This window comes from Lampris incognitus, chromosome 20 (genome assembly GCF_029633865.1).
Source record: "Lampris incognitus isolate fLamInc1 chromosome 20, fLamInc1.hap2, whole genome shotgun sequence".
Classification (NCBI taxonomy): Eukaryota; Metazoa; Chordata; class Actinopteri; order Lampriformes; family Lampridae; genus Lampris; species Lampris incognitus.
In genome coordinates this window covers 34,428,800-34,717,157 of record NC_079230.1, presented here as the reverse complement: position 1 = coordinate 34,717,157, position 288,358 = coordinate 34,428,800, and the positions used below count along the sequence as shown (strand labels likewise).

General features: G+C 46.0%; 1 protein-coding gene and 2 long non-coding RNA genes across 3 annotated transcripts; 1 reads left to right on the top strand and 2 right to left on the bottom strand.

The window, feature by feature from the left end:
- The first annotated feature begins 19,077 nt into the window (after nt 1–19,077).
- On the top strand, nt 19,078–19,552 carry LOC130130341 (uncharacterized). Its single transcript, XR_008812155.1, has 3 exons — nt 19,078–19,104; nt 19,197–19,271; nt 19,366–19,552. It is a non-coding gene; the product is annotated as an uncharacterized LOC130130341 (long non-coding RNA).
- Nucleotides 19,553–71,068: 51,516 nt separating this feature from the next.
- On the bottom strand, nt 71,069–273,513 carry ache (acetylcholinesterase). The gene is made up of 9 exons (XM_056300496.1): nt 273,293–273,513; nt 167,526–167,984; nt 134,863–135,086; nt 119,415–119,675; nt 118,697–118,919; nt 117,506–117,751; nt 89,349–89,541; nt 88,856–89,034; nt 71,069–71,190 (listed from the first exon to the last, which is right to left on the bottom strand). The coding sequence occupies exons 2-9, from the start codon at nt 167,953–167,955 to the stop codon at nt 71,069–71,071; spliced, it is 1,878 nt and encodes a 625-aa protein (XP_056156471.1). The 5' UTR covers nt 167,956–167,984; nt 273,293–273,513.
- Nucleotides 273,514–286,510: 12,997 nt separating this feature from the next.
- On the bottom strand, nt 286,511–287,072 carry LOC130130343 (uncharacterized). The gene is made up of 3 exons (XR_008812157.1): nt 287,012–287,072; nt 286,724–286,812; nt 286,511–286,582 (listed from the first exon to the last, which is right to left on the bottom strand). It is a non-coding gene; the product is annotated as an uncharacterized LOC130130343 (long non-coding RNA).
- Nucleotides 287,073–288,358: the final 1,286 nt, after the last annotated feature.

The following is a 288,358-nucleotide window of genomic DNA, read 5'->3' as shown; positions in this document are numbered from 1 at the left end:
CAGAAGCCAAGGTAGTCCTGGCCACTTTTGTTCTGGATACTGTCGAGGCTGACTTATCCAGAACAGGATCCAAACATCCAAAAATCCAAGAGTTAAAGTCGCTTCCTACGAGTATATTTTGTCGTCCCCCTGATACCTTGAGTAACATGTCCTGAATAAAGAATTCATCATCATAGCCGGGTGCATATAAATTTAAGTGTCCAGGGTTCTGAGTAATTCGAACAATTAACGAATACGTGTTGGCCTGATCGATCAATAATAGTTTCTCCATGTTATATGTTGTGATTATACCTGGTCCGTTGCTGCCACCTATAGGCGGACCAGGGTATTGATATTCGGGTGCCTTGGAGTGTCATGTGACAGTTGTTGTATAATAAAACAAACGGCTGTCATGACGGCATATTTGGAATCGCTCTCCCGACTGATTTATGTTGTAACCTGGCAGTATAAGTTGGTTAATATGTAACCAAGTATCACTGCTGAAATTATTCTACAGAGTCTGGGATCATAATAGTCATTAAATATACATGAAGCTTCTTTCCTTACTTGTAGGCTGTGGGGTATTTAGTTCAAGTCAGACACAGACACAAGGTTTTATAACACAGTTATTATTAATAGAGATGAGGGTTTTTTTTTCAATCAATTTGCGTGAATCATAGGGTGAACAGTTACATTCAGTGTAGGCCTAGTTCTAAATGAGATGGCCACTCATCTGCAGCAAAAGTAAAAAAAAATTGTTGGTTGTGCACAACACTCAAAATAATAACGCTGTGTGTCCCAAGGAACTCGTCCCAGGCGGCAGTGCTTGGAGAGATCTTACTGAGAAGTGTGTTCTGGGACGTCCCATCCGAGAAGGTGCAAGACGAATATGGACGTCCTCACGTTACGGCAGTCCCATGCACATTTCACGTCCCGTTCTCCAGCCCAGGTCACATCCACACGTGCTATTTCACAAAATAATATTTCAGACAGGTGTTGGCTTGTGAAATCACAACACCGAAGTGCAGCAGACAGTATATTTCTCTCCAACAACCGCACTTTGCAAACCGTCTCCCATCAAAGGTTTTCTGAACGACAAGTGCGCACATGCACTGTCAATGAGACCTAGGGGGCGCCAACGTCAAGGAGATTTCCTTATATAGACTGTAATGAATGAAAGGTCACGTGTTTAACTTGACCTACTCACGGATGTACGTGCAGTGCGTGTGACGTATACAGGAAGTTAGAAGCGCATGTTATGAAGGTTGTAACTCGGATGAACGCTAGTAAAAGCTACACAGTTAAGAACCTACGAAGTCGGCTCGTTCTTGAATTATTCTTATGTCAGTAAGACAAGGCGTCTACGGACATTACATGGTGTCAGAATAGTCTGTGTATCTGAACACGAGCGGTCATGCCGAAGTTTAATCCGCCGAGTGAATTCAAGTTTGACTGCCCCGTTGAATGGCCGGAGTGGAGACAACGGTTTTCGCGCTTCAGGCTCGCGACAAAGCTGGATAAAGACGACGGGGAGATTCAAGTGAGTTCGCTGATTTATGCAATGGGCAGCGAGGCTGAAAAGATATTCAGCTCGTTTGACTTCGCGGCGGAGGGTGATAAAGTGGACTATGATATCGTACTGAAAAAGTTCGACGGCTACTTTATTCCCCGCCGTAACATCATACATGAGAGGCGTGCTTCTATCAACATAGCCAGCAGCCAGGAGAAACAGCGGAGATGTACATCCGGACATTGTATGAGCTGTCTGAACACTGTGAGTTTGGGGACAAGAGGGATGAACATATCAGAGATCGTCTGGTAGTGGGTATAAAAGACAAAGTGCTCTCCCGTCAGTTCCAGCTCACAGCGGACCTTACTCTGGTGAAAGTCATTGAACAAGTGCGCCAGGCGGAGGCAATAACAAAGCAGCTCAGCCTCCAAGCTAACCAACCAGAGGCCCTGCTGGCTAACGTCAATGTTGTCCGATGGCGGGACGAACGCCAAAACAAAAAGGGCGGACAGCGTCATGGTGGCGGCAGTCCGGCAACCAACAAAGTAGACGAATGCGGGAGGTGCGGCAAGACGCAGCACACCGATGAGCGGAAGTGTCCTGCAACGAACAGTAAGTGCAACAAGTGTCATAAAAAGGGACATTGGGAGCGTGTATGTCACTTTAAAGCGGTGAGAGAAGTCACTGAAGAGGTTAAACAGCTGTACTTTCTGGGAGAAGTTGGCAAAGAGAGCAGTCAGGAAGATTGGACTGTTAGTTTAACAATAAGTGATGTACCAATAACCTTTAAAATTGACACGGGGGCTGACGCTACTGTTATCAACCAAGGGACATTTAAAAAGCTGAAGCCAAACATAAAACTGGGACCTCCTGACACATGCTTCATAAGCCCAGGTGGAAACATCAGCTGCATAGGACAGTTTCAAGCCACAACCAAATACAAGGAGAAACAATACTCCTTTCCAGTGTATGTGATCAAGGGGAGAGGCAGCTGTCTGCTGAGTCGTCCAGAGGCAGTGGAGATGGGTCTAGTGAAGCGGATGAATGAGGTCAGTGGAGTTTTCGGTTCAAGTGGACTGCTGAAAACAGACCCAGTGAAAATAGCTCTGGTGGAGGGTGCCCAGCCATACGCGGTGCATACAGCCAGACGGATACCGCTGCCACTTGTACCACTGGTTAAGAAAGAACTGCAGCGCATGGAAAATGAGGGCATTATTGAAAAAGTGACACAGAATGGTGCGCCGCTATGGTGCCGGTGCTGAAACCGAACAAGAAAGAGGTTCGCTGCTGCGCTGACCTCAGGAGGCTGAATCGAGCGGTGAAACGTGAGAAATACGTGCTGCCCACTATGGAGGAAATAATGCCAAGGCTCGCAGGGTCAAAGTTCTTCACAACGTTGGATGCAGCAAGTGGGTTTTACCAGATCCCCTTGCATGAAGACAGCAGGGGGCTCACCACTTCCATCACCCCATTTGGGAGGCATGCTTTCTGCCGCCTTCCATTTGGTATAACGAGTGCTCCAGAGATTTTCCAGAGAAAGATGGCGGAAACTCTGACCGGGCTAGAGGGCACAGAGGTGTACATGGATGACATCCTTATACATGGAGAGACTGAGGAAATCCATGACCGGCGCCTAGCAGAGGCGCTGGGGGTCATTGAAACAGCAGGTCTCAAACTCAACCAAGCGAAATGCAAGTTCAAACAGAAACAAGTCCGCTTCCTTGGTCATATCATCAACGAGGCAAGCATCAGACCTGACCCGGACAAAGTGGCCGGAATAGAGAACTTTCCTCAGCCCCAGAACGTGACGGAGCTCAAGAGGTTCCTCGGGATGGTGAACTATTTGGCAAAATACGTCCCAGAGCTGTCCACTGTAGGTCAGCCGCTTTATGGACTGCTTAAAGCAACGACAGAGTGGCTGTGGGGACCTGCACAGAACACAGCATTCCAAGACCTTAAAGCAGCACTCGCCACCGCCCCGGTACTCACCTTTTACGACGTCACTAAGGCTACGGTGGTGTCAGCAGATGCCAGCAGCTACGGGCTGGGAGGCGTTCTGCTCCAGCAGCACGGGGAACACTGGAAGCCCGTGGCCTACTGTTCCCGACGGCTGAGTGACGCAGAGACAAGGTACGCACAGATCGAGAAAGAGTGCTTAGCCAGCGTCTGGGCATGTGAAAGGTTCGAGAAGTACTTGTTTGGGCTTGACAATTTCAGACTTGTCACCGATCATAAACCACTAGTGCCCCTCATGAACAGCAAAGACTTGGATAATGTGCCCATTAGGTGCCAGAGACTGTTAATGAGGCTGATGCGTTTCAATGCAGTGGCTGAATACGCACCAGGCAAAACTTTAGCTGTGGCTGATGCACTCTCCAGAGGCCCAGAGCAGTGCTACGGAGATGGTGCTTCTCATGATGATGTTGCAGCGCACATTGATGCCATCGTGTGCCAGGTGCCTGCCACACCTCAAAGGATGCAGGAGATAAAACAGAGCACGGATGGGGATCTGCAGCTTCAGACAGTGTTGGGCTTCATCAGACACGGCTGGCCTGAGTATGTCGATAAAGTGCCGGAGACAGTCAGAGACTTTTATCAGGTGAGAGGGGAGTTATCTGCGGTAGATGGTTTAGTCATCAGAGGCAGTCGTATCGTCATTCCCACAGAGATGAGGGAGGTGATCTTAGACAGAATACACGACGGGCACCAGGGGATAGTTAAGTGCAGAGAGAGAGCTAGCCAGTCAGTGTGGTGGCCCAAAATGACAGAGCACATTACAACAAAGATACAGCAATGTCAATTCTGCAGAGAACACAAGAACACACAGAGAAAAGAGCCTTTAATGTCAAGTGAGCTCCCATCCAGACCATGGCAGAAAGTTGGCATAGACCTGTGTGAGTACAAAAAGCAAAACTACTTGATAGTGTCTGACTATTATTCCAGGTTTTTGGAGATCCTAAATCTACCAACAACTACTAGCAGTCAGGTTGTAGCTAGGCTGAAGGCTACATTTGCACGTTTTGGTATCCCTGAAATTGTAGTTAGTGATAATGGGCCACAGCTAGTTTCAGAAGAGATGAGGAGGTTCAGTGAGGATTATGATTTCATCCATGTGACTTCAAGCCCACACTACCCCCAGAGTAATGGACAGGCAGAGAGGGCTGTTCAGATAGCCAAAAGCATATTAAGGCAGGAAGACCCTCTCCTCGCCCTGTTGACATACAGAGCTACACCCTCTTCTTCCACTGGAGCCAGTCCAGCGGAATTGCTCATGGGTAGGAGACTCAGAACCACCTTACCCACATTGCAGCATAACCTGAAACCGGCCTGGCCTAAAGAGGAACTGATCAAAACCGCTGACGCCGCAGCCAAATCGAGGCAGGCTTTCTACTACAACCGCAGGAACGGCGTGTGGACACTGCGCCCACTGAACTCGGGTGACGCAGTACTCACCAAACCTGATGGACAGAAAACATGGACAATGCCAGCAGTTGTTCACAGTCAGAGCTCCACTCCCAGATCCTACATAGTGGAGACAGCTCAAGGTGAACATTACAGAAGGAACAGGCGCCACCTGTTGGCCACACCCAAAACACTCACCTTTGTCAGCAGGGATCCTGACCATGTCACTCCAGGGGAGAGTGGAAACACGGATGAGTCCCGAGCAGCAGAAATGCCAACTTCCACACCATATGTTACTCGCTCTGGCAGGGTGAGCAAGCCTGCAATCCGGCTGGATTTGTGAGGCGTATGGACTTGTGTATTGCGGGGGATTTTTTATTTTTTGTGAAAAGGGGGGTGATATACAGGTTAAAATTGTTGGCAGTAAATGTTCAGAGAAATGTTTAGAAAATAATCTTAGAGGGGGAGATGTAATGAATGAAAGGTCACGTGTTTAACTTGACCTACTCACGGATGTACGTGCAGTGCGTGTGACGTATACAGGAAGTTAGAAGCGCATGTTATGAAGGTTGTAACTCGGATGAACGCTAGTAAAAGCTACACAGTTAAGAACCTACGAAGTCGGCTCGTTCTTGAATTATTCTTATGTCAGTAAGACAAGGCGTCTACGGACATTACATAGACTATGCATGAGTGCTGTCTAGTAATTGTCTGCAATGTTTGTGTGTATCTTTGTATAGTGGTGACACATTTGAAACTAAACCACTATTTAATGGGTGGGTTACATCCTCCCCTGCCAAACTCTGACGTCCTCGTCAGTGTACTCAGACACAAACCAAGTTCAGCAATTTTCTTACTAATTCATTCTGGGTGTGCTGCATCATAATTAATTGCTGTATCACTGTCAGAACTTCACTGTTACAGTTTCCCGGCGACTCACTAACAGCAGCATGCTGCTTTCAATATTCAGTCCATCCCACATAGTCCTTTAAGCTGGCTGAGGGTTGCCGATCACGACGATTGGATATTCTCGGCCCATCTTCCGTCTGGGCTACAGGATTCTCCTCATTCCTTTCATTAGATTCATCATGGTGACCGAGTACCGGTGTGAGGGATGTGTCCTCCCGGGTGATCATTGAAGACGTACTAGCCCCATCACAGCGGGTAGGTGACTGCTCCAAACAGTTGGAGTTTTCTTCTGTGGCATGAAGACAAGTATCCTCTCTTTCCCTCATGCTGAACTCTGGAGCCTCAGCCTACGACAGATTCTTCCGATTCTTCATTTTCAAGCTGATTCTCTTCAAGGGGCTCTCTCTTTTTACTGCGTAACCTAGGGCCACACCGTTCTTCTTCTGGGGTGTCCTCGTTGACGGGGAGAAATCCACATGGGAGCAGGAGGTTCCTATGCAACACACGTTCTTGCCCCTCATCATCTTCTGGCTTCACCACGTAAACTGGAATTTCTGCATGTGGCTGCTTCACCACCACATAGACGGTAGGCTCCCAGCGATCTGCTATTTTATGCTTCTTTCGGATATTTATGTAACCCGCACTTTGCGTTCGGCCGTCGTCTCCCTACACGCCCTGGGACTCTGCGTTGTGTTTGTTGTAGTATGATGTTTGCGTGGAAAAGGAAGGAGGCGGAGGCTTGGGATCGTGGCTGAGACCTGGACACTTTACTGGCACTCGCTTACACTTCACCTCTCATCAATCAGCTGGCCGCTGGCCTCATCATACTCACAGCTTCCGGCAGACAAACAAAAAAACATTTTTCTTTCAAAATAAAATGAAAATAAAAAGTGCAAATGTGCAAATAAACACATCTCATATCAAAATGCTACCTTACGGCAAAACCAAAGCAAATGTCATCCATTATAAATTAAATAAGGCACTTATTACCCATAAAATTAAACAAAAAAAACCATGGATAATCTGCTCAAATAATACTGCATCCTGCGTTATACGCCATGCTAATGCTCAACAGGCTAGCCAACACTTTTTGTCACATTTCTCTTGCCAAATACAATGTTCGACATCAAACTTTAACTAGGTTATAAGCAAACTTGTCTATTGACACCACAGAATAAACAGTTAGACAATATGTGCGACATAAATCAATATTTTTATGATAATGCAGACCGCCAGTAACACTGCTCACCTTCCGCCAGAAGAAACAAAAAAACATGTGATCAACGTAGCCTTTTGCCCGGGACAAGAATTAGGGGTACGGTGTTGCAAGAGGGACAAACATCGCCATTTGCGGCATTCCCAGGGGAACATACAGCGTAACAGTGCCACCCTGTGGCGGATTTACATTACTACCTTACATCTACCCCTTCTTTAATTGATGGCGTCCCAGCCATCAGACCAAACAAAACAAAACAAATAAAACTTATGAGCATAAACATTAAAACAGATCACACTGAAAGTGACGTATTAATACCATGAGTTGCATATGAAATGTAGATGTGTAAATGCAATCAAAGTAAATAAACCATTAATAAAACTTGTTTGTTTTTTTCCGTGGATTATACGTGCCTTGCTACTCTCTCTGCTATGGCCCTCTGCCACAATGTCCAGCCCCTCTCTATCTTCTGCTGTTCCTCTTTTGATCTCACCACCTGTGACTCGTAAGACAGTTTCTTTGGGGGACGTCGAGTTCTCTGTGGGTTCCTCCTCAGGCTGGGGCCATCAAGTGCGTTGGTGTCACTGACATTTAAGTCCTCTTCCCCCCCTTGACTCACTTTTTCGGCTTCCTCCCCCATTACCTCCATGCCATCCACCTCCCAGTCCCCCATGTCAGACTCAACTCCTGCACTTGTTGCTGCACCAGCCCGCTCCACCGGAAGAAACATACACTGTGTAAGAAGGTTGCGGTGAACCACTCTCTCTTTTTCACCATCCTCTGTTCGGACCACATACACAGGTATACTGGGTTGTTTCTTCACCACAATGTATGGGTGTGACTTCCATCTGTCTCCCAGTTTCTGCCGTCCCTCCACATGACATATTTTGACCAAGACTCTGTCCCCTGGGCTGAAACCTTGACTCTTTGCCTTTTGATCATAGTACCTTTTCTGCTGCTCTTTTGCATGTCGTGAGGCCTGGTTAGCCTGAGTATAAGCTTCCGACAGACAGTCATGCAGGGTCTGGACATATTCACTATACTCACATGGCTCTTTGGTGGTAGAAAGCCCAAAAATCAGGTCGACTGGGAGTCGTGGATGTCTACCAAACATTAGGTAATACGGTGTGTACCCAGTAGAGTCATGTTTGGTGCAGTTATACGCATGTGTCATTGCATCCACATACTCATGCCAGTGGGGTTTCAGGTGAGGCTCTAGTGTCCCCAGCATGTCCATGAGAGTCCGGTTGAACCTTTCGGTGGTGCCGTTACCCTGGGGGTGATAGGGGGTTGTGTGTGTCTTAGTGACACCAGTACACTTACACAGCTCTTTCACCACAGCACTTTCAAAATTACGCCCCTGGTCTGCATGTAGTTTTGCTGGGAATCCAAACCGACAGAAAAAGTTCTTCCACAGTACCTTCGCCACTGTACAGGCTTTTTGGTCTTTAGTGGGATAGGCCTGGGCGTACCGGGAGAAGTGGTCAGTGACAATAAGCACATTTTCTATGCCTCCCTTTGATTTCTCCAGAGTCAGAAAGTCTACACACACAAGTTCCATAGGAGCGCTGCTGTGAATACTGACCAGGGGAGCCCTGAGGCCTGCAGTTGGAGTCTTTCTGAGGCAGCACCTTTCACACTGCTCACACCAAGCCTTGATTTCCTGGAACATCTTAGGCCAGTAAAATCTCTCCCTTATCATCTGCAGCGTTCTCTCAAACCCTAAATGCCCTGAGTCATCATGAAGTGCAGTCTTGACGGATGTGTGAAATCTCTCTGGTAGTACCAGCTGCTCTACTACTCCCCTTTGACAGTCTTGGACCTGACGATACATTATTCCATCCCTTACTAATAACCTCCGCCACTCTTTTAAGAGAAGGCAAACCTGCCTGCCACCACCAATCCTCTCGCTGCGGCTCGGTTTTTGGTTCACACTTTTAAAGTCCGCAGACACCAGGTGACCCAAGTAGTGCACCTCCTTTCTCACAAGCTGACATTTGGAAGGCTTCAACTTCAAGCCATGCTCCTTCAGTTGATCGAACACCAGCTGCAGCCTCTCCAGATGCTCATCAAAGGTTTTAGAGAATATGATCAGATCATCAAGGTAGATCAGGAGATGGGTGAAGTTCAGATCGCCAAAACAGCAGGTCATGAGTCTCTGGAAGGTGGACGGAGCGTTTTGAAGGCCGAAAGGCATTCTGTTGGCTTCAAACAGCCCCATGGGAGTACTGAATGCTGTTTTGTGTTTGTCCTGCTCCGCCACCTCTACCTGCCAGTATCCAGATGTGAGATCAAGTGTTGAGAAATACTTTGCTTGACCCAGAGCCTCCAGGGCCTCCTCTATTCTGGGCAGTGGAAATGCATCTCTTGTGCTGCAGGCGTTAAGCCTTCGGTAATCGATGCATAATCTTAGTGATCCGTCTTTCTTGGTAACAATCACTACTGGCGAAGCATATGGACTCTTACTAGGCCTGATAACCCCTGCTGTTTCCATTTCTGTCAGCAACTTCCTCACATCCTGCCACTGTGAAGGGGGAATCTTGCGGTACGGGAGTCGAAAGGGCTTTGAGTCGACCAGGGGGATTTCGTGCTGCACTGTTTTTGTGTGGCCGTAGTCCATTGAGTGCTGTGAGAACACCCCCATATTCCTCTCCACAAGCTCTTTTAGGAGGGCGCGCTGGCGCTCATTCTCCACTGCTGCCTCACTTATGTCCACCCCACCACTGCTCACAACTTGGTGCAGACACCGGTATGTCTCTTTGTTCTCCTCATTTTGATGACAACCCTGTTCCGTGGCTGAAAAATCCACAACACTGTCCACCAGGAAGGCGCTGGCCAGCTGTGTGTGTGGTTTGATTGTGACAGTTTGTTGGGACAGGTTCATCACTCTGACAGGAGCACAGCCTTTCTTCACATCTGCAAGAACTTTGGCGACCATAAGGTCCTGAGGAAGCCGAATGGAGGCGTGGCCTTCAATTAGCGCTGTGTATGTCTTTCTTTGTGGGCCAGTTTTGATTTTGCACATTAAGTCCATCTCTTTCCCTCCCGGGATGCGTATTTTACGGCCAGTGTACACAGCAGGGCCCACCATGTCGTCTGCTCCTGTATATTCAGTGTCGCCAGTTTCCAGTAAAGCTGTGTACCACTCTGGATGGCTTTCCTTCACCCGCTGAAGATATTGCTCCCCATAGGTTGCTTGGAGGTGCCTCCTGGCGGCACGGACGACATTAGTTCCCACAAGCAGTGGGACGGAGGAGCGATACTCGGAGTCAGGGACAACAAAAGCCGGCACTCTCTGGAACTCTTTCCCCAGCACTTTCAACTTAATACGCAGGACACCAGAGTAAGGCACATCCTGACCTGCTGCACCTGCTATGGGTATTTTAGAGGGCCGTAGTTTCTGTCCATGGAGGTCAGGGTGGTTGCACCAGTATCCGTGAGTAATACTGGTTACCTGAGAGCCGGAATCGATAAGAGCCCTGCACTTTAATCCATTGACTTCCACCTCACCCTCATTCCTGGGACCCACAATAGGAATGTCCTCTACTCCATCATCAGTATCGCTCACCTGCAGTGGGGGGTCTTGCTGCTTGCCCATGGTTGCCCCAGTTACCACAGGCTCTAGGCGTTTAAATGCTGCGTTGAGTGGGGCGTGGTGCTCTCTGCGGAGGTCGCAGGCGGGGGTCGGTGAGTCCAGGGCAGACTGGGATCTGGGACCACCGCTCGACATACTCGGGCTATATGCCCTTGCTTCCCACACCGGTAGCAAACAACACTGGAGCCCTGAGTAACTGTTCTGGGAGATGGTCGGGGCCTTAGTGGGGGTGCAGGGGCTGGTGCAGGGGTAGGTGTAGCAATTCTCAACTCAAGGTGAGCCAATTTGGTCACCTGTTCTTCTTGGCTAAGAGCTAATTTCTTGACCATATCTTTAAGCTCTGTCCACTCTGAAGTGTGTTTTGACCTCTCTGACCTCATATTGGTATCACATTCTGATGTGACCTGCACCTGGGTGAGCGCTTTCTTTGTCTTGTGTTGTGACTGGAACTTCTGAGTCTCTTTTGCAAGGTTTCTAAGCTCTGCTTGCAGCTCCCGGAAACTCCAAAGCCTGGGCTTCATTGGTGCGATCCTTGCATACACCATCTCATCCATAAGCCCTCTTAGAAACTGTCGAGTAAGTTTACTATCACGATCAGGAAATTGCCTGCCCCCTCTCTGACTTTCCTCTACCGCTCTCAGTGTTGCCTCCAGAGCAATAGCATAAGAGCAGGCAGACTCTCCGGACCTCTGGCTGCGCTCATAGAAGTCGGCTAGTGGATCAAGTGAGCCTTGTGTGTCGCTGTATTCAGCCCTGAGCTCCTCATATGCCTTCTCTGGAGTCTGGTCGGGGGGGGGTAGGTTCAGGACTAGCTTCCTGGCCTCACCGCTCAGGTGTCGCACAACAGTCGAAAAGCGGAGGTGTGTGGGGAGCTCGATTGCCTCCAGAAGGTACTGCATATCACGAACCCAGTCTTCTACAAGTATTTTGCTGTCTGGATTGCCAGTGAAGATTTGGACATTTTTTACCTGATGAGTTTGCATGAACCCACCATATGCAGCTGGTGGAAGGGTTGTGTTGGCTGCGGCTCTGACGGCAGCATTCATTGGGGGCTCATACGGACGTGGGTGCATGTGCGGGGTGGTGGATGGGTGTTGTGGGAGTGTGTTGTGGTACATGACAGCTCGAGGGTCTGAGGCAGGGGCTGTGTGGTTAGGGGCTACATGTTGCACTGCTAGTGGGGTGGTCACCTCTTGGGGGTAGAGGGCAGCAGGCTGTGACATATGCAGCTGGGGGATTGATCCATGCTGCAAACTTTGAAGGGTCTGGCCAGTAGAAGAGAGGTAGCTCATAATGTTCATCATTGGTGGCATTTGAAAGCTTGGCATGAGGGCCTGGGGCACAGGGGGATTATATGCAGGACCAGTGTAGACCTGGGGTTTAGGCTCGGCAGCAGGGCTTTGGTAAGGAGGGGTGTCTGGGTGAGTCATGGTCGGCCGCTGTACAGTTTGCATTTCCGTGGAGGTGGGGCACGAGAGGCTGTGAATGGGCAAAGGGTGTGTGTGCTGGTTCACACTGGCTTGGGCCGGGGGATTAGGTTCCACTAATATCTGTACAGCTGGAAGGGATGCACTGGGCAGGCTGTAGTCTGGCCTGCTGTTTCGGTGGATTGGTTTGGCAGCTGGGCTGCTGTCAAAACATAGTGAGGTGCTTGCATTGGAGCTCTAGAGGCTGGCAAGGTGGGTGCATGAGCTGGAGTGGAGTAGTGAATAGGGTAAGGTGACAGTATTGGGGGTGGTGGAGTGAGTGGTGCACTTAGTCCTGGGTATGGGGGCTGCTGACTGCTGTGGTGGTCTTGAGGGAGGATCAGCTGTTGGGTGGTGGTGGGGCTAGTTAAGTAGTTGTTAAGCTTTGGCCTCACTGATTGCTGTTGATTTGCAGCACTGGTGGTTGTTACGCCCTTGCTTGAAAGGTGGGGTTGTGTCTGGGCTGGAGTGTCACAGTTGTGGCTGGCTGTGGGCATCGGGGGCAGTTGGGAACCCGGTGTGGCAGCAGAGGCACCTTCTTGCTTTGACTGATAATCTGCATAGTCACTGAACATTTTGATATATTTTTTTCTAAATCACTATGACTGGTGTAACTGTTGGTGTCAAAACAGATGACTATTAATGATTCACTGTGTTCACAGAATAAGTTTAGCTGTGTATGCAAAATCTCCCCTTTTTTCCAGTAAATATATCAAAAAACAATAATCACTATCAACTCAAAACTCACATTAAACTTGAGTCAAAATCAGATGGTCAATACACAACCCTTAACCAAAACCAAAAAATTATGAATGATATATATCAGCTTAATGTTAAACACAGTGTTCCTATAGCAGGATCTCACATAGCACACTTTTACACAACTCAAATAACAGTAAAGTTTATCGAAATATCATAAAAAGTCCTCAAATGGATATAGCAAGCTTTCAACAGTCTTTAAAGGATATTTGAAGAGGTGAGTATCTTGCCAATGCTGCAACGCCGATGACAGTAGTTCAGTCCACCACACTGTCCAGTCACTGAAGGTAACGCAGTTCAATGCAGCAGCAAAGGCGAGGACGCGAGTCTCTGTATCTCCTTGGATCTCGAAGCACCACGATCCGGGTCACGGCACCATGATGTAACCCGCACTTTGCGTTCGGCCGTCGTCTCCCTACACGCCCTGGGACTCTGCGTTGTGTTTGTTGTAGTATGATGTTTGCGTGGAAAAGGAAGGAGGCGGAGGCTTGGGATCGTGGCTGAGACCTGGACACTTTACTGGCACTCGCTTACACTTCACCTCTCATCAATCAGCTGGCCGCTGGCCTCATCATACTCACAGCTTCCGGCAGACAAACAAAAAAACATTTTTCTTTCAAAATAAAATGAAAATAAAAATTGCAAATGTGCAAATAAACACATCTCATATCAAAATGCTACCTTACGGCAAAACCAAAGCAAATGTCATCCATTATAAATTAAATAAGGCACTTATTACCCATAAAATTAAACAAAAAACCATGGATAATCTGCTCAAATAATACTGCATCCTGCGTTATATGCTATGCTAATGCTCAACAGACTAGCCAACACTTTTTGTCACATTTCTCTTGCCAAATACAATGTTCGACATCAAACTTTAACTAGGTTATAAGCAAACTTGTCTATTGACACCACAGAATAAACAGTTAGACAATATGTGCGATATAAATCAATATTTTTATGATAATGCAGACTCTCTGAGTCTACCCCCGAGTTTTCAAGTTGCGCCATACGGTTCCGACATTGCACATGTTGTCGCAAACAGATGGTTTTGGTGACTTCTTGATTTAAAACTTCAAAATCCTGTGGACCATGCGTCGCCCTGTCCATCAGGCTTGAGACCCTCCTCTCGATCTCCTCAGAGTCTTCATCGTTTTCCGCCTCCTCTTGGGGTCTTCTTGACAACCCGTCAGCATCCACATTGCCTCTCCCTGCCCTGTACTTGATGTCAAAATTGTACAACGAGAGTGCTGCAAGCCACCTATGTCCAGCAGCATCCAACTTGGCGGTGGTTAGAGCATAGGTCAAGGGGTTGTTATCGGTGAGGACACTGAAGGAAGCACCATAGAGATAGTCATGGAACTTTTCTCATATGGACCACTTTAATGCCAGAAATTCCAGCTTGTGCACCGGGTAGTTCCTTTCACTCTTGGTGAGACCTCTGCCGGCATATGCGATCACTCTGGTCTTCCCTTCTTGTACCTGATATAGCGCAGCACCAAGGCCGGTGATGCTGGCATCTGTATGCACGATGTAAGGCAACTTCCAGTCAGCAAAACCCAGGGCATGGACGGTGGTCAATTTCTGTATAAGGGTCTCAAAGGCAGTCTGACATGCTGAGTTCCACTTTCCTGCCAACTACTGCGCCTTTGCTCTGGAGTGATGAGACACTGTTTTGGATCTGGTGGAGAACTCCCCTTGTAGCAGTTTGTTCAAAGGTTTGGCAATGTTCGAGTAGTTTTCCACGAAGCGCCGGTAGTATCCTGAGAAATCCAGAAAAGATCTGAGATTTTTGACGGTCTTTGGCACGGGCCACTCTTTAATCGCTGAAATCTTGTCAGGGTCTGGCTGAATACCTTGTTCTGAGATCACATGTCCGAGATATTTAACAGACGTCTGGAAGAACTTGCACTTCCCTGGCGAAAGTTTCAGTCCAAACGTCGAGATCCTCTCCAGAACCTTCATCAACCGTTCCTCGTGCTTTTTTGCTGTGTCTGAAAATATTATCAAATCGTCACGGAATGCAATCACTTCCTGTAGGTTCAGGCCCGCCATCACTTTTTCCATGGTTCTTTGAAAAGTCGCGGGCGAGTTTGTTAATCCCTGTGGCAAACGACGGAACTGCCAGTTACCAAATGGTGTAGTAAATGCTGTTTTAGGGCGATCCTTTGCCTCAACCTCCAACTGGTAGTAGCCATTATTTAAGTCCAAAATTGAGAACCATTTTGAGCCTGACATCAAGGCAAAGGTCTCTTCTATCCTCGGAAGTGGATATGCAACCTTCTTGATGAGATTGTTCAGTTTTCGATAGTCAACCACCATTCTCAGATCACCATTCTTCTTCCTCACTAAAACTACTGGTGAAGCATATGGGCTATTTGACACCTCTATGATTCCAGTAGCTAGAAGTTCCTGCAGATGTCTTCTTAATTCTTCGAAATCAGCGGGCGAGACGCGTCGTGTCCGCTCTTTGAAAGGAACATGCTCTTCTAATTCGATAGTATGAGCAATCCCAGTTACATGCCCAACATCCAGATCGTGACGGGCGAATGCCGCTGACACTTCCTTGTTTATTTTTGATTTGACACGACTTTTGAACTCTTCAGAGACTGTTGAGTTTTCAAAGTTGAGAGTGATCAGGTCATCCTGGCTTGTGTTTTCAGTTGACTCCACAGTTGAGACTCTGGATGTGGTGTTGGGGTCGTTCACTGTTTCACCCTGCTTCAGGTCTGTATCGATTGCTTTCACCCAATCTACCGTCATACATTCAGCTATTACCCGTTTAGGTTGTAAGGTGACACTGCGTTCAGAGATATTGTGTATGACCACTTTGACTTTTCCATGGGATCTGGGTTTTACTTGAATTAACTGGGTGCTCACCACAAGTCCTCCAGGAAGGGCATACTTTTCAGGTTCCTCCAGTATGGCCTTTCCTTCAGCATTAGACACTTCTTTGGTGTGATAAATACCCGTTATTTCACGAGCCTCATTCTTTTGGATCGTCACAGGACTTCTACCACTCAGGCGAACTGGCATAGCCTTCCCCTCTCTTTGGCATATCTTAAGCCTTTCATTACATGTGACATACGCAGCCATCCAATCTGTATGTATAGGCAGGGTGCTGAGGTATCTGTCTCCGCCAACCTTTTTGCATCCTTGTATGAGGCGTCTGAGAACATTTGTACCAACTAACAAAGGCACTTTCACACTGTAGGACTGATCAGGGCATACAAGGGCCAACACAGAGAATGTTTCTCCAGTCCCACAGACACTTTTCGGGAACTTCACATCCATCTCAACATATCCCAGGTAAGGAACTTCCTAGCCTGCTGCACCCTCTATGCGAATGATATCATTTACTGAAAAGAGCTCCCGATGAGTCAGATGTTGTAGATAAAATGAATGTTATATTCATGTCACTTGGGACAATAGGAAACCTGCATTCTGTCCAATCCAGCCATGCTACTCCTTCACAAGAATCTCCGACAAGACCCTCTAGGACCTGCCTTTCACTCACTGTTTTGCTGTCGTTAACTCTCTCCTCACAAACACTCTGCTGAAGATTTATAGGGGAACTTGCATTATACAAGACCCTCTGGGACCTGCCTTTCACTCACTGTTTTGCTGTCGTTAACTCTCTCCTCACAAACACTCTGCTGAAGATGTATAGGGGAACTTGCATTATCCTCAGCCTCAGTTAGTTCCGTTCCTGAGGCTGCTGGTCGTTTAAAGGTGTCATGTTCGGTGTAGTTGCTTTACGTTCCTGTCTTTGTACCAGCTTCTGCTGAACCGGTGCTGCATTCACTTCATTATTACATTCCTGCAGGAAGTTGTCTTCCTCCCCACATCTGTAGCAGAATCGCAGGGCTCTTACAGTTCTACCTGGAGCTCTGGGCGTACGGCACTGTTCTCGCTCTCTTCTCCCCTTCTTCGTATGCTCTTGTGCTGTCAGTTGGTCTTTTCCATTTGCCACTTCTTTGGCTCGTGCAATCTCTGCTTCCAACTGTTTTATCTTCTCCTTTAGAGTCTCTGTGTTATGGTCATCAGGGGCTGCTCCAGTATCATGCTCACCCTGTTCAGTGTTAATACTAAGATGAACCTGGCTATGGGCTTTTGTCTGTGAGGCCCCCAGATGCTTGTGCTTTCGGCTTTCTTTCATTTGCTGCTCATGCTCAAATGACTAACTTTGAACAGAAGGTCAGAGTAGCCCAAAGTCATGGTGCAGGCGTCAGTCACGGTGTCTTTGAGATGTAGCTGTGTGATCAGGGCCTCATCCCAACATCCACGAACAAACTGCTTCACTAGCTGAGAGTCAAAATGTCTGCTCACCATGCCTTTCTTCTCAATGACTTCCTGCATTAAAGACAGAGGGTCTCTCTCCGCGGTTCTGGTGTTTCTATGAACTGAAAGTAGAGCTCTTCTCCACTAGTTGCATTACCATATGCATTTTCCAGGTCCCGCACATAGAGCTTGGGTGGAGCGCTGTCACCAGCAGTTAGGGCTACATTGAGAGCAGGTGGGAGGAGACTGTCAATGATGTGTCTCCGTTTTTGATTATCTGATAGAGAGGGATTTTTGATGAGCTGGTTTGCGTATACTTTCCACGTATTGAAGTCAATTTCTCCACTGGGTTTCGGGGTACTACCAGAAAAGGTACGTATTTTAATCTTTGGCACCGCACTCTCTGAATATTCTGTGCCATGTTTGACCACATGTTGTACTATTATTCTCTGCACATCCCTTGGTATGGTTAGATCTCGATCTCCTTGGTATCCCTCAATGTAGAGTCAAAAGTCACTTTGAGAGGTGTAGCGAATGGGTTAGTATGCTTTGTAGGTCACATTGGAACATCTGGGGATTGTGAACAGGTAAGCGCTTTTGTAATTGGAATAGATGCATTGACGTAGTAAGGAAGAAATGGATTTGTGTGTGCATTTGGAGATAGAGTGGCTATATCTGGATGATCAGGGAGGAATTGATTTGTGTTGGTTTTGGGGGCTGGAGTGGACGCATCTGGATATTTTGTAGGAATGTCAGTCCCGTCTGATAATCCCTTGTTGTTAACGTGGAGTTCTGCGAAGTAGTTAGTCATATCTAGGTGTTCTTCTGGGTGCTGTGGTTCGTTCTCACTTAATCCCACATCACTTAGCTTGAGATCATTCATCTGAATCACTTTCCAGTATCCTTTACCCTTTGCATTGAAATGTTCCTCCTCTAATAACATCGGGGTGGTTTCTTCCAAGAATTCACAGAGCATGCCACCTACGATGCTGTCTCCTACCATTCTGGGTAGGGTCTGGGATCATAATAGTCATGAAATATACGTGAAGCTTCTTTCCTTACTTGTAGACTGTGAGGTATTTAGTTCAAGTCAGACACAGACACAAGGTTTTATAACACAGTTATTATTAATAGAGATGAGGGTTTTTTTTTCAATCAAGTTTGCGTGAATCATAGGGTGAACAGTTACATTCAGTGTAGGCCTAGTTCTAAATGAGATGGCCACTCATAAATACCTAGCTGCAGCAAAAGTTAAAAAAAAATTGTTGGTTGTGCACAACACTCAAAATAATAACGCTGTGTGTCCCAAGGAACTCGTCCCAGGCGGCAGTGCTTGGAGAGATCTTACTGAGAAGTGTGTTCTGGAACGTCCCATCCGAGAAGGTGCAAGACGAATATGGACGTCCTCACGTTACGGCAGTCCCATGCACATTTCACGTCCCGTTCTCCAGCGCAGGTCACATCCACACGTGCTATTTCACAAAATAATATTTCAGACAGGTGTTGGCTTGTGAAATCACAACACCGAAGTGCAGCAGACAGTATATTTCTCTCCAACAACCGCACTCTGCAAACCGTCTCCCATCAAAGGTTTTCTGAACGACAAGTGCGCACATGCACTGTCAATGAGACCTAGGGGGCGCCAACGTCAAAGAGATTTCCTTACATATGTAGCCGGGTGGTAAATCTGTTAAATATGTTAAATGATTTTCCACTTAAATTTAGTATAGTTTAACTGTTAATATATGTAATTGTTACACTGTCAAACCATGTAAAATGTCATTTGATGTATTTAAATTGTGAAGCAGATTGTGAGTGTATTTTACAATTTTTGTTGTCATTGCATGTTTTGACCAATAAGTGGCAGTGTTGCGGACTTTTATTGTAATTATGTGCAAGTTATCCAAGTGCATCTTGGGTATTCTTTCTTTTTTCTTGTGTGAACCACCTGGAGATTGCGGTGTGACGGTGCTCTGACTCCCTAGTAAGTAGGGGTAAATATCTTGTGAAATATACCTGTAACATTATTCCAAACAATATTGTATGTCGGTAATTTGACAAGATGGTTCTATTTAGACGCTACTGGAGTTGATGTTGGGTGATTTTGGGCGCGAGCCGTCGACCACTGTTCGCCATTGCAGGCATGACAAGGTAATGTTGGCGTGCATAAAGCCACACCAGGCCATTGTATTTGGGCAGTAAGGGAAATGTAAAGGTTTTATATGCATTTTAATTCTGTTTAAAGGTAACTGACAGAGTGAGAAGTTGCGCAATCTTCAGGAAGTTCCACATGTCTTTGTTAAACCCTGTTTAACAAACATAGTCCACTGCCGTATTTTGCACCGTATTTTGTATTTTGTATTTATTATTTTCTTTTCAAAATCTTTTCTGTTAAACTTGCCACATCTGTGCACATTTATGAGCTGTTTGCTCGAAAGACACAGGAATGTATGCACTCAGTAAAACGATCTGCATTCGAAGGTTCAAACAATAAAATTAAAGCTACAAGAACCCCGGACGTAATTGTGTCCTGTGTGGTATCTAATTCCACGGGCTACATAATTTTGGTACCAGGAGTGGGGTGTAGCTAAAACATTTTTTTTAAATTGGCAACAGAGTGGCTTATTTTTACTTAAAAAAAAAAATACGGCAGTGGTGAAGATTGCTGGTGACGTCCGTTGGTGTTGAGTCTGAAGCCATCCTGCTGTGGAGGTGGTGACCAGCGAGAGACGACGTGAGGGGCTCTACGAGGTTCTGGTGCTTCCTGTTTCACACGACTCAGCCGTACCAGCGCAGAGGACTCCAGCGCTAACTTCAGCTACAAAGACCAAGATTCAGCAAGGCTCCAAGTTAAAGACTGTTCTTGTAGTATCCTTGAACATGGTTTTGAACTAAATATCCTCATTTATACTGGACTGAGTAAAGATTAATATATCATTATGTCTAGTGATTCTGGTGATGAAAGGAGTTCACGTAATGATAATGGCCACACCTCAGGTGGCATAACGGGTATAGGTGAAGGTGCTAAAGAAGAAATGCAGACCACCATGCAAGAGCTCGCCAGACTGCGAGATGAGCTCACCAGGTTAAATGGTGAAGCAAGGGCTCAGAGAGCAAGTGATAACAGTGCACCCACACGTTCATACATCTACGTTCCAAGAGAACGCCAGATCCAAGCATTTAGTGGGGAGTGTGGTACAGACAGGAGATCTGTTGAAGAGTTTATTGAAGAGGTTGAAAGGGTTTTAAGATCCAGAGAGCAAACAACAGAAGAACAATGTGACTATATACTATTTCTATTGCGTGGCCCTGCATTGGAAGAGGTGCGACTATGCATTAGGGGTCAGTCAGTGGGGCCCAGTGATTTATACTCTTACCTGAGAAATGCATTTGGGGAAAAGCGCAGTTCCACACAGCTTTTGCAGACCTTTTACAACCATAACCAAACTGATGGAGAAGACCTCCGTGACTACTCCCATGCACTATCTCAGATTTTGAGCTCTGTAGTGAAATAGTCCACAGATGTAATACCTAATGAGAAAACTGTGCTCAGAGACCAGTTTATTGAGGGTTTAAGAGAAGCAGCACTCAGGCGTGAACTCAGAAAAATGGTTAGGGACAAACCAGAGAGCAGTCTTCTAGATGTGAGGAACGAGGCCCTCCTGTGGGAGATGGAGGACAGCAGGTCTCATCGTCCCAGGGTCATAAAGAGCAACCAAGTTACACCAGAGGTTCCAGAAACCCAGTGCTCTACTATTAAAACAAACAATGACCAAGGTACTGCATTAAATGATGTTTGGAGAGCAGTAGCCCATCAGGAAAAACAGCTGGCAGAGTTAGGCAAAACACTCGCTGATCTAGCCTTTGCTGTAGGTGAACTGAGTAAGCGCAGCACTCAACAGACATTCCTAGAGCCCAAGCCACGACCTAGACCCCAGCCAAAGTTCACACCAGATGGTCAGCCTATCTGTTTCAAGTGTAGAGGCATAGGTCACATTGCAAGAAAATGCCCACAGGCCAGAGGGGGTCAAGGGGATGCAACACCTAGTTCTTCTGTAGTGCAGGAAAACTCGCACCCTCAGTTGTCATGAGCCACACAACTCGAGGGGAGGAAGCTGGCTCACCAAAAGAGACTCCAGACAGAAGCAGGATCTTAGAGCATGCAGTCGGAGAATGTAAAACTGTTGAGGTGAAACTACGAGGTGTTACAGTGTCCTGCTTACTTGACACTGGTAGCCAGGTCAGTACAATTTCTGAGAGTTTTTTCAGGGAACACCTGTCAGTGAAAGGCGAAGACATTCACCCGGCATTTGAGTGGTTAAAGATCACTGCAGCTAATGGATTAGACATACCCTATATGGGCTATGTGGAGCTTGATGTAGAAGCCATGGGTCTGACTATCCCAGAGCGAGGTTTTCTGATAGTTAAATATTCTGAACACTCTTCCTCTGTTCCAGGTCTAATAGGGATGAACATTGTCAAAAAATGCAGAGAGCTAGTACACACTGAGTTTGACACCACACTGCAGGAGAGGTTTGACTCAAACTGGAGAGAGGCTTTTAATCATCTTCATGCAGTACATGCAACAGACAGACTCTCTTTCGCTAGGGTAGCTGGTAAGGATGTAGTCCATATACCTGCTTCATCTGCTGCTACAGTTATGGCTAGGGGACTCAGGACCGTGAGTGAGGATGGTTCTTTTTTGTTGCTGGAGTCTGTGGGTGTCCCCGTTCCTGGAGGTTTGGTTGTTGTGCCTACTTTGGTTTCATCGGGCAATCACATTTTTCCAGTTCAAGTCATGAACATGTCTGATGAAGATATCTGGCTAGGACCACGGACTAGGCTAGGGGTTTTGACTCAGGTAGACTGTGTGAAAAGTGATGAGCTTTGTGAGGTACAGTTCCAGAGAATTTCAGCAGACACTGAACAGGTGAGTATCAGTGAACACCCTGAAACACCGACAGATGTGCAGGAAATTCTCGGCAAGCTCAATTTTTGTGGTAGCCCAGAACAGCAAGCACAGCTGACTTTGTTACTGGAGAAGTACTCTTTTGTGTTTGCAACAGAAGATGAAGATTTAGGCCACGCTGACAAAGTACAACATGAGATCCATCTTACAGATGACATACCTGTAACACAGCCATACAGACGAATCCCACCCACACAGTACAGTGAAGTCAGGGAACATATTGGCAAGCTGCTAAAAGAAGGGGTCATTCAAGAAAGCTCCAGTGCTTATGCTTCACCCATAGTACTAGTGAGAAAAGCAGATGGTAGTCTGAGGCTATGTGTCGATTACAGGAAACAACTCAAAGACAAGACGTGATGCATTCCCGCTCCCGAGAATTGATGAGAGTTTTGATGCGCTGAGAGGGGCAAAGTTCTTTTCGACCATAGATCTGGCGAGCGGATACCACCAGGTAGCTATGCATGGGAGAGATCGGACTAAGACTGCATTTAGTACACCGTACTAAATGCAGTACACCGCTCGAAAGACACAGGAATTTATGCACCTAGTAAAACGATCTGCATTCGAAGGTTCAAACAATAAAATTAAAGCTACAAGAACCCCGGAAGTAATTGTGTCCTGTGTGGTGTCTAATTCCACGGGCTACACATAGAATATGCATGAGTGCTGTCTAGTAATTGTCTGCAATGTTTGTGTGTATCTTTGTATAGTGGTGACACATTTGAAACTAAACCACTATTTTATGGGTGGGTTACAAATACTCTAAGGAAGATACAACAAAGTGGCGACGAGGATCTTATTCGACATCCGCGTGTGTTTCTGCGCTGGTTTTGAAGATTCTGAGCCGGACTGTTGCTGTGAAAGCTGGAAGCTAGCAGGTTAGCAAGTTAGCTTCGCCGTCAGAGGCTGCAGTGTCGGCAGAGGGAAGATACTTGTGAAAAAAGCGGCGAACGAGGTGAAAATGGCGGGGATGAGTGGGAGCATTGGCCCCCTTGATGAAAATACTGGGCAGTGGCGCTCCTACACAGAACGTTTTGAATACTTGGTTCAAGCAAATGGGATTGCAGATGAGAAGATTGTGCCAACGTTCTTGAGTGTAATGGGGCCGAAAACTTTTGGTGTGCTGCGTTGCCTGGTCCAGCCAGCCAAGCCTGGGACCAGAAGCTACGCTAGCATAGTGGCTACGTTGACGGCCCATTTCTCACCCAAGCCACTGGTAATTGCAGAACGTTTTCGTTTCCATAAAAGAAACCGAGAGGAAGGGGAGAGTGTAACAGTGTTTGTGGCTGCACTGAGGAGGCTAGCAGAGCATTGTGAATTCAATGATGAGCTGAATGACACCATAAGAGACAGACTCGTGTGCGGGCTGAGGAGTGAGGCTACTCAGAAACGTCTGCTAACTGAAGGTTCACTCACATTGGATAAAGCTATCGAGATTGCTGTGTCAATGGAGCTAGCTGCCAGGGAGGCTCAGCACCTCAGTGCAAGTGGTAAACTGCATTCTCCACCGAGGACAAGGGGGCTCATGATAAATGTTACCGATTCAACAAAACAGGACATTTTGCAGCTGAATGTTGGAGTAAGGACGTGGATTGCAGGAAGTGTGGAAAAAAAGGGCACCTGAAACGCGCTTGCAGAAGTAAGGGAGCTGACAGAAACCCAAGGCAAGTAACCAAAAAGCAATGCCCAAATTCAAAAAGAGACAGTCTGGAAACAAGCCACACCACCACTGATCCCAACAGCTCATCGGATGAGGCATCAGTGTACTGTGGCGAATTCGGCAACCACAGGAACTGCCGCGGCCGAGACGCGAAACCGTATCGCTCGCACCGCGGGAGACATCACTAACCGCTCGACTTAAGGGTCAGACCCGTCAGCCACCGGCCAACTGTCTACTTATCTATGCACGTTACACTACCCCCCTCCTTCGGGAAGCGCGTCCCCGCGCTTAAGCATATCAGCTCCTTCAATCCCCTGGGCGCATACGCTTCCGATGACCTCACGGTCTCACCATCCCACTTCTGACACCAATGTAGCGAATTCGGGGGGGCAACCACAGGAACTGCTGCGGCGCGAACCAGTATCGCCAGCACCGCAGGAGACATCGCTACCCGCTCGAGTAAAGGGTCAGACCCGTCAGCCAGCGGCCAACGTGTCTACTTATCCATGCACATTACAGTATGCACTGTCAGTGCAGGGAGGTCCAGACAGATATTGGGAAACTCCACTGCTGGAGGGGAAACCGGTGCGCATGGAAATTGACACGGGTGCAGCCGTCTCCATCGTCTCGTATGCTGTTTACACGGAAACCTTGCAACACCTTCCAATACAGCCAACCAGCCTCAAACTGAAAACATACACCGGCGAGTCAGTGCGAACAAAAGGCGTCGTCAATGTCACAGTCCTGGTGAATGGCCTGACAGCTAAACTACCACTGTATGTAGTCAAAGGGAACTTTCCATCTCTGCTGGGTCGGTCGTGGCTGGAGGAGCTCACACTGGACTGGCCTGCAATTCGTAAGGTGTGCAAAGGTGAAAAACGTCTGACAAACGGTTCTGAAAAACATGCAGACGTGTTCAAGGAGGAACTGTTGCAAGTGTAGGTGCATATAAATAACAGACAGAGTCGGGCTGTGTCGCTTAGTAACATGTATTCACCGGCTGTGCCCATAACGCAACTGAGGCATGTTACACAGGGCAAGTATACATCAATCAGTGCCCCCAGGGGGAGCTGTTGGCTGCATAACATCACCCTACAACATTTTCCTTCCTTTCATAGAATACAATACCAAATAATATAATGGATAGTATTAGCCATTAGAACATTAGTGCTCATATCCCAATATTAAATAGTGCAATGGAAATAGTGCATCAAGAAGGAACAGCAAGTCAATATCAACCAAAACCTCCGTCAAACAATAACGACAAAATGGCAGCATCAGAACATCCACAAGACCACTGAATAAGAACATTAGAAGTGAACATACAGTGTATGACCTAGAGGTCAAGTCTTTCTGGAGGCGTAATCTGCCTCCCGCTCTGGGAGAAGGCCCGGCCTTGTAACTCACGGCATGGTGTGGTCACAGCCTGTGGGGGAGATGGCGGCGACCTCGGGGCTGACGACCTTGGAGACATTACAGGGCTGCTGACGACTTCCTCCATGCTGCCCCCGCTCACATGGCCCCCTTCAGCTGCACACGCGCCCACAGGCTGCTCCGGTGGCCGTTCTGTGTGGGCTGACGGCTGTGGAGGGGCAACCTCTGCTGGTCGGAGATCAACCCTGTTGCGACGGTACGTGGTTCCCTCCACGTTGACGAGATAGGACCGCGGTCCCACCTGCTGCAGGCATACTCCTCTCCTCCATCGGCCTGTTCTGTCACCCGGGATTGGTTTCATCCTGACAGGCTGGCCGACGTTTAGCTCTGGCAGATCCCTCGCAGTTCTGTCATATGTCAACTTCGCTGCCTGATGCTTCACCCTCAGCTTGTCTGTGACCCCAGTGATGACCTGAGGTGCTAGTAGCTGGTCGGCCACAGGGAGAAGAGTTCTCAGCCTCCGTGACATCAGCCGTTGTGCTGGGGTGCAGCGCATGCCCTCAGTGGGCGTGTTTCTCCAGTGTAGAAAAGCCTTCCAGGGGTCTTCGTCGGCCCGGTCTGCTTTTCTGCATAGGCCTTTCACAATCTTCACTGCAGACTCTGCTTTGCCGTTAGCTTTTGGGTGTCTCGGGGAGGACATGACATGTTCGAAGCCCCACTCCCTCGCAAACGCCCCAAACTCTCCACAATCAAACTGACCTCCGCAGTCGGAAATGACCTGGTCAGGGATACCGTACCGTGCAAACTGCGCCTTGCACCTTCGGTTGGTCGTTTCTGCCGACAGGTCTGGGAGTAAATCAATCTCCCAGAAGTCTGAATAGTGATCCACCATGAGCAGGAAGTCCTGCCTTGCGTAGCTGAACAAGTCCATGCTCACCAGCTGCCAGGGACGTGTGGGGAGCGGGTGTGACATCATAGTCTCTTTTTGTTGCTCGTGTGCATACTCGTTACACACTGAGCACTGCTGCACATAGTCTTTGATTCCCCCCTGCATATTTGGCCAGTAGAGAGTATCCCGGGCCTGTCTATAACAAGCCTCACCCCCCACGTGGTTGTAGTGGATCCGTTTCAGCATCTCAGGACGCATAGCTTTCGGAATGATGACACGCTGGCTCCTAAAAAGCACACCGTCCTGTGCGCTTATTTCATCTCTGATGGCCCAGTATTCTCTGACGGCTATGGGGCTCTCCTCTTTGTGTTCTGGCCATCCCTCCAGCACGACCGACTTGAGTGTTTGAAGACACACATCCTCCTCTGTGTGTTTTCGAATCTGTGTGAGGCGTTGGCTGGTGACGTTTAGATAGTCTGCTTGCTGAATGGCTGCCGTGTCGTACTGCACCTGCTGCATGCTGCAGACCATTTCACGTCTGTACTGAGTGTCCGTTCTCTGTGGCTGGGTGGTGGCTCTGCTGAGCATGTCACTGATGTACATTTCAGGGCCTGGCTTGTACATCACCGTGAGGCAGTAGTTCTGAAGTGTGAGGAGCATGCTTTGAAGGCGCTTTGGTGCACTGAGAAGGGGCTTAGTGAAGATTGACACCAGCGGGCGGTGGTCGGTCTCCGCAGTCACATCACCCCTCCCATATAGGTAGTAGTGGAAGCGTTGACAAGCGAATACGATGCTCAGGCACTCCTTCTCAATCTGTGCATAGTTTTGCTCCGTCTGGTTCAGCACGCGGGAGGCGAACGCGACCGGCTGTCCCCCCTGAAGCAGGCAGCAGCCCAAACCGGTCTGACTGGAGTCGCTCTGTATGGTGACTGGCTTGCTGACATCATAGTAACGTAGTACTGGCACCGCCGTGACCAGCGTCTTGATTTCTTTCATAGCAGCATCATGTTTGGGCAACCAGTGCCACACCACACCTTTGTCCAGCAACCTTCTCAGCGGTTCACACACCTCTGACAAGCGGGGCGTGAACCTCGATAAATAGTTAACGAAGCCGACACACCACTGAACGCCTTTTGCATCCGTGGGGTTTGGCATGTCCAGGACTGCCCTGACCTTCTCGGGATCAGCTTTGAGGCCCTCCGCCGACAGTATGTGGCCGTGGAAGCGGACCTCCCTCACACGAAACTGTAGCTTTTTCATGCTCAGCCTCAGCTTCACTTCCCTGCATCTGTCCATCAGAGCAATGAGGTTTGCGTCGTGGTTGCGAACGGCCTCCTCCTCCATGTCCCCACAGCCGACTATGAGGATGTCATCGGCTATGGGCTCGATTCCTTTCAAACCGGCCAGCAGCTCATGTTGTTTCATCTGGTACAGCTCTGGTGCGACTGACACGCCGAAAGGGAGCTTCAGCCATCGCTTTCTACCCCACGGCGTCCAGAACGTTGTCATCAGACTGCTCTCCTCATCAAGGCGACACTGCAAGAATGCGTCGCGCGCATCCACCAGGGTGAAGACACGTGCCTTAGGCAGCTTGTACAGCACCTCATCTAAAGTGGGCATGAGGTAATGGGACCTTTTCAGGGCTCGGTTTAGTGGCTTGGGGTCGATGCAAAGCCTCAATTTGTCTGGCTTCTTCACTATGACCAGATTGCTAATCCAGTCTGTGGGCTGAGTGACTGTGGTTAAGTGTCCATCCTTTTCATATTGGTCCAGCTGCGCCTTAACAGCTGCCTTGAGGGCCACCGGGACATTTCTTGGTGCACACTGGACAGGGGCCACAGTGCTATCCAACTCGAAGTGAACATCACCCGGCAGTGACTCGACTGGGCTGGTGAACACGTCATTGTAAGTGTTAATGAGACAGCCTTTGGTTAGCTCACCTGTCTTGCAGTGCTCCACTTTATTCAGCTCTTCGGGATGGTGAAGCTATCAAGCCAAGTCTCTCGCATGTCTCCCCTGAGAGCAAGGGCTTCTGGCTGGTGCGCACAACCTCAAAGTCCAGTCTGTGCGTCTTGCCCCTGATGACACACTGTGTGCTGTACACGCCCATTGAGCTCATCCACTCACTGTTGTAGAGTCTCAGCCTGGTGAGACTCTTCTGAAGAGGCACTCTAGGCGCCAGTCTCATCTTGTCTTTCAAGCTCATCACGTTGCAGGTGGCTCCAGAGTCAAGCTGGCACCTCTGGACCCCTCTGTGCAGTGGCAGCTTTACAAACCACTTTTTCCTTTGAGTGTTCACAACCCCCACGCTCTCAACCGTGTACACATCCCTCTCATCGCGGTCGCTGCCCACTGGCTCCCCCTAGCGGCGGGTCATCCACAGCGTTCAACTGACGTGCTTGCTGGCCTCTTTTCATGCAGACTTTGGCAAAGTGATTAGCAGTGCCACGCAAGCGACATGACTTTCCAAATGCGGGGTACAGGTCTCGCCCCCGTCTGTGCGGTGTGCCACAGTACTTGCATTCACCTGTGCCTCTCTGTGGCTGTGCAGATGTGTTGGTGGGCTCGGATGGCCTGCTGGTAGGTCTCCGTCCTGGTCGCTGTCCATGTGCTACATCGATGCTCTCCGCAGTCACAGAGCTGCTAAGTGACATGGATTTTAACTTATTGTCCAACACCTCCGCTGCACGGTAAATGTCACTAGCTCCCTCCAACTTAAGCTCCTTTTCTCTCAGCATGCGTCGTCTGGCGCCCTCATCACTAGTTCCCAGAACAAGCCTGTCCCTTATAAGCTCGTCTCTTATAGCTCCATATTCACACGTGGCAGCCTTTTCTCTCAGTCTCGTGACAAAAGCATCCACAGGTTCTCCTTCCTCTTGTTTAAGGTTGCCAAAAACATACCTCTCAAAGATGACGTTTTTGGTGGGTGTGAAATATTATTCCCCCAGTTTGTCGAGTATCGCTCCGGCGTCTTTCTGCTCTTCCGCTGTGAGTCCCAGGTTGTGCAGGTAAACATGGAGGCTTCCTTCCCCATTAGCCTCCGGAGCGTCGCTGCCTGCACCGGCTTCTCTGCCTTGTCGATCCCGGTCGCAAGCACATAATCCTCAGACTCTGATGGAAAGCTAGCCCCGTTGCTGTAAAGATCCCCAGTCATCTTCATGGGCTCCGGCGGCGGAATATTGGAAGCCATCGTCTTGGCTCGATGCTAATGCTAGCAGGCTAACTGAAACTTCTAGCTACGCTTAGTAAAAAAATAAACGCACACTGTTCAAGCAACAGGCAACATAAGACTCACGTTGGGTTCCAATACAGCTTCTGACACCATGTTGCAGGTGTAGGTGCATATAAATAACAGACAGAGTCGGGCTGTGTCGCTTAGTAACATGTATTCACCGGCTGTGCCCATAACGCAACTGAGACATGTTACACAGGGCAAGTATACATCAATCAGTGCCCCAGGGGGCGCTGTTGGCTGCATAACATTACCCTACAACAATCCTCCCCCTCCCTCGTGAGCCTGCTAGTTTGACGGAACGGTGAGGGCAGGAGGCGAGAAAGTGACCAGGCTGACCACAATACAATGTATGTGCTTATGTATATGCTTTCAGCTGTTCTCGGTGATGCGGCGTTGACGCTCCTCCGGGTTGAGCCGGAAGCGGCCGAGTTGCATCGGCTCCGAAGCTGGGGAAGAGTCGCGCCTCGGGCTTTCTCGGAGGACGGCAACCTCAGTCGAGCGAGCTCGGCCCCCAGAGTTTGGAGGTGTGGCCCATGGTAAGCTGTTGTGACCAGGAAAGCGGCGCGTCCTCTCTCGCCTCCGCTCCCGGTGACGGTTGTCCACACGAATGGCCAAGGTAACCAATTCCTCCAACCCTCCAGGCTCGGGGTAGGAAACCAATTCGTCCTTTATGGATTCGCTTAGCCCGTTGGAAAAGCCGGCCTGGAGGGACTCGTTGTTCCATCCGCTCTCCGCTGATAGCGTACGGAACTCAACTCAACTCGTGAGTCAGCGATGTAAATGACCCATATAATTTTGTCATAATATTTTTTATTATTATTGATTTGTATGGTGCTCATTATTGATTTGTATTTGGTGCCTAAAGTACAGTCCTGATTGATATTAACAGCGAATTACACTTCCTTTTGTTATGTGACCTTTATTTGAAAAACTCTGGTCTCCCATGATGCTGTGAGCCGCTGCGAGAAAACGGCAGAACTAAACTGAAAGTTGAAGACGATGGTCATGTTCGCTATGCACAGAACGAATTCACAACTTATAGTTCATTGATCATCATCATTTGTTTGGCACCTAGCTGGAAGGCGAACAGGTATGAGTGCCGATTGACTGTTTAATTCGAATTTCGTTATGTTTTTGTTTGCAATGTGTTCTTTGTGATTTGGAGATCGCTAATGATGGGCTGGTGCTGGCTGGTGCTGTGCACCCCGTGCTGGTGGCTAGCTATGGGGGAAACGTGGTCGCATATATAATTTAATGGTTGTTTTATGTATATGCTTTCAGCTCTTATGGTGGTTCTATGGTGTGTCTACGGTGTGACTAGTAAATGCTGCAATAAATGGTCTGATACCGCACCATGGACCCATCAGTCGTTATTGGAGTGCATCGTCTGAATAAAGTCCGGCTGGAATGCTACAGTAAGAGCTAGCCTCTTCAACCCCGCCACCACGCTGCCAGAGGAGGTCTATGAGGACGAGCCACGGAGCTAAGTTGCTACTAGTCTACAAGGGACAATTCATCGGCCGTCTTGGCGCCATTTCATCTGGCAACTCGGCGCCATTTTACGGGTCTTCTAGAGAAAGGAACTCTACTCTCATCAGGCAGCTGGCTCGAAGGTTTGGTGTGACGGTCAGACTCTAAAGGTATGGAACATTTCATTGATTGATAAGGAACAATTCATCTTCACTGAGAACATTGAAAACATATGGTTTGAGAAGAAAAGGTTTAAGAAGAAAAAGACATCAACAACAATGGACATTTATTGAATTTGATGTTTCTCAATGTGAAGCCGATGGGACTTTATAGAACAAATAAGTTCACACAAAGTAACAAGTGAATCTAGTGACTGTTATTGACTGTTATTATTATTACTATCCATTTACTGATCATCCTTCCTTGTTGACTGTAAAAAAAAGGGGGGAAAATGTTTAATGCATGATTTATACAGTCTGAATGGTAACTGAATGTTGTATTCAGTGGAGAGATTGATATTATAACCTTGCAGTCAGTAATATAACAGTCAGCCTACAGTAATAGGCTCTAGTCCTCTAAGCAGTATGTAGCTATACCAGGTTCTCTGCTCCTCTATTCGGGTAGTCTATGGGCTATAGTAAAGGCAAACAATTCATTACATCACATTTATCATGGCAGAATTTAATATGACCGAAACAGAGAATCCTGCCCCACAGTCAGAGCTAGAGAATCAGATAAATAGACTACATCTTAAAATTAATAAGCTACAAGAGGCTCTCAACGAAACGCTAGAGGCTACCGAGATAGAACACTTAGAGAAGAAAATTCAAACTAAGGAAGAAACACTAAGTAGCCTCCAAAGTCAACGTGAAGAACAAAATGGGGATAGCCTCCGACGCTCGACTCGAGTGAAGATCTCGACTCCTAAAATGCTTGAACTGCAACAAGAGGGGGTGAGGAAGAAGGAGAGAAAGCTCTTCTCAGCGTACGAAATATGGAAGAGTCGAGCTCGTGAGTCAAGAGAGCGGCTAAAGAAAGACCTCAAGGAAACTGAGCTGGCATCTCTGCTTGATACTTTGGAGAAGGATAAAGAGGCTGTGTTGAACACCTATAATGACATACGAGGTCACTTCACACCCTCAGCCGAAATGAGAAGCCGTGTTGATGCATGTGAGGCAGCTACAACAGAGATTAAGAAAATCGCCTATGATAGGATTGTAGACATCGGTTTAGATTTTGATGCAGAACAAGCACAACGACGTCTCAAGGAGCTACTCAAGGGCGGCTATGCGCGCTCAATCTATGGATCCACTGTCTCAAGAGTGTCAAAGTCAGTCCACAGCCACGAAGGCAGCACTTTAACAGTCAAACGTGTGGACGCGGCAGCAGAGCTTGCAGCAAAGGAAGCGGAGTTCGAAGGGTTGCTTGAAGAAGATAAGCAAAGGGAGAAGATACAACGTTTGGAGGAGCAACAAAGGACACTAGAGGAGCAACGAAGGACGCTAGAGGAGCAACAAAGGTGGCAGCTTGAAGTTGAAAAACGCACTCTTGAATGTCTACAGGCAGAAAAGGACTTAAGGGCTGCACGGGCCAGACTTCAAGTCTATAACCAGGGAACATCACAGGGCGGCAGTGTCCACTCTAATGATCCTGAAAGAAATCTTCACGGCTCCCCAGCTACCAGCAACCAAACCCTCAATATAACGGCATCGTCACCTGACGTAAACGTGTCGTCCCTCGCCCGGGCCCTCCAAGATAGTATAGCCCTGAATAGACTTCCAGTGCCAGAGCCATCGGTATTTAATGGCGACCCCATTCAGTTCATTGAGTGGAGAACTTCATTCATGTCACTCATTGACTCAAAGGCCATCTCCTCAGCAGACAAGCTTTACTACTTGAGGAAATATGTAGGCGGCCCAGCTCGTAAGACACTGGAAGGGACCTTCTACAGAAACGACGGCGAGTCTTACAAGGACGCATGGAGCAAACTGAATCCCCGATACGGACAGGCCTTCGTCATACAGAGAGCCTTCAGAGACAGGCTCACAAAGTGGCCAAAAATCCAACCAAGGGATACAGAGGGACTTAGAGACTTTTCCGACTTCTTGAACGCCTGCCAAGATGCAATGTCTCATGTGAAGAGCCTCGAAATATTGAACGACTGTGAAGAGAACATGAAGCTGGTCCAGAAACTGCCAGACTGGGCAGCATCTCAATGGAACAAGAAGGCTACGGAAGCCTTGGACAGGAATCAAGAATTCCCCAGCTTCAAGGACTTCACCACCTTCATGGCAAAGGAGGCAGCGATCGCATGCAATCCGATCACCTCACCTTATGCCTTACGCAACTCCGAGTCTAGCACAGCAAAACTGAATAACAGGGACCCTAAGAGGAACAAGGCGAGTGTTCTGAGTACGCAAACTGAAACGGACAGTGACAAGCAAAAGCCAGCCAGCGGAAAGAAAAACCCCCCCTGTGCGTTCTGCCAAGACAGTCAACACGGGCTACATGCATGTCCCAAGTTCATCGCCAAGACTCTGGAGGAGAGAAGAGAATTCGTGAAAGAGAACAAGCTCTGCTATGGCTGCACCAAACCCGGCCATAGTGCGAAAGACTGTCGACATAGACATACCTGCAACACCTGCAAAGGCAAACACCCCACCTGTCTTCACAATGACAACCACGTGAAAAGGGAACCGTCTGCAGTTCGGGAAAACACTCCCCCAAGCAACGCTAATGAATCAGAAGCTGCCGCGACTGCAATGTCACATGCCGTCACGACTGGACAGTCTACCAACACATCGATGATTGTGCCCGTATGGGTGTCGTCCAAGAACAACTCAGGAACAGAAAAACTTGTCTACGCCCTGCTGGATACACAGAGTGACACCACATTCGTCGACCAAGAAGTGAGCAGCGCTCTAAAGGCAGAGTCCTGTCCAGTGAAACTGAAGTTAACGACAATGATAGGACGTGACACTATCGTGAAAAGCCAACGAGTCTCGGGGCTTTGTGTGCGCGGTTACAGATTTTCCCTCCACATCGACCTTCCTCCTGCCTACGCTGAGGACGGTATACCGGTGAACCGTTCCCACATTCCTACAAGTGAAACAGTCAGACAATGGAATCATCTCTCCGCAGTCATAGACGAGATTCCACCGCTGCAAGATTGTGATATTGGTCTTTTAATAGGATACAACTGTGCGAGGGCAATGGCACCAAGAGACGTAATAGCAGGAGGAAATGAAGAGCCTTACGCAATCCGAACCGAGCTTGGATGGAGCATCGTGGGTTGCTCTTCACCGTGCCTTGACACTCCAAGCGTGGCGAGACAGTGTTTCCGGGTAGCTGTGAAGGAGCTCCCGCCAGTCACCCCTGCAGATGCTATTCGCATTCTGGAATCCGACTTCAAAGATGCCAAGGAGGATGAAAAGACGGTGTCCCAGGAAGATATCTTGTTCCTGGACAAACTCAAAAACGGCATCCAGAAGAACAGTCAAGGTCACTACGAAATGCCCTTACCTTTTAAGGAGAGACCCAATCTACCTGACAACAAACAGCTTGCCATCGTTCGTCTCAGCCATCTGAAGAGGAAGCTGTCAAAGGATGAAAGATACAAAGAACAGTACATCAAGTTCATGGAGGATGTCATAGAAAAGGGTGACGCAGAGGAAGTACATGATGATGGGAAGGAAGGAGAAAAATGGTACATACCTCATCGTGGTGTCTACCACGCCAAGAAGCCAGACAAACTGCGCGTGGTATTCGACTGCTCTGCCAAATACAAGGGAACCAGTCTAAACGATCATCTGCTCACCGGACCCGACTTGATGAACAATCTCTATGGTGTTCTCCTTCGCTTCCGACTGCATTCTACTGCGTTGATGTGCGACATAGAAAAGATGTTTCACCAATTCCACGTGAGCAAGACGGATCAGGATTACCTGCGCTTCCTGTGGTGGAAGAAAGGAGATCTCAGCACGCAACCTCAAGAGTATCGAATGAGGGTGCATATCTTCGGGCTGCCTCATCGCCTGGTTGCGCAAACTACGGCTTGAAGTACCTGGCTACTGAGAACAGAGACCTATACCCCCTACGTTCACAGTTCATTCTGAGAGACTTTTATGTCGATGACGGTGTCGCAAGTATGGACAGTACAGAGAAGGCTATTCAGCTCGCTCGAGAAGCCAGAGAACTTTGTGCCCGGGGTGGCCTTAGACTCCACAAATTTGTGTCCAACGGCAGAGCTGTAATAGAAAGCATACCGTCATCTGAACGTGCATCAGAAATTAAAGATCTTAACCTTACCTTGGATGACCTACCTTCAGAAAGAGCGTTGGGGATCCAATGGCACATCGAGTCAGACTGCTTGAAGTTCAACGTCAATCTCAAGGATCAACCTGCAACACGCCGAGGTATACTGTCTACGGTTGCCTCCTTGTATGACCCCCTAAGGGTTTGTCGCCCCATTCTTGCTCATCGGAAAGGGAGTACTGCAGGAAATGTGCAGACATGGAACGGGTTGGGATGATCCTCTGTCTGATGAACTTCGCCCACGGTAGGAGAGATGGAAAAATGACCTTACCAACATGGAGAAGATAGACATTCCCCGGAGCTACGCACCTGCAAACTTTGGGAGGGTCACCAGACAGGAGTTACACCACTTCTCCGATGCAAGCACGACTGGCTACGGACAGTGTTCATATCTTAGACTCAGAAATGAATGGAGGTTGGGTAGAGTTTTAGAGACTGTAGTAGATAGAGATGGACTGGTTAGGAGGGTGAAGATCTGTCTAGGGGATAGAAACCTAGGCAAAAAAAGTGAACAGCTCACCAAGCAGACAGTGCTTGAACGGCCAGTTCAAAAACTGGTCTTGTTACTAGATAGTGACTAGTTAGTTACTAACTAACACATGCCTTGCATCTCTTGAGATGCGTTTTTTATTTTGTTTTAAAATACTTGACGCTCCTTTCCCACGATACTTCTGGTTTATGGTCATTTTGAGTTGAGAAATCATTTGTTTTTGCTTATGCTTGATTTTCTATATTCAAAACATTAATGATTTGGTGGGAGTGTAAATGACCCATATAATTTTGTCATAATATTTTTTATTATTATTGATTTGTATGGTGCTCATTATTGATTTGTATTTGGTGCCTAAAGCACAGTCCTGATTGATATTAACAGCGAATTACACTTCCTTTTGTTATGTGACCTTTATTTGAAAAACTCTGGTCTCCCATGATGCTGTGAGCCGCTGCGAGAAAACGGCAGAACTAAACTGAAAGTTGAAGACGATGATCATGTTCGCTATGCACAGAACGAATTCACAACTTATAGTTCATTGATCATCATCATTTGTTTGGCACCTAGCTGGAAGGCGAACAGGTATGAGTGCCGATTGACTGTTTAATTCGAATTTCGTTATGTTTTTGTTTGCAATGTGTTCTTTGTGATTTGGAGATCGCTAATGATGGGCTGATGCTGGCTGGTGCTGTGCACCCCGTGCTGGTGGCTAGCTATGGGGGAAACGTGGTCGCATATATAATTTAATGGTTGTTTTATGTATATGCTTTCAGCTCTTATGGTGGTTCTATGGTGTGTCTACGGTGTGACTAGTAAATGCTGCAATAAATGGTCTGATACCGCACCATGGACCCATCAGTCGTTATTGGAGTGCATCGTCTGAATAAAGTCCGGCTGGAATGCTACAAGCGACGCTGCGGGAACCCTGGCGGAGGGAGATCAGTCTTTTTGAAGCATCCTTTACCCGCACGGGATGATCAAAAACCTGGCGAAAAGCAGTGGTGAACTCAGCGTAGGATGAGGAAGTGGAGGCCCGCATTTCCCACACCGCAGTAGCCCAATCCAGAGCGCTTCCCCGGAGAAGACCCATGATGTAAGCGACTTTGGCTCCATCCGTGGAATATGACTGGGGCTGCTGGTTAAACACAATCTCACACTGCATCAAAAAAGGGCGACAAAGTCCAAAATCTCCATCATACTTATCGGGCGGGGCAACCCATGGTTCCTTAGCCGAAGTTGATGGCGCTGGGGGTGGCGGAGCTGGAGGGGCGGATCCCGGGCTAGCGGAGGCACTAAGTTGGGTCTGGATTCCGGAGATCTTTGAGCTGAGCCCACGGAGGGCGTCGGCCATCCCCTCTAGCACCTGGCTGTGCTGGCCGAGGACCGATTCCTGGTTGGCTACAGCCTGGCAGACCGTGGCCAGATCTGTGGTGGAATGGTCTGCTGGGTCCATAGTGGCTGGAACGTACTGTCACGTATCAGGAAAGAACCCAAAAGCAGACGGGACAACCAGGTAAGGGAAGAATCAAGTCTTTATTGAAGTAACCGATCTCAGGGGTAGAGCAGGAGTTGGCTCAGTAGCAGGTAGGCAGGCAGGCAGAAGTCCATGAAAGGCGACGTTCCAGCGAAGACTGGTCCATAGTGGAGGCGTCTTAAGGGTGATGGCGATCACTTTGATGTCAAGGGAGAGTGGCGACTGCTTTGATGGCCAGCTGGCGTACCGGGGTGAAGGGGGGGGGTCAGCAGGTGTCCAGGGCGATTGCTTTGATGTCAAGGGCGAGAGGCTGTGACATTTACATACCGTTCAAAACGACCGTAGTATGTTTCCAACAACTTTCCTTCCGCTTCTGAGAGCGTCCATGTATTGTAAATGTCCCGTCCATTTTCTCCTACCCAAATCAGTAGGTAGCTGCATTTTTCTTCCTCCAATTTCCTCTTTAAAGGTCCAGAAAACATCAACTCGACGTGCAGTTTAAACTTGCGCCATGCTTCGGGCAGACTGCTAGCTTCCCAGTCCATGCGGGGTGCAGGAACTCCAGCGACGTCCATTCTGACTTTTCTGTTTCTTCTTTCTTCTCCTTTTCACGCTTTTACTCTGACACCATGTCTGACTTTCCGTCAGTTTGGAGGAATCTGATGACGACTTTATAGTTCAGTGTCTTTATTTCAACGGTAACGGTTACAATCATACAGTAGCTAGCTCCACAGTAGTGACTCCTCTGAGTGCTAAACATAGACTGACGATTATGTGGCTCCCCTGCGTCCTCATGCGTCAGATGGACCAATCAGCTTGCAGCTAACTTAACAGCCAATAGGAGTGCTTGTATCACATCCTTATAGCCAAACGGGCTATTATATTCTAGCGAATATTACAACTACCTGTGTCATACGTCATGACGTGGTCTGCGTATCACGTGACGTACTTGCGTACGGCTCGGCGGAGTTGGGCAATAAATGAAGATCGAAGGTTCCTGATGTTGACCCATATTTTTTTAAGACTCCACAACAAAACACTACATAGTACCAGGAGTTGTCGAACTCATTTTTTAAGTCGTGAACAGACGAGTTAAGCGGCGTAAAAATTGGGCGACGAACGGCAAGTACTGACGTTAGTTGCTGGTACTATCAGTGTTAGCTTATAAATGCTAGTCACGGCACGCGGGTGCGGAAAAGATGGAGCATCTCTTAAAGCTTCCGACTGAACTAAAGTTGACGGGGACGTTGAAGAAAAATGGAGAAAGTTCAAGCAACGGTTCGACCTGTGTGTGACTGCAATTGGGGGCGACAAAATGGAAGATGCAACAAAAGGTTGTGTTGTTGCTAACGGTGACTGGTAAAGATGCATTGGATGTCTTCAACTGCATGCAGCTAATGGAGGAGGAGCAGGTGGATTTTAATATGGTGGTGGAGAGATGTGCAGCCTTTTGTATCCCACAGAAAAATGAGACATATGAAATGTCTGTTTTCAATAGCAGGTCACAGGCCGAGTCACTGACTGTTGAAGAATTTATTATAGACGTTAAGTTGAAAAGTCAGTCGTGCAACTTTGGTGGTTTGGCTGAGAGAAAAATTACTTGGAGAAGCTGACTTGACGCTAGAGAAAGCGATGTTTGTCAGGCAGGATAATTGACACAGAATAGACTGAAAAGCATGGACTGTGGTCAGCTGAAAGACAGTCATGGAAATAGACTGTGCAACTAAGCACAAAGCAAAGCAGCAGAGTGGCGAAAAGCACGAAAAGATCAAGTGGCCAAGTCCGAAGACGAGGCACTGCTCGCGCTGTGCTGGGGATGACAGATCACAACAATCTCCGGCGTTCGGACAGAATGTCGAAAGTGTGGCAGAAAGAACCACTTCGTCATGTTCTGCAAACAGATCCAGAGAAAGATCCACTGTATCGACAAGACGACAGTGACACTGCAGGTGACCTCTTCATGGGTATGGTCTACAGTGCGGTGAAGGACTAGGATTGGACTGCCGAGTACACTATAAATGGAACAAACCTCTGTTTCAAGCTGGACAGGCACACAGGCCAACGTAATGGCTGAAACTGACCTGGCCAGGTTGGAGATTCCAGCCATTGTGAAGACCAAGGACCGAGTGAAACTGAGAGCATACAGTGGGGAGGCTATCCTTACAATGGGTACATGCACTTTTGTAATGTCCATAAAAGGTGAATGATTTGATGCGCCTTTTGTAATTGTGCAAGGTAGCAAACCACTTATAATTGGGCTTAAAACATGCAATGCATTAGGTCTGGTAAAACGTGTTCATGAGGTAAAAAATGAAAGTGACAAGGGCACAGGAAATGCAGAGGATGATCATGCTGATGTTTTCAGGGTATTGGGAAACTTAAAGTCATTCACAAAATTGAGCTAGAAAAGCCAAACAAACCAGTCATTCATGCAGCTAGGGAGGTGCCACTAGCTCTACGGGGAAAACAAAAAGCAGAATTGAACAGACTAGAATCATTGGACATAGTAGAACAAAGAGAGGGACCTACTGAGTGGGCACACTCACTCGTTCTAGTAGAGAAAAATGACACTTAGGCTATGTATGGATCCCAAAGAACTAAACAGATATCTAAAACGAGAACATTACCAGCTGCCTTCAAGTGGGGACATATTTGGTGACATAATGGGGGCAAAATACTTTTCTAAACTTGATGTGTCCTCAGGATTTTGGCAGATAAGTCTAGATGAAGAGAGTGTCAAACTCTGTACATTCAATACTCCATTCGGAAGGTATTCTTTCAAAAGATTACCTTTTGGGCTGGCTTCTGCACCCGAGGTGTTTCATAGAACAATTCAACAGTTTTTTGAGAGCATTCCAGGTGTCAAGGTATACATGGATGACATATTAATATGGGCCAGTAAAATTGAGGAGCATGACCAGAGGTTGAAAATGGTACTAGATGCAGCCAGAACTAGTGGCTTGAAACGGAATGCAGGCAAATGTCAGTACAGACAAACAGAAGTCACTTTTCTTGGTGAAAAGCTGACACAAGATGGTGTCGAAATTGACCAAAGCAAAGTCACAGCCATTAGGCATATGCCGGCACCAAACGACAAAGAGGGTGTTCAGAGATTTCTTAGTAGGGTAAACTACGTAGGCAAGTTTATACCTAACCTCTCAAGCCACACCAGTCAGATGAGAGGTCTTCTAGTCAAAACCTCTGACTGGAGTTGGGACAGTAACCATCACAGAGTTTGGTGAGTTGAAAGATTTGATAGTGAAAGCACCCGTCTTAAAGTTCATTGGTGAAAAACGTCAAAGCAACATTTCAGCAGATGCATCTAAATCAGCAAGGTGTGAACTATGGGGAGCCAGGGGGAGCTTGGCTTCCCTTAATAAGACATGAGCTCCCCTGAAAACATGATTTTTGAATTTTTTTGTGGGGGGGGGGGCACTAAATTATTGACAATATGCTACGCATTTCTATTTTTCTGTCTTCATCATCATGGATCATGCGTGACATTAGGCTATTATCGATGCGTGATTCATGCATAAGGCTCACTAATTCACTTTTAATAAAAGATGCATGCAATTCTTGCCATCACCATCGAAGCGTGGCGGCGCAATCAGAAAGAGCAAACTTCCTGAAAAAACAATCTCTCTTAAGGACTTCGTTCGAAAGTGACGTTTAAAAATAAATGTACAAATAAGTTTCGTCCATAAAGATTTCGGAACAGTTTCGATATTCTGCGTTTTGTCGCATCCGTCAAAAGCCTTTAGAGGGTTGTTTGACCACTCAGAGCCACCCTACATGCAAATGTAAACTACAGAAGACTCACGACAATGTAACCAAACTCATTTCTGCCCGCTGCGGGATTCGATCAGGTGGGTGAAATCCCACTACAAGGCGACATCGCTGGCCGCTCGACTAAAGGGACCGACCCCCTAGGCGATCGGCCAGTGAGTCTTTTGTAGTTTACACAAACATCGTCATTCAAAATGGCTTCTGGGAAACTGCCATTATTCATTTCTATTTTGTAGTCAGCATACAGATAGCTATGCCAAGAAGAAAACCAGTCGCACATTTTCCAGGGGTGGGCAATCTTATCCAGAAAGGGCCAGTGTGGGTAAAGGTTTTTTGTTCCAACCAAGAAATTACACACCTGTGTCTTTTAATCAAGTTCCTCAGCAAAGACTGGACTGGTTGATTAGTGGGATCTGGTGTGTAACTGCTTGGTTGGAACAAAAACCTTCACCCACACCGGCCCTTTCTGGATAAGCTTGCCCTCGTCTAAGCCATTCGAAGAGCAACGTGAGCAAGAGGCGTCTTCTACAACCGACGCTGATGCTACACCTGCTGGGATTGCTGTCAAACTGGGATTGCTAAAACACTTGGCGAACTATCTGGAGAGGCGGTGGAGGAGTTCCGCGACTGGAAGTTACAAGCTAATGCACCAGGCAAATCGCTGGAAAACCTTTGTACAGCAAGCAGGACATACCTTCCCACCTCATCTGAGTGTGAGAGGGGGTTTTCTGCAGTTGATAATACTGATAGCAAGACCCGCAATAGGTTGCGTGAAAACATACTCTCATCGCTCCTTTTTGTGGCTCTTCATGGTCCCCCTTTGGCGAGATTCGACCCAACACCTTTGATCACACCTTGGATTAAATCAGGTCATTGCCAGTCCACATCATGGGCTTCTGGACGAACAGTAAAGGCAGCTGATCCCAGGCCTCTGTGGTCGCTTCTGTTTTAAGGTAAGGTCTATTCCCAATTAACTCTATTATTCACTGTTAGCACTGTATTGTATGTGATGGGTGTTGATGAGGACTGGATCCCTTGTAGGCAGCCTGACCTATTTCTGCTGGTATTTACAATGCTCATGCATGTGTGTGTTGTTATAGGCTGGTTTGTTGATGCGTGGCCCTCACATTTGATGTCTTAATTGTACCAATAAATTATTGTGCTCATCTGTGTGTGATGGGTAACGTTAACTGTTGTTGATGAGGACTCAGTCCCTTGTAGGCAGGCTGGCATGCTGTTTTTGATTTAATGCTCATACATTTGTGTGTTTAAAGGCTGTTTTGCTATTTGACCTATTCGTGTCTTATTTGTGCCGAGAAATTAGGCAGGTGTTGTAGAGGAGCTCAATCAGGAGCCGTGACAACTTTCTCTTTCGGCCCTGCCCCCGCCGTGGGGGCAGGGCCAGACCAACAGGGCGGTCTAAGTCCAGGTGAGCAGGCTTGAGGCGGTCCACAGAAACCCGCTCCAGCCTGCTGCCAACCTCCACCACAAAGTGCTTATCTCCAGTGTCCCGTACCTGAAATGGGCCGTCGTAGGGTGGCTGCAGGGGACCGCGGTGCGCGTCGTGACGGATGAAAACATATTCCGCCGACCGCAGCTCCGTGGGGACATAGGACTGAGAGCCGCCATGCTGAGAAGTGGGGACCGGTGCAAAAGCCCTGGCTTCCTCCTGCAGCGCAGTCTGTTGGCAGCTGGCGGACCAGGGAGCTGTGGCGGTGGGAAGGAAATCCCCCGGGACCCGAAGTGGCTGTCCGTAGACCAGTTCGGCGGATGAGGACTGGAGGTCCTCTTTGGGGGCCGTCCTGAGCCCAAGCATGACCCAAGGCAGTTTGTCGACCCAGCGGTCGTCCTTGAGGGTAGCCCGCAATGCGGTCTTCATCGAGCGATGGAACGTCTCGACCAATCCATTAGCTTGGGGGCGATACGCTGTGGTGCGATGGAGCCTCACCCCTAAACCCGCAGCGATCTCCTCCCAGAGCGCTGACGTGAATTGCGGCCCTCTGTCCGAGGAGAGGTCAGATGGGGTGCCAAAGCGGGCGACCCAGGTTCCGATGAACGCTCAGGCGCCGTCGTGGACGAAAGCAGGACAGCCTGCGGCCATCGCGTGGTCCTGTCGACCATGCTGAGCAGGTATGTGAAACCACGGGAGGGGGGCAGGGGGCCTACCAGGTCCACATTCACGTGGTCGAACCTCCTCTCAGGTACCGTGAAAGGTATCAGGGGCGCTTTGACGTGCCGGAGAACTTTGGAGCGTTGGCACTCCACACAGGTGTCAGCCCAGTCCCTCACATCCTTTTTGAGTCCATGCCAGACAAACTTTGCCGCCGCCAACCTCTGTGAAGGCTTCCTGCGAGGGTGAGACAGCCCATGGACTGCGTCGAAGACCCGCCGCCTCCAAGCAGTCGGAACGATGGGTCGGGGCTGACCCGTAGAGACATCGCACAGGAACATGGCGCCAGCGTCGTCGAAAGCCACATCCTCCAACTGCAGCCCTGCGACGGCGGTCCTGCATGCCTGCACTCCTGAGTCGGCGGCCTGGTCAGCCGCCATCTGGGTGTAGTCGAATCCCAAATGGGCGGCACCAGCGGTGGCCCGGGAGAGACAGTCGGCGACCGGGTTGGACTTCCCAGCGACATGCCTCACGTCGGTGGGAAACTTGAGATGTAGGCCAACTGTCGCTGCTGGCGGGCTGACCACGGCTCTGCCACCTTGGCCATCGCGAACACCAGCGGTTTGTGATCGACGAAAGCCGTGAACTGACGGCCCTCCAGTAGAAAACGAAAGTGCCTAACAGCGAGGAAAAGGCCAAGCAGCTCACGATCAAAGGTGCTGTATTTGCGCTCTCTCAGGTTCAACTGCCGGCTGAAGAAGGCAAGCGGCTGCCAAGCGCCGCTCACCCACTGCTCGTAAACCGCGCCGACAGCGTAGTCCGAAAAGACAAATACAAGGGGCTCAAAGATCACCCCTTGAAGATTTTTGAACTTTCCGACGCCGAGAGGGCCCACCGTCTCTTTTCTCTGCAAGGGTTGGGTGACAGCAAGCCATCCGAGCTCATTGACAAAATGCTGAATCTGCTGGGACCGGCGCACACACCTGATTTCCTCTTTGTCCAACTGTTTCTGTGCCAACTGCCTGCTCAGGTGCAGACCGCTTTGGCTAACACCAGCATTACCGATTGCCGCAAGCTAGCTGAAGAAGCTGACAAGTTCTTCCTGGCCAGCCAACAGCAGCACTGCGTGTCCGCGCTCACCCCTGCCCACCCCCACATGCCACCACCTGGTGACTCATTGGTGGTCGCCGCGGCAATGTTCGGGGCCAGGGCGAAAAAGTGCAACTGCCCGTGCAATTTCAGCTCGTCGGGAAACGCCAAGGCCGGCGCTCACTAGTGGCCATGGGCGTCGGCGTGGACGACAACAGGTTACTTTTCCTGCGAGACTCCATCTCGGGGCGGCGTTTCCTATGCGACACTGGGGCGCAGAGGTGTCGTACCTGCATCGAGTGTGGACGCCCTGTCGGGCGCTCACGGCCCTCCCATGGAAGCTGCTAACGGCAGCTCTATCCGTACGTACGGCACGAGGCACATTGACATGTGTTTTAACGGACAGCGATTCAGCTGGGATTTTGTCACCGCCGACGTGGCATTTCCCCTCCTCGGTGCAGGTTTCCTTTGTGCTCATGGGCTGCTGGTGGACGTCAGGAATCGACGCCTGATTGACGCCATTACCTTCGCTTCACACGCGTGTGCACTCAGCGATACAGGCTCCGTCAGGCTGTCCAGCATGCTCTCCAACGAGGACGTGTTCCTCCATCTTCTCTCTGAGTTCCCTGACCTCACTCAGCCCACATTCTCGTCATCTACGACCAAACATGGGGTTGAGCACCACATCCTCACCACTGGCCCGCCGGTGCACGCCCGAGCTCGACGCCTCGACCCGACCAAGCTCTCTGTCACCAAGGCGGAGTTTGAGAACATGGAGCACCTCGGCATCATCCGCCGCTCCAGCAGCCCGTGGGCTTCACCCCTCCACATAGTGCCTAAGCCTGGCGGTGGGTGGCGTCCATGTGGTGACTACCGTCGGCTCAATGACGCAACAACACCGGACCGCTACCCGGTCCCTCACATCCAAGATTTCTCCGCCCACCTCGCTGGGAAAGTGATCTTTTCCAAGGTGGACCTCGTCCGTGGATACCACCAGGTGCCCGTCCATCCCGCTGATGTCCCCAAAACGGCTGTGACAACTCCTTTCGGACTGTGGGTGTCACGTATCGGGAAGGAACCCAAAAGCAGACGGGACAACCAGGTAAGGGAAGAATCCAGTCTTTATGGAAGTGACCGATCTCGGGTGTAGAGCAGGAGGTGGCTCTTTGGCAGGTAGGCAGGCAGACAGAAGTCCATGAATGGCGACGTTCCAGCGAAGACTGGTCCATAGTGGAGGCCTTTTAAGGGTGAGGGCGATTGCCTGGGTGAAGGGGGGGGGTCAGCAGGTGTCAGCTGGTGTAGCAGGTGTCAGGTGGCGTAGCAGGTGTCAGCTGGTGTAGCAGGTGTCAAGGGCGATCGCTTTGATGTCAAGGGCGAGAGGCTGTGACAGTACCCCCCCTCCGAGGGGCGCCACCGGGCGACCTACCAGGCCCGTCAGGGTGCGTCCTGTGGAAGTCCCGGATGAGGTTTGCGTCCAGGACAAGGCGACGAGGGACCCAACACCTCTCCTCCAGGCCATATCCCTCCCAGTCCACGAGATGCTGCAGGCCGCGACCGCGGCGACGAGAGTCCAGGAGACGACGAATGGTGTAAGCCGGATGATCGTTGATCATACGAAGAGGTGGGGGAAGGGGGGCCGGAGGAACTAGAGGGCTGGTAGAGACAGGTTTGAGGCAGGACACATGGAAGGAAGGGTGAACCCGGAGAGTGCGGGGCAGCTTCAGACGGACCACAGAGGGGTTAATGACTTTGACAATGGGAAAGGGACCAATATACCTGGGGGACAGTTTTTTAGCGTCCGATCTCAAGGGTAGATCCTTGGTAGAGAGCCATACCTGGTCACCGGGGGAGTAGTCCGGAGCAGGGGTGCGGTGACGATCCGCCAAGCGCTGGTAACGGCCGGAGGCCCTGAGCAGTGCAGCACGGGCTCGCCGCCAGGTCCGACGGCACCGACGGACATGGGCCTGGACAGACGGAACCGGAATGTCTACCTCTTGAGAAGGAAAAAGGGGGGGTTGATAGCCGTAAAGGCATTGAAAAGGGGACAATCCAGTAGCAGACGATGGCAAGGTGTTATGGGCATATTCTAACCAGGGAAGTTGTGAAGACCAAGAGGATGGGTTGGCAGACACCAGACAGCGGAGGACAGTCTCCAATGCCTGGTTGGCCCTCTCGGCCTGGCCGTTGGTCTGAGGATGGAACCCCGATGACAGGCTGACGGTGGCACCGATGGCAGAGCAGAAAGCCTTCCAGACAGCAGAAGTGAACTGGGGGCCACGGTCAGACACCATATCACGGGGAACACCGTGGACCCGGAAAACCTCCCTGACCAGCAGATCCGCAGTCTCTTGGGCCGAAGGCAGTTTAGACAGGGGCAAAAAGTGAGCAAATTTACTGAAGCGATCAACGACAGTCAGTACAGCGGTGTTACCGTCGGAGGCGGGCAGACCAGAGACGAAATCCAAGGACAGATGCGACCAGGGACGGTGTGGAACAGGCAGGGGGCGCAGCAGACCGGCACTGGCCCGAGTGGAGGGCTTATTCTGGGCACAAACAGGACAGGCAGAAACAAAAGACCCAGTATCCTCCGTCATGGAAGGCCATCAGAACCGCCTACGGAGGAGGCTAGGGTACGGGTTACTCCAGGATGGCAGGTAAGTTTGGAAGAGTGAGCCCACTGCAACACGCTAGATCTAACAGCGTCTGGAACAAACAAGCGCCCGGGGGGACCGTTACCTGGGTCAGGCTGAGTCTGTTGTGCTGCCATGACCTCCCTTTCAATGTTGCAGGTGACAGCCGCAGCCGCAACCACACAGGTAGAGGGAACGATGGTGTCAGGTTGGAGCTTGGGCTCAGACTCCTCCCCATGCACACGAGACAGAGCATCGGGCTTGGCATTCCTGGAGCCAAGTCTGTACGTCAAAGAAAAATTAAAACGACCAAAAAAGAGCGCCCACCTGGCTTGGCGCGCGGTGAGTCGCTTTGCTGACTGGATGTATTCCAGGTTCTTATGGTCAGTCCACACTATGAAAGGAAGCTAGACCCCTCCAGAAAATGTCGCCATTCCTACAGTGCCAATTTCACCGCCAGGACCTCACGATTCCCCACATCATAGTTCCTTTCAGCTGGGGAGAGACGGCGAGACAGGAAGGCACAGGGGTGTGTCTTGCCATCCTCACTGGAGCGCTGAGAAAGGACCGCCCCCGCCCCAATCTCAGAGGCGTCCACTTCTACAACGAACTGCTTGGTTGGGTCTGGCTGGATGAGGATAGAGGCTGTGGTGAAGCGGTGCTTGAGGGCTTGGAAAGCTGCCTCTGCTACAGTGGTCCACAGGAACGGTCTGGAGGTGGAGGTAAGAGCGGTTAGTGGGGCCGCAACGCGGCTGTAGTTGCGGATGACCCGTCTGTAGAAGTTGGCAAACCCGAGGAACCTCTGAAGCTGCTTATGGCTGGTCGGGCTTGGCCACTCAAGAACCGCTCTGACCTTGGCGGGGTCCATTCTCACCTGCCCATCGGCCACGATGTAGCCCAGGAAGGTGACTGAAGGGGCATGGAATTCGCACTTCTCTGCTTTTACGAAAAGGCAGTTCTCCAGAAGCCGCTGAAGGACTTGGCGGACGTGCATGACATGCTCTGACAGGTCTCTGGAAAAAATCAGGATATCATCCAGGTAAACAAAAACGAAACGATCCAACATGTCACGTATAGGACGTCATTGACCAGACTCTGGAAGACAGCTGGGGCGTTAGTGAGACCAAACGGCATCACCAGATATTCAAAATGCCCCAGGGGGGTGTTGAAGGCAGTCTTCCATTCATCTCCGTCTCGAACCCGGACAAGGTGGTAAGCATTGCGGAGGTCTAGTTTAGTGAACACTGTGGCTCCCTGGAGAGAATCAAAAGCAAAAGTCATGAGGGGCAGAGGGTACTTATTCTTGACTGTGATGTTATTGAGGCCTCTATAGTCAATACACGGCCGGAGGGTCTTGTCCTTCTTGGCCACAAAAAAGAACCCCGCACCAAGGGGTGATGATGACTGGCGAATAAGACCAGCAGCCAAGGAGTCCTTGATGTACCTCTCCATGGACTCCCGCTCAGGCTTGGAGAGGCTATATAGGCGGCTGCTGGGGAGGGGAGCGCCCGGCAGCAGGTCAATAGCGCAATCATAGGAGCGATGAGGAGGCAGGGAGAGAGCTTGCTGCTTGTTGAACACGGCTTGGAGGTCATGGTACTCTGGAGGCACCAGTGACAGGTCAGAGGTCTCAGAGCTTGACACCTGACAGGGGACAGACTGAGCCAGAGCAGACTGGAGGCATATGGCATGACAGACGGGACTCCAACTTGAAATTCTGGCCGATGACCAATCAATATGGGGACTATGCTTAACCAGCCAGGGATGACCAAGTATAATGGGAACAAAGGGAGAATTGATAACGAAAAAGCTTAACTCCTCTTGATGGTATCCCGACAACAGGAGGCGCACAGGCTCGGTCTCAGAAGTTATCCGGGCCAGGAGACGTCCATCCAGGGCATTAGCTTCAAGAGGCTGGTCCAGACTCACAGTGGTAAGGCCTAGCTGCTTCACAACACTTGCATCCAAAAAGCTTTCATCTGCTCCAGAGTCAATTAAAGCCAAAAGTTTAGTGGATTGACCTTTAAAACTGATGGTAGCTTGCAACTGGGTACGTGGATGAGGAGACAGAGGGCAGACAGAGGGCTCACGAGGATCCTCCCCCTCCCTCGTTAGCCTGCTAGTTTGACGGAACGGTGAGGGCAGGAGGCGAGAAAGTGACCAGGCTGACCACAATACAAGCAGCTGTTCTCGGTGATGCGGCGTTGACGCTCCTCCGGGTTGAGCCGGAAGCGGCCGAGTTGCATCGGCTCCGAAGCTGAGGAAGAGTCACGCTTCGGGCTTTCTCGGAGGACGGCAACCTCAGTCGAGCGAGCTCGGCCCCCAGAGTTTGGAGGTGCGGCCCGTAGTAAGTTGTTGTGACCAGGAAAGCGGCGCGTCCTCTCTCGCCTCTGCTCCCGGAGACGGTTGTCCACACGAATGGCCAGGGTAACCAATTCCTCCAACCCTCCAGGCTCGGGGTAGGAAACCAATTCGTCCTTTATGGATTCGCTTAGCCCATTGGAAAAGCCGGCCTGGAGGGACTCGTTGTTCCATCCACTCTCCGCTGATAGCATACGGAACTCAACTGAGTAGTCAGCAACGCTGCGGGAACCCTGGCGGAGAGAGATCAGTCTTTATGACGCATCCTTTCCCCGCACGGGATGATCAAAAACCTGGCGAAAAGCAGTGGTTAACTCAGCGTAGGATGAGGAAGTGGAGGCTTGCATCTCCCACACTGCTGTAGCCCAATCCAGGGCGCTTCCCCGGAGAAGACCCATGATGAAAGCGACTTTGGCTCCATCCGTGGAATATGACTGGGGCTGCTGGTTAAACACAATCTCACACTGTATCAAAAAAGGGCGACAAAGTCCAAAATCTCCATCATACTTATCGGGCGGGGCAACCCATGGTTCCTTAGCCGAAGTTGATGGCACTGGGGGTGGCGGAGCTGGAGGGGCGGATCCCGGGCTAGCAGAGGCACTAAGTTGGGTCTGGATTCCGGAGATCTTTGAGCTGAGCCCACGGAGGGCGTCAGCCATCCTCTGTAGCACCTGGCTGTGCTGGCCGAGGACCGATTCCTGGTTGGCTACAGCCTGGCAGACCGTGGCCAGGTCTGTGGTGGAATGGTCTGCTGGGTCCATAGTGGCTGGAACGTACTGTCACGTATCGGGAAGGAACCCAAAAGCAGACGGGACAACCAGGTAAGGGAAGAATCCAGTCTTTATTGAAGTGACCGATCTCAGGGGTAGAGCAGGAGGTGGCTCTGTGGCAGGTAGGCAGGCAGGCAGAAGTCCATGAATGGCGACGTTCCAGCGAAGTCTGGTCCATAGTGGAGGCCTATTAAGGGTGAGGGCGATTGCCGGGGTGAAGGGGGGGTCAGCAGGTGTCAGCTGGTGTAGCAGGTGTGAGCTGGTGTAGCAGGTGTCAGCTGGTGTAGCAGGTGTTAGCTGGTGTAGCAGGTGTCAAGGGCGATCGCTTTGATGTCAAGGGCGAGAGGCTGTGACAGTTCGAGTTCCTGCGCATGCCGTTTGGGCTCAAGAACTCCAAGCAGTCCTGCCAACGCCTCATGGACTCAGTGTTGCGGGACCTGCCTTTCCTCTTTGTGTACCTGGATGACATCCTGGTCGCTAGCGCCTCCGTGTCCGAGCACTTGTCCCAGCTCAGAGCCCTTTTCGAGAGGCTCAGCCTGCACGGGTTGATAGTTAACCCGGCCAAATGCCAGTTTGGTTTGAGCACCATCGACTTCCTTGGCCACCGAGTCACCAAGGACAGGGCGGCCCCCCTTCCAGCTAAGGTGGAGGCCGTCGCAGACTTTCCACGCCCACACACGGCCCAGTCCCTCCGGGAGTACATTGGCATGGTGTCCTTCTACCATCGGGTCATCCCCCGGGCTGCCGATCTCCTCCGCCCCCTATATGAGGCTCTGAAGGGCACAACCCCCAAACATGCCGTGAACTGGTCTGCAGAGACGGACAAGGCTTTTAAAGATGTGAAGGCCGCCCTGGTTCACGCAACGATGCTGGCACACCCTGTGTCTGGAGTGCCCATCGCCATCACGACGGATGCTTCGGACTACGCTGTCGGCGCGGTTTACGAGCGGTGGGTGAGCGGCGCATGGCAGCCGCTTGCCTTCTTCAGCCGGCAGTTGAACCTGAGAGAGCGCAAATACAGCAGCTTTGATGGTGAGCTGCTTGGCCTTTTCCTCGCTGTTAGGCACTTTCGTTTCCTACTGGAGGGCCGTCAGTTCAAGGCTTTCGTCGATCACAAATCGCTGGTGTTCGCGATGGCCAAGGTGGCAGAGCCGTGGTTGGCCCGCCAGCAGCGACAGTTGGCCTACATCTCAGAGTTTACCACCGACGTGAGGCATGTCGCTGGGAAGTGCAACCCGGTCGCCGACTGTCTCTCCCGGGCCATCGCTGGGGCCGCCCATTTGGGATTCGACTACAGTCAGATGGCGCCTGACCAGGTCGCCGACCCAGGAGTGCAGGCATGCAGGACCGCCGTCACAGGGCTGCAGTTGGAGGATGTGACTTTCGACGACGCTGGCGCCATGCTCCTGTGCGACGTCTCTACGGGTCAGCCCCGACCCGTCGTTCCGACTGCTTGGAGGCGGCAGGTCTTCGACGCAGTCCATGGGCTGTCTCACCCTGGCAGAAAGCCTTCACAGAGGTTGGCGGCGGAAAAGTTTGTCTGGCATGGACTCAAAAAGGATGTGAGGGACTGGGCTGACACCTGTGTGGAGTGTCAATGCTCCAAAGTTCTCCGGCACGTCAAAGCGCTCCTGATACCTTTCACGGTACCTGAGAGGAGGTTCGACCACGTGAATGTGGACCTGGTAGGCCCCCTACCCCCCTCTCGTGGTTTCACATACCTGCTCACCATGGTCGACAGGACCACGCGATGGCCAGAAGCCGTCCCGCTTTCGTCCACGACGGCGCCTGAGGTTGCCCGAGCATTCATCGGAACCTGGGTCGCCCGCTTTGGCACCCCATCTGACCTCTCCTCGGACAGAGGGCCGCAATTCACATCAGCACTCTGGGAGGAGATCGCCGCGGGTTTAGGGGTGAGGCTCCATCGCACCACAGCGTATCACCCTCAAGCTAATGGATTGGTCCAGAGGTTCCATCGCTCGATGAAGACCGCATTGCGGGCTACCCTCAAGGATGACCGCTGGGTCGACAAACTGCCTTGGGTCATGCTTGGGCTCAGAACGGCCCCCAAGGAGGACCTCCAGTCATCATCCGCCGAACTGGTCTACGGACAGCCACATCGGGTCCCGGGGGATTTCCTTCCCACCGCCACAGCTCCCTGGTCCGCCAGCTGCCAAAGGACTGAGCTGCAGGAGGAAGCCAGGGCTTTTGCACTGGTCCACACTTCTCAGCATGGCGGCTCTCAGTCCTATGTCCCCACGGAGCTGCGGTCGGCGGAGTATGTTTTCCTCCGTCACGACGCGCACTGCGGTCCCCTGCAGCCACCCTACAATGGCCCATTTTGGGTACGGGACACTGGAGATAAGCACTTTGTGGTGGAGGTTGGCAGCAGGCTGGAGCGGGTTTCTGTGGACCGCCGCTCACCTGGACTTAGACCGCCCTGTTGGTCTTGCCCTGCCCCCACGGTGGGGGCGCCCCCCGGCCCTGCCCCCTATTGTATTTAGAAATCACGTCAGGACACAGCGCTGTCGCTCGACACAACCTCTCCGTGGCATTCTTTATTTAGACTGACACAGCATCAAAGGCAGACCCGATCAAACAACCCAGAGCCCGCAGGCATCACCAATCGATCCCAGCACAATAGAACAGCACCAAATCAAATGCAGCACTGTCGATGTGTGCATACATAACATTCCCCCCCCCCCCCCGGCAGGATTTCAAACATGAAAGGTTGACACAAAGTCCTCTAGGTGGCCAGGGCGTAAACGTGTGCGAAGGCTGGGCAGGCCGAGGTGGGGAGGGAGAAGGCAGGGGAAGCTGAGGCCCAGAAATGTCTGAGGCCCGTGTAGGAGCTGCATGAAGCCCTGGGGCGTCTCGCCATGCTGAGGGAATGGCTATGGTTGTGTCACCAGCTGTGTGTGGCGGAGCTGACACCTTCCGTAGACGACTGGAGTGCCACCGAGTGCCATCGCTGAGGAGGTAAGTGGCTGGGCCCAGCTGACGGGTGACTTGGAGAGGAGAGGACCAGTATGAAGCCATTTTATTGTCCCTGTGGGGCCTGCGGGCCCTGACCCAGTCTGACACATTGATGTCTGGCACCCTGGTTCGTTTTGACTGGTCAAACCGTTGCTTCATCCGCGTCTGCTGACGAGTGACTGAGGCTCTGACCCCAGAGGGAGGTGCCTGAGGTGTGGAGGGGCGGAGCCTGTCAAGGGGCATGCACAGTTCCCGGCCTAGCATGAGAGAGGCTGGGGAGACGCCTGTGGTCGAGTGCTGTGTGGCCCGATAGTGCAGCAGAGTGTGACGGATGGCCTGCGTGAAAGAGCACCCTTGGGCCATGTGTGCTCTGAGGCCGTTCTTCAGTGACTGGTGAAAACGTTCAACGCCGCCATTGGCCTGGGGGTGGTAGTACGCAGTGCGTATATGACGGATGCCCTTGCTTTCGAGATAAGCAGTGAACTCAGCAGAGACCAGCTGAGGGCCGTTGTCAGTGGTGATGGCCTTTGGGAGGCCCCAGCGAGAGAAAAGAGAGTCCAGGAAGTCGATGATGATCTGTGAGGTCACAGTGCCAGAAGTGGTGAGTTCAGGCCATTTTGAGTGTAGATCGTAGGCGACCACCATGAAGCGTTGGTGGTGGGGAACTCCATGGATCTCACCACAAATGTCCAACTGCAGGTGTTCCCAGGGCTGAGAGGGCCAGGCGAGAGGTTGCAGGGGTGGGGGAGCCTGGTGGTCAGTCTTGCCACTCACAAGGCAGGCAGAACAGTCCTTCACCAGAGCCTCAATATCTCTGTCTATCCCCGGCCACCACACCAGGTCTCGGCAGCGCTGTTTCAGTTTCACAATGCCCAGGTGGCCTTCATGCGCCGTATTCAAAACACGTGCACGGAGAGCAGCTGGGACCACTGTGCAAAACCCACGTGCCACGCAGGTGTCGTTCCAGCAGGAGAGCTCCTGTCTGACTCGGGCGAACGCAGCCAGCTCCTCTGGGACCTTGTGAGGCCAGCTGTTCTGGATGTAGGTGCGGAGCTGGGAGAGGACAGGGTCCTGTTCGGAGGCTGCCCTCAGCTCCTGCAGAGAGACAGTGGCCTGGAGGGGTGTGTGTAGCATTTGGACAATGTCCTTTTCCACACAGTCAGTGTCCGTCTGTGGAGCTGGGGTGGAGACAGAGCGAGAGAGCAGGTCGGCGACAACATTGTCTCTGCCTGGGGTGAACTGCAGGCTGAAGTTGTACTGGCGGAGGCGGTCAGACCAGCGGTGCAGCCTCAGGGGTTTGTGGCCTGTCCCAGATGTGGACAGCAGCGCTGTCAGGGCCTGGTGATCTGTCCTGAGGGTGAAGGAGCGGCCATAGAGGTAGAGGTGCCACCTTTCACAAGCCCAGATACAGGCTAACGCCTCACGCTCACCCACGGAGTACCGCTGCTCGGTCAGGTTGAGGGCACGGGAGGCGAAGGCAATGGGCTTCTCCACACCGTTCTGGGTTTGAGACAGCACGGCCCCTATCGCTGTGGCTGATGCGTCACAGGTCACAAAGGTGGAGCTGGAGATGTCGAAGTGAGCCAACACTGGTGGTGAAGTCAGTTGAGTCTTGAGATCACGCACAGCGTCACTGCATGCCTTTGACCACACCCATGGCTCGTCCTTACGCAGCAGCTGGCGCAGGGGGGCTGTGGTCGCAGAGTACTTGGGAAGAAACCTCAGGTAGTAACTTGTCATACCCAGGAAGGAGGCGACCTGGGCGGCCGAGCTGGGCTCAGGGATGGCCTGAATGGCGTCCACGTTGGATTGTAGTGGAGTTACACCGCTCGCTGACAGCCGGAACCCCACGAAGTCGATGGCTGGCACAGAGAGGACACATTTCTCAGCATTGAGAGTTAGCTTGTGCTTGGACAGGGCTGCGAAGACCATGTTAAGGCGCTTGTCGTGGATTTCACTGGTGGGCCCGTGTACCACTATATCGTCCAGATAAATGGCCACGCCCAGTATGCCAGCCAGCACGGAGACCATGATTTTCTGGAAGCAGCTAGGGGCGGAGCTGAGACCGAAAGGCATCCTGGTGTAGCGAAACACTCCTGCATGTGTCACAAAGGCTGTGAGGTTTCGGCTGCTGGGGTGGAGGGGCACCTGTAAGTACCCCTGTCTGAGGTCGAGCTTGGAGAACACCTCAGAGCCATAGAACTGAGCAGTGAGTTCTTCTGAGGTGGGCAGTGGATACTTATCAGGGACCACTGCCTTATTTACTGCACGTAGATCGACGCAGACACGCAGGCCCCCCGACTTCTTCTTAGCCACCACGAGGTTTGAGACCCAAGGTGACGCGTCCACCGGTTCAATGATACCAGCTTCCAGCAGTTGTTGCAGCTCGGCGGAGACCCCATCACGGAGAGCCAACGGGATGCGGCGCAGTGGTTGGATGACAGATTTCACAGCAGGGTTGAGGAGAGGTTGATGGGTGAAGGCGGAGAGGCAGCCCAGCCCCATAAACAGCGATGGCCACTTCTGCTGCCAAGGTGTGGTGACAGTGTCTAAGAGGGAGAACCCCAGAGCGGAGAACAGGTCCAGGCCCATCAGGTTGGCCCCACGGCGTGCCACATGAAAAACTGCATTGGGCACCAGCTTGGTTCCATAGCGGACAGTCAGTTGGAGAGAGCCAACCAGATCGATTTTGGAGTCACCATACCCACAGAGGACAGCTGAGGGTGCGGACAGTGGCAGTGAACCGAAAAATTGACTGTAGGTATCAACATTCAGGAGAGACACACTTGCACCGGTGTCCAACAGCAGGGGGATGCACACATCATTAATGTTGACTGTGCATGATTTGAATGACACTGGCCCAGAGCTCACCTTGTGAATGACGGCGGTTGAAGACTGGGGGGTGTGGCCCTCTGACCCAGCCGGGGAAGATCGACAGACGTTGGCAAAGTGATTGTGCTTACCGCAGCTACGGCATGTCTGGCCACGGGCAGGGCAGTTCTGAGCCCTTGAAACATGAGACCGAGACCCACAGTTACCACAGGACTGTTGAGGGCGGGGCCGAGAACGCCTTCGTTGCAGTTGCAAGACGTCCCCAGTGAGTCGGCGCCCGCCTCGCTCTGGTTGGGTTGCGTCCCGAGGGGCAGCCGTGAGTAGAGGGAGGAGTCGTTGGCAGCTTGACTGGAGGTGGCCTATTGCTGTGTATTTAGCATAGCAGCACACTCAGCTGCTCCCTCAACCTGTAGTGCGATGGTAATTGCTCTGGACAGCAGCAGATCGTCTTTTTCCAGCAGGAGAGTCTCACGCACCTTTGCGTTGTTGGTGTGTTCGATTAGCTGGTCGCGAACCATCTCGTCCTGAAGCGCGCCAAACTTGCATGAGCTAGCTAGCCCTCGCAAATTAGCTACGTACTGCCGCACAGACTCACCAGGCAGTTGGTGTCGCTGACGGAATATAAATCGCCGAAGGAGGGCGCTCTGTGGAGCAGCGAAATGGGTGCTCATAAGTCCCACAGCTTCGTCAAAGCTTGTGACGTTCCCCAGAGACCCGAGCACACGATGACCCTCTGCTCCCAAGCAGTGTAGCAACAGAGCCGTCTTCCTAGCCTGGCTCACGTCGTCGAGCCCTGAGGCGATGATGTAATTTTCAAAACTATGTAGCCAGCGAGTCCATGGTACCGGAGGCTCGCCAGGTAACGCCAGGAAGGGGGCAGGTGGTGGGAGAGAGATATCAGCCATCCTCGTCGCCAATATTGTATTTAGAAATCACGTCAGGACACAGCGCTGTCGCTCGACACAACCTCTCCGTGGCATTCTTTATTTAGACTGACACAGCATCAAAGGCAGACCCGATCAAACAACCCAGAGCCCGCAGGCATCACCAATCGATCCCAGCACAATAGAACAGCACCAAATCAAATGCAGCACTGTCGATGTGTGCATACATAACACCCCCTCCCCCGGCGAGCCGCCCCCTGCTTCCCCAGCCCCTCCCTTTCCCCGGTCCAGCTGCGAGGACTCTGCTGCTTTGCCTGCGGTTAACCAGCCCCCAGCTCCTGTTCAGCGGAGCCGTTGGGGCAGAGAGATCCGCCCCCCTTGCCACACTGACTTTTCGTATTAAGGCGAATTCTGGGGGGACGTGTGTAGTGGTTATGGGGATACATAATTCCCCTTATTGAGCTAGTAGGAACGTTGGTTTACAGCTGCTGTTTTCTCGGTTCGGGTTTGCAGTGATACACTTCCGCTGCGCGGGTTTTTGTTGTTGTTGTAATGGTGGAAGGAATAAATGGTGCACGTTGTGTAGCCGAAAAAGAAAGTTGTCACGACTCCTGCTTGAGCTCCTCTACAGCATTGTAAGTGGGAGATAGGTGGTGTCGCAGACCTCCTCCTCCTCTGTTGAGGGATGGTTTTTCCAGTTTGGCATAGATGGCTTCCTTCACCCCTCTTCCAAACCATCTATCTTCTCTGTCCAAAATGTGTACGTTGCTGTCCTCGAAAGAGTGTGTCTTCTCCTTTAGGTGTAGATAGACTGCTGAGTCTTGTCCTGAGGAGTTTGTTTTTCTGTGTTGGGCCATCCGTTTGTTTAGTGGTTGTTTGGTTTCTCCTATGTATAGGTCAGTGCAATCCTCGTTGCATTGTACAGCATACACCAGATTGTTTTTTCGGGTGTGTGGTACACGGTCTTTGGGATGAGCCAGTCTTTGTCGGAGTGTGTTGCTGGGTTTGAAGTATAACGGGATGCGGTGTTTGTTAAAAATTCTCCTGAGTTTCTCGGCGACCCCATAAACATACGGGATGACTATGCTATTCCTTCTGTTCCGTTTGACATACTTGCATACACGTGACATACTTGCATACGACTCCCAGTCACAGGTGCTGGGAGTTGGGCAATAAATTGAGACTACAGGTTCTTCTTGTCATCTCGTATTTTTTAAGACTCAGCAACAAAACACGACACTACCCAAAGCTCATGGCCATAAGTGAGGGTTGGAAGGAAGACTGACTGGTAAATTGAGAGCTTTGCCTTCCGGCTCAGCTCCTTCTTCACCACAACGGTCCGGTACAACGTCCACATTACTGCTTATGCTGCACCAATCCGCCTGTCAATCTCCCGCTCCATCCTACCCTCACTCGTAAACAAGACCCCGAGATACTTGAACTCCTCCACTTGAGGCAACAAGTCATCCCCAACCCGGAGGGAGCAATCCACCATTTTCCAGGAGAGAACCATGGCCTCAGACTTGGAGGTGCTGACTCTCATCCCGGCCATTTCACACTCAGCTGCAAACCGTCCCAGTGCACGGTGGTGGTCGTGTTCTGATGAAGCCAACAAAACCACAACATTTGCAAAAAGCAGAGCTGCAGTTCTGAGGATCCCAAAACGGACACCCTCCTCACCTTGGCTGTGCCTGGAGTTCCTGTCCATGAATATCACAAACAGAATCGGAGACAAGGGACAACCTTGGTGGAGTCCGACACCCACTGAAAACGTGTTTGACTTTGTGCCAAGAATGCGGAGACAGCTCTCAGTTTTGGTTATACGAAGACCGGATGGCTTGTAGCAACTGCCCCGGTACTTGCAATTTTACTATTATTATTATTATTATTATTTCTTTCGTGTTTCCTGTTTTACATCATGTAGGCCTCATCTCCAACAATGATGTAACCCAGTACCGCACTGAAGTAGACCAAGCTATCACTTGGTGTGCAAACAACAATCTTCTGCTTAATACAGCCAAAACCCAAGAACTCATTGTTGACTTCCGATGCATGCCGAATCCTAAAACACCCATACAAATGAACGGAGACTCCATCACCACCACCGACTCTTTTAAATTCCTTGGAACATACATCAACAATAACCTCAAATGGAAAATTACACTGAACACATCACTGCAAAAGCCCAAAAAACGGCCTTACTTTCTTAGGCAGCTTAAAAAATACTGGATCAAACATCAACTGTTCGTTCTGTTTTAGTCAGCCATTATCGAATCCATCATAACATCTTCTATTACAATATTATAGTATTAGAGTAGTACATTATTACAGTAGTACAGTATTACAGCATGGTACGGTGGCACAGACAGTCAAACACGGAAAAAACTCCAGCGGATTGTCACTAAGCCATCCAAAATCATAGGCAACCCACTCCCCTCAGTCGAATCTCTACCAGTGGCGTTTCCAGAGTTTTTTGAGTGGGGTGGCCCAAGTGAAGCACTGACTTATGCAGGGGTCGCCTGAAGCGGGGGTTCTGGGGGTCCTCCCCCAGGAAATGTTAAACGTCGAACACTTCATTTCCTGCATTCTGTGGAATTTTATGCACCAAGTTGTGCCTTTTCTAAATCAATTTATGACACATTTTGTCTCCATTACCCATATCTACTTTACTAACATTACAATTCCTGTGTTTAAAGATAAGTAGACCTACCAATCACAACACAACAGAATGGCACCCTACAAATGTAATATAAAGCTTCCATACTTTATTCTGTAAAGAAATTGTACCTCCAATAGTAGGATACATACAAAAGGAAACAATTCACATTAAAAAATACGGTCACAGTATACAGTATAAAGTGCCAACAGAATTACAATAAATAAGCCTGTGTGGACAAGGCATTTACTTGAAAAAATTCTGTAAAACTTCAAATGTGCTACATTGTAGTTGGTTAGAAGAACTCACACTGTAGTAATCTTACCAACAGAGAGAGAGAGAGTTGAACTCGCACTAGCTTAAATGACAAAAAAAAAAGACTCACACCCCTCTTTACATTTCTCCTAACCAGCAAATCTAGCTTCAACACTGTAACATGCAGGCACTTCAGTTGTTTACAAACTTAATTCAGGTTTGAGGCTGCTCCAAATCAAAACATATTCTTCTTCTCTGGGTTTTTGGCAGCCTAGACACTACCCTGGCGCATTGCTGTCTCTCGGGTTTAAGACTGAATTGCGCCTATAGAGAAAGTTCGGTTTACTCCTCAAAGAGTTAAAACTAAGACCCGCCTCTGACTGGGCAGATAGCCAATCATAGGGGTGGCACCTGGGGTGGCCAATCAGATTCCAGGGGTGGAACGTGCCACCCCAGGCCACTCTCTGGACACACCACTGATCTCTACAGACTTCGCAAAGTTTTTCCCCCTAGCCATAAGGACTCTGAATTCTTCCCTATAGTCCCCTCCTCACACACCACTGGCATAAACCCCACCATTCACCTAACTGTTACGCGTGATATGCTTATTTCTGTTATTGTGTAACTGTATTGTTCGTGGTAATATGTGGAGTGTCTGTTGTTGTCCATATATATATTGTGCTGCAGAGTTTAAAGTGTACCAAAAACAAATTCCACCGGCCTTGGTCGTGTGGCTAATAAAACAATGTCTGTCTGTCTGTCTGTCTGTCTGTAGAGCCAGGTCCAAACTATGGACCTAAAGCACTATAGGGCACATGTCACTTGATTGACAGTACACGTCAAAATATGTGGGCTGTTCCGAGTAGGGCGATCTTCTGGACTGCATGCATGTTGATGTTACCTGGGATGCGGTTGGTGAACTTTTCCATTCCCTTCTTCGTGAGTCCTAGAGCTCCGATGACCACCGGTGTTGTTTCGGTCTTCATACCCCACATCCTGTTGATTTCAATCTCCAGGTCTTTGTACTTGCTCAGCTTCTCTGTGATTTTCACTGAGGTATTTTTTTTCGGATGGTATTGCCATGTCAATGAGCATGCACTTCTTCACCTCTTGATAACGATGTCGGGCTTTTTGGCTTTTATCTCTCTGTCAGTGTGGATGTGCATGTCCCAGAGGATGGTGACATCATTGTTTTCAGTGATCGTTTTTGGCTGATGGTCGTACCACTTCTCATTCGTTTTGATCTTGTAACTCCTGCAGATCTTCCAGTGCAGGTATGCTGCTGCCTTGTTGTGACTGTATATGTACTCGGTCTTTGCCAGCTCTGGGCAGCCTGAGACAATGTGGTCGATGGTTTCTTCATACATTCTACGGATCCTGCATTTTGAGTCTGTTCCATCTTTGATGATGTGATGGTGATAGGATCTGGTTGCCAGGCTCTGGTCTTGTACAGCGATTATCAGGCCCTCTGTCTCTGTTTTCAGTCCAGTGCTTCGCAGCCACTGGTGTGTATTTTGTTGGTCCACGTCTGTGTCTTTCATTCTTTTTCGGTACTTCCCGTGCATTGCGTAGTCCTCCCAGGTTTTTTGCAGTTGCTGCTGGCCGTGGCGTTTTGCCTTCTGCTTCACTCATTTGGTGTAGATAGTAGTTGACTCATTTTCTGTTGGTGGGGTTTCTGGGACGTCAAGCTCTTTCTTGAATTGTGCAGCTTCTTTATTGATGGGGTAGATCCGATGTTTTACTATTCAGAAGAGTGGGTCATCTGTTTTTGTCAGGTTTTATCCAGCCCGATAGTGGTAGTCTTGAAGGTCAGTTCGAGTTGGACTAGGCCTCGTCCCCCTGAAGCTCTTGGTAGGTACAGCCTGTCGACATCTGCTTTTGGGTGGTGCATCTGCTCCACGGTCAGCATGTTTTTTGTCTTGGTGTCTAGTCTCTTGATGTCGTTCAGTTTCCAATTGATGAAGTTGAAGCTGTACACCATTACAGGTATCACTAGGGTGTTAATAGCTTCAGTTCTGTTAGCTGCATTGAGGTCGCTTTTCAGTACCATACACACTCTCCTGTGGTACTCTTTTTGGATCTTCTCCTTCATGTTGAGTGTTTTATTCCGTCTCCTTCGTTCACTCCTAGGTACTTCTTTGTGCCATCTTGGTCTAGCTCTTTGATTACGGTGTCAGTGTCAAGACCTAAGTCTGCTGTCTTGGTAAGTCTTCCTTTCTTGAAAGTGGCTTTGGCACACTTGTCGATTCCGAATTCCATCTTTATGTCGTTGCTGAAGGTCTTGACGATGGTGAGTAGACCCTTCTGCTGATTGTCGTCCTTGGTAAATGTCGAGGTTCAACGTAGAACAGATGGGTCAGTTTACCATTCTGTGTTTTGTACCAATAGCCGCTGTTTTTCAGTGGATTGCTGAGTAGTGCTAGTGAAAGGCAGAAGAGCAGTGGTGATAGTGAGTCCCCTTGGAAGATTCCACTTCTGATGTTGATCAGTCTCGATGTTAACGACCCCACTGTATGATGGAGATTCAGGGTGGTCTTCCAGGTCTGCATGCTCTCCGTGATGAATGTGACAGTTGTTGGGCAGACTCTGTAGATCTTGAGGCTCTTTTCTGTCCAGGAGTGTGACATGCTGTCAAATACCTTCATGTAGTCAATTCATGCTGTTGACAAGTTCTTTTTCTTCGATTTGACCTCTTGCAATATGGCTTTATTGATGAGTAGCTGGTCCTTGCATCCGTAGCTACCTTTCTTACATCCCTTCTGTTCTGCTGGTAATAAGTGGTGTTTGTCGAGGAAGCTATAGGTCCTCTCTGTGATGATGATGATCTTGTACATTGTTGGTAGGCAGGTGATGGGTCTGTAATTCTTTGGGTTCTGTGTCTCCTCTGTCTTGGGAGCAGGTACGTGGTACCCCATGTGAGCCATTCGGAGCATTTCTTTGGATTCTTGCCCATGCGACATCTTTGTGGATGCTGAGCAGGTTCTTGATCCAGAAGTTGGCAATTCTGTCTATCCCTTGTGTCTTCCAGTTGTTGGTCTTGTTGATGGCAGCAGTGGTCTTAGTGGTGTTGATGTCTGACCATTATTGGTTCTCTATGTGTTTGTATTGACCCTGTTGTTGCTGAATCCATGTAGCTCCCTCATTGTGTCTTTTGTTGTTCTCCTATATCTTACTCCAGAACTCCTCGACTTCTTCAATTGCAGGTGGTTCATTGACATCTATCTTCTTCTTGCTCAGCTCACGATATAATTTTTGGCATCTTCTTTGAAGATCTTGTTTTGCCGAAGGAACTTGCTCCTCTTGTCGAATCTCCTGAGTCGCTGTGCCTTTGCTTGAATCTGTTCTTTCAACATCTCTTTGACTGTTGATATATCTATCTTCTGTTTGATGTTGAGCTTTTGTTCCAGTTGTTTCCTTTTTCTCTCTTTCATGTTGGAGTTTTTCTCGACTTCACTCAAGAGGGATAGTTGTCTCTGCAGTTTCCTAATCTCCTTCTCAATTTCGTCCTTCCAAACTGGTTGTTTTCTCTTCCGTTTCTGTTGTTGTCTTGGTCATTTTCCTACTGTGTCTGCTATGGCTGAAGCGGCCACATATATTGGCGAGTCTGATGGCTTCTTTGGAGTGGTGGTCTTTCTTGATCTTTGGGATTATTAGTCGTTCTTCGATAGGGATTTCTTTCAGGGTTTCCCATCTCTGCCGGATGCTTACTATCATCTCTGCTTCTTTCTCAATGTATTCTTACTGGACGTCCTCTGCTTGGTGTTGTACTTCTGGCGGGGGTCCGTGATTGTGGCATCTGCTTGTTCTTCTTCCTTTTCACCAGGTGCTGCTCTCTCATCTGGTTTGTTGATGTTTATTATTTCATTTCATCTCATCTTCAGCTGCTTTTCCGGGGTCGGGTTGCGGTGGCAGCAAGCTAAGGAAGGCACTCCAGATGTTCATCTCCCCAGCAACGCCCTCCAGCTCCTCCTGGGGGATCCCAAGGCGTTCCCAGGCCAGATTGGACATGTAGTCCCTCCAGCAAGTTCTGGGTCTACCCCGGGGTCTCATTCCAGTTGGCCGTGCTCGGTAAACCTCCAAAGGAAGGCGCCCAGGAGGCATCCTAATCAGATGTCCGAACCATCTCAACTGGCTCCTTTTGATGCGAAGGAGCAGCGGCTCTACTTCATGCTCCCTCCGGATGTCCGAGCTCCTCACCCTATCTCTAAGGCTGAGCCCAGACACCCTACGGAGGAAACTCATTTCAGCCACTTGTTCATTTTTTTATTATTATTATTGTTATTTATTTCTAGTTTTTCCCCTTATCCCACCCGATTAACCCAATGGCATATGGCCGGAACTCTTGTCAAATAACTCCCCTGGTTCACGTTTCCATAGGAAGGAGATAGTCGTAACACCAGCTTCCTTCAAACTCGTGTCGGCTGTTCTCGCTATTTTACACGCTGAAATCTCGCATGGATTGCATCACCTTCAGGCCGCGAAGGAGGCGTAGGGAGAATGCTTTCAGTTGCTTGGCTGCAGGCGCCCGGGTGGGCCAGAGGGGTCGCTGGAGAACGATGAGTCCCCGAACACTACACCGATCTACACCCACTATCCCTCGGGTAAGGGTGGCCTAATGAATGCCTTATCCCGTGGACGCTCTGGCCGTGACCGGTTATGGCGAGTCTGGGATACGAACCTCCCAACCACATGACGAGCGGGTTGCAAGAACGAAGGTTTATTCCGCTCGGCCACCAGAGCGGCCCCCGTTATTATTAATATAATAATAATAATAAAGAAGATACAGCTACAATGTTGCAGGTCTCACCAAACACGGAACACACAAGTCACTGTCATATGAGGACTCTGATAATGTAGAGGAGGACATCATCGTGGGAAATGATGGACTACCATGAGAGTATGAATGGGGGAATTAACAAGTTAAAAAATCAGTTTTCATTTCACGTTGTCTTTAAAAGTTGATCTCTGCAGATGTTCCATTAGAGGAAATGATGTTGTCCAGATGTAGTTTCTATTGTAGATGCCCGTTGACCAGACGAGAGGTATGCTTGAGTTGCAACACCAGAGCTCCAGGCTGCAGACTTACTTTACTCGTTGAGCTTTGCAACAGGGATTGAACTCCTACTGAGTGTGTTTGCTGCAAACACTGTTGCTGACAGGCATTGGCACAAGTCCATGAATACTGGGATGGCATCCAGCGCTTTACCTGTGCCCATCCATAAGGTTAGTGGTTGTGTCAGGAAGGACACCCGACATAAAATTTTGCCAAATCAGTATGCGGATTGACAAGGCCATACCGGATCAGTCAAGGCCTGGGTTAACAACGGCCACTATTGGTGCTGTGCCCTCACAGGGTACCAACGGATACTATATTATCCTCTCTAGTGAGAAACGGGAATGAGGAAGAAGAAGAAGAACAACAGCAGCAACAATAACAATAACAACTGTTGCTGAGGACTCCAAGTGTGAGCCAGGTGTTTTAGGGAATCATTCATGGTACATCACACTCAGCTAGCCCAGGGATTCTTTTTCCAATGCAGAAATCTGAGAAATCAGCTGTCTCTTGTTACATAGTATGTGGTATTACTGTCTCCAGAAATGTAACTTGAATATCAAGTTGCAAATGGCTAAATCAATCTACTGTATTTAGTATTAAGATGTTTTTGTGTCAATAGTTAAAGCTTAGTTTCGGGTCACCTCATTCACTAATTACTTGTTGGAGAGGAATGTAATAGTGTTTGCAGAACGACACAAGAAATGGATCCAGTTTTTGACAGAGAAGCAGCGGAGTGTCTTTATTTCTGTTGCTGTAGTTTGACCAAGCCAGTACCCATGAACACATAACTCACTGTATGCTACACATGTTTTCAACACTTAAAGTATTTGTGACCATACAAGACAATGATGATGCAGAGTACTGGTTGTTTGAAAAAAAAAAGAATGGGTAAAACTATATCTGAAATATATTTGTAATTAAAACTTTTATAATATTGCTTTTCAAAAGACGACCTGTAATCCACCATCATTGTCATTTCATCACTTTCAACACATTTCTATATCAAATGTATTTAGTTGTTCATGTTAAACGTATCTGAGAGATATACATAGCTTGATAATTGGCATTATGTTCACACGTACACATCAGCATCGAGCATACTACACAAAATAACAGTCAACGTCCAGAACAGTATGTTGAGGTGGTAGAAGGTCCTCAGGACATGCATACAGAGATGTTACTGAAGGAAGCAGACGGGATGGGGTTAAGCTCTGTACTGGAGCGGAGGTGCTTCAGCAGATGTTCCTCATTTCTTCCAGCACTCACACATGCATCCTCTACGTCAAAGCATGTAAATAATTACACATAGTCTAACTTTAGGAGTCATCTCAATAAAAAAAAACTTGCTTAATCTTTTACTTCATTAATACTTCTTAAACATTAGCCTATTTTGTTCACATGCATGCCTGGTACAGCTGACCACACACCACGTGCAGGAAGACCACCAGCCCGCCACCAGGCTGGTTTCTGTTCCCCCAGTGTTAAAAGGTACATGTGGAAGCACACAAACACAAAGACCTCACGTCATGAGACAGACCAGTCAGACACAGTAAATACTTCGTCGTGAACTAGATGTAAAGGAGGTAGAAGCCATTACACAAACATATCGCACACCACATACACGGACAGACCCATCACTCCCTCTAGCGGCCAGTTTTATACTTCCCAGCAGCTCTTACTTCCATCATGGAACTAAAACGTGTTTCATGTCCACGATGAGACCCACACAGATGCAGCACAACTCCACGCTGTACACACACACAGTCGTGGTGAACACACACACACAGTCATGGTGAACACACACACAGTCAAGTTGAACACACACACAGTCGTGGTGAACACACACCCAGTCGTGGTGAACACACACACAGTCGTGGTGAACACACACCCAGTCGTGGTGAACACACACACAGTCGTGGTGAACACACACACAGTCGTGGTGAACACACCCAGTCGTGTGGGCCTACATGACAACAGCAGTGCTGCTGTAGTGAAGCGAGGGTTAGGGGTTACGTAATACCGCTTGCTGTTCTCTTGGCTCATCTCTTTGAATCTGTCCTTTCATCTTCCTGATGTCTCCACCTCTCCCTCTGCCTCGGCCTTTTATCTCTCACTGCTGAGGACACCTCCATCACCCCCCTCATCATCCCCCATCCTCCATGCAGCAAGATGCCCCCCCCCCCGGTGCTGGCAGTGTGGGGGGCCGGCCAGACCCCCGTCCTCTCTCTGTGCTGGCAGCGTGGGTGCCCGGCCAGACCCCCCCACCCTCGGTGCTGGCAGTGTGGGGGGCCGGCCAGACCCTGCATGCTGCCACATCGCCCTGCCACTGAGCACATTACTCTGCCTCCATTAGTGTAATGAGAAAGCAGGGGAAGATGGGAGAGAGACAGGAGAGGGGGATGGAAGATGGGGCTGGGTGGATAGAGAACGACCAACGAAGACATGGAGAAAGAAGGGAGTGAGACAGAGGGATAAGAGGATAAACACATTAGCAGAGGGAGGAGATGGCGGCAGACAGACAGGCAGGTCAGGGAGTGTGAATCAAGGTCAGGACACAGAAAAAACAACTTGTGATGTGGAAATGCAAAGCACACAACCTGAAAATGGAAAAACAATCACACTAATGGCACACAACTGGAGGTGTGCAACACATAAAGATGCTAACAATAATAACATAATACACACATGGTTACTGTGCAGAGTTAAATGATCTAGCAACATAAATGACAGGGTTTCTCACACACATGCAGGAGACATGCATGTCCACTTGTTTGATGCCGGTACAGAAGACTGATGGCTTGGATTTCATATAACAGTAAGGGACCAAAAGAACCCCCCCCCCACACACAGACATTGATGGCAAAATTACGTTGGCATTTCAGAGAACACCTTGAGAGTTAGTGTTTTTGTCTTGTGCTGGACAAAGCTGTGGGAGAACGTTCTTTGGCCTTCCATTTCTTTAAAATGGCTTGTTAGCATCGCTTGTAGACCTGACTGTAACCAGCTGGACCAGAAAGCTGCTAGCTAAATGAAAATACAAATAATGCTGAGAAGTCATATTAGCCAAACTGGGGGATGGATGTCAAAAGACCCCCCCCCCCCAAAAAAAGAAAAAAAAATCCAACACAGGTTATCTCTTTAGTCAGTAGTTTGGATCCAGAGACACACATACAGACCGAGACAGAAACAGATGGACCAAGATGACACGAGACCACCACCCAGGAAAAAGAGGAAGGGGAGATATTAGCTAGCATCATTGGTCATCATCCCTCTTGCTCCACACATCCCCGGTGCATCTGCAGACAGACATGAAACACCTGCAACAAGACCACTCGACACCACCGAGATGTCTGTCAGATTTCTGTGGCTCCATAAAAAGACAAACAACAAAGTCAACCAGCGGGAGCACGTATCATGAAGTAGTGGTCTTTACAAACGACAAATGGACAAAGATAGATGGATAAATAGTGGATAGATATCAGCAGTGATGACAAGGTTCAGCAAGGATGCAACTGGAACAACATGAAACAGCTTGGAATAGTGGGGAACATAGGACAGGTCCAACAGATGTACTGTATTGAACAGTATTGTGTCCAAAAAGCTCAAATCTTGAAAAAACAAGAAGAAAAAAAACCCTGAAAAATGGCATCCCTGTTAAACTGACAAAAAGACAAGTAAAGTAACAAAAACGATGAAGTAAAGGAGTGGGACCATTGAAATCAGACTGAATGAGTTTCCAACCTTCGCGGTGTCTCGTTCTCTCTCTCACAAGCAACACAAGCCTCACACCCACACACAATGTGCAATTTGGGCCATTTTAGCACTGTCTCAGTCAAAGTATTCAAGACGCGGACAAATCGTTTGTCATGAACGACAAGTGGCTGTCTTGAGGGTGTTAGGGGGTGAAGGTCAGCTGACAGAGTGCCAATCTACTGACCAAGTTACAGCAGTGCCACACAATGTGGGTCATGAATGTGTGGTGTAGCAGGGATACCATGATGATACACCACTACTGCTGCACCCCCTCCATCCCCATCCTAGTCCTGATAATACACCACTACTGCTGCACCCCCTCCATCCCCATCCTAGTCCTGATAATACACCACTACTGCTGCACCCCCTCCATCCCCATCCTAGTCCTGATAATACACCACTACTGCTGCACCCCCTCCATCCCCATCCTAGTCCTGATAATACACCACTACTGCTGCACCCCCTCCATCCCCATCCTAGTCCTGATAATACACCACTACTGCTGCACCCCCACTACCTGTGAGCAGAGTGTTTTGATAAGGATGACTGGAGACAGGAACTACTTTGCGTCTCTGATAGAATGCATCAGCTTACACTGCATATGCGTTCCTTTTTACTTACTATGGAAATTGTGGCTTTGAAGATCAAGTGCTATCTCAGCACTACTTAAACAGAGGTTGAACATAGCAGGTTTTCCAGTTACTGTGCATTGTGTTATTCCCAAACGCACGCCATAAAAAGCCCAAAAGTTGTTTTTCACTCAGCCTCTGTTTTCCCCCACTGTTCTACTATGCTCCACATTGATGTTGTTGTTTTGGGTTTTTTTTAGGTCAGATGCATGATGGGGCCCCTGGTGGGCCACAGATAAAACAAGAAAACCTCTGTAAAATGAAATGGGTGATTTAAGATACTAAGGTAAACATTTTATTTTTACCTTAGCATCTTAAAAACAAATCTATGGATGTGTGGAGATACCAGGGGCTGTGATTGCGAGACAAAAATAATTGATGAGCATGGCCAAGGTGGATGCTGTCAGTGAAACACTGAGCTGATATCAGCATTGAGCTGATACTTGAGCAAACATGAAGACTGACAACACTGTCAACATGGGAAAGGTTTTGTTATATAACAGCAAAAACACTTCCCTCTTCAAAGTGTTTTCAGTGTTTGTATTTGCTCAAGCTTCAACTTAGTGATACCCATCCACCCATTATCCCAACCGCTTATCCTGCTCTCGGGGGCGCGGGGCCATTTGTCATCCCATATTTTGCTGACATAATCCATCCTTGCTCTGCTCAATCATAGAATCGAAGCTGGCTAGCAGGAATGGACCACCAGCATCAACAGGAGGGTTGGTTTAGTTTAGTTTTTTCTAGCTGCTAGGAAGTCACCCATTTCATTTGACAAATGCTTTATCATTGTTCCCTTTATTTATTTATTCTTATTTTTTTTCAGACCCAGTAGGAGTGCCATCACGCTTTTGCTGCGAAACGTTGATGTAAATCGTAGCGGAAGTTCCCAGTATGGAAAACTGAGGAGAGCTTGAAGGGAAATCAAGGTTTTGACTGACATACTCAATTTTAACAGCACATAACTGTGCGTTTGGGAACAATACAGTATACGGTCTCTGGAAATGCCTTTACGTTGTACTACTACTACGACTGCTACTACTACTACTACGACTACTACGACTGCTACTGCTACCCAACCTCCATGGCAGCAGTGGAGAGAGCTCAGTTTATAAATAAAAGCCATGATTTCCATACCAAGTACACAGAACATGTGTAATACAACGTAACTGTGCAGGTTTCTGTGGGGCTCCTGTACCTCCAGCGCACTCTGCAGAACTGCCCCTCATGACTTCCCCAGGCCTTGACTTGCCATCAGAAACACCTGCTTCTCTCTGAGGCCATTTTAATTGTCCGCAGGAGCAGGTCCCCCCTTTTGCCACGGCGTGTTGAGCTTGCCATCTGCCTACGTAGGTCCTACCGTGTGCAGCATCATGTACAGTGACGGCTGTCTCGCTGAAGCCCCGTTTGGGACGAGCTCACACCGCTGCGTGGGTCCTCATCCCATAGAAATGCAGTGACAACTTCCTGGCAAACTCATTTGGCTCCGTTCGCCTTGGCTGGGGCAAGGTTCCCCAGCTGACGTTTGCCAACTCGATTGTCTTTCGGAATCCTTGAACCCGCACATTTGAAAGTGGGCTTGGAAAGCTGCGCAAAGGGGGGATTCAAAAGTTTTTCACAAATATTTTCAAGCAGTGCATTTCACTCAGGCAACAGAAAAGGGCCCAGGAAAGTCAGACAGGTTGTCAGACTGGCACATTCTGGTAACGAAATGTTGCCCAACCCAAGTCAAAAATGCTGCAAATGGTGCAAAACCAGTTCTGCAGGAAGCTGTTAGTGCATTTCCACGGGACTCTCACCCACGCAGTGGTTTGTGCTAGTCTCACTTCAACTCACAGCCTGGATCAGGACTGTATTTCCCCGTCAGCCGTGACTTACAAGTAACAGGCAAGACAGCGAAAATCGTGCAGTGTGTGTGTGGTAGCTGTACGAGGAAGGGACACACATCATCGTCCTCTGGGTAGATGAGCAGCTCCCTCCATGGCCCGAGACTACAACTGAGACCATAGCAGCAAAAACGCCATGAACAGATTACCTTACATCCCAAGTAAATAGAAAGACACACACATTCAGGGGGAAAAAACACACGTAAATAAATAAATACACAAATAAATACATAAATAGATAATAGTATAAATAAATTACAAAGGTGCTTGTGGTTGTGGAGTAGTGAAAGAGAAAACTTGAAACACAAAGTCGGTGATTTAATCAGTTATACTTGGCAGGAGGAGGATGGAGGAAAATGGTCATAGTTTTTCTGCCTTCTCTCTCCGTCCTCCACGTTCAGAGGTCGGTGCAGCGCTCCTGCTTGCTGTAATGGTCAAACTGGCTCTTCCAGTGCATCATGTAGGATGACCAGCGGTGGAATTCAACCTTCCATTGGCGCTCCGCCTCATCTATGTTATCTGTGGAGATGGAGGGAGAAGAAAGATGACGCTGTAAGACTGGTGAAGATGAAAAAGAGGGTTTAAGTGGGCGCTTTTAGATAATCACACAACAGCTCGACTTCCCACTGTCCTTCAGCCTTGCTCCCACCGTTAGCAGTCTTCCCAGTAGAGGCTCTTATGCACCGCCCTCTGCTATTCAGCCCGCAAGAAGGAATCCAGTGTTACGACCAGGGCCGGTTCTGCAGGGTAGCAACGGGAGCAACCGCACCGGGCCCAGGTCTGGAGGGGGGCCCAAAAAAAATACCTTTCTGCGCTGATTCTGCTGTAAGTGCAGTGATTGTTAATTGTGTGTCTCAGCAGTGCAAAGAGGCCCTGTATGCTGCTCCTCCTGGCAGTTTCCCTAATGGCTGATAACGATTTATTTTCAAAAATGTATCAAAAGTTGTGTCGTCATCCCCTCCCCCATGAGTTAGTATAGCCTGTGGTGAAGACGTGAAATTCGGTTCTACTAACCAAAAAATGTCTGGAAACAAATCTGGTTGTAAGAAAAGAAAATGACAGAAACGTAAGGTAGAAAATACAAAAAAGAGGCAGAAAAGGCAAAGAAGGTATACGGTGCTTGGCTTAACGTTCGGGCAGCAGAACACTTGGAGGATACTGTGGATAGCAATGAAGCTAGCACATCCACCACATGTGCTGACTCAGCAGCAGAGGATACCGGAGCGGACAGCGACCGCGGCGCTCGTGCTAGCACCTCCACCGCTATCGAGAATGCAAATGACCACCGAGAATCTGTCGAGGAAGAGGGAAGTCACGAAAGTGATGGGGAGCGTGAGTCGGACTTATTTGATCCTGCACAGTGGCCAGACAGAATGCATGATGATGACGTCAGAACGGACATAGTCAGAAATAAACCACTGCAGGTGACCGATTTTGATTTCCCTAAAACGGATGGCCATCGTTTCACACCAGCTAATTACACCAGGACAGTCGGTGCCCTAAAAGCACCTCGGCCATGGTTAGTCTACTCAGTCTGCCAATGCCGACTTCTGTTTCTGTTGTAAGTTGTTTGGAACTGACAAAGGGATCTTCACGACTGGTTTTTCAAACTGGGTCAAGTTATCAACGAGACTGACTGAACACGAGAATTATCGTTCTCATCTTGAGAATTTTTCAAAGTGGAAAACTCTGGAATTCACTTTGGCTACTGGTACAACGATTGACAGCCACCAGCAAGCAGAGCTTCTCAGTGAGAGACAACGGTGGCATGAAGTGCTTAGCAGAATTTTGGATTGCATCATGTTTCTTGCATTACAAAACCTTGCATTTAGAGGAAGTGTCGATCGCCTTTACCAAGAAAACAACGGCAATTTTCTTAAGCTTGTGGAATTTTTGGCCAAATATGATGCGCCATCAGCACGACTTCTCAATCATTCCAAGACTACCCACTACCTCAGCAAAAACATTCAAATTGAGTTCATTGGACTCCTAGCTGAGGCAGTGCTGGAAAAAATCGTGCAGAAGGTCAAAACAGCTGGATATTACAGCACCACGATGGACTGCACACCAGATGTGTCGCACAAAGAACAGCTCTCTCTCGTTTTGTGATATGCTACAACAGACCAGAAGGTAGAGGTGCATGAGAGCTTTTTTGAATTCATTGCTGTGAAAAGCACGACGGGCGAAGCACTTGCAGATACACTGCTGGGAAGGCTGGCTAAATATGGCATTAACATTGATGATTGCAGGGGACAATGTTTCAATAACGGGGCCAACATGAGGGGTGGGCGCAGGGGAGTACAAGCAAGGGTGAAGCAGGTTAACAAGCGGGCTTTCTTTGTGCCCTGTTGCCCTCACAACTTGAATCTGGCCTCGAACATGCAGCCGAGTCCTCGAACGACGCCAAGAATTTTTTTGGAGTGCTAAATCGGCTATACAAATCATTCGTAAAATCAATGAAACGTTAGGGGGTTCTTGAAAAACCTGTACGCATTCCACTGAAACCTCTCTCAGAGACCAGATGGAGCGCTCGCGCTGATGCGACAAGAACGGCAATTGAGCAGCTACCCCAGGTCATAGATGCACTCATAGCCATCAGTGAAGATAGCACCTATGATTCCGAGACCACCTCTAAAGTCACAAGTCTCGTACAGGCAATTGAAACATTTGACTTTTTGGTCAGCTTAGTTGTTTGGCACAAAGTGCTGAATACAGTCAATCAGGCCAGAGTCGTCGTCCAGTCACGACATTTGAGCATCGGTGATAGAGTAAGAGTTGTCACAGCTGGAAAAGAAGAGATGGAACAATGTCGACTGAACGGTTTCCAAGATGCTGTTGAAAAAGCAAAAGAACTTGCAGAGAATATTGACGTTCCACCGGCTTTCCCTGAACATCATACGCGACGCCGAACACGACTTCCGGGTGAAAGGTCAGTCGATGTGCCTTTGGCAGGGGAGGAAAAGTTTAGAGTGAGCTTTTTCACCCGCTTGATCGACACAGTGATAACTGAGACAGAAGAGCGTTTTTCATGTTTGAGTCAGTGCAATCGTCTTTTCCACGTTTTGGAGGACATTAAAAATGTTAACCTGATTGACAACCACAGAGAGGCCTGCGAAGAGCTCGCGGAGTTTGTGGGGGGGATTGATGGTGGAGAACTGGACAGTGAATTTGGATTTTTGTCACTTCTGCTCCCAGCTGATGTAAAAACAACCTCTGAAGTGCTGGATGTTTTAGTTGAGAGAGACATGAAAACGGCATTTCCCAACACTACTGCCGCTTGCCAGGTGTTTCTTACAACTCCATTCTCAGTCGCAAGTGCAGAGCGCTCTTTCAGCTAATTGAAATTGATCAAGACATAATTGAGATCAACGATGTCCCAAGAAAGACTGTCTGCGTTGGCTGTGTTGTCCACCGAGAACCGCGTGGCAAGACAGGTGGATTACAATGACACCTGCAACATCTGCAGCGGTCAAGACACGACGCGTCAAGTTTGAAGGGAAGATAATGAGGAGGACTTTACAATAGCCCGCTGTGGCATGGTCGCTTGTAATTGTGTCCTGTGGTTGATGTTATTTTGAATTGGTTGTTTCTTCTGCTAGCCTGTGCTCACCCCACACACAGCTGTGTGCTGTATGCGTGCATGCGTAGGCCTAGGCTTTATGGGTGTTGGTGGCTGTCACGGTCGTGCATGTCTGTGTTTTGCTTTTTTTTGGGGGGGGGGTGGTGAGCGATGGTTGCTCCCTAGCCCAGAAAAGCATAGGACCGGCCCTGGTTACGACCGTAACATGTTTAACCCTGGCTGTGTTACTACCGTAGTGTAGAGTAGCTCAAGCAGGAGTCGTGACAACTTTCTCTTTCAGCTACAAAAACCCGCGCAGCGGAAGTGTATCACTGTAAACCCGAACCGAGGAAACAGCAGCTGTAAACTAACGTTCCTACTAGCTCAATAAGGGGAATTATGTATCCCTATAACCACTACACACGTCCCCCCAGAATTCGCCTTAATACGAAAAGTCAGTGTGGCGAGGGGGGCGGATCTCTCTGCCCCAAAGGCTCCGCTGAACAGGAGCTGGGGGCTGGTTAACCGCAGGCAAAGCAGCAGAGTCCTCACAGCTGGACCGGGGAAAGTGAGGGGCTGGGGAAGCAGGGGGCGGCTCGCTGGGGGACGGGGGCAGGGCCGGGTGGCGCCCCCACCGTGGGGGCAGGGCCACACCAACAGGGCGGTCTAAATCCAGGCGAGCAGACTTGAGGCGGTCCACAGAAACCCGCTCCAGCCTGCTGCCAACCTCCACCACAAAGTGCTTATCTCCAGTGTCCCGTACCCGAAATGGGCCGTCGTAGGGTGGCTGCAGGGGACCGCGGTGCGCGTCGTGACGGAGGAAAACATACTCCGCCGACCGCAGCTCCGTGGGGACATAGGACTGAGAGCCGCCATGCTGAGAAGTGGGGACCGGTGCAAAAGCCCTGGCTTCCTCCTGCAGCGCAGTCCTTTGGCAGCTGGCGGACCAGGGAGCTGTGGCGGTGGGAAGGAAATCCCCCGGGACCCGAAGTGGCTGTCCGTAGACCAGTTCGGCGGATGATGACTGGAGGTCCTCCTTGGGGGCCGTCCTGAGCCCAAGCATGACCCAAGGCAGTTTGTCGACCCAGCGGTCGTCCTTGAGGGTAGCCCGCAATGCGGCCTTCATCGAGCGATGGAACGTCTCGACCAATCCATTAGCTTGGGGGTGATACGCTGTGGTGCGATGGAGCCTCACCCCTAAACCCGCGGCAATCTCCTCCCAGAGCGCTGACGTGAATTGCGGCCCTCTGTCCGAGGAGAGGTCAGATGGGGTGCCAAAGCGGGTGAACGCTCGGGCAACCTCAGGCGCTGTCGTGGACGAAAGCGGGGCGGCCTCTGGCCATCGCGTGGTCCTGTCGACCATGGTGAGCAGGTATGTGAAACCACGGGAGGGGGGGAGGGGGCCTACCAGGTCCACATTCACGTGGTCGAACCTCCTCTCGGATACTGTGAAAGGTATCAGGGGCGCTTTGACGTGCCGGAGCACTTTGGAGCGTTGGCACTCCACACAGGTGTCAGCCCAGTCCCTCACATCCTTTTTGAGTCCATGCCAGACAAATTTTGCCGCCACCAACTTCTGTGAAGGCTTTCTGCCAGGGTGAGACAGCCCATGGACCGCGTCGAAAACCCGCCGCCTCCAAGCAGTCGGAACGATGGGTTGGGGCTGACCCGTAGAGACATCGCACAGGAGCGTGGCGCCGGCGTCGTCGAAAGCCACATCCTCCAACTGCAGCCCTGTGTCGGCGGTCCTGCATGTCTGCACTCCTGGGTCGGCGGCCTGGTCAGCCGCCATCTGACTGTAGTCGAGTCCCAAATGGGCGGCACCAGCGATGGCCCGGAGAGACAGTCGGCGACCGGGTTGGACTTCCCAGCGACATGCCTCACGTCGGCGGTAAACTCTGAGATGTAGGCCACTGTCGCTGTCGAAGCATCCGTCGTGATGGCGATGGGCGCTCCAGACACAGGGTGTGCCAGCATTGCCGTGTCAGCCAGGGCGGCCTTCACATCCTTAAAAGCCTTGCCCTCTCTGTAGACCAGTCCACAGTATGTTTGGTGCTGTGCCCTTCAGAGCCTCGTATAGGGGGCGGAGGAGATCGACAGCCCGGGGGTGGAACCGGTGGTAGAAGGACACCATGCCAATGAACTCCCGGAGGGACTGGGCCGTGTGTGGGCGTGGAAAGTCTGCGACGGCCTCCACCTTAGATGGAAGGGGGGCCGCCCCGTCCTTGGTGACCCGGTGGCCCAGGAAGTCGATGGTGCTCAGACCAAACTGGCATTTGGCCGGGTTAACTATCAACCCGTGCAGGCTGAGCCTCTCGAAAAGGGCTCTGAGGTGGGACAAGTGCTCGGACACGGAGGCGTTAGCGACCAGGATGTCATCCAGGTACACAAAGAGGAAAGGCAGGTCCCACAACACTGAGTCCATGAGGCGTTGGAAGGACTGCGCGGCTTTCTTGAGCCCAAACGGCATCGCAGGAACTCGAACAGTCCGAACGGAGTTGTCACAGCCGTTTTGGGGACATCAGCGGGATGGACGGGCACCTGGTGGTATCCACGGACGAGGTCCACCTTGGAAAAGATCACTTTCCTAGCCAGGTGGGTGGAGAAATCTTGGATGTGAGGGACTGGGTAGCGGTCCGGAGTTGTTGCATCATTGAGCCAACGGTAGTCACCACATGGACGACACCCACCGCCAGGCTTAGGCACTATGTGGAGGGGTGAAGCCCACGGGCTGCTGGAGTGGCGGATGATGTCGAGGCGCTCCATGTTCTCAAACTCCGCCTTGGCGACAGAGAGCTTGGTCGGGTAGAGGCGCCGAGCTCTGGCGTACACCGGCGGGCCAGTGGTGACGATGTGGTGCTCAACCCCATGTTTGGTCGTAGATGATGAGAATGTGGGCTGAGTGAGGTCAGGGAACACAGAGAGAAGATGGAGAAACACGTCCTCATTGGAGAGCATGCTGGACAGCCTGACGGAGCCTGTATCGCTGAGTGTACACGCGTGTGAAGCAAAGGTGACGGCGTCAATCAGGCGTCGATTCCTGACGTCCGAGGAGGGGAAATGGCAAGTCGGCGGTGACAAAATCCCAGCTGGACCGCTGTCCGTTAAAACACATGTCAATGTGCCTCGTGCCGTACGTACGGATAGAGCAGCTTCCATGGGAGGGCCGTGAGCGCCCGACAGGGCGTCCACCCTCGATGCAGGTACGACACTCCTCTGCGCCCCAGTGTCGCATAGGAAACGCCGCCCCGAGATGGAGTCCTGCAGGAAAAGTAGCCTGTTGTCCTCCACGCCAACGCTCATGGCCACTAGTGAGCGCCGGCCTTGGCGTTTCCCGACGAGCTGAAATTGCACGGGGAGTTGCACTTTTTCGCCTTGGCCCCGAACTTTGCATGGTAAAAGCACAGGCCGGGCTCCTGTCGCCGACCGGGGGTTGCCGCGGCGACCACCAATGAGTCACCAGGTGGTGGCGTGTGGGGGTGGCTAGGGGTGAGCGCGGACTCGCAGGGCTGCTGTTGGCTGGCCAGGAAGAGCTTGTCAGCTTCTTCAGCTAGCTTGCGGCAATCGGTAATGCTGGTGTTAGCCAAAGCGGTCCGCACCTGAGCAGGCAGTTGTCACAGAAACAGTTGGACAAAGAGGAAATCAGGTGCGTGCGCCGGTCCCAGCAGATTCAGCATTTTGTGCATGAGCTCGGATGGCTTGCTGTCACCCAAGCCTTGCAGAGAAAAGAGACGGTGGGCCCTCTCGGCGTCGGAAAGTTCAAAAATCTTCAAGAGGTGGTCTTTGAGCCCCTTGTATTTGTCTGCCGCCGGAGGATTTGTAAGGAGACTCACCACTCTAGTTGCAGTCGAACATCCGAGCGCCGATACCACGTAGTAGTATTTAGTAGCATCATCCGTTATTTTGCGGATAGCAAACTGCGCTTCCGCCTGGGCGAACCATGTCCTTGCCGATGACTCCCAGAACTCTGGCCATTTGAGAGAAACCGCGTTGATTTCGTCAACCATGTTCATCTGAAAGATTGTCTCTGATAGCTACCAAGAGACAAACGTCGGGGTCACCAGTGTAGAGGAGCTCAAGCAGGAGTCGTGACAACTTTCTCTTTCGGCTACACAACGTGCACAATTTATTCCTTCATCATAACAACAACAACAAAAACCCGCGCAGCGGAAGTGTACCACTGTAAACCTGAACCGAGAAAACAGCAAATGTAAACAAACGTTCCTACTAGCTCAATAAGGGGAATTATGTATCCCATAACCATTACCGTAGCATGGTTTAACCCCGGCAGTGGTACTACCGTAGCATGGTTTAACCCGGCAGTGTTACTACCGTAGCATGGTTTAACCCGGCAGTGTTACTACCGTAGCATGGTTTGACCCGGCAGTGTTACTACCGTAGCATGGTTTAACCCCGGCAGTGGTACTACCGTAGCATGGTCAACCCCGGCAGTGGTACTACCGTAGCATGGTTTAACCCCGGCAGTGTTAGTAACGTAGCATGGTTTAACCCTGGCAGTGTTAGTACCGTAGCATGGTTTAACCCTGGCAGTGTTACTACCGTAGCATGGTTTAACCCGTTAGTGATACCGTAGCATGGTTTAACCCGGCAGTGTTACTACCATAGTGTGGCGGACACTAGGGGCTATGCCTCTCACCCAGCAGGGCTGTGAGCTGGGGGCGTGGTTTGCGTTCCCGGGCTCGCTGGTGCAGGGTTGTTCCTGTTTCAGTTTGGTTTTTGGAGCTGAGAAATAAAGTTCAAACTCGCCTTGGTCTCCTGTGTTTTTCCTCATTCCTGCCACATTGGTGACCCCGAATTGAACATGTTTGGAGCAGAAGGAGAGTGTGAATCCACTTCGGTCACGCCGCCCCAACTCTCACAGCCGGCCGTTCTCGCCGCGGCTGTGAAGCTCCCAGAGTTCTGGCAGAGCGACCCGGCCTCGTGGTTCCAGCATGTCGAGGCGCTGTTCCACCTATGTGGAATCTCCGCAGACAACTCCAGATACTATTTGGTCGTCGCTGCGCTGGACCAGCAGTCCACACACCGGGCCATGCAGCTGTTGCGCGCCCCTCCGCAACACGGTAAATACGTCGCCCTCAAACATCTTCTGTTCCGGAGGTACAGCCTATCTGCCGTAGAGAGGGTAGATAGGATCCTTTCCCTATCCGGTTTGGGCGACAGGACGGCTGTGGATCTCATGGACAATATGCTGTGGCTGCTAGGCTCAGACGAAGGTGGATTCCTTTTCCCGCACGTTTTCCTGCGCCAGCTTCCGTCTCCTGTGCGCGCGGCTTTGGCTAACTCCCCGTGTCTGGCCGCTGGTGACGGCCGAGGTTTGGCTGAGGAGGCCGATCGGGTCCTGCTGGCTACCAGACGGTTCTCTGTGCAGAGTGTGGCATCGGAGCCTCTGCAGCCGGCGTCGGAGGACGCGGACCCGGCAGTGGTGGCTGAAGTGACTAACCGGAAACGGCGCGGGAGCGGCCTCTGTTTCTTCCACCAGCGGTTCGGCGGCAAAGCGAGGCGCTGCGTCCCTCCGTGCACGTTTGAGGCGGCGGGAAACTCCAGGGCAGCGCTCAGTAGCAGCTGTGGGCGCTGGCGGACGTAGTGAGCTGCTCTTCATTAAGGACACGATGTCAGGAAGACGGTTTCTGGTGGACTCAGGCTCGCAAAAGAGCCTACTCCCTCCTGCTAAGACAGACAGGTCGGCCGAAGGCGGCGGCCCACAGTTAAGTGCAGCTAACGGTTCGTCCATTGCGACGTTTGGCACAAGGTTGGTGACTGTTTGTTTCCACGGGCGCCATTTTGCGTGGGACTTTGTAGTGGCCGCCATTACTGTTCCTATTATCGGCGCGGATGTTCTGTGTGCTAATGGTCTGCTGGTTGATGTTGCAAACCGCCGTTTAATTGATGCTGTGTCTTTCGCCACTGTTCCGTGCGAGACGGGGAGCCGGGCCGTTAACACACGCTAACTTTTTAGCATTAGATGATGTTTTTCAGCGTTTGCTGGCGGATTTTCCATCGGTGACTACACCTGCCTTTCCACCGCGGTTACTAAACACAGGGTAGAACATTTCATTCCCACTCCGGGACCGCCAGTTTTTGCGCGCGGCGCCTCGACGCGGTAAAACGGGCTACAGCCAAGGAGGAGTTCGCCATCATGGAGCGTCTGGGTATAGTGAGGTGTTCCAACAGCCCGTGGGCCTCGCCGCTTCACATGGTGCCCAAGGCGGATGGGTCGTGGCGGCCTTGCGGCGATTTTCGCCGCCTAACAACGTCACCGCCAATGACCGCTATCCCATCCCACACATACAGGACTCTTCCGTACGCCTGGCAGGTGCCACTATTTTCTCTAAGGTGGACCTGGTGCGCGGCTATCATCAGGTTCCCGTGCGCGCAGAGGACGTGCCCAAGACCGCAGTGATCACCCCGTTTGGGCTTTTTGAGTTCATGCGCATGCCTTTTGGCTTGAAGGGGGCAGCGCAAACCTTTCAGAGGCTGATGGACTCGGTGTTGCGTGACTTTGCTTTCGTGTTCGTTTATCTCGACGACATATTAGGGGCCAGTCCGTCAGCTGAAGAGCACCTGGCGCACCTGAAACCGGTTTTCCGTCGTCTGGACGAACAAGACCTGATAGTCAACCCGGCCAAGTTTCAGTTTGGACTGCCGGTGATTGACTTCTTGGGTCACCGCATTTCGCCGCAAGGCGCGGTCCCGTTGCCTTCTAAGGTGCAACCGGTGGCGGAATTTCCCCGCCCAGTCTCTGTTAAGGCATTGCAGGAATTCTTGGGCATAGTGAATTTTTATAACCGTTTCCTCCCTCGCACTGCCCACCTCCTTCAGCCACTTTACGAAGCCTTGCGGCTTAAGAAGGCTAACAACCCTGTCGACTGGACTCCGGAACGGGTCCAGGCCTTTGACGGAGCTAAGTGCGCCCTGGCTAACGCTGCCCTCCTCGCCCATCCCACACCCACGGCGTCCATAGCTTTAACAACCGATGTGTCTGACATAGCTGTGGGGGCTGTGGTTGAACAGTGTGTGGCGAATGCGTGGCAGCCACTCGCATTTTTTAGCTGCAAACTGCGAGATAGCGAGCGCAAGTACAGCGTTTTTGACCGGGAGTTGCTGGCACTGCACCTTGCAACCCGTCATTTCCGCTTCCTGCTGGAGTGTCGCTCATTCACGGCTTATGTCGATCATAAACCGCTGACTTTCGCCATGTCCAAGGTGACTGAGCCGTGGTCAGTTCGTCAGCAGCGCCACCTAGCGGCAATCTCCGAGTTCACAACGGACATTCAGCATGTGGCCGGGAAGTCCAACCCTGTTGCTGATTGTCTGTCGCGTGTCCTGTGCACCTCGGTGTGGATTTCTCCGCTGTGGCTGCCGACCAGCCCAGCTACCCGGACGTCCTTGCCCTTAGGTCAACGCGTACCGGCCTCAAGCTAGAGGACGCTGTGATGCAGGAAGGCAGTCCTGCCCTCCTCTGCGATGTCTCCACCGGCCGTCCCCGCCCCGTTGTGCCATTGGCCTGGCGCCGTCGTGTTTTCGAATCGATTCACTCTCTCTCGCACCCTGGAGTTCGGGCGTCGGTGAAGTTGGTCGGTTCCAAGTTCGTCTGGCCTGGCCTCCGCAAGGACGTCAAGGGGTGGGCGGCTGCATGCGTAGCGTGCCAGCGCGCTAAGGTCCACCAGCACACTAAGTCGCCTCTTGAACCGTTTGCGATCCCGGCCAGACGTCTCTACCACGTGCATGTGGACCTGGTGGGCCCTCTACGTTCTTCACAGGGTTTTACGCACCTGCTCACAATGGTAGATCGGACCACCAGGTGGCCAGAGGCTGTCCCTCTGTCCTCCTCAACATCTTCGGACGTTGCACGCGCGTTTCTTTCCTCCTGGGTCGCCCGTTTCGGCACTCCGTCAGATATCACCTCAGACAGGGGCCCCCAGTTCGTGTCAGAGCTCTGGTCGGCACTTGCGCGATCCTTTGGGTGTGCAGGTACATCGCACTACCGCGTACCACCCTCAGGCTAACGGCTTGTGTGAACGTTTCCACCGGTCGCTCAAGGCAGCGCTGCGCTCTAGGATGGTAACTGGGTGGACCGTTTACCTTGGGTTATGCTCGGGTTGCGTTCGGCTCCTAAGGAGGAACTCGACGCTTCGCCCGCTGAGCTGGTGCTCGGTCAGTCGCTCCGCGTCCCAGGGGAATTTTTGGCTGGGAGTTCCGCTCCTCGACCCCGTCCGGCCGTTTATCCTTTTTTGTCCGACAGCACTCGGGTTCCAGGCCCCGTTCACCACTGTTTTCCGCGGTCGTTCGTGCCTGCGGAGCTCATGTCGGCTCGTTTTGTTTTTGTACGGCATGATGCTCACCGCTCGCCCCTCCAACCCCCATACGATGGCCCATTTCGGGTTCTTGAGACGGGTCCTAAGGGTTTTGTGCTGGATATGGGTGGGCGTAAGGAGCGTGTCACTCTTGATAGGCTTAAACCGGCGCACAGGGTGGCAGACAAAGTTGTGTTTCCGGCCCAGGTTCCCCGTCGGGGTCGCCCTACATCCAGGACCCTGGCAGTGTCTTCAAGGGTTCAGCTTTTTGCTTCTCAGCCGGCATTGGACTGTGTTTCACCTACTGTTTCGGCTGAGGGACAGCGCAGCCGTTATGGCAGGCTGCTTAAGCCTCCAGTGAGAACTGATTTTCTTTCCAGGAGTCCCTTCTGGGTGTTCGGGGGGAGGCTGTGTGGCGGACACTAGGGGCTATGCCTCTCAACCAGCAGGGCTGGGGGCTGGGGGCGTGGTTTGCGTTCCCGGGCTCGCTGGTGCGGGGTTGTTCTTGCTGTAGTTTGGTTTTTGGAGGTAAGGAATAAACTTCAAACTCGCCTTCGTCTCCTGTGTTGTTCCTCATCCTGCCACAATAGTATGGTTTAACCCCGGCAGTGTTACTACCATAGTATGATTTAACCCCGGCACTGTTACTACAGTTGCGTGGTTTAACCCCGGCAGTGTTACTACCGTAGCACGGTTTAACCCGGCAGTGTTACTACCGTAGTGTAGTGGTTATGGGGCTACATAATTCCCCTTATTGAGCTAGTAGGAACGTTAGTTTACAGCTGCGGTTTCCTCGGTTCGGGTTTACAGTGATACACTTCCGCTGCGCGGGTTTTTTGTTGTTGTTGTAATGGTGGAAGGAATAAATGGTGCACGTTGTGTAACCGAAAGAGAAAGTTGTCACGACTCCTGCTTGAGCTCCTCTACACTGGTGACCCCGACGTTTGTCTCTTGGTAGTTATCAGAGACAATCTTTCGAACGAACATGGTTGACGAAATCAACGCAGTTTCTCTCGAATTGCCAGAGTTCTGGGAGTCATCGGCAACGACATGGTTCGCCCAGGCAGAAGCGCAGTTTGCTATCCGCAGAATAACGGATGATGCTACTAAATACTACTACGTGGTATAGGCGCTCGGGTGTTCGACTGCAACTAGAGTGGTGAGTCTCCTTACAAATCCTCCGGCGGCAGACAAATACAAAGGGCTCAAAAATCACCTCTTGAAGATTTTTGAATTTTCCGACGCCGAGAGGGCCCACCGTCTCTTTTCTCTGCAAGGCTTGGGTGACAGACGCCATCCGAGCTCATGGACACAATGCTGAATCTGCTGGGACCGGCGCACGCACCTGATTTCCTCTTTGTCCAACTGTTTCTGCGACAACTGCCTGCTCAGGTGCGGACCGCTTTGGCTAACACCAGCATTACCGATTGCCGCAAGCTAGCTGAAGAAGCTGACAAGTTCTCCCTGGCCAGCCAACAGCAGCACTGCGCGTCCGCGCTCACCCCTGCCCACCCCCACACGCCACCACCTGGTGACTCCATGGTGGTCGCCGCGGCAACCCCCGGTCGGCGACAGGAGCCCGGCCTGTGCTTTTACCATGCAAAGTTGGCCTTAGCCTGTGCTTTAAAGGTTCCGCTGTGCTACCAGCTACCCCGATGAACTCTGCACCTGTGATGTCCACCACTGCCCCTGTGACTCTGACTGCGCTGGGTTGGCAAAAGGATTTAGAATTATTTTTGCATAAGGTGAAGAGCTCAGAGACTACTCCGCCTGCACATCAGAAGCTATGCCGCTTGCTTCGGTCCGTTTGAAGTGCTGTGAGTGCAGAGATTCAGCGTCTTCTTGAAGCAGGCGTGATTGAAAGAGTTGATGCTTCCCCTTGGATATCCCCGATCGTAGTTTAGCAAAAGAAGTCAGGTAACATCCAGATGTGTGTAGACCTACGTCAATCGAATACGGCTGTGATTACAAACAGTTTTCCTCTTCCACATATTGATGAAATGCTCTCTTTGCTGAGAGAAGTGACAGTTTTCTCCACCATCGACTTAGAAAGGGCCTACTTCCAGCTGCCTCTTCACGAGGAAAGTCATGATCTGACTGCCTTCATCACTCACGAAGGACTGTTTAGATTGTGCAATGTGCCTTATGGCCTTACTTCTGCCTGTCCGCCTTCCAGAAGATGCTCGCCACGATTCTGAAAGGTCTGCCGGATGTAGCCAATTATCAGGACGATGTCATCATATCGAGTCACGCTCAAGCTGACCATGACAACACACTGAAAGCCGTTCTACGATGCTTACAAGATGCAGGGCTACAGCTGAGTACATCGAAATGCCACTTCAACAGGTCAAGCTTGCATTTTCTTGGACATACAGTGACAGCTGATGGAATTCAACCAGACGAGGACCACATCACTGCCATTCTACATGCTCCAGCTCCTACTGATGCAGGCAAGCCGAGATCTTTCTTGGGACTTTTGTCGTGGTATAACAAATTAATCCCCAACTTTGCTACTGTGGTGGAGCTGCTATGGGCTTGCATTCGTCAAGACAGCGAGTTCACTTGGTCAGAAGAAGCGCAGAACAGTTTCCATGCTGTGAAATACTGATAGTGGACAGTCCAGCTCTCGCTTCGTTCGACCCTGAACTTCCTACTGTGGTGTCGACGGATGCTTTCGATTAGGGTCTAGGTGGTGTGCTTTCTCAGATTCAGCCTGACCGCACTGAGCGCATTGTTGCATTCGCATCCAGATCTCTCACTTCCGCTGAACGCAAATACTCGACTGTTGAGAAAGAAGCCCTGGGATGCAAGTAGGCTGTAGAGAAATGGAGAACATACTTGTGGGGTACAGACCACCAAGCACTGACCACTCTACTGACTACTAAAGGATCTGATTGTGCAGGCATGTGTATTGCGCGCTGGGGAGCGTCATTGCTCTGCTTTGATTATGATGTCGCTTCCTTGCCTGGGTCAGAAAACAACACCGCTGACTGTCTCTCCCGCCTGCCTCTGCCTGCTGCCACAGACGAGTGTGTGGAAGCTGAAACGGAGTTCGTAACTTTGCTTTCTGCTGCTGGCCTGTCTGCCGTCTCGCCGGATGAGTTCGCTGCTGCCTCTGCTTCCTGCCCTGAACTGAAAGCTTTACGCTCACAAATCACGGATGGTTGGCCTCCTTCCTTTGCGGCTGTAAGTACAGACCTATGTCCATACTTTCATCTGCGTGATTAACTGACTGTGCAAGACGATTACCTTTTCCGAGGCTTAAGATTCATCGTTCCTGTCACACCTTGGTTGGGCTGGCTCACGAAGGCCACCGAGGCATTGTGAGAACTAAACAATGCCTCCGCGAAGTCTACTGGTGGCCAGGTATGGATAATCTGGTGAACACACAGATTAAGGGTTGCCTCTTGTGCCAGTCTTCAGACAAGACTGCTGCTCCCTCTGATGCGCCATTACAACCTGTACAGTTTCCATCAGAGCCATGGGAAAAGCTAGGCATTGACGTGGTTGGTTCTTTCGAGACTGCTGCTTGGTACTGCTGCTTTGCACTCACACTGACTGACTATCACAGTAAGTGGCTTCAAGTAGCATTCACGGCCTGTGCACTACTGCAAACATCATTGCTTTTCTTACATCGGTCTTTAGTAGATTAGGCAATCCATGTACCATTGTGTCTGATAATGGATCTCAGCTCTTGTCTGCGGAATTCGCCCCATTCTTAAAAGACCACAACATACAGCACGTCCGCACTTCAGTTTACCATCCAGCTGCAAATGGAGCAATTGAATGCTTTCACCATGTACTCAAGCCATGCATCCAGTCTGCTATCCTGCAAGAGAAGCCGTGGAAGACTACAGTCACAGACTTCCTGCAAGTGTACTGCGCTACTCCACATGCCACTACCAGAGTGTCGCCGTTCGAGCTACTACATGACAGGAAAATGCGCACACGCCTCAACATTCTCGCCCCACCACTAACGAACACCGACTCCAATGCATTTCATCAGTGTGTCCTTTCGTCAGGGAAAAACTAAAGCCTCCACTGACTCCAGACATGGAGCACGATTGCCTGTTTTCAAAGAGGGGGACAGGGTGAGCATAAGAAAGCCTACACATGTTCCTAAGGCGCACCCACAATACACTTATCCATTGCAGATTAGAAAGAAAATTGGCCCATGCACTTATCTATTAGCTGACGGTAAGAAATGGCATGCATCCTGAAAGCCTGCACGTCCGGGTCAGTAGCTTGGTCAGCTGCCATGCGGGCATAGTCAAGACCCAAGTGCACAGCCCCCGCAATGGCAGTCAGTGACGAAATTGGTTTTGCCAGCAACATGTTGTACATTCATGGTGAACTCCGAGATGTAGGAGAGCTGTCGTTGCTGGCGGGTGGACCACGACTCAGCCACCTTGGCCATGGCGAATGTCAGTGGTTTGTGGTCCACAAACGCTGTGAACTGGTCGACTTCCAGCAGGGAATGGAAGTGTCGAACGGCAAGGTAAAGAGTGAAGAGCTCCCGATCGAAGGTGCTATACTTCCGTTCGCTGGGGCGTAACTGTCGGCTGAAGAAAGCGAGCGGCTGCCAAGTGCCGTTCACCCACTGCTCATGCACTGCCCTGACTGTGTAGCCGGAAGCATCTGTAGTAATGGTGATCGGAGCCTTGGGTGACGGGTGTGCCAGCATTGTTGCGTTAGCCAGAGTAGCCTCAGTGTCCACAAATGCCTTCTCCCTCTCTGCAGATCAGTCCACAGTGTTTGGTGACCTTGCCTTTCAGGGCCTCATATAGGGGTGACATGAGTTGAGCAGCTCGGGGGATAAAGTGGTGGTTAACATTCACCATGCCGAGGAACTCCTGTAAGGACTTGACTGTGAGCAGTCGCGGTAACTTCACGATGGCGTCCACCTTTGACGGGAGGGGTACCGCCCCGTCTTTGGTGACTCCGTGTCTGAGGAAGTCGATGGCTGTAAGCCCAAACTGGCATTTGGCTGGATTGACGATCAGCCCATGCTGGCTGAGCCACTCGGAAAGTGTCCGGAGGTGGGACAGGTGTTCCACTTTGGAGGTGCTGGCGATGAGGATGTCGTCTAGATAGACGAAAACGAAAGGCAGGTCCATAGCATCGAATCCATGAGGCGCTGGAATGTCTGCGCGGCGTTCTTGAGACCAAATGGCATGCGCAGGAACTCAAACAGTCCAAATGGGGTGATCACCGCCATTTTGGGGACATCCAGTGGGTGGATTGGCACCTGGTGGTATCCACGGACGAGGTCCACTTCGGAAAAGATGACTTTTCCGTCCATGTGGCTGGAAAAATCCTGGATGTGTGGGGCTTGGTAGTGGTCCGGTGTCGTCGCATTGTTGAGTATCCAAAGGAATTGAATTAAGTGCAACTGGACTTGGTATATATCCGTGAAGACGTTTCGCCTCTCATCCAAGAGGCTTCATCAGTTCGTGCCTTTCTGACTAGACCAAGCTAGTCTCAATGGCTGGTGATGAGACTCAGATATTTATCCTCTTTGGAGTCGTTATCAGAGCTATAGATGTCCATGGCTCTTTGTGTTCCGATGTTTAGCAACGCCCGTCGTTATCAGAGGTATTGATATGCGTGGCTCTTTTGTGTTCCGATGTTTAGCCAATTGTTGAGTCCGCGGTAATTACCACACGGGCGCCACCCGCCACCAGGCTTCGGGACGATGTGGAGGGGTGAAGCCCACGGGCTGTTGGAGTGATGGATGATGGTGGGGGCAAGCAGACACATGGTACAAACGCTCAATATTCTCGAACTCCTGTATGGCGGCGGTGAGCTTGGTCGGGTCGAGGCACCGAGCCCCAACATAGACTGGTGGCGACTCCCAGAACTCCGGCAGCTTGAGAAAAACCGCATTAGTCGTCATGTTTATAAAGTTTTGTCTCTGGAAACGTCTAGCAGAAAAACGTCTAGCAGACCAACGAATTGCAGGAAAGTAGAGATTGACAGTTTCCCTCATTGACTACACGAACGCGTGTTTCATTTATTCTCCATCTACAAAACCAAACAGCCGGAGCAACATGGCGCTGCCCCAACCAATCATCGTTGTAGCTAACCCTGTCAACCCGGAAACACTTTCTTAAAGCGATCAGAACCGATTATTGTGAATAGAGTCCGCTACACTGTAACCATTTGAACTTTCAGCCTTTTATTTTATTTTGTATGTGTGAAACAAACAACAATGGTAACAGGGTGGCAGATGGCAGCTGTGGTACTGTATGGTACTGTGCGGTATTGCGTGGTACTGTGTGGAAGTAGTGAATAGTTGTGTCAGTTTTACCAGTGATGTTGAGGAGGCGTGGCAGGAAGCGGTTCCAGAAGGCACAGAGCTGGTTCCGCAAGCCTTTGTGGATCTTGAAGGGCTCTATGTTTAGTCCCACGTGCCTCTGCTCACTGACAGTGAAGAGAGGCCAGCGCTTCCCACTGTCTACCATTCCATCATGGTTCACGTTGGGGTTTCTGTAAGACAGGAGGCAGGAGGATGTTGACAGACAGTGTGGTGGGACAGGACAAAAGGACAAGGTCACTGCAAATGTACCTGCTTTTTAAAGCTTGTGTGCAAGGGCCCAGGATGAATCCCAACCAGCTGTCACACCCCCTGCCTTTTTCCACTATTTGTGGTTATAGTCCCATCCTGGCTCTTTGTACCATGTGTCTGCTTGCCCCCACCACCTTCCTTTCTCCAATACTGGGTGTTGGCCCAGTGTCTCAACATGACACACTTTTAACCTCTCTCAACCTCTGAAATATTTGTCCCTCTCTCCCTGTCTTACCCAGTGCGTGCAAAGTTGGCCCAGTATCTCATCATGCGCCGGCTGAGCCTCTCCTCGTCAATCGTGTAGTTGAGTCTCTTCTCTAAGGGTAGGCCGAAGACAAATTCAATCTCATAGCCATGGATCACCCCCATCCACTCAGGCCAGGCCAAGTTGGAGGCACGGTGGTCAAACAGGTAGAGGTAGACACCACCTGGAGAGAGGAGCAGGGCAAGAGGTGGCAGATGGTTGGGGGAGGGCAGTTGAGGAGGAGTGGGGATATTGAGTTGAACAGAGGTGAGGATAACAGGACATGCATGGGAGGAGGGGAGAGGGGAGGGGAGGTTGTTGGTTTGAGGTGGGGAGAAGAAAACAGGTTATTTGACAGATGGGTAATAGGAAGGGGACAGGAAGCAGAGGAAAGAAGAGCAGAGAATGGAACAGCATGTGTAAGAAAGGAGTTTGACAGGCAGAGGGTTTGGGTGAGTTGAATAGAAGAAGAGAAGAGAAAACAGATTAACATCTGTTTCAGCTGAGGAAAGTCACATCAATTTTCAGGACTTGGTCTTAATGTCCTTCTGTATTTTTATAATTACTGCTATCAAAATGTCATCGTAGGCAGTGTAGGGAACTGAACAACAGCGCCATCTCTAGAGATGGTGGTGGAAGTACACCTTGTTCACCGTTCTGTTCTTTCAGACGGTCCGAGAGTAGACACTCGATTCCAACATATTTCATTTGATTTACTATGAAAATAAAGATCATGTCATGGCCACATGCTGCCCCAGCGCCCCATCTGACACATGACTGGAACATGACCAGGGCAAGTACCTGTTTAACCACCCCTTTATCAGAACATGACCAGGGCAAGTACCGGTTTAACCACCCCTTTATCAGAACATGACCAGGGCAAGTACCGGTTTAACCACCCCTTTATCAGAACATGACCAGGGCAAGTACCGGTTTAACCACCCCTTTATCAGAACATGACCGGGGCAAGTACCAGGTTAACCACCCCTTTATCAGAACATGACCGGGGCAAGTACCGGTTTAACCACCCCTTTATCAGAACATGACCAGGGCAAGTACCGGTTTAACCACCCCTTTATCAGAACATGACCAGGGCAAGTACCAGTTTAACCACCCCTTTATCAGAACATGACCGGGGCAAGTACCAGTTTAACCGCCCCTTTATCAGAACATGATCGGGGCAAGTACCGGTTTAACCGCCCCTTTATTAGAACATGACAGGGGCAAGTACCAGTTTAACCACCCCTTTATCAGAACATGACAGGGGCAAGTACCGGTTTAACCACCCCTTTATCAGAAAATGATGAAGACTCTGCCTGTCTGTCTCTGCTGTCTCTCTGTGTGGCTGTGTCTCTGCTGTCTCTGTGTGTGGTTGTGTATCTGTCTCTGCTGCCTCTGTGTGTGGTCGTGTGTCTGTCTGTGCTGCCTCTGTGTGTGGCTGTGGGCACAATTTAATGTGTGCGACTTAATTGTGAGTTAATTAATGAGGCTAAACGGTGGCAGCCGGTCCATCCCGCCACAGTGACAAACTCAGCACCACATGTCAAAACTTTATTTAACTGCAGTCCAAATCCACTTAAGTTGAACTCTGTTGACTAGAGCACCAGTACAATTCTAGGGGATTTTTAAAGTCCCGAAAAAAACGCAATACACGCGCTTTTTTACACCAATCCGACCTCTATGTCACGGTCAAAAGTAAGATCATGTTTGAAAAGGTCTGGGAAGATGAGTTCCATTGGGGACTTCCGGTGGCACCGTGTGAGATCGCGGATACAAGCGGCTGAAATGAGTATCCTCCGTAGGGTGTCTGGGCTCAGCCTTAGAGATAAGGTGAGGAGCTCGGACATCCGGAGGGAGCTCAGAGTAGAGCCGCTGCTCCTTCGCATCGAAAGGAGCCAGTTGAGGTGGTTCAGACATCTTATCAGGATGCCTCCTGGGCGCCTTCCTTTGGAGGTTTACCGGGCATGGCCAACTGGGAGGAGACCCCGGGGTAGCCCCAGATCTCGCTGGAGGGACTACAGGGAGGGTCGCCTCCTCTTTACGTGTGTATGGACACGCTTCTGCAAGTCACTTATACGTGTTCATTGACACGTATCTCACAGATGCCGCTAGGGGCGCCCTGTAGCCTACTAGGTCTGCCATGACCATGGTCATGACGCAATAGAATGTCGAAAATATTGAACAAAGATGGCGGAGCGAATGTTCCTGACTGCTGTCTTTGCCAACTTCTCCCAGAAAGTACAGCTGTTTAACCTCTTCAGTGACTTCTCTCACCACTTTAGAGTGACATACACGCTCCCAATGTCCCTTTTTATGACAGTTGTTGCACTTCCTTTTCATTGCAGGACACTTCCGCTCATCGGTGTGCTGCGTCTTACCGCACCTCCCGCATTCATCTACTATTAGTCCATGGGCCAGAGCCCAAAATTTCCTATTTCGGTACACTCAAGGTGGCAAAACTTGCTTATAATTTTTGAAAGGATCCATGTCTGTAGATGATATTTTGGTATGATAACCATTCCTGAGTGGCAGCTGTATCACAGTTATCAGCTCATGAAGTTAACCACCCCCTAAAGTAAATTGCATTTTAGACGCTGGTGCATATCCTGGTTTAGCCTCATGGTCAGGACATTTTTCAATGTTCTATAATATTGTCTTTGGTATCATTTTAAAGGGGACCTTCTTAGCTTTCATTCAAGCCCTGTTGTGGATATTTCTCACAAATATAGAGGTCACTTGAGCTCTTCAACCCGTCAATAACACACATCTTTCTGCAATGTTCGCCTAAACTATATACTTTCTTTTAGCCCTGTGGCATCTAGGAATATCAGGGACACAAAACACAAAAACTGGAATACTCACAGGACTGTAAAGATTCAGGAAATGTATAATATACCCATACTATTTCATTGTGTGAGGTGATTGTGAACCTTAAATGAGAAGGGCATTATTACTAAGAAACTAACTAGACCAAAGCCAGTTAGTCCATGGGTCAGACCAGATATCGATATCACCCAAGGTGACACAACTTCACTGGTGCCATTTTATTTGGTACACTAACAGAAGTAAAATAATACATGATAACCTTTCCAAATGAGCAGCTATTTCATTTTTCTTTCAGGAAACCTGTTTCTGTGCCTCTCACGATTGTGTATTTGCCCAGATTTTTACAAATATAGCATTTCAACACCCCTGGTACTGATTAGCCTAGCTTAAATTCTGGGACAGTTCTTAGTTGGCCAACAACCAAGGATAACCAGTACTGTGTACTTCCATTCATTGTGCTAAGCTAGGCTAACGTGCAGCCAGATAGCTTTCTACTAAACACATATAGAGGAAACTGGTATCTATCTTCTTGTCTCACTCTGGAGAAGATTGTAAGCTAATTTCCCATAATGTTAGCATGTTCTTTTAACGTATATGTTAATATGATTAGTTAAAGTGGCTACGAGGAACTTTCATCTTGTGTTGATTTTAGCGCCCTCATGTGGACAAAATACAGCTGTTGCATAGCAACTAGGTAATGTATCTATCTGTGGCTATGTAAGATAAATAATGGTAATATGACGCTGGTGAAGCAAAGTAAACTTTGTTTTAGTAGTGTTCATACACCTAAGTTACATGTATTTGTTTGTATGTGGCAGGTGAAAACTGACTGAATATGGCCACTGGTGAACAAGCAAGTTTTTACCCAATACCAAAGCGCCCACGGGTGGAGTGCATTATCCACTGTTCTGATGATACAGATAAGCTGGTTTCACTACAAAGTGTCGACTCATGGAGAACTCTGCTCAGGGCAGCTCAGATACGAAATCATGCACCAGTTTTGAAACTGGCAAAAGACATTCCTGAGGGACAGATTCCAGCAATCTACTACCACAGAAAGTGTCGCAGTATCTTCACTATGAAGCAAATTCTTGATGGCCTCCTTGCAAAAGAAAAGAAAAGTTGTGTCTCTGCTGAAGAGAAACAATCTAAGAGAGTAGCTCGACATGCTCCAAGTACATCTAGGACTTATGATGCAGAGTGCATATTTTGTCAGAAAAACAGCAAATATTCCAAGAGACAGAATACGAGAGAAGTACTGGTGCAGTGTCGAGAACTGCGAGCTGATGCAAAGATCAGGAGTGCAGCCACAAAGAAAAGGGACAGCAGAATCCTTGCCATTGTGAGTAGAGACCTTGTAGCAGCTGAAGGGCACTACCACAGGTCATGCTATAGACTTTACACCAAAGAAGAGGTTTCCAAAGGAGAGGTTGCCAGCAATGAAGATGATGATGCTGCAGCCCAGTATGAAGCTGCTGTGAATAAGGCATACTGGGCTGTTCCTCTTCATCAGGATGGAGCTTTTTGGCAATCCTCAAGTGATGACAATGACTGATCTCTCTTCTAGACTGGTAGCTTCAATGAACTCCCAAGGCACTGCCCAAGTCAAGGAATCAACCAAGAAGCACATAAGGCGAAACCTGGAGAGTGAGTTTGCTGGAGCCTTGCAGATATTCCCTGATGAGAAAGGAAAATTCCTCCTCTATCCCGATAACTTGTCCATGAGGGAACTTGCCAAAGAAAATCAGTCTCTAAAAAGGGAGCTGCAGACCCTGAAAAGTGTCAGTGCACAAGATGTTATAGCCAAAGCAGCCATCAAATTGAGAGCAGACATTAAAAGTCAAGATGTTCCTCAAACCTGGCCGCCTGAAGTCAAACCAGAAGCAGAATGTCCTACCATTCCAGAGTCGCTCATTATCTTCCTGTACTCTCTACTCACAGGCTCAAATGATCCTGATCATGCATCCCAGAGAGTGCAGTGCCTTCTGCAGTCATTTGGCCATGACATAGTATATGCAGTGACATGTGGAAATACCAAGCCTTCCAAGCACATTGTTCTGCCATTCAGTGTCAAATCGTTGACAGGAAATGTAGAGTTGATAAACATCCTCAACCGACTTGGTCACAGTGTGTCCTATTCACAGATGGAAGAGATCAACACTGCCCTGTGTCTCCAGAAACTCTCATCATCAGGGAGTGGCATTGCCCTTCCAGCTAACATCCATCCTGGCATATTCACAACTTTAGCCTGGGACAATATCGACCGTCTTGAAGAAACTGTCAGTGGTGAGGGAACATCTCACAGAGTCAATGGGATTGCTGTGCAAGCAAAGCCAGTCAACCCACTTCCTGTCCAACCCATGCCCACTGTTCCCAAAACAAAGAAGAGAAGCATTGATGGACCCCCACCAATGTTACCAACTTACAATGCTGGACAACGGGTAGGGCCACCACAAAGCAAAAAGTCAGATGCCGATACTGCAGCCAATACTAAGCTTGCCAGAGAGAAAAACCTTCTTTGGGTCCTAGCACGCATGTCACAACAAGAAGAACAGTCAGTCAGCAGCTGGACAGGCTTCAACATCCTGACTCGAGGAGAGATGACAGTCATCCCCGACAATATAGGCTATCTGCCTACCATCAATGCTCCAGCGACACAAATGTCTACTGTCAACGAGGTGCTTAACCAGTCACTGAGCATCATGCAGTGCTTAGGCCTGAGGAAGATTGTCTGTGTCTTTGACCAAGCCCTGTATGCGAAGGCTGTCGAGATCACATGGAAACACCATGACAAGTTCCATGATATCATCGTTAGGCTTGGGGTATTCCACACCATCTGCACACTGCTGGCAATAATAGGAAAACGTTTCCAAGATGCTGGACTCAAAGACCTCTGCATTGAGTCTGGCATGATTGCAGAAGGCTGAATTGCTGGTGTTATGGATGGCCGCAAGTACAACAGGGCAGTGCGACTACACAAGCTCCTGTATGAGGCTCTCATGCGACTGACCTTGAATGGTTTCCTGTCCTGGTTGGAAGAAACTCACAGGAATGACATGGTTCACCTGAATGAGACACTGAAGACCATTGACAGCCTTGGGAAAGAAGTCTCACAACATGCTTTGAAGGAGGTCCTTGAGAACAGCTCTTGTACACGCATCACGGATCTATTTGAAGTCTACCGTGAGTTCCTTAGAGGTGGAAACGGCAGCCTCTCGAACTTCTGGATGTCCTATTTGGACATGGTTGAAATCTTGTTGGGGCTCATCCGAGCATCCAGAGAGGGAGACTGGATGCTACACTTGGCTAGCATTCGAGCAATGATCCCATGGTGCTTTGCTTATGACAGGATGAATTATGCACGCTACCTCCCCTACTACTATGCCCAGATGTCTGAGCTGCCCATCACACACCCAGATGTGTACACAGAATTCATGGAAGGAGGCTTCTCAGTCCAACTGGGCTCCACCAATCCCTTTGGCCGAATCCCTGTTGACTAAGCTATAGAAGAAACGGTGAACAAAGACACCCAAACAGCTGGAGGGACAAAGGGATTCAGCTTGAAGCCAGGAGCTGTGACCAAATATTATCTCACAGCTGAGTATAGAAGCATGTACCTCAGACAGCTGAGAGACCTGACAGGTCAAGGCAGGTGCAAATGGTCTCATCCAGATCTACAGAGTCCAAGGATCAAGAGAGATGAAGCAGCTGTCCAGTCTCTCATGGACCTTATGGAGAATAACTGGCTCAATCCTATGTCCCCTGATGAGATTGATTTGGTTAGCCTCTCCACTGGCAACATGGCTCCACCTGATGTGACCATAGATCTCTTGAGAGCTCTTGAGAAAGGAGAAGAGGCCTACCAAGCATTCCAGCAAACAAGGTTAGATGCAGACCCACCACCTGTGAAATTCCACGACAAGATGACCAAGCAAAGTCTGAAAACATTCTCCAATGTCAGCACAAAACAAGCTCATGGAAAGAAAGCACAGGATGTGGTTCTGAAGGCAGATAGAAACCTTTTCAGTCACATGATCTTGGTGGCTGAAAGCAGGAAGGTGAATCTGAAGGATGTCCTTGCCTACCCATTGGGCCCACTACCATGTGCACTGGCAAATGCTGATGGGTCCTTACAAAAAACAAACAAGGCTGCACTTGCCAGAGAGCTTGAAAAGAATGTATCTCCTGCAGAAGACATCCCAATCCCATCTACTTCCATCATTGATGGGATGAGCCTGGTCCAAAAAATGAATGGCAACAACAAAACCTTTGCACAGGTGGCAGAGTCAGCCTTGACCCAGGTCCTCCATGAGGGAGCACAGAGTGGGAGGATTGATGTTGTTTTTGATGTCTATCACCAGACTTCGATCAAAGATGCTGAACGACTGAACCGGGGTGGAGACATCACTCTCCAGTACAAGAATCTTGCAGGGGGACACCACGTCCAGCAGTGGAGAAAATTTCTGTGCAGTTCCTCCAACAAGACCAGTCTCATCAAGTTTCTGGTGGAAGAGTGGAAACTCCCACGATACAGAGCTATGCTGCATGGCAAGGTGTTGTACATGACCTGTGAGGAAACCTGCTACAAGTTGACAGAAGATGGGTGTGAGGAAGCAGCAGAACTGCACTCCACACATGAAGAAGCTGACACCCGTCTGCTCCTGCATGCATTGCACGCAGCGAATGCGGGCTCAAAGTCAGTTATCATCACAGCTGAGGACACTGATGTCATGGTGCTTTGTCTTGGCTTCCAGAAGGACATCACCTGTCCCATCTACCAGAAGTGTGGGACTCAGAACCGCACACGGTTTGTCGACATCACCAAACTGGCAAGTTCACTTGGAGACAGCATCTGTGACAGCCTAATTGGCTTACATGCCTTCACAGGCTGCGACACTGTCAGTGCATTCGCTGGTCGAGGGAAGCTGAATGCCCTGAAGATAGTGAGAAAGCACACTTCCTGCCAAGAGACTTTTAGTCAACTGGGACAGACATGGAATGTGAGTGATGAGCTGTTCCAGAAAATTGAGCAGTTCACCTGTCGGATGTATGTTGCTAATAGCAGCACTGCTGAGGTGAACAAACTGCGTTACAAGCTCTTCTGCACCAAAAGGGGAGAGGTTGAGTCCAGCCAGCTGCCACCATGTAGAGACTGTCTCTTTATGCATGTTCAACGAGCCAACTATCAGGCAGCAATATGGAAGTGCTGTCTGCAGGCTAACTCTGTGGTGCCAAGCCCTACTGAGTATGGATGGACAGACGATGAAGGCAAGCTGGCCATTTACTGGATGCGCTCCCCACCTGCACCAGATGTGGTCTTGGAAATGCTAACATGCAAGTGTGTGCATTCATGCAAAATGCCAAGCTGCATGTGCCTGTCAAATGGACTTCCATGCACAGACATGTGCAGGTTACAGACCTGCAGTAACCAAAAACAGCAGGATGGTCCAGAACTGGACTTTGAACTTGGGGAGTCAGATGATGAGAGAAACGAGCAGTTTGATGAATGACAGTGTGATGATTCTGATGGTATTACTGTGGTAGTAGTCTATTGATGCACAGGATGTTGATTCTGGACTTGGTTACCCAGAGCTTGATAACAATAATGTAACCATATTCACATATACCCATTACCCTACCCATTACCATTACATATACCCACTAATGATATGGGATTACATGTATCATTGACTAAGTATATGTAAATGTCAATGTTGTTTAAAATATTAAAATAGTTCATTACCTCACTATGGTATTCCTTTTTATCATGTATTTTGATTGTGTATTTAAACAAATGTATAGAGACCAATTTGTGACCTAACTGGCTTTGGTCTAGTTCTCATTTAAGGCTCACAATCACCTCACACAATGAAATAGTATGGGTATATTATACATTTCCTGAATCTTTACAGTCCTGTGAGTATTCAAGTTTTTGTGTTTTGTGTCCCTGATATTCCTAGATGCCACAGGGCTAAAAGAAAGTATATAGTTTAGGCGAACATTGCAGAAAGATGTGTGTTATTGACGGGTTGAAGAGCTCAAGTGACCTCTATATTTGTGAGAAATATCCACAACAGGGCTTGAATGAAAGCTAAGAAGGTCCCCTTTAAAATGATACCAAAGACAATATTATAGAACATTGAAAAATGTCCTGACCATGAGGCTAAACCAGGATATGCACCAGCGTCTAAAATGCAATTTACTTTAGGGGGTGGTTAACTTCATGAGCTGATAACTGTGATACAGCTGCCACTCAGGAATGGTTATCATACCAAAATATCATCTACAGACATGGATCCTTTCAAAAATTATAAGTAAGTTTTGCCACCTTGAGTGTACCGAAATATCGTCTGGCCCATGGACTATATGTTGGTTGCAGGATTGCTGCCACCATGACGCTGTCCGCCCTTTTTCTTGCGCCCCAGTGGCCAGAAGACGGGATTTTGGCCCCAGTGGCAACTAATACGTGTCCATATACACGTATTTCGGTCTCGCAAAAACGTGTCCTCTGACACGTACGTATTGTGATGTAGTGTAGTTTGATTTATATGAGGTGCAGAGCTGATGGGTTTCAACTTAAACTAATATGAATAGGTTGAACCTTGTATCTGATAATGTTCACGTTTCAAGTCATCCCATTAAGAGGAAGAAGATATTGAGCCAACTGAATAAACTACAATGTTCAATTGCTTTATGCAAGAAACAAATTTGGTCGAGGGCGGATGTAAACAACTGAAAAAGGAGTGGGTGAATCAAGTATTTAATGCTTCACATGGCAAGAAAAGGGGCGTGGCTACATTAATTAATAAATCTCTACCATTCTCTGCAAAGAACGTGATAAAAGATAACATGGGAAGATACGTAATGGTTGTTGGCTCCATAGGAGATATGACCATCTCTATTAAATATCTATGCCCCAAACGAGGAGAAAGATACATTCTTTAAAAACATAGCCAACGTAATGACCAGATATGGAAAGGGGATGCTATTAATGGGGGGGGGGGGGTTCAATACGGTACAGAATGGTAAATTAGACAGGTTGCCACCAGAACAGGGACCAATCACAGAAAAATCCAGAATATCAAAAAATGTTATTAAAGAGTTAGGCCTTACTGATCCATGGAGACATAATAACCCTAGAGGGAAGGATTTTATTTTTTACTCGAATCCATATGGCAGTTATTCAAGGATAGATGTTTTTTTGTGTGTCACAACAGCGTATAAACAAAGTCTTGAACTGTGGCATCGAGACCATAACTATAAGTGATCACGCCCCTATCACACTAACTGTAGACATGGGTAAAGAATCTTTTTTTTAAATACTGGAGACTCAATGTGTCAGTCCTATCAGATGAGAGGGTGGTAACGGAACTAAAACAACATTTAAAGGAATATTTTCAAATAAGTTATAATGGCGAGGTGTCACCATCGAGCTTGTGGGAGGGGGAAAAGCAGCTATAAGAGGGAAAATAATGGAAATAACATCCCGGTTGAGAAGAGCTCGGCTAGAACAACAAAGAGTGTTAGAGTTAGAGGGTAAAGTCAGGGAACTGGAGTTAAAACATAAAAGAACATCAGACAACTCCACAATCCTCCAACGGAAAAAAAATCAGGCACAGATTAGATGAATTTCTAACATAGAAAGCAAAAGGAGCTCTACGTTTTACGAATCAAAGATATGATGAGATGTGCAAAAGGGCAAGCCGGTTATTAGAATTCCAACTTCGAAAAGCCCAGACAAATAAGATAATCTCAAAAATAAGACATCCTAATTCCAAACAAATTACGGTTAAGCCAACAGAGATAGCAAAAGCTTTCACAGAATGTTATAAAAATCTGTATAATGATTAAGAGTGTAATTTCATAGAAGGCAAAACACAGACATTCCTTAAAGATTGCATTTACCATCCTTATCGGCACAGGAAATATCTGATACTATAAAAACTCTTAAAAATAACAAATCCCCTGGCACAGATGGGTTCCCAGGAGAGTTTTATAAATGTTTTGCAGAAGAGATAGCACCAGTGTTATTTCAAGTCTTTAACTATGCTTTATCATTAGGTGACCCACCAAAAACTTGGTAAGAAGCCATCGTCTCGATTTTACATAAAGAACCTCATGTGAGGGATACAGACCTGTTAGCTTGCTCTGTAGTGACTTCACAATATTAACAAACAAATTGACACACATTGGTTTTGTCAGGAAGGGCATCCGGCATAAAATATTTTGCCAAATCAAATATGCGGATCATAAATAAGATTTACATACCGGATCGGTCGAGGCCCGGGTTACCAACGACCACCACCGGTACTGTTAACCAGCAGGGTTTCGGTGGACACTATGCTACTGTTAGGCGAAGGAGAAGGAGAGGGGGAAGGCATGTCCAGAGGCAGCTAGAGAGGAGGAAGGGTAGGTGTGTGGAGGTGAGAGTCGGAACTTTGAATGTTGGCAATATGACTGGTAAAGGGAGAGAGCTGGCTGACATGATGGAAAGAAGAAAGGTAGGCATACTGTGTGTGCAAGAGACCAGGTGGAAGGGGAGTAAGGCCAGAAGTACTGGAGGTGGGTTCAAACTCTTCTACCATGATGCGAATAGGAGGAGAAATGGGGTAGGGGTAATTCTGAAGGAAAAGTATGTCAAGAGCATGCTGGAGGTGAAGAGAGTGTCAGACAGAGTGATGAGTACGAAGCTGGAAATTGAAGGTGTATTGCTGAATGTTATCAGTGCATATGCCCCACAAGTGGATGTGAGATGGACTAGAAAGAAGAATTCTGGAGTGAGTTGGACGACGTGGTGGAGAGGGTACCCAAGGAGGAGAGAGTGGTGATTGGAGCGGATTTCAATGGACATGTTGGTTAAGCGAACAGGGGTGGTGAGGAGGTGATGGGAAGGTATGGAATCAAGGAGAGAAATGTGGAAGGACAGATGGTGGATTTTGTGAAAAGGATGGAAATGGCTGAGGTGAATACATATTTCAAGAAGAGGGAAGAACACAGGGTGACCTACAAGAGTGGAGGAAAGTGCACACAGGTGGACTATATCTTATGTAGAAGGCGCCATCTAAAAGGGATTGGAGACTGCAAGGTGGTGACAGGGGAGAACATAGCTAGGCAGCATCGGATGGTGGTCTGTAGGATGACTTTAGAGACCAACAAGAGAAAGCGAGTGAAGACACAGCCGAAGATCAAATGTTGGAAGATGAAGAAGGAAGACTAATTCGTGGAGTTCAGGCAGGAGTTAAGACAGGCACTGGGTGGCAGTGAAGAGTTGCCAGATGGCTGGGCAACCACTGCAGAAATAGTGAGGGAGACAGCTAGCAAGGTACTTGGTGTGTCATCAGGACAGAGGAAGGAAGACAAGGAGACTTGGTGGTGGAATGAGGAAGTACAGCAAGGTATACAGAGGAAGAGGTTGGCAAAGAAGAACTGGGATAGTCAGAGAGATGAAGAAAGTACACAGGAGTACAAGGAGATGCAGCGTAAAGCAAAGAGAGAGGTGGCAAAGGGAAAGGCATATGGTGAGTTGTATTACAGGTTAGACACTAAGGAAGGAGAAAAGGACTTGTACCAATTGGCCAGACAGAGGGACCGAGCTGCGAAGGATGAGCAGCAAGTTGGGGCGATCAATAATAGAGATGGAAATGTGCTGACAAGTGAGGAGAGTGTGCTAAGAAGGTGGAAGGAGTACTTTGAGGGGTTGATGAATGAAGAAAATGAGAGAGAGAGAGAAGGTTGGATGATGTAGGGATAGTGAATCAGGAAGTTCAGTGGATTAGCAAGGAGGAAGTGAGGGCAGCTATGAAGAGGATGAAGAGTGGAAATGCAGTTGGTCCTGATAACATACCTGTGGAGGCATGGAGGTGTTTAGGAGAGATGGCAGTGGAGTTTTTAACTAGATTGTTTAACACAATCCTGGAAAGTGAGAGGATGCCTGAGGAGTGGAGAAGAAGCATTCTGGTACCGCTTTTCAAGAACAAGGGCGATGTGCAGAACTGTAGCAACTACAGAGGTATAAAGTTGATCAGCCACAGCATGAAGCTATGGGAAAGGGTAATAGAAGCTAGGTTAAGAGGAGAGGTGATGATCAGCGAGCAGCAGTATGGTTTCATGCCTCGAAAGAGCACCACAGATGCGATGTTTGCTTTGAGAATGTTGATGGAGAAGTATAGAGAAGGCCAGAAAGAGTTGCATTGTGTCTTTGTAGATTTAGAGAAAGCATACGACAGGGTGCCGAGAGAGGTGGTGTGGTATTGTATGAGGAAGTCGGGAGTTGCGGAGAAGTATTTAGGAGTGGTGCAGGATATGTATGAGGGAAGTGTGACAATGTTGAGGTGTGCGGTTGGAATGACAGATGGGTTCAAGGTGGAGGTGGGATTACATCAAGTATCAGCTCTGAGCCCTTTGTTGTTTGCAATGGTGATGGACAGGTTGACGGACAAGATCAGGCAGGAGTCTCCATGGACGATGATGATCGCGGATGACATTGTGATCTGTAGCAAGAGTAGGGTGCAGGTTGAGGAGAGCCTGGAGAGGTGGAGGTATGCGCTAGAGAGAAGAGGAATGAAAGTCAGTAGGAGAGAGACAGAATACCTATGCATGAATGAGAGGGAGGACAGTGGAATGGTCAGGATACAAGGAGTGGAGGTGACGAAGGCATATGAGTTTAAATACTTGGGGTCAACTGTCCAAAGTAACGGGGAGTGCAGTAGAGAGGTGAAGAAGAGAGTGCAGGCAGGGTGGAGTGGGTGGAGAAGAGTGTCAGGAGTGATTTGCAACAGAAGGGTACCAGCAAGAGTTAAAGGGAAGCTTTACAGGATGGTTGTGAGACCAGCTATGTTATATGGTTTGGAGACAGTGGCACTGACAAAAAGACAGGAGGCGGAGCTGGAGGTGGCAGAGTTGAAAATGCTAAGATTTTCACTGATAGTGACGAAGAAGGTCAGGATTAGTCTGTGAACGTTCTCATTCATCCAGGTCATGGTTATCCAAAGGAATTGAATCAAGTGCAACTGAAGTTGGTATACAGTGCATCCGGAAAGTATTCACACCCCTTCAATTTCCCCACATTTTGTTATGTTACAGCCTTATTCCAAAATGGATTAAATTCCTTTTTTTCTCGTCAATCTAAACACAATACCCCATAATGACAAAGTGAAAAAGGTTTTGTAGAAATTTTTGCAAATTTATTAAAAATAAAAAACAAATATTGCATGTACATAAGTATTCACACCCTTTGCTATGACACTCAAAATTGAGCTCAGGTTCACCCTGTTTCCACTGATCATCCTTGAGATGTTTCTACATCTTGATTGGAGTCCACCTGTAGTAAATTCAGTGGATTGGACATGATTTGGAAAGGCACACACCTGTCTATATAAGTTCCCACTGTTGACAGTGCATGTCAGAGCAGAAACCAAGTCATGAAGTTAAAGGAATTGTCTGTGGACCTCTGAGACAGGATTGTATCGAGGCACAGATCTGGGGAAGGGTACAAAAAAATTTTCTACAGCTTTGAAGGTCCCGAAGAGCACAGTGGTCTCCATCATTCGTAAATGGAAGAAGTTTGGATCCACCAGGACTCTTCCTAGAGCTGGCCGCCCAGCCAAACTGAGCAATCGGGGGAGAAGGGCCTTGGTCAAGGAGGTGACCAAGAACCTGACGGTCACTCTGACAGAGCTCCAGCGTTCCTCTGTGGAGATGGGAGAACCTTCCAGAAGGACAACCATCTCTGCAGCACTCCACCAATCAGGCCTTTATGGTAGAGTGGCCAGACGGAAGCCACTGCTCAGTAAAAGGCACATGACAGCCCGCTTGGAGTTGACCAGAAAGCACCTAAAGGACTCTCAGACCATGAGAAACAAGATTCTCTGGTGTGATGAAACCAAGATTGAACTCTTTGGCCTGAATGCCAAACGTCACATCTGGAGGAAACCAGGCACCTCTCATCACCTTACTAATACCATCCCTACAGTGAAGCATTGTGGTGGCAGCATCATGCTGTGGGGATGTTTTTCAGCGGCAGGAACTGGGAGACTAGTCAGGATCGAGGGAAAGATGAATGGAGCAAAGTACAGAGAGATCCTTGATGAAAACCTGCTCCAGAGCGCTCAGGACATCAGACTGGGGCGAAGGTTTACCTTTCAACACAGCAACGACCCTAAGCACACAGCCAAGACAACGAAGGAGTGGCTTCGGGACAAGTCTGTTAATGTTCTTGAGTGGCCCAGCCAGAGCCCAGACTTGAACCCCACTGAACATATCTGGAAAGACCTGAAAATAGCTGTGCAGCGATGCTCCCCATCTAACCTTACAGAGCTCGAGTGGATCTGCAGAGAAGAATGGGAGAAATACCCCAAATATAGGTGTGCCAAGCTTGTAGCTTCGTACCCAAGAAGACTTGAGGCTGTAATCGCTGCCAAGGGTGCCTCAACCAAGTACTGAGTAAAGGGTGTGAATACTTATGTACGTGCAATATTTCAGTTTTTTATTTTTAATAAATTTGCAAAAATTTCTACAAAACCTTTTTCACTTTGTCATTATGGGGTATTGTATGTAGATTGATGAGAAAAAAAGTAATTTAATCCATTTTGGAATTAGGCTGTAACACAACAAAATGTGGGGAAAGTGAAGGGGTGTGAATACTTTCCGGATGCACTGTATATCCATGAAGACGTTTCGCCTCTCATCCAGGAGGAACTGATGAAGCCTCTCATCCACGAAGAACTGATGAAGCCTCTTGGCCACTCTACCATAAAGGCCTGATTGGTGAAGTGCTGCAGAGATGGTTGTCCTTCTGGAAGGTTCTCCCGTCTCCAAAGAGGAATGCTGGAGCTCTGTCAGAGTGACCATCGGGTTCTTGGTCACCTCCCTGACCAAGGCCCTTCTCCCCCGATTGCTCAGTTTGGCTGGGCGGCCAGCTCCAGGAAGAATCCTGGTGGATCCAAACTTCTTCCATTTACGAATGATGGAGACCACTGTGCTCTTCGGGACCTTCAAAGCTGTAGAAATTTTTTGTACCCTTCCCCGGATCTGCTCCTCGATACAATCCTGTCTCGGAGGTCCACAGACAATTCCTTTGACTTCATGGCTTGGTTTCTGCTCTGACATGCACTGTCAACAGTGGGAACTTATATAGACAGGTGTGTGCCTTTCCAAATCATGTCCAATCAATTTAATTTACTACAGGTGGACTCCAATCAAGATGTAGAAACATCCCAAGGATGATCAGTGGAAACAGGATGAACCTGAGCTCAATTTTGAGCGTCATAGCAAAGGGTGTGAATACTTATGTACATGCAATATTTCGGTTTTTTATTTTTAATAAATTTGCAAAAATTTCTACAAAACCTTTTTAGCTTTGTCATTATGGCATATTGTGTGTAGATTCATGAGAAAAAAAGGGAATTTAATCCATTTTGGAATAAGGCTGTAACATAACAAAATGTGGGGAAACTGAAGGGGTGTGAATACTTTCCGGATGCACTGTATACCAAGTCCAGTTGCGCTTGATTCAATTCCTTTGGATAAGGTCAGGATTAGGAATGATTATATTAGAGGGACAGCTCAAGTTGGACGGTTTGGAGACAAAGCAAGAGAGACAAGATTGAGACTGCTTGGACATGTGTGGAGGAGAGGTGCTGGGTATATTGGAAGAAGGATACTGAATATGGAGCTGCTAGGAAAGAGGAAAAGAGGAAGGCCAAAGAGGAGGTTTTTGGATGTGGTGAGGGAGGACATGCAGGTGGCTGGTGTGACAGAGGAAGATGCAGAAGACAGTAAGAAATGGAAACGGATGATCCGCTGTGGCGCCCCCTAATGGGAGCAGCCGAAAGTAGTAGTTGATTCTGTAATTTCCACATGTATTCCAGAATTTACACATGCATTCTGGGATTTACACATGTATTCTGGGATTTCCATATGTATTCTGAGATTTTACACATGTATTCTGGGATTTCCATATGTATTCTAAGATTTTACACATGTATTCTGGGATTTACACATGTATTCTGGGATTTTACACATGTATTCTGGGATTTACAAATGTATTCTGGGATTTTACACTTGTACTCTGGAATTTACACACGTATTCTGAGATTTTAAACGTGAATTCTGGGATTTACACACATATTCTGGGATTTACACGTATTCAGGGATTTACACATGTATTCTGGGATTTATATATGTATCCTGGGATTTACACATGTATTCTGGGATTGTACACATGTATTCTGGGATCTTCCACATGGATTCTGGGATTTTATACATGTATTCTGGGATTTTACACATGTATCATGTAATTATATACATGTATTCTGGAATTTACACATGCATACTGGGATTTATACATGTATTCTGGGATTTTACACATTTATTCTGATATTTTAAATATGTATTCTGGTATTTACACATGTATTCTGGGATTTACTGTAACGTTTGGACCCAACCGCAGAGACGAGGCAGTTGGTAAGTACTAAGTCGCTTGACTGGATTTAGGCAAACAGGCAGTAACCAAAAAACCACTACCAAACAGGCAGGCAAAAATGCAAACAACAATAAACAAAATACTAATCACCGGAAACACTCTCTCACACAGAGGAGCCAGACGAGGTTTCAGGAGACAAACGCTAAGCCTCTCCCAGACGAGGTTCTCTGCAAAGCACCCGGTCACATGGTCCCCAGCACAGGTGCACCCAATCACAGGCCAATCAAGGGCAGGTGCCACTCATACTGGCTGACAGGGAGAGGTCCCACCTATTGGCTGCTGACCCTCTGGCCAGTGATCGTGTCATTAACACATGTATTCTGACATTTACACGTATATTCTGGGATTTACACATGTTTTCTGCGGTTTTACACATGTATTCGGGGATTTTACACATGTATTCTGGGATTTCACACATTTACTCTGGGATTTACAAATGTAGTCTGGGATTTACAAATGTATTCTTGGATTTTACATATGTTTTCTAGGATTTTACATATGCATTTTGGGATTTACACATTTTCTAGGATTTTGCACAGGTATTTTGAGATTTACACGTGTTCTGGAATTTTACACATGTATTCTGGGATTTACACACATATTCTGGGATTTACACACATATTATCGGATTTTAGGCATGTATTCCCGTAATTTACACATGTATTCTGGGATTTACACATATTCCGGGATATACACATTTACACGTATTCTGGGATTTTACACATGTATTTTGGGATTTACATTTGTCTCCTGGGATTTACAAATGTATTCTGGGATTTACAAATGTATTCTTGGATTTTACATATACATTTTGGGATTTACACGTGTTCTTGGATTTTACACAGGTATTCTGGGATTTACACACATTTTCTGGGATTTTACACATGTATTCTGGGATTTACACACATATTCTCGGATTTTAGGCATGTATTCCCATATTTTACACGTATTCAGGGATTTACACATATTCCGGGATGTACACATTTACTCTAGGATTTTACACGTATTCAGAGATTTACACATTCATTCTGTGATTTACACATGGATTCTGGGGTTTTCCAGATATATTCTAAGATGTTACAAATTATTTTGGGATTTTCCACATGTATTCTTGGATTTACACATGTATTCTGGGATTTTCCACATGCATTCGGGGAATTACACGTGTTCCAGGATTGACACATATATTCCGAGATTTTACACATGTATTTTGACCTTTACACATATATTCTGGGATTTTACACATGTATTCTGAAATATTACACATGCATCCTGGGATTTACACATGTATTCTGGGATTTACACATGCATTCTGGGATTTACATATGTATTCTGGGATTTGCACATATATTCTGGGATTTTATACATGTATTCTGGGATTTACACATGTATTCTGAGATTTACACATATTCCGGGATTTACACATATACTCTGGGATTTTACGCGTGCATTCTGGGACTTACATATGTATTCTGGGATTTACACACATATTCTGGGATTTAAATATGTATTCTGGGATTTACACACGTATTCTGGGATTTACACATATATTCTGGGATTTTACACATGTATTCCGGGATTTGCACATGTATTCTGGGATTTACAAATATATTCTCGGATTTTACGCATGTATTCCCGGATTTTACACATATATTCTGGGATTTATACATATATTCTGGGATTTTACACATTTACTCTGGGATTTACAAATGTATTCTGGGATTTTACACATATTTTCTAGGATTTTACACAGGTATTTTGAGATTTACACATATTCTGGGATTTACACACATATTCTCGGATTTTAGGCATGTATTCCCGTATTTTACACATGTATTCTGGGATTTACACATATACTCTAGCATTTTACACTTGTATTCTTGAATTTGCACATTTATTCTTGGATTTTACACATTTATTCTGAGATTTACACATGTATTATGGGGTTTTCCACATGTATTCTAAGATTTTACACATTATTTGGGGTTTTTCCACATGCATTCTGGGATTCACATATATATTCTGGGATTGTACACATGTATTCTGTGATTTTCCACGTGTATTCTGTGATTTTCCACATGTATTCTGGGAATTACGCATGTTCCAGGATTTACACATATATTCTGGGATTTTACACATGTATTCTGAGATTTTACACATGTGATTTGGGATTTACACTTGTATTCTTTGATTTTACAAATGTATTTTGGGATTTACACATGTGTTCTGGGATTTTATACATGTATGCTGGGATTTACACATGTATTCTGGGATCTTCCATATGGATTCTGGGATTTTATACATGTATTCTGCGATTCACATATGTATTCTGGGACTTTACACATGTAGTCTTGGATTTACGCTTGTATTCTGTGATTTACTCATGTATCCTGGGATTTCACAGATTTACTCTGGGATTTACAAATGTATTCCTGGATTTTACAAATGTTTTCTAGGATTTTACATATGCATTTTGGGATTTACACATATTTTCTAGGATTTTACACAGGTATTTTGAGATTTACACATGTGTTCTGGGATTTTACACTTGTATTCTGGGATTTTACACGTTTTCTGGGATTTTACACACATATTCTGGGATTTTACACATGTATTATGGGATTTTACACATGTATTCTGTTATTTTCAACATGTATTCTGGGATTTACACATGCATCCTGGGATTTACACATATTTTCTGGGATTTTACATGAACATTCTTGGATTTGCACATGTATTCTCAGATTTTACACGTGTATTCTTGTATTTGCACATATATTCTCGGATTTTACACATGTATTCTGGGATTTATATATGTATTCTGGGATTTTACACATGTATTATGTCATTATATACATGTATTCTGGGATTTACACATGGATTCTGGGATTTACACATATATTCTGGGATTGTACACGTGTATTCTGTGATTTTATACATGTATTCTGGGATTTTCCACATGCATTCTGGGATTTACACATATATTCTGGGATTGTACACATGTATTGTGGGATTTACACATGTATTCTGGGATTTACACGTATTCTGGGATTGTGCAAAGCTCCTGGATTTCTGGAAGAATGTTTAAAAGGAGATTAAACAGGTTTTGGGTGTAAACTTTAATCTAGATCCAGCACTTTTTAAACTGGGTATACTTCCTTACAATATGACAGATACTATCCTAAATTATTTATTGAGAATCCTGCATTTAATAGCAAATAAATAAATAATCATGGTTTCCTGGTTGAAGCCGCAGCCCCCAGCATAACACACTGGAGAGACAGGGTAAAGGACGCCTTCATCATGGACGAAACCACAGCAAGACTACAGACAGCTGAGAACAGACAGGTTTGCTGAAAGATGGTCTCCATTGACACAGGCAACGCCAGAACTTTAGTCACCTCTTTTTTATTGTATTTGTTTTTGTTTGTATTGTTGGTCCTATTGCACTTGTTTCTTGGTTCTGCTCAGGTGTGGGCATGTGCTGTACATGTGTGTACTATGTTGATTTTTGTTGAAACGTGTAATTGTACAAGTTCTAAGTTCTATGTGTCATGTTGAATAAATGTGTTGAGTAAAAAGTCAGTTAAATGAAAAGGTGTGGGGATGGAATGAGCTGGGTGGAGAAGAGCTCTGTTCCGTCTGTGCACCAGATGACAGCAGTAGGCAGCTGTGTGCTACAGCTGTATGAAAAACAGAGTTCAAAAATCAATACAAACATGGAAGATGTCTATGAATGTTCTCATTCATCCAGGTCATTCACAGACGTGTTGTGGAACAATTTGGGTCTGACACCCTTAAAATGGTGAGGGAATATGAAAGGATGGCTCGGAAGATTGCAGACTACAGAAACCACTTGCGATTCAATCTGAGATGCAGACAACACAGGCTCATACCCACTAGCCTGCGCCTGTGTACCACAATGAAAGGACATAGAGCAGACAGAATCATAGAGAAGGCACAGAATCAACTCCTGAATGAAAGAGTGAGACAGGTCCATTTCACTATTGAAGGGCTGAAGGAGAAATCTGACCAACTACTCCAGCAAGTAGCATCCCATTTGCCTGGTGTAGTCTTGGAGAGGATTACTGATTTCACCAGGAAAGCCCAACTATCTCAACACCACAAAACCAAAAAAAGGCAGACAAGGAAGTTTCAAAACTTACAGCGACGAACCAGCAACACTAGCCAAGCAGATATACTTACCTGGAGACAAAAGACAGAACATCCCACACAAAATGGAACGCAGAACAGATGGCTCAAGAATCTGCCGGACAAGGTACTTTCCCAATCAGAGAAGGAGGTCTTAGCCAAAGGACTGAACTTCGCCATGACACCCAAACAACTACCTACAGTTGACCTCATCAGATCCACAGAATCAGTGATAAGGAAAAACAATCTAACGGAAACCGAGGCGGAACAGCTTAGGTTAAAGGTATCAGCAGCTCCGTCCAATGCGAAACTCCCTCCTTCCAACCTAACCATGGAAGAAAGGAAAGCCATGACAGCCCTGAGCAAGGACGAAAACATCACTATCCTTCCAGCAGATAAGGGGAGATGCACGGTTATCTTCAACACAACAGACTACCACGCCAAGATCACGTCATTACTCAGCGACACCGACACCTATGAACCTCTGAGACGCGATCCTACTAGTGGTTACAAGAGGAGAATAATAGAGTACCTACAGAAACTACAGAAAGGAGGAACCATTGACCGGATACAATACCACTGTCTCTACCCACAAGATAACATTCCATGCATATATGGACTCCCTAAGATCCATAAAGATGGAACCCCCCTCAGGCCCATCGTCAGCAGCATAAACTCGGTGATGTACAACATTGCCAAACATATAACCAACATCTTGACCCCTTTAGTGGGCGAAACACCTCACCATATCCAAAACTCCACTGACTTTGTGGACAAGGTCCAAGGCGTAAAACTGGAACCGGATGAAACCATGGAATCCTACGACGTGACCTCGTTATTCACCTGCATCCCAACCATGGAGGCTTTGGAAACTGTGAGACAACGTTTGCTATGGGACGACACCCTCCACGATAGGACCAACCTCAGCCCAGACCAGATTTGCCAACTACTGGACCGTTGCCTGAACACTACATATTTCCAATTCAGGGGCCAGTTTTACAGACAGAAACCGGGCTGCGCAATGGGCTCACCAGTATCGCCCATTGTAACCAACTTATATATGGAAGAGGTAGAACACAGGGCCCTGAACTCCTTCAGAGGAACACCTCCGAGCCACTGGTTCAGATATGTGGACGACACATGGGTCAAAATCCAAACACAAGAGGTGCAAGCGTTTACCAAACACATCAACTCAGTGGACAAGAACATTAAGTTCACAAGGGAAGACGTAAAGAACAACAGTTTGCCCTTCTTGCACTGTGACGTCCACATGGGGGAAGACAGGAGCCTCCACATTGGGGTTTACAGGAAACCTACACACACAGACCAATATCTACTGTTCGACTCACACCACCCTCTGGAACACAAACTGGGCATCATCAGAACTCTGCAACACAGAGCTGACCATGTGCCCAGCAGCACACAGGCCCAACGAGAAGAACACAAACACCTGAGGGGAGCTTTAAAAACCTGCGGCTACCCCAGTTGGACCTTTGTGAAAACTGCAACACGTTCCAGAAAGACCAACCAGGTGAGCGACGAGGAGAAGAGGAACAGAAGGAATAACATAGTCATCCCGTATGTTTCTGGGGTCTCCGAGAAACTCAGGATAATTTTTAACAAACACCACATCCCATTATACTTCAAACCCAGCAACACACTCCAACAAAGACTGGTTCATCCCAAAGACCGTGTACCACACACCCGGAAAAGCAATCTGGTGTATGCTGTACAATGCAATGAGGATTGCACTGACCTATACATAGGAGAAACCAAACAACCACTACTTCCCCAAGCAATTGGGACTTTCTCTTGTCATGGCAGCAAAGTTGGTGCAGAATGAGCAGCCTCACACGACCAGCAGAGGGCGACAGAGGTCACGTAACTTTTAGTGATGGAGAGGATGAGCGGCTCAGATTTGAGTTTCTCCAGGCTTTATGTTAACTCGTGACTTTGTGTGAAACACTGCACTTAAACTAACGCATCTTACCCTCCACACATTTCTCCCACACAAAACGAGTCAAACTCACTCATTTTGAGAAATTGGGCCCCTGCACACACACGCCTAAATGGACTCCAACAGCCCCTTAACAAAATACACCCCAAATATGAGATATCCCAGAGGTCAAATCTGTAACCCCCCCCCCCATTGTAATTGGCCAATTACTCCACTCTTCCGAGCCGTCCCGGTCTCTGCTCCACCCCCCTCTGCCGATCCGGGGAGGGCTGCAGACTACCACATGCCTCATGTCTGTGAATGTTCTCATTCGTCCAGGTCATGGTTATCCAAAGGAATTGAATCCAGTGCAACTGGACTTGGTATATATCCGTGAAGACGTTTCGCCTCTCATCCAAGAGGCTTCCTCAGTTCGTGCCTTTCTGACTAGACCAAGCTAGTCTGACTGGCTGGTGATGAGACTCAGATATTTATCCTCTTTGGAGGTGTTTGTGTTCTTCTCCTTGGGCCCGAGTGCTGCTGGGCACATTGTCAGCTCTGTGTTGCAGAGTTCTGGACTACTTTTCGACTCACACCACCCTCTGGAACACAAACTGAGCGTCATCAGAACTCTGCAACACAGAGGTGACAATGTGCCCAGCAGCACTCAGGCCCAACGAGAAGAACACAAACACCTGAGGGGAGCTTTGAAAACCTTCGGCTACCCCAGTTGGACCTTTGTGAAAACTGCAACACGTTCCAGAAAGACCAACCAGGTGAGCGACGAGGAGAGAAGGAACAGAAGGAATAGCACAGTCATCCCGTATGTTTCTGGGGTCTCTGAGAAACTCAGGAGAATTTTCAACAAACACCGCATCCTGGTATACTTCAAACCCAGCAACACACTCCGAAAAAGACTGGTTCATCCCAAAGACCATGTACCACACACCCGGAAAAGCAATCTGGTGTATGCCGTACAATGCAATGAGGATTGCACTGACCTATACATAGGAGAAACCAAACAACCACTACACAAACGGATGGCCCAGCACAGAAGGCCAAACTCCTCAGGACAAGACTCAGCAGTCTATCTACACCTAAAGGAGAAGACACACTCCTTCCAGGACAGCAACGTACACATTTTGGACAGAGAAGATGGATGGTTTGAAAGAGAGGTGAAGGTAGCCATCTATGCGAAACTGGAAAAACCATCCCTCAACAGAGGAGGAGGTCTGTGACACCACCTATCTCCCACTTACAATGCCGTCCTTTCATCTCTACCCAGGAGACTCAAGAAGCCTAGCCTCCAAGAACAACAGTCGCTCACTAACGGCTCCAATGACTCATGACCACTGAATAATGAGGTCGAAACTAACACCCCCAACGACCGTGTGAGGAAAGAACGGGGGAAAATGCAGATCAGTTTGGCCGAGAAGCCGCGGATGCTGCACCAGCAAAGAAAAAGGTGCAGTCAATTCAGGATGAACACCGAACATTTCAGGATACATGGACTGATGAGTTTTTCTTTGTGTATTACGAATCGACTCCATTCTGCCTAATTTGTCAGAAGACTAGTGCCAATTGTAAACGGTCTAATCTTGAACGCCACTTTAGTGCTTTTCACGCCAAAGTACAACATGTTGTACCCACCAGTCAGCAACCTGAGGACTAATGAAATTAAACAGTTGACACAGACTCTGAACGAGCAGCAAACAATGATGGCGAGATCAGCCTCAGTTGCCGAGAAATCGACCGAGGCCACTTACGAGATCGCTTGGATTTTAGCTAGGCATAAAAAAGCTTTCACAATGTTTTTTGACCTCAGCTGAGATAATGGGCCGTGACTTCACCAATAAGGACGCAATAATAAAGCAAATACATGCACTGCAGCTTTCAGATTGGACATTAATGAGGAGGGTCGAGTTCATTGGGAAAGATATTCAGGAACAGCTAATTGCAGATGTGGCAGCGGCACCATGTTACAGCATTGCTGTTGATGAGAGCATGGATAGAAGTGACGTGGCGCAGTTGCGCGTGTGGGTTCGCTTTATTCAAAAGGACGAATTTCGGGAGGAGCTGTTACCACTTCATGGACAGACCAGAGGGAGGACGTTATTCAAGCACTGATGAACTTTTTTGCAGAGAAACAAACTGACTGGTCAAAACTTGTGTTGGTGTGCACAGATGGAGCTCCAAGCATGAGAGGGAAAGAGAAGGGACTTATCGGACTGATGGAAAAGGAAGACCGCATTCCCAAGTTTGTCTCCTTTCACTGTATAATTCATCAGGAGGCACCGGTGTCAAAACTTAAAACCAAGAGCTAAAGAATGTGATGCAGCTCGTTGTGCGAGTCAGCAGCTTTATCGAGGCCAGGGCACCGAATCACCGGGATTTCCTTGCTCTTCTAGAGGAATACGAGGCAGAGTATGGGGATCTGGTGATGCGCAACGAAGTGAGATGGCTATTGCGTGGTGGGTTCTTGAACGATTCTGTACTCTCCTTCCTCACATCCGTGATTTTCTTGCAAGCAAGGGGAGGGCTGAGCCAAAGCTTGAGGACTCACACTGGGTATTACAGCTGACACTCCTCACTGACATAACATTCCAGCTGAATTCCCTCAACCTCCAACTCCAAGGAAGAGGGAAGCACCCAGGTAATATGCTAAGAGCAGTCACTGCTTCCAGCACAAAATCACCACTGTCTTCTTGCCCGACAGAGGATTTCTTCACTTTCCTAATCTAAGAGCCTGCACAACTGCTAACCCTGATCTACTGCAACATTTTGACTGTGATGAATTTGAAGGCATGTGGGAGGAAATAAGAAATTAATTTGAAAGGAGATTTCAAGATGTTGTGGGGTATAGGGAGCTTTTCAGTTTCACTGAGAACCCTTTTAATGTGTCATTGTCAAGCCTTACACCTGCTCTGAAAACCCTTTGTCCAGACCTGGCTGTAATACAGAGTGAGATTACTGAGCTGCAGGTCAACCATGTACTGAAAACTGGGCTCAGATCAGGCGTTGCTCATTTCTGGAGCATGGTCCCAGCCTTGGATCATCCACATTTAAAGCTTTGTGTGCAAAAGGTAATGAGCTTTTTTGTGAGCACTTACTCATTTGAGGCAACGTTTTCTATAATAAGCATTGTCAAAAGAAAACATAGAAGTAGGTTTACACACATGCATCTTGATTGTTTGACTAGGATTGCAACCACTAACTACAAGTTTTGCATGGAGAAAGTCAAGGGACAGCTAAAACACATGAGAGCCTCAACACATTGACACAAATATAACAGGGAAAATACTTTTTTCATCTCTATTGTTAGCCAATATATACATTTTTGTGAACTTTTTTTTGATGTTGATAATGCTTATGTATAATTGCATATGTACATGCATACATAAGATGGGTTCCACTCCCAGCCTTACAAACTCACAAACAAGTATTATATATTTTAATAATGTAATGTAATTATTAATTGAGAATAAAAAGAGATGTAAGGATGGAAAGCATGGTACTATATTTTTTTAAAACATACACAAAAACGGTAAATATCTTGAGAGTGATCATAAAAAAAACAAAAACAAAAACACTCGAGTTATATCTGCAATCTCTGTGGCTCTTTGAGGAATGATCTTACTCATAAGTGGCTCTCCTAAGAAAATTAGTGAGTACCACTCCAGTCTATTTTAAACTATGTTAAGTTATGTTAAGTTCTGTTTTAACCTCTGTTAAGCTCTGTTAACCTCTGTTTTAACCTCTGTTAAACTCTGTTAAGCTCAGGCCATCTTAGATCATGTATTTCATTTCTCCCTCAGTGGTATTGTCTTAAATTGACTTAAGTGTATATGTCTTGAATGATTTGTTTTGAGTGGTTTGTGAGAGACTGATGTATGATCCAGTACCTAGCATCAGTTTAGCCAGCAGCTGAACGCTGATCATAGATGTTCGTCACCTGGTGAAATCAAGTACTTAGATTGGTTGGTAATTAACAAGTTTGATAAATTTGTCATGTGTGGAGTGACTATCACTAGAGAACAGTCAACTTTTTGCAAAGGCAGGTATTCTTCCAACTCGTGCTTGCCCACTCTTGTTCTCATATTGGTGTGGCATGTTGTAGTCCTGTCTCCTGCTTTAAATGTGTGGTGGGCTTTGCTGCCACTGAATCCATTGGTTGAAAGTGTGACATGTTCATGAGTGAGCTGATTAAACTCACTCACTTAAAATAAACTTTTGATTTTGAACAATTTGTTCACAAATTGCACTTTGCGTATTATGGTTGGGCTTATACAGTGCTCCATAATTACGTCTATACTCATACCACTAATGGTTGTATGTACAAGTGTTACAGTTTTCATCTAAACAATGACTATCAATTTGGAGTAATGCATAAACCCTACCCAACCACTGAGGATGCACAAGCCAGTGCATTCTTAGTGCTGGTCCCAAGCCCGGACAAATGGGGAGGGTTGCGTCAGGAAGGGCATCCAGTGTAAACTCTTTGCCAAATCAAATATTTGGATCATAAATAAGATGTCATGTGTTGAGGAAAGATGCTGGGTATATTGGGAGAAGGAGGCTGTACATGTAGCTGCAGGACAGGAAGAAATGGAAATGGATGAGCCACTGTGGCGACCCCTAACGGGCGCAGCCAAAAGTAGTAGTAGAAGTAGTAGTAGTAGGAGTAGGGGTGATGCATAAACCTAAACATGTTACAGCCCAGATCCACACACACAATTACACAAAATGCACTACCTTGTGAGTTTCCCCCACTGTTCATGACCCCGGAGTTTGATCCCCCTGTGTTAGCCTTGAGTGCGTTGTGCTGAGCATAGGAGTGGGCAAAGTGTGCAAGTGGGCAGATGACGTTGTGGTCACCCACAATGTCATCCATGGCATTGCGGTTCTTCAGCCCATTGTTCTCATCCATCCAGTCTGTGTACTGGAGTACAACCGCCTCCAAGCCGATGTCATTAGCATGGGGGACACTCAGCTTTACACCTAGCATGTAGGATGAGAGGGCAAGAAAAAAATCTTTTTTTTTTGGTACCCAACCTTTTTTTCATTGAGGCCTCATTATCTCACAGACCTTTCATAAGGTCTACATTTAAAAACACAGTTATAGCAACCATAGGATTTCTCTGCTCATCATACAAAAGAAAGGTCAGTATACCGATTGTGTGTCTAACTTTCAGATGGGTGGCTATACAAACTCAGTTGTTACAAACCGAGTCAGGTGTACCGCTGCCTTTGGAGTCCCATGATTGTCCTAGGAACAAGACTACATCTCTCCAAAAGCTCCACACCTGTTTCTACTCCAATCTTCCTGTCATCCTCTTGCTGTGTACATATAGAACTACACAACTAAAAAAAAAAACACTTGTGGCATCAAAGTCAGTCTTATCTTCTTTAGACAGGATCAGATACTAGTTTACCATGGGTATTGCCTCTTAGTTGCTTCAAACATTCAATTGTGTGGAACCACATAGGAACTGGCTAATGGCTGTTTACTACCAATTCATCACTTCTCTGTCAGTTATGGTTTGAGAAAGTCACAATTTTATCATTAAATTTAAGCTATTTTAAGAAAGATTCATTCAAAAAATGTGTCTGTGAATGTTCTCATTCATCCATGTCATGGTTATCCAAAGGAGTTGAATCAAGTGCAACTGTATATATATATATAAATATATATATATATATATATACCAAGTCCAGTTGCACTTGATTCAACTCCTTAGGACATTCAAAAAATAATTGCTTGATTATAGAAAGTATCTTATTGAATTTCAAGATCTTGATCATTACATATTAAAATTCTTATTTAGAATGCAAGAAAGCAGTTCCATTTCCAAACCCACGGGCTTCACAGTACACATGAAGTAGTTTTGTGTGCACACAGAGAGATTTGTTCATCTGACTGTTCGACATGGTAGCAGTCTATACCTTCCAAGAAGTCCTCCCTGGAAATGAGACTGTCATTGTCCTTGCTGAAGCCTGGTGCTCCATACAACAGGAAGTAGGAGCCCTCATCTTGATTCACCCCTAGGAGGATCTGGGTGTCCTTGAAGTTGGCTGAGGTGAGCATGGCCTCAGGGGTATCAGGTAAAACCACTCCATCAACAACAGGGACAAATGAGAAGCGAAAGAGGGCTGACCAAGGCAGTACCTATTGAGGAGAGCATGGTTTGGACAGGAACATATGTGATGGTTGATTTCAAAGGCTTTGGAATGATATGCAGATGACATTCTTCTTTAATTGAAGATGTGACAAGACTTTATCAGATAAAAGACGAAAGTGGCATGAATGATTGAGAAATTAACAAGTAGTTAAGAATAGCATTGAATTCACCTGAATTATAGAGCATTAAAATTAAAATTTGAATGTGTATCTGTCAAGCCTACATGACAAGAACTTATGTCAACATCTGTTGAGTTTTACAATGAAAATGAGCTCTAAGTGGAGATTTGAATAGGTGGTTAATGTAAAAACATCAGCTGTGAATCCTAAATTAGGCTGCAGAAACAAGAATTTTGCTGAATTATAGCTGAAGCAAATTCTTTGAAATGCAGGCCAGTAGCATTTCCTAGTGGAGTTGCCAGTTTATCATGACCTGAAAGAAAAGAAAATAATGTAGCCAAATGACATTAGACTCTGGTCTACCTGCCACTCTTGGTCAATGAGCTCCTGTGGAGATTTACTGCGAAGACAATCCACCAACTCTGTGTCGTTCCCCCCATTGCAGCCCACCAGCTTGCCCAGCAGGGTAGCTCTTCTCCGGGCCTCAGCGGGGCCAACGGTTGCCCAGGGGCAGTTGGGGACCCCACTTTGGAGAATGGCCCGTAAGAAAGTTGGTCGGCTGTCAGGGGAAAGGAGGTGAAACCCTACTGATGCACCACCAGCACTCTCACCAAAGATGGTAACCTGTTTACAGGGTGCAGAAAGAGAGAACATTCTGATTTTAATTGGCATTAATTTAAACAGGGATAGCACAGTAGATTGGGATAAATAACAATGACACCATCTATCATGTTTGTAGTTCCACTTGTAATACAGTGCATAAATGCAGTAATGTCACACCTGACATATTGGATGGAGACAGATACAATAGCAATATGCAAAACATACCATTTATGACAATATCATTGATGTGTATTTGCAAAAGCTATGTTGCTCTTAGTAGGTTGATAACCATTTTAAGTTTTGGACTGTTTTATTTGTGTATTTAACTGCAGATTTGTGGTGATCAAAATTGCTTTGCCAAGTAAAATGCAAAGTTTAATAATTCCCCCTGGTGATTGGTTCCAAGACAATTTAGGCTCCATTCTCACTTGACTAGTATTACTTAGGGACTCATGTCATTTGTAATTATTGCGGGGGTCATGTGGGATCTTAATCCCATGCAAATCCGCCATGTCCTTAATACGCAAAATAAAAATTCTATCGCAAATCACCTAGCATATTCCACCATACACACAATAATAATAATATTAGTACTATTCATCCCATGTGAATCAGCATCTCAACAATTTGAGGTGGAATTTTTCATTTTTTATGTAAGGATTCTTTGTTTTTCTGCACATATTTTCCACATCTTTACAGGCAGAGGCTGCAGTGGAAATTACTAATGACAATTTTGACAGCATTTTGGATGGAATTCAGGAGACTCATCTAGATTTTTTGCAGCAATAAAAGTGAGTGTCTTTTCATATGCCCAGTCTTCTTTAAAGAAAAAAAGAAAATAGCTTTTTAGCAGCCATCGTTTAAAATAATAATAATAATAATATTAATGATAATTTTATTTATATAGCACCTTCCTAAAACAATGTGACAAAGTGCTTCACAAAAAAACAAAACAAAACAGATTAAACCAGACAAGGCAGGAATAAGAGTAAGATCAAATAAGAGTAAAAATGAAAACGGTAAAAATAAAAACAAATATCAAACATTTGTAAAAGCTTTCAGAGAAAAAAGTTTTAAGACGAGATTTAAAAGAAGCTAGAGACTTAGTTCGTCTTAGCTCAGCAGGAAGAGCCTTCCATAGTGTGGGGGCTCTAATAGCAAAAGCCCATCACCCTTTGTAACCAACCAAGACCTGGGAATAACTAGCAGGACTCCATCTCAGACCTTAATGGTCGAGGGGGGACATACCAAGTCAATAAATCACAAATGTATAAAGGGGAGCAAGACCATTTAAAGCCTTAAAAGTGAGCAGTAAAATTTTAAAATCAATTTGAAATATAACAGGGAGCCAGCGTAGGGAGGCAAGCACAGGAGTGATATGGTCATGCCTCCTTGTCCCTGTAATGAGCCGAGCAGCGGCATTTTGTACCAGCTGCAGACAGTGGAGTGAGCCCTTGCTGATACCAGAATACAGTGCATTACAGTAGTCAAGTCGAGAAAAGATAAAAGCATGTGCAACTTTTTGCAAATCGGCAATTGATAAAAATTACCTAATTTTGGAGACTAGCTTGAGTTGGAAAAAGCATGACCACACAACATGTTTAATTTGATTGTCAAAACTGAGGTTAGCATCAAATATTACCCCAAGATTCCTAGCAGCCTGTTTAAGATTACCTGACAGACCACCAACACCAAGATTAGTAGCAAACGGACTGATTGAATTTTCGGGACCAAACAGAATGACCTCAGACTTATCATTAAATTTAAGAAAATTCTTGGACTTCCAGGTTTTAATGTCGGTGAGGCAAGCTGTGAGATTTAATAGGGTGCTAGGATCAGTGGGTTTTAGTGGCATGTATAACTGAATGTCGTCAGCATAAAAATGGTAGAGCACATAGTGATTTTGAATGACTTGGCCAAGGGGCAGCATGTAGTATATAGAGAAGAGAAGGGGGCCAAGAACAGACGCTTGAGGGACACCACAACTCAACTGAGCCACTGAGGAGGTAGTTACCAGGAACAACAGAAAAAGTTCTGTTGGTGATGTAAGAGTGTAATAAATTAAGAGTCAAGCCCTTGATGCCAACCCAAGTTTCTAAGCGATGTAGGAGGATGTTGTGATCAACCGTGTCAAGTGCTGCCAGTTATGTTTTTTCTTTTTAAGTGGATAAGGGGATGCATGTACTTATGCATGAAACTACTTTCATTTTCTGGCGGATTACAACCAACTTTAGAGCATACCGCCACTTCCTGTTCCGAAGTCCAGTGACATCTTCGGGATTTGATCCGTAAATCTGAGTGATTTACAGACTTCGCTGATCGTGTGTGATGTGCTACATGAAATGCAGATGTAAGGTGTTTATTCTTAAATCACACCTGGTCCCGAGGTAATTCTTGTCCAGTGTGAAAAATACATACAGTAAGTAAGTGCAAGGCAGATGGCTGCAGGATTGCACAATACCAATAAGCCATAGACAGTGGCCTAAGCATTACCACACTCACAGTGCACATTCAAAGATGGAGAAATGTTCCACTCCATTAATAAAGTGGAATAATCAAAGATGTGCAAAATACAACAAGGTGGACTGAGGGCATGGACAGCTTGTTGACCTGGAAGTCTTAGTAAGAGCGTTAATGTGTGTTCATATATCAAAACATAAAAGCATGCAGTTTGACTTGCAGAAGTTTACATTACATTACAGTCATTTAGCCGATGCTTTTACCCAAAGCGACTTACAATAAGAGCATCATTTAACGTAGGAAATCAGGTGAACTACTAGTCATCAGAGGTCATAAGCACATCTTCTCTCTAAACAAGCAAAATCAGTGCTAAAGTAAAAGCGCAAGAAAGAGATTTTTTTTTAAATGAGTGAATACAATAAGTGCTAAGAACAAGTAACAGGATAGCAGTTCTTGAAGAGGTGAGTTTTCAACCTGCGCCAAAAGATGGGCAGCAACTCTGACATCAGTGGGGAGTTCATTCCACCACTGTGGGGCCAGGACAGAAAAGAGCCATGACCGGGTCAATCAGCAGCAGGGGCCTCTGAGCGAAGGGGCAGCAAGGAGTCCCGAGGCAGCAGAGCAAAGTGGTCGGGCGGGGGTGTAGGGCTTGACCATGGCCTGGAGATAGGAAGGAGCTGTTCCTTTCACTGCCCTGTAGGCTAGCGCCAGAGTCTTAAACTGGATGCGAGCAGCTACTGGGAGCCAGTGTAGGGATATGAGAAGGGGAGTTGTGTGGGAGAACTTAGGGCGATTGAACACCAGACGAGCTGCAGCTTTCTGAACAAGCTCCAGAAGTCTGATGACCGACACCGGGGCGCCACCAAGGAGGGAGTTGCCGTAGTCCAGCCGGGAGATGACCAGAGCCTGGATGAGCACCTGTGCCATCTCGTCGGTGAGGAATGGGTGAATCCTCCTGATGTTACAGGGAGAAATCTGCAGGAGCGAGCAACCGATGCAACGTTTGCAGCAAACAACAGTTGGTAGTCCAGGATCACACCCAGATTCCTGACAGTGCGAGTTGGCGTCACCACGGTGTTGTCAATGGTGATGGCCAGGTCTTGGTGTGGGCAACCTTTCCCCGGGAGGAACATCAGCTCTGTCTTGTCCAGATTGAGCTTCAGGTGGTGTGTCGCCATCCACTCCAAGATGTCAGTCAAGCACACAGCGATGTGTGTCTCTACTTGTGTGTCAGAGGGAGGGAAGGACAAGATCAGCTGGGTGTCATCAGCATAACAATGGTAAGATATTTATACTGGAAGAGTGTCTGAGTTGACTGTGCTGTGTTCAAAGCGACATTAACAGTCGTCGGAATGATGGCTGACTGTGGAAGGCAATTATCAAGTCTAGTCAAATCAAATCATGTCATTGTTATTTGTATAGCCCAATATCACAAATTACAAATTTGCCTCGGTGGGCTTTACAGCTACACAACATCCTGTCCTTAGACCATCACATGGGATAAGGAACAACTCCCTAAAAAAATCCTTTAACAGGGAGAAACAATAGGAAGAAACCTCAGGCAGAGCAACAGAGGAGGGATCTCTCTCCCAAGATGGACAATGTGCAATGGATGTTGTGTTTACACAATTTACACAATACAACTTTGAAAGAGGATAACACAATTATAATGGAATTATAAAATATATGAAGAATATGATGAGTAGGGTGCCAAGCAGTGTCCAGATGCCATTAGTACTGTGCAGGACTTGAGCCACTTGACCATCATCACCATGTAGACCTGACAGGAGGACAGAGTACACATGCATACGGGGGAGACTCACATCACACCATTCAAACACATGGGAGAAGAGACAAGAAAAGACATTAGTCACACATGGGAGTGAGAGAAGGATATAACATTGAAACGGGTTAACAAAATTACATGGATTTGTAAAATATATAAAAGAAAATGTGATGAGGGGGATGCCAAGCAGTGTCCTGGTGGTGAGCACAATCACCATGGAGACCTGGGAGGAGGACAGACTGCACGTGCACACAGGAAAGACTCATATGACACCATTCACATACAAAGAAGGAGAGCAAGGAGAAAACATCATTCAGAGAGAGAAAAAAGATGTGAGAGAAGAGAACAGTTTGCAATAGTAAATAATCTATACTCTATAATCTCGTCAGCAGAACAGTGGTTGGTAAATTCATTGAGACAGAAACCGACCCGCCATCCAGTACAGGTTGTGAAGTACTCAATTTAAAGGCAGCTAATTGTAGGCTAAGGCAAAAAGTTGCGTTTTAACTTTGGATTTAAAGGACTCAGCAGACTCTGATGGTCTGATGGCAGCAGGCAGGTTATTCCACAAGAAGGAGGCCCTATAGGAAAAGGCCCTGCTGCCACCAGCTGACGTCTTCTTAACATTGGGTACACACAGGAGCCCTGTATTTTTTGAGTGAAGCGCTCGAGATAGAATGTACAGTTTAAGGAGATCAGACAGGTAAGATGGGGCAAGCTCATTTAGGATTGTATAAGTCAGCAGAAGCACTTTGTATTCTGATCTAACATGGACAAGAAGCTAATGAAGGGAATCAAGAATTGGTGTAATATGTTCAAATTTTCTAGATGTAGTCAGGAATATAGCTGCAGCATTCTGAACTATCTGAAGACTTTAAGTACTAGAATGTGGCAGACCTGAGAACAGAACATTACAGTAATGAGGTGTGGATGAAACAAATGCATGTATTAGAGTCTCTGCGTCAGCCATGGACAGGAAAGACCAAATTTTGGTTATGTTAAGTAAGTTAAAAAAAAGCAGATTTCTTTAATGTGCTGGGATCAAACATAACACCAAGATTTTTGTGTATAATTTGGCTAAGAGGTGAAATACAAAGAGAGAAAAGTACCAAACCCTGAGGTACGCCGTATTTAACGTCAGATAATTTCAATATAATATTATTATATCAGACACATTGTGTTCTTTTAGATAAGTATGCCATAAGCTAAAAGAGAGCTAGGCCAGAGACAACAAATTTACAATTTATTCCATCACAATATACAGTGATCAATGGTGTCAAAGGCTGGACTGATGTCCAGTAACAAAAGCACAGATTTAGAATCAGGGCAAGAAGAAGATCATTTATCATTCTGGTTAGAGCAGTATCAGTGGAGTGACAGGCCCTACAAACCATTTAAAAAGGTTCATGTAGATAGTTTTCTTCTACAGTGGTGCTTGAAAGTTTGTGAACCCTTTAGAATTTTCTATATTTCTGCATAAATATAATCTAAAACATCACCAGGTTTTCACACAAGTCCTAGAAGTAGATAAAGAGAACCCAATTAAACAAATGAGACACAATTATACTTAGCCATTTATTTATTGAGGATAATAATAATAATAATGTGGCAGGATGAGGAAAAACACAGCAGATGAAGGTGAGTTTGATGTTTATTCCTCAACTCCAAAAACCAAAACTACAGCAGGAACAACCCTGCACCAGCAAGCCCGGGAATGTAAACCACGCCCCCAGCTCACAGTACTGCTGGGTGAGAGGCATAGCCCCTAGTGTCCGCCACACAGCCCCCCCCCCACCGAACACCCAGAAGGGACTCCTGGAAAGAAAATTAGTGTCTCACTGGAGGCTTAAGCAGCCTGCCATAACGGCTGCGCCATCCCTCAGCCGAAACAGTAGGTGAAACACAGTCCAATGCCGGCTGAGAAGCAGAACGCTGAACCTGTGAAGACACTGCCGGGGTCCAGGAAGGAGGACGACCCCGACGGGGAACCTGGGCCGGAAACACAACTTCGCCTGCCACCCTGTGTGCCGGTTTAAGCCTATCAAGCGTGACACGCTCCCTACGCCCACCCATATCCAGCACAAAACCCTTAGGACCCGTCTCAAGAACCCGAAATGGGCCATCATATGGGGGTTGGAGGGGCGAGCGGTGAGCATCATGCCGTACAAAAACAAAACGAGCCAACATGAGCTCCGCAGGCACGAACGACCGCGGAAAACAGTGGTGAACGGGGCCTGGAACCCGAGTGCTGTCGGACAAAAAAGGATAAACGGCCGGACGGGGTCGAGGAGCGGAACTCCCAGGCAAAAATCCCCCAGGGATGCGGAGCGGTTGACCGAGCACCAACTCAGCGGGCGCCAGGCCACTGGAACAACGGGGCGCGGACGGCCAGTGGAGACATCGCAGAGGAGGGCAGGACTGCCTTCCTGCATCACAGCGTCCTCTAGCTTGAGGCCGGTACGCATTGACCTAAGGGCAAGGACGTCCGGGTAGCTGGGCTGGTCGGCAGCCATAGCGGAGAAATCCACACCGAGGTGCACAGGACACACAAGCACACGCGACAGACAATCAACAACAGAGTTGGACTTCCCGGCCACATGCTGAATGTCCGTTGTGAACTCGGAGATTGCCGCTAGGTGGCGCTGCTGACGAGCAGACCACGGCTCAGCCATCTTGGACATGGCGAAAGTCAGCGGTTTATGATCCACATAAGCCATGAATGGGCGACCCTCCAGCAGGAAGCAGAAATGCCGGGTTGCAAGGTGCAGTGCCAGCAACTCCCGGTCAAAAACGCTGTACTTGCGCTCGCTATCTCGCAGTTTGCAACTAAAAAATGCGAGTGGCTGCCGCGCATTCGCCACACGCTGTTCAACCACAGCCCCCACAGCTATGTCAGATGCATCGGTTGTTAAAGCTATGGACGCCGTGGGTGTGGGATGGGCGAGGAGGGCAGCGTTAGCCAGGGCGCACTTAGCTCCGTCAAAGGCCTGGACCCGTTCAGGAGTCCAGTCGACAGGGTCGTTAGCCTTCTTAAGCCGCAGGGCTTCGTAAAGTGGCTGAAGGAGGTGGGCAGTGCGAGGGAGGAAACAGTTATAGAAATTCACCATGCCCAAGAATTCCTGCAATGCCTTAACAGAGACTGGGCGGGGAAATTCCGCCACCGCTTGCACCTTAGAAGGCAACGGGACCGCGCCTTGCGGTGAAATGCGGTGACCCAAGAAGTCAATCACCGGCAGTCCAAACTGACACTTGGCCGGGTTGACTATCAGGCCGTGTTCGTCCAGACGACGGAAAACCTGTTTCAGGTGCGCCAGGTGCTCTTCAGCTGACGGACTGGCCACTAACATGTCGTCGAGATAAACGAACACGAAAGCAAGGTCACGCAACACCGAGTTCATCAGCCTCTGAAAGGTTTGCGCTGCCCCGTTCAAGCCAAAAGGCATGCGCATGAACTCAAAAAGCCCAAATGGGGTGATCACTGCGGTCTTGGGCACGTCCTCTACGCGCACGGGAACCTGATGATAGCCGCGCACCAGGTCCACCTTAGAGAAAATAGTGGTACCTGCCAGGCGTACGGAAAAGTCCTGTATGTGTGGGATGGCATAGCGGTCATTGGCGGTGACGTTGTTAGGTGGCGAAAGTCGCCGCAAGGCCGCCACGACCCATCTGCCTTGGGCACCATGTGAAGCGGCGAGGCCCACGGGCTGTTGGAACGCCTCACTATACCCAGACGCTCCATGATGGCGAACTCCTCCTTGGCTGTAGCCCATTTTACCGTGTCGAGGCGTCGCGCGCGCGCAAAAACTGGCGGTCCCAGAGTGGGAATGAAATGTTCTACCCCGTGTTTAGCAACCGCGGTGGAAAAGGCAGGTGTAGTCACCGATGGAGAATCCACCAGCAAACGCTGAAAAACATCACCTAATGCTAAAAAGTTAGCGTGTGTTAACGGCCCGGTTCCCCCTGTCTCGCACGGAACAGTGGCGAAAGACACAGCATCAATTAAACGGCGGTTTGCAACATCAACTAGCAGACCATTAGCACACAGAACATCCGCGCCGATAATAGGAACAGTAATGGCAGCCACTACAAAGTCCCACTCAAAATGGCGCCCGTGGAAACAACAGTCACCAACCTTGTGCCAAACGCCGCAATGGACGAACCGTTAGCTGCACTTAACTGTGGGCCGCCGCCTTCGGCCGACCTGTCTGTCTTAGCAGGAGGGAGTAGGCTCTTTTGCGAGCCGGAGTCCGCCAGAAACCGTCTTCCTGACATCGTGTCCTTCATGAAGAGCAGCTCACTACGTCCGCCAGCGCCCACAGCTGCTACTGAGCGCTGCCCTGGAGTTTCCCACCGCCTCAAACGTGCACGGAGGGACGCAGCGCCTCGCTTTGCCGCCGAACCGCTGGTGGAAGAAACAGAGGCCGCTCCCGCGCCGTCTCCGGGCAGTCACTCCAGCCACCACTGCCGGGTCCACGTCCTCCGACGCCGGCTGCAGAGGCTTCGATGCCACACTCTGCACAGAGAACCGTCTGGTAGCCAGCAGGACCCGATCGGCCTCCTCAGCCAAACCTCGGCAGTCACCAGCGGCCAGACACGGGGAGTTAGCCAAAGCCGCGCGCACAGGAGACCGAAGCTGGCGCAGGAAAACGTGCGGGAAAAGGAATCCACCTTCGTCCGAGCCTAGCAGCGACAGCATATTGTCCATGAGATCCACAGCCGTCCCGTCGCCCAAACCGGATAGAGAAAGGATTCTATCTGCCCTCTTTGCGGCAGATAGGCTGTACCTCCGGAGCAGAAGATGTTTGAGGGCGACATATTTACCGTGTTGCGGAGGGGTGCGCAACAGCTGCATGGCACAGCGTGTGGACTGCCGGTCCAGCGCAGCGACGACCAAATAGTATCTGGAGTCGTCCGCGGAGATTCCACGTAGGTGGAACAGCGCCTCGACATGCTGGAACCACGAAGCCGGGTCGCTCTGCCAGAACTCTGAAAGCTTCACAGCCGCGGCGAGAAAGGCCGGCTGTGAGAGTTGGGGCGGCGTGGCCGAAGTGGATTCACACTCTTCTTCTGCTCCAAACATGTTCAATTCGGGGTCACCAATGTGGCAGGATGAGGAAAAACACAGCAGACGAAGGCGAATTTGATGATTATTCCTCAACTCCAAAAACCAAAACTACAGGAACATTGATCCTCAACACAGGTGCTCCTCAGGGTTGTGTGCTGAGCCCTCTGCTGTATAACATCTACACACATGACTGCAAAGCCACGGACTGTTCCACCTCCATCATCAAATTTGTAGATGACATAGTGGTAATAGGCCTGATTTCCAACAACAGGCCTATCTGAACCAAGTAGATGACCTGGCACAGTTGTGCCAGTCCAACAACCTGGCCCTGAATGTCAGCAAGACCAAAGAAATGGTGGTGGACTTCAGGAGACAGCAGGAGAAAGAATACAACCCACTAAAGGTCAACAGGGAACCTGTGGAGAGGATCTCCAGCTTTTAATACCTCGGCGTACACATCACTGAGGACCTTACTTGGACTCTTCACACTCAGCACACTCTAAAGAAGTCCAGACAGAGGCTCTACTTCCTCTGAAAGCTGAGGAAATTCAAGGTGTCACCCTCCATCCTGAAGACATTCTATTCCTCGGCTGTGGAGAGCGTCCTAAGAGGTTGCATCACCACCTGGTATGGAAACTGTTCTGCCCATGACCGAGTTGACCTGCAGAGAGAGCACCACCAGAACATCTCTCCCCATCCTGCAGGACACTTACACCAGAAGGGTGAGGACAAGAGCCAAGAAGATCATGAGTGACACTTCTCACCCTAACAATGGACTGTTCAGGCTATTGGGGTCTGGTAGACGCCTCTGTAGTCTTAGTGCCAAAACAGAGAGACTAAAGAGAAGTTTTTATCCACAGGCCATAAGAACTCTCAACATATATGACCTTTCACATACTTGACACAGCTAAGTTTTTTTTAATTATTATTGTTTATTTTGACTTAAGAATGCACTGATCTTTTATCTTTTATCTAGGCCTATGTCTTTTTTCACATAATGGCAGACGGAGTACCCCCCTTCATTTCACTGTATGTTTTACTTTGTATTTCTGTGCATGTGACAAATAAAGAACTTGAACTCGAACTTGAACAACACATGTTTGTGGAAGTGTATCATGGCAAGAACAAATGAAATTTCTGAAGACCTCAGAAAAAGCGTTGTTGATGCTCATCAGGCTGGAGAAGGTTACAAAACCATCTCTAAAAAAATCGGACTCCACCAATCCACAGTCAGACAGATTGTGTACAAAATGGAGGAAATTTAACACCATTGTTACCCTCCTCAGGAGTAGTCGACCATCAAAGATCACCCCAAGAGCGAGGCGTGTAATAGTTGGCCAGGTCACAAAGGAACCCAGGGTAACTTCTAAGCAAGTAAAGGCCTCTCTCATATTGGCTAATGTTAATGTTCATGAGTCCACCATAAGGAGAACACTGAACAACAATGGTGTGCATGGCAGGGTTGGAAGGGGAAAGCCACTGCTTTCCAAAAAGAACATTGTTGCCCGTCTGCAGTTTGCTAAAGATCACGTGATCCAATAGCCAGAAGGCTATTGGGAAAACACTTTGTGAACGGATGAGACCAATATATAACTTTTTTGGTTTAAATGAGAAGCGTTATGTTTGGAGAAAGGACAACGCTGCATTCCAGCATGAGCACCTTGTCCCATCTGTGAAACATGGTGGTGGTAGTATCATGGTTTGGGCCTGTTTTGCTGTATCTGGGCCAGGACGGCTTGCCATCATTGATGGAACAATTAGTTCTGAATTAGCCAGTGTATTCTTAAGGAAAATGTCAGGACATCTGCCCATGAACTGAATCTCGAGAGAATGTGGGCCATGCAGCAAGACAACGACCCAAGCACACAAGTTGTTCTACCAAAGAATGGTTAAAGAAGGATAAAGTTAATGTTTTGGAATGGCAAAGTTAAAGTCCTGACCTTAATCCAATCGAAATGTTGTGGAAGGACCTAAAGCGAGCATTTCATGTGAGGAAACCCACCAACATCCCAGAGTTGAAGCTGTTGTCTACGGAGATATGGGCTAAAATTCCTCCAAGCTGATGTACAGGACTGATCAACAGTTACCAAAACGTTTAGTTGCAGTTATTGCTGCACGGGGTGGGGGTGGGGGGGGTCACACCAGATACTGAAAGCAAAGGTTTACATACTTTTGCCACTCACATATATGTAATATTGGATCATTTTCCCCAATAAATAAATGACCAAGTAAATCTTTGCCTCATTTGTTTAACTGGGTTCTCTTTAGCTTCTTTTAGGACTTGTGTGTAAATCTGATAATGTTTTAGGTCATATTTATGCAGAAATATAGACAATTCTTTTTTTTTTAACTTTCCCCCATTTTCTCCCCAACTGTATCTGGCCAATTACCCTGTACTTTTCGAGCCGCCCCAGTTGCTGCGCCACCCCCTCTCTCCAACCGACTAGAGGAGGCGCTAGTTCAGCGACCAGGACAAATACCCACATCCGACTTCCCACCCGCAGCCACAGTCAATTGTGTTGGCATTTTGTTTTTATGCACCGACGGCTTGGAATAGACTCCCTCAACAAATAAGAGAAGTAACGTCCATAGATAGTTTTAAGAATCAGCGCAAGAACCATTTTTATGCTCTTGCTTATATTTCTTTGCATTCTTAATTTTTTTTTATCTTGTACTGTGGTTTTATTTCTTGCCTTGTTTTATGCGTTTTTGGCTAGGTCTGTGTTTTATTGTTTTTAACTTATCTTATCTGTATTGTTGTTGAGTTTTATTGTTTCCCGTTTTTAATGTAAAGCACTTTGAACTGCATTTTTTTGTATGAAAGGTGCTAGACAAATAAAGTTTATTATTATCATTATTATTATTATTATTATTATTATAAATTGTGACATGACGCGCACGATCACATGCAAATTACAAGCGGACATTTTGACTGCTCATGGTTGTTTTAGGTAGATCTTACTGTAACTTTTTTGTGCAATTGATCTCAAACTCATTTTAATGCAAATATATGTAATTTTAGGAGCATTCAGGGAATGCCAGGTCTGTATCTTTTTTCACAAAGTTATTAAACTTTGAAAGTCAAAAACAGTCATAATGACTGTCTTGGTCGTTCTAGTGTTTAATTTGACCAGATAGAGATAAAGGGAGTAATGACCATCCCTCAAAGTCCTGCCATACTCAAGTGAGGAGAGGGGTAAAATTATGCTTGAAAATATTCTTAAATGTGTTAGTGACTTGAACCCTCAAGTACGTGAAACTGTCCAGAACTATTCTAAATGGTTGTGTGAAGTGGGTATTTCTGAGCTGTATCATTTAGAGGGAAGAGTTGAAGCTTATTAAAATTCAGCTTGTAGCCAGAGATGAGACCAAATGAGTTAGGAATAGAGAGCACATTAGATTTAGTTATATCAGGCTTGGAAACATAGAGGAGCAAATCCTCTGCATAAAGTGATACCCTCTGCAAAATGGCGTCCCTTGTCACACCTTTGATGTGAGGGTTAGGTTGGAACGCACTCGCGAGGGGCTCAATGGCTATGGCAAAGACCATAGGGGACATTTGGCATCCCTATCTCATGCCCCTAAAGAGAGGGAAGTACACCGAGTGGTTGCTGTTCGTTCTGACAGATGTAAGTGGAGAGGTGTACAATAATTTGACCGAAGCAATAAACCTCTCACCAAAGCCGAAATTCAAACACAGAAAAGATAGCTCAACTCCACTCTATCAGAAGCCTTCTCAGGGTCCAAAAGATTACAATTTCAGGGTCCTTTGAGTTTGAGGTGTTGAACATGACATTAAATAAACATCTACCATTCCAAAAACATGTCCATTTTTAATTAAGCCTATCTAGTCAGGGGAAATTACAGATGGCAGGGCCGTTTCCAAATGTATAGCCAGTAGCTTAGCTAGTATTTTATAGTCCACGTTAAGTAATGAAATTTGGCAGGAGGATCCGCAGGAAAGGGTTTTTTTAATTCTTTTTTTAGTATTAATGAAATGGAGGCCTGTGACAAGGATGAAGGGAGAAAGGCGGAGTCCAATGAATAGGTGAACATATTGATCAGGAAAGGGGGTATCTCAACCATAACCTTCCTGTAAAACTCGACCAGAAACCCATGTGGTCCGGGGCACTTGGAGCACTGCATTGCACCCGCCACTCATGAAATCTCCTCAGTCATTGTGGCCAGCTCTCGTTGAACTCTGTTTTTTACTTATCTTCCAAGTTACAACCCCAGAGCCGAGACAGCGCCCTCTACAGGTAAGGAAGATTGCCAGAACTTATTGGAATGACCATACAACACAACTCTGATCTACTCTGTTCCATTCAAACCCAAGATAAAGGCCATTGCCAATAAATACAAAAACACGCCAGCAAAGGTGACAAAGAATAACTATAGGAAAAAAAAAGTGTGTGTGTGTGTGTGTGTGTAAGTGACATAAATATATAAGTGACACAGCTAAGTGATAAATATATATATATATATATATATATATATATATATATATATATATATATATATATATATATATATATATATGGCCTGGCGGCCTGTCCAGGGTATCTCCCCACCTGCCACCCAATGACTGCTGGCAAGGGCGTGCACAGACATTTTGAGGGGCAGGGGCTCAAGCCAAGAAAAGGGCACCCCCATCCCCACCCATCCTGATGTTGGCACACTACATCATGACACCATTAAATAGTACAGTATGTCTAAACACACACTCATTCACACGCACGAGTGCGCATGGCATAAGCAACAACATGGGACATTAGCAGCAACACCGGTCAGTGATGAGCACCAGTACACAAAGCAGGATTCAGCTTTCACTGTAATGCATGTGCACCAAACACTGTTGGTATAAAACATGAAACTCCCCTACCTTTTTCTAACATGCGGTCAAGTCTCAATATATCTGCATCAGTCTGATCAGGAATTCCCACTGTGCATCTGGGATGTGCCGCAAACAGCCAAACAATCTTTATCCTTGAGGCCACATCTTGTCCACTTTGAAAGTATAAGTCTGAACATCTGAAAATTCCCTCTGGACTGAGAAAAGTCAAATCCTCAAGTCTTCACTGATTTAACACGTTACCTTTTTTCTATCGGAGAAATGCATGTGCAAATTGTATGCTAGTCCACATTGTTTGTGTTATCTCCATGAGAGTGCATAAGGTCAAGTTAAAAGTAGTACATTATCAATATCTCAAGTGTCCCCCATTAAGGAAAATAAACATGTTGTAAAAAAACAAATTTTATTCTCATTAAAAGGTTGTCCAAACAGACAAATATGAACAAGTAGATGGGACAGGAGAGATGACAGCAATCACTAAATCACAAAAGCAGTCAAGTGGACACCATATAGTGTTCTACTGTTGTTCCCATCTTAAACACGTTACCTGATTATACTATATGAGTTACCTTTTAAAGTATGCTGCAGCATTCGTTTATTGAGCATCTATGTACATGTTCAGCTAATTAAAGGCCAGCACACACCATTGTAGAAACAAAGCAGCAAGTCAAATAACTCAAGTCAAGTGCTGCATGTAGAACACACCTAAAGCACCAGCTGACACATGTCAAATATGAAAGTCACTGTTTTTAGAATGCCTCTGCAAAACTAGCAAACTTATTTTCCCTAGACAAGAGTCGACTCAAGGCTAGACACCACTGGTATGGAGTTTGATATTGAAATTAAAAGGAGCACTGTTCTTGACTTGTGTCAGCCAGCATTGGTGTGCGGTGGCCTAAAAGCCTCCCGCTTGAAAAATAGAAAGATTTTAGAGGAAAGAAAAAACATATTCAAAGTCATATTTTTCCCTACAATTGACAAATCATTTTGAAATAACCTGGCTAATTAATGATTCAGCTATATCTAGTCCTAGCAAGAGACTTACCTGTTTGGGGTTGCCACCAAAAACATTGATGTTATCCTGGACCCATTGCAAAGCCATCCTCTGGTCCAGCAGACCCACGTTACCAGGAGCCTCAGAAGAGCCATGCAGAGCCAGGAAGCCAAAGGCACCGATCCGGTAGTTCATAGAAACCACTATGACTTTCTCACTGTGGGCAAGGTAGCGGCCATCATACACATCCAGTGAAGATGAACCACTGTAGAACCCTGAGGATGTATAGTATTAGTTAACTAGATTGTAGTACTATATGTGGCCAACCTGATTTTTAAAATCAACAACTACAACCTTAGTACATCTGCCACAGTCAGATACTCTAAACTGTTGCCCAAAACCAATCTTTGTGCTCTGCCTGCTGCATCTACTGTTGGGATAAATCCCTGGAACAAACTTGGGGCAAAATTCAGGAATCTGGGCCCACATTTATCAAGTGTCTCAGAATAACTCCTAGGAATGGTGCTGAAAGTTTGACTAGGACTAGAAATACTCCTACCTCAGAGTAGAACATGAATGGTTTTGATGCTTCCTCCACCCACTTTCAGCAAGGACTTTTTTTTTATTTCCCCCCTTTTTCTCCCCAATCATATCAGGCCAATTACCCCGCTCTTTTGAGCCATCCCGGTCACTGCTCCACCCCCTCTGCAGATCCGGACGGCGCCCTGACCGACCAGAGGAGGCGCTAGTGCAGCGACCAGAACAAATATCCACATCCGACTTCCCACCCGCAGACACGGCCAATTGTGTCTGTAGGGACGCCCAAACAAGCTGGAGGTAACACGGGGACTCGAACCAGCGATCCCCATGTGGTAGGCAATAGAATAGACCACCACGCTACACAGACACCCCACTTTCAGCAAGGAGTGTGTTGTTGAGTTTTTTTTTTTTGTATTTGTTTTTCATGAAATCTTTCTGCCTAAACCATAAAGGCAGAACTTAATTGCTCAATTCAATTTAGAGTGATAACACAAAAACAATAAAGAACCCCAAAAGTAGTGATTGTGTCCTGTGTGATACCTATTTCCATGGATTACACAATTTTGTTATGAGAATGTTACAGAGTGGGACTTCCCTTTTGAGAATGAATGACGTCACAACTTTACGACAGTCCCATGGTGGGAGATGTATTCAGATCATTTACTTAGGTAAAAGTACTAGTACCACACTATGTGGCTTTGGTAACTGCTCATCACTGCCAGCTGTTTCTGGGATCCGCATCATTCTAATCGGCTTTGTCAGATCGATAACTGCTGTTTATTCTCTTACTATCTCTTCTCTATATGCTGTCCTAACCTCTGTAATTGTCCTACTGACTTAATAGCTATTTCTGTGCTTAGTTCACTTATCGCTAGATTCTCTAATTTTCTTTCTGATTGGGTTTAGTAGGCAGCCTTTCGTTCCTAGTTTGATAGGGCTTCGAGCTTAGCCTAGCTTAGCAGTTAGCTGTATTGCATTTGCAGTCAAAGCAGCCTCGTTAAAACGATAGTGTGTGGCAACTACGTGCGGTCAGTGTAGGCAGTTGATAATTTAATCAAAATAACCATACAACAAATTCATAACAACCTATCAAAATCTCACTTTACAAGTATGCTGTGTTATAACGTATTTTTAATGATAGTGTTAAGTGTTGTCGTTTGATGGCGCCCTTACTCATTGTATTACGGTACATTCGGATGGGAAGCTGCCACGTTCTCAGTGTGCGACAGTGACTGTTGTAAGAGTCGGTAGTAGAGAGCTAGGACCTGCTGTATTTGGCCTAAATAAATATGCCTAACGTTAAAGGCCAAGGAGAAAACCGAGTTAAGCTTTGCTTATTCCCCATACACAAGAAGAAGATTGCGCACCCCAGCTCAACAGGTTATGGGCCCAGGCAGAGTTGGACACAAGCTAGCATCCCGGAAGAAGTTTAACGCGAAGTATTACACGGAACTTCTACAGGCTATGTGGACCAGCTTGGAGATAAGTGAGCATTTATATCACAGAGTTCCTTTATCGGTGTTTATATTCTCAGAAGAAGTTTTACGCGACATATTATGCATTAGCCAATGAAGCTAACAAGCTAGTTTAGCAAAGAAAAAGTATAGCAAGCTAGTAGGCCATGGTAAAATTAGCGCGTTAGTAAAATGGCAAGCAGAGCAACAGGAGTCTTGGCACCGCAGCTTTTGTTCGACGGATCCGAAGATAAGTATGACTTTGGGAAATAAGATTCATTAGCTGCTTACATACTCTGAAGCTAAAAGAGAATATTTTACATGAGCCCCGCGGTGTTAGCGAAGAACAGTTAGCTGAAGACAGGAGGAAGAATGCTGATTGCTATGCTGAGCTAATAAGACTGATAGATGATAAAAGCCTATCGCTGATAAGACATGAAGCTGCTGATGATAGCAGGAAGGCTCTGAGAATACTGAAAGAACATTATTCTGGAAAAAGCAAGCCACGTATGACCTTTGGGAAACAAGATTCATTACCTCATTACATACTCTGAAGCTAAAAGAGACTATTTTACATGAGCCCACCGGCACTAGCGAAAAACAGTTAGCTGAAGACAGGAGGAAGAATGCTGATTGCTATGCTGAGCTAATAAGACTGATAGATGATAAAAGCCTATTGCTGATAAGACATGACGCCGCTGATGATGGCAGGAAGGCTCTGAGAATACTGAAAGAACATTATTCCGGAAAAAGCAAGCCGCGGATAATAAATGTATACATGTCGTTGACCAAGCTACGCATGGCGGACAATGAGAGTGTTACCGACTACATAATAAGGGCGGAGAACCTCATTACGGCACTGAGAGATGCAGACGAGACCATGAGTGATGGACTGATAGTAGCCATGATACTACGCGGGCTACCAGACTCTTTTAAGCCGCTAGCCGTCCACATAACACAAAACAAACATAACGTTACGTTCGCAGACTTTAAAAGAAGACTACGGGTCTATGAAGAGGCAGAGAAAATTAACACGGCAAGATCTACGGATAATGTGATGAAGACATGTGCAAGGCAAGGCCGAGGCGCCACCAAGATGCACTCTAGCAACACAAAAGATGAAGATGCCATCATGGCGTGTTATAAGTGTGGAATAAAAGGGCACAAGGCAAGAAAATGTTTTGGAAAAGTGTGGTGCAGTTACTGCAAAAATAATACACACCAAGAATCCCTGTGCAAGAAAAAGGGGGAACAAGATGGTGTCAGAAAAGTCACAGAGGAACAAAATAGCGACCATGACCATCTCTTCAAGGCCACGCACACAAAGAACGAGAGACCACCAGGCAACGCGAAGATCAAAGGCATCATGGTGGATGCAGGAGCAACATCCCACATCGTGAACCACATCAGAAAGTTTAAAAGCTTCGACAACTCATTCCAGCCTGACACCCATTCAGTGGAGTTAGCCGATGGCACCAGGTGCAGTGAAATAGCACAACGAAGAGGAACGGTGATGATATGTTTACTAGACAGCGCCGGACGACAGCACAGAGCGCGGCTACGGGATACACTGTACATGCCTTCATACCCACATGACATATTTTCGGTGGCAAGAGCAACAAATGGAGGGGTGACAATCACTTTCAAGAAAGGGAGCAGTCGCATGGTTACCAAGGACGGTAGCAGGTTTGACATCCACGAGAGTGGATATTTGTATTACTTGCCAACTGTTGAACAGTGTTGACCAATGTACAGGGTGTCACGACATGCAAACTTGGCATGAAATTTTGGGTCATTGTAACTACGAAGATGTACAAAAGTTACAAGGTGTAGTGAAAGGCATGGAGATAAAAGGAAGTGCAGTCAGACCAGATCAGTTATGTGAAGTGTGTACACAGGGCAAATTTATCCAGATGAGAAATAGGGAGCAAGACAGAAAGGCCAAGAAACCCTTAGAACTAGTCCACACTGACTTAGCCGGTCTCATGCCAACACCGAGCATAGAAGGGTACAGATATGCACAGTCTTTTACAGACGACTACTCAGGTACCGTGTTGGTGTATTTTCTAAGGTCCAAGAGTGATACAGTGCAAGCCACAGAAAGGTTCTTAGCAGACATAGCACCTTACGGAGAAGCCAAGTGTATCCATTCGGATAATGGCACTGTTTACAAGCCAAGACTTCCATGCACTGTTAACCAAGAATAGGATTAGACATGAGACATCTGCACCCTATTCACCCCACCAAAATGGCACAGCAGAGAGAGGTTGGCGAACTCTCTATGATATGAGCAGATGCTTACTGATAGAAAGCAAATTACCAGATAACCTAATACGCTAAGCTAACTACGCTATGCAGACAGCAGCTTATGTGAGGAACAGGTGCTACAACAGGTGCACAAAGAAAACACCATACAAGCTGTTCACAGGCAAGAAACTAAACATATCCAAACCGCAGAAATGTGGATCAATCTGTTCTGCTTACAAGCAAAAGAAAGGGAAACTAGACTCTAGGTGCGAGTAAGGTGTTTTCATTGGCTACGATAAAAACAGCCCAGCTTATCTAGTGTACTATCGAGACACAGTGAGGGTCCAAAAGCACAGGTTGGTGAAACACAAACACCTGAGTCATACACAGAATATGGTGATAGGAATGCACATCCCAGGGTCAATGACAGTGAAGAAAATGTTGTTGATGAAAATGTAGAAAATGTACCAGGTCAGGGTGTTCAGAGTGGAGTTTCTGGGACTTTACCTGAATAGTATGGCTGTAACTTCAGAATCATGTGACCCTGTAGGCATTTTTGAGGAAAAGTGGGTAACCAGCATTTTTTGAAAGGTCAAGGTATCCCAAACCAGAATCCACCGGTTACCCTTCAAATAAGGCCCCTGGTTTTCTATATTTCCTCCTCCAAGATAACCACCCCCCTATAGTAAATTTGATGTTAGATGCTGTTGCCTATCCTGGTTTAGGCTCATAGTTCAGGCACTTCTCAATGTTCAATAATATTGTGTTTGGTATCATTTTAAAGGGGACATTTGTAGCTTTCATTCAAATCCAATTATGAACCTTTCTGACATACGTAAATGTCAATGGAGCTTCTCAAACCACAAAGAACATATTTTTTTCACAATTTCCGCCTAAGTTATTTTCTTTGTTTTAACCCTGTGGCACCTAGGAACACCAGAGATACAAAAAACAGATACTGCAATACTCACTTGCCTATAGAGTTTCAGAAAATGTACATAGTTGCTGCAGGTGGGTTCAGTGATAAGGAAACTGTGAAAGCTTCAGATCCAGCCCTTGACACTGCTAACTTGGAAGCCAAACATGAAGAAGCTGACACAAGGATCGTTCTTCACTACATCAAAAGCAGCGCAGACACCATTGTTGTCTCTGCTAGATACACAGATGTCTTGATACTGCTAATTGCATATTTCCACATGATGCCATGTACAAAAATCTGGATGAGAGCTGGCACTGCAAAGGAAAGAAAGTATATCCCAATTCATACAATAGTGGAAAAGCTACAGATGGAAGAAGAGGTCCTCAAACGGATTCTGTGTTCCCATGCTCTGACAGGGAGTGACTCAACCTTGTACATCGCAGGACATACTAAGAAGATGTGCTGGGGTGTGTTTGTAGAGAATAACCACCTACTTAAGGGGCTTGGTGAAGGTCTTGGACTTACCAACCATACCGTCCAGGATGCAGAAGTATTTTTCTGCTAATTGTATGGTGTGATGAATGCTGACAACATTGATGATGTTCGGCTAAGCATGTTTAGTAAAGGCATGAAAATAGAGAGCCTACCACCGACTAGAGATGCTCTCTACTTTCATATCCAGCGTTCTCACTTCCAGGCTTTGGTCTGGTGGCAGGCCCACTTACAGCACCCAGTTCTGCCCCTGCCTGAAGATATGGGATGGAAGATGGAGGAAAATGTTCTTGTTCCCCAACTCATGTCACTGCCTCCAGTTCCAGAGGCATGTGAGGAGCTAATCACCTGTTCCTGCACCACTGGATGCAAGACAGCGCGATGCGGCTGCAAGCCTAACCCTTGTACTGCAACTTGCAAGTGCAGAAACTCCAGTGAAACCTGTATGAATAACTAACTTGTTATTTTTAAGCACTCTGCACCACCCCCTGAAACAGACAAGGAAGGAACACAGGAAGGGAGCTAAGGAGACATAAGGATATAGGGATTGGTAAGGAGAAGACCGAGAATGAACTAGGGACTAGGAGCAAGGGGCATGGAGAGAGAAGTAGGTTTGGGGACAAGGAAGTACACAGAGGGTTGGGGACCAGGAAGGACATGCAGAAGACACAGGACAGAACAGGAATGGGGAACACGGAGCAAAGAGGAAGACAACATAAAAATGCACTAGAGAACAAGAGGGGGCACCAGACCATGACACCACCTGTGTGAGAACCTTGTTTTGGTTTAATAAATAGATCAAACCGCTTAAATTGCCTTATTATTATTATTATTATTATTATCATTATCATAATCATCATTATTGTTGTTGAATTCAGCACATAATTATAATACAGAAATTACAATGACTGTGAAGCACTTCATATCCCTATTGTGATCTGTACATCTCTGGTGTATATCATAGTTTTGGCCTAATTATTACTAAATTAATTTGATGCAAATTATTCCAATAAGAAAATTATGATATTGACCTTTTGGTGTTTAAAACCTAAAACCTAAAATAATTTCTTTATAGGACTATATAGTATCATCAAGAATCTCGCCAGTTCCTGCTTTTTACCCAATTGTTACATAATATACGCAAATTATGCAAATAAGGAAAGGTGGCATGATTGCATTATGGTAAAAGGTGGATTTTAGGACATCACAAACATGGATTTAAAGTCATACATCACCTTTATAAGTTAACTAGAAGCTTAAGTATAGCCATTTCCAGTTTTGGAGATTAAAATGCGCATATGCTATTTAATCAATGTTTATGACTAAACAGCAATTTTTACAGCTGGATAACCCGCAGAAATTGATTCAGCACTAAAAAATCTTACAGAAACAACACACAAAGTGCTTTTCCTCAAAAATGCCTAACATGTTGTTTTCTAAGGGGCTTTTTCAATTTTCGGTCCTGACTAGAACAGACTGAACGCACACAGCCGGGCAAAGTCACCGAGACTGTAAACAGAAGGAACCCACCGCGAACCAAGAGGAGACCAGCTTACCTACAGGAATTCGAGACAGGATACAGAGGACAAACTGCAAACATGCGTGGACTCTTGATATAGAGCAGTATGCGACATTTCTCAAACCTACCAGGACGCCATAGCGTCAACCAAATCAAGGCAGTGGAAAATTGCCATGAACGAGGAGATGAAAGAGAAAACCGAGTTAAGCTTTGCTTATCCTCCACACACAACAAGAAGATTGTGCACTCCAGCTCAACAGATAGTTTTATGTCCTTGTCCTTTCTAAATCCTTAAACTTCTAAGAGCAAAACGCCGTATAGCGCACAAGTTCGCTCACTTTTCTATGGTATGCGTAGTGTAATGATCGCTGCCTAGACATCCATTTCGGTGATGTAATACTTCCGCTGCGGGGGACCTTACGGTTTTATTGTGGTATTGGGTAGACTAGACGCTCATGTGCACTGTCGTCACTAATTTTCGTGATTATCCGCTTTTCGGTGCTGGAACCATGACCTGTATCAATCACAACAATGTCTGTCCTCAATAAAACTACAGCTGAGCTATGAACATTTTGGTCTGGTATTCTTCCATTCCACTCCGCGGAGATCACCCCGATCTCTACAAATGGCGCCGAACTGTGTCGTGATCGCCTCGGCTGTTAGTTCTCCGAGTAAGATCGGACTGTTGTTTGAGTTCAGGTGGATTCAGCGTGTTTACCAGCGACTTGTTATGTCCGTGCAACGACGGTGGCCAAGTGCATATATATACTGGGCTACGCTACATTTTCTTTTTAACCCGCTAACGCTAGGGGCTTCAATCACGTCCGCTAGCGGGCTGTTTTCCCGAGAGTTTCTGCCCCGTTTTAGATCGCAATGAGAGTGTGGACCCCGAACTACGCCGTGTGGGTTTTCAGCGCTGTGTTTTTCTGAGGCGGAATAGTGACTGCTGCACATACGTGCGGTTGTCGTGCTGGTTTAATCACCAGTACGTGTGTGGACTTCGTCGGTCACTTTGTCCTGTGGCGGAGCGCGGCGCGCTGTGTACGGCGCCGCAGGAGGGACATTAAGCTTGCACGGAAAACGTGTTTGTCCATTCATTGCCGGCGCCGGGAAGAAAAAAAAAACAAAACAAAAAAAACAAATAAAAAAAGTGCTGGAGGAGATACTTACAGTTGTGGCGTCTACGGACTACATTTGAAGCGTCTGAGAACGGGAAGTTTTTAGTGCGTTGAATGTTGTTTTATTCCTCCATTCAAAGGTTAATATTGTAACCATCACGGATGAATAGGCTCGGTAGGCCTTGGCTAAGAGGTCGGACCCTTTAGTCGACTGGTTAACGTCGTCGCTTGCGGAGTAAGAAATACGGGTTCGCGTCCCGTCTGTGGCGGTACCCGCGGTGCTCCCCTGAATTTGCTGCATTGGTGTCAGAAGTGGGAAGCGCGTTCCCGAAGGAGGGGGGTAATGTAACGATCACGGATAAATAGGTCGGACCCTTTAGTCCAGTGGTTCTCAACCTTTTTGGGGTCCTGGACCCCCTGCGTATTTTTGATCTACCCTGAGGACCCCTCCACCTGATCTTGGGGGAGGGGGGTTGCAATTTGTAGAAACAGTAGAAACTGCATTTTAAATTGCATTATAGCATTTATTCACTCTTTGGGGCAAAAATAAGAGCTTTCAGTTGTAACTTATATTTAGTTAACAAAACAGAATTCTTATGCAGTAACTTTCAGATATATGTAACAAAACAGAATATGTATTCAGTAACTTTCAGATATATGTAACAACAGAATTTTTATGCAGTAACTTTTAACAATGCAAACGGGAGCGAGATCTCTTATTAAAATACAATAAATGACACTTGTGAAACAGATGTAATTAGAGAAAAAAGTCCTGTTACCCTTTATAGTTTAGGTAAAGGTCTCAGTCACATTTGAGTAAAATAATCCTATTTCTATAAATGTCATAGGATCTTTTTTTTAAAAGATATTTTATTTTCACGGACCCCTTGCAATTACACCACGGACCACTAGGGGTCCGCGGACCCCCGGTTGAGAAACACTGCTTTAGTCGACTGGTTAACGTTGTCGCCCGTGGTGCGGGAGAGCCGGGTTCGCGTCCCGGCTGCTGCGGGTGCCCCCCGAATTCGCTACATTGGTGCAGAAGTGGGATGCCCGAAGGAGGCGGGTAGTGTAACGTGCATGGATGAGTACACACTTTCGCCCTTGGCTAACGGATCTGACCTTTTAGTCGACTGATTAACGTTGTCGCTTGCGGAGTGGGAGACACGGGTTCGCGTCCCGGCTGTGGCAGTTCCCGCGGCTGCCCCCCGAATTCGCTACAATATAAATGTTGTTTTGCCTTGTATACATTCGTGATTGACTACTTAGTGTTTTAATGTGCATTTATCATACGGCCAATCTTTAGCTCTGTGGTTCATTGGGGTAGATTTTTTTTCCTTGCATAGTCGGTAAAATGGCAAATAGGGGCTCATTGTTGTTTGGTGGGGATTTTTGGGATGATACCAATTATAATCATTCCTATGTTTTGTCCTCTGATGTTCAGCACCTTGCTACTCAGGTTACACACTTACAGCTTCAGGTAACTAATTTACAGTCAACCAAAAACCAGTCACTTAAGTTACAACAGAGTTTACTTCAACACTTAGAAAGACAGGCTAACCCTCCCCAAGTATCTGTTTCACACTACCAACCCATGTTTCATACCTCTACCCCTGTACCACAGTCTTCAATCCTCCGACATGACACTGATGGGACAGCCTTGAACTCATCTGAGCACCAGTCTCGGCTGCTCCCAGATAGATTTGATGGTGATGCCGGCATGCAGCCAGAAGATTGGCTTCAAGGGGTGGCCCTTTATAAGGAAGCTTGTGGCCTGTCTGACGCCCAGCTATTTATGGAGATGCCACGATTTTTGGCAAAGGAACCAAAGAACTGGTTCACAGCTATGCGACCACACCTGTCGTCCTGGACTCAGTTTTCTGACCTTTTCCGCATGGCCTTCCTTCATTCGGATAACCAGGAAATGATATGGAGAGATATTCTAGATAGCTTTCAGAGGCCTGACTAGCCCCTTCAAACTTTTGTGACACACCTGGTGGGTGAGTTCAAACGTTTGAAACTGCCACTATCTGTGTTTGAACAGATTGAGATTATACGCCGGCATGTGTCAGACCAGTACAGACTTGCCCTCTATGGGTCTACTCTACTGTCAATTTCTGACCTGCTACTCAAATCTCAAGAATTGCACTTGGCTTTAAACCCAATGTCTTCAGTAAGGCCCGAACCCAACCCCCGAGTCTCGTCACACCAAAGACTGTACTATTTTAAATGCCTGACCCCGGGAGTGACCACTCATAATTGCATGAATTGCAGACAAGAGAAGGGTTAAGGACAGAGCCAAATCAAACGGCCCTCACTGTTCGTGAACCTGAGAGAACTCCTGCCCGTGCTGTGAGTGATGACGGAATGAAAACCCAGTTGGACCCAGAGGCCCGGCCATGCAGATATCAAAAATACAATCACAACAATACAAAGGGGTCTAACATTAACAGCGGTGAGACCTTTCTGACACTAGCCCCTCAGTCAACCTTGTACAGCACAAACCGGCAAGTCTGTGTCAGTCTATCAAAACACAGGTTCTAGTTGAAGACATCCCTCTGGTAGCCGTAATGGATTTGGGAGCCAATATTTCAGCAGTGCACCCCTAAACCCTGGTGGAGTGTGGAATATTGGAAGACAGGGTGAGACCTTGGGACTTCAAACCTGTAGAACTAGCTCGCTCAAAATGCTGCTCACCGTCTGCCCTGGTCTGGCTCCAGATCAGACTGCTGGGACAGCTGTTCAGCCACCGATTGTCAGTTATCCCTGATCTGTCCTGTGCCATCCTTTTGGGGGCTGACTTCATGATACCAGCCAACGTACATATGCACCCAGCCATGGAGAGAGTATGGCTAGGTGAAAACAATATGTCAACTCCAGAGCTAACTGATGAGGAGCTGAGAGACTTTGATTGTTATATTGCATTCCTGAGCCATGTTGAATGACTGGTGGGCATTCAGGACAAAGTGTTGGACGCTGCCCTATCTGAAAAGGAGAAAACAGAGCTCTCACAATGTCTTGAAGAGTTCTCTCACCTGTTTGACAGTAGACTGGGCCACAACTCTCTGGTCGAACACACCGTGGATACAGGCCCAGCTAAGCCAGTGTGCCTACAACTGTACTGCACTTCCCCAGAGAAAAGGAGAATAATTGCAGAGCAGGTCTCCAAGATACTGGCTGATGGTGTTATCGAGCCTGCTAATGGGCCGTGGTGATCTCCCATTAAAATCGTAGCTAGGCAGAGTCATGAAAACCCCAAACCATGCTTTTGCGTGGACTACAGAAAAGTGAACAAGGCCACTGTCAAATATTCATACCTTCTCCCTAGAGTAGATGAGTCATTGGACTTTTTTGCTTGGGTTAAGTTCATTTCAACTCTAGACCTTGCACAAGGATACTGGCAAGTAGCCATGGCCCCTGAGTCTCGCCCCACAACTGCCTTCGTCTGTCACTTGCATTTATATCAATTTAGGGTGATGCCATTCGGTCTATCGAATGTCCCTGTGAGTTTTCAGAGACTGATGAATGCAATCCTTGCTGGTCTGACCTACAAATGTTGTGTAGTCTACCTGGATGATATAGTCATTGCTTCACCTATCTTCTCACAACACCTGGAGGACCTCAACAAAGTCTTCACTCGCCTGGCGGATGCCAGGTTGTCTTTGAAGTTTTCAAAGTGTCACTTACGCAAAACCTCCCTCTGGTACCTGGGCTACGTTGTCACTTAGGAAAGCCTAAGCCCGGATGAGAACAAGGTCAGTGCCATCAAAGACTGCCCAAGGCCCCGTACAGTCAAACAAGTCAACCAATTCCTTGGCTTGACTGGCTACTACCGTAGATTCAACCAGTGCTATGCAAAGGTTGCAGAACCCCTCATTGCACTAACAAGGGAAGGGACCCCATTCAAGTGGTCTAGTGACTGCCAGCTAGTCCTAGATGACCTCAAGTCAAAGCTGTGTATGGTGCCAGTCTTGGTTCTCCCCAACTTTGACAAACCATTTGCCATTCACACAGATGCATGCAATGTTGGTTTGGGTGCAGCTTTGGTCCAGATTGATGAAAGTGGCCATGAGAGAGCACTGGCATATGTGAGCAGCACCCTCTCCAAGTCGGAACAGCCATATTCTACATCAGAAAAGAAGTCAGTGTGATTTGGGCCCTGGCACATTTCCAGCCCGACATTGAGGGGACCCATGTGACAGTAGTGACTGACCACAACAGTCTGTGATGGCTGATGTCATGGCTGACCCCATCAGGTCGGCTAGCCCGGTGGTGCCTTTGACTTTGATTTTGAAGTGGTGCACAAACCCGCAGCAGCAAACTCTGTCCCCGATGCATTGTCCAACAACCCAGTCTCACCCGGTGAGGTGGTTGACTTACTCCCCAGCTATGCTACATTAGGATCACTGAACCTCAGGAGCCAACCCCTGTTGGTGCTGACTGACAAGCAGCAGTTGCGTATACTACAGGTCACTGACATAACCATCAGTTCACTACATGGTATGCTGGAGAGTGACTCTTGTGTTGATTTGTCTGAATTCTGTCTTCAGGATGACATTTTCTACTTCAGAGACAAGAGATCCTCATGTTGCCTGCACCCCTATATGGATCTCTGTCTATATGTGCCCACCTCACTCCGTGGCATCCTGTTGGAATACTTTCGTGACCACCCTATGGCAGGTCATCTTGGGATCGCAAAGACTCAGGTTTGTCTCCAAAAACGGGTGTACTGGCCTGACGTGAGAGGTGATGTTAAGCGATACGCGCTGACTTGTACGACGTGTCAGTTCAGCAAGCCGTTGACCTCAATGACTCATGCTCACCACTCCTGATACTCATTTAGGCCAAGACACACACCTAGAGTGACCTCTAACTGGGCTTCTAATCATTGGTTTCACCCTCATTTTGCTCAAAGTTTGGTTTGTGAGTTGAGGGCCTTTTCATTTCTATTTTTACTGGGGTTCACTGTCTCTTGTTTTGTTCTAATTACGGACATGTTTTCACACAAGAGGTTTCATCTAACCATGACTGTGTTTTTTTTTTTTTTTTTTAGTCTGGTGCTTAGTTGACTAAGTTTAAAGTGTGAGCAATTTCAGCATTTTCACTGTTCTCTGTTTTCTTTGAAGATTTTGTTATAAGCGTTTGTGTTTGGTATAAGAAAGAGGAAAAAGACTTCAGCTGTATGTATACCGGCAGAGTGTTGGATATGGGGATACTGGTTTTGAGCTTTGTGCTGTGGAAGTATTTTATTTTCATCAGAACACTAAATCTAGTGAAGGCATTTGAGTCGCTCTCCTGTCTAGTGAGACCCGAGGACAGCCCTTGTCTTTTTTTGGGGGGGGGGGTTATGTAATGATCGCTGCCTAGGCATCCATTTTAGTGACGTAATACTTCCGTTGCTGGGGAAGTTCCATTTTATTGTGGTATTGGGTCGATGCTCGTGTGAACCGTCGTCACCAATTTTCATGATAATCCACTTTTCGGTGCTGGAACCATGACCTGCATCACAACAACATCTGTCCTCAACAAAACTACAGCTGAGGTATGAACATTTTTGTCTGGTGTTCTTCCGTTCCACTCCACAGATCACCCCCATCTCTACAGTAGGCTCTGCATTTTTCAGGATTGTCTTTAATGTTGTGAATTTCGGAGTTTGCGCATACATATTGCGTAGCTTAAGGGGAAATCAACGGACGAGGAAAGGCACTGCTTATGGCGGGAGTGCGAGCCAATCACAGCCATCAAGGTGCTAAATTTCTACAATGTCATAGGTATTTGTGCAATCAAGAAAGCTAGATAATTTGAATTTGAGCAGCTTAGCTTCACTTCAGAGTGAGAACAATGATGTTGACCATCGTACATCTTAAGAGTTTTAATAAACTGCATTACCAGCACAAACTATTTATCCTCAAGCAAGGCAGGCCTACACAAGCTGTCCCTGACCTCCACCAGCATAAAGGGCAGAAAATCATCCGATCATTCCAGCTGGAGTGGTAAATAAGGAAAGAGTGGCTATGCGGCTGCAGATCCGATGCTATCAGCAGGCTGTACTGTTTCCCTGGTTTGCTCGTTTTCCAGAGAGCAGGACAATGTATGGGCAACCTCCCTGCTTCCGTCAGACAATCAGAGTCCTTTAAATCTGAACTTAAATCTTATCTTTTTACCTTAATCTATGACTAAGGTAATTCGAAGGTGTCTGGCTGGGAGAGCTGGAGTTGGATCTGCTGGGGGAGCTTGGTCTGCTGCGTCCTGTGGGCCCAAGGACCACAGCCCTGACCGGAGCTGCACCCGAACGGGAAACACCGAGGGTGTTCTGACAGGACGCAGAAGCGGGTCAGCCTAAGCTAACTGCTAGACCATGCAGAGCGGCAGTTCCAACAGTCATCCTGGCTGGTGTACGTTCTCCTGGTCAGTGATTTTATTTATTTTAGTTTTTAGTGTGGGTATGTGTGTTAGTGTGGATATGTGTGTTAGTTTGGGTATGTGTGTTAGTTTGGATGTGTGTCTTAGTTTGGGTATGTGTGTTAGTTTTGGTATGTGTGTTAGTTTGGATGTGTGTGTTAGTTTGGGTATGTGTGTTAATGTAGATATGTGTTAGTTTGGGTATGTGTGTTAGTTTGGATGTGTGTCTTAGTTTGGGTATGTGTGTTAGTGTGGATATGTGTGTTAGTTTGGGTATGTGTGGTAGTTTGGATGTGTGTCTTAGTTTGGGTATATGTGTTAGTTTTGGTATGTGTGTTAGTTTGGATGTGTGTGTTAGTGTGGGTATGTGTGTTAATGTAGATATGTGTTAGTTTGGGTATGTGTTAGTTTGGATGTGTGTCTTAGTTTGGGTATGTGTGTTAGTTTGGATGTGTGTGTTAGTTTGGGTATGTGTGTTAATGTAGATATGTGTTAGTTTGGGTATGTGTGTTAGTTTGGATGTGTGTGTTAGTTTTGATATGTGTGTTAGTTTGGGTATTGTGTTAGTTTGGGTATGTGTGTTAGTGTGGATATGTGTGGTAGTTTGGGTATGTGTGTTAGTTTGGATGTGTGTGTTACTTTGGGTATGTGTGTTAGTTTGGATGTGTGTGTTAGTTTTGATATGTGTGTTAGTTTGGGTATTGTGTTAGTTTGGGTATGTGTGTTAGTGTGGATATGTGTGGTAGTTTGGGTATGTGTGTTAGTTTGGAAGTGTATGTTACTTTGGGTATGTGTGTTAGTTTGGATGTGTGTGTTACTTTGGGTGTGTGTGTTAGTGTGGATGTGTGTGTTAGTTTGGGTATGTGTGTTAGTTGGGATGTGTGTGTTAGTTTGGATATGTGTGTTAGTGTGGGTATGTGTGTTAGTTTGGGTATGTGTGTAAGTGTGGGTATGTGTGTTAGTGTGGGTATGTGTGTTAATTTGGGTATGTATGTTAGTTTGGGTTATGTGTTAATGTGGATATGTGTGTTAGTTTGGATATGTGTGTTAGTTTGGATGTGTGTGTTAGTTTGGGTATGTGTGTTAGTAGGTTTATGTGTGTTAGTTTGGGTATGTGTGTTCGTGTGGATATGTGTGTTAGTTTCGATATGCATGTTAGTGTGGATATGTGTGTTAGTTTGGATGTGTGTTTTAGTGTGGGTATGTGTGTTAGTTTTGGTATGTGTGTTAGTTTGGGTATGTGTGTTAGTTTGGATGTGTGTGTTAGTTTGGATGTGTGTGTTAGTTTGGGTATGTGTGTTAGTTTGGATGTGTGTGTTAGTTTCGATATGCATGTTAGTTTGGATATGTGTGTTAGTTTGGATGTGTGTGTTAGTTTGGGTATGTGTGTTAGTTTGGGTATGTGTGTTAGTTTGGGTATGTGTGTTAGTTTGGATGTGTGTGTTAGTTTGGATGTGTGTGTTAGTTTGGGTATGTGTGTTAGTTTGGGTATGTGTGTTAGTTTGGATGTGTGTGTTACTTTGGGTATGTGTGTTAGTTTGGATGTGTGTGTTAGTTTGGGTGTGTGTTAGTGTGGATGTGTGTGTTAGTTTGGGTATGTGTGTTAGTTTGGATGTGTGTGTTACTTTGGATATGTGTGTTAGTGTGGGTATGTGTGTTAGTTTGGGTATGTGTTTTAATTTGGGTATGTGTGTTAGTTTGGGTATGTGTGTTAGTGTGGATGTGTTAGTTTGGGTATGTGTGTTAGTGTGGATGTGTTACTTTGGGTATGTGTGTTAGTGTGGGTATGTGTGTTAGTTTTGGTATGTGTGTTAGTTTGGATATGTGTGTTACTTTGGGTATGTGTGTTAGTGTGGATGTATGTGTTAGTTTGGGTATGTGTGTTACTTTGGGTATGTGTGTTAGTGTGGATGTATGTGTTAGTTTGGGTATGTGTGTTAGTTTGGATATGTGTGTTAGTTTGTATGTGTGTGTTAGTGTGGGAATGTGTGTTAGTGTGGGTATGTGTGTTAGTGTGGGTATGTGTGTTAGTTTGGGTATGTGTGTTAGTGTGGATATGTGTGTTAGTTTGTATGTGTGTGTTAGTTTGGGGATGTGTGTTAGTGTGGGTATGTGTGTTAGTTTGGCTTTGTGTGTTAGTTTGGGTATGTGTGTTCGTTCGGGTATGTGTGTTAGTTTGGGTATGTGTGTTAGTGTAGATATGTGTGTTAGTGTGGGTATGTGTATTAGTTTGGGTATGCGTGTTAGTGTGGATATGTGTGTTAGTTTGGGTATGTGTGTTAGTTTGGATGTGTGTGTTAGTTTGGGTATGTGTGTTAGTTTGGGTATGTGTGTTAGTTTGGATGTGTGTGTTAGTTTGGATGTGTGTGTTAGTTTGGGTATGTGTGTTAGTTTGGGTATGTGTGTTAGTTTGGATGTGTGTGTTACTTTGGGTATGTGTGTTAGTTTGGATGTGTGTGTTAGTTTGGATGTGTGTGTTACTTTGGGTGTGTGTTAGTGTGGATGTGTGTGTTAGTTTGGGTATGTGTGTTAGTTTGGATGTGTGTGTTACTTTGGGTATGTGTGTTACTGTGGGTATGTGTGTTAGTTTGGGTATGTGTTTTAATTTGGGTATGTGTGTTAGTTTGGGTATGTGTGTTAGTGTGGGTATGTGTGTTAGTTTTGGTATGTGTGTTAGTGTGGATATGTGTGTTACTTTGGGTATGTGTGTTAGTGTGGATGTATGTGTTAGTTTGGGTATGTGTGTTAGTTTGGATGTGTGTTAGTTTGGATATGTGTGTTAGTTTGGATGTGTGTGTTAGTGTGGGAATGTGTGTTAGTGTGGGTATGTGTGTTAGTGTGGGTATGTGTGTTAGTTTGGGTATGTGTGTTAGTCTGAGTATGTGTGTTAGTTTGGGTATGTGTGTTAGTTTGGATGTGTGTGTTAGTTTGGGTATGTGTGTTAGTGTAGATATGTGTGTTAGTTTGGGTATGTGTGTTAGTTTGGATGTGTGTGTTAGTGTGGATATGTGTGTTAGTTTGGGTATGTGTGTTAGTTTGGGTATTTGTGTTAGTGTGGATATGTGTGTTAGTGTGGATATGTGTGTTAGTTTGGGTATGTGCGTTAGTTTGGGTGTGTGTGTTACTTTGGGTATGTGTGTTAGTTTGGATGTGTGTGTTAGTTTGGATGTGTGTATTACTTTGGGTATGTGTGTTAGTGTGGATGTCTGTGTTAGGTTGGGTGTGTGTGTTAGTTTGGATGTGTGTGTTAGTTTGGGTATGTGTGTTAGTTTGGATGTTTGTGTTATTTTGGGTATGTGTGTTAGTTTGGATGTGTGTGTTAGTTTGAGTATGTGTGTTAGTTTGGGTATGTGTGTTAGTGTCGGTATGTGTGTTAGTGTGGGTGTCACAGCCTCTCGCCCTTGACATCAAAGCGGTCGCCCTTGACACCTGGTACACCAGCTGACACCTGCTGACCCCCCCCTTCACCCCGGCAATCGCCCTCACCCTTAAAAGGCCTCCACTATGGACCAGTCTTCGCTGGAACGTCGCCTTTCATGGACTTCTGCCTGCCTGCCTACCTGCCACTGAGCCAACTCCTGCTCTACCCCCGAGATCGGTCACTTCAATAAAGACTTGATTCTTCCCTTACCTGGTGGTCCCGTCTGCTTTTGGGTTCCTTCCCGATACGTGACAGTACGTTCCAGCCACTATGGACCCAGCAGACCATTCCATCACAGACCTGGCCACAGTCTGCCAGGCTGTAGCCAACCAGGAATCGGTCCTCGGCCAGCACAGCCAGGTGCTACAGGAGATGGCTGACGCCCTCCGTGGGCTCAGCTCAAAGATCTCCGGAATCCAGACCCAACTTAGTGCCTCCGCTAGCCCAGGATCCGCCCCTCCAGTTCCGCCACCCCCAGTGCCATCAACTTCGGCTAAGGAACCATGGGTTGCCCCGCTCGATAAGTATGATGGAGATTTTGGACTTTGTCGCCCTTTTTTGATACAGTGTGAGATTGTGTTTAACCAGCAGCCCCAGTCATTTTCCACAGATGGAGCCAAAGTCGCTTACATCATGGGTCTTCTCCGGGGAAGCGCTCTGGATTGGGCTACAGCGGTGTGGGAGATGCAGGCCTCCACTTCCTCATCCTACGCTGAGTTCACCACTGCTTTTCGCCAGGTTTTTGATCATCCCGTGCGGGGAAAGGATGCGTCAACAAGACTGATCTCTCTCCGCCAGGGTTCCCGCAGCGTCGCTGACTACTCAGTTGAGTTCCGTACGCTATCAGCGGATGGAACAACGAGTCCCTCCAAGCCGGCTTTTCCAACGGGCTAAGCGAATCCATAAAGGACGAATTGGTTTCCTACCCCAAGCCTGGAGGGTTGGAGGAATTGGTTACCCTGGCCATTCGTGTGGACAACCGTCTCCGGGAGCGGAGGCGAGAGAGGACGCGCTGCTTTCCTGGTCACAACAACTTACCACGGGCCACACCTCCAAACTCTGGGGGCCGAGCTCGCTCGACTGAGGCTGACGTACTCCGAGAAAGCCCGAGGCGTGACTCTTCCCCAGCTTCGGAGCCGATGCAACTCAGCCGCTTCCGGCTCAACCCGGAGGAGCGTCAACGCCGCATCACCGAGAACAGCTGCTTGTATTGTGGTCAGCCTGGTCACTTTCTCGCCTCCTGCCCTCACCGTTCCGTCAAACTAGCAGGCTCACGAGGGAGGGGGAGGATCCTCGTGAGCCCAACTGTCTGCCCTCTGTCTCCTCGTCCACGTACCCAGTTGCAAGCTACCATCAGTTTTAAAGGTCAGTCCACTAAACTTTTGGCTTTGATTGACTCTGGAGCTGACGAAAGCTTTTTGGATGCAAGTGTTGTCAAGCAGCTAGGTCTTGCCACTGTGAGTCTGGACCAGCCTCTTGAAGCTAATGCCCTGGATGGACGTCTCCTGCCCCGGATAACCTCTAAGACCGAGCCTGTGCGCCTCCTGTTGTCGGGAAACCATCAAGAGGAGTTAAGTTTTTTCGTTATCAATTCTCCATTTGTTCCCATTATACTTGGTCATCCCTGGCTGGTTAAGCATAGTCCCCATATTGATTGGTCATCGGCCAGAATTTCAAGTTGGAGTCCCGTCTGTCATGCCATATGCCTCCAGTCTGCTCTGCCTCAGTCTGTCCCCTGTCAGGTGTCAAGCTCTGAGACCTCTGACCTGTCACTGTTGCCTCCAGAGTACCATGACCTCCAAGCCGTGTTCAACAAGCAGCAAGCTCTCTCCCTGCTTCCTCATCGCCCCTATGATTGTGCTATTGACCTGCTGCCGGGCGCTCCCCTCCCCAGCAGCCACCTATATAGCCTCTCCAAGCCTGAGCGGGAGTCCATGGAGAGGTACATCAAGGACTCCTTGGCTGCTGGTCTTATTCGCCCGTCATCATCACCCCTTGGTGCGGGGTTCTTTTCTGTGGCCAAGAAGGACAAGACCCTCCGGCCGTGTATTGACTATAGAGGCCTCAATAACATCACAGTCAAGAATAAGTATCCTCTGCTCCTCATGACGTCCGCTTTTGATTCTCTCCAGGGAGCCACAGTGTTCACTAAACTAGACCTCCGCGATGCTTACCACCTGGTCCGGGTTCGAGACGGAGATGAATGGAAGACTGCCTTCAACACCCTCCTGGGGCATTTTGAATATCTGGTGATGCCGTTTGGTCTCACTAATGCCCCAGCTGTCTTCCAGAGTCTGGTCAATGACGTCCTACGTGACATGTTGGATCGTTTCGTTTTTGTTTACCTGGATGATATCCTGATTTTTTCCAGAGACCTGTCAGAGCATGTCATGCACGTCCGCCAAGTCCTTCAACGGCTTCTGGAGAACTGCCTTTTCGTAAAAGCAGAGAAGTGCGAATTCCATGCCCCTTCAGTCACCTTCCTGGGCTACATCGTGGCCGATGGGCAGGTGAGAATGGACCCCGCCAAGGTCAGAGCGGTTCTTGAGTGGCCAAGCCCGACCAGCCATAAGCAGCTTCAGAGGTTCCTCGGGTTTGCCAACTTCTACAGACGGTTCATCCGCAACTACAGCCGCGTTGCAGCCCCACTAACCGCTCTTACCTCCACCTCCAGACCGTTCCTGTGGACCCCTGTAGCAGAGGCAGCTTTCCAAGCCCTCAAGCACCGCTTCACCACAGCCCCTATCCTCATCCAGCCAGACCCAGCCAAGCAGTTCGTTGTAGAAGTGGATGCCTCTGAGATTGGGGTGGGGGCGGTCCTTTCTCAGCGCTCCAGTGAGGATGGCAAGACACACCCCTGTGCCTTCCTGTCTCGCCGTCTCCCCCCAGCTGAAAGGAACTATGATGTGGGGAATCGTGAGCTCCTGGCGGTGAAATTGGCACTGGAGGAATGGCGACATTTTCTGGAGGGGTCTGAGCTTCCTTTTATAGTGTGGACTGACCATAAGAACCTGGAATACATCCAGTCAGCAAAGCGACTCACCGCGCGCCAAGCCAGGTGGGCGCTCTTTTTTGGTCGTTTTAATTTTTCTTTGACGTACAGACCTGGCTCCAGGAATGCCAAGCCCGATGCTCTGTCTCGTGTGCATGGGGAGGAGTCTGAGCCCAAGCTCCAACCTGACACCATCGTTCCCTCTACCTGTGTGGTTGCGGCTGCGGCTGTCACCTGCAACATTGAAAGGGAGGTCATGGCAGCACAACAGACTCAGCCTGACCCAGGTAACGGTTCCCCTGGGCGCTTGTTTGTTCCAGATGCTGTTAGATCTAGCGTGCTGCAGTGGGCTCACTCTTCCAAACTTACCTGCCATCCTGGAGTAACCCGTACCCTAGCCTTCCTCCGCAGGCGGTTCTGGTGGCCTTCCATGACGGAGGATACTGGGTCTTTTGTTTCTGCCTGTCCTGTTTGTGCCCAGAATAAGCCCTCCACTTGGGCCAGTGCCGGTCTGCTGCGCCCCCTGCCTGTTCCACACCGTCACTGGTCGCATTTGTCCTTGGATTTCGTCTCTGGTCTGCCCACCTCCGACGGTAACACCGTTGTACTGACTGTTGTTGATCACTTCAGTAAATTTGCTCACTTTTTGCCCATGTCTAAACTGCCTTCAGCCCGAGAGACTGCGGATCTGCTGGTCAGGGAGGTTTTCCGGGTCCACGGTGTTCCCCGTGATATAGTGTCTGACCGTGGCCCCCAGTTCACTTCTGCTGTCTGGAAGTCTTTCTGCTCTGCCATCGGTGCCACCGTCAGCCTGTCATCGGGGTTCCATCCTCAGACCAACGGCCAGGCCGAGATGGCCAACCAGGCATTGGAGACGGTTCTCCGCTGTCTGGTGTCTGCCAACCCATCCTCTTGGTCCTCACAACTTCCCTGGGTAGAATATGCCAAAACACCCTACCATCGTCTGCTACTGGGTTGTCCCCTTTTCAATGCCTTTACGGCTATCAACCCCCCCTTTGTCCTTCTCAAGAGGTAGACATTCCGGTTCCATCTGTCCAGGCCCATGTCCGTCGGTGCCGTCGGACCTGGCGGCAAGCCCCTGCTGCACTGCTCAGGGCCTCCGGCCGTTACCAGCGCTTGGCGGATCGTCATCGCACCCCTGCTCCGGACTACTGCCCCGGTGACCAGGTATGGCTCTCTACCAAGGATCTACCCTTGAGATCGGACGCTAAAAAACTGTCCCCCAGGTATATTGGTCCCTTTCCCATTGTCAAAGTCATTAACCCCTCTGTGGTCCGTCTGAAGCTGCCCCGCACTCCCCGGGTTCACCCTTCCTTCCATGTGTCCTGCCTCAAACCTGTCTCTACCAGCCCTCTAGTTCCTCCGGCCCCCCTTCCCCCACCTCTTCGTATGATCAACGATCATCCGGCTTACACCATTCGTCGTCTCCTGGACTCTCGTCGCCGCGGTCGCGGCCTGCAGTATCTCGTGGACTGGAAGGGATATGACCCGGAGGAGAGTAGTTGGGTCCCTTGTCGCCTTGTCCTGGACGCAAACCTCATCCGGGACTTCCACAGGACGCACCCTGACGGGCCTGGTAGGTCGCCCGGTGGCGCCCCTCGGAGGGGGGGTACTGTCACAGCCTCTCGCCCTTGACATCAAAGTGATCGCCCTTGACACCTGCTACATCAGCTGACACCTGCTGACCCCCCCTTCACCCCGGCAATCACCCTCACCCTTAAAAGGCCTCCACTATGGACCAGTCTTCGCTGGAACGTCGCCTTTCATGGACTTCTGCCTGCCTGCCTACCTGCCACTGAGCCAACTCCTGCTCTACCCCTGAGATCGGCTACTTCAATAAAGACTCGATTCTTCCCTTACCTGGTTGTCCCGTCTGCTTTTGGGTTCTTTCCTGATACGTGACAGTGGGTATGTGTGTTAGTGTGGGTATGTGTGTTAGTTTGGGTATGTGTCTTAGGTTGTGTATGTGTGTTAGTGTGGGTATGTGTGTTAGTTTGGGTATGTGTGTTAGTGTGGGTATGTGTGTTAGTGTGTGTATGTGTGTTCTTGTAGTTTTTGGACATGTGTTGTTGTCTTTGTGTTGCACTGGTGTGGGCTGGGGCAAACGATGTTTCATGAATGCTGAAGTGTTTCTGGTTCTGAAGTAGTTGCCTATAAATTGAGTACTTCATGACCTGCATGGTGGGTCAGTTCCTTTCTCAATGAATTCACCAAACTCTGTTCTACTGGCAAGATTATAAACTACTGATTACACACTATAGATTATAGACTATAGGTTATGGACTATAGATCACAGTCTATAGAATACAGCCTATCGGTTATAAACTATAGGTTATAGACTATAGATTACACACTATAGATTATAGACTATTGATTATACACTATTGATTATAGACTATATATTACAGACTATAGATCACAGATTATAGACTACAGCCTATAGATTATAGTAGATTACATACTATAGGTTATATACTATATATTGCAGAGTACAGATTATAGACTATAGGTTACAGACTATACATTATAGACTGTACATTACATACTATAGTTTACAGACTATAGATTAGAGACTATATATTGTAGACTATAGATTACTGACTATATATTATAGACTAGATTATAGACTAGAGATTACAGACTATAAATTATAGACTAAAGATTGCAGACTATATATTATAGACTAGAGATTATGGACTAGAGATTATAGACTAGAGATTACAGACTAGAGATTATAGACTATACACTCACCGGCCACTTTATTAGGCACACCTGTCCAACTGCTCGTTAACGCAAATTTCTAATCAGCCAATCACATGGCAGCAACTCAATGCATTTAGTCATGTAGACATGGTCAAGACGATCTGCTGCAGTTCAAACCGAGCATCAGAATGGGGAAGAAAGGTGATTTAAGTGACTTTGAACGTGGCATGGTTGTTGGTGCCAGACGGGCTGGTCTGAGTATTTCACAAACTGCTGATCTACTGGGATTTTCACGCACAACCATCTCTAGGGTTTACAGAGAATGGTCCGAAAAAGAGAAAACATCCAGTGAGCGGCAGTTCTGTGGGCGAAAATGCCTTGTTGATGCCAGAGGTCAGAGGAGAATGGCCAGACTGGTTCGAGCTGATAGAAAGGCAACAGTAACTCAAATAACCACTCATTACAACCGAGGTATGCAGAAGAGCATCTCTGAACGCACAACACGTCGAACCTTGAGGCAGATGGGCTACAGCAGCAGAAGACCACACCGGGTGCCACTCCTGTCAGCTAAGAACAGGAAACTGAGGCTACAATTCGCACAGGCTCACCAAAATTGGACAATAGAAGATTGGAAAAACGTTGCCTGGTCTGATGAGTCTCGATTTCTGCTGCGACATTCGGATGGTAGGGTCAGAATTTGGCGTCAACAACATGAAAGCATGGATCCATCCTGCCTTGTATCAACGGTTCTGGCTGGTGGTGGTGGTGTAATGGTGTGGGGGATATTTTCTTGGCACACTTTGGGCCCCTTAGTACCAATTGAGCATCGTGTCAACGCCACAGCCTACCTGAGTATTGTTGCTGACCATGTCCATCCCTTTATGACCACAGTGTTCCCATCTTCTGATGGCTACTTCCAGCAGGATAATGCGCCATGTCATAAAGCTCGAATCATCTCAGACTGGTTTCTTTAACATGACAATGAGTTCACTGTACTCAAATGGCCTCCACAGTCACCAGATCTCAATCCAATAGAGCACCGTTGGGATGTGGTGGACCGGGAGATTCGCATCATGGATGTGCAGCCGACAAATCTGCAGCAACTGCGTGATGCTATCATGTCAATATGGACCAAACTCTCTGAGGAATGTTTCCAGTACCTTCTTGAATCTATGCCACGACGGATTAAGGCAGTTCTGAAGGCAAAAGGGGGTCCAACCCAGTACTAGCAAGGTGTACCTAATAAAGTGGCCAGTGAGTGTAGATTATTTATTATTGCAATCTGTTCTCTTCTCTCTCATGTTCTCTCTGAATAATGTCTCCTCCTGTCTTCTCCCATATATGTGAGTGGTGAGATGTGAGTCTCCCCTGTGTGCACGTGTAGTCTGTCCTGCTGCCAGGTCTCCATGGTGATGGTGGCCGCCACCTGAATACTACATGGCATCCTCCTCATCACACTTTTTATATATCTTGTAAATCCAGATAATTTTGTTATCCAGTTTCAATGTTGTATCCTTCTCTCTCTCCGATGTGTGACTAATGTCTACTCCTGTCTCTTGCCCTGTGTGTGTGAATGGTGTGATGCGAGTCTCCCCTGTGTGCATGTGTAGTCTGTCCTCCTGCAAGGTCTACATGGGGATGGTGGTCCCGTGCCTCAGGTCCCACCTAGGCTGTTGTGGTGTTACCTGGACGCTGCTGGGTGTCCTCCTCATCACATCCCTCATGTATCTTATAATGTAATTATACTGCTGTTATCCTCTTTCCATGTTGTATTTTGCAACTTGTGTTTTATTCTGTACACGCAACATCCATTGCCATTAGTGTACCATGGGCTTTCAATCAGGGCCTTCAGCAATGCACCCCCCCCCCCACACACACACACACCAATTAATTTCTCCTATGGGTGCTGACACAGCCAACACAGCCACATACAAATTACACGATCACACACTATGTGCACTACTGGATCAACACCAGCAAGACAGCTGCCATTCAACAACCACAACACACACCACTGTGCACTACAGCAGCTACTGCAGCATCACCAACACATCTTCCTTGTGTCACTCAGCAACCAGACTGCACACACACACACACACACACACACACACACACACACACACACACACACACACACACACCACATGGCACAAACACAAAAGCAACTGGAAGAGTGCTGGCAGTAGAGTGCAGGTGTCTGCCAGGCGTAGCTCCCCTTCTCTGGAGCTCAGACATGGCGGCAAAGCACCTCGTCACTTTACCTCGCGGGAGAAAGAGGGGCCCTTAGGTGTCTAAATGTCTCCGTTTTCATGATATAACATGAATGTAGGCGAGTGACTTTCATTCATTCTAAAGCACTTAAAGCCCCGGTGCGAAGACATGGCTCGGCCATGGGAAATGTTCTGTTGTGGCTACTGAGATGATCTCCAGCTGTGACTGTGGTTAATCCTGCTCCTAACATTGGGTTTTATAGCGGAATGTTAACATCTGATCCCCCTCATGATGTCAGTTAAAAAAACATTCAAGATAGCAAAATTGCTGGGGCCCGGACCCGTCCCACACCCAACACTTTCATCCAGCCCACATACCATGTGGAATGGTGGCACTTGGGCGGTGGCTCCTGTTTGCCAGACCTGGGCCAGAACCAAGCCATAGCAATGCCGCATGTGCCACATATTTGCCAAAGGTGGCCATATTTGTTTTGTGATATTTGGGCCACATTCACCATTTACCACACGGGCCACTTCAGGGTCACATCCAGATTACATGTTGCCCAGAGCGCCGCATCTTTGCCAGAAAAGGCCCAGATGTGATTTGGAATATTTGGGCCATATTTCCTATTAAACATGTGGGCCACTTCAGGCTCACATTCATTTTGTCAGGGCCAGAAGAAGACCATCAGTGCCACAACACTGCCTGAAGTGGCCCACATCTGGATGCTATGTGGGATGGCAGCGAGGTGAATACATTATTTTTGGTTCATCAACTGTTTCTCCAGTTCTCCTGTGATGGATGGAACGTGGAACATGGATTTGGCCAAAACATCTAGTTCAAAATGAACTTTCAACAGGCAGAACCGCCAGGGTATTTTCTGTCCTCTTAACATGTACAAACTTGACGTCTTAATGCCCAACTAGACGTTTTGGCCAAATCCGAGCTTCATAGCGATCAGCAGGGAATGCTCTCTTGATACGATCTGTTGTGTACTGACCACTAGTTTGTCCCTAACGATACTCATTAAATCCTCGTGCACATCACTGATACGTGTAACCAGAAGTGTGTTACTAAATCGCCGGTTCAAATCCCATGTTATCTCCGGCTTGGTCGGGCGTCCCTACAGACACAATTGGCTGTGTCTGTGGGTGGGGAGCCGGAAGTGGGTATGTGTCCTGGTCGCTGTACTAGCGCCTCCTCTGGTCGGTCGGGGCACCTGTTCGGGGGGGGGATTGGGGGGAATAGCGTGATCCTCCCATGTGCCATGCCCCCCTTCACTGTCCCCCTGGTGAAACTCCTTACTGTCAGGTGAAAAGAAGCGGCTGGCGACTCCACATGTATGGAGGAGGCATGTGGTAGTCTGTAGCCCTCCCTGGATCAGCAGAGGGGGTGGGGCAACGACCGGGACCGGAACGGCTCAGAAGAGTGGGGTAATTGGCCGAATACAATTGGGAAGAAAGGGGGGGGATTAAAAAAAAAAGTCTTTTGCTAAAGGCGAAGCCCGTGTTGAGGCCTACTCCTGCCTCACGCTTGGTTATTGGATAGCTGTTGTCGCAAATGCACAACAGGAATGGAAGAGCGTTCTCACGTCGGGTCTGTTGTCTTCGGGAGAAAGTTATTTTGTGTCAGGACCACAAAATAACACTAGGTCAGTAAGTCAAACGAAATAAGGAAGAGGGGAAAACAAGGAGGACATGTGGCTAACAGTGAAACTAAGCATAAGGATCAGACTAATTGCTGAAGTAAGAGCAAAATAACGAACTGGAAAAAGGCGTTCAATCTGCTATGCAATCTAATGCAACCTAACAAACCTGGTGATCTATCCAATGAGGATATAGTGAAAACCTTATAGGACCACTTTTGACCCAAGCCTTTTCTAATTGCAGAGAGATTCAGATTTCATAAGCAAAATCAATAAGAAAGATAAGCTATCTCAGAGTTTGTAGCTACTACATTGAAACAGTTATCCGAACAACGGGAATTTAAAGAAGTGTTATGTGACACCATAGCAAAGAGTAATAGCAGCTAGGAGGAGAGATGATGATTAGCGATCAGCAGTACGGTTTCATGCCATGAAAGAGCACCACAGATGTGATGTTTTCTTCGAGAACGTTGATTGAGAAGTATAGAGAAGGCCAGAAGGAGTTACATTGTATCTTTGTAGGTTTCTCCTGATTTCCTACGTTAAATGCACTTATTGTAATTCACTTTGGATAAAAGCGTCGGCTAAATAACTGTAATGTAATGTTTAGAGAAAGCATATGACAGGGTACCGAGAAGGTGTGGTATTGTATGAGGAAGTCGGGAGTTGTAGAGAAGTATGTAGGAGTGGTGCAGGATATGTATGAGGGAAGTGTGACATTGGTGAGGTGTGCGGTTGGAAAAACAGATGGGTGGAGGTGGGATTACATCAAGGATCGGCTCTGAGCCCTTTCTTGTTTGCAGTGGTGATGGACAGGTTGACAGATGAGATCAGGCAGGAGTCTCCATGGACTCTGATGTTTGCGGATGACATTGTAATCTGTAGTGAGAGTAGGGTGCAGGTTGAGGAGAGCCTGGAGAGGTGGAGGTATGCACTGGAGGGAAGAGGAATGAAAGTGAGTTGGAGCAAGACAGAATACCTATGCGTGAATGAGAGGGAGGATCGTGGAATGGTGAGGATGTAAAGAGTTGAGGTAACGAAGGCATATGAGTTTAAAAACTTGGGACCAACTGTCCAAAGTAATGGGGAGTGCAGGAGAGGTGAAGAAGAGAGTGCAGGCAGGGTGGAGTGGGTGGAGAAGAGTGTCAGGAGTGATTTGTGACAGAAGGGTACCAGCAAGAGTTAAAGGGAAGGTTTACAGGATGGTAGTGAGACCAGCTATGTTGTATGGTTTGGAGACAGTGGCACTGATGAAAAGACAGGAGGAGGAGCTGGAGGTGGCAGAGATGAAGATGATAAGATTTTCACTGGGAGTGATGAAGAAGGACAGGATTAGGAACGATTATATTAGAGGGACAGCTCAGGTTGGACGGTCTGGAGACAAAGCAAGAGAGACAAGATTGAGATGGTTTGGACATGTGTGGAGGAGAGATGCTGGGTATATTGGGAGAAGGATGCTGAATATGGAGCTGCTAGGGAAGAGGAGAAGAGGAAGGCCAAAGAGGAGGTTTATGGATGTGGTGAGGTAAAACATGCAGGTAGCTGGTGTGACAGAGGAAGATGCAGAGGACAGGAAGACATGGAAACTGATGATCCGCTATGGCGCCCCCTAATGGGAGCAGCCGAAAGTAGTAGTAGTAGTGGTAGTAGTAGTAGTTAAGTAACACCATATGTGACAGGATGGTCTGTGGTCTGCGTAGTGAGGCGATTCAGAAATGTCTACTTAACATTTACAAAGGCAATTGAAATCAGCACGTCTATGTGGCATTTAATGATGCACAGCAACTAAGTGTCACCAGTCAAGTGCATAAACTGTAGACTGATTTCAAGAACAGGGTATTTATGGGCAAACCCCACTACTGATGCTGAAAAATAGGACCTCAACTAGGAGAGTGTTGGTCTAAAGCAGGGGTTTCAAACTCCAGGCCTCGAGGGCCACAGTGTCTGCATGTATTTGTTGCAACCGTGCACTACACCACCTGATTTAACTAATTAGCTCACCTCCTGGATCAAGGAGGGAAAGGAACTAGTTTAATCAGGTGGTGTAGAGCATGGTTGCAACAAACACCTGCAGACACTGCGGCCCTCGAGGCCTGGATTTTGACACCCCTGGTCTAAAGAGTTAGACTGCAGATGCTGTGGCAAAAAGGGCCACATTGAACGTGCCTGTAAAAACAAAAAGACTGAGTCAACCAGGAACCCTGAACCTTGAGCAAGACATCTAACCTCTGAAAACTCCTGATGAACTGGCTGTTACTCTGCATGGTTGACACTGCTCCTGATGGACTGACTGTTACTCTGCATGGTTGACACTGCTCCTGATGGACTGACTGTTACTCTGCATGGTTGACACTGCTCCTGATGAACTGGCTGTGACTCTGCATGGTTGACACTGGTCCTGATGAACTGGCTGTTACTCTGCATGGTTGAAACTGCTCCTGATGAACTGGCTGTTACTCTGCATGGTTGACACTGCTCCTGATGGACTGACTGTTACTCTGCATGGTTGACACTGCTCCTGATGAACTGGCTGTTACTCTGCATGGTTGACACTGCTCCTGATGAACTGGCTGTTACTCTGCATGGTTGACACTGGTCCTGATGAACTGGCTGTTACTCTGCATGGTTGACACTGCTCCTGATGAACTGGCTGTGACTCTGCATGGTTGACACTGGTCCTGATGAACTGGCTGTTACTCTGCATGGTTGACACTGCTCCTGATGGACTGACTGTTACTCTGCATGGTTGACACTGCTCCTGATGGACTGACTGTTACTCTGCATGGTTGACACTGCTCCTGATGAACTGGCTGTGACTCTGCATGGTTGACACTGGTCCTGATGAACTGGCTGTTACTCTGCATGGTTGAAACTGCTCCTGATGAACTGGCTGTTACTCTGCATGGTTGACACTGCCATGAGTGTGTGTGTGGGGGGGGGGGTCAATGTGAAGCATTACTTGAGTGTTAAATCACTTTCGAGTCGTTGTTGCAGCTAGAACATTTCTGTATGACATGCAGTTAATTTACCGTTTAGGAAAAACCTCAAGATAGACCACATTAGTACACTTGTCCCACTTACTTAACTATGTCATCTCAAGTTGATATTGCCTTTACCCCTGTTCAGTATCTGTCATCTTGACCCTTCAGTTGTCTTACGGGTCAAAATGACCCATAACAGTGTTTAACAGCAGAGAAAATACTCTAAATTATATTTTTTCAACCTGAGAGGTGAGGGCTTTTCCTAACATCAGAACACAAAAATTGCGGCGGTTAGAGTTAGAGTAATTTTTGTATTTTCAAATATATATAAGTGACCGGCATTCTCCCGGGAGGCCAGACCAGCCAGAGCCAGCATCTTGATAACGTGACTCACGCAAGAAAAACTTGGCCCATAGGAATGCATTGGATACAACTTTGTGGTGCTGGACAAGAAAATTTCAGTGACATCGTGTCCCCCAGCACGATTTCATAGATTAAATTTTGTGACTGTGACATGAAATCTCGTGATATCCGGTTGCTCCCAAGGTTGGACTACCCCGGGGCTCAAACCCAGAACCTTCTTGCTGTGAGGTGACTGCGCTAACCACTGCACCATCATGCCGCTAAATCAAATGTAGTCTGGTTTTTTTAATCTTAGATATGTTGTAAACAACTATTTTATCATCCGAGATATGTTGCAACCGGAGATAATGGTGTCTCAGGGCAGGGTAGGTGTAGTATTATCCTATGTCACTAAATGGCGACAAAACACCTATGGAAAATAAAGGTATCAAGAAGTACACCATAGTACATTTTAACACCACTAAAGGGTAAAAATGAAAATATAACGGGGTATACATTTGGGGTTATTCTGTTCACCAAAGTCAAAAAGGTAAGCCCCACAATAGGTCGTGGTATAAAGGTGTGTGCATCAGGAGGTCAGGCAGCTGCTCCATGGACCAGCTCAGTGTCTTGTTGTACCCACTGAGTGTTAATAACAATACATCTATTCACATCAGTCTAGACAGTATTGGACCTTGATTGATTGACTAATGGACCTTGATTGACTGACTTTGAAAACCAGTGTCGAGAAGAAAATTCTCCCACAAACCCACTTCCTTATTCAACCCTTGTCAGTTTGTGTTCCAGAATGGAAAGTTTACCTAGTTTTTAACTCGATAATTGTTAGAAAACCTTGACTGTTGTCTTAAGACAAAGAAAGAAATAACAGACCTTGACATGCTTGTTAATGCTGCCTAATTTAGGTCCAAAGTACAAAATTTAATAGCACTTAGGACAGATACCTTTTCCAAGTTGTCGAAATGAAACTGCTGTCAAATGAAACCCATTTGTAGTACGGAAACCAACATGTGTCTCTATCTTCCTTAACTGGGTTATTTTTATTTCTGTCTACAAGACTGTTTCTTGTACCAGTGTCAAAAATATTGTCAAAAATATTCAAGCCAGGAAATGGGTTGTATTTTGTATTTATGACCTCAATAACAATACATATCTACTGACTTTTTCATTTGGAAATGTCGTTTCACTATCTATTGTAAAATAAACTAACTCATTAAGGCCTTCAAATGGCAACCTCCGCAGCATTAAATTCAACATTTTCAAACGGTATTGTACAAATATTTGTGTATATTTATCAAGCCATAGAAACCTAACCCAGTCCTCAAGGATCCTATAATGCAGGTTTTCTTCATATGCAGGCAGGCCTGTTCGTATTTACTCAAACAAACAGCACTTAATTATGTCTGATTTGGCACATCTGAGATAATTAAGGGCTTTAATATGAATGGTTGAGTAGTTACAAGCAGACCTGCCTATGTGCAGGGTAGGTGGTCCTTAAGAACTGGACTGGGAAACACTTACCCAACCCATTCAACTGTACAAATCAGCCAAATCAGAACCCTAATGGAAATATACTGTGATACATTGATGACATCATACTTACATGGCTAGTTACAAGACATCTAAAAAAAATATTTACTTGGTCACCAACTTGTATTTGCATGTATTTATAAAGCTTTAATCACCTACCTCCACCATAAATCCAAACCATGACAGTGAGATTGTGTGGCATTGGAGAGGAGGGAACCCAGATGTTTAGGTACAGACAGTCTTCACTCATCTCCCTGTTGGGGTTCCACATCTCACTGCCCTGAAAGCCTGGAAAGGTGGTGTCCACTGCCTGGTAGCAGGCATTGGGGTATGCATTAGCCTCATAGATCCCAGTCCATGTGCTCTTGGGCTCGGCGGGACGAAAACGGCGCTTTCCAACAGGGGGCTCAGCAAAGGGGATTCCCAGGAAGGCTGTGATGTAACTCCGGTCTGGGACTGGTAGGCGGATGCCACGGATATGACCAGTACGTGTCTGAACAATGAGGTCTCCATCGCTCTGGCTCATTGAGGGGGAGAACATGAGGGTAAGGAGGAGAAGGGGCAGGACGAGAAGGGTAGAGGTCTGCATGCTGGTAGAAGTGTAGCTTTGTTTGGTTGCTGTTGTTGTGATAGAGAGACCATGAGAGACAGAAGAGAGGGAAAAAAGGGGAGGGGGAAGAGACAAAGATACAGTACAGTTAGACTACAGCAGCATGACAAAACATGACACGGGAAAGAATAACTGCAGTAAGATGAATCAAGTGAAGGTGAATTGCAGAAAAGGGGCATTTGGGGGAAGCTTGTTAAGGAAGAAAATACAACTACATTTAGAAAGTCAGGAAAAAGGAAAAGACAGGGTAAGAGGGGAAGAGTTACTGAGGAGCTTGTAGCATATCATTTAAAGATTACTGTGCTGTTGAACTGTTGTCAAAGAAAGTTGAATCAGTTGACCTGGACACAACGTTTACTGAGAGATATGTTTCATCACTCTGACTGACATCCCCAGTCTCAAACCACACAGACACATAACGACCAAAACAATGACCAGGTTCAGCTTTAAGTTTCCAATTTTCAGTCTTTTTAAAACACCATGTCTCCGTTGCTTTCAAACCCCAAAATATGCTGCACCAGAAGTTGGTCCACCCCAAGGATCGGGTCCCCCAGCACAAACAGAGCAAAATAGTGTACCCTGTTACGTACCAGGAGGATAGCTGTGACTTGTACATCAGGGAAACTAAACAGACGCTGGCTAAGAGGATGGCACAACACAGGAGAGCTAACATGTCAGACCAGGACTTCACAGTCTACACCATCTACAGGCCAGGGCTCCACAATCTACACCATGTACAGACCAGGACTCCACAGTCTACACCATCTACAGACCAGGACTCCACAGTCTACACCATCTACAGACCAGGACTCCACAGTCTAGACCATCTACAGGCCAGGACTCCACAGTCTACACCATCTACAGGCCAGGACTCCACAGTCTACACCATGTACAGACCAGGACTCCACAGTCTACACCATCTACAGGCCAGTGACCACTATTTCAAGGACGAGGATGTGCACATCCTTGATAGGGAGGAACGCTGGTTTGAATGCGGAGTCAAAGAGGCCATCTTTGTGAAGAGGGAACAACCATCCCTAAACCGGGGGGAGGTCTAAGACTACATCTGTCACGATGTTATAATGCTGTGATTGCAACTATCCCCCAATCATCTGTGAACAGTACACATGGTCATTGTAACTCTAGTTAATGGTCACACCCATATTTGCATATGAAACTAGCCATTGGTTTCGGTCGTTATGCCACTGTATTGTTTATAAGGGTGGGGGCACCTGCAGTCACTGTATTGTTTATAAGGGTGGGGGCACCTGCAGTCACTGTATTGTTTATAAGGGTGGGGACACCTGCAGTCACTGTATTGTTTATAAGGGTGGGGGCACCTGCAGTCACTGTATTGTTTATAAGGGTGGGGACACCTGCAGTCACTGTATTGTTTATAAGGGTGGGGGCACCTGCAGTCACTGTATTGTTTATAAGGGTGGGGACACCTGCAGTCACTGTATTGTTTACAAGGGGGGGGGCACCTGCAGTCACTGTATTGTCTATAAGGGTGGGGACACCTGCAGTCACTGTATTGTTTATAAGGGTGGGGACACCTGCAGTCACTGTATTGTTTATAAGGGTGGGACACCTGCAGTCACTGTATTGTTTATAAGGGTGGGGGTACCTGCAGTCACTGTATTGTTTATAAGGGTGGGGACACCTGCAGTCACTGTGTTGTTTATAAGGGTGGGGGTACCTGCAGTCACTGTATTGTTTATAAGGGTGGGGACACCTGCAGTCACTGTGTTGTTTATAAGGGTGGGGGTACCTGCAGTCACTGTATTGTTTATAAGGGTGGGACACCTGCAGTCACTGTGTTGTTTATAAGGGTGGGGGTACCTGCAGTCAGTTTAAGTCAAGTCAAGTCAATGTTATATGTATAGCCCAATATCACAAATTACAAATGTGCCTCAAGTGGCTTTACAGCAACACAACATCCTGTCTAGTCCTTAGACCCTCACATGGGATAAGCAACAACTCCCTAAAAAGCCTCTAACAGGAAGAAACAACAGGAAGAAACCTCAGGGAGAGCAACAGAGGAGGATCTCTCTCCCAAGATGGACAACGTGCAATTGATGTTGTGTTTACACAATTTACACATTTCATCATTGAAAGAGGATAACACAATTATAATGGAAATATAAAATGTATGAAGAATATGATGCACAGGATGCAGGTTTAGACTGAAGAGGTCACTTAGTTGAATGATGAAACCTATATGTCAATAAACGTTGTATGCACGGTAACTGATCCAACCTTGTTTATGTTTTTACCTGGATTATTGAGCATGCATCAAGACGTTAAACTGGTGGATATTTTGGGAAGTAGTGGCATTCACTTTCTTCAGATGATGAAAAAACTGTTATACTGTCTCAGAAAATGCAAATTTGTTGTCCCATTGCTGTCTGCCTTAAGTACCCAGAGTTCACTAGCAAGGCTTGGTTATTGAGCAAATTTCAAGGCCAACACCCCCACATGTGGAGGCACGGTCTGCTCCACTGAAGTATTTCATGTTCCATTGTCCTGAAACAGCCATAGCAGTCTAAAAGTAGCAAAGGCTTTATTTACAGGGGTGTTTTCCTCTGAAAGGTGCCAAGAACTGGAAGCAGTGGCTCAAGCCTATTTGAAACTGTAAGTATGGAAAGGACACCCTGGCAGATGTATTTAAACGTACTCATAACCAACAATTTACTTTGTCATACAGCTGTATTTAATTTGACATTTGAACAGTTCTTTATAAAACAATTGAAAAGGTTTGATAGCTGGAAATGACCTTCCTAAAAGACACACTGATTGAAAAGAATACAAATAAGAATGACTTTTCAAACCTAAAAATTTCACATATGTAAGCAGTTACAATGGGGGGGGGGGAGTTCAAACCCCAGTTTGAGTAAGATGTTGTGAACCTAATTTCTCTGAGCTCTATCAATAATCACACGTCAGTGGAGATGAAGGTCTGTATCTGTTTGTCCATGGCATAATGAAAACTGGTAAATCCTCTCTAAATTTCACCAGGAAGATGTTTTGACATAAATGTCTCTGATCACACAGGCAAGTAAATGTATACGGTTGCCTTTTCCAAAGGGTCTCGTGGCGCTAACTTGAGGAAGAGGTTGCACTGCATGAAGCCAGGTGATTTTGTCTATTGAGTGGAGAGGAAAACAAGTTATAATGCACTTGTAAGTTTGATGCATAACACAAACTACATTATAAAACAGATTCACCAAGGACTGACAATGAAGTGTAAAGAAATTACCTTTCAATGTCAATTTGTCTGGAATACACTGTATAACTAACTTCGCCAGTTTGCTTGCAGTGTAACATTTTGCAAGTAACATTTCCATGTGCAATTTACCTTAGCCATTTTTCATGAAAAGCAATAATATAGCAAGGTAAGGTTGTCATCAAGGTGGCGCCACGGACGGTAGCCTTGGTTCTGCGCTCTCTTGTACTTTTTCTGTTTTTGTTTGTTTGTTTAGTTTCCGGCGCCCCCTCACTGATCACATACAGCAGCGAAGAACTCTTAAACCTCCCTCCAGCTGCCCACTGCACAAACTGAACTGACTTGTTTACCGACTTGAACTGATCGTTTAGCTAAAGTTTTTAACTGATCGTTTAACTAAAAATTTTAACTGAACGTTTTAACAAAAGTCTTTAACTGAACGTTTAAACCAAAGACTTGAGATGAACATTTTAACTAAAGTTTTTACCTGAACGTTTTAATTAAAGTCTTGAGCTGAACGTTTTAACTGAAGTCTTTAACTGAACATTTTAACAAAAGTCTTGAGCTGAACGTTTTAACTAAAGTCTTGAGCTGAACGTTTTAATTAAAGTCTTTAACTGAACGTTTTAACTAAAGTCTTGAGCTGAACGTTTTAACTAAAGTATTTAACTGAACGTTTTAACTAAAGTCTTTAACTGAAAGTTTATACCAAAGACTTGAGCTGAACGTTTTAACCAAAGTATTTAACTGAACGTTTTAACAAAAGTCTTTAACTGAAAGTTATACCAAAGACTTGAGCTGAACGTCTTAACTAAAGTATTTAACTGAACGTTTTAATTAAAGTCTTGAGCTGAACGTTTTAACTAAAGTCTTTAACTGAACGTTTTAACTAAAGTCTTGAGCTGATCGTTTAACTAAAGTCTTTAACTGAAAGTTTATACCAAAGACTTGAGCTGAACGTTTTAACTAAAGTCTTGAGCTGAACGTTTGAACTAAAGTTTTTAACTGAACGTTTTAATTAAAGTCTTGAGCTGAAAATTTTAACTAAAGTCTTTAACTGAACATTTTAACAAAAGTCTTGAGCTGAACGTTTTAACTAGTCTTGAGCTGAACGTTTTAACTAAAGTCTTTAACTGAACGTTTTAACTAAAGTCTTTAACTGATCGTTTAACTAAAGTATTTAACTGAATGTTTTAACTAAAGTCTTTAACTGATCGTTTAACTAAAGTCTTTAACTGAACGTTTTAACTAAAGTCTTGAGATGAAAGTTTTAACTAAAGTCTTTAACTGATCGTTTAACTAAAGTATTTAACTGAACGTTTTAACTTAAGTCTTTAACTGATCGTTTAACTAAAGTCTTTAACTGATCGTTTAACTAAAGTCTTTAACTGAACGTTTTAACTAAAGTCTTGAGATGAAAGTTTTAACTAAAGTCTTTAACTGATCGTTTAACTAAAGTATTTAACTGAACGTTTTAACTTAAGTCTTTAACTGATCGTTTAACTAAAGTCTTTAACTGAACGTTTTAACTAAAGTATTTAACTGTTCGTTTAACTAAAGTCTTTAACTGAATGTTTTAACTAAAGTCTTGAGCTGAGCATTTTAACTAAATTATTTAACTGAACATTTTAACTAAAGTATTGAGCTGAACTTATTTAACTAAAGTCTTTAACTGAACGTTTTAACTAAAGTCTTTAACTGATCGCTTAACTTAAGTCTTTAGCTGAATGTTTTAACTAGTCTTTAACTGATCGTTTAACTAAAATCTTTAACTGAACATTTTAACTAAAGTCTTTAACTGAACGTTTTAACTAACGTCTTGAGCTGAACGTTTTAACTCAAGTCTTTAACTGATCGTTTAACTAGAGTCTTTAACTGAACGTTTTAACTAAAGTATTTAACTGATCGTTTAACTAAAGTCTTTAACTGAATGTTTTAACTAAAGTCTTGAGCTGAGCATTTTAACTAAATTCTTTAACTGAACGTTTTAACAAAAGTCTTGAGCTGAACGTTTTAACTAAAGTCTTGAGCTGAAGGTTTTAACAAAAGTTTTTAACTAAACGTTTGAACTTAAGTCATTAAATTAACGTTTTAACTAAAGTCTTTAACTGAACGTTTTAACAAAAGTCTTGAGCTGAACGTTTTAACTAAAGTCTTGAGCTGAAGGTTTTAACAAAAGTTTTTAACTAAACGTTTGAACTAAAGTCATTAAATTAACGTTTTAACTAAAGTCTCCAACTGAACGTTTTTAACAAAAGTCTTTAACTGAACGTTTTAACAGAAGTATTTAACTGAACGTTTTAACTAAAGTCTTGAGCTGAACATTTTAACTAAAGTATTGAGCTGAACGTTTTAACTAAAGTCTTTAACTGAATGTTTTAACTAACGTCTTTTGTCCCAGGGACAAAAACACTCTGGATCCTTGCTACACAATATTAAAGGACGCCTATCGCTCTTATCGTTATCAGCTGCTTCTCTGGGATCGGGTTGCGGTGGCAGCAAGCCAAGTAGGGCATTCCAGACATTCCTCTCCCCAGCAACGCCCTCCAGCTTCTCTTGGGGGATCACAAGTTGTTCCCAGGCCAGATTGGACATGTAGTCCCTCCAGCATGTTCTGGGTCTACCCCGGGGTCTCCTCCCAGTTAGACATGCCCAGAAAACCTCCAAAGGAAGGCGCCCAGGAGGCATCCTAATCAGATGCCCGAACCACATCAAATGGCTCCTTTCAACGTGAAGGAGCAGTTCAACTTTGAGCTCCCTCTGGGTGTCCGAGCTCCTCACCCTATCTATAAGACTGAGCCCAGAAACCCTACAGAGGAAACTAATTTCAGCCACTTGTATCCGCAATCTCACCCTTTTGGTCACTACCCAAAGCTCATGACCATAGATGAGGGTTGGAACGAAGACTGACTGGTAAATTGAGAGCTTTGCCTTCCAGCTCAGCCCCCTCTTCACCACAACCATCCAGTACAACATCCGCATTACTGCTGACGCTGCACCAATCCGCCTGTCAATCTCCCGCTCCATCCTACCCTCACTCGTGAACAAGACACTGAGATACTCCTTCACTTGAGGCGATAACTCATCCCCAACCCGGAAGGAGCAATCCACCATTTCCCGGTAGAGAACCATGGCCTCAGACTTGGAGGTGCTGACTCTCATCCCGGGCATTTCACACTCAGCTGCAAACTGCCCCAGTGCGCGCCAGAGGTTGCATTTTAATAATAATAATAATAATAATAATAATAATAATGTATTTGTGGGTGCCTTTCAAAACACTCAATGACACCTTACAGAACAGTTAAAAAAATAAAAAAACAGCAAAACAGCACTGTATCAGACAGCGTAAAATCAAAACAAAGCAGGGTAGACAATAAAAAGTTAACAACCTGATAAGTATAAAATCAACATCTGCACAAAACTCAGTGAAGCGTGGATCAGACTGAATATGCCAGTTTGAAAAGGCATGTTTTGAGATGGGAATTGAAGGTTGAATGAGAGTCAATGTTGCGGATTTCTTGTGGGAGAGAGTTCCATAGGCGGGGGGCAGAATGACTGAAGGCTCTAGTGCCCATGGTAGTGAAGCGGACAGATGGTGTAGTGAGTTGGAGAGCAGAAGAGGATCTGAGCATGTGGGAGGGCGTGCGGATATGAAGGAGTTCAGAAAGACAGGAAGGAGCTAAGTTATTAAGGGCCTTAAAGGTGAGGAGCAGGATCTTGAAATCAATATGGTATAAAACAGGGAGCCAATGGAGTTGCCTAAGAACAGGAGTGATATGATCTATGGAATGAGTTCTGGTAATGATACGGGCAGCTGAATTCTGGACCAATTTAAGCTTATGAAGACACTTGAGGGGAAGACCAAAGAGGATAGAATTACTGTAGTCAATATGGGATGTAACCAGGATGTGAGTGAGTATGGCTGTGCTTTTAGGTGTAAATGACGGCCGAAGACGATTAATATTGTGTAGGTGGAAGTATGCAGACTGAGTAACATTGTTGATGTTGCCTTCAAAAGATGTCTGTGAATGTTCTAATTCATCCAGGTCATGGTTATCCAAAGGAGTTGAATCAAGTGCAACTGGACTTGGTATATATCCGTGAAGACGTTTCGCCGCTCATCCAAGAGGCTTCCTCAGTTCGTGCCTTTCTGACTTGACCAAGCTAGTCTGATTGGCTGGTGATGAGACTCAGAATTTATCCTTTAGGAGTCGTTGTCAGAGCTATTGATATGCGTGGCTCTTTGTGATCCGATGTTTACCAACGTCCGTCGCTAACAGAGCCATAGATATGAGTGGCTCTTTTGTGTACCAATGTTTGGCCGCGCCCGTCGTTATCGGAGCTATTGATATGCATGGCTCTCCTGTGCGCCGATGTCCAGCCGCGCCCATCGCCATCGGAGCTATTAATTTGCATTTGTTTAGCAGCGATGGTCGTTGGGGGTGTTAGTTTCGACTTCATTATTCAGTGGTCATGAGAGTCGTTGGAGCCGTTAGTGACCGACTGTGGTTCTTGGAGGCTAGGCTTCTTGAGTCTCCTGGGTAGAGATGAAAGGACGACATTGTAAGTGGGAGATAGGTGGTGTCGCAGACCTCCTCCTCTGTTGAGGGATGGTTTTTCCAGTTTCGCATAGATGGCTTCCTTCACTCCTCTTTCTAACCATCTATCTTCTCTGTCCAAAATGTGTACGTTGCTGTCCTCGAAGGAGTGTGTCTTCTCCTTTAGGTGTAGATAGACTGCTGAGTCTTGTCCTGAGGAGTTTGGCCTTCTGTGTTGGGCCATCCGTTTGTGTAGTGGTTGTTTGGTTTCTCCTATGTATAGGTCAGTGCAATCCTCATTGCATTGTACGGCATACACCAGATTGCTTTTCCGGGTGTGTGGTACACGGTCTTTGGGATGAACCAGTCTTTGTCGGAGTGTGTTGCTGGGTTTGAAGTATGGATGCAGTGTTTGTTGAAAATTCTCCTGAGTTGCTCGGAGACTCCAGAAACATACAGGATGACTGTGCTATTCCTTCCGTTCCTTTTCTCCTCGTCGCTCACCTGGTTGGTCTTTTTTGAACTTGTTGCAGTTTTCACAAAGTTCCATTTCAAAAGATAATGTGCTGTCCAGGATGACACCCAGACTCATAATCTGAGGCGATGGGGGAACTATAGAATTGTCAATAGTAAGAAAAAGAAAAAATCAGTTTTGGCCAAAGGATATTTAGTGGCAACTAAAAGGACCTCAGTTTTATCACTATTAAGTTTGAGGAAGTGGTATGAAAACCAGGATTTAATTTCTAGTAAGCAGTCAGAAAGGGATGTGGGCAGAAGAGTGGAGGTAGGTTTGGTGGATAGAAAAAGCCGGGTGTCATCCGTGTAGCAGTGAAATTGAATGCCAAATTTCCTGAAAATGGGGCCAAGAGGTAGTAGGTAAATAATAAACAGGAGGGGTCCCAATACAGAGCCCTGGGGAACACCAGTAGTAACAGGAAAGGAGTGAGATCACAAATTTTTAAGTTGGACAAACTGAGTGCGGCCAGAGAGATATGCTCTAAACCAGTCAAGGGGGGTGCGAGTTATTCCAATTGAAGCTAATCTTTCTAGGAGGATGTTGTGTGAAATGGTATCAAAGGCTGCACTCAGACCAAGGAGGAAAAGTATGGTTAAGAGCCCAGAGTCAGCTGCCATCAAAAGATCATTAGTGATTTTCACCAATGCTGTCTCCGTACTGTGCATAGAGCGAAAACCAGACTGGAATTGTTCAAACAGATTGTTGTTAGTCAAGTTAGCGTGTACCTGAGATGGGACTGTTCTTTCAAGTGTTTTAGAAAGAAATGATAAATTTGAGATTGGCCGAAAATTATTCAAATTTTTGGGGTCTGCACCAGGTTTCTTGAGTATTGGCGTTATTGCAGCTATTTTGAGAGGTGAGGGAACAAGACCAGAGGTAAGGAAGGAATATATGATATCAGTTATTAAAGAGGATATAGAAGGTAGACAGGCTTTTACTAACTGAGTAGGAAGGGGGGTCTAAATGACAGGTAGATGATTTGGATTTGCAAATAAGACCAGATATTTCTGCAACAGTTGGTCAATTGCTGATGAATATTTTCAATTTTGGCATTAAAAAAGGTCATGAAAGCATTACATTGAGCAACTGAATACAGGTGAGGTGCGAGAGTGTCTGGTGTCCGTAAAATATTGTCTAGCACGGAAAACAGGGTTCTACTGTTCCCATCTCGTGCTCTAATCAAATTTGCATAATAAGACAATTTAGCTGTGGACAGAGCCTCCTTATAATGAAGTATGTGGTCATTATACATGTCTTTATGAACAACGAGGCCAATTTTCGTGTATAGGCGTTCCAGGCGACGGCCTTTAGCTTTCAGCTAGCGTAGTGCAGGTGTAAACCAAGGGGCAGAGTGGGTAAAGGGAACAGAACGGGTTTTTAAAGGAGCGAGATTGTTTAAAATACTATAAAGGCCATCGTTGTAATGAGAGACCAGTTTGTCTGGGGTGGATAACTTGTCTTTGGTGGGGAGGTTATCAATGTCACTAGTGAGACTAGATAAATCATATTCTTGATATGACGGAACGAGATGGAGCGTGACAAATTTGTTTTTGATACTGTTAAATTAACATCGCAAGACATTAACTTGTGGTTGGAAATAGACAAATCAGATGCATTGCAGATAAGAGGAGTTACACCAGAGCAGCAGATCAAGTACGTGTCCTTTAGAGTACGTAGGAAAATCAATATATTGCTGTAATCTAAAACTGTCCAGGCATGATGTAAAATCCCTTGTGCCAGTATTGTGGACATTGTCTATGTGTATATTAAAATCACCCATCAATATTACATTGGGGGATAAAGAACATAAAAAGGTTAGAAAAACAGAGTTAATTTAATAAATTGTTATTGGGCTTCGGTGGTAGATAAACAGTGGCTAGTATGGTAGGATTTGGCCCATTGATTTGTAGGCCAATGGACTCAAATGAAACACGCACAGGCACAGTTATGGAAGACACTTTCCACTTTTCACTGTAAAGTATCGCGACCCCCCCCCCCCGCCGGTGTCACGGGATTTGCAGGGGGACAGAAACCCAGGAGGAATAGTTTGATTAAACTGTGAGAAGTCATTTGGTTGTTGCCACGTCTCAGTCAAGCATAGGAAATCAAACTTACGATCATTCAGTAGGTCATGAAGTAGGAGTCCCTTGTGGGTTAGTGAGCGAATGTTAAATAACCCGATGGAGAGGTTGTTTTCCCGGTTTTGATGCAGGCCGACCTGGCTAGGTTAGCTAGTGCGCTGTGGTCAACAGTCCGTCGGGGTCTTCTTGAGGGACGAGGAAAGGAAGACCAGAAGGAACGGGTTGGTTTTGTGTCATAGAAGCTGAAGCCCCGGCGGGATACACGGTGAATGTATTTCCGACGAAAATGACGAACTATATCTTGGTGAAGTTGCAGTGCTGGTGATGACTCAGAGAGGTGGGGTCGTAGTCGAACAAGTTCTGCTGCCGTGTATTGAAGTAGCGGTGTTACTGGATGGAGTAATCCAGCTGAACATCATCCAAATGAACAGCCCACTGATCCACATGATAGCTGGTGTTGTACCAAACGTAGGCTCCGAAGTAGAACGACAGTCGCTGGGGGAGGCGAGGAGACCAGTAGCCAGGTATAAAGCCATTGTTAGCCGAAAACACACGGGATTAAACACATAAAAACAAATGAAAACAAACAAACGTTTCTGAAATTGTAAGCAGAATGGGCTACTGTTCGTTTGGCCAAAGGAACAGTAGAGTCAACGACACAGCAAAAACTAGCAGAGATCCAGCGGGCAGCGGCGGCGGCTAGTTTCACCAGCGAAATGATGGTTTTGATGAAGCCAACAAAACCGCATCATCTGCGAAGAGCAGAGATGCGGTTTTGATGTTCCCAAAACACTCCTCAGCTTAGCTGCGTCGAGACATCCTGTCCACGAATATCATAAACACAATCGGGGACAAGGACGACCTTGGTGGAGTCCGAAACCCACCGGAAATGTGTTTGATTTTATGCTGAGAATGCGGACCCATCTCTCATTTTGGTTATACAAGGACCGGATGGCTTGTAGCAACGGCCCTGGCACCCCATACTCCCGCAGTACCCCCCACAGAGTACTCCAGGGTACATGATCGTAAGCCTTCTCAAGTCCAGAAAAGACACGTAGACTGGCTGGTCAAACTCCCATGCCTCCCTCGGCACTTCCGCAAAGATAAAGAGTTGGCCTGTTGTTCCACGGGCAGGATGGAATCCACATTATTCCTCCTGGATCCAAGGTTCAACAATCGGTCGGAGCCTCCTTTCCAGCACCCTAGAGTAGACTTTCCCAGGGAGGCTAAGCAATGTGATGCCCCGATAATTGGAGCACATCCTCTGGTCCCCATACATATCGAAATAAGCTACAAAATACTAATGTCAGAAAATGCAATCAATTAAAGTACTTATATTTTGTATTTCAAATGACCAAGAAAAAAAATAGCGTCTGGAGTATTAGAATTTCTCCAGAGATCACTTCTGTTGAGGAAGGGTACCTAAAATCAGTTTGTGTTCTGAACAAAGATGAAAATGATAACTAATTGTGTGAAAGGTTTTCCCAAAAACTGCAGGCCCACATTCCTTTAGCCAACACTTTTCAAGGATATTATGTGAGCACTATAGGGTTCAGCAGGGAGACTGTTCAGCTGGGTTTTCAATTAGGCATTCAATGCAGTCCTTTTCACTGACGCAAACACACTGCAAAAGGGAAGTTGAACGCAGCCAATCAGCATCCACATCATGCACAGCACTGACATCATATCATCATGTGTGATCTGATGGCTAACCAGCTTCGTATCATTCCCATCATCACTGTGACAGAGATGAACATGCCATAGTTAGAAAAAAAGACCCCCACCTTTGATTTCAAGTCTGATCTCTGCTGAGAAGTATTTTTTGAGTATTCTTCAAACATAAACAAATGACAGAAAAACACAACAGAAGCTGACTGGGATTCAGAGTCTTGATCAAAGACACCAGCAGGGTGGATGCTTGACATCACAATAAAATTCACTGATGCAAGTTATTTTTGTATCTTCCAAAAGACGTAAGACAGCTGTTATAGTTACTGCAATGGGTATTGAAACACAGAGCAGATTAGTTATAGGTGAGTGTTTACATTTTGTGATGTATGGTTGTCATGGCATCAGGATTAGAGGCTCTCTAAGGGATAGGAGCAGCTGTGTGTGTGTGTGTGTGTGTGTGTGTGTGTGTGTGTGTGTGTGTGTGTGTGTGTGTGCGCGCGCGCGTGAGAGAGAGAGACAGAGACACAGAGAGAGAGAGACAGAGACAGAGAGAGAGAGAGAGAGAGAGAGAGAGAGAGAGAGAGAGAGAGAGAGAGAGAGAGAGAGAGAGAGAGAGAGAGAGAGAGAGAGAGAGAGAGAGAGAGAGAGCAGATACTATTTCGGGGCACCCTCACTCACCATTGGAAGGAAAATCTATTTTGGTGATGTCACCTCTCACTCACAAAATACCATCATCTGCAAACAACACCCCCTTACACAATCAAACATGGAAGGGAATATCTGGAGGTCTCTTTAAAATGTACATTTAATTGCACTGCCTTCTTCAACATCTACTGTTTGTAAAAATGCTAAATCCGAAGATTGGTCAGTGATGCTGTTCTCCATCTCCATTCTTATTCTTATTCTCATTAATCCATCTCTATTTTTATTAATCCATCTTTATTCTTATTCTTATTAATCCATCTCGATTCTTATTAATCCATCTCTATTCTTATTAGGATTATTCTTATTAACCCATCTCTATTCTTATTAATCCACCTCTATTCTTATTCTTATTAATCCATCTCTATAGTTATTATTATTATTATTATTAATCCATCTCTATTCGTATTAGTATACTTATTAATCCATCTCTATTCTTATTAACCCATCTCTGTTCTTATTCTTATTCTTATTAATCCATCTCTGTTCTTATTCTTATTAATCCATCTCTGTTCTTATTCTTATTCTAATTAATCCATCTCTATTCTTATTAATCCATCTCTATTCTTATTATTAATCCATCTCTATTCTTATTCGTAATAATCCATCTCTATTCTTATTAATCCATCTCCATTCTTATTCTTATCAATCCATCTCTATTCTTATTCTTATTAATCCATCTTTATTCTTATTCTTATTAATCCATCTCTATTCTTATTAATCCATCTCTATTCTTATTCTTATTAATCCATCTCTGTTCTTATTCTTAATACATCTATATTCTTATTAATTCATCTATATTCTTATTCTTATTAATCCATCTCTGTTCTTATTCTTATTCTTATTAATCCATCTCTATTCTTATTAATCCATCTCTGTTCTTCTTATTAATACATCAATATTCTTATTAATTCATCTATATCCTTATTCTTATTAATTCATCTCTATTCGTATTTTTATTCTTATTCTTATTAATCTATCTCTATTCTTATTAATTCATCTCTGTTCTTATTCTTATTAATCCATCTCTGTTCTTATTCTTATTCTTAATACATCTATATTCTTAATAATTCATCTATATCCTTATTCTTATTAATCCATCTCTGTTCTTATTCTTATTCTTATTAATCCATCTCTATTCTTATTAATACATCAATATTCTTATTAATTCATCTATATCCTTGTTCTTATTAATCCATCTATATTCGTATTAATCGTTCTCTATACTTATTAATTCATTTATATTCTTATTCTTATTCATCCATCTATGCATTCTCATTAATCCATCTATATTGTTATTCTTATTATGTATATCATAATGAAGTATATCTTAACAATGTATATCATGTGTGTATATCATAACAAAGTATATCAAAATGTATGCATATCATAATGAAGTATATAATAATGTGTTTATATCATAATGACGTATATCATAATGTGTGTATATTTTAATAGAGTATATCATAATGTATGCATATTATAATGAAGTATATCATAATGTGTTTATATCATAATGAAGTATATCATAATGAGGTATTTCATAAAGTGTTTCTATCATAATGAAGTATGTCATAATAATGTGTATCATAATGTGGGTTATATCATAATGAAGTATATGTTAATGAGGTATATCATAATGAAGTCTTTTATAATGTGTTTATATCATAATGATGTATATCATAATGTGTGTAAATCATAATGAAGTAAATCGTAATGATGTGTATCTTAATCCATGTAAATCATAATGAAGTATATCATAATTATGCATATCATAATGTGTTTATATCATAATGAAGTGTATCTTAATGTTTGTGTATCATACTGAAGTATATCATAATGTGTGTACATCATAATGTGTTTATATCATAATGAAGTATATCATAATGGGTGTATATCATAATGTGTTTATAAAATAATGAAGTATATCATAATGATGCATATCATAATGTTTGTATATCATAATGAAGTATATCTTAATGAAGTATATCATAATGTATGCATAACATAATGAAGTGTATCAAAATGTGTTTATATCATAATGATGTATATCATAATGTGTTTATCATGATGATGTATATAATGTGTGTATATAATAATGAAGTATATCATAATGTGTATATCATGATGATGTATATCATGTGTGTATATCATAATGTGTGTATATCATAAGGAAGTATATCATAATGATCCATATCATGTGTGTATATCATAATGAAGTATATCATGTGTTTATATTATAATGATGCATATCATAATGTGTTTATATCGTAACGATGTATATCATAATGTGTGTATATCATAATGTGTTTAAATCATAACGATGTATATCATAATGTGTTTATATCATAATGATGCACATCATAATGTGTATATCATGGTGATGTATATCATGTGTGTATATAATAATGAAGTATATAATAATGTGTATATCATGATGATGTATATCATGTGTGTATATCATATTGAAGTATATCATAATGATGCATATCATAATGTGTTTATATCATAATGATGCATATCATCATTTGTGTATATCATAATGAAGTATATCATGTGTTTATATTATAATGATGCATATCATAATGTGTTTATATCATAACGATGTATATCATAATGTGTTTATATCATAATGATGCACATCATAATGTGTATATCATGATGATGTATATCATGTGTGTATATCATGATGATGTATATCATGTGTGTATATAATAATGAAGCATATCATAATGTGTATATCTTGATGATGTATATCATGTGTGTATATCATAATGAAGTATATCATAATGATGCATATCATAATGTTTGTAGATCATAATGAAGTATATCATAATGTGTTTATATCATAATGATGTAAATCATAATGAAGTATATCATAAAGTCATTTATCATAATAATGTACATCATAATGAAGTGTTTCATAATGTGTGTCTATCATAATGTGTGTATATCATAATGATGTATGAATATCATAATGTTTATATCATAATGAATATATCGTAATAATGTACATCATAATGTGCATATATCATAATGAAGTATATCATAATGTGTGTATATCATAATGTGCATATATCATAATGAAGTATATCATAATGTATGTATATCATAACGTGTTTATATTATAATGAAGTATATCACAATGTGTGTATATCATAATGTGTTTATAACATAATGAAGTATATCATAATGATGCATATCCTCATGTTTGTACATCATAATGAAGTTTATGATAATGTGTGTATATCATAATGTGTTTATATCATAATGAAGTATATCATAATGATGTAAGTCATAATGAAGTGTATCATAATGAAATTTATCATAATAATGTACATCATAATGAAGTGTTTTTTATAATGTGTGTATATCATAATGTGTGTATATCATAATGATGTACGTATATCAAAATGTGTTTATATCATAATATATCGTAATAATGTATATCATAATGTGCATATATCATAATAAAGAAGTACATTATAATGACATTTATCATGACGATGTATATCAAAATGTGTGTATATCATAATGATGTATATAATATTGGGTACATCATAATGAAGAGTTTCATAATGATGTATATCATAATGTGTGTATAACTTAATGAAGTATATCATAATGTGTGTATATCTTAATGAAGTATATCATAATGTTTATATTATAATGATGCATATCATGTGTTTATATCAAAGATGTATATCATGTGTGTTTATCTTAATGAAGTATATCATAATGTGTTTATAACTTAGTGATGTATATCATAATGTGTGTATATCTTAATGAAGTATATCATAATGTATGCATATTATAATGAAGTATATCATGTGTTTATATCATAATGTATGTATATCATAATGATGTATATCATAATGTTTTTATATCATAATGATGTATATAATAATGTGTGTATATGATAATGATGTATATCATATTGTGTACATAATAAAGTATATCATAATGAAATATACCATAATGTGTATATCATAATGTGTGTATATCATAATGATGTATATAATAATGTGTGCCTATCACAATGTGTGTATATCATAATGAAGTGTATCATCGTGATGTATATCATAATGTGTGTATATCAGAATGATGTATATCATAATGCGTACATCACAATGTATACAATAATGTGTGTATATGATGATATATATCATATTGTGTACATCATAATAAAGTATATCATAATGAAATATATTATAATAAAGTATATCATAATGAAATATATCATTAATTGTGTATATCATAATGTGTGTATATATCAGTGAAGTGTATCATAATGATGCATATCATAATGTGTGTGTGTCATAATAATGTATATCATAAAGAAGTGTATCATAATGATGTATATCATAATGTGTGTATAGCATAATAATGTATATCATCATGTGTTCATATCATAATGTGTATATCATACTTATGTATATCATAATGTTTTTATATCATAATGAAGTATATATAATGTGTGTATATCATAATGATGTTTTTCATAATGTGTGTATATCATAATGTTTACCATAACGATGTATATAATAATGTGTGTATATGATAACAATGTATATCATATTGTGTACATCATAATAAAGTATATCATAATGAAATATATCATAATATGTGTATATCATAATGTGTGTATATATCAGTGAGGTGTATCATAATGATGCATATCATAATGTGTGTATATCATAATAATGTATATCATCATGTGTTCATATCATAATGTGTGTCTATCATAATGTGTATATCATAATAATGTATGTCATAATGTTTGTACATCATGTGTGTATTTCATAATGATGTATATCATAATGTGTGTGTATCATAATGATGTATAGCATAATGATGTAATGTGTGCCTATCACAATGTGAGTATATCATAATGATGTATATCATAATGTGTGTATATTATAATGCTTATATCCTACTGTGTTTATATCATAATGAAGTATATACTAATGTGTGTATATCATAATGTGTGTATATCATAATGAAGTATCTCACAATGATGTATATCATAATGTGTGTATATTGTAAAGGAGGATATCATAACGATGTATATCACAATGTGTACATCATAATTATGTATATCATAATGTGTGTACGTCATAATGATGTGTATCATTATGCTGGATATCATAATGAAGTATATCATAATGAGTGTATACACTAATATGTGTGTATATCATAATGTGTGTATCTGCTAATGAAATATATACTAATGTGTGTATCTCATAATGAAGTATACCATAATGTGTGTATATCTTAATGAAGTATACCATCATGTGTGTATATCATAATTATGTATATCATAATGTGTGTATATCTTAATGAAGTATATCATAATTATGTATATCATTATGTGTGTATATCTTAATGAAGTATATCATAATGAAGTATATCATTATTTGTGTATATCTTAATTAAGTATATGTTAATGATGTATATGATCACGTGTGTATATCATAATGATGGGTCCTTCTTTGGTCGCGTTAAAGAGAAAAAGGAAGGACCAGTGTAATGCCTAACTATTAGCACATGGCATGAATTAATAATCTAAATAAATTAACGAACATGCAAATGAACATAACGTGGACACAGTGACTTGAATAAATCCTTCATGGACTCTTGACAGCACAGACCAGTTCATGAAGCAGATGTGTGTGTGTGTGTGTGTGTGTGTGTGTGTGCGCACAACACAGTAACATGAGAACAGGAATCCTAGAGTGTGTTTTTCTATCTATGTGACTGTATTTTCCAGGACACTACTGTGTGTGTGTGTGTGTGTGTGTGTGTGTGTGTGTGTATGTGTGTGCGTGTGCACTGATTGATGTTGGCAGACGAGATGGATCCATAACACCATGTGTCTAAGTGTGTGTATGGGGGGGGGGTATGTAAGTGTGTGTATGTGGGGGGGTATGTAAGTGTGTGTATGTGGGAGGGAGGTATGTAAGTATGTGTATGTGAGGGGGTATGTAAGTGTGTGTATGTGGGGTGTGTGTGTAAATGTGTGTATGTGGGGTGTGTGTGTAAGTGTGTGTATGTGAGGGGGTATGTAAGTGTGTGTATGTGAGGGGGTATGTAAGTGTGTGTATGTGGGGGGGTATGTAAGTGTGTGTATGTGGGGGGAGGTATGTAAGTGTGTGTATGTGGGGGGTGTGTAAGTGTGTGTATGTGGGGGGAGGTATGTAAGTGTGTGTATGTGGGGGGAGGTGTGTAAGTGTGTGTATGTGGGGGGAGGTGTGTAAGTGTGTGTATGTGGGAGGGAGGTATGTAAGTGTGTGTATGTGGGGGGTATGTAAGTGTGTGTATGTGGGGGGGTATGCAAGTGTGTGTATGTGGGGGGAGGTGTGTAAGTGTGTGTATGTGGGGGGAGGTGTGTAAGTGTGTGTATGTGGGAGGGAGGTATGTAAGTGTGTGTATGTGGGGGGTATGTAAGTGTGTGTATGTGGGGGGGTATGTAAGTGTGTGTATGTTGGGGGAGGTGTGTAAGTGTGTGTATGTGGAGGGAGGTGTGTAAGTGTGTGTATGTGGGGGGAGGTGTGTAAGTGTGTGTATGTGGGGGGAGGTGTGTAAGTGTGTGTATGTGGGAGGGAGGTATGTAAGTGTGTGTATGTGGGGGGTATGTAAGTGTGTGTATGTGGGGGGTATGTAAGTGTGTGTATGTTGGGGGAGGTGTGTAAGTGTGTGTATGTGGAGGGAGGTGTGTAAGTGTGTGTGTATGTGGGGGGAGGGTCGGAGTGAAGGTCTAGAAACAGAAAGGATAAAATGAAGGAAGGATAAATTTGGATTGTGTGTGAGTCTATCTGTCTCTATTGAGTTATTAATACCATGACAGACAGCTGCACGGAGGAAGTAGACAGAGAAGGAGGGACAGAAAAGGAAGGAGGAGCTAAAGGAGGAGAAACATGAATGATGGTAGGGCAGGAAAATAACAAGCAAGAAAATGACAGATTCAGGGCGCAGTAAAGGAGATGGAAACTTGCATGATTGTGAGGTGCCAGGCTACTAGGTGATGTAAGGGTGTGAGGTGACGGAAGGCTGCTAGGTGAGGGAAGGGTGCTAGGTGATGAAGGGTGCTAGGTAATGGAAAGGTGCTAGGCGATGGAAAGGTGCTAGGTGAGGAAAGGTTGCTAGGTGATGAAGATTGCTAGGTGATGGAAAGGTGCAAGGTGAGGGAAAGGTCCCAGGTGAGGGAAGGTTGCTAGGTGAGGGAAATGTGCTAAGTGAGGGAAGGTTGCTAGGTAATGAAGGTTGCTAGGTGATGGAAAGGTGCTAGGTGATGGAAAGGTGCTAGGTGAGGGAAAGGTGCCAGGTGAGGGAATGTTGCTAGGTGAGGGAAATGTGCTAAGTGATGGAAGGGTGCTAGGTGATGGAAGGGTACGAGGTGAGGGAAGGCTGCTGTGTGATGTAAGGGTGTGAGGTGACGGAAGGCTGCTAGGTGAGGGAAGGGTGCTAGGTGAGGGAAGGGTGCTAGGTGAGGGAACGGTACGAGGTGAGGGAAGGGTGCTAGGTGAGGGAAGGGTGCTAGGTGAGGGAAGGGTACGAGGTGAGGGAAGGCTGCTAGGTGATGAAGGGTATGAGGTAATGGAAAGGTGCTAGGTGAGGGAAGGTTGCTAGGTGATGAAGGCTGCTAGGTGATGGAAAGGTGCTAGGTGATGGAAAGGTGCTAGGTGAGGGAAAGGTGCTAGGTGATGGAAAGGTGCTAGGTGAGGGAAAGGTGCTAGGTGAGGGAAGGTTGCTAGTTGAGGGAAATGTGCTAAGTGATAGAAGGGTGCTAGGTGATGGAAGGGTACGAGGTGAGGGAAGGGTGCTGTGTGAGGGAAGGGTACGAGGTGAGGGAAGGCTGCTAGGTGAAGAAGGGTGCTAGGTGATGGAAAGGTGCTAGGTGATGGAAGGGTGCTAAGTGATGAAGGGTGCTAGGTGATGGAAAGGTCATAAGTGAGGGAAGGTTGTTTGGTGATGAAGGGTGCTAGGTGATGGAAAGGTGCTAGGTGATGGAGGGGTGCTAGGTGAGGGAAGGGTGCTAGGTGATGGAAAGGTGCTAGGTGAGGGAAAGGTGCTAGGTGAGGGAAGGTTGCTAGTTGAGGGAAATGTGCTAAGTGATAGAAGGGTGCTAGGTGATGGAAGGGTACGAGGTGAGGGAAGGGTGCTGTGTGAGGGAAGGGTACGAGGTGAGGGAAGGCTGCTAGGTGAAGAAGGGTGCTAGGTGATGGAAAGGTGCTAGGTGATGGAAGGGTGCTAAGTGATGAAGGGTGCTAGGTGATGGAAAGGTCATAAGTGAGGGAAGGTTGTTTGGTGATGAAGGGTGCTAGGTGATGGAAAGGTGCTAGGTGATGGAGGGGTGCTAGGTGAGGGAAGGGTGCTAGGTGATGGAAGGGTACGAGGTGAGGGGAGGGTACGAGGTGAGGGAAGGGTGTTAGGTGAGGGAAGGTTGCTAGGTGATGAAGGGTGCTAGGTGATGGAAGGGTACAAGGTGAGGGAAGGGTGCTAGGTGAGGGAAGGGTATGAGGTGAGGGAAGGCTGCTAGGTGAGGGAAGGGTACTAGGTGATGGAAGGGTGCTAGGTGAGGGAAGGGTGCTAGGTGAGGGAAGGGTGCTAGGTGAGGGAAGGTTGCTAGGTGATGAAGGGTGCTAGGTGAGGGAAGGGTGCTAGGTGATGGAAAGGTGCTAGGTGAGGGAAGGTTACTAGGTGAGGGGAGGGTGCTAGGTGATGGAAAGGTGCTAGGTGAGGGGAGGTTGCTAGGTGAGGGGAGGGTGCTAGGTGATGGAAAGGTGCTTTTTGAGGGGAGGGTGCTAGGTGATGGAAAGGTGCTATGTGAGGGAAGGTTGCTAGGTGAGGGGAGGGTGCTAGGTGATGGAAATGTGATAGGTGAGGGAAGGTTGCTAGGTGAGGGGAGGGTGCTAGATGAAGGGAGGGTGCTAGGTGATGGAAAGGTACTAGGTGAGGGAAGGTTGCTAGGTGAGGGGAGGGTGCTAGGTGATGGAAAGGTGCTAGGTGAGGGGAGGGTGCTCGGTGATGGAAATATGATAGGTGAGGGAAGGTTGCTAGGTGAGGGGAGGGTGCTAGGTGAGGGAAGGTTGCTAGGTGAGGGAAGGTTGCTAGGTGAGGAGAGGGTGCTAGGTGATGGAAAGGTGATAGATGAGGGAAGGTTGCTATGTGATGAAAGGGTTCTAGAAGAGGGAATGTTGTTAGGTGAGGGAATGTTGTTAGGTGAGGGAAGGGTGCTAGTTGAGATTGCTTATAAGCAAGGATTCATTACTATCAGAACACCATGGGAGTCTGTTTGACACAGCTTCCTTGTGTCAAACAGACAGAGAGAGAGGTGAGAGGAGAGGTGAGAGAGAGAGGTGAGAGGGAGAAGTGAGACGGAGAGGGAGAGGTGAGAGAGAGAGATGAGAGAGAGGTGAGAGGAAGGTGAGAGAGAGGTGAGAGGGAGAGTTGAGAGGGAGAGATGAGAGAGAGAGGTGAGAGGTGAGAGGGAGAAGTGAGAGGGAGAAGTGAGACGGAGAGGTGAGAGGGAGAGGTGAGAGAGAGGTGAGAGGAAGGTGAGAGGAGAGGTGAGAGAGAGAGGTGAGAGGGAGAAGTGAGACCGAGAGGTGAGAGGGAGAGGTGAGAGGAAGGTGAGAGGAGAGGTGAGAGAGAGGTGAGAGGGAGAGGTGAGTGAGAGGTGAGAAGGGAGAAGGGAGAGGGAGAGGTGAGGGGAGAGGGGAGAGAGAAAGGTGAGAGGGAGAGTTGAGAGGGAGAGGTGAGAGAGAAAGGTGAGAGGGAGAGGTGAGAGAGAAAGGTGAGAGGGAGAGGTGAGAGGGAGAGGTGAGAGAGAAAGGTGAGAGGGAGAGGTGAGAGAGAAAGGTGAGAGGGAGAGGCGAGAGAGAAAGGTGAGAGGGAGAAGTGAGAGGGAGAGGTGAGAGAGAAAGGTGAGGGAGAGGCGAGAGGGAGGTGAGAGGGAGAAGTGAGAGAGAAAGGTGAGAGGGAGAGGTGAGAGAGGTGAGAGAGAGGTGAGGGAGAGGTGAGAGGGAGAGGTGAGAGAGGTGAGAGAGAGGTGAGGGAGAGGTGAGAGGGAGAGAGAAGTGAGAGGAAGATGTGAGAGGGTGAAGTGAGGGAGAGGTGAGAGAGGTGAGAGTGAGAGGTGAGAGAGGTGAGAGAGGTGAGGGAGAGGTGAGAGGGAGAGGTGAGAGAGGTGAGAGAGAGGTGAGGGAGAGGTGAGAGGGAGAGAGAAGTGAGAGGAAGATGTGAGAGGGTGAAGTGAGAGGGAGAGGTGAGAGAGGTGAGAGGGAGAGGTGAGAGAGGTGAGAGGGAGAGGTGAGAGGGAGAAGTGAGAGGGAGGTGATAGAGAGAGAGGTGAGAGGGAGAGGTGAGAGGGAGAAGTGAGAGGGAGGTGAGAGAGAGGTGAGAGGGAGAGAGAGGTGAGAGGTAGAAGTGAGAGAGAGAGGTGAGAGGTATAGTTGAGAGGGAGAGGGAGAGTTGAGAGGGAGAGGTGAGAGGTATAGTTGAGAGGGAGAGGTGAGAGGGAGAGGTGAGAGGGAGAGATGAGAGGGAGAGGTGAGAGGTATAGTTGAGAGGGAGAGGTGAGAGGGAGAGGTGAGAAGGAAAGGTGAGAGGGAGAGATGAGAGGGAGAGGTATAGTTGAGAGGGAGAGGTGAGAGGTGAGAGGTGAGAGAGAGAGAGAGAGAGAGAGAGAGAGAGAGAGAGAGAGAGAGAGAGAGAGAGAGAGAGAGAGAGAGAGAGAGAGAGAGAGAGAGAGGTGCGAGGGAGAGGTGAGGAGGGAGAGGTGAGAGAGAGAGAGGTGAGAGGGAGAAGTGAGAGAGAGAGGTGAGAGGGAGAAGTGAGAGGGAGGTGAGAGAGAGAGGTGAGAGGTAGAAGTGAGAGAGAGAGGTGAGAGGTATAGTTGAGAGGGAGAGGGAGAGTTGAGAGGGAGAGGTGAGAGGTATAGTTGAGAGGGAGAGGTGAGAGGGAGAGGTGAGAGGGAGAGATGAGAGGGAGAGGTGAGAGGTATAGTTGAGAGGGAGAGGTGAGAGGGAGGTGAGAGAGAGAGGTGAGAGGTAGAAGTGAGAGAGAGAGGTGAGAGGTATAGTTGAGAGGGAGAGGTGAGAGGGAGAGGTGAGAGGGAGGTGAGAGAGAGAGGTGAGAGGTAGAAGTGAGAGAGAGAGGTGAGAGGTATAGTTGAGAGGGAGAGGGAGAGTTGAGAGGGAGAGGTGAGAGGTATAGTTGAGAGGGAGAGGTGAGAGGGAGAGGTGAGAGGGAGAGATGAGAGGGAGAGGTGAGAGGGAGAGATGAGAGGGAGAGGTATAGTTGAGAGGGAGAGGTGAGAGGGAGAGGTGAGAGGTGAGAGAGGAGAGAGAGAGAGTGAGAGAGAGAGAGAGAGAGAGAGAGAGAGAGGTGCGAGGGAGAGGTGAGAGGGAGAGGTGAGAGGTGAGAGAGAGAGAGGTGAGAGGTGAGAGAGAGAGAGGTGAGAGGGAGAAGTGAGAGGGAGAAGTGAGAGGGAGAGGTGAGAGAGAGAGAGGTGAGAGAGAGGTGAGAGAGAGAGGTGAGAGGGAGAATTGAGAGGGAGAGGTGAGAGGGAGAGGTGAGGGAGAGGTGAGAGAAAGAAGTGAGAGAGGGAAGTGAGAGGGAGAGGTGAGAGGGAGAGGTGAGAGAGGTGAGAGAGAGGTGAGGGAGAGGTGAGAGGGAGAGGTGAGAGAGGTGAGAGAGAGGTGAGGGAGAGGTGAGAGGGAGAGAGAAGTGAGAGGAAGATGTGAGAGGGTGAAGTGAGAGGGAGAGGTGAGAGGGAGAGGTGAGAGAGGTGAGAGAGGTGAGGGAGAGGTGAGAGAGGTGAGAGAGAGGTGAGGGAGAGGTGAGAGGGAGAGAGAAGTGAGAGGAAGATGTGAGAGGGTGAAGTGAGAGGGAGAGGTGAGAGGAGAGGTGAGAGGGAGAGGTGAGAGAGGTGAGAGGGAGAGGTGAGAGGGAGAAGTGAGAGGGAGGTGAGAGAGAGAGAGGTGAGAGGGAGAGGTGAGAGGGAGAAGTGAGAGGGAGAGGTGAGGGAGAGGTGAGAGAGAGAGGTGAGAGGTGAGAGGGAGAGGTAAGAGGGAGAGGTGAGAGGGAGAGGTGAGGGAGAGGTGAGAGGTGAGAGAGAGAGAAGTGAGAGGGAGAAGTGAGAGGGAGAGGTGAGGGAGAGGTGAGAGGGAGAGGTGAAAGGGAGAGTTGAGAGGTGAGAGGGAGAGTTGAGGGAGAGGTGAGAGGTGAGAGAGAGAGGTGAGAGGTGAAAGGGAGAGTTGAGAGGTGAGAGGGAGAGTTGAGGGAGAGGTGAGAGGTGAGAGAGAGGTGAGAAGTGAGAGAGAGAGTTGAGAGGGAGAGTTGAGAGGGAGAGTTGAGAGGGAGAAGTGAGAGAGAGGAGTGTGTGTGTGTGTGTGTGTGTGTGTGTGTGTGTGTGTGTGTGTCTGTGTGTGTGTGTGTGTGTGTGTGTGTGTATGTTGCACCATGTCATACACATTTCAACAGTGTCCTGGCCCCTAAATGCCCTTCAAAACAAGCCCCAGTCCCTTACCCCATTGGCTGTAATGTTTTCTACCCCTCCATTGGTTGCTGTGCATCATAAGTACCTACCCCATTGGTTGTTATAGCTTAAATGTTCCTTCTTCTGATTGGTTGCTGTCCAACCAATATTAGGGGCGTGGCGCTGGGCAGCGTAACTGTATGACTCTTTGGTGAAGCACATTAGCAGCTGATGAGTTCACCACGCACCAAACAGGCCTGTACTGCTATGCACTAACACCTTTTACCCCTGCATCTGTATTGAGATATATACATATATACATATACATATACATATATATATAGTTAGATAGATAGATCGATACAGATATAGATATAGATGTAGATATATATATTTCTATGTATACTCACCAAAAAAAGTAAGGAAAGGTGTGTTTAGTGGATGACGTCTTTGCTGTAACAATGCTTCTTGGCAACCAACCTTATACCGTTGGACAGACTGTTTATCTGCCTTTTAAATGGCGGCACGTGTGTAAGGAACATGTGTTTGTGGGATGAGCAGCAGAGCTGAGTATGTGGGCTGTGCCCATGAAACATTGGTCAAACCTTCTCTGCCAATGCCAAACAGCTGATGTTGCTGCTGCTATTGACTCTTGTGTTGAGCTTCTGGTTCCCCAGGTGCTGCCAATCAGCTGCCTGGTAGGACATTTACTGCCAAGAAGCGTCGTTACAACCAAGACATCATCTACCAAACACACATTTCCTTACATTTTGTGCTAAGTACACACGCACACACACACACACACACACACACATATGTATATATATATATATATATATATATATATATATATATATATATATATATATATATATACATATATACACTACCGTTCAAAAGTTTGGGATCACATTGAAATGTCCATATTTTTGAAGGAAAAGCACTGTACTTTTCAATGAAGATAACTTTAAACTAGTCTTAACTTTAAAGAAATACACTCTATACATTGCTAATGTGGTAAATGACTATTCTAGCTGCAAATGTCTGGTTTTTGGTGCAATATCTACATAGGTGTATAGAGGCCCATTTCAAGCAACTATCACTCCAGTGTTCTAATGGTACAATGTGTTTGCTCATTGGCTCAGAAGGCTAACTGATGATTAGAAAACCCTTGTGCAATCATGTTCACACATCTGAAAACAGTTTAGCTCGTTACAGAAGCTACAAAACTGACCTTCCTTTGAGCAGATTGAGTTTCTGGAGCATCACATTTGTGGGGTCAATTAAACGCTCAAAATGGCCAGAAAAAGAGAACTTTCATCTGAAACTCGACAGTCTATTCTTGTTCTTAGAAATGAAGGCTATTCCATGCGAGAAATTGCTAAGAAATTGAAGATTTCCTACACCGGTGTGTACTACTCCCTTCAGAGGACAGCACAAACGGGCTCTAACCAGAGTAGAAAAAGAAGTGGGAGGCCGCGTTGCACAACTGAGCAAGAAGATAAGTACATTAGAGTCTCTAGTTTGAGAAACAGACGCCTCACAGGTCCCCAACTGGCATCTTCATTAAATAGTACCCGCAAAACACCAGTGTCAACATCTACAGTGAAGAGGCGGCTGCGGGATTCTGGGCTTCAGGGCAGAGTGGCAAAGAAAAAGCCATATCTGAGACTGACCAATAAAAGAAAAAGATTAAGATGGGCAAAAGAACACAGACATTGGACAGAGGAAGACTGGAAAAAAGTGTTGTGGACGGATGAATCCAAGTTTGAGGTGTTTGGATCACAAAGAAGAACGTTTGTGAGACGCAGAACAAATGAAAAGATGCTGGAAGAATGCCTGACGCCATCTGTTAAGCATGGTGGAGGTAATGTGATGGTCTGGGGTTGCTTTGGTGCTGGTAAGGTGGGAGATTTGTACAGGGTAAAAGGGATTCTGAATAAGGAAGGCTATCACTCCATTTTGCAACGCCATGCCATACCCAGTGGACAGCGCTTGATTGGAGCCAATTTCATCCTACAACAGGACAATGACCCTAAACACACCTCCAAATTGTGCAAGAACTATTTAGAGCAGAAGCAGGCAGCTGGGGTTCTATCGGTAATGGAGTGGCCAGCGCAGTCACCAGATCTGAACCCCATTGAGCTGTTGTGGGAGCAGCTTGACCGTATGGTACGCAAGAAGTGCCCATCCAACCAATCCAACTTGTGGGAGCTGCTTCTGGAAGCGTGGGGTGCAATTTCTCCAGATTACCTCAAAAAATTAACAGCTAGAATGCCAAAGGTCTGCAATGCTGTAATTGCTGCAAATGGAGGATTCTTTGACGAAAGCAAAGTTTGATGTAAAAAAAATCTTATTTCAAATACAAATCATTATTTCTAACCTTGTCAATGTCTTGACTCTATTTTCTATTCATTTCACAACATATGGTGGTGAATAAGTGTGACTTTTCATGGAAAACACAAAATTGTTTGGGTGATCCCAAACTTTTGAACGGTAGTGTATATATATATATATATATATAATAACATAACTTAAATATTAAGAGGCACGTAAATGTAGAGCTGGGCTGAGGTATTGTGAAGTAGACCATCATGAGGTGATTTAAAGGTGGATATTAAAAGATGATTCTGACATCTAAGAGTATAACAAAATAAAAAAATAACCTTTTGTTGCCATTCTAACAGTTCTGACTTTTCATGTTTGAAAGTGAAAAACTGTAATGCCATTAAATGTTCACATATTAACTACATCAACAAATAATGATTAGGGTTGTAATAAGACATGTGATTAAATAATGGTCAGAGTTATAATATGACATGTGATTAAATAATGGTCAGAGTTATAATATGACATGTGATTAAATAATGGTCAGAGTTATAATAAGACTTGTGATTAAATAATGGTCAGGGTTACAATATGACATGTGATTAAATAACGGTCAGGGTTATAATATGACGTGATTAAATAATGGTCAGGGTTATAATACGACATATGATTAAATAATGGTCAGTGTTATAATATGAAATGTGATTAAATAATGGTCAGGGTTATAATATGACATGTGATTAAATAATGGTCAGGGTTATAATAAGACGTGATTAAATAATGGTCAGAGTTATAATATGACATGTGATTAAATAATGGTTAGAGTTGTAATATGACATGTGATTAAATAATGGTCAGGGTTATAATAAGATGTGATTAAATAATGGTCAGAGTTATAATATGACATGTGATTAAATAATGGTTAGAGTTGTAATATGACATGTGATTAAATAATGGTCAGGGTTATAATATGACATGTGATTAAATAATGGCCAGGGTTATAATATGACATGTGATTAAATAATTGTCAGGGTTATAATATGACATGTGATTAAATAATGGTCAGGGTTATAATATGACATGTGATTAAATAATGGTCAGGGTTATAATATGAAATGTGATTAAATAATGGCCAGGGGTATAATATGACATGTGATTAAATAATTGTCAGGGTTATAATACGACATGTGATTAAATAATGGCCAGGGTTATAATATGACATGTGATTAAATCATGGTCAGAGTTATAATATGACATGTGATTAAATAATTGTCAGGGTTATAATAAGACGTGATTAAATAATGGTCAGAGTTATAATATGACATGTGATTAAATAATGGTTAGAGTTGTAATATGACATGTGATTAAATAATGGTCAGGGTTATACTAATATGACATGTGATTAAATAATGGTCAGAGTTATAATATGACATGTGATTAAATAATGGTCAGGGTTATAATATGACATGTGATTAAATAATGGTCAGGGTTATAATATGACATGTGATTAAATAATGGCCAGGGTTATAATATGACATGTGATTAAATAATTGTCAGGGTTATAATATGACATGTGATTAAATAATGGTCAGGGTTATAATATGACATGTGATTAAATAATGGTCAGGGTTATAATATGAAATGTGATTAAATAATGGCCAGGGTTATAATATGACATGTGATTAAATAATGGTCAGGGTTATAATATGACATGTGATTAAATAATTGTCAGGGTTATAATACGACATGTGATTAAATAATGGCCAGGGTTATAATATGACATGTGATTAAATCATGGTCAGAGTTATAATATGACATGTGATTAAATAATTGTCAGGGTTATAATACGACATGTGATTAAATAATGGTCACGGTTATAATATGACATGTGATTAAATCATGGTCAAGAGTTATAATATGACGTGATTAAATAATGGTCAGGGTTATAATATGACATGTGATTAAATAATGGTCAGGGTTATAATATGACATGTGATTAAATAATGGTCGGGGTTATAATATGACATGTGATTAAATAATGGTCAGGGTTATAATACGACATGTGATTAAATCATGGTCAGGATTATAATACGACATGTGATTAAATAATAGTCAGGGTTACAATATGACATGTGATTAAATCATGGTCAGGGTTATACTAATATGACATGTGATTAAATAATGGTCAGAGTTATAATATGACATGTGATTAAATCATGGTCAGAGTTATAATACGACATGTAATTAAATAATGGTCAGGGTTATAATATGACATGTGATTAAATAATGGCCAGGGTTATAATATGACATGTGATTAAATAATGGTCAGGGTTATAATATGACATGTGATTAAATAATGGTCGGGGTTATAATATGACATGTGATTAAATAATGGTCAGGGTTATAATACGACATGTGATTAAATCATGGTCAGGATTATAATACGACATGTGATTAAATAATAGTCAGGGTTACAATATGACATGTGATTAAATCATGGTCAGGGTTATACTAATATGACATGTGATTAAATAATGGTCAGAGTTATAATATCACATGTGATTAAATCATGGTCAGAGTTATAATACGACATGTAATTAAATAATGGTCAGGGTTATAATATGACATGTGATTAAATAATGGCCAGGGTTATAACATGACATGTGATTAAATAATGGCCAGGGTTATAATATGACACGTGATTAAATAATTGTCAGGGTTATAATACGACACGTGATTAAATAATGGTCAGGGTTATAATACGACATGTGATTAAATAATGGTCGGGTTTATATATATATATTATCCTAAAACACCATCTCGCATTCTCAATACTGACTCTGCAGTTAAATCTTCTGATGCTTTTAATTCTTCATCCTTTAATCCCTCTTTATCACCACTCAATCCAGATGCACTATTGAATTCATTCAATGATCACTGCCAATCCATCCTCGACCAAACTGCACCATTTAAAACTAGGAAACAAAAATTAAATAACCTCTCCTGGCTTAATGATCACACCCGTGCCCTTAGAAAACTTCGTAGAGAAACAGACGACAATGGAAGGCTAACAAGTCCGAATTCACACATAACACCCTTAAAAACCTAATGTTAATTTAACAGAAGGCAGTTAAGGATGCGAGATCAGCATATGTCTGTCAATGTTCTCATTCATCCAGGTCATGGTTATCCAAAGGAGTTGAATCAAGTGCAACTGGACTTGGTATATATCCGTGAGAGGGACCAAGCTAGCCTGAATAGCTTGGTCTAGTCAGCCCCGTTATTCTTCAAATTCTTAATAATGCTCTGGCCTCCGGTTCTTTTCCAGACAGTTTTAAGAATGCCATCATTCACCCATTGCTGAAGAAACCTAATTTAGACGCCCTGTCCATAAGTAACTACAGGCCAATCTCCAAATTGTCTTTTTTATCTAAGGTTCTGGAGAGAGTAATTTCTTCTCAGTTGATTTCTTTTATGAACACAGACTGTTTTTAATAGTTTCCAGTCTGGTTTGAGAGCACTTCATAGCACTGAAACATCTCTAGTTAAGGTCACTAATGATTTATTGCTGAATGAAAACAGAGGTGACTGCTCAATTCTAGTTCTTTTGGACTTAAGTGCTGCCTTTGACATAGTTGATCAGAACATTCTCCTACATCGCTAAGAGACTTGGGTTGGCATCAAGGGCTTGGCTCTTAACTTATTACACTCTTACCTCACCAACAGAACTTTTTCTGTTGTTCTGGGTAACTGTACCTCCTCAGTGGCTCAGTTGAGGTGTGGTGACCCTCAAGGCTTAGTTCTTGGCCCCCTTCTCTTCTCTATATACATGCTGCCCTTGACCAGGCCATTCAAAATCACCATGTGCGCTACCATTTCTATGATGACGACCCTCAGTTATACATGCCACTAAAACCAACTGATCCTAGCGTGCTATTAAATCTCACAGCTTGCCTCACCAACAATAAATCCTGGATGTCCCAAAGTTTTCTTAAATTTGATGATGATAAGTCTGAGGTCATTCTGTTCTGTCCCGAAAATTCCATCAGTCCGTTTGCTACTAATCTTGGCAGTCTGTCAGGTAATCTTAAACAGGCTGCTAGGAATCTTGGGGTAATATTGATGCTAACCTCAGTTTTGACAATCAAATTAAACATGTTGTTCAGTCATGCTTTTTCCAACTCAAGCTATTCTCCAAATTATGCCATTTTTATCATTTGCCGATTTGCAAAAAGATGTACACGCTTTTATCTTTTCTCGACTTGACTACTGTAATGCACTTTATTCTGGTATCAGCAAGGGCTCCCTCCACCGTCTGCAGTTGGTACAAAATGCTGCTGCTCGGCTCATAACGGGAACAAAGAGGCATGACCTCATCACTCCTGTGCTTGCCTCCTTACAGTGGCTCCATGTAAAATTTGATTCGATTTTAAAATTTTACTGCTCACTTTTAAGGCTTTAAATGGTATTGATTATTTTTACATTTGTGATTTATTGACTTGGTATGTCCCTCCTCGACCATTAATTGGACTTTTGCTGTTAGAGCCCCCACAATATGGAACGCTCTTACTGCTGAGTTAAGAAGAACTAAGTCTTTAGCTTCTTTCAAATCTCGTCTTAAAACTTTTCATTTTAGGAAAATTTTTACAAATGTTTGATATTTGTTTTTATTTTTACTGTTTTTAATTTTACTCTGATTTTATCTTATTCTTATTCCTGCCTTGTCTAGTTTTATCTGTATTTTTTTTGTTTTTGTGAAGCACTTCGTAACATTGTTTTAGAAATGTGCTATGTAAATAAAATTATTATTATTATTGTTAAATAATGGTCAGAGTTATAATAAGACGTGATTAAATAATGGTCAGGGTTAGGTTGAAGTGAGAGTGATGTGTAGAGGTTAGGTCTGTAATAGGAAATGCTCTAAGCGAGAGTAGAGGTTAGGGTTAGGGTTATAATATGGCATGATTAAAGTGAGAGTAGAGGTTAGGCTTATAATATGACATGATTAAAGTGAGAGTAGAGGTTAGGGTTCTAATATCACATTATTAACGTGAGAGTAGAGGTTAGGGTTCTAATATGACATGATTAAAGTGAGAGTAGAGGTTAGGGTTAGGGTTATAATATGACATGATTAAAGTGAGAGTAGAGGTTAGGGTTAGGGTTATAATATGACATGATTAAAGTGAGAGTAGAGGTTAGGGTTATAATATGACATGATTAAAGTGAGAGTAGAGGTTAGGGTTATAATATGACATGATTAAAGTGAGAGTAGAACCCAGCCACTGAGGATGCACAAGCCAGTGCATCCTTAGTGCCGGTCCCAAGCCCGGACAAATGGGGAGGGTTGCGTCAGGAAGGGCATCCGGCGTAAAATCTTTGCCAAATCAAATATGCGGATCATAAATAAGACTTGCATACCGGATCGGTCGAGGCCCAGGTTACCAACGACCGCCACCGGTACTGTTAACCAGCAGGGTGTCGTTGGAAACTATGCTACTGTTGGGCGAAGGAGAAGGAGAGGGGGAAAGCATGTCCAGAGGCAGCTAGAGAGGAAGAAGGGTAGGCATGTGGAGGTGAGAGTTGGAACTTTGAATGTTGGCACTATGACCGGTAAAGGGAGAGAGCTGGCTGACATGATGGAAAGAAGAAAGGTAGGCATACTGTGTATGCAAGAGACCAGGTGGAAGGGGAGTAAGGCCAGGAGTATCGGAGGTGGGTTCAAACTCTTCTACCATGGTGTAAATGGGAGGAGTAATGGGGTAGGGGTAATTCTGAAGGAAGAGTATGTCAAGAGCATGCTGGAGGTGAAGAGAGGGTCAGACAGAGTGATGAGTATGAAGCTGGAAATTGAAGGTTTATTGCTGAATGTTATCAGCGCATATGCCCCGCAAGTTGGGTGTGAGATGGATGAAAAACAAAGAATTCTGGAGTGAGTTGGACGACATGGTGGAGAGGGTACCCAAGGAGGAGAGAGTGGTGATTGGAGCGGACTTCAATGGACATGTTGGTGAAGGGAACAGAGGTGATGAGGAGGTGATGGGAAGGTATGGAGTCAAGAAGAGAAATGTGGAAGGACAGATGGTGGTCGATTTTGCGAAAAGGATGGAAATGGCTGTGGTGAATACATATTTCAAGAAGAGGGAGAAACACAGGGTGACATACAAGAGTGGAGGAAAGTGCACACAGTTGGACTATATCTTATGTAGAAGGCGCGATCTAAAAGGGCTTGGAGACTGCAAGGTGGTGACAGGGGAGAACGTAGCTAGGCAGCATCGGATGGTGGTCTGTAGGATGACTTTGGAGACCAAGAAGAGGAAGCGAGTGAAGACACAGCCGAAGATCAAATGGTGGAAGTTGAAGAAGGAAGACTGTTGTGTGGAGTTCAGGCAGGAGTTAAGACAGGCACTGGGTGGTAGTGAAAAGTTGCCAGATGGCTGGACAACCACTGCAGAAATAGTGAGGGAGACAGCTAGGAAGGTACTTGGTGTGTCATCAGGACAGAGGAAGGAAGACAAGGAGACTTGGTGGTGGAATGAGGAAGTACAGCAAATTATACAGAGGAAAAGGTTGGCAAAGAAGAAGTGGGATAGTAAGAGAGATGAAGAATGTAGACAGGAGTACAAGGAGATGCAGCGTAAAGCAAAGAGAGAGGTGGCAAAGGCAAAGGAAAAGGCGTATGGTGAGTTGTATGACAGGTTAGACACTAAGGAAGGAGAAAAGGACTTGTACTGATTGGCCAGACAGAGGGACCAAGCTGCAAAGGATGTGCAGCAAGTTAGGGCGATCAAAGATAGAGATGGAAATGTGCTGGCAAGCGAGGAGAGTGTGCTAAGAAGGTGGAAGGAATACTTTGAGGGGCTGATGAATGAAGAAAATGAGAGAGAGAGAAGGTTGGATGATGTAGGGATAGTGAATCAGGAAGTTCAGTGGATTAGCAAGGAGGAAGTGAGGGCAGCTATGAAGAGGATGAAGAGTGGAAATGCAGTTGGTCCTGATAACATACCTGTGGAGGCATGGAGGTGTTTAGGAGAGATGGCAGTGGAGTTTTTAACTAGATTGTTTAACACAATCCTGGAAAGTGAGAGGATGCCTGAGGAGTGGAGAAGAAGCATACTGGTACCGATTTTCAAGAACAAGGACGATGTGCAGAACTGTAACAACTACACAGGTATAAAGTTGATCAGCCACAGCATGAAGATTTGGGAAAGAGTAATAGAAGCTAGGTTAAGAGGAGAGGTGATGATCAGCGAGCAGCAGTATGGTTTCATGCCATGAAAGAGCACCACAGATGCGATGTTTGCTTTGAGAATGTTGATTGAGAAGTATAGAGAAGGTCAGAAAGAGTTGCATTGTGTCTTTGTAGATTTAGAGAAAGCTTATGACAGAGTGCCGAGAGAGGACGTGTGGTATTGTATGAGGAAGTCAGGAGTTGTAGAGAAGTATGTAGGAGTGGTGCAGGATACATATGAGGGAAGTGTGACAATGGTGAGGTGTGCGGTTGGAATGACAGATGGGTTCAAGGTGGAGGTGGGATTACATCAAGTATCAGCTCTGAGCCCTTTGTTGTTTGCAATGGTGATGGACAGGTCGACGGACAAGATCAGGCAGGAGTCTATATGGACTACGATGTTCGCGGATGACATTGTGATCTGTAGCGAGAGTAGGGTGCAGGTTGAGGAGAGCCTGGAGAGGTGGAGGTATGCACTGGAGAGAAGAGGAATGAAAGTCAGTAGGAGCAAGACGGAATACCTATGCGTGAATGAGAGAGAGGACAGTGGAATGGTGAGGATGCAAGGAGTGGAGGTGACAAAGGCATTTGAGTTTAAATACTTGGGGTCAACTGTCCAAAGTAACGGGGAGTGCAGTAGAGAGGTGAAAAAGAGAGTGCAGGCAGGTTGGAGTGGGTTGAGAAGTGTGTCAGGAGTGATTTGCGACAGAAGGGTACCAGCAAGAGTTAAAGGGAAAGTTTACAAGATGGTTGTGAGACCAGCTATGTTATATGGTTTGGAGACAGTGGCGCTGACGAAAAGACAGGAGGCAGAGCTGGAGGTGGCAGAGTTGAAGATGCTAAGATTTTCACTGGGAGTAACGAAGAAGGACAGGATTAGGAACGATTATATTAGAGGGACCTCTCAGGTTAGACGGTTTGGAGACAAAGCAAGAGAGGCAAGATTGAGATAGCTTGGACATGTGTGGAGGAGAGATGCTGAGTATATTGGGAGAAGGATGCTGAGGTAGGCCAAAGAGGAGGTTTATGGATGTGGTGAGGGAAGACATGCAGGTGGCTGGTGTGACAGAGGAAGACGCAGAAGACAGGAAGAAATGGAAACGGATGATCTGCTGTGGCGACCCCTAACGGGAGCAGCCGAAAGTAGTAGTAGTAGATTAAAGTGAGAGTAGAGGTTAGGGTTAGGGTTGTAATGTGACATGATTAAAGTGAGAGTAGCGGTTAGGGTTATAATATGACACGATTACAGTGAGAGTAGAAGTTAGGGTTAGGGTTCTAATATGACATGATTAAAGTGAGAGTAGAGGTTAGGGTTAGGGTTGTAATATGACACGATTACAGTGAGAGTAGAAGTTAGGGTTAGGGTTGTAATGTGACATGATTAAAGTGAGAGTAGAGGTTAGGTTTAGGGTTATAATATGACACGATTACAGTGAGAGTAGAAGTTAGGGTTAGGGTTCTAATATGACATGATTAAAGTGAGAGTAGAGGTTAGGGTTAGGGTTATAATATGACATGATTAAAGTGAGAGTAGAGGTTGGGGTTGTGGTTATAATATGATATGATTAAAGTGAGAGTAGAGGTTAGGGTTAGATTTATAATATGACATGATTCAAGTGAGAGTAGAGGTTAGGGTTAGGGTTCTAATATGACATGATTAAAGTGAGAGTAGAGCTTAGGGTTAGGGTTCTAATATGACATGATTAAAGTGACAGTAGAGGTTAGGGTTAGGGTTCTAATAACACATGATTAAAGTGAGAGTAGAGGTTAGGGTTAGGGTTCTAATATGACATGAATAAAGTGAGAGTAGAGGTTAGGGTTGGGGTTGTAATATGACATGATTAAAGTGAGAGTAGAGGTTAGGGTTAGGGTTCCAATAACACATGATTAAAGTGAGAGCAGAGGTTAGGGTTAGGGTTCTAATATGACATGATTAACGTGAGAGTAGAGGTAAGGGTTAGGGTTATAATATGACATGATTAAAGTGAGAGTAGAGGTTAGGGTTAGGGTTCTAATATGACATGACTAAAGTGAGAGTAGAGGTTAGGGTTAGGGTTATAATATGACATGATTTACAGTGAGAGTAGAGGTTAGGGTTAGGGTTCTAATATGACATGATTAAAGTGAGAGTAGTGGTTAGGGTTAGGGTTATAATATGACATGATTGAAGTGAGAGTAGAGGTTACGGTTAGGGTTATAATATGATATGATTAAAGTGAGAGTAGAGGTTAGGGTTAGGGTTCTAATATGACATGACTAAAGTGAGAGTAGAGGTTAGGGTTAGGGTTCTAATATGACATGATTAAAGTGAGAGTAGCGGTTGGGGTTCTAATAACACATGATTAAAGTGAGAGTAGAGGTAAGGGTTAGGGTTATAATATGACATGATTAAAGTGAGAGTAGCGGTTAGGGTTCTAATAACACATGATTAAAGTGAGAGTAGAGGTTAGGGTTAGGGTTCTAATATGACACGATTAAAGTGAGAGTAGAGGTTAGGGTTAGGGTTATAATATGACATGATTAAAGTGAGAGTAGAGGTTGGGGTTGTGGTTATAATATGATATGATTAAAGTGAGAGTAGAGGTTAGGGTTAGATTTATAATATGACATGATTCAAGTGAGAGTAGAGGTTAGGGTTAGGGTTCTAATATGACATGATTAAAGTGAGAGTAGAGCTTAGGGTTAGGGTTCTAATATGACATGATTAAAGTGACAGTAGAGGTTAGGGTTAGGGTTCTAATAACACATGATTAAAGTGAGAGTAGAGGTTAGGGTTAGGGTTCTAATATGACATGAATAAAGTGAGAGTAGAGGTTAGGGTTGGGGTTGTAATATGACATGATTAAAGTGAAAGTAGAGGTTAGGGTTAGGGTTCCAATAACACATGATTAAAGTGAGAGTAGAGGTTAGGGTTAGGGTTCTAATATGACATGATTAATGTGAGAGTAGAGGTAAGGGTTAGGGTTATAATATGACATGATTAAAGTGAGAGTAGAGGTTAGGGTTAGGGTTCTAATATGACATGACTAAAGTGAGAGTAGAGGTTAGGGTTAGGGTTATAATATGACATGATTTACAGTGAGAGTAGAGGTTAGGGTTAGGGTTCTAATATGACATGATTAAAGTGAGAGTAGTGGTTAGGGTTAGGGTTATAATATGACATGATTGAAGTGAGAGTAGAGGTTACGGTTAGGGTTATAATATGATATGATTAAAGTGAGAGTAGAGGTTAGGGTTAGGGTTCTAATATGACATGACTAAAGTGAGAGTAGCGGTTAGGGTTATAATATGACATGACTAAAGTGAGAGTAGAGGTTAGGGTTAGGGTTCTAATATGACATGATTAAAGTGAGAGTAGCGGTTGGGGTTCTAATAACACATGATTAAAGTGAGAGTAGAGATAAGGGTTAGGGTTATAATATGACATGATTAAAGTGAGAGTAGCGGTTAGGGTTCTAATAACACATGATTAAAGTGAGAGTAGAGGTTAGGGTTAGGGTTCTAATAACACATGATTAAAGTGAGAGTAGAGGTTACGGTTAGGGTTATAATATGACATGATTAAAGTGAGAGTAGAGGTTAGGGTTAGGGTTCTAATATGACATGACTAAAGTGAGAGTAGAGGTTAGGGTTAGGGTTCTAATATGACATGATTAAAGTGAGAGTAGAGGTTAGGGTTAGGGTTCTAATATGACATGATTAAAGTGAGAGTAGCGGTTAGAGTTATAATATGACATGACTAAAGTGAGAGTAGAGGTTAGGGTTAGGGTTCTAATATGACATGATTAAAGTGAGAGTAGCGGTTAGGGTTCTAATAACACATGATTAAAGTGAGAGTAGAGGTTAGGGTTAGGGTTCTAATATGACATGATTAAAGTGAGAGTAGAGGTTAGGGTTAGGGTTCTAATAACACATGATTAAAGTGAGAGTAGAGGTTAGGGTTAGGGTTCTAATAACATGTGATTAAAGTGAGAGTAGAGGTTAGGTTTAGGGTTATAATATGACACAATTACAGTGAGAGTAGAGGTTAGGGTTAGGGTTCTAATAACACATGATTAAAGTGAGAGTAGAGGTTAGGGTTATAATATGACATGATTAACGTGAGAGTAGAGGTTAGGGTTATAATATGACATGATTAACGTGAGAGTAGAGGTTAGGGTTAGGGTTCTAATATGTCATGATTAAAGTGAGAGTAGAGGTTAGGGTTAGGGTTATAATAACACATGATTAAAGTGAGAGTAGAGGTTAGGGTTAGGGTTATAATAACACATGATTAAAGTGAGAGTAGAGGTTAGGGTTAGGGTTCTAATATGACATGATTTACAGTGAGAGTAGAGGTTAGGGTTAGGGTTATAATATGTCATGATTGAAGTGAGAGGAGAGGTTAGGGTTAGGGTTATAATATGACATGATTAAAGTGAGAGTAGAGGTTGGGGTTGTGGTTATAATATGATATGATTAAAGTGAGAGTAGAGGTTAGGGTTAGATTTATAATATGACATGATTCAAGTGAGAGTAGAGGTTAGGGTTAGGGTTCTAATATGACATGATTAAAGTGAGAGTAGAGCTTAGGGTTAGGGTTCTAATATGACATGATTAAAGTGACAGTAGAGGTTAGGGTTAGGGTTCTAATAACACATGATTAAAGTGAGAGTAGAGGTTAGGGTTAGGGTTCTAATATGACATGAATAAAGTGAGAGTAGAGGTTAGGGTTGGGGTTGTAATATGACATGATTAAAGTGAAAGTAGAGGTTAGGGTTAGGGTTCCAATAACACATGATTAAAGTGAGAGTAGAGGTTAGGGTTAGGGTTCTAATATGACATGATTAATGTGAGAGTAGAGGTAAGGGTTAGGGTTATAATATGACATGATTAAAGTGAGAGTAGAGGTTAGGGTTAGGGTTCTAATATGACATGACTAAAGTGAGAGTAGAGGTTAGGGTTAGGGTTATAATATGACATGATTTACAGTGAGAGTAGAGGTTAGGGTTAGGGTTCTAATATGACATGATTAAAGTGAGAGTAGTGGTTAGGGTTAGGGTTATAATATGACATGATTGAAGTGAGAGTAGAGGTTACGGTTAGGGTTACAATATGATATGATTAAAGTGAGAGTAGAGGTTAGGGTTAGGGTTCTAATATGACATGACTAAAGTGAGAGTAGCGGTTAGGGTTATAATATGACATGACTAAAGTGAGAGTAGAGGTTAGGGTTAGGGTTCTAATATGACATGATTAAAGTGAGAGTAGCGGTTGGGGTTCTAATAACACATGATTAAAGTGAGAGTAGAGATAAGGGTTAGGGTTATAATATGACATGATTAAAGTGAGAGTAGCGGTTAGGGTTCTAATAACACATGATTAAAGTGAGAGTAGAGGTTAGGGTTAGGGTTCTAATAACACATGATTAAAGTGAGAGTAGAGGTTACGGTTAGGGTTATAATATGACATGATTAAAGTGAGAGTAGAGGTTAGGGTTAGGGTTCTAATATGACATGACTAAAGTGAGAGTAGAGGTTAGGGTTAGGGTTCTAATATGACATGATTAAAGTGAGAGTAGAGGTTAGGGTTAGGGTTCTAATATGACATGATTAAAGTGAGAGTAGCGGTTAGAGTTATAATATGACATGACTAAAGTGAGAGTAGAGGTTAGGGTTAGGGTTCTAATATGACATGATTAAAGTGAGAGTAGCGGTTAGGGTTCTAATAACACATGATTAAAGTGAGAGTAGAGGTTAGGGTTAGGGTTCTAATATGACATGATTAAAGTGAGAGTAGAGGTTAGGGTTAGGGTTCTAATAACACATGATTAAAGTGAGAGTAGAGGTTAGGGTTAGGGTTCTAATAACATGTGATTAAAGTGAGAGTAGAGGTTAGGTTTAGGGTTATAATATGACACAATTACAGTGAGAGTAGAGGTTAGGGTTAGGGTTCTAATAACACATGATTAAAGTGAGAGTAGAGGTTAGGGTTATAATATGACATGATTAACGTGAGAGTAGAGGTTAGGGTTATAATATGACATGATTAACGTGAGAGTAGAGGTTAGGGTTAGGGTTCTAATATGTCATGATTAAAGTGAGAGTAGAGGTTAGGGTTAGGGTTATAATAACACATGATTAAAGTGAGAGTAGAGGTTAGGGTTAGGGTTATAATAACACATGATTAAAGTGAGAGTAGAGGTTAGGGTTAGGGTTCTAATATGACATGATTTACAGTGAGAGTAGAGGTTAGGGTTAGGGTTATAATATGTCATGATTGAAGTGAGAGGAGAGGTTAGGGTTAGGGTTATAATATGACATGATTAAAGTTAGAGTAGCGGTTAGGGTTATAATATGACATGATTTACAGTGAGAGTAGAGGTTAGGGTTAGGGTTCTAATATGACATGATTTACAGTGAGAGTAGAGGTTAGGGTTATAATATGACATGATTAAAGCGAGAGTAGAGGTTAGGGTTCTAAATGACATGATTAAAGTGAGAGTAGAGGTTAGGGTTAGGGTTATAATATGTCATGATTAAAGTGAGAGTAGAGGTTAGGGTTAGGGTTCTAATATGACATGATGAAAGTGAGAGTAGAGGTTAGGGTTAGGGTTATAATAACACATGATTAAAGTGAGAGTAGAGGTTAGGGTTAGGGTTCTAATATGTCATGATTAAAGTGAGAGTAGAGGTTAGGGTTAGGGTTCTAATATGACCTGATTAAAGTGAGAGTAGAGGTTAGGGTTAGGGTTATAATATGACATGATTAAAGTGAGAGTAGAGGTTAGGGTTAGGGTTCTAATATGACCTGATTAAAGTGAGAGTAGAGGTTAGGGTTAGGGTTATAATAACACATGATTAAAGTGAGAGTAGAGGTTAGGGTTAGGGTTATAATATGACATGATTAAAGTGAGAGTAGTGGTTAGGGTTAGGGTTCTAATATGACATGATTTACAGTGAGAGTAGAGGTTAGGTTTAGGGTTATAATATGTCATGATTAAAGTGAGAGGAGAGGTTAGGGTTAGGGTTCTAATATGACATGATTAAAGTGAGAGTAGAGGTTAGGGTTATAATAACACATGATTAAAGTGAGAGTAGAGATTAGGGTTAGGGTTCTAATAACACATGATTAAAGTGAGAGTAGAGGTTAGGGTTAGGTTCTAATAACACATGATTAAAGTGAGAGTAGAGGTTAGGGTTAGGGTTATAATATGACATGATTAAAGTGAGAGTAGAGGTTAGGGTTAGGGTTCTAATAACACATGATTAAAGTGAGAGAAGAGGTTAGGGTTAGGGTTCTAATAACACATGATTAAAGTGAGAGTAGAGGTTAGGGCTAGGGTTATAATATGACATGATTAAAGTGAGAGTAGAGGTTAGGGTTAGGGTTCTAATATGACATGATTAAAGTGAGAGTAGAGGTTAGGGTTAGGGTTATAATATGACATGATTAAAATGAGAGTAGAGGTTAGGGTTATAATATGACATGATTAAAGTGAGAGTAGAGGTTAGGGTTCTAATAACACATGATTAAAGTGAGAGTAGAGGTTAGGGTTAGGGTTCTAATAACACATGATTAAAATGAGAGTAGAGGTTAGGGTTAGGGTTCTAATAACACATGATTAAAGTGAGAGTAGAGGTTAGGGTTAGGGTTCTAATAACACATGATTAAAGTGAGAGTAGAGGTTAGGGTTATAATATGACATGATTAACGTGAGAGTAGAGGTTAGGGTTAGGGTTCTAATAACACATGATTAAAGTGAGAGTAGAGGTTAGGGTTAGGGTTATAATATGACATGATTAAAGTGAGAGTAGAGGTTAGGGTTAGGGTTATAATAACACATGATTAAAGTGAGAGTAGAGGTTAGGGTTAGGGTTCTAATAACACATGATTAAAGTGAGAGTAGAGGTTAGGGTTAGGGTTATAATAACACATGATTAAAGTGAGAGTAGAGGTTAGGGTTAGGGTTCTAATAACACATGATTAAAGTGAGAGTAGAGGTTAGGGTTATAATATGACATGATTAAAGTGAGAGTAGTGGTTAGGGTTATAATATGACATGATTAAAGTGAGAGTAGAGGTTAGGGTTCTAATATGACATGATTAAAGTGAGAGTAGTGGTTAGGGTTCTAATATGACATGATTAAAGTGAGAGTGACATGTAGAGACAGGACAGTGGAAAAAGCAGAGGATCAACAGGAAATAAGAGTAAGGCAGGAAACAGACTGGGGGGCAGCTGGTGAGCGGTCTACGAGGACAGCGAGACGAGGGGCGAGTTGGGTGGTGAGGGGAGTGGGTATTAGTTCTCAAATTAGGTTGTGGAATCTGTGTATGAAGTTCACAGGAGGATCCGTTTCACAACGGGGGACGGGGGCGACACAGAATGTCAAGTGTCTCTGAACATGAACCCTCGGGGAGGAAAAAGATTACTGAATGCCAAGGGAATAGTTAAAACATACGTTTACTGTTCCTAAAAATGTTTGCAAATTATGTTTTCTCCGTATTAAAGCTGTATCAGCAGGTCCTGCTTTTGTATTTTGGGATTTTTGTCCTGCACATTGTCTCATAGAGAAAACACAAGTTGTCTCATAGGGAAAACATAAACTGTCTTATGAGGAAAACATAAAATCCATCACATGCGCTTGGCTTTTCAAAGGGATCCTATTGGTTCCAGATGAGATCCTCTTTATCGTTTATTCAAGGCAAAGTTTTGGTTCTAGATGAGGCCTGGATTTGTTGTGTTACTGGGAGACCACAATGCTCCAGCACAAGCCTTGTTGCTATGTACAGGTGCAGGCTTTATCTCATCTCATCATCAGCCGCTCCTCCTGGGTCGGGTCGCGGTGTTCTTGCTGTCCTCTACCGGCCACCTGGGCCATACTCACAAACTTCAGATGATCTCACAGAATTTTTCACCTCGCTGCTCATGCTGACAATAATGTTAATCCTCAGTGACTTTAATATCCGTCAACATAAAACATCTGATCCTCTTTGTAAGGCTTTTTATAGGCAAGTCCTGATACATTTAGGTTTTGCTCAATATATGCACGATGCCACCCATGGCAGTGGCATCCCTCCTGATCTGATTCTAGCACAAGGTGTAGTTGTTTCTGATCTGACCATCTCTCCTCTTACATCTGCTGTGTCACACCACTTTCTTTTTTTCTATTTTTCCCCCCAATTGAATTTGGCCAATTACTCCACTCTTCCGAGCTGTCCCGGTCGCTGCTCCACCCCCTCTGCCGATCCGGGGAGGGCTGCAGACTACCACATGCCCCTGCGATACACGTGGAGTCGCCAGCCGCTTCTTTTCACCTGCCAGTGAGGAGTTACACCAGGAGGACGTAGTGTGTGGGAGGATCACGCTATTCCCCCCAGTTCCCCCTCCCCCTTAATAGGTGCCCCGACCAACCACGGGAGTTGCTAGTGCAGCACACATGGCCAGTTGTGTCTGTAGTGATACCCGACCAAGCCGGAGGTAACATGGGGATTCAAACCGGCTATCCCCGTGTTGGTCGGCAATGGAATAGACCACCACGCCACCTGGATGCCAGTCAGAACACTTCCTTATCAAATTTCAGTCGCACTTTGGTGTCCTCGCAGCTGTGGCACCAACATGTTCAGCACCCGTCATATCGGCCTATCAACCCTGATAGCACAAAATGGGGCAATAGTAATTACTCACTTCCCCTAAAAGTCAAGATTCAAGATTAGATAATCTACTGCCATATCAACTTTACAGTTGATTAGGAATTTATTTTGGTGTGCTCAAAGATAACAATAAACATATAACCACACAACACATACCAGGAGTGTCAACAAGAACATAACATACTGTTACAGTGACAATGCAGTTACTGATACCATATCCCATGCCCTTAAAGGCACAAATTAACGTTAAGCAACAAGTGAAGCATGCAGGAAGTGGATTGCTGCAGGGGAAGTGCTACTGTGGAAGCGAGATGTTTTGTTTTTGATACTGCTACGTCTTTTACTCGAACGGAGATGATTGAATAGGGGACTGGCCAGGTGTGAGGAGTCCTTTTACATTTTCAAACCTTTCCACTGAAGGTCAAGGTGGTATAATTCAGAAATGGTGAGGAGTTTGCAGACAATTGTTTTTGAAGCTGTGTACATGAATCTGTCCGACAGTTCTTTTTGAGTACTATAGAGTTATCATACCATACAGTTACTGTACTATAAAATTACCATACCATACAGTTACTGTTCTATAGAATTATCATACCATACAGTTACTGTACTATAAAATTACCATACCATACAGTTACTGTACTATAAAATTACCATACCATACAGTTACTGTTCTATAGAATTATCATACCATACAGTTACTGTACCATAGAATTACCATACCATACAGTTACTGTACTATAGAATTACCATACTATACAATTACTGTACTATAGAATTATCATACCATAGTTACTGTACTATAGAATTACCATACCATACAGTTACTGTACTATAGAATTACCATACCATACAGTTACCATACTATAGAATTATCATACCATACAGTTACTGTACTGTAAAATTGTCATACCATACAGTTATTTTACTAGAGTTACCATACCATACGGTTATTGTACTATAGAATTATTATACCATAGTTAATGTACTATAGAATTAACATACGATACAGTTACTGTACTATAGAATTACACTACCATACAGTTACTGTACTATGGAATTACAATACCATACAGTTACTGTACAATAGAATTATTATACCATACAGTTATGTACTATAGAATTACCATACTATACAGTTACTGTACTATAGAGTTAACGTACCATACAGTTACTGTACTATAGAATCATCATACCATGTAGTTACTGTACTACAGAATTAACATACCATACAGTTACTGTACCATAGAATTCCCATACAATACAGTTACTGTACTATAGAATTATTATATCATACAGTTACTGTACTATAGAATTACCATAACATACATTTACTATACTATGGAATTATCAAACCATACAGCGGTTGTACTATAGAATTATCATACCATACAGTTACTGTACTATAGAATTATTATACCATACAGTTAATGTACTATATAATTGCCATTCCATACAGTTACTGTGCTATGGAATTACCATACCATACAGTTACTGTACTATAGAATTATCATATCATACAGTTACTGTACTATAGAATTACCAAAACATACATTTACTATATTATGGAATTATCATACCATACAGCTACCGTACTATACAATTACCATACCATACAGTTACTGTACTATATAATTATTATACCATACAGTTATGTACTACAGAATTACCATACCATACAGTTACTGTACTATAGAATTACCATACCACACAGTGGTTGTACTATAGAATTACCATACCATGCAGTAACTGTACTATAGAATTATCATACCATACAGTTACTGTACTATAGAATTATCATACCATACAGTGGTTGTACTATATAATTATCATATCATACAAGTTACTGTACTACAGAATTCCCATACAATACAGTTACTGTACTATAGAATTATTATATCATACAGTTACTGTACTATAGAATTACCATAACATACATTTACTATACTATGGAATTATCATACTATACAGCTACCGTACTATACAATTACCATACCATACAGTTACTGTACTATAGAATTATTATACCATACAGTTATGTACTATAGAATTACCATACCGTACAGTTACTGTACTATAGAATTACCATACCACACATTGGTTGTACTATAGAATTACCATACCACGCAGTTACTGTACTATAGAATTATCATACCATACAGTTACTGTACTATAGAATTATCATACCATACAGTGGTTGTACTATAAAATTATTATACCATACAGTTATGTACTATAGAATTACCATACCATACAGTTACTGTACTATAGAATTACCATACCACACAGTGGTTGTACTATAGAGTTATCATACCATACAGTTACTGTACTATATAATTCTCATACCATACAGTTACTGTACTATAGAATTATCATACCATGCATGGTTGTACTATATAATTCTCATACCATACAGTTATTGTAATATATAATTCTCATACCATAAAGTTACTGTATTATAGAATTATCATACCATGCAGTAGTTGTACTATGGAATTATCATACCATACAGTTACGGTACTATGGAATAATTACACCATACAGTTACTGTACTACAGAAATATCATACCATACAGTTACTGTACTGTAGAATTAACACACCATACAGTTACTGTACAATATAATTATCATACCATACAGTTACTGTACTATAGAGTTACCATACAATACAGTTATTGTACTATATATCATACCATACAGTTACTGTACTATGGAATTACCATACCAAACAGTTACTGTACTATAGAATTACCATACCATACAGTTACTGTACTATGGAATTATCATACCATACAGTTACTGTACTATAGAATTACCATACCATACAGTTACTGTACTATGGAATTATACCGTACAGTTATTGTACTATGGAATTACCATACCATACAGTTACTGTACTATAGAATTACCATACAATACAGTTACTTTACTATGGAATTAATATACCATACAGTTACTGTACTATAGAGTTGTCATACCATGCAGTTACTGTACTATAGATTTACCATACCATACAGGTACTGTACTATGGAATTATCATGCCATACAATTACTGTACTATAGAATTACCATACCATACAGTTACTGTACTATATAATTATTATACTATACAGTTACTGTACTATAGAATTACCATACAATACAGTTACTTTACTATGGAATTAATATACCATACAGTTACTGTACTATAGAGTTGTCATACCATGCAGTTACTGTACTATAGATTTACCATACCATACAGGTACTGTACTATGGAATTATCATGCCATACAATTACTGTACTATAGAATTACCATACCATACAGTTACTGTACTATATAATTATTATACTATACAGTTACTGTACTATAGAATTAACATACTATACAGTGGTTGTATTATAAAATTATCATAACACACAGTGGTTGTACTATAGACTTCTCATACCATACAGTTACTGTAATATAGAATTACCATACCATACAGTTACTGTACTATAGAATTACCATACCACACAGTGGTTGTACTCTATAATTCTCATACCATGCAGTTACTGTACTATAGAATTATCATACCATACAGTTATTGTACAATCTAATTTCCATACCATACAGTGGTTGTACTATAGCATTCTCATATCATACAGTTACTGTACTATAGAATTACCACATCATACAGTTACTGTACTATAGAATTACCATACCATACAGTTACTGTACTATAGAATTAACATAACATACAGTCAGTGTACAATAGAATTACCATACCATACAGTTACTGTACAATAAAATTATCATACCATACAGTTACTGTATTATAGTATTTTCATACCATACAGTTAATATACTATAGAATTACCATACCATACAGTTTCTGTACTATAGAAATATCATACCATACAGTTTCTGTACTATAGAATTATTATACCATACAGTTACTGTACTATGGAATTATCATACCACACAGTGGTTGTACTATAGACTTCTCATAACATACAGTTACTGTAATATAGAGTTACCATACCATACAGTTACTGTACTATTGTGGCGGACAGTAGGGGCTATGCCTCTCACCCAGCAGGACTGTGAGCTGGGAGCGGCCTCTGTTTCTTCCACCAGCGGTTCGGCGGCAAGGCGAGGCGCTGCGTCCCTCCGTGCACGTTTGAGGCGGCGGGAAACTCCAGGGCAGCGCTCAGTAGCAGCTGTGGGCGCTGGCGGACGTAGTGAGCTGCTCTTCATTAAGGACACGATGTCAGGAAGACGGTTTCTGGTGGACTCAGGCTCGCAAAAGAGCCTACTCCCTCCTGCTAAGACAGACAGGTCGGCCGAAGGCGGCGGACCACAGTTAAGTGCAGCTAACGGTTCGTCCATTGCGACGTTTGGCACAAGGTTGGTTACTGTTTGCTTCCACGGGCGCCATTTTGAGTGGGACTTTGTAGTGGCCGCCATTACTGTTCCTATTATCGGCGCGGATGTTGTGTGTGCTAATGGTCTGCTGGTTGATGTTACAAACCGCCGTTTAATTGATGCTGTGTCTTTCGCCACTGTTCCGTGCGAGACAAGGGGAGCCGGGCCGTTAACACACGCTAACTTTTTAGCATTAGGGGATGTTTTTCAGCGTTTGCTGGCGGATTCTCCATCGGTGACTACGCCTGCCTTTCCCACCGCGGTTACTAAACACGGGGTACAACATTTCATTCCCACTCTGGGACCGCCAGTTCTTGAGCGCACGCGGCGCCTCGACGCGGTAAAATGGGCTACAGCCAAGGAGGAGTTCGCCATCATGGAGCGTCTGGGTATAGTGAGGCGTTCTAACAGCCCGTGGGCCTCGCCGCTTCACATGGTGCCCAAGGCGGATGGGTTGTGGCGGCCTTGCGGCGACTTTCGCCGCCTGAACAACGTCACCGCCAATGACCGCTATCCCATCCCACACATACAGGACTTTTCCATACGCCTGGCAGGTACCACTGTTTTCTCTAAGGTTGACCTGGTGCGCGGCTATCATCAGGTTCCCGTGCGCGCAGAGGACGTGCCCAAGACCGCAGTGATCACCCCGTTTGGGCTTTTTGAGTTCATGCGCATGCCTTTTGGCTTGAAGGGGGCAGCGCAAACCCTTCAGAGGCTGATGGACTCGGTGTTGCGTGACCTTGCTTTCGTGTTCGTTTATCTCGACGACATGTTAGTGGCCAGTCCGTCAGCTGAAGAGCACCTGGCGCACCTGAAACCGGTTTTCCGTCGTCTGGACGAACACGGCCTGATAGTCAACCCGGCCAAGTGTCAGTTTGGACTGCCGGGGATTGACTTCTTGGGTCACCGCATTTCGCCGCAAGGCGCGGTCTCGTTGCCTTCTAAGGTGCAAGCATTGGCGGAATTTCCCCGCCCAGTCTCTGTTAAGGCATTGCAGGAATTCTTGGGCATGGTGAATTTCTACAACCGTTTTCCTCCCTCGCGCTGCCCACCTCCTTCAGCCACTTTACGAAGCCCTGCGGCTTAAGAAGGCTAACGACCCTGTCGACTGGACTCCCGAACGGGTCCAGGCCTTCTACGAAGCTAAGTGCGCCCTGGCTAACGCTGCCCTCCTCGCCCATCCCACACCCACGGCGTCCATAGCTTTAACAACCGATGCGTCTGACATAGCCGTGGGGGCTGTGGTTGAACAGCGTGTGGCGAATGCGTGGCAGCCACTCGCATTTTTTTAGCCGCAAACTGCGAGATAGCAAGCGCAAGTACAGCGTTTTTGACCGGGAGTTGCTGGCACTGCACCTTGCAACCCGGCATTTCCGCTTCCTGCTGGAGGGTCGCCCATTCACGGCTTATGTGGATCATAAACCGCTGACTTTCGCCATGTCCAAGGTGGCTGAGCCGTGGTCTGCTCGCCAGCAGCGCCACCTGGCGGCAATCTCCGAGTTCACAACGGACATTTAGCATGTGGTCGGGAAGTCCAACCCTGTTGCTGATTGTCTGTCGCGTGTGCTTGTGTGTCCTGTGCACCTAGGTGTGGATTTCTCCGCTATGGCTGCCGACCAGCCCAGCGACCCGGACGTCCTTGCCCTTAGGTCAACGCGTACCGGCCTCAAGCTGGAGGACACTGTGATGCAGGAAGGCAGCCCTGCCCTCCTCTGCGATGTCTCCACCGGCCGTCCCCGCCCCGTTATTCCAGTGGCCTGGCGCCGTCGAGTTTTCGATTCGATTCACTCCCTCTCGCACCCTGGAGTTCGGGCATCGGTGAAGTTTGTCGGTTCCAAGTTCGTCTGGCCTGGCCTCCGCAAGGACGTCAAGGGGTGGGCCGCTGCATGTGTAGCGTGCTAGCGCGCTAAGGTCCACCAGCACACTAAGTCGCCCCTCGAACCGTTTCCGATCCCGGCCAGACGTTTCGACCACGTGCATGTGGACCTGGTGGGCCCTCTACGTTCTTCACAGGGTTTTACGCACCTGCTCACAATGTTGGATCGGACCACCAGGTGGCCAGAGGCTGTCCCTCTGTCCTCCACAACATCCTCGGATGTTGCACGCGCTTTTCTTTCCTCCTGGGTCGCCCGTTTCGGCACTCCGTCAGATATCACCTCAGACAGGGGCCCCCAGTTCGTGTTAGAGCTCTGGTCGGCACTTGCGCGATCCTTGGGTGTGCAGGTACACCGCACTACCGCGTACCACCCTCAGGCTAACGGCTTGTGTGAACGTTTTCACCGGTAGCTCAAGGCAGCGCTGAGCGCTGCGCTCTCGGATGGTAACTGGGTGGACCGTTTACCTTGGGTTATGCTCGGGTTGCGTTCGGCTCCTAAGGAGGACCTCGACGCTTCGCCCGCTGAGCTGGTGCTCGGTCAGCCGCTCCGCGTCCCTGGGGAATTTTTGCCTGGGAGTTCCGCTCCTCGACCCCGTCCGGCCGTTTATCCTTTTTTGTCCGACAGCACTCGGGTTCCAGGCCCCGCTCACCACTGTTTTCCGCGGTCGTTCGTGCCTGCGGAGCTCATGTCGGCTCGTTTTGTTTTTGTACGGCATGATGCTCACCGCTCGCCCCTCCAACCCCCATACGACGGCCCATTTCCGGTTCTTGAGACGGGTCCTAAGGGTTTTGTGCTGGATATGGGTGGGCGTAGGGAGCGTGTCAAGCTTGATAGGCTTAAACCGGCGCACAGGGTGGCAGGCGAAGTTGTGTTTCCGGTCCAGGTTCCCCGTCGGGGTCGTCCTCCTTCCAGGACCCCGGCAGTGTCTTCACAGGTTCAGCGTTCTGCTTTTCAGCCGGCTTTGGACTGTGTTTCACCTACTGTTTCGGCTGAGGGACGACGCAGCCGTTATGGCAGGCTGCTTAAGCCTCCAGTGAGACACTAATTTTCTTTCCAGGAGTCCCTTCTGGGTGTTCGGGGGGGGGGGGGCTGTGTGGCGGACACTAGGGGCTATGCCTCTCACCCAGCAGGACTGTGAGCTGGGGGCGTGGTTTACATTCCCGGGCTTGCGGGTGCAGGGTTGTTCCTGCTGTAGTTTGGTTTTGGAGCTGAGGAATAAACAGCAAACTTGCCTTCGTCTCCTGTGTTTTTTCCTCATCCTGCCATACTATAGTATTTTCATACGATACAGTAACTGTACTACAGAATTATCATACCATACAGTTACTGTACTATAGAGTTAACATACAATAAAGTTATTGTACAACATAATTTCCATACAATACAGTGCTTATACTATAGCATTTTCATATCATACAGTTACTGTACTATAGAATTACCACATCATACAGTTACTTTACTATAGAATTACCATACCATACAGTTACTGTACTATAGAATTATCATACCATGCAAAAGTTGTACTATAGAATTCTCATACCATACAGTTACTGTACTATAGAATTCTCATACCATACAGTTACTGTAGTATAGAATTATCATACAGTTACTGTACTATATAATTCCCTTACCATAAAGTAACTGTACTATATAATTATCATGCCCTACATTCACTGTACTATAGAATTCCCATGCCATAGAGTTACTGTACTGAAGAGTTAACACACTATACAGTTACTGTACTATAGAATTACCATATTATACAGTTACTGTACAATAGAATTATCAAACAATACAGTTACTGTACTATAGAATTATCATACCATGCAGTGGTTGTACTATAACCCAGCCGCTGAGGATGCACAAGCCAGTGCATCCTTAGTGCCGGTCCCAAGCCCGGACAAATGGGGAGGGTTGCGTCAGGAAGGGCATCCGGCGTAAAATCTTTGCCAAATCAAATATGCGGATCATAAATAAGGGGATGATCCGCTGTGGCGACCCCTAACGGGAGCAGCCGAAAGTAGTAGTAGTAGCAGTGGTTGTACTATAGAATTACCATACCATACAGTTATTGTACTATAGAATTACCATACAGTTACTGTACAATAGAATTATCATACCGTACAGTTACTGTATTATAGTACTTTCATACCATACAGTTAATATACTATAGAATTACCATATCATACAGTTTCTGTACTATAGAAATATCATAACATACAGTTACTGTACTATAGAATTACCATACCATACAGTTATTGTACTATAGAATTATCATACCATGCAGTAGTTGTACTATAGAATTCTCATAACATATAGTCACTGTACTATATAATTTTCATACCATACAGTTACTGTACGATAGAATTATCATACCATGCAGTAGCTGTACTATGGAATTATCATACCATACAGTTACTGTACTATAGAATTATTATACCATACAGTTTCTGTACTATGGAATTATTATACCATACATTTACTGTACTATAGAATTATCATACCATGTAATAGTGGTACTATAGAATTCTCATATCATACAGTTACTGTACTATAGAATTACCATACCATACAGTTACTGTACTATAGAAGTATCATACCATGCAGTAGTTTTACTATGGAATTATCATACCATGCAGTTGCTGTACTATGGAATTATCACACCATACAGTTATTGTACAACATAATTTCCATAAAATACAGTGGTTGTACTATAGCATTTTCATATCATACAGTTACTGTACTATAGAATTATCACATCATACAATTACTGTACTATAGAATTATCATACCATGCAAAAGTTGTACTATAGAATTCTCATACCATACAGTTACTGTAATATATAATTTTCATACCATACAGTGGTTGTACTATGGAATTATCATACCATACACTTACTGTACTATAGAATTCTCATACCATACAGTTACTGTACTATAGAAATCCCATACCATAAAGTAACTGTACTATATAATTATCATGCCCTACATTTACTGTACTATAGAATTCCCATACCATACATTTATTGTACTATAGCATTATCATACCATACAGTTACTGTATTATAGTACTTTCATACCATACAGTTAATATACTATAGAATTACCATACCATACAGTTACTGTACTATAGAATTACCATACCATACAGTTACTGTACAATAGAAATATCATACGATACAGTTACTGTATTATAGTACTTTCATACCATACAGTTAATATACTATATAATTACCATACCATACAGTTACTGTACTATAGAATTACCATACCATACAGTTATTGTACTATAGAATTATCATAACATGCAGTAGTTGTACTATAGAATTCTCATAACATACAGTCACTGTACTATGGAATTATCATACCATACAGTTACTGTACTATAGAATTATTATACCATACAGTTTCCGTACTATGGAATTATTATACCATACATTTACTGTACTATAGAATTATCATACCATGTAATAGTTGTACTATAGAATTCTCATACCATAGTTACTGTACTATATAATTTTGATACCATACAGTTACTGTACTATAGAATTATCATACCATGCAGTAGTTGTACTATAGAATTATCATACCATGCAGTTAATGTACTATGGAATTATCATACCATAGTTATTGTACTACAGAATTACCATACCATAGTTATTGTACTATACAATTATCATACCATACAGTTACTGTACTATAGAATTACCATACCATACAGTTATTATAATATATAATTATCATACCAGTTACTGTACTATATAATTTTCATATCATACACTTACTGTACTATAGAATTATCATACCATACAGTTATTGTACTACAGAATTACCATACCATACAGTTATTGTACTATACAATTATCATACGATACAGTTACTGTACTATAGAACTACCATACCACACAGTTATTGTAATATATAATTATCATACCATACAGTTACTGTACTATAGAATTTTCATACCATACAGCGGTTGTACTATGGAATTATCATACCATACAGTTACTGTACTATAGAGTTAACATATCATACAGTTGCTGTACTATAGAATTCCCATACCTTAGATACTGTACTATAGAATTCTCATACCATACAGTTACTGTACTGTATAATTCTCATAAAAAAATTGTACTATAGAATTACCATATCATAGTTACTGTACTATACAATTACCATACCATACAGTTACTGTACTATAGAATTATCACATCATACAGTTACTGTACTATAGAATTATCATACCATGCAAAAGTTGTACTATAGAATTACCATACCATAGTTATTGTACTATAGAATTATCATAACATGCAGTAGTTGTACTATAGAATTCTCATAACATACAGTCACTGTACTATGGAATTATCATACCATACAGTTACTGTACTATAGAATTATTATACCATACAGTTTCCGTACTATGGAATTATTATACCATACATTTACTGTACTATAGAATTATCATACCATGTAATAGTTGTACTATAGAATTCTCATACCATACAGTTACTGTACTATATAATTTTGATACCATACAGTTACTGTACTATAGAATTATCATACCATGCAGTAGTTGTACTATGGAATTATCATACCATGCAGTTACTGTACTATGGAATTATCATACCATACAGTTATTGTACTACAGAATTACCATACCATACAGTTATTGTACTATACAATTATCATACCATACAGTTACTGTACTATAGAATTACCATACCATACAGTTATTGTAATATATAATTATCATACCATAGTTACTGTACTATATAATTTTCATATCATACGCTTACTGTACTATAGAATTATCATACCATACAGTTATTGTACTACAGAATTACCATACCATACAGTTATTGTACTATACAATTATCATACCATACAGTTACTGTACTATAGAACTACCATACCACACAGTTATTGTAATATATAATTATCATACCATACAGTTACTGTACTATAGAATTTTCATACCATACAGCGGTTGTACTATGGAATTATCATACCATACCGTTACTGTACTATAGAGTTAACATATCATACAGTTGCTTTACTATAGAATTCCCATACCTTAGATACTGTACTATAGAATTCTCATACCATACAGTTACTGTACTATAGAGTTAACATATCATACAGTTGCTGTACTATAGAATTCCCCTACCTTAGATACTGTACTATAGAATTCTCATACCATACAGTTACTGTACTTTATAATTCTCATACAATAGTTATTGTACTATAGAATTACCATATCATAGTTACTGTACTATACAATTACCATACCATACAGTTACTGTACTATAGTATTTTCATACCATACAGTGGTTGTACTGTAGAGTTATCATACCATACAGTTACTGTACTGTAGTATTTTCATACCATACAGTTACTGTACTATAGAATTACCATACCATACAGTTACTGTACTGTAGAGTTATCATACCATACAGTTACTGTACTATAGAATTCTCATACCATACAGTTACTGTACTATAGAATTCTCATACAATAGTTATTGTACTATAGAATTACCATATCATAGTTGCTGTACTATACAATTACCATACCATACAGTTACTGTACTATAGTATTTTCATACCATACAGTGGTTGTACTGTAGAGTTATCATACCATACAGTTACTGTACTGTAGTATTTTCATACCATACAGTTACTGTACTATAGAATTACCATACCACACAGTTACTGTACTGTAGAGTTATCATACCATACAGTTACTGTACTATAGTATTTTCATACCATACAGATACTGTACTGTAGAGTTATCATACCATACAGTTACTGTACTGTAGTATTTTCATACCATACAGTTACTGTATTGTAGAATTATCATACCATGCATTGGTTGTACTATAGTATTATCATACCATACAGTTATTGAGAAAGTGAGCACAGCACTGTAGAACTGTGACATTACCACCCTTGAAACCACACATTCCCTAAGCTCCCTTAGAAAGACCAGTGTTTGGTGGGCTTTCTTCTGGATGGTGGTGAAGTTGACTTCCCATTTCAGGGAGGAGGAGAATGGAGCTCCTTTGCAGATTAACAGTTTTCGTCTGACAGTGACAAGATGGCATGGTGTAATGGAGGCTATGTATAGCTCTTGGGATAGGTGATGACAAAATGGAATAATGGAATGAATCAGGCAAAAATGTGAAACCCCCATGACCACCGATCCCCAACATACCAACACCTCACCACCATCAACCAGTCATTTGAACCTTTCTAGAGGAAACACTGAATGCTGAACAATGTAACATTAGGAAATGTGAAAGACCTCGAAAGTGAAAAGGGATATGTTGAATTTTGGCTGTTTACTCTAGATCTTCATGGCATTCCTGGGTCCTTCTTGGCGTGCTACAATACTCTGTTCTGATATCCTCTTATTACAAGATTTTATTTTGGGTAGATTGGCTTTTGGCTTTTTTTTTTTTAGGGGGGGGTCCCTTCTCTCAGCTTTTTTTATCATACTCTTTATGGCCTGTGTAGTTTTTCTTTGTTATACTAGAGTTTTGCGTTTCATGTTTTTGTATTATGGCTTGTATTTTCTCAGGATAGCTTCTATTGTTGCTTAGACCGTTGTGGGTCACCGAATGAGCGGCTCTTCAGCCATTAGCCTGTGCCTTTAAAACCTGCCTGCTGATTATCTGTTGCAAGCACTGTCTAATGACTGAAACATTTGCTTTTTATTTCTGTGCCTCACTGTTCCTTTTGTACAGATAGCAACTTTTGGTTTTTGCACATTTTGCATCTTAAAATATGAAGTAAAAGAGACAAGATTCTAACTTGTGAAATCTGCCTCACCATCTTTTTTTTTCTTCTTCTTCAAGGCACTCAGCGCCTCAGTTTACAAGGTGTACAGGTTCCCCTCATATCTAGCCCAACATGTCCAGTCACGATAGAAATGTTGTACTAGTTGTGCATGCACAGAATTACTTTTGGGCATGTTTTGCCAACATAGGGAATGTTTTCTCAGTTATTCTCATGTAGCTTAAGTCCTGTGGCTTTGAGCTGAAAGACACCTACTGCAGCGGAAGTGGTTTAGCAACTTCGGTGGGTGGTTGTTTGCTCCAGAAAGTTGGGCTCTGGAAGACGAGACAGTGCAGGCTAATCTCCAACTCCTGATTGAGGCTCTCAGTTTGACCGTTGGACTAGGGATAGTAACCTGACGAGAGGCTGCTGGTGGCAACAATGAGGGCGCAGAGTGCTTTCTGGGAACTGGGATAAAAATTGGAGACCCGGTCCGGCACAACATCCTTGGGAATACCATGCAAATGAAAAACATAGGACATGACAACCTCCACCATCTCTTTGGCGGGGGGCAACTTGGGCAGAGGAATTAGGTTTACCGTCTTAGAGAATCTACTACGGTAAGTATGACGGTGTTACCTTAAGAAGGGGGCAGGCCCATGACAAAATCCAGGGATATTTCTGACCAGGGGCGGTGAGGAACCGGAATGGGTGTAGGAGACTGGAGGGGGAATGCCGAGAGGCCTTGTTCCGGGTGCACACCGAGCAGGCAGCCACATATTCACCCAACTCCTTCTCCATGGTGGGCCACCAGAAATGCTGCTTAGTCACAGACAAATTCTGCTTAACTCCCAGGTGGCAGGAGAAAGGAGTGGCATGCACCCAGTGGATCAACTGGGAATGGAGAGAGGAGGACCCAAAAAAACGGTTCAAAGGATAACCATCCAGCCCTTGAACGGCATCTGCCTGTCTAACCTTCTCTTCAATGGCCCAGGTGATAGCTCCCACCACAAATGATGATGGCAGAATGTAGGAGGGGGACTTTAGAGGCAGAATCAGGGTCAGAGTCAAACAGGCCAGAGAGAGCATCGGGTTTAACGTTCTTGTAGCCACAGCAATAGGGCAGAGAGAAATTGAAATCCTGAAAGAAAAGCACCCACCTGGCCTGCCAGGGGTTGAGCCTTTTCGCCGTCCAGAGATACTCCTGGTTCTTTTGATTAGTCCATTCTAAAAATGGGTGCTCTGCCCCCTCCAGCCAATGACGCCACTCCTCCAAAAGCACCTTAATAGCCAATAGTTCCCAGTTGCCCATGTTGTAATTTCTCTCGGCAGCAGAATTTTTGGGAGAGGAAGCAGCACGGATGGAGCTTGTTGTCCCTCTTGGAGCGCTGGGAGGGAACCACTCCTACTCCAACATCACAGGTGTCCACCTCGACAACAGACTGCCGGTGTGCGTCGGGAGAGATCAATACAGGGGCTTTAGTAAAACGTTCCTTCAGTCTCCGAAAGGCCTGGTCAGCCTGGAGGTTCCACAGAAACTTTACATTGGGAGAGGTAAGAGCATGCCACAGGGCAGCAACAGTACTAAAGTTCCTAATGAGTATTCAGTAAAAATTTGCGAACCCATAAAAAGCGTACTTGCTTGTGGTTGACCGGAATGGGCCACTCCGAGACAGTGCTAGTTTTAGATGTATCCATTTAAGTTCTCCCTTCCAAAAGAATGAACCCCAGGAAGGATATAGTGAATACGTGAAACTCACATTTTTCAGCTTTGACAAAGAGTTGATGGTCAAGAAGGCTCTTGAGGACACACCAAACGTGGTGAATTTGGGTCTCTTCATTGGGGGAGAAGATGAGGATATTGTCCAAATAGATGAACATGTCTCGGAGGATGTCACTGAACAGCGCCTGGAAAACAGTTGGGGCATTTGTGAGTCTTAATGGCATTACTAGATATTCGTAATGCCCGATAGGAGTGTTAAACCCAGTCTTCCACTCATCCTCCTCCCTTATTCTCACCAAGAGATAAGAATTTCTCAAAATCGAGTTTGGTAAAATCTTGGCATCTTGCCAGAGTTAATATGCTGAAGAAATAAGAGGGAGAGGATATCTGTTTGTGATGGTAATGTCATTCAGACCACAGTAGCCGATGCAGGGATGAACAGTCTTGTCTTTCTTCTCCACAAAGAAGAAACCAGTGCCAGCAGGGGAAGACAGACGAATTATGCCCGCAGCCATCGAGGAATCCACAGACTCCTTCATTGACTGCATCTCGGGAGCTGACAGCAAGTAGAGCCGTCCCTTGGGTGGGGTGGCTCCGGGTAACAAGTACACTGCAGTCATAAGCACAGTGAGGAGGCAAGGAGGTGGCTCTGGCTTTATGAAAAACCTCTTTGAGGTCAAGGTAACAGGGTGGAACTCCAGAGAGGTCAGGGAGATCTGAATCGGGAGACCCGGGGGCTAATGGGGAGAGTGAGTAAACTGCAGCAGGAGGTGATAGAGTGCAGAGGGGAATTAAATGGGAAACACATCTTGAAACACTTCCTCCGCCAAGCTGTTACCTTTCAGGAAGCCCAGTCAAACTGAGGGGTGTGTTCAGATAGCCAGGCGTACCCCAGAATAAGTGGATGCTGAGAGTACTGGAACAGATGGAAACTAAGAGCCTCAGTGTGTCTGTCAGGGAAAGTCAAGTGTAGTGGCTGAGTGTGGTGACTTATTCTGCAGGGGAGACCTCCATCCAAAGTACTTTCCTCTCTTAGCTAACCCAAAATCCATCACGCTTGTGTCGGCACCTGGTCTTTTTCCTGGATAGGCAGCGATGAGGCGGCTCAGCCGAGCACAGTAGATGCACCAAACCTCCCGCAAGCGGCACTGCCAGTCTTCAGGTGTTAACCTGGTTCTTCCTAGCTGCATGGGCTCCGCCGAAGCAGGTGGGGACCATGATGAGGGAGCAGAAAGGGTGTGTTGACTGGGAGGATGCCAGGGAAAGGACGCACTGACTGAAGGCTGCCTCCTCTGAACAGAGGAGGAAATGTCAGGTCTGGATACCTCTCTCTCTCTCTCTCTCTCTCTCTCTCTCTCTCTCTCTCTCTCTCTCTCTCTCTCTCTCTCTCTCTCTCTCTCTCTCTCTCTCTCTCTCTCTCTCTCTCTCTCTCGAAGAAGAAGAAGAAGAAGAAGAAGAAGAAGAAGAAGAAGAAGAAGAAGAAGAAGAAGAAGAAGAAGAAGAAGAAGAAGAAGAAGAAGAAGAAGAAGAAGAAGAAGAAGAAGAAGAAGAAGAAGAAGAAGAAGAAGAAGAAGAAGAAGAAGAAGAAGAAGAAGAAGAAGAAGAAGTTTTTCAGTCTTATTGGTTACCAAAATGAGGGAATCCAGGTCTGCATGCAGTTCACTGGGGGCGAGCTGGTACTTTAATGGGCCAGACAGTCCACAGAGAAAAGCGTCGAATAAAGTTGACTGAGTCCAGCCGCTGTCAGAGTGTGGGATTCAATGGTGTAGTCGGACACCCTTCTCTAACCCTGACGCAGACGCACTAATGTTCTTGCTGCCTCCCGTCCTGGTGTGATATGTTGGAAAATATTTGTAAGACTATCTGAGAAGAGGTCAAGTGAGTCACAGATGGGAGACTCTGCTCCATTCTGCCATGGCCCAAGCCTCAGCTCTGCCGGAGAGATGGGAGATAACATACACAACCTTAGTCCAGTCCGTTGGGTAGGAGGTTGCCTGAAGCTGAAAGTGGAGACCATACTGGACCAGGAAAGCCTGACAGTCACCGGAATCGCCAGAAAACTGCTCCAGCCTGGAAAGATGTGACGACAGAGCAGGAGCTGATGGAGGCGCAGGAGCTGGAATCACAGCAGAAGCAGTGGGTGCTGGGGGAGTGGGAGGGGAGGCCGTAGAACCCAGCTGAGCTGACATCTTTTGCACATGATCGACCTGAAATTTGATCTGGCCGCCGAAGGAAGTCAAGACACTTTCATGTCTCTCTTTCAAGTCATTCATCTCTTGACGAAGCAAAATGAACTGCACATCCAGGTGATAAATACTCCTCCCCTGGGCTTAGAGAGCGGCCTGCACAGATCAGTTGTAATCATGGCACCATATGGTTAAATCTCCCATTTCCCTCTTATAGGCGCTCTCATCACAGTTGCTTATTAGTCCAATCACTGTGGTGTTGTCATATTTGGCAACACAGTCGTGAGTAAACAGACTGTACACTAGGGGACTGAGACAGCAGCCCTGAGGTGTGCCGGCCCTAAGAACTAATGTGGATGAGTATGTTTTACCTATTCTCAGTCTGGGGCCTGTCTGTCAGGAAATCAAACAGCCAACTACAGATACACTTACCCAGACCAAGACGTCTGAGCTTCAACACCAGTTTGGATGGTACAACTGTATTAAAAGCAGAGCTGTAATCAATAAACAACATTCTGACATAGGTATTTTCTTTTTCAAGGTGTACTAAAGCAGTATGCAGCACAAGTGAGATAGCGCCATCTACAGATCTGTTGGATCAGTAGGCAAACTGTAATGGGTCAAAGGTAGCAGGAGTGTTGCATTTTATATATGATATACCGATATTTCCAGACACTTCATAATAACAGAGGTCAAAGCAACAAGCCAATAATAATTAATGCAAGAGACGGGTGTGTTCTTAGGTACTGGCACGATCGTGTTTTTGTCTTAAACACAGTGGAACCACACACAATGACAGGGACAGGTTAAAATGTCAGTAAAACCCCCAGATAGCTGAGTGTAACATGCCTTGAGGACACAGAGAAGGATGCTGTCTAGGCCAGCAGCTCCATCAGGCAGCAGCTCCATGCCTTTTAAAAGTTTTGCTCACATCAGCCTCTGTCACCTGTAGATGGAGCACCGGGTGGGCACTGTGCTGCTGTCACTGGGCTCAAGTTGTGAGCTTCAAAGCAGGCACAACAGTTGTTAAGCTCACCCGGGAGAGATGCAGATGTGCTGATGGTCACACTGGGTTTAGAGTTATAGTCCGTAATCACCTGCAGCCTCCTCCACATGCTCCAGGAGTCTCAGCCACTGTAGTCATTTTCCAGTTTGTCCCTATATTGTCTTTTAGCTGCTTTGATGGCTCTCCTTAAGTCATACCTGTATTTTTTTTTCTCGGTACCATTGCATGTTCCCTGATGTAAAGACAGTGGTACGCTCCCTCAACCTAAGGTGAATGTGGCTGTTAATCCACGGCTTCTGGTTGCGGTAGGAGTGAACAGACCAAACTGGGATACAGTTATCCTCACAGAATCTAACATAGCCAGCTATCGAGTCAGCATACTCATCCAAACTCCAGGCTGAATCTTCGAAGACCAGTCTGTTGATTAAAAATATCCCTGAAGTATGGATTTGTGTTCTGTAGTACTGTACTGTCCTCACAGTGGGCTGCATGTATTTCACTTTCTGCTTCTAGGCAGGAAGCAAGAGCACTCACAGGTGGTTGGAGTTTGCAAAGTGAGGTCGTGGGATAGACCTGTAAGATGCCTTGACCGTGAAGTAATAGTGGTCGAGAGTCTTATTGCTTCTGGTTGGACAGGTGACATGTTGGTCAAATTTTGGTAGCACAGATTTCAGGTTACAATGACTAAAATCCTCTGCCACAATTAAAATGGCCTCAGGATGCAATTTCTCTTGCCTGCCAATGGCTCCGTACAGTTTGTCCAGAACTGCTGCAGCAGTAGCTTGCAGCGGGAGTAGCTTGCAGCGGCAGTAGCTTGCAGCGGCTGTAGCTTGCAGCGGCTGTAGCTTGCAGTGCCAGTAGCTTGCAGCGGCAGTAGCTTGCAGCGGCTGTAGCTTGCAGCGCCAGTAGCTTGCAGCGCCAGTAGCTTGCAGCGGCAGTAGCTTGCAGCGCCAGTAGCTTGCAGCGCCAGTAGCTTGCAGCAGTATGGAGACAGCAGTTAGCAACATGCTGGGGAATTCCCTTGGGAGATAGAATGGTCTGCACTGTATTGTTAGTTGTTCCAACACTGGCGAAAACGACCATGAGAATATTTCCATGTCAGTGCACCATGAACTGTTGACAAAGCAGCATACACCACCTCCCTTTACCTTGCCAGTAATCGTCATACAACAGTGCATGCAGTGCACAGAAAACCCTCTGGTTGTATAGCCCTCTCAGGTGTATTAGGGCCAAGCCAAGCCTCTGCAAAGCAGAACACACTACAGTCCTTAATGTCCCTTTGAGGGCTTATTCGGCAATGAAGTTCATGCAAGTTGTTGTCGAGGGACTAGACATTAGGTGGTACCTGTTTGTTTTAGGTAATCTCTCTCATCAAGTCCTGCGGCTTCCAGCTGTTGGGAACGTCTAATCGTATGTCCAGTAAAGTCTGGTGACCACAGGTAGCAAAAGCAACATATTACACGAAAACAAACAACAAAGCGAGAGTATCTCATATCGAGTCACCATAGTACGGTGGTGTCTTCGATCTCATCACATGACTAAGATTGAAATTTTAGGACATTGTTGAGGTGCAAGCAGAGGCAGGACCTTTGCAGGCAAGATCTCAACCACGCATCTCGCCTCCACTCAAATGGCTCGTACTTCACCTGTCCCGCAAACCCTAGTCCTATCATTTGGTGTGTGTGCTGCGTATGCGTCGCAGAACTGGGAATGCATACGCAGCACACGGAAGAGGAGCACCCCGTGTGCTGAGAGTAGCGAGGAGACCACATCCAGGTGACCCAGGATGACAACAGGGCCCCGCAAGAAACAAGTGTCCACCTACTGCCCACGACCTAATGGGACATCCCACTGACCCTGGCACCCCCCCACCCACACACACACACACACACACACACACAGACAGCACGCAGGCAGTCACGAGAACCCCACCATCCCATCCCCTGGGTGACCCCACAAGCGCGCCAGCCTGCTGCCCACAGGGAGGAGGTAGGTGAAGGGTGTTCTTAGTTAACATGATCTTTGCTTTTAAAGACTGCTGCAGTTAGAGGTATTGCAGAAAGCCGGGGCCACTGATGTCCTCCCTCTGGGTTAATGCTAGGAATGAATAATACAAATGAATCTTTTTGTAAATGTGTTCCAGATGAGGAATTCCTGGGTTTTTTTCTTTTACATGGTGATGCTGGTCACATGGCTCAGGTCCCGGGCTGTTCCGGTGGCATCTGGACACTGCTTGGCATCCTGCTCATCATATTCTTCATGTATTTTATAATTTCATTATAATTGTGTTATACTCTTTCAAAGTTGTAGTATGTAAATTGTGTAAACACAACATCATGTCACGTTGTGTGTCTTGGGAGAGAGATCCTCCTCTGGTGCTCTCCCTGAGCTTTCTCCTAGTTTTCTCCCTGCTGAAGGGTTTGTATGGAGTTGTTCCTGATCCCATGTGAGGGTTTAAGGACGTGATGTTGTGTTGCTGTAAAGCCCCTGAGGCACATGTGTACTTTGTGATGCTGGGCTATACAAATAAAATTGAATTGACTTGATACTCGCAAGACTTTTTTTCTTTTTAAACCTGGGTTGTGCCAAATTGGAGAGAGTTTATTTGGGGATAGATGCATCCATTTCATGCTTATATCTTTGTGCTGTGTCACTGGTGGGAACGTGGATTTGGGGGTCATGTGTTGTGGTCCAGACGCAAGGTGCGTCTCCGCCTGAGTCTACCGGCAGGGTTCAATCAGCGCGCTCGTTGAGAGCGCAGCTACGCACCAGAGGCTCCTCGGTGATCAGCGCACCTGAAGCCAATCTGCAGCCAGCTATAAGACAGGACGCTGACGGGCAATCGGTGCCAGATTGTGCCATCTAGTAGGGTAGTTACCCAGTAGATCGCTAGACTCTTTGGCTGTGTTTCGCTCCTGCAATTCCTGCGTTGTGATTCCTGAGTCTAATTCCGTGTGTCTCTCTCCCCCGTCCTCCCAGAACCCCCGGTGCTTCTCGGGCTCCGTCTTCCTCGCGTCCCTTGTGTTCCTCGGACCCCTCCCTTGTGCTCCCACGCTGCCTCCCGCAGAACCCCTACTCCTGTACTTGCGCTTCACCAACACGCACAGACACCCTCCAGTCATTTACATTCCTGCACACACGCACCACACTCGCCCTGCACACAGCCCACATCCAGGACTCTAGTTGCACCATACACATCCCGCATTTCCCTTCCCTGAATAGAAAGAAACGTGCCTACAGGCTTGACCCTGCCGGACCCCTGCACTGGTTCCTTTCCGACCCACAACATCACGGACACATCAGACTACATATGTGGCCATATGCGTCCCAGGTCACCTCTGAATGGGTCCTGAGTGGTGTCATTTCAGGAGTCTTTAGGACACATTGCATCCAGACTGTATGTAGACCGTCTAGTTGTGATCAGATCAGTCAGGACGCGTTTTAATGCCGGGTCTGGGCGGGGCCTGCCATGATGCACGTTGCACAAGTGAAAGGAGGGAAAGGGTGGGTCATCTTCTTGCTGCATCAGCCTCATGCATATATTAGCTACCCTTTCGGTGCGCAAAATACTGGAATGAGCTTACGGAAACAAACACAATACCCTTTATCAAAACTACTGGTGAATGAGCTTTTCATGACTGCTCGTGTTATTAACACGTTATTAACATGTCATTTGATGTGTTATTAACATGTTATTTAGAATGTTAACATGTTATTTAACATGTTATCAACATGTTATTTAACATGTTAACATGTCACATAACATGTTAAATAATGCATTAATACCATGCAGTTAACATGGTATCAGCGTGTTATTTAACATGGTATCAACACAGTATTGACACGTTAGATAACATGCTAATAACATACAATTAACGTGATATTGACATGTTATTAAACACGTTAATAACATTACATAACATGTTATTTAACATGTTATCAACATGTTATCTGGAACCACAAACCAGAAGTCACACACCCCAGCAAAACCTCTCGGCCACACATAATCCGTCTGCTTCCCGGTTTTAAGTGAACAATGCCATCTCACATACCAATACTGCGGTGTCCCTTTTTCAAACCATAAAACAAAACTTAGAAAAGACCTCATTTATTTCAGGTTGGAGTCACTGAGATTTTGAAAAACTGACCCAATGTTCTATTTTCATCAACAATTTCAAATATTTCCAACGAACTAATAATTGATCCGTGGATGACGATCAATCTCCCCATCTTACGTCCTAATGCACATGTGCAGAACCATGCATGCTTAATGTCCTTGATGCACATGTGCATACCATACATGCTTCCATGCAGCCAAACACAACTTTATAATATATCAGATTCCCCAGATATGACTTACAGCAAATTATGGGACACATGCACACAACATGACTATGTTAACAAGACTACACACAACATGTTTGTGTTAACAAGACTGCACACAACATGTTTGTGTTAACAAGACTGCACACAACATGTTTGTGTTAACAAGACTACACACAAAATATCTGTGTTAACAAGACTGCACACAACATGTTTGTGTTAACAAGACTGTGCCTGAGTTCATTACACTGCAGGTTTACTAGATGCTACATGCGGTACCTTACCCTGCAGGTTTACTGCAGGTTTACTAGATGCTACATGCGGTACCTTACCCTGCAGGTTTACTAGATGCTAGATGCTGTACATTACCCTGCAGGTATACTAGATTCTACATGCTGTACCTTACCCTGCAGGTTTACTGCAGGTTTACTAGATGCTACATGCTGTACCTTACCCTGCAGCTTTACTAGATGCTAGATGCTGTACATTACCCTGCAGGTATACTAGATTCTACATGCTGTACCTTACCCTGCAGGTATACTAGATTCTACATGCTGTACCTTACCCTGCAGGTTTACTGCAGGTATACTAGATTCTACATGCTGTACCTTACCCTGCAGGTTTACTAGATGCTACATGCGGTACCTTACCCTGCAGGTTTACTAGATGCTAGATGCTGTACCTTACCCTGCAGGTTTACTAGATTCTACATGCTGTACCTTACCCTGCAGGTTTACTAGATGCTAGATGCTGTACCTTACCCTGCAGGTATACTAGATGCTAGATGCTGTACCTTACCCTGCAGGTTTACTAGATGCTAGATGCTGTACATTACCCTGCAGGTTTACTAGATTCTACATGCTGTACCTTACCCTGCAGGTATACTAGATGCTAGATGCTGTACCTTACCCTGCAGGTTTACTAGATTCTACATGCTGTACCTTACCCTGCAGGTATACTAGATTCTACATGCTGTACCTTACCCTGCAGGTATACTAGATTCTACATGCTGTACCTTACCCTGCAGGTTTACTGCAGGTATACTAGATTCTACATGCTGTACCTTACCCTGCAGGTTTACTAGATGCTACATGCGGTACCTTACCCTGCAGGTTTACTAGATGCTAGATGCTGTACATTACCCTGGAGGTATACTAGATTCTACATGCTGTACCTTACCCTGCAGGTTTACTAGATTCTACATGCTGTACCTTACCCTGCAGGTTTACTAGATGCTAGATGCTGTACCTTACCCTGCAGGTATACTAGATGCTAGATGCTGTACCTTACCCTGCAGGTTTACTAGATGCTAGATGCTGTACATTACCCTGCAGGTTTACTAGATTCTACATGCTGTACCTTACCCTGCAGGTATACTAGATGCTAGATGCTGTACCTTACCCTGCAGGTTTACTAGATGCTAGATGCTGTACATTACCCTGCAGGTTTACTAGATTCTACATGCTGTACCTTACCCTGCAGGTTTACTAGATTCTACATGCTGTACCTTACCCTGCAGGTTTACTAGATTCTACATGCTGTACCTTACCCTGCAGGTATACTAGATGCTAGATGATGTACATTACCCTGCAGGTTTACTAGATGCTAGACGCTGTACCTTACCCTGCTTTTTACTGCAGGTTTACTAGATGCTAGATGCTGTACATTACCCTGCAGGTTTACTGCAGGTTTACTAGATGCTATATGCTGTACCTTACCCTGCAGGTTTACTGCACGTTTACTAGATGCTATATGCTGTAGCCTCACCAGCACTAATAACTGTTGGTAAACGTGCTGTAATGTTAGCTTTTCTGAGTGGATCTTGCTTTACTGTTTTTAAAACATTTTATCAAATCCAGTCAGACGACTTTTAAATAGAATAAAAGGATTTCTATTGGGAATACATTTAAATGGGTTTCAGTTTGGCATCAGGACTCCGTACCTCAGCTCATCACTCTCAACAGGGGGCGCCTTACTGGTAACACTGAAGGAGATGCTGAAGAACTGAACTGATAAGAGGAAACTGTTCACATGCCAACTTTGATCAAATCTTTTCACTCCACCTATAGTACTGCCTGATTTTATATTTCACTCCACCTATAGTACTGCCTGATATTTTATATTTCACTCCACCTATAGTACTGCCTGATATTTTATATTTCACTCCACCTATGTACTGCCTGATATTTTATATTTCACTACACCTATAGTACTGCCTGATATTTTATATTTCACTCCACCTATAGTACTGCCTGATATTTTATATTTCACTACACCTATAGTACTGCCTGATATTTTATATTTCACTACACCTATAGTACTGTCTGATACTGTAGTGGTTATGGGGCTACATAATTCCCCTTATTTAGCTAGTAGGAATGTTAGTTTACAGCTGCGGTTTCCTCGGTTCGGGTTTACAGTGACACACTTCTGCTGCGCGGGTTTTAGGTTGTTGTTGTAATGGTGGAAGGAATAAATGGTGCACGTTGTGTAGCCGAAAGAGAAAGTTGTCACGACTCCTGCTTGAGCTCCTCTACACTGGTGACCCCGACGTTTGTCTCTTGGTAGTTATCAGAGACAATCTTTCAGATGAACATGGTTGACGAAATCAACGCGGTTTCTCTCAAATTGCCAGAGTTCTTGGAGTCATCGGCAACGACATGGTTCGCCCAGGCGGAAGCGCAGTTTGCTATCCGCAGAATAACGGATGATGCTACTAAATACTACTACGTGGTATCGGCGCTCGGGTGTTCGACTGCAACTAGAGTGGTGAGTCTCCTTACAAATCCTCCGGCGGCAGACAAATATAAGGGGCTCAAAGACCACCTCTTGAAGATTTTTGAACTTTCCGATGCCGAGAGGGCCCACCGCCTCTTTTCTCTGCAAGGCTTGGGTGACAGCAGGCCATCCGAGCTCATGGACAAAATGCTGAATCTGCTGGGACCGGCGCACACACCTGATTTCCTCTTTGTCCAACTGTTTCTGCGACAGCTGCCTGCTCAGGTGCAGACCGCTTTGGCTAACACCAGCATTACCGATTGCTGCAAGCTAGCTGAAGAAGCTGGCAAGTTCTTCCTGGCCAGCCAAGAGCAGCACTGCGCGTCCGCGCTCACCCCTGCCCACCCCCACTCGCCACCACCTGGTGACTCCATGGTGGTCGCCACGGCAACCCCCAGTCAGCGACAGGAGCCCGGCCTGTGCTTTTACCATGCAAAGTTCGGGGCCAAGGCGAAAAAGTGCACCTCCCCGTGCAATTTCAGCTCGTCGGGAAACGCCAAGGCCGGCGCTCACTAGTGGCCATGGGTGTCGGCGTGGAGGACAACAGGCTACTTTTCCTGCGAGACCCCATCTCGGGGCGGCGTTTCCTATGCGACACTGGGGCGCAGAGGAGTGTCGTACCTGCATCGAGGGTGGACGCCCTGTCGGGCGCTCACGGCCCTCCCATGGAAGCTGCTAACGGCAGCTCTATCCATACGTACGGCACGAGGCACATTGACATGTGTTTTAACGGACAGCGGTCCAGCTGGGATTTTGTCATCGCCGACGTGGCATTTCCCCTCCTCGGTGCAGATTTTCTTTGTGCTCATGGGCTGCTGGTGGATGTCAGGAATCGACGCCTGATTGACGCCGTCACCTTCGCTTCACACGCGTGTGCACTCAGCGATACAGGCTCCGTCAGGCTGTCCAGCATGCTCTCCAATGAGGACGTGTTTCTCCATCTTCTGAGTTCCCTGACCTCACTCAGCCCACATTCTCGTCATCTACGACCAAACATGGGGTTGAGCACCACATCGTCACCACCAAGCTCTCTGTCGCCAAGGCGGAGCTTGAGAACATGGTGCGCCTCGGCATCATCCGTCGCTCCAGCAGCCCGTGGGCTTCACCCCTCCACATAGTGCCTAAGCCTGGCGGTGGGTGGCGTCCATGTGGTGACTACCGTCGCCTCAATGACGCAACAACACCGGACCGCTACCCGGTCCCTCATATCCAAAATTTCTCCGCCCACCTGGCTGGGAAAGTGATCTTTTCCAAGGTGGACCTCGTCCGTGGATACCACCAGGTGCCCGTCCATCCCGCTGATGTCCCCAAAACGGCTGTGACAACTCTGTTCGGACTGTTCGAGTTCCTGCGCATGCCGTTTGGGCTCAAGAACGCTGCGCAGTCCTTCCAACGCCTCATGGACTCAGTGTTGCGGGACCTGCCTTTCCTCTTTGTGTACCTGGATGACATCCTGGTCGCTAGCACCTCCGTGTCCGAGCACTTGTCCCACCTCAGAGCCCTTTTCGAGAGACTCAGCCTGCACAGGTTGATAGTTAACCCGGCCAAATGCCAGTTTGGTCTGAGCACCATCGACTTCCTAGGCCACCGGGTCACCAAGGACGGGGCGGCCCCCCTTCCATCTAAGGTGGAGGCCGTCGCAGACTTTCCACGCCCACACACGGCCCAGTGCCTCCGGGAGTTCATTGGCATGGTGTCCTTCTACCGCCGGTTTATCCCCCGGGCTGCCGATCTCCTCTGCCCCCTATATGAGGCTCTAAAGGGCACAGCCCCCAAAACCGCTGTGGACTGGTCTGCAGAGAGGGACAAGGCTTTTACGGATGTGAAGGCCGCCCTGGCTGACGCGGCGATGCTGGCACACCCTGTGTCTGGAGCGCCCATCGCCATCACGACGGATGCTTCGGACTACGCTGTCGGCGCGGTTTACGAGCAGTGGGTGAGCGGTGCGTGGTAGCCTCTTGCTTTCTTCAGCCGGCAGTGGAACCTGAGAGAGCGCAAATACAGCAGCTTTGATGGTGAGCTGCTTGGCCTTTTCCTCGCTGTTAGGCACTTCCGTTTCCTACTGGAGGGCCGTCAGTTCAAGGCTTTCGTCGATCACAAACCGCTGGTGTTCGCGATGGCCAAGGTGGCAGAGCCGTGGTCGGCCCGCCAGCAGCGACAGTTGGCCTACATCTCAGAGTTTACCACCGACGTGAGGCATGTCGCTGGGAAGTCCAACCCGGTCACTGACTGTCTATCCCGGGCCATCGCTGATGCCGCCCATTTGGGACTCGACTACAGCCAGATGGCGGCTGACCAGGCCGCCGACCCAGGAGTGCAGGCATGCAGGACCGCCGACACAGGGCTGCAGTTGGAGGATGTGGCTTTCGACGACGCCGGCGCCACGCTCCTGTGCGATGTCTCTACGGGTCAGCCCCGACCCGTCGTTCCGACTGCTTCGAGGCGACGGGTCTTCGACGCAGTCCATGGGCTGTCTCACCCTGGCAGAAAGCCTTCACAAAGGTTGGTGGCGGCAAAGTTTGTCTGGCATGGACTCAAAAAGGATGTGAGGGACTGGGCTGACACCTGTGTGGAGTGCCAACGCTCCAAAGTGCTCCGGCACGTCAAAGCGCCCCTGATACCTTTCACGGTACCTGAGAGGAGGTTTGACCACGTGAATGTGGACCTGGTAGGCCCCTACCCCCCTCCCGTGGTTTCACATACCTGCTCACCATGGTCGACAGGACCACGCGATGGCCAGAGGCCGTCCCGCTTTCGTCCACGACAGCGCCTGAGATTGCCCGAGCGTTCATCGGAACCTGGGTCGCCCGCTTTGGCACCCCATCTGACCTCTCCTCGGACAGAGGGCCGCAATTCACGTCAGCGCTCTGGGAGGAGATCGCCGCGGGTTTAGGGGTGAGGCTCCATCGCACCACAGCATATCACCCTCAAGCTAATGGATTGGTTGAGAGGTTCCATCGCTCGATGAAGGCCACATTACGGGCTACCCTCAAGGACGACCGCTGGGTCGACAAACTGCCTTGGGTCATGCTTGGGCTCAGGACGGCTCCCAAGAAGGACCTTCAGTTCTCATCCACCGAACTGGTCCCCACTTGTCAGCATGGCGGCTCTCAGTCCTATTTCCCCACGGAGCTGCGGTTGCGGAGTATGTTTTCATCCGTCACGACGCGCACCGCGGTCCCCTGCAGCCACCCTACGACGGCCCATTTCGGGTACGGGACACTGGAGATAAGCACTTTGTGGTGGAGGTTAGCAGCAGTACTGTCTGATACTTTATCTTCACTACACTTATAGTACTGTCCGATACGTTATCTTCACTACACCTATAGTACTGTCTAATACTTTATCTTCACTACATCTAGAGTACTCTCTGATACTTTGTCTTTCACTACACCAATCGTACTGTCTGATACTTTATCTTCACTACACCTATAGTACTGTCTGATACTTTATCTTTCACTACACCTATAGTACTGTCTGATACTTTACCCTCACTACACCTATAGTACTGTCTGATACTTTATCTGTCAATACACATATAGTACTTTATGATACTTTACATTTTCCCAACATCTTTTTTATTTCCAATGAGTGTACAACAGCTAGTAACTATGGGTAATTAGACAAGTATAACAGTACACCGAGTATCCTCACATCCCCCTCCCTTCCCTCCACCCCCTTAGGCCCAAGTACACACAAAAAAAATATATTCAACTTTATTTTCCAAAACTGCTATTAATTTACCTATTATATATTCAGAAAGTACAGTAATGCTGTATCAACCTGAGACCACTCAAGCTGTACTTATTGTGTTACTAGCTGAATTCAAGATGTGCTTTAATACCTACTACTACTACCTACTACTACTACTACTACCCCCGGCTGCTCCCGTTAGGGGGCGCCACTGCGCATCATCCGTTTCCATTTCTTCCTGTCCTCTGCACCTTCCTCTGTCACACCAGCCACCTGCATGTCTTCCCTCACCACATCCATAAACCTCCTCTTTGGCCTTCCTCTTCTCCTCTTCCCTGGCAGCTCCATATTCAGCATCCTTCTCCCAGTATACTAGGCCTGCAACTAACGATTATTTTGGTAGTCGACTAATCTGTCGATTATTTTTTCGATTAGTCGACTAATCTAACGATTATTTCTTTCACACCCTCCATCTCTGCTTCCTGAGGGCGCGGATCCTCTTCCGGGCTCCAGTGCATGTTTTACCTCACATGCTTAAGTCTGCACACCTGTGAATGTCGCCCTGTGTCTCTGTCTTAACATAACACGATCCCATAGCGAATTAAAATAATGACTCATGAAACATTTGAATTTGGAACTTGTTTTGGAGCTACTTGTTTAATCAAATGCATCATCAATCATAATGAAAACTAAATAAATACATTAAATAATACAAATGAAAGTCAATGCATTATCAATCATAATAAAAACAAAGTAAATAAATTAAACAATGCAAATTAAAGTGCAAGTCAAAACGTAAAGATAATGTGCAAATAATGTTTTAAAAGTAACTCAAAATAGCAGCCTCTGCCCCAGCACCGCGGTTCTGATGGGGCTGTTAACCTGGTCCAGGAGGGGGACGTGGATCCACTCACTAGGCTCCACCATCTCCAACAGGAGGGGAGAATGAGTCAGCTCAGACAGACTTGTAGGTCTTTTGTTTGCTGTGTGTGAGTGAGAGGAGCTGTGTGTGTGTATATGTGTGTCTTACTCTGATCTCATGCAGTTCATAAATGCTTTAAATTGCAGTGCAGGAACGTGAGCATGTCGACGTGCTCTGGAGTGAGGCTGGCTCTCTTCTTTGAGGCGATGTTCCCAGCTGCTGAGAAGAGACACTCAGAGGGAGTAGAAGTAGCTGGAATACACAAAAACGATTTGGCTTGTGATGCAAGGGTTGGATACTTTGCCTCATTCAATTTCCACCAAGACAGGGGACTTTCTGTCTTTGAGAGGGGCTGCTCTCCGAAGTACATCAGCACTTCATTACTGATCGCTTGGTTGCGTGCATCCTGTTCATCATTGGTCTCACTGTCACTGTCTGTTGAGTCACATCCAAGCAGTGAATCGAGAGCTGAAACAGACCTATTTGGAGTTCCCTCAGCTGAGTCTGTGGCATCCTTGTCAGCTGATGCTGCTGTGGCTTCTTCATTCCCACTGGTGTGCTGGTTATTCACAGTACTCCCATCCTTGGACTGTAGGGCCAGAGCTTGTACTTTATTCTGAACAGTAAACCTCTCCTCTGGTGTCAGGAATTTCAGTTTTCGAAATCGTGGGTCTAGTGCAGCTGCAATGATCTGTTTGCTTGGGTCATCATCTGTGATGGTGACCTCTCTTGACCAGCGTGCAGTGGTCTCCTCTGAAGCAGCCGCCTGGAAGGCCTGCACAGGAGCTGTATTATAGGCAGTGTGGGTGGACTTCAAAAGCCCTCTGACTAGTGGAGGCAGGGCGGAGACTGTCACATAGCTTTCACCACTCAAGTAGACAGTGGCACATTCAAAGGCCTGGAGAGCTTTGGCCAGTTCATCTAGCAGGGTCCACTGATCAGCTTTGAGGTCTAGGTATTGTTTCCCTCTCTGTGTTACTGCCGGGTCAGACAGAGTCGCAGTCAGTGGCCATCTCTGTTCCAGCATGCGAGTCACCATATAATAGGTGCTGTTCCACCTGGTAGAGACATCTTGGACAAGTTTGTGTTCCGGGGTCCCCATCTGTTTCTGCTTTGTCTTAAGCTTGCTTGAAGCCAGTTCGCTCCTTTTAAAGTGCTCGACGAGACACCTCGCTGCTCCCAGTGCTTTACTGATCTGAGGGTGTTTCAGTGCACGATTGATCACCAACTGTAAAGTGTGGCCTGCACAGCGGATAGACACCCACCCATGTTTTTCCTGCAAGATGTTTGCAGCCAGTACAACATTGGAGCCATTGTCATGAACAACTGCCACAATCTTGCTTGGAGGGATCTCAAACCTTTCCACAGCCTGCTCAATCCATGCAGCAATGTTGGGTCCAGTGTGCCGTTCTTCGAGTGGCATGGTTGTAAGGCAGAAGCTAGTGAGCTCCCAGTCATCACTTATAAAGTGACAGGTGATGCCAAGATATGCCTCTGTCGCGACACTGGTCCAGGCATCAGTTGTCAGGGCAATCTTGTTCTTGGTTGCTTTAAGAGCATCTTTAACCTTACCAAAAGTAGCTTCATACTTTCCCTCCATAAGCTTAGTAAAATGAGTTCTGGAAGGTAAGGTGTAACCTGGATGGAATGTGGTGACCATCTGCTTAAATCCCCCATCTTCAACCATGGATATTGGTCTCATGTCATTGACGAGCATGTTGAGGATGCTCTCTGTTAAGACTCCAGCCATTTGAGGGGTGCATGAGCCTCTCTTCAGGATGAACTCATCCACACGCCTTTGCTTAGTACTAAAATAGAAAGAGAACAAAACAGAAAGCTGTATTAATTATCATCACAAGTTGTAGGCTATGGTATCAGTTTATCTTAGTGTACTGCCTAATACCAATTAAACCATTTAAATGAATAAATATCTTACAACTGAATTATTGATATGCTCCAACCCAGTCTAACTAGCTAACGCTACGACAAGCTACAGCTGATTAGAGCGCACTGTGAAAGCTAGTTGACTGTCTAGGCTACAGACAGCTCACGTTAGCACCGTGTCGTGTTTTTGCAGACTGCAGATTGACTAGCTAAGTAAGATAGCTAGCTAATGTTAGATGGTGCTAACGTTCCCCGTCTCTGCAGTCTTGCCTGCGCTTTAGCCCAAAAAGTTCCAATTTTTTTCAACTGAAAAAAAAGAAACCTAGAGCTCATAGCGTAAGTTACTGCAGAGTCAGTGAATGTTAGAACCCGTTAACATTTAGCTAACGTTAGCAATCTTAACTTAGCTAGTTAATACTCCAGTCTGCAAAAACACGACACTCGGTGATAAATGACGGAGCTAAACAACTCTAAGCTGTAGTGTGCTATGCTGCAAGCTTGGTGCTGTTTAGCTAATGTTACATACAGCTCGTTGGTGGATACGCAGAATCCACATAACTGAAATAGCGTTTGCTTAGCAAGCATCACCCTTGAGACGTTCTGTTTTCCAACATGTAACTTAAGCTAACGTAAACATTACGATACTGTGGCTAACTAGCTAAACTTACCCATGATCCGAAGTAGCAATCATCGTGGCTCCAGGGTGCTTGCGTTTCAAATGCTCGTGCATCGCCGTAGTGCTGCTGTGGAATGCCAATTCGGCTTTGCATATTCTGCATTTAACTGACTTCTTTGGCTTGTCATCTGTGAAATACTCCCAGACTTTTGATAGTCTCGGTCTCGCTGGTTTTTGCTCTTCATTAGCCTCATTCGCTCTCCTTTCCGCCATCGTTCATACGCTTTCTTCTTCTCTTCGTCGTTCATGCAAAATGCAGTTATATCAGACGATGGAAGCGATACTGCCCCCAGCACTTCCTATAGGGCATTGCAGTTACAAATGAACATTTGTGCGGTTTTGAGTTAACGTTACTGGCTCTGATTGTTTTTATACGACGCGTCGAAGCTAAAATTCTGCGTCAACGAGTTTTTATGATCGACGTCGTCGATTATGTCGACTAATCGTTGCAGCCCCACAGTATACCCAGCATCTCTCCTCCACACATGTCCACACCATCTCAATCTTGTCTCTCTTGCTTTGTCTCCAAACTGTCCAACCTGAGCGGTCCCTCTAATATACTCGTTCCTAATCCTGTCCTTCTTCATCACTCCCAGTGAAAATCTTATCATCTTCATCTCTGCCACCTCTAGCTCCACCTCCTGTCTTTTCATCAGTACTACTGTCCCCAAAACCATACAACATAGCTGGTCTCACTACCATCTTGTAAACCTTCCCTTTAACTCTTGCTGGTACCCTTCTGTCACACATCACTCCTGACACTCTTCTCCACCCACTCTACCCTGCCTGCACCCTCTTCTTCACCTCTCTTTTGCACTCCCCGTTACTTTGGACAGTTGACCCCAAGTATTTAAACTCATATGCCTTTGTCACCTCCACTGCTTGCATCCTCACCATTCCACTGTCCTCCCTCTCATTCACGCATATGTGTTCTGTAAACATCAGTGTAAATGTTCAAGATGTGTTTAAATATAATGGAGTTACACTGTTGTTGTGCTCTCCGCTGCCTTTGCCTACACAAAAATTATTAAAATGTACCGAAGTTTTGGAAACATCTCAGGTGTGTACTTAAGTATACTGGAGTTACACTTACAGCACAGCGAGGACCACCATACTTTTCTGTAGTTAAACAGCAGAGGCATTACCAGTATACCCTCAGAAAAGCACACATGTACAGAAATATACCTTTAACAGACTTAGTCCACCAACAATATACTTTTAGTTTAGAAATATATACTTGTTTTGGACTTGGGCACACAGATGTACACATGTACACATGCATGCAGGCACACATGCATAAACACACAGGCTGTGTATGAGAGAAATAAACAACAAAAATAAAGGTAAAACACAAACAGCAACACAGTTGTGAGTCAAAATAACACATGTCCATAATTTATGCTGTATCAAAATCCATGAAGGCCTAGGGCCACATATTCTCGAAGTCCATTCCTGATCATCGCTAGACAAGTTTTCCAAGTAAGGATGTAATGAAGGTCTTGAAAGCATAGCCACGCTTGTATTTTCCTGGTTAATCTCTCTCATGGTAAAACCTCTGCAGGAACAGCTTAAAACTTGGAGGAGATTCATTTTTTTGCAAAAGAGAAGAATGCATTTCTGAGCAAAATGTGTTGTAGTAATCTAGACTCTGCACTTTTCTATCAATTGGAAACTGGGCATATCACTTCATAAACAGAGATAGGGGCTTAAATCAAACTCTATCTCCAAAACGGATTTAGTGAGTGTGTGAATCAAATTCCAGCAGCTTTTCAACAGATGCATTACCAAAACAGATGCATGCATATTCCTTCTTTGGTTTTACATCTAGAACAATGTGGTCAATTATCTTGGGAAATGTTATGCAGCTTTATAGGAGTGAGATAGACTTTATGGATAAACTTAAAATTAGCCTCCTTGATTTTGTTACTTATAAATGGAAAATGTATTCTTTCACAAATGTTTAGCCAGTTAGTTTCATCTAAGACCTTCCCTAGATCTTTTTTTCCCCCTAGATCATGGTGCGGATAAGAGGAGAAATTGGGTAGGGGTAACTCTGAAGGGAGAGTATGAGTGCGCTGGAGGTGAAGAGAGTGTCAGACAGAGTGATGAGTATGAAGCTGGAAATCGAAGGTGTATTGATAATTGTTATCAGCGCATATGCCCCGCAAGTTGGGTGTGAGATGGAAGAGAAAGAAGAATTCTGGAGTGAGTTGGATGACGTGGAGGAGAGGGTACCCAAGGAGGAGAAAGTGGTGATTGGAGCGGACTTCAATGGACATGTTGGTGAAGGGAACAGAGGTGAGGAGGAGGTGATGGGAAGGTATGGTGTCAAGGAGAGAAATGTGGAAGAACAGATGGTGGTGGATTTTGTGAAAAGGATGGAAATGGGTGTGGTGAATACATATTTCAAGAAGAGGGAGGAACACAGGGTGACGTACAAGAGTGGAGGAAAGTGCACACAGGTGGACTATATCTTATGTAGAAGGCGCCATCTAAAAGGGATCGGAGACTGCAAGGTGGTGATAGGGGAGAACGTAGCTAGGCAGCATTGGATGGTGGTCTGTAGGATGACTTTGGAGACCAAGAAGAGGAAGCGAGTGAAGACACAGCCGAAGATCAAATGGTGGAAGTTGAAGAAGGAAGACTGTTGTGTGGAGTTCAGGCAGGAGTTAAGACAGGCACTGGGTGGTAGTGAAGAGTTGCCAGATGGCTGGACAACCACTGCAGAAATAGTGAGGGAGACAGCTAGGAAGGTACTTGGTGTGTCATCAGGACAGAGGAAGGAAGACAAGGAGACTTGGTGGTGGAATGAGGAAGTACAGCGAAGTGTACAGAGGAAGAGGTTGGCAAAGAAGAAGTGGGATCAGAGAGATGAAGAAAGTAGACAGGAGTACAAGGAGACGCAGCGTAAAAGCAAAGAGAGAGGTGGCAAAGGCAAAGGAAAAGGCGTATGGTGAGTTGTATGACAGGTTAGACACTAAGGAAGGAGAAAAGGACTTGTACCGATTGGCTAGACAGAGGGACCGAGCTTATGACAGGGGGCCAAGAGAGGAGGTGTGGTATTGTATGAGGAAGGCGGGAGTAGCAGAGAAGTATGTAGGAGTGGTGCCGGATATGTATGAGGGCAGTGTGACAGTGGTGAGGTGTGTGGTTGGAATGACAGATGGGTTCAAGGTGGAGGTGGGATTACATCAGGGATCGGCTCTGAGCCCTTTCTTGTTTGCAATGGCGATGAACAGGTTGATGGATGAGATCCAGCATGAGTCTCCGTGGACTATGATGTGGACATTGTGATCTGTAGTGAGAGTAGGGCACAGGTGGAGGAGAGCCTGGAGAGGTGGAGGTATGCACTGCAGAGAAGAGGAATGAAAGTCAGTAGGAGCAAGATGGAATACATGTGCGTGAATGAGAGGGAGGACAGTGGAATGGTGAGGATGCAAGGAGTAGAGGTGACAAAGGTGGATGAGTTTAAATACCTGAGGTCAACTGTTCAAACTGTTCAACTGTTTTCGACTCATCAGCAGAAGTTTGAAATGCAAACGCAAAGGCAAAAAGAAAAAAATACGGACGCGGTGGAAAGGGAGAAAAAAAAGTTAAAAACCAGAGTAGGATGTGAAGCTCTGGATGTGTACCAAAAAAAGAAGAAGACCAAAGCAAGCGAAAAGAAGTGCAAGAGGAGGAGGGCTCTCAACTGGTGTAAACAACTCAGTTGTAGGCGGAGGTCAGACAAAAGCTGACACCTTCGCAGACTTTTAAAGGAGCAGAAAGGTCGTCTTACCTTCAAATGAAGAGTAATCTTGGTAGTGTCCTAATCTAGGGAGTGTATTTGAAGGCTTCACTCTTTTAATTAGCCTAGACATTCACTCGTTTCTGTTGTCAATGTTGACACATCAAGTAAAACTATGGGCAAACAGTTAGAATTAAATAATAATATTCTCACAAGTAAATGCAGAATAAAGACAATAAAACCCTAATTTTCTAAATCGGGTGGGTAACCTTATCCAGAAAGTGCTGGTGTGGGTGAAGGTGTTTGTTCCAACCAAGCAGTTACACACCTGTGTCTCCTAATCAAATTTCTCAGCAAAGACTGTACTGGTTGACTTGCGGGGTCAGGTGTGTGACGGCTTGGTTGGACCCTTCACCCACACCGGCCCTTTCTGGATAAGATTGCCCACCCCTGCGCTAACCTGGGGCTAGCACAAAGTAGAAGTAGATTGCATTTCATTTCTACAAGACATTAGTATTCAAAGAATTCTAGATAATGCATTAAAGGATTGATTTTAAAGAAAATCACTACAATAATGGTCATTCGGCTATGTCAATAATTCACGTGCTCTTCTTACCGAAAACAACCACTAGATGGCTGTGTGGTCACACGGCAAACAGAGGACAAAATCTGAATTTTAATAACTCGGTAACTGGATGGATATGGGAGTTGAACTATTCTTCAAGAACACATATGCTGGGTGATATCAAATTGATTAGTAGATGATTAAACCGTTAATTCACATTAATTCAGACATGTGGAAAACTAGGAAAAGATACATTGAGGTAGACTGGAGGAATTCCCAACGATGTATAACCCTTAGATAAGTGGGGTCCTAACACAGTCTCCAAGGAGGGGTTTTGGGGGGGGAGAGAGAGAGAGAGAGAGAGAGAGATTGCAGGATCAAGAAGGCCTCAAATAAAACTCATTCTTCAAGTCATTGTCCTCTTTCCATCGTATAGTGAGGTTAGAATTTCTGTCTTGTGTGGAGATGAGATTAAATCTTCCAGTGGTCATCGGCAACAATGACCTGGAAATGTATTTAATGGGTCCTACACCCTGCGTTAAATCTGGTAACTGTGTGAACATATGGTTTGTTGGGTGAGTTGTGTTTAAGTCAGTTTGGTGAAGGTAAGGGCATGTGTGTGTGAATGTGCCCTTGTGCACGCAAGCAGAATGTCAGATCAAACCACATAATGTTTCTGGGAGAATCCAAACTTGCATGCCTGGGTTTGCTACGTAGCCCCCCTTTTGGTCCCATGGTTCTGAAAGGAAACATTGGGCGGATGAGGTGAGCACAAGTGAAAACAGAATAGGTTAACCATCCAGCATTCTGGATGTAGACTTGATGCATCCCTATCTTAGGGGTATAAAAAGGAAAAACAAACAGAACAAACACAAACTTAACCATCCTTTCCTATTCTATTGAGAGGTAACCACCTGGGGTCCTATACCCTGTAGTTTATTCAAATTTAAGCCTATGCTAAGAGTTCTCCTAATCTATGGCTTAATGAAGGTTATACGCGACAGAGGGACTTCATTAGAGGGGTTTCCTCTATCTTTATCCAACGTCTGAAGGAAGATACCATGTATGGGAGATCCTATCTACAGTCAACAGTCTACTGTAAATCTAATTTCCTATGCCAAATCTATCATTAGCAGGACTGACAATGAGCAAGGTCCGTTTAAGCACAAATGGACAAGGGTTCAATGAACCACTTACATTTCTCTTGTACATTTTACTTTGCCTGGGTAATTGTGCATTTCCACCTTCTATTTGTACTCCACACCTGTAAGTGCTTAGTTATGATGGATGTCTTGATCCGTGCTCAATAATCCAGGTAAGGAAGTCACAGAAAGTTGAATCAGTTCATCTGAACACAACGTTTATTGGGAGAAACGTTTCATCATCGTCTAAGTGACCTCTTCAGTCTCACCTGACGGCAGGCGTCCCCACCCTTATGAACAATACAGTGGCATAACCACCGAACCAATGATCAGTTTCATATGCAAATTGTCGTGAGCATTAACTAGAGTTACAGTGGCCATGTGTACTACTCACAGAGGATTTGGGAACAGTTGCAATCACAGCATTATAAGATGTCAACAGATGTTATGATGGATGCTTTCATATGCACAGTTAGTTGTAACTCGTAACCCATATTGTACTTTTGAACCAATGCTTGAGTTCAGTCCTGTCTTGATGATCGTGGTTGGACAGCTACAACAAGCAGGTAGAGAGACAGCAACTGAATATGTAAAATTGTGTAGGTAGGAAAGATATTGTGTTCCATCCTGCTTTGGATGGTGGTGGACTATTTACAATTATAGACTGTCCCATTACTTAAGGTCTATTCTGGAGTCTGTTGAACTACGGTCCCTTGTAAAAACTGCAGAGTCTATATGAGAATTACAATATGGACAAGTTTGGACACACTAGACTGTGGTTAGAAGGTTTGGTATCTGACAAAAAAAAAATATGGTAAAAGTGCAACAGTTTAAGATTGGCACCTCTTTGTGCCAGAATGTATGCACTGGTAGATTTATATCTTAAGTGAGCATTAACATTCCCTGCAAGACCCATGGGGGGTTTGTATGCTTTAGCTTGGTTTCTGTTCACATACTCAAGATTGGATTTTCTTGAGGTGTGGTGTACATCGCTTTAGCCCATTGGTGCCAAATAAAAGTAGAATCATATGTTTGTTTTGGCAAAACCCCTCTCTGGTGTGAAGGCCTCACTGAAGCAGGTGGGGTGAATGCATCAGACACGTGCACTAGTTGAGCCTTAACAAACTGTAGGTAGTGTCTGGGGTAGGACATTTGTTTCAAGCCAGGACTGGTCAGAAGGTCAGGACTGGGGGTCTGATACACAAAGGCATCAGATGTGTCAAAGCTCATCTTGTGAACAGTCAGGTCCTGGGCTTGTAGTGTCAGGATGTAAGTCAGTGAAGGCAGGTGCAGCACAAGCAGTCATGGAGTTGACGACAGCCTGAAGAGTGGCTGTGGCATGCCGTGCCTGAGTAACTGCGTGGGCCCTATCTGTGTGAACTGATGAAACAAAGGGTGTTGAACTGTCACCACCAAGAACAAAGCACTGGGCTTTAGGTTGTTCCGGAAATGGAATGGGTAGTGTTTGTGTACTTTTGTACATATTTCCAATTGTTTGCAGGCAATCAAAGGTTCAAATCAGTTAAAGAGGTATTTGCTGATTGGCAGTGGGACAGTGTCTGATGGGGGATGTGTGCACAGTGTGGACAAGGCTCATTGATCCAATGGTGACGTGTATCAAAGCCATTTCAGTCAAAGTTGTACCTTCAGGAGAATATGTCTGGATGTCAAGGGAACAGGGGTGCACTTTTAGAAACTTCTTCAATCAACGTCTGTGTTTCGAGCTGAGTAAAGAGCTCTGATGAAGGGGACATCTTCACCAGAGTCCAGGAGTGCCTAATGTACTAACATACTTTCAAGTGTCACAAAAAGATCTGTGCAGGACCTCTCTGTTAGGTTGCACAAGAGATGTTGAACCGGTAGCTCCCTTCTCATCGTTGGATAGTTATCACTAAGTGCTGAGTCCTTTTGGACAGCAAAGGCAGCACTCAGAAGCTGAGGGTGTCACTTTGTCTGGTGGCTGTTTGGGTGTGCCAACTTGCACCGGTACTAGATCCTCAAGAGAGAATTGAGCAGGCCAGGAGGTTACCAAGGAGTCAGTTTGTGTTTCCTCCTCCTCCAGTAAACTTTCAAATAACATGTAGTGACATGTCAAGATATTTTTCCTGATGTGAAGCTGTGTCGCTTCAGCCTCACCTCAGGAACAAGGTGTTACCTGTGATTGACTGGATTGTCTTTGACTCTGACCTTTGTCAAAGGACAAGTCATAGTTGGGTGAATTTTGCCATAGTCTATCTTGGGGGTAGGCGCGTCTGGGTTCACACTGGTGACTTATCGTGATATCAATGTTTTCCCCATTGGTGGAAATGTCCTTTGTGGCAGTGTGAAAAGGAGTGAGCTGGCTCAGCCTTTGAGCAGCCCTGCCTCTGGCTACGGTGTTGTAGCCAGGATGGAGTGCAGATGAATCACACAGGGTGTTGCGACAGCCTCCCTCAAGCTCCAATATTCAGGGCAGTTTGGGCTCTCTGGTTTTAGTTAAGGCTTGCTTATTCTTAAAAAAAAAAAACACCTTTCACAGCCAAGTCACTTAGCTGTTTAGTGTTTAGTGTTCATGGACAAGCCAGAACACCTAGACAGTAGCTGGTGGTGGGATGGGGCTTTTGGATGAAAAGACATTTGAAATTCAAGTCTTCCTCCATTCCTGGTTCATTACTGGGACCAAAGTAGGCTGGCAGCAATCAACAATAGTATTGGTGAGTAGACTCTTGCCTCCTTTGCGTTACTGTCAGAGCAGCTGTCAAGCTTGTCTGTAGCTCAAGGTCTGAGAATTCTTGCACCGGGGCTTGTTGCAGCAGCTGATAGTCAACCTAACGTGGTCTGAATTGATGTTCAATGAAGCTGCTGACTTCATGCCTGGAATACACTTTCAGGTTTTTTTCATCTACTTGGGATTTTTTTTTTGTCATCCATTTTTTTTTTGGCTAAGAAGCTTTTGTAGTAATCAACAGTGAATACTCTGTGTGTCGGCACGGGGGGTGGTGGGGTAATGACTCGGGAAGGAGTCAGCCAGACATTTCTCTGTTGTTGGCTGAGACAGACGGCATAGCGGTGCAACACATGTCTTCCGGTTTAATTAAAGATATTGTTAGGCAATTGTTAAAAACAATACAAACAACAATACTGTAGAACACCACAATTATTCTACAGTATTGTTGTTTGGATTGTTTCTTTGTTTTGTTTTGTTTTTTAAAATAAAAAAAAAACATTTTCCAAAAAGTTTGGGGTGGTTTGCACACGTTTGTAATCCCGAGGGATTTGGTTGAACGAGGCGCTATCTAGGCACTTTTTGTGACATAACAGCTTGTGCCAGATGTGCCAGATGTGCAACTCCCTGCGAGTGACACAATGCTGGCGTTCAGCTTTGCTCAGTCCTTTGCTGTAATAGAGAGGGTGGCATAGTGACCCAGTGGTCAGCACTGTTGCCTCACAGCAGAGAAGGGTTTGAGCCCCAAGCCGTCCCAGGTCCTTTCTGTGTGGAGTTTTCATGTTCTCCCCGCGGCTGTGTGGGTTTCCTCCAGGTGCCCCTATTTCCTCCCACCATCAAAAAGACAAGCACGTTAGCGTTAATACTCCTGCCTGCACCCCTGACCAAGGCAATGGGAAGAAGAACTGGAGTTGGTACCCGGGCACAGCAGGTGGCCACTCCTCCTATACATAGCATAGGTTAAATGCAGGGAACGCATTCATTGTAAGAATACAATGTCAAATAAAATGGCTCTCTTTCTTTGCTGTAATAAGTCACAGCTTCCTCTCCGTCTGGCCACACCTGTGACAGAACTGTGCCTACCACCTCCCCACTCGTATGTGTCCAGCATGAAGGAAAAATGGGGGTCAGGGGGCACCAGGATGGGCGTGCTTGTCAGGGCCTGTTGCAGTGTGGGAAAAGCCGTTTCGCAGTCCTCTGACCAGAGGAATTGCTGGTCCTTCTGTAGTAACTTGTACAAGGGGGCTGCGATGCACAAAAAAACCCTGCACAAACTTCCTATAGTAGTAACCTGTTTTAATCCCCTATGTTCTGTTGGGTTGGGCCACTCATGTATGATGCACACCTTCCCCCCTGCAATGACAATCTCATCGCTGCCTAAGTCGTGCTCCAGAAAAGTCAGCTCCCTGCTCAGTAACCTGCACTTGTCAGGGTGTAGCTTCAGCCCTGCCCCCCGATCCTCTCCAGCACTCTGCGGAGCGTTGCTACAGCTGAATCAAAGGAACTGCTGTGAGCCAGGATGTCATCCAAAAAAAAAAGCAGGTATTGAGTATGTGGAACCCCAGCTAACACCCTTTCCGTTAAGTGCTCAAATGTGGCAGGTGCATCACACGAACCAAAACAAAGGACTATAAACTGCCATAGTCCTTTTCCTGTGCAGAATGCAGTCTTGGGCTGTGCTTCAGGAGGTAGGACCTGCCAGTATCCACTTCTTAAGTCCAAGGAAGAGAACCAGGAGGAGCCTGCCACCAGATCCAGGAATTCATCCACATGTGGAAGAGGATAGGAATCCTTCATGGTGACCTCATTAGGTCTGCTGTAGTCCACACAGAAGTGCCACACTCCCTCCCTCTTTGGTACCATGACCACCGGGCAAGAAAATAACCGGTTATTTTCTTGCCCGGTACGGGATTCGATACGGGGTGTACCGCACCACAAGGCGACATCACTAACTGCTCGGCTAAAGGGTCAGACCCGTTAGCTAGGGACTAATGTGTCTTATTAGTAGTTTACAGTCGTCACTCTCCCCGGAAGCGCGCCCTCACGCTTGTTCTTCCCGCGCTCCGAAGAGACTTCTGAGGATCTGCACACTTCCGGATCCCACCAATGTAACCGGTTGTTTTCTTGCCCGGTGCGGGATTCAATACGGGGTGTACTGCACCACAAGGCGACATCACTAACCGCTCGGCTAAAGGGTCAGACCTGTTAGCTAGGGGCTAACGTGTCTTATTGGTAGTTTACATATACACTCACCGGCCACTTTATTAGGCACACCTGTCCAACTGCTTGTTAACGCAAATTTCTAATCAGCCAATCACATGGCAGCAACTCAATGCATTTAGGCATGTAGACATGGTCAAGACGATCTGCTGCAGTTCAAACCGAGCATCAGAATGGGGAAGAAAGGTGATTTAAGTGACTTTGAACGTGGCATGGTTGTTGGTGCCAGATGGGCTGGTCTGAGTATTTCAGAAACTGCTGATCTACTGGGATTTTCATGCACAACCATCTCTAGGGTTTACAGAGAATGGTCCGAAAAAGAGAAAATATCCAGTGAGCGGCAGTTCTGTGGGCGAAAATGCCTTGTTGATGCCAGAGGTCAGAGGAGAATGGCCAGACTGGTTCGAGCTGATAGAAAGGCAACAGTAACTCAAATAACCACTCATTACAACCGAGGTATGCAGAAGAGCATCTCTGAACGCACAACACGTCGAACCTTGAGGCAGATGGGCTACAGCAGCAGAAGACCACACCGGGTGCTACTCCTGTCAGCTAAGAACAGGAAACTGAGGCTACAATTCGCACAGGCTCGCCAAAATTGGACAATAGAAGATTGGAAAAACGTTGCCTGGTCTGATGAGTCTCGATTTCTGCTGCGACATTCGGATGGTAGGGTCAGAATTTGGCGTCAACAACATGAAAGCATGGATCCATCCTGCCTTGTATCAACGGTTCAGGCTGCTGGTGGTGGTGTAATAGTGTGGGGGATATTTTCTTGGCACACTTTGGGCCCCTTAGTACCAATTGAGCATCGTGTCAACGCCACAGACTACCTGAGTATTGTTGCTGACCATGTCCATCCCTTTATGACCACAGTGTTCCCATCTTCTGATGGCTACTTCCAGCAGGATAACGCGCCATGTCATGAAGCTCGAATCATCTCAGACTGGTTTCTTGAACATGACAATGAGTTCACTGTACTCAAATGGCCTCCACAGTCACCAAATCTCAATCCAATAGAGCACCTTTGGGATGTGGTGGACCGGGAGATTCGCATCATGGATGTGCAGCCGACAAATCTGCAGCAACTGCGTGATGCTATCATGTCAATATGGACCAAACTCTCTGAGGAATGTTTCCAGTACCTTGTTGAATCTATGCCACGAAGGATTAAGGCAGTTCTGAAGGCAAAAGGGGGTCCAACCCGGTACTAGCAAGGTGTACCTAATAAAGTGGCCAGTGAGTGTATATATATATATATATATATATATATATAAATGTGTGTGTGTTTGTGTGTGTGTATGCATGCATGTATGCATGCATGTATGCATGTGTGTGTGTATGTATAACATGTTATATATATATTGTGGCGAATTCTACTAGTGTTTCTGCTCCGGGTTTATTCGAATATTACCCACAATGCAACTGAGGTGTCGATGTTTTGGTTATATTGTAGGATGTTAAAAAAACGGACATATCTGTTACAGATAGCGGTGATGTGGTGGAAGGTAATGGGGACATTATGAGAAAAGTTGTATTGGACAACATGCTATTTCCCACCATGAGGGTAAAGAGTACGCAAATAGATAGGCTCGCTTCGGTGGCCAAGAAAAGGGGGGGGGGCTAAGACCCATACAAACTTGTGTCTGTTTTGACTTGCTTGGCTTGCAGTCATTAAAAGCTTACTTGTTAACTCCGAAAGGTTGGCTAAGAAGTCCATTATTTAACGCCGTCACATTGGTGTCAGACGTGGGATGGACTTCTTTAGACAGCAAACGTTGGCCGAAGGGCGTAACCAAAAGTCGGCCGGTGAGCGTATGGAAATCGCTGCTCTCGAAAAGGAGATCAGAGGTCTGCTCTGTCTGCCAGATGGGAGTAGCGCAGTGCGTCCTCAGGAAGGGGTGACCCGTGCCCACCCCTGAGTGCAGTAGACGCGCTGGGTAATGTCCGAGGGGCGGAGTCCCAAGGAAATGGAAAAGTTCTTCTCTTTCAGAGCGAGTCCAATGAGGAGTCCCCGCCGTGGCCTGCCCCGACCGTGCGACGAAAAACAGCCGGCGCTTCAAGCCATGGGGGAGCCACCAGAAGCAAGTTGGACATGACCCGTGGAGAGAAAGCCACCAGCGGCGGCCATCAGGAGCAAGTTGGGCACGACTGGAGAGTATGTCACCAGGGGGAAACATCAGCAGCAAGCTGGACACGATCTACAGAGAGGGAACTTCAACCCAAGATACACACTGCCCCATTTGACACTACTGGAGAGTGGAACACACCTTGCAGATATGGTTCCAGTACAAGACTCACCAACTGTACCGACCCCTGGCCAAGCCCAAACACTCCCTCGGTGAAGTGGTGGCGCTACGACGGTAGCTCCAGCTGGGAAGGATTCCTTGCTCAGTTCAACCTGATTGCTAGGGTGATGAGATGGACAGAAAATCAACAAGTAGTCAACCTAGCAGCAGCCCTGGAGGGAGAAGCAAGGCAGGCACTCCTAGACCTGGCGGCTGGAGAGATATCACTGGGGGCGCTAACCACTGCCCTGGGTCGCCGGTTTGGCAACACCCAATCGCTGATTAGCCTCCGGGATCAACTCCATTCAAGACAGAGACAAAGCCAGGAGAAGTTGGGTAACCTGGTGGCTGACATTCAACGCCTGGTGAGCCGTGCATATCCTGATATACCCCAATCTGCCACCTAATGCCTGGCCCTGGATTCCTTCCTACGGGCTTTACAGCCACCTCACCTCAGGCAACAGGTGCGGCTGGCGAAGCCACTCACCATTGAAGAGGTGCTGCATAGGGCAGAGGAGGTGGAGGCCATTATGGCGGCAAAAGGAGCAGCCCCAACACTACACCATCATGTGCGGGCACTGCAGGAAAGTGAAGAGGGGCCACGCACATCCGTCCAGGCAGCACGACGAGCAGAGCCATTTCTGTGCTGAGGCTGTGGGAAACCAGGGCACCAAAGAAGGCAGTGTCAGAAAACAAACAGATGCTTTTACCAACGAGTACGGAGGCCTGTCACCCAAGTAGCCACCTTTTCTGAACCAGGAAACGACCACGGGTCAGCCTAGAGGGGGACTGGCCGGCCCACAAAACCTCCCCCCGGAGAAATAATCTCAGAGTCGTTGGACGGATTGGCGCTGGCTTCAGCCTCCATATCTCCTGTCAGCTGAATGGAAATACCTGCATTGCCCTGGTCGACACCGGATCCACCATCAGCTTGGTGAGACCAGGGGTCCTAGGAGAAGAAGTACAGTGGAAGCCGACAGAAGTAAAGATGGAGACAGTTACAGGGCAGTGTGCTAGAATGGAGGGGAGAAGTAAACTGACCCTTAAGATGGGAGAAATGGAGGTACAGCAAGACTTTTGGCTGGCAGACATATGAGAGAGCTGTATCCTTGGACTGGATGCCTTGAGAGCCATTGGTGCGGTGGTACAAGCGGCCGGTCCACAGCTGGAGGTGGGCAACCAAGTGCTGAATGCCATTACCGTACGCAGCAATCCGGGGGGCAATAAAGGTGGACCACGGATCTTGTGCTTGGCTTCAGGGCCATGGGAAGGTACATCACCAGAAACGGCCTCTGCACTGGAAGAACTGGCCCAAAAGTGCATGGAGGGTTTGAGCCAAGAAGAGGGGGAGCAGGTACGGAACCTGCTGATAGAGAACAGACACCTCTTCGCTTCGAGTGATCTGGAGTGTGGCCGCACCAATCTTGTACAGCACCACATTAACACTGGTAATGCGGACCCAGTCCACCAGAGAGCTCGCCATCTCCCTCTGATAAAATTTCAAGAGGCAGAAGCAAAGATCCAGGAGATGGCAGCTGCAGGGATCATTGAACCCTCCAATAGCCCGTGGGCATCCCCTGCCGTGCTGGTTACCAAGAAGGATGGTTCCCTCCGATTTTGTGTGGACTATCGGCGACTAAACAACCTGGCCCGGAAAGACTCGTACCCACTCCCCCGCATCGACGAAGCTCTGGACTGTGTGGCAGGTTCCCAATGGTTCAGCTCCCTGGATTTAAGAAGTGGGTACTGGCAGGTAGAGATGGCCCAAGAATCCCGGGCAAAGACTGCCTTCACCATTGGCCGAGGACTCTGACAGTTCACAGTCATGCCATTTCGCTTATGTAATAGCCCGGCCACATTTGAATGCCTCATGTAGCGTGTCCTTGGCCCCATCCCTCGCTCTGCCTGCGTGGTGTACCTGGATGACCTCCTGGTGCATGCAGCTACGTTTACTGAGGCCCTCTCCAACCTCCGACTGGTGCTCGAACGCATCAAGGCAGCCAACCTACGACTCAATCCGAGAAAATGCAATCTACTGCAGCGGAAGACAAGGTTCCTTGGACATGTGGTGGGGCTCGAAGGTGTGTCCACAGACAATGACAAGGTCACTGCAGTCAGGGATTGGCCAACGCCCACCTCAGGAAAGGAGGTGAGGAGTTTTCTGGGACTGGCATCATATTACCATCGGTTCATGCATGCCTTTGCAGACAAAGCCCATCCGCTCCACCAGCTCACCGAGAAGGGACGACGGTTCCACTGGACTGAAGCATGTGAGAGCTCCTTTCAGATACTCTGGAAAGCATTGACCCAAGCACCAGTGCTAGCCCTCCCAGACAGGCAGCGGCCATTCATACTTGACACTGACGCCAGTCATGTAGGTGTGGGAGCAGTCCTGTCGCAGCCCAGTGGGGAAGGGGAAAGAGTGGTGGCCTATTACAGTAGAGCCTTGAGTAAGGAAGAAAGGAACTATTGAGTGACTCAGAGAGAACTCCTGGCAGTTGTACAGGCCGTAAGGCATTTTAAGCCTTACCTGTATGGAAAGGACTTCCTACTGATGACGGACCATGCATCGCTCTGCTGGCTGCTTAGCTTCAAAGAACCAGAAGGGCAGGTAGCCAGATGGATAGAGGCCTTGCAGGGATTTACCTTCACCACAGAGCACCGAAGAGGCAGCCAACATAACAATGCTGATGCTCTCTCCAGACGCCCCTGTTCGGATCAGGCCTGCCACCATTGTAGCTGGTTGGACACTCGAGAACAACAATGGGTGAATCGGGTTACAGTGCGGACACTTGTGGTCCCAAGTGCGCCACTGGAGGAGATGTCACCAACCAAGATAGGGGAATTCACTCATGCTTCATGAGGGCTGCCTCTATCGCATGTGGGAAGAGCCAAGGAGGGGAGGCAGTACCTGGCAACTAGTTGTTCCCCACGCACTACAACAACAAGTGTTAAGCACAGTACATGGCCCCCCTGGAGTGGGACACTTCGGCATTACCAAAACTCTGCGGCGGCTGCAGGAAAGATTCTACTGGGGGAGGTGCCGGCGAGACGTGGAGCGGTTCTGCCGTAACTGCAACACCTGCAATGCAAAGAAGGGGCCAGCAGGGCAATCCCACGTCCCCCTGCAGCAATACAGGGTGGGGGCGCCCATGGAAAGAGTTGGGGTGGATGTGGTTGGGCCATTCCCCATGACAGAAGATGGTAATCGTTACATTCACACAGTGATGGATTATTTTACCAAGTGTCCCGAGGCCTATGCCATCCCTGACCAATCTACAGCCACGGTGGTAGACTGCCTCATTGAGGGGATGTTCACCCGGTTTGGGGTGCCAGAGGAGTGACCAGGGGCACAATTTTGAATCCCAGGTGTTTGGGGAGATGTGTCGGCGCCTTGGGGTACGGAAGACCAGGACCCCTCCCCTACATCCTCAAAGTGATGGCCTCGTTGAGCGGTTCAATCGGACCTTGGTCACACAACTAGCTATGCTCACAGCGAGGCATCAAAAGGATTGGGACCGCCATCTGCCTCTGGTACTCATGGCATACCGGTCGGCCATTCAGGAGTCCACGGGGTGCACCCCAGCTGCACTGATGTTTGGTCAGGAGCTACGGACGCCTGTGCATCTGGTCTTTGGCAAGCCACCAAACCCACCACTATGAGGGCCGCCGGGCCAGGACTATGAAGACGCACTACAGGACCGGATGGAGGCTACTCATCAGCTGGCTCGAGAGAATATGGCCTCTGCAGGGGAAAGGCAGAAGAGAGAGTACCAGCAGGGGGACAACGTATGGGTGTATAACCCTCGGCGAAAGAAGGGATGGTCCCCAAAGCTGGACAGCAACTGGGAGGGGCCCTGCCTTGTCCTGAAGAGGATCTCAGAGGTTATCTATAGAGTGAAGCTCCACAGCCGCCCTCGGATAGTCATCCTTCACCAAGATTGCCTCGCACCTTACTTAAGCCGGGACAGCGACCCAGCTGGGACTGAAAGTGCGGTGGGAGGAGGTGGGGTGCCAGACTCTTCCTCCTCTGTAGACCAGGTTACCGGGGTTCAGGGAGGGGGTAAGGACACTGCTGGATCAGAGCCAACCTCCCTGGATGTCAGCAAGAAGCTACCATTAGAGCACCTTGTTTTGGGACAGGGAGGGGGCGGGGACACTGGGTTTACAGAGCTACCCTCCCTGGTCACAAATGGAAACAGCGATGACGTCGAAGGTGGGGGCTCAGACCCAGCGGATGCAGAGCCGCCCCCGTCATCTATCAGCAGCCCGCGGCAAGGAGCAGCCCAGGATGGGAGAGGTGCTCGGCGGAAGAAACCCTCATGGTGGATGGACCCATCCACATGGGATTTGGGTTAGGCCAACGAGACATTGGTCTTTCAAGGAAGGCGGCAGTGTGGCGAATTCTACTAGAGTGTTCCTGCTCCGGGTTCATTCGAATATTACCCACAATGCAACTGAGGTGTCGATGTTTTGGTTATGTTGTGGGACATGGAACATGTTAAAAACGGACATATCTGTTACAGATAGCGGGGATGTGGTGGAAGGTAATGGGGACGTTATGAGAGAAGTTGTATTAGATAACATGTTACTTCCCACCATGAGGGTAAAGAGTAGGCAAATAGATAGGGTCGCTTCGGTGGCCAAGAAAAGGGGGGCGCTAAGACCCATACCAACTTGTGTCTGTTCTGACTTGCTTGACTTGCGGTCATTAAAAGCTTACTTGTTAACTCTGAAAGGTTGGCTAAGAAGTCCATTATTTAACCACGTCACAATATATTACATTTTACATATGCATTATATTCATATATAAAAATACATACATACATACATACATACATACATACATACACACATACACACATTACATTGTATATATAAAATGTAATGTATATGTAAAACGTGAGTTGAACAGAACAGTGACACAACAGTGTTGAAGTAAAGCAGCTAAACTCTGTCAGAAGACGTGCAGCGTTTCCAGCAGTCACACACACACACACACACACACACACACACACACACACACACACACACACACACAAACCACTGTACTGTCCCTCTACCGCTTTTTTAAAGTGTGAGTAGGTAGAGATGGGCTAAAATAACTATCTTACTTACTACTTCATGTGATTCCACTGATAAAACATAATCACATTTATCTGCTTGTTTCAATAATCTGAAATTACAAATAGAGATGGATTCATACTGTATACTCCCTGTCAACAACAACACGGTACTACTATCCAAATGGGAAGCAATTCAATGGAATGTATTACTACTATTACTACTACTACAACTACTACTAATTAATTATTATTATTGTTATTATCATCATCACTAGAGTGGCTGATAATCTATATTTCAGGAACCTAACATCCCTTTATGTGGACAAATATCAAAATACTTTCCTATGACTTCTTCACCAAAACGACATGTGTGTCGGGTTGATTGACCGAGGCCATAGGAATTAATATCCAACCATCCAGCCACTCATCCATCCATCCATCCATTCACCCATTTATCCATCCATCCATTCATTATCCGAACCGCTTATCCTTCTCTCAGGGTCGTGGGGATGCTGGAGCCTATCCCAGCAGTCATTGGGCGGCAGGTGGGGAGACACCCTGGCTATCACGTCATCACAGAGTCGGAATCAATTCAATAATAATAATAATAATAATAATAATAATACTAATAAGGTCCGTAGAAGTTCAACCCCTCCTCCACACGGCATGAACTGGGCAACGCAGGTATGGCAAGCCAGCAATACAAGCGGCCAAAGGGGCTCTGACAAAAACAAAAGCCCCGAGGCTCTCAAGTACCGGGTTGGCATCCGGCGGGGGTTAGCCTGCCTCATGGGTAGGAGAGGCTCTTTAACCTTGGTCGGTAACTCTCCTAGAGCTGGTATCTCGAAAAATACTGGTGGTTGTGCAATCTAAAATTCCCTTAAACTTTTTTTTATTATGGACACTCGTATTACCAGATCTTCATACCGCATCGGTCATCACACGGGTTACCAAGGACCGCGATCTTCAGTAAGGAACAAGGCTGAGATCGAAAAGTGTGCTACTGGAATAAATTCTACCCAAAATGCACCTGAGAATCACCACAACTAGGACATTCCTCAAAGAGGCCCTCATGTTGCACCATCTCAAAATCCCACAAAAGCCAGTCAACAGAAATGGTCTAGGAAAGAGTACAAAGAAGTCATTGAAGCCTTCTACACTGCTTCCTTCAACCCAAAAACATCGGTAATTCAAAGCACCTATGACATCTGGCGTGCCAATAACCCCACAGACAGGATGAATTTAGACGCCAACAAACTTGCAAATGTCCGCCGTGATATCGTCAATAAGAAAAGACTAACCGAAATGGAGCTGCAAGCCATCCAAGCAGGAGTAAAGCAGGGAGATGAGAATGTAAAACCTGATGAGTGGGATACAAATGCAGATCCAGAGGAGCAAAATGTAGATAAGAATCACAAAAATGAGAGAACTGATAAGCCAGGTGACCAAAAACCACCGAACAAAGATGAACAAGATGAGAAAGTGAGCACAATGAAAGAAAGCATCCATAGGAAATACGAAATAGCCAAAGAAACCCCAATAGGCCAGAGACCACCAATCCCAAAGATAAAAAGTGATCAGCACTCAAAATCAGCCATAGAATGAGCAAACAAAGCCATCAGCCAGATAAAAGACCAACTCTCCAAAGTGCTGTCCCTCACAGACATTAACCACCTTGTCTATATAACTGCCCCTGCCATCACTGAATCACTGGGCATCAAACAAAAGAGTATGGACAGACCAAGAAAAGATAACCAACCAAAATGGAAAAAGAAAATTGAAAGTGAAATACGCAAAATTAGGGGAGATATATCTACAGTAAATGAGATTAAAAACGAGACCAGTCAAAGAAAAGCGAAAAAGAGCACTAATCAGGAAACACAACATTAAACAGAAAGAGCAAATACTAACAGCCATTGACAAATTGAAACAACAACTACAAGCAAAAGCCCAGTGAGTGAAAAAGGTTCAATAAGAGACAAAAGTTCTCCCACCAGAACAAAACTTACAAAGAAAATGCAAAGAAATTCTGTAGAGAACTAGGGAAAAGGTTCGTTGAGGTCAAAGAACCCCCTAAATTGATGAAGTAGAGAACTTCTGGAGCAACATCTGAGAAAAACAAAAGAATTACAACAAAAACGCTGAATAGATCGGCCAAATAGAAACCGATAACATCCAAACCAACCAAGAAGAATGGCCACAAATAACCCTAGAAGAAACAAAAACAGCAATACACAACTCCAGTAACTGGAAAGCCCCTGGTAATGACGGGAAAGCAAACTTCTGGATCAAGAACTTACCAGCTTTACACCAAGATCTGACAAACGCCTACAATGGATGCATCAACAACACAGACACCTGCCCTGAATGGCTCACAACTGGTACCACCTACCTACTTTCCAAAACAGAAGACACCAAAAACCCTAAAAACTATCGTCCCATCACATGTCTCCCTACAACATCCATCATCACCGGGAGAGTTTACAAACACCTGGAAGAAAACAACCTACTTCCCATATAACAAAAAGGGTGCCGAAAAGGGAGCTATGGCTGCAGAGACCAGCTCTTAATAAACAAGGCCATCATTAAGGAAGTAAAAACGAGGAAGAAAAATCTGACAATAGCCTGGATAGACTAGAAGAAGGCGTTCAACTCTGTACCCCATGACTGGATACTAAAATGTCTTCACATCTACAAAATATCACCAATCCTTATCCAGTTCCTAACAGCAAATATGGACCAGTGGAAAAACAGCCCTTGTTCTAAAATAGACAGATGGGACGCTACATTCAAGGCAGATCAACATTAATAGCGGCATATTTCAAGGCGACTCTTTCTCCTCTCCTCTTTTGCACAGCTCTTACTCCACTATCCTCCCTCCTGAACAACACCAGCTATGGTTATACTACAGGTTCATGCATTATTAACCATCTGGTCTACATGGATGACCTGAAAACCTTTACCAAGAATGACCAAGAACAAACTGGCCTTTTGACCATCGTAAAAGGCTTCAGTGACGACATCAAAATGGAGTTCGGACTAGACAAACGTGCCAAAGCTACATTCAAAAAAGGAAAACTTACCACCACCAAAAACATCCACATTGACCTAGACGCCACCATCCAGAACCTAGAACAAGAAGGCACATATAAATACCTGGGAGTGAATGAAGGGGACGGGATACGCCATGCCAAAATGAAGGAAAAGATCAGAAAGGAGTACTACCATTTAAGACTCTGGTGCTAGCCTACAGGGCAGTGAAAGGAGCAGCTCCTTCCTATCTCCAGGCCATGGTCAAGCCCTACACCCCCGCCTGACCACTTCGCTCTGCTGCCTCGGGACGCCTGGTTGCCCCGTCGCTCAGAGGCCCTTGCTGTCGATTGACCCGGTCCCGGCTCTTTTCTGTCCTGGCCCCACAGTGATGGAATGAACTCCACACTGATGTCAGGACAGCGGAGTCGCTGCCCATCTTTCGGCGCAGATTGAAAACTCACCTCTTCAAGAACTACTACCCTGTTACTTGTTCTTAGCACTTATTGTATTCACTCATTTAAAAAAAAAATCTCTTTCTTGAACTTTTACTGAAGCACCGGTTTTGCTCTTAGATGCTTGTTTAGATGCACTTATGACCTCTGATGACTAGTAGTTCTCCTGATCTCCTACGTTACATGATGCTCTTATTGTAAGTCGCTTTGGATAAAAGCGTCGGCTAAATGACTGTAATGTAATGTCATGTACCGAAGAATACGAATGGAAACAAAATCCTAACTCAGTGCATCCAACCGAATGGAAGCCATCAACACTCTGGCTACACCAGTCATAACTTACACCTCCAACATCATCGACTGGAAACTAGAAGAGATCAGGAAACTAGATAGAAAAACAAGAAACATACTCACCTTACAGAGGATGCACCACCCAAAATCAGATGTGGATAGCTTGTACCTCCACAGAAATGAGGGTGGCAGGAGTCTAATCCAACTGGAAACTGCCTACAAAACAACATCAATAGGCCTACACTCACTGGCCACTTTATTAGGTACACATTGCTAGTACCGGGTTGGACCCCCTTTTGCCTTCAGAACTGCCTTAATCCTTCGTGGCATAGATTCAACAAGGTACTGGAAACATTCCTCAGAGAGTTTGGTCCATATTGACATGTTAGCATCACACAGTTGCTGCAGATTTGTCGGCTGCACATCCATGATGCGAATCTCCCAGTCCACCGCATCCCAGAGGTGCTCTATTGGATTGAGATCTGGTGACTGTGGAGGCCATTTGAGTCCAGTGAACTCGTTGTCATGTTCAAGAAACCAGTCCGAGATGATTCGAGCTTTATGACATGGCGCGTTATCCTGCTGGAAGTAGCCATCAGAAGATGGGAACACTGTGGTCATAAAGGGATGGACATGGTCAGCAACAATACTCAGGTAGGCTGTGGCGTTGACACGATGCTCAATTGGTACTAAGGGGCCCAAAGTGTGCCAAGAAAATATCCCCCACACCATTACACCACCACCAGCAGCTTGAACTGTTGATACAAGGCAGGATGGATCCATGCTTTCATGTTGTTGACGCCAAATTCTGACCCTACCATCCGAATGTCGCAGCAGAAATCGAGACTCATCAGACCAGGCAACGTTTTTCCAATCTTCTATTGTCCAATTTTGGTGAGCCTGTGCGAATTGTAGCCTCAGTTTCCTGTTCTTAGCTGACAGGAGTGGCACCCGCAGTGGTCTTCTGCTGCTGTAGCCCATCTGCCTCAAGGTTCGACGTGTTGTGCGTTCAGAGATGCTCTTCTGCATACCTCGGTTGTAATGAGTGATTATTTGAGTTACTGTTGCCTTTCTATCAGCTCGAACCAGTCTGGCCATTCTCCTCTGACCTCTGGCATCAACAAGGCATTTTCGCCCACAGAACTGCCGCTCACTGGATATTTTCTCTTTTTCGGACCATTCTCTGTAAACCCTAGAGATGGTTGTGTGTGAAAATCCCAGTAGATCAGCAGTTTCTGAAATACTCAGACCAGCCCGTCTGGCACCAACAACCATGCCACGTTCAAAGTCACTTAAATCACCTTTCTTCCCCATTCTGATGCTCGGTTTGAACTGCAGCAGATCGTCTTGACCATGTCTACATGCCTAAATGCATTGAGTTGCTGCCATGTGATTGGCTGATTAGAAATTTGCGTTAACGAGCAGTTGGACAGGTGTGCCTAATAAAGTGGCCGGTGAGTGTAGATACTTACATTAACACCAGAAATGACCCCCTTCTCCTGATTGCTAGAGAGCACGAAGAACAAAACAAAAAGTACTCCGTAGCTAACCAAGCCACAATGTTCAGAAGAGAGCGCCACCTCCCTGAAACACCACAACCTGAAAATGAAGCTCCAACCATCCACGCCCGAAAAGTCAAACAAAAAGCAAAGTGTCACGCCCAAGAACAAATGAAAAAAAAAATGGGAAGGGAAACAAATGCACGGGCAATACCCAAAAAGAGTAGGTGAGAAAGACGGAGACCAACATATGACCAACCAATGGCTCAAAACAGCTGGGCTGAAATCCCAAACAGAGGGCTTTATCATCGCTGCTCAAGACCAGGCCATCAAGACCAATTACTACCCGAGCAGAATCCTCAAAGATGGCACAGACCCAGCATGCAGGATATGTGGTCAATTCCAGGAAACCATTGACCATATCGTGGCAGGATGCTCTGAGCTGGCCCAAACTGAATAGACACAACAAGGCCGCCACATACCTGCACTCATGGGCGACATTACGGGGGGGGGGCAAGTGGGGGCAAATGCCCCCCCTAACTCACAAAGAATAATTAAAATAATATATCACACAACGTAATTTAAAAATATACAAATAGTATTTGCTGTAATTACACCTACGAGCCGCTGGGGGGCAATGTAACGATCTGAAGCGAACCATGTTATTTAGCTATGGTAGGCTAATTGAAAATGCCCAAACACGGTAACACGTTGTTAAGTTATTTTACAAAGAAAACAAAAATAAATCGGGCTGAAGAGAATGAAAATGAAGAATGGCATCAGGACGATGATGTGTCTCTCACAGAGACAGGCAACATTTCAGAGCAACCTCTGCGAGAAGTGGACGATGCAGAGATGCAGGTTCAGCAGCCAGAAGCAGGCCATGCCGTGGTGGTACAACCTGCAGCTCCACATCCTGTTCTTGGTGCAGGAAACTGTTAGGGGCCGTTCTCCACGAAATCCAACCTACCAGCCTACTCTGTTATTCCCAGCAGCACCAGGAGGGGGGAGATTTGGAGAGGAATGGTATGTCACCTACCTACCGTGGCTTGAGTGCAGCCCCGGGGGCCCGCTGCTGATCGGCCATTCTGTCACTCATGCCGCGCTTTTAGCATTGCTGGCCACAACACAGAAGAAGAAACGTCTCCAACGGCGGGATTTGGAAACTGGAAGAAGGCATTTGGAAAAATTCGGCGACCATCAAAAATGCGATGCACACATTTCTGCAGCTACGAAGCTGTCCGCTTACATTAATTCATTAATGTAAGCGTTGCTTCCCACATCAGTATAGAACATTGCAAGGTAAAAAAAAAAAAAAAAAGTAAATGTGTTAAAGTTTTGTGACTTATTTAAAATACAAATTTGACATTGAAACCGCATGTTTTGTTTATTGCACACTAGTTGTACTTTTACATTGGTACAATTATGTGATTAAAAAAAATCTTTGCCCCCCCAACTTAGGGACCCAAATGTCGCCCATGCCTGCACTGGAACATCTGCAAAGAATTCAAACACCAACACAAAAGAAAAATGGTACAAGCAGGAGCCCCAAACAGTAACAGAAAAAGATGGCATCACAATCCTATGGGACATGCCAGTACAGACAGATCGTGAGATGAAAGCCAACAGACCAGACATCATCATCAAGAACAAAAAAGAAAAAAACTGCCTACTCATCGACATGTCCATCCCGACTGAAAGGAGCACCTCAGTAAAAGTAACGGAAAATCTGTCGAAACCTAAAGACCTTGAAATCCAGACTGAACAAATGTGGGGAATGAAAACCACAACAATACCAGTAGTGATAGGAGCCCTGGGACTTGTAAAAACCACAACAGTACCAGTAGTGATAGGAGCCCTGGGACTTGTAAAAAAGGGGATGGAGAAATACATCCAACGGAACATCAGAATACAAGAACTACAGAAGATGGCACTACTTGGAACATCTCATATCCTAAGAGAGGCACTATCTATCACATAGACTTCTACCTCAGTCTAACCCTGGGCCCAAGGACTGGACCCGCCCGCTTATTATGTTGTATTATGGCATGAAGTTAAAGGATATTTGTTAAATAATAATAATAATAACAATGATATATATATATATATATATATATATATATATATATATATATATCAAGATAAGGAGAGTTGGTTGCTACACAGCTAGGATGGTTACATGCAGAGAGGGAGTTTCATGGCATGTCTGTACAAATGACCAATAAAATGTCTTCTATTCTATTCTATTCAGAACTATTCTATTCTATTCTGAACATGCTTCAGAGCTTCAGATACAGTTTCTAAATCTGGTAAAAGTCGGATGTCCAATATAAATATGAGCATCGACGCTTATGTTGCTTTTCACATAATTTCATTAATTTAGTTCCAGCTCTAAACAGCATATATATTTGACATTATTTTTAACTTTATTTTTAATTAAAGATAATCTGAAGTACGAATGACATTGTGGCAATCACTCTCTGGAATATGTAGAACACATATAATATGGAGAATATGGAGAATATGTGGAATATGTAGATTAAGGAGAATATGAAGAATATGGAGACTATGTAGAATATGAAGAATATGGAGACTACATAGAATATGTACAATATGGAGATTTTGTGGAATATGGGGAATATGTGGAATATATACAACATGGAGAATATTTAGAATACGTAGAATACGTAGAATATGTAGAATATGTAAATTAAGGAGAATATGTAGACTACATAGAATATGGAGATTATGTGGAATGTTTGGAATATATAGAATATGGAGAATATAGAGACTATGTAGAATATGTAGAGTATGTGGAATATGGATTATATATATATATATATATATATATATATATATATATATATATATATAATACGGAGAATATGTGGAATATGGAGAATAATGGATAATGGATATACGCTGGACCCAACTGACAACAGTATATTTTGTATTCCAGTCTACATGCAACAGAGCATAGGTGTGTGTTGTACTAGGAAAGAGGAAGAAGCGGAAGAAGGTAGAACAGGAAGGAGAGGGAAAGAGGAAGGACGGGAAGGAGAGGAGGACTGCTGCTTGTGGTAAAAATGGCTTGGTTTTGGTTAGACCACTGAATATGCAGGTGCTCTCCCGCTCCAGCTGATAAAATTGATAAAACTGGGTTTGTGTAAGTGTTTGAGCAGGAAGTGTGAGTTTTGCCTCTGAGCATCAGATGAATGACGCACCACTGCATGTTTTGCCACACAGTCACTGGTTATACCTGCCATGATAAGTGAATGTTTATGTTGACAAACAAAAAAAAACCCCCAAATATGACTGAGTATAAGTCATTTACTTCACGTTTTTAATATGACAGCATATGGACCAATGAGGACATGACAGATAGATGTGTGACCACAAGAGTACCTTAAGAACCTCAACGAATTAGACAAATAGTGCTGAAAGTTGCAATTGTCTTTGTGCAGTCCGTAAATATAGACAGCAACACCTTACATGCTGCTCATTATTCACACTGGTTTCTACTGGGGTTAAGTCCTAGCAGGACAGTACAGGACATTATTTACTCTGGCTTCTACAGGGGTTAAGTCCTAGCAGGACAGTACAGAACATTATTTCCTCTGGTTTCTACTGGGGTTAAGTCCTAGCAGGACAGTACAGGACACTATTTCCTCTGGCTTCTACTGGGGTTAAGTCCTAGCAGGACAGTACAGAGCACTATTTCCTCTGGCTTCTACTGGGGATAAGTCCTAGCAGGACAGTACAGAGCACTGTTTCCTCTGGTTTCTACTGGGGTTAAGTCCTAGCAGGACAGTACAGGACACTATTTCCTCTGGCTTCTACTGGGGTTAAGTCCAAACAGGACAGTACAGGACACTATTTCCTCTGGTTTCTACTGGGGTTAAGTCCTAGCAGGACAGTACAGGACACTATTTCCTCTGGTTTCTACTGGGGTTAAGTCCTAGCAGGACAGTACAGGACACTATTTCCTCTGGCTTCTACAGGGGTTAAGTCCTAGCAGGACAGTACAGAACATTATTTCCTCTGGTTTCTACTGGGGTTAAGTCCTAGCAGGACAGTACAGGACACTATTTCCTCTGGCTTCTACTGGGGTTAAGTCCTAGCAGGACAGTACAGAGCACTGTTTCCTCTGGTTTCTACTGGGGTTAAGTCCTAGCAGGACAGTACAGGACACTATTTCCTCTGGTTTCTACTGGGGTTAAGTCCTAGCAGGACAGTACAGGACACTATTTCCTCTGGTTTCTACTGGGGTTAAGTCCTAGCAGGACAGTACAGGACACTATTTCCTCTGGTTTCTACTGGGGTTAAGTCCTAGCAGGATAGTACAGGACACTGTTTCCTCTGGCTTCTACTGGGGTTAAGTCCTAGCAGGACAGTACAGGACACTATTTCCTCTGGTTTCTACTGGGGTTAAGTCCTAGCAGGACAGTACAGGACACTATTTCCTCTGGTTTCTACTGGGGTTAAGTCCTAGCAGGACAGTACAGGACACTATTTCCTCTGGCTTCTACTGGGGTTAAGTCCTAGCAGGACAGTACAGAGCACTATTTCCTCTGGTTTCTACTGGGGTTAAGTCCTAGCAGGACAGTACAGGACACTATTTCCTCTGGTTTCTACTGGGGTTAAGTCCTAGCAGGACAGTACAGGACACTATTTCCTCTGGTTTCTACTGGGGTTAAGTCCTAGCAGGACAGTACAGGACACTATTTCCTCTGGTTTCTACTGGGGTTAAGTCCTAGCAGGATAGTACAGGACACTGTTTCCTCTGGCTTCTACTGGGGTTAAGTCCTAGCAGGACAGTACAGGACACTATTTCCTCTGGTTTCTACTGGGGTTAAGTCCTAGCAGGACAGTACAGGACACTATTTCCTCTGGCTTCTACTGGGGTTAAGTCCTAGCAGGACAGTACAGGACACTGTTTCCTCTGGCTTCTACTGGGGTTAAGTCCTAGCAGGACAGTACAGGACACTGTTTCCTCTGGCTTCTACTGGGGTTAAGTCCTAGCAGGGCAGTACAGGACACTATTTCCTCTGGTTTCTACTGGGGTTAAGTCCTAGCAGGACAGTACAGAGCACTATTTCCTCTGGTTTCTACTGGGGTTAAGTCCTAGCAGGACAGTACAGGACACTATTTCCTCTGGTTTCTACTGGGGTTAAGTCCTAGCAGGACAGTACAGGACACTATTTCCTCTGGCTTCTACTGGGGTTAAGTCCTGGCAGGACAGCCCAGAGGGGAGATGGATCATGCCGTCTCAGTGGACGCGGCGTTCTAGGTTGTGCATCTTGTTCGTGGGTCTTCAGACTGGGACGTCGCGTTAGCGTCACGCCATCAGCGCTGAACGTTCCGCAGTAGCCACGTTAATGAAAGGAGCGCTGCGTGTGCGTGTCTGCGTCCACGGCAGATGTGCAGGGAAACACACAAGACAGCCGCGGCCACACAAGCATGTCGCCAAGGCGCGTCACACACTCATCAAGACCTGTGTTGTTTTTTTTATTTTGTGTTTTTTCTTCTTGTGCGGCTGCACTTTCCGTCATCCCACTGCTCGTGCGCCGGGCTCTCCCCGTGCACTTACACGTCTGTGCAAACTCGACGTTTCAACGGTGCAATTGTAGCACAACGCGACTGTTTATGACGGGTTTGCGCTACGACTGTACAGGCGGAGGGTTTCATGGCTTACCTGCTTGCTTCTGTGTCCCAACCCCGATCTGATGACGCCGATTCCTCCACTCGACTTGTGGCTTTCCTCTTTTCCTCTTCACTCGGAAAAACACGGACACACACACGATTCAACTGAAGGTCAGGGCAGATTTCCCTACACCGAACATGCAACGGCAGCGATGCGCCCCCGTTGCGGAGCGGAGACGGACGGGAAGGACGGACAGCTGCACGGACGGGGCAGCCGCGCTGAATGGATGTGACAGCGGAGGCGGACTGCTGCTAATAAACACTCGTCATGACATGATGGGGGCACGCGCTCCTGCGGTCATCTCGCGAGAAGAAGTCCTCATCTCCCCTCTCGTCAGAATCGCTGATGGCCTCCTTCCAAGCTCATCCTCTATATTCTCTCCCTGTCCCTCATAAAGCGGAACGCCCTCCAGTCTGACGGCTACGGTTTCTGATCCTGCCTACTCAGGGCTTTCAAGAGCTGCATGCTGGCTCTTCTGTCACCTGCCGCTGCCAAGAACCCACTCGCAATCGCTGCTCCGCCGCCTGCTCGTTCACGCGGGCCAGACCAACGACCGGATCCTGCTGGAACCAATCATTCGAGTTCGGCGGCCCGAGTCTCGCACGAGACACACTGAACCAGTCACGGGGACGCTACGTGGTCTGCATATGCGGACTCGAGTGCAGCTCCCGCTGCGTGCGGTGATAGTGCTGCGGCCGCTGAGCGCGCCACAGTCTCACACCACGTCCGCATGTCCTGCCGCATACAGCGATGCTACCAAGCTCAGCGCCACGGCGCGTCGGTCGCAGGGAATAATTACTGAACGGACATTACAATAAACCATAAACCTTAAACCTCGAACCTTAAACCATAAACCATAAACCTTGAACCTTGATCATCGGGCCTGCGTCAAGCGGCCAGTTAAGGGGACAGCAGCGCACACTGTCGGTGAATGTGCTGGGCCTGTGTCACATTTTAATCGGTCATATTCACTGGCCACGTTGGCCCAATCATTTTAATTGAACGTGTTTGACATAACATGGGAACAATATTCAGCAACAATAAATGACAATCCATCCATCCATCCCTCATCCATCCATCCACCATGCATCATCCATCCATCCATCCATCATGCATCCACCATGCATTAGGCAAACCGCTCATCCATTTAGGAGAACTTGCGAGCTGCTGACACTGCTCGTCAGTTTGCAGAACGCTGTAGTGCGTGTGAATGTTCTCTGTAGTGCACATAACCCCATGATCATTGCCATGTGTTGGCGTGTTGCTGAAAATGGGGCTATTGCGCACTATTAAAGCCAACAATTAAAGTCTGAATCAAGTGTAAATAAGTATGCATGTGTTCTATCCAATGAAACCGAGCAGTAAGGCTACGAAACATGTTCTCAACATTGGCCAAGATAACGACCTACTTTCAAGGGAAAAACAGCAATGTTGTGCCGCCCTCTTTTGGTTGAAATATTCACCCCCTGCACAGGAGACCAAATCTTTTTTTTATCTTTCTTTATTTCAAACATGAAGCAAATTACTTTCAAATCACATTAATGACATGTTGAAATGTATGTGTGTGTATGTGTGTGTGTGTGTGTGGGGGGGGGTGATAAATCTACATTAGGGGATATGGAATTTAGCCAAAAGCAGAATCCGATCGATGAGAGAACAGGTATCATCATCTTTAACATTATAATCACAGCAACCAAATATGATGCAAGTACCAAGTCTGCCGAGAAAATGCAGTGTGTTTATAGACTCGTCCCCATGCCATCAGAGCCTGCTGAGCAAAACGGGGACGTTTGACGGAGATCTGGAATCCTGTAGTTACACAGCAGTCAAACGTTAAACCTCCCAAATGTCGTCATATATGTGTTGTTTAGAGAGCTGAGATCTATAACGTGTAGTCCACCACTGTTGTATTTGTTCAGAACTACAGATTTCCTCACATAATGGCTTTCGATGTTCCACAAGAATTGGCTGGCCTTTGCTTAGTAACACGCCAGGGCCCCTGGATGTGGCCCCAGTAAACACTGCTTCGGAAGGTACGATAGATGACAATGCATTACGGCTTTCTTGCGAGTCGCAATAATTTGCACCTCAAGATGGGTAACGGAGAAGTTTTTGAAGGGTTAGAAATTGCAATATGTGCCCCCTACTGGTGACAGTTCACATTTATTTAGCCCAGTTGCTTTGGAATCGGAATGAATAGTAGTGACTGCTGCAGACACTCAGGAAGCAACCTTAAGAAAAAGGGCAGTATCATCTGTCAGCTGACTGATTATTATGTCCCTGTTGGCAGCAGAAATACCTCTCAGAAGGTTAGTTTTGATATGTAAGTTAGGGAGTTGGTGCGGCTAGAAGGAAGAGGTCCGGACATCCTTTAGGGATCCTGTGTTTTAAAGGGAAGTGCCTACTTTGGCCTCACGACACTGTCGCAACTACATACAGTATACACACACACACACTCTATGACAGGAACTGGCCAATGACCAGGTCTGTATCCTCTTCACCTCCTCCTGGGAATGGAGGAACTCCTTCTTCAGGGGTATTTTGTTCATATTTGACATACGCCTTTGTTGACATTGTAAAATGCCAGGGTAGATGAGGTTGTGAGGAGGGGTTTGACCCGTTGAAATGTTGACTGCTGTGCTGAACCCTATGTCCATGTCTTAGACCTCAGCAGTTCATATACAAAACTAAGTTGTTGTTGGTGGTGGTGGTGGTGGTGGTAGTTGTCCCACTGTGGCCAGGTAGGGGAAATATTTTCCCAACTAATTCACCATAACAGACAGACAGACAGACAGACAGACAGACAGAGAGACAGACAGATAGACAGACAGATAGATAGACAGATAGATAGATAGATAGATAGATAGATAGATAGATAGATAGATAGATAGATAGATAGATAGATAGATAGATAGATAGATAGATAGATAGATAGATAGATAGATAGATAGATAGATAGATAGATAGACAGACAGACAGACAGACAGACAGACAGACAGACAGACAGATAGACAGATAGATAGATAGATAGATAGATAGATAGATAGATAGATAGATAGATAGATAGATAGATAGATAGATAGATAGATAGATAGATAGATAGATAGATAGATAGATAGATAGATAGATAGATAGATAGATAGATAGATAGATAGATAGATAGATAGATAGATAGATAGATAGATAGATAGATAGATAGATAGATAGATAGATGGATGGATGGATGGATGGATGGATGGATGGATGGATGGATGGATAGATAATTTTATTAGCCACACGACCAAGGCCGGTGGAATTTGTTCTTGGTACACTTTACATTTTACACTGTGCAGCACAATACATACATGGACAACAACAGACACTCCATATATTATCACGAACAATACAGTTACACAATAACAGGAAATAAACATATCAGGCATAACAGGTGGATGGTGGTATTTATGCCAATGGTGTGTGAGGACGGGACTACAGGGAGGAATTCAGTGTCCTTATGGCTAGGGGGAAAAAACTGTTTGCGAAGCATTTCGTCTTAGTTGACAGTGACCTGTAGCGCCTCCCTGAGGGAAAGAGCTGGAAAAGGTGATGAGCAGGATGTGAGGGGTCGGAGATGGTCTTCTTTGCTTGCTTTACCGTCTGGTTAGTATGTAGAGATTCAACTGAGGGGAGTGGGTTGCCTATGATTTTGGATGCCTTGTTGAAAATCCGCTGCAGTTTTTCTCTGTGTTTGACTGTCCGTGCTGCCGTACCATACTGTAATACTGTGATACTATAATACTGTAGTACTGTAATAGAAGATGTTATGATGGACTCGGTAACGGCTGAGTAAAACAGAATGAGCAGTTGATGTTTGATCCGGTATTTTTTAACCTGCCCTCAGAAAGTAAAGTGGTTGTTGAGCTTTTGCAGTGATGTTTTCAGTGTTAGTTTTCCACTTCAGGTTGTTTCTGATGTTTGTTCCAAGGAATTTAAAAGAGTTGTTGGTGGTGATGGGGCCTCCGTTCATTTGTATGGGTGTTTTAGGATTCGGCATGCATCGGACGTCAGTAATGAGTTCTTGGGTTTTGGCTGTATTAAGCAGAAGATTGTTGTTTGAGCACCAAGTGGCAGCTTGGTGTACTTCAGTGCGGTACGGGGTTTCATCATTGTTAGAGATGAGGCCTACAGTGGTTGTGTCGTTTGCGTATTTTATTATTTTCACAGAGCTACCCGTGGATGTGAGGTGGGTGGTGTAAAGTGAGAAGAGCCAGGGGGAGAGAACACAGCCCTGAGGAGCACCTGTACTGAGGGTAAGAGGGTGTGAGGTTAGGTTATTAACCTTCACCCTCTGTGGCCTGTTCCACAGGAAGCTTTGAATCCAGTGGTATATGGCTGGGTCAGAGTTCATATTCAAGAGTATGGCAAAGAGTTGGAGTGGGTTGATGGAGTTGAAGGTGGAACTAAAGTCTATGGACAGGATGTGTGTGTGTGGGTGTTTGGTGATTCCAAGTGTTGCAGGGCATGGTGCAGGGCTATGCTAACTGCATCCTGAACAGACCGGTTGGCTTGATAGGCAAATTGATATGGGTCCATCATTGGGGAGGTGCAAGATTTCAGGTGTGACAAAATTATGTGCTCAAATGCTTTCATGGCCACAGATGTTAGGGCAACTGGTCTGAAGTTATTGAGGCAGGTGCTCTTTGAGGACACAGGAATGATGGTAGAGAGTTTGAAGCACCGTGGGACTGTACATTGACTTAGAGAGGTGTTAAATATGGTGGAAAATGTTGGGGTCAATTGTGCTGCACAGTGGCTAAACAAAGCAGGTTTGATGCCGTCTGGCCCTGCTGCTTTCCTAATGTTCAGCTTTTTGAATGTCGAATGAGGTCATCCTCCTGGATGCAGAAGTTTGGCATTGGAGTAGGAGTAGGGGGGATGGCTAGTGGAATAGGTTTTTCAAATCTTGCATAAAACTTATTTAATTTATTTGGGAGGTTATGGTCATTATCTGGGGGGCAGCAGGGGCGTTTTTTGTAATCTGTCATTTCCTTAAGTTTTTTCCATATTGCTCTGGAGTTACTGGAGGAGAATTGTTGTTCGAGTTTTGTTGCATAGCTGGACTTTGCTTTTCTTATTGCGGCACGCAACTTATACTTGGTTGTTCTGTACTGATCCCTGTTTCCGTTTTTGTATGCCCAGTTCTTTTCTTTGTGCCGAGGACTCTCTTCAGTTCCTGGACATTCCCGGGTGGGGTGAGGTTGATTGCCAGCACCTTGGCTGAGTCAGGCCGCATGCCATCCACATCGATTTCATGGCCCAGGAAGTGCAGCTATCTCTGCTTCAGTCAGTATACACTTCAGCATTCAGCTTCAGTCATTCTATGACCCTCTGTAGGTGTTGGTTGTGCTTTGCCATATTCCTACCATGGATTATGATGTATTCTATGTACACAGTTGTTCCCTGTAAGCCTTCCAGTGTCTCTACCATCTTTATCTGGAATATTTCCGGGGCGCTGGGAATTCCAAAAGGAAGGCATTTGAAGCAGTATCTGGTAAATGGTGTGATAAAGGTTGTTTGTCTCCAGCTGTATTTGTTTAGTGAAGAGGATACAGAGCATCCCACTGATCATTGGCCAGTTCTGAGAGGCTGTGGACCAGAACACAGCCATAGAATCTACTCCCGGTTTATAGACATTCTATACATGCCCACAACCACCAGCACCCAGTAGGCCACAAAGCTGAAGGCTACCTTCGACCACTATGGAATAGCAGAGGAAGTGGTTAGCAACAATGGCCCACAGTTCTCCAGTACAGATTTTAAAGAAGTGGCCTGCAAACTCGACTTCAAACATATAACATCTAGCCCGCACTACCCCCAGGGAAACAGGCACACTGAAAGAGCAGTACAATGGCAAAAGGGAACTTAAAACGAAAAAGATACTCTTCTAGCACTTATGTGTCACAGATCCATTCCATTTATCAGCACAGGGGTAAGTCTGGCTGAACTCCTAATGGGCCACAAGACTCAAATGACCTTGCCTACCCTTGATTGCAACCTACAACCCATGTGGCCAAGTAGGCAGCGCATCCAAACCAAGGGCACAGCAGAAAAAGAGAAACAAACACTCTACTACTACCTGTCATGGGTGTGTGATCTGGGTCATTGGCTGTCCGGTTCCTGCCCTGTCCTGTGCACCTGTGCACCTGTGCCCAATCGCCCTCCCCTTTATATATACATATATGCCCCTCGATTGCTCGGGCTCTTTGTCGGTTCCACTGACACACTCCCAGAGACTCTTGTTAGCCGATTCGCCACGTCATTGTTTGAGCTTTCCCTCTGTCTGTACCTGCCTTCAGCTCCTGCTGTTTGTAAGTGTTTGTGTTATAAAAGCTTTGTTCAAACCCAGCCTGTCCTTGATGTCTGCATTTTGGGTCCTCTCTTGCTCCCGCCTTGACAGGGCCCTTCCAAGCTCCTCCAAAAAGAACCCTCTCCAACTCTCCAATTCCTCTCACTTGCTCTCCATGTGGGATTTAGCTCACTCCATATAACAAAGCCTCTGTATGTCGATATGTCAATGATGTTATAGAACACCATGTTCTATAACATCATTGACATATCGAACATGCCAGCGGGGTGTTTTTCTCTTGCCGCTGTATCTGCCTGTTAGGTTGTCAAGATTGTCCCCAATTTTGTTGGCATGGTAGTTAAACACTAGAGTGACTAATGTGGTCATTTTGACCATTTTGGATTTTCGAAGTTTAATAACTTTGTGGGGGGGAATAAAAGATACAGAACTGCCTCTCCCTGAATTCTCCTAAAATTGCATATATTTGCATTAAAATGCCTTTTAGATAAATTGCACAAAAAAGTTATAAGATCTACCTAAAACGACCATGTGCAGTCAAAATGACCGTCTCGTAATGTGTGCATGATCATGCACGTCATATCACTATTAATGAAGTGTTGGTGGCGTCATTTCCTTCGTGAAGTTCATTGCTGTGTCCTAGAAACACACCAGCATTCTCCAGTGCAGACAATTAGTGTGAAGTTGATTTTTGATTATGTCCAACATGTCTGGTTACAGACGCACCATGACTGCCACCGAGGCGTCAGACAGCCGACATTTTAAATTGATTTAAAATTAGCAATGAAGTTGTTAATTTTGGTGTCTGTTTCATAACAGACATACTAACATATGTAATGCATTAATATCTCAATTGGGTATTTATTTTAACAGAACATGGAGTTTAAAAACCGGCGGTCACTTTGACCGCACATGGTTGTTTTGGGTAGGAGTGAAATCCCGGTCGTTCTAGTGCAGTGTTTCTCAACCCTGTCCTCAAGGAACCCCTATCCTGCAAATTTTCCTTTCAACCCTGAATAGGTACCTGTTTGTAGTTATTCAACCAATCAGCAATGAATGTTGTCAGCTGTTGCACACCTTGCATAATTAAGTGCTGCGAGATGATTGGTCGAGTAAGTACAAGCAGGGCTACCTATGCAGGGTTACAATGCAAATCTGCAGGATAGGGGTTCCTTGAGGACTGGGTTGAGAAACCCTGTTCTAGTGGATGATGGCTGGTTTTCTGTCCTCCCGTGGGCTTCCTCTGCAACCTTATATAATGTCCTCAAAAGGATGACACTCTTGTTTTTCTTTTGCATATACGAGACAACTGCGGTGTCATGGGTGAAAACAAATGTATAAGAGCAGACGTCTCTCACCTTGTTGCAATCAGAGCAAGTGGCAACTCAGGCTTGTTCCGCCTCACAGTGACCCCCTGAAGAAGGCATGGCATGTACAGTTTCATTTCCAAGATTCCCTAAAACCATAATTTCCCTTGATTTGACCCACACTGGTGGATTTAAAACCCATTTCAGTAGATACGAGTCAAATTTGACCCAAAACAGCATCAATGTACAAAAATGTGTAGCAACTTTAGCAAACTATTTTTATTTGGCCAGTTTTAGATTACTTTAAGCAAAGTCATCAAGTTTCAGACAAAAAAATGGCATTTAGTCAAGTTCATTTATATTTAAAGCATATTTCACACACATGCAACACAATGTACTTTACATTGTGACAATCAATGGTTGAATCAGTTCATCGGGACACGTTTATTAACAGATACGTTTCATCACTCAACTAAGTGACACCTTCAGTCTCAGCTAACTGCAGGTATACCCGCCCTTATAAACAATACAGCTGCATAATACCCGAAACCACCCATCCGTTTCGTATGCTGTTCTGTCCTCATTTCACGCCCGTTAGCTCAACTAGACAGACAGCTAACAGCTAACACATCCAATGAACTTCAGAGGTAAGATGTCGTTTCCAGGCTTTTACCTGTCTTCAGCAATGGAATGTTATTCTTTTTTTTGTAAAACTGTAAATAAACATAAAATGTACATTATAAATGTGTCTTGTCATTATATCTCATATTCCATACAAACAGATGTGCACTGCCTAGCCTATCAAACAGTTTACACAGAATGGCTCTCGTGTAGTGGTTATGGGGATACATAACTCCCCTTATTGAGCCGGTAGGAACATTGGTTTACAGCTGCTGTTTTCTCAGTTCGGGTTTACAGTGACGCACTTCCGCTGCGCGGGTTTTTGTTGTTGTAATGGGGGAAGGAATAAATGGTGCACGTTGTGTAGCCGAAAGAGAAAGTTGTCACGACTCCTGCTTGAGCTCCTCTACACTGGTGACCCCGACGTTTGTCTCTTGGTAGTTATCAGAGACAATCTTTCAGATGAACATGGTTGACGAAATCAACGCGGTTTCTCTCAAATGGCCAGATTTCTGGGAGTCATCGGCAAGGACATGGTTCGCCCAGGCGGAAGCGCAGTTTGCTATCCGCAAAATAACGGATGATGCTACTAAATACTACCACGTGGTATCGGCGCTCGGGTGTTCGACTGCAACTAGAGTGGTGAGTCTCCTTACAAATCCTCCGGCGGCAGACAAATACAAGGGGCTCAAAGACCACCTCTTGAAGATTTTTTAACTTTCCGACGGGAGGGCCCACCGTCTCTTTTCTCTCCAAGGCTTGGGTGACAGCAAGCCATCCGAGCTCATGGACAAAATGCTGAATCTGCTGGGACCGGCGCACGCACCTGATTTCCTCTTTGTCCAACTGTTTCTGCGACAACTGCCTGCTCAGGTGCGGACCGCTTTGGCTAACACCAGCATTACCGATTGCCGCAAGCTAGCTGAAGAAGCTGGCAAGTTCTTCCTGGCCAGCCAACAGCAGCACTGCGCGTCCGCGCTCACCCCTGCCCACCCCCACACGCCACCACCTGGTGACTCCATGGTGGTCGCCGCGGCAACCCCCGGTCGGCGACAGGAGCCCGGCCTGTGCTTTTACCATGCAAAGTTCGGGGCCAAGGCGAAAAGGTGCAACTCCCCGTGCAATGTCAGCTCGTCGGGAAACGCCAAGGCCGGCGCTCACTAGTGGCCATGGGCGTCGGCGTGGAGGACAACAGGCTACTTTTCCTGCAAGACTCCATCTCGGGGCGGCGTTTCCTATGCGACACTGGGGCGCAGAGGATTGTCGTACCTGCATCGAGTGTGGACGCCCTGTCGGGCGCTCACGGCCCTCCCATGGAAGCTGCTAACGGCAGCTCTAGCCGTACGTACGGCACGAGGCACATTGACATGTGTTTTAACGGACAGCGGTCCAGCTGGGATTTTGTCACCGCCGACGTGGCATTTCCCCTCCTCGGTGCAGGTTTCCTTTGTGCTCATGGGCTGCTGGTGGACGTCAGGAATCGACGCCTGATTGACGCCGTCATCTTCGCTTCACACGCGTGTGCACTCAGCGATACAGGCTCCGTCAGGCTGTCCAGCATGCTCTCCAACGAGGACGTGTTTCTCCATCTTCTCTCCGAGTTCCCTGACCTCACTCAGCCCACATTCTCGTCATCTACGACCAAACATGGGGTTGAGCACCACATCGTCACCACTGGCCCGCCGGTGCACGCCCGAGCTCGGCGCCTCGACCCGACCAAGCTCTCTGTCGCCAAGGCGGAGTTTGAGAACATGGAGCGCCTCGGCATCATCCGCCGCTCCAGCAGCCCGTGGGCTTCACCCCTCCACATAGTGCCTAAACCTGGCGGTGGGTGGCGTCCATGTGGTGACTACCGTCGGTTCAATGACGCAACAACACCGGACCGCTACCCGGTCCCTCACATCCAAGATTTCTCCGCCCACCTGGCTGGGAAAGTGATCTTTTCCAAGGTGGATCTCGTCCGTGGATACCACCAGGTGCCCGTCCATCCCGCTGATGTCCCCAAAACGGCTGTGACAACTCCGTTCGGACTGTTCGAGTTCCTGCGCATGCCGTTTGGGCTCAAGAACGCCGCGCAGTCCTTCCAACGCCTCATGGACTCAGTGTTGCGGGACCTGCCTTTCCTCTTTGTGTACCTGGATGACATCCTGGTCGCAAGCACCTCCGTGTCCGAGCACTTGTCCCACCTCAGAGCCCTTTTCGAGAGGCTCAGCCTGCACGGGTTGATAGTTAACCCGGCCAAATGCCAGTTTGGTCTGAGCACCATCGACTTCCTGAGCCACCGGGTCACCAAGGACGGGGCGCCCCCCCTTCCATCTAAGGTGGAGGCCGTCACAGACTTTCCACGCCCACACACGGCCCAGTCCCTCCGGGAGTTCATTGGCATGGTGTTCTTCTACCACCGGTTCATCCCCCGGGCTGCCGATCTCCTCCGTCCCCTATATGAGGCTCTGAAGGGCACAGCCCCCAAACACGCCGTGGACTGGTCTGCAGAGAGGGACAAGGCTTTTAAGGATGTGAAGGCCGCCCTGGCTGACGCGGCGATGCTGGCACACCCTGTGTCTGGAGCGCCCATCGCCATCGCGACGGATGCTTCGGACTATGCTGTCGGCGCGGTTTACGAGCAGTGGGTGAGCGGCGCGTGGCAGCCGCTTGCCTTCTTCAGCCGGCAGTTGAACCTGAGAGAGCGCAAATACAGCACCTTTGATCGTGAGCTGCTTGGCCTTTTCCTCGCTGTTAGGCACTTTCGTTTCCTACTGGAGGGCCGTCAGTTCAGGGCTTTCGTCGATCACAAACCGTTGGTGTTCGCGATGGCCAAGGTGGCAGAGCCGTGGTCAGCCCGCCAGCAGCGACAGTTGGCCTACATCTCAGAGTTTACCACCGACGTGAGGCATGTCGCTGGGAAGTCCAACCCGGTGGCCGACTGTCTCTCCCGGGCCATCGCTGGTGCCGCCCATTTGGGACTCGACTACAGCCAGATGGCGGCTGACCAGGCCGCCGACTCAGGAGTGCAGGCATGCAGGACCGCCGTGACAGGGCTGCAGTTGGAGGATGTGGCTTTCGACGACGCCGGCGCCACGCTCCTGTGCGACGTCTCTACGGGTCAGCCCCGCCCCGTCGTTCCGACTGCTTGGAGGCGGCGGGTCTTCGACGCAGTCCATGGGCTGTCTCACCCTGGCAGAAAGCCTTCACAAAGGTTGGTGGCGGCAAAGTTTGTCTGGCATGGACTCAAACAGGATGTGAGGGATTGGGCTGACACCTGTGTGGAGTGCCAACGCTCCAATGTGCTCCGGCACGTCAAAGCGCCCCTGATACCTTTCACGGTACCTGAGAGGAGGTTCGACCACGTGAATGTGGACCTGGTAGGCCCCCTACCCCCCTCCCGTGGTTTCACATACCTGCTCACCATGGTCGACAGGACCACGCGATGGCCAGAGGCCGTCCCGCTTTCGTCCACGACAGCGCCTGAGGTTGCCCGAGCGTTCATCGGAACCTGGGTCGCCCGCTTTGGCACCCCATCTGACCTCTCCTCGGACAGAGGGCCGCAATTCACGTCAGCGCTCTGGGAGGAGATCGCCGCGGGTTTAGGGGTGAGGCTCCATCGCACCACAGCGTATCACCCTCAAGCGAATGGATTGGTCGAGAGGTTCCATCGCTCAATGAAGGCCGCATTGCGGGCTACCCTCAAGGACGACCGCTGGGTCGACAAACTGCCTTGGGTTATGCTTGGGCTCAGGACGGCCCCCAAAGAGGACCTCCAGTCCTCATCCGCCGGACTGGTCTACGGACAGCCACTTCGGGTCCCGAGGGATTTCCTTCCCACCGCCACAGCTCCCTGGTCCGCCAGCTGCCAACGGACTGCGCTGCAGGAGGAAGCCAGGGCTTTTGCACCGGTCCCCACTTCTCAGCATGGCGGCTCTCAGTCCTATGTCCCCACGGAGCTGCGGTCGGCGGAGTATGTTTTCCTCCGTCACGACGCGCACCGCGGTCCCCTGCAGCCACCCTACGACGGCCCATTTCGGGTACGGGACACTGGAGATAAGCACTTTGTGGTGGAGGTTGGCAGCAGGCTGGAGCGGGTTTCTGTGGACCGCCTCAAGTCTGCTCACCTGGACTTAGACCACCCTGTTCGTCTGGCCCTGCCCCCACGGCGGGGCAGGCCCTCCCTTTCCCCGGTGCAGCTGTGAGGACTCTGCTGCTTTGCCTGCGGTTAGCCAGCCCCCAGCTCCTGTTCAGCGGAGCCGTTGGGGCAGAGAGCTCCGCCCCCCTCGCCACACTGACTTTTCCTATTAAGGCGAATTCTGGGGGGACGTGTGTAGTGGTTATAGGGGTACATCATTCCCCTTATTGAGCTAGTAGGAACGTTGGTTTACAGCTGCTGTTTTCTCGGTTCGGGTTTACAGTGACACACTTCCGCTGCGCGGGTTTTTGTGTTGTTGTTGTAATGGTGAAGGAATAAATGGTGCACGTTGTGTAGCCGAAAGAGAAAGTTGTCACGACTCCCGCTTGAGCTCCTCTACAACACTAAATAATAAATTTACACATGTAAGTCACCCCTGCCTTTATGCTCAGCCTCGATCCACTGCCTCTTCTTTATCTTGATAATATGGTTAAATATAACAATAATCTTTATTAATGTGACATTGAGCGCAACATTTGACATCTTCACATGGTAAACACCTGTGACCAGGGGCTTGGTGGGGGTCCCTAGGGTGGAGGGCCCCAAAGGCAGACGCACATTTCTTTTCTTTTTTTTTTTTAAAGTAATTTATTTTATTATTTTTCAGTGTTATCATCGGGTTCAGCATTTTACAGAATGTGGTTGAGGTTTTACATAATAATAATAATAATAATAATAATAAACAAAAACATCAAAACAAAAACAAAATAAATAAAATAAAGTAAAAATAAAATAAAATAGAAATAAAAACATTAATGCTCGGCCTCAATCTACTGCCTCTTCTGCATCTTGATAATGTCATTAAATTCTTGCACTTCACTAAAGAATACCTTGGGAAAAGAAAAGAGACAGAGAAAAGGAGAGATAAGAAATACATCGATCGGACATGAGAACTCATGGTGTATCATGAATATTAACACAGCTAGGGGATGTTAGGAACAAAGTGGTAGACTGATTTCAGCCATTTGTACCTTTCATCATACAATGGTCCCGCGTTAAATCTTCTCTTTGCCGCAGCTACAGAGAGGTTGTCCACTGCCACAAGAGCGTGGACAATGGCCTGGTAGAGATAGATAACCTCCAGTTAAAAGAGGTCCCATATTTACAACACACTACAAATTAGTGGTGGGGCGAGCGTAACCCATCCACTAAATCGCGGAATGCCCTTTAACAGTTATAATACACGCTTTGATGACTGGATAAACAGACAATTATTGAAATCAATGTAACTAAGACTAGATGGTTGAGTTAAACCTCACCTCAGGCATCAGCACATCCAACACGAAGCTGACTCTCTGGAACTCTGTCGTTGGGACATAAGGTGCACATTTTGTGGCTCCTTTGAGGACCAAGTTGATGTGCTTAAAAAGTTCATCAATTTGGTCGTCTTCTTCCAGGTAGGTGAAGACCCTGTCTGGTTTCGCAGACCTGAAATTCACCAGCCACTTGGAGCTGCCTTCACCTGTGATTATTTCCTATAGAAACAAAGACCATGTCAAATAAATGCACTGCAGAAGATCAGGCTTTGATCATCTTTTTTGCTATTAGAAATGTTTTTATGTATAAGCATTATTATTATTGGTGGGCAGACCTGCAGGCTTCTCTTGCACGTTTTGCCATCTTTGCTGTAGTGGGTGTAGTGGTCATCAAGTAATGTAAAGGAACCTCTAGGGATGTGTTGCAAAGGACAACTTGTGAATTCTAAACCAACCCAGAGTAATTCATCAAATATCGTAAAAACACAACACGCAATGACAATGTATGGTCATTTTTTGTTGTGGCTGTCCTATAGTTTGTCAAATGTCACTTACCCCCCTCTGGTTCTAAGCCCTCGTTATGTTCCTGTAATGTAAGAGAGCAACAAGACAGATGATGACTGAAAAATATATTTATTTAACAATGCACTTTTCAACATTAGTTAATAAAGTGTTTGAAGCACCTGAATGGATTAGTTATTAATGGTTCTGATTATACCGGTAGTTAAATTGAATTTCAATCTGACCTGGACGAGTTCCGAAAACGTCAGTTTCCGGAGTCTTGGGAGCCTGAAGACAGGAGGCAGGTCACCTCTCAGTAGAGCTTTGGACTGCTCTATCCAGTGGGCAAAAACCTTGCCATGCCTTGAAAAGATGAAAACATGAAATCTGAAAAGCCAATTAGACCCTATTCTAGTTCAATGTCTACAATGGGACCTTTTGATACTCCGTGTTGAGTACTTTGCTGCTTTTCCTCGTCTCCCTCCCAATCCATGGTGCCCAATTGGCATATGCCGGTTGGACAACAAATGGATTCTGTGAAGAGTCTGCATCAAAAACATAATTTCAAAAATATTGAAATATCTAATACAGTTCATTCCGGGGAGACGCAGTCACATCCGATGGGACCTGGTGTATTTTACTCTTTTGACAAACTATATACACTGTGGCGCCCACCCCGATCTCCCATCGGCGCTCCACTGGACTGCTGACCCACCTTCGGCACCATGGAGAGCGACCTGACCTGGCCTCACAACACTCACCATCAAAAAATCCTCTGCTTATCATGTGTAGATGGACGGATTCCCAAAATGCCTCCATGTTGTGTTCACCTTGGAAGTCATCACTCAG

What these genes read in the sequence shown, in the direction of transcription:
- ache (XM_056300496.1), bottom strand. Translation starts at nt 167,955, where the DNA reads ATGCAGACCTCTACCCTTCTCGTCCTGCCCCTTCTCCTCCTTACCCTC. An exon ending in TTGGTGGCAACCCCAAACAG is followed by an intron (nt 119,676 to 134,862) that starts GTAAGTCTCTTG and finishes CCCTGTAAACAG; the next exon opens with GTTACCATCTTTGGTGAGAG. An exon ending in ACGCCTCCTCAACATCACTG is followed by an intron (nt 71,191 to 88,855) that starts GTAAAACTGACA and finishes CCATCTCCACAG; the next exon opens with ATAACATAGATGAGGCGGAG.